We start from the raw sequence: 243,793 nt of genomic DNA on the forward strand, positions 1-243,793 counted from the left end.
TAAAAAGTTTGTCATTTCAATCTTAGTACTTTTTACACCTCAGCGGAACAACATGAAAAAAAACTCAGGGACATCATTTTCAGTGCAAAGTCAAGTAGCCATTGACATTGCTCATTGAAATGTAAAAGGATGTTTCATTGCGCCAGATGACACAAGAAACAAAAAAAAAATCTTACAAGTCGGTACGTTTTCCGTTTACTTCTTCTTCTTCATGTTACAGGAAATCATCAGTTCTCTTTCTTTTTCATATTTCCGCTTCCTTGCCAAGATGCTAGTGGAAAAAAGGTCTGTATACAGATTTTATATTCATTGATTCTCCTTTTTTGCGATTGTTTTATTGTCGCTGCCAAGTTACGATGACGCGTGTAACAGGATAAATATTTGAAAGTTCGTTCAATTCGTTAAATTTGTATTGCTGTAGTATATATTGCGTACATGCATTATTGTCACTGATTCAGAAAAAATCGAACAATACATGTAGACAGAAAAATCGCGTGTAATATTTACTTCTTGAATCTTTCATCATTTCGATTACATTTTTTATTTGTTGGCATTGCTCAGAGAGAAAAAAAATCAATACAAAATGTGTTTTTGTCGTCAAATTTGACAGTAAGTAGTATTGAACAGATATATAATAGGAACATTTTTTTGTGAAACTCTAAACTGAGCACACGAGGCAGCAATTTTTATCCAATTTTTACGCATGAAAAAGTATTTTCCATCTATTCGTTATGACAATAATTTTACATCAGGCACCTTATTGAACGACATTTTGCTAAATCGATGTTAATGCCGATATGCAGATTCTGATAATAATAATAATAATATTGAAATGCACTTGCTCACCAGACTACATAGAGTGTTGTTGTTATATTATTCTTGTACAACTGCGATATAAAAGTCACTGCATTAAATTGGATTACATTTTAATGCTACTTTACAGGCTCATACACTCGAAAATTATATGCACCACTTGCTTGTTGCTACAATAATGTATGTTCATCATCATCATCTTCACGTGAACATGTGTTTCAAAGACAACACAGACACATCAATCCGCTTATTTTTGATTTATATCCCAAAAGTAAGTGATTTGCAGTAAATATTTTCTTAAACGCACACACTCAAAATTTATTGTTTGCCAAATGCAAGATTACCATCAAAAGGTATCTAGATTGCAACACACCATTTTAAATGCAATTCATTACAATTAGTTAGCAATTACTACCACTATAATAATAGTTTATGGGCAAACCACGAACAAACAAATGATAATTTAACAACGATAGTGTACAATGCTACAACCCTAAAGCCATCGTCATAAGTAATAACTTACAAAAATAAGACATAAAATATCCATTTTGACGTTGATTTATTGTGAGTGAAGAAGCAGTCATGTTTAATTTGTGGATGAAATGGTTAAAGACGGAAGTTGCTTTAAAGACATAAAATTTTAACTTAAAAGCGTTGACAAATAGAATTTCATGACAAAAAGTCCGTTTGAAAAATAATACGCTTTTAAAAATTAATTTGTTCTTGAAATAAATTCTTTTTGAATTTGCTCCAAATGCACTAACTAAAAGTAATTTTGTTGTTCTAATCTTTATATATTTAATTTAGCCCGCTCCAAAATTTTTTCAATTTTTCTGTCTCATGCCCCACTTCAAAAGTCAAAAATCCAATTGGGTAAAATAATAAAAATTGAAATTGAAAAATTGAAAATTCATCAAAATTGACAGTGTTTTTTTTGACTGTAAAACAAAATTTAACATAAATTTTCTTCTCTAAATTTTTTTTTTAAATATTTTTAAAATTTTTAGACAATTATTTTTATGAAATTGTTTTGGTTGAATTTTTGACTTGAAATATTCTGAGATGAATTTTTAATAAATATTCATTAAAGTATTCATTAATGATCAAAAATTGTTAATACTTTGTCATTTTGTGTAAAAAAGTATTTTAAAAACTTTTTTATTATTTTGAAAAAAATCTTATGGGACAAAAACATCGAAAAAAATTTGGAACGGCCTTAAATCTAATCTTTATATTAAAATTATATTAAATAAATTGAATGTCAAATTAAAATTAATAAAAAAAAAACTTTATTTTGTTTGAAAATTATAAAAACAAAACTTTGAATTGACTTAAATATAGCGTACTTTTTAAATGATAATTTCAATTAATTTTTTTTAATTGAAAAATTGGGAAAAATAACTTTAAACAATATTAAAAACCACTAAAAATTCTAAATTTCCCTTGTTAACATTTTTGTAATTTAACTCTAGATGTGATGAAACATTTAATTTTCATAAAAAATTCAGCAAAATTGCAATCCAGGGATAATTATAGATTTGTAGTTTAATATGGGAAGAAATTTCTATAATTTTGGGAACCCTAAATGTAAAACTATTTTGTTATTTGAATCTGTCCGAAAGCATAAAATATAGTTTTAGTAAATAAAATTTTTCAGTTTTTTTTATTTATTTTATTATCTCATTTTGAAAAATTAAATCTCCTCATCATTCGTATTTATTTACTACTGCGTTGTTAAACCGTTCAATACTAGTTCAATGGGAAATACTATCTCTGTTCATTTGTTTAATATAGTTTTCCGATGTGTTTTTCTTACATCAATGACTGGAAGGAGCAATAATAGACGATATAACATTTAAAAATAAATCCCTTTCGAATATAGCTATGAATGTATGTATAAAGCTATAAACAAAAGGGAATAAACGAACACATGACCATAAAAATGAAAGAAACCATCGGAGAATAAAATCGAGAAAAAGGGAATAAGGTCAGTTATTCAAGAGGAATTACGCAAGAGAAGAGAAATAAATGCAAATAATAGGTCGATTTCTTTGAATTTCTACATTTTATTTTATTCCACATTCATTGTACGATGAACTGAATAGTTTGTTTGGTCTTAAACGATTATTATTGTTCCGTGATGGTTAAAAATGCTCTTTTCCCAGAATTTTAAATTTTCTGTGAACTAATTTTCAGCAAAAAAAACTACGTTTGACCAATGAGACAAATGGCAAAACCTTGGTTGATATAATCTTGCAAACAGGTCACGTGTTGTTTCCGTATTTAAAATTATAAACATCCTTTAACATACAAAAAAATGTTCTAACAAACACGTGTCCCAAACAAAAATCCATCAAAGAGTACGTCAGCTAAAAAAAAATAAAAAAAAGAAAAATTAATTAACTTCTTCCTTTTCTCCCTCATCATTGTCATTGTGCGGCAATAAAATGTTTGTGTTGTTTTATTTCTATCGCGATAATATGTTTCGCATTAATACTAGCCTGCTAATTTTTACAAAAGCAAGTAAGAAGTAAAATATATTTCGTCAAACACAAATATTGTCATTTAGTTTATGACAGCTGGCAAATATCAAAATAATTTTCTGCTAAGCGTGAATTTTGTGTGGGTGGGTGTGTGTGTGTGTGAAAGTTGTAATAATAAAAACGGGAAAAAGCAAGACGTGCTGACGTTGAAAGGGGAACTTCATGGTTTTTCTTACGAAATTGCTAAATTTATGTATTTATGCTTCATAAATTCATATAAGCTGCTTCAATGATTTTCTCGTCTTTTTTTGTGAAAGACAAAAAGAGTGACACACAGCAGCAACAAAAAAGCCAAGAAATATAAGCGGAACAGTTCAGAAAATAATTATTATTAGTATCTATTTGCATTTGAGCTAGCTAAACACGGTCATGGTAAATGAGATACCCCAAATACACGACGGTGTATGTAGCTTAATGAAGATGGAAAAAGATCTAAAAGTCGTTATATTAAGTGAAGCAGAAGGCGGAAAGAATAAATATTGATTCTTAAGATGATAATGACAGTGATATTATTTTCATTAGGAATTTTACTTCAGTAGCTGGAAAAATAAACGTAATCATCGTCATTTAATGGGCGTAGTTATGATTACTGTTCACGAATGCTCGCTCTGTAACGTTATTTTTTCTTGTTCTTAACCTAATTGAAAATTCAAAATATGCGAGGCTCTCGACGAACAATGTAACAATAACTCAAGTATAAAAATTTATGTTCACGTTGATACATTTCATGTTCAGTTTTGAAATTTTAAGTAATTATTTGCTTACAATTTTTCACACAAAATTCATAAGACGAAATCTTGTCGTATGAAACTTGCTAAGCTTTCAATACTTTACTCAAGATTCACATATGTTTAACTTTCTTAATGGATTCATTGATCCATTGCATTTAAGAGAAACCTTAACACCGTTGTAGACACGATTTTAGTTTGAACCAATCATTGCATCTTCAATAATTTTCAGTGTATTTCGACGAAACTTTCTAAAACTCATTGTAGGAAATTATATCATATATATTCAACAAAATCTACTTATAGAGGATACTCAATTTGATTCGACTTGCAGAACATTTACATTTCAATTAATGTTTCAATAAACATGTATAAAAGCTTAGGAAGATAGAAATTGAATGACACTTAAAAATTACATTGAAATATCATCTTCGTTTTAAATACTCTTAATGTTTATTTATTTAGTTTTTGTTTCAAAAGTATCTGATGTGTAATTAAAAGCTCTTCGTTTGTGCAGTTAAATAAAATTTTATTGAACGATTTTTAAAAAAATGAATGATATTTATTTATATTTTATTATGCATCTAATGAATTTGAGCCAAAATTATCATGTGTATTTATAATCACTGATTCAGAGTGTACTTACCTATAAAATTCTTTGTCAAAATATTGATTAAAATTGCTTGTTTATTTTATTATGTTGGTTTAATGTTTTGTTTTTTTTTTATTTAATTATAGTTTTAAGAATACTTTTCCATCCTTAATTATTGTTGAATTTTATTCATTTTTATTAAATTCTAATTAATATTTTTTATATATTTATTTTTTTTAAATTATCATTCAATTCCCAATTGAAGTGTATTTAGTTACACAGTAAATTTTATGTTATAGTTATATAATTTAAATTATCTTTCTGTCTATTCCTAATTTTACTATTATATAGATATTTTACATGATTAGTAAAACAGCAATAAAATTTTTATATTTATCGATTCCCTATCAATCAATTTGTGTCATATTTAATATTTATCTCGTACAAATGTTTTATTGTTATGTATTGAATATGTACAAAAATGGGAGTACTTTTAACATTAAAAAATATCTCATATTTATTTTACCTTTGTACAACTTTTTATATTTGATTCATTAAAAATTCTTTTTGATTTTCACTTTATTAACACCTAACTATATTCTATGCGAAGTGACCTGGGTGTGAAAATTTCAATGAAATCAAATATGATGAGATTGAATTTGATTTTTTGCTGCTTTTGCTTTTGATATTTATACGTTTGTTTTTTTTTTGTTGGAATGTAAAATAATGGAAATATTTGTAGAGAACTTGATAAATTACATGAGATAACAATAAGTTTGATGACAATGAATTTTGATAAGAATGAGGAATGTTATGGAATAAAAAATAGTATCACATTTATATTTTTTCATACACATCTATCCATGAAATATTTCTTAAAACTTAATTTGGGAGAGTTTGTGTGGGTAAAATTGATACAAATGCACGCCACATTTATACCGACAATTTAAAAATTACCATCAAGGGAGAGATATGCAAACATAAAATTGTAGGCCTATTTTGCGTTGTACACCTATTTATGAAATAAAAAGTAGTGAGCGTGAGTGAGAGATAATGAGAGGCATATGAATGACCACCTTTAACGTTTTACATATTAAAATACTAACTACTAGCTATGTATGATAATTTGTTTGTCACACAGAAATCTCTTGAATTTGAACGCGTTTCTTGGATGTGCTTGGCGTGGAAGGTCCACCCTGATTTCGAAGGATGCCTGCTTGGAAGGGCATCCCTTTTGGTGGCGGAGGTGGTTCCGGTATGCCGGGACTGAGATCGCGATCACTTTCGCTCATGATCAAGTTATTATCGGTATTTGTGGCTTGAGTTGCTTGGTGACAGTGCTCTACGAGAACATTGCGGATACTATCACTATTGTCAGAAGGTGGATGGGACGTATAGGTGGGCGGATAAACAACTAATGAGTCGTTTGTGTGTTGAATAATATTGTGTTGGTGCTGTGGCGTTGCACAATGTGCCTGGATAATCGACTGGGTCCCGCTGCTGTTCGACGTTGACGGACATCTGAATTCCTGCATTGGCAGTTCGACGGTGCACAGTTTCTCCTTCAAATGCATCTCGTATTCGCCGAAACCATTGGCACCAGCTAAACTCTGCATGCTGCTTTTGCGACTGCAGCTGCTGCCGCCTCCACCTCCGCCTATTTGGCCGGTGATCAACTTGTGCTGGTACCTCTCGATGCTAGGCGACGACGAAGAATTTATCAAATCTGTTTCAGTCAACTCTTCTTTGCGCTTTGTATAATTGGCACGTTTTTCCCGCTGATAATAAATGGCAGCGAATATGAACACGTTCAGCAGGAGAAGGAAGCAACCGACCGCTATTGTTATTGTCAATGCTGTTGCATAACTTTGCAGATGTGTGCTTGCGAGGCGCTTTAATAAACTATTATCGTTACTGTTGTTACTGCCGCCATTATTGTTATGTTGCGGCCGGGTGGCTGCAATTGTCGGCACAATTGTCGTATTTGGAGGACATTCTACTTTATTTTTTGTTGTTGTTGTTGTTCGTTTTTGGCATGAGGAAAAATAGACAAAACAAAAAATCGGAAAAGTTTAAACTTTATCATTGCATGGAAATATACATGTACAAAAATTTTTCTCTCTCTATGTATTTATATCACTGACATGGCTGTTGATGATAATCCTGGAGGGAGGAATAAAAACTCAAAGAGAAATAATAATATTGTCGTCGCCCATATAAAAGGAGAAAGTTTCCTATTTAATTTTAAAACTTGTGGCTTTACTTTATTTAATATTATAAAAATGTTTGAAAAAATGAAATTAATAAAACTAACTTTCGTCCAGATATGGTATTACGACGCAAAAAAATCAGTTGCTGACAACATTGTAAGAGAATATAAAATCAACAAAAAGTGACTGGGAGTACAAGGTAGGTGAAAAACAATGGAAAATTCGAAAACAAAAGAGTGCGGCGATAAACTTTACTTTAACTTGCATGAGAGATTTATTTATAGAGCATGGCATCATAGAATAGATTCATGAATGGGATAAGAGAGAGACAAAGTAAAGTTTAAAATGGTATGTACCTGTTGTGGCTGTGGGTATTGCGGTGATGGGTGTCACCTCTGTCATTGTCATCATGGTAGAAGATATAATCGGTGCCCGTGTCGACGTTATTTTGGGAACTGGACTTTTAACAACAGGTGGACGGGTGAATGATTGTTGGCGCACGATACCTAAATGATATAAATTAATACACTTAGTCGAGAGTTGTTAAGTTTTTTCCTTAATCTAAAAAGCAACATGTTTAAACTTCAAATTGAATTACGAAGCACACAAGATTTTATAAAATATTTATCGGTCGAGATTGCGAGCTGTGGGTGTTCGAAGCTCGAAGTATCGAACCATTTTATCAAACAGATATTCACATCACCCGATTTTAGCATTTCATCGAAAAATGAATGGCAAGAGATATTTTGATGGCCTTGTCTTATTTGGGCTTAAACAAATCGAAAAAACCTAAATTCAAAATTCTAGAATGAGCTTTTGAGATTTGAAACATTTTTTGGTGCATTTGGGTATATTCAAGAACCTCTTTGACATACCCAATCTCACTAAAAATGCATAGAAACACTGAAGTTCGTTCTAGAATTTAAAAATTAGGTTTTTTGGACTACTTTAGGCTTAACTAATATAAAACCATTAAAAAAATCTCATGTCCTTTTATTTTTCGATGAAATGCTGAAATCAGGTGTTCTGATACTTTAAACTTCCAATTAATTTTGTTCCAAAAAAATTGTTCTAAAATTGCTGAGCTAAAATGATTGAGCTTCGTTAAATCGAGCTTTTGCAATCTCTCTTTTCAAGATATGTTTATCAAATGAATATTTTGTACAAATATTTTCATAACAAACGCGATTCAATTCTCAAATGCTTTCAATGTTTGTGTACTTTTTTCATGTGCCTTGAATGGCTTCAACGAATTTTCCAATCGTATGAAAACAAATTATTTGTTGCATACATTCAAAAGAAAGACGAGGGAAGTTTTTTTCGCACACGTCTACAAATTTACATAAATAACACTGTAAAAAGACATGAGCTTTGTTAGTATGTATATGTAATGATATTAATTCCATCGAATGGATATTCTAATTTTTAGAAATCGGAAGTAAGGTATATGACCATAGTTGGTTTTGCAATCAAAATATCCTGTTATGTCAAAAGTGTTTGGACAAACACAATTGTCACATGAGACAGAAATGCGTTGACTTCTACTCGTTTCATCAATTGATCAAAATATATTCGAGTAGTCTCTTTAGATTCACATCAGGTACGATATCACATCGTCATCACGGTGGTATTTATTAAAAGGCAAGCACATTCAAAACTTGAACAGAGATTTAGAATATCCTTCCAAACGGGTACGAAAGTGACTGAAGATAAAATTTATAAATAAACATGTTTTGTGTGCTTGTACTTGGTATTTCGATAAGTTTAATGTATTATCCCTGAGGGTAAAATGGAAATCACTTTTCAATTCAATCGAACACAAAGATCCCTTTTCATGTATACAGACGATGCAATGGTGGTTGTTATGCTGGGCTGACATTTATTATCGAATCACTTTCTTGCCTTGTTACCTCGGCATGTTTGCTTTTTGTAGCAATCAGTGTTCATCAGAACAAACGGAAAGAACGGAAATTTGAGAATCAGCTATCTTGAAAGCCATTTTTAGTTAAACGTGAGTGAATGAAAAAAAGTTATTTGACATAAATTTAGCTTAATCAATTCACATCATGACTTATTTTATCTAAATGGAATATGAACTAGTTTTATTTTTATGCAAATTGAATATGTGAAGAAATTACAAAATCTTACTTACCATCGTAGTACTGAGCACTGTCTTCCAAGAAATGATGATGTCTCATATTCATTTCAGCAGTATCTCCGGGCGAGTGTAGTTGCGGTATCAAACTTAACCACATCGACAATTTATGACCACGATAATGATTACGTGCCTCTGCACGGGCTCCTGTTTCGCAATAAGAGAGAGAGATAGAAAATAGAGAAACAAAATTATTTATTAACATTATAATAATTATTATTGCCTGCTGTTCTTGCCATAATGTTTATGTGGTAATTTTCGGACGCACCAAATAGACAACTTGGGCGATTTTCTATGAGAATTTAATTAGTCATAGAAAGTCCAGCAAGTTTTTGTTTTATAGCCTGTGCCCAACTCTAGGCATGTACATTTAATAACAATTGAGTCGATATTATTTGCCTTCCAGTATTTGTTTGCTCTCATATCTATCAGAAGTGTGTGCGAGTGTGAGCGCAAACAACAAAAATGTTGCAAAATGTATAATAAATCAAGTTTAGGCTTAAATCAATAAATTTATGTGGAACCACAATACAAACGTCCATTGTTGATTACCATCATTCAAATGATTTGGATTGCATATCTGCTATTGGTTGGTTTATTTGATATAGAGACTACAATTTCTCGACAAATTTCGCTACCCGGTTATCGTGAAGAAAAATATAAAAATTTTCAATTTTTTTTAATATTTAGATATGCACAAAAATTTATATTTTCTGATAAAATTATAGGTTTGCGAGTTTATGAAAACTTCAAACTGTAAAAATTTTAAATTTTAAAAATAAATGTCCTCAAAAATGGGTATTTTTTTTTTTATTAAAAAGATGCTTTTTCACATTTTTTTAAATTTTGCATGAAAAAATTACCCTCAATTAATTTGAGGAATATTCGGTTATCGAGTGTCCGGTTTCTTAGTCTCTAATTTCATATGAAATGAGAGGCATTTAGGATTCTCACATAGATTAAGACAAATGGATGTATTTATGATAAACCAAACAAATATATGAGATATGGTATTAGAGATCAGCAGAAACATATGAAGATTAAACACTTGAAACCCTTTTATTTTGAATTCCGTTCAAAGATGATGAAATAAAATGCAACAAACTACTTACCCATTTCCAGGTAAATTTGATTGATAGAGTCATAGGTGTCCCAAAAAGGAATGTGAAGTTTGCTGATGTCATCTAACCTATCAGTTTTTGAGCGCTCCTCGTCGTCATGATCTTCTTCTTCCTCATAGTCCTCATCTTCTGGTTCCAACTCTTCGTCTGCTTCTTCTTCAATTTCATTTTCGACGTTATTATTATTGGGAGACGTGTTGGGTGCTCGTTTTCGCCGAAGTTTGTGATAAACATTGTTATTATGATTATTTATACTAGCAGAGAGAGTAATGCCATTAGCTGAAATGCTCTGCTCACTAACGAGAGGGCGATTATTTTTTTCCGTCTCTCTTCTTCGTTTGTTCTTGCTGTTTGAGGGCTGCGATGTCGATGAAGACGACATTATTTGTCTTTCTCCAATTCCTGCATTGTTATTTACAGCGACGTTACTGCTGCCACGACCGATTGCAGCCAAATGAACATTCTCATCGTAGTGATGTAGAACCGACGAGTGGAGATTCGCCAGCAGATGCTCTTGCTCTATAACGTTCGTGTGCTTATTATTGTTATTGGCATGAGATATGTCAATATTTGACGATGAAATTAATCCATTTGGGTTGCTGAAATTTTTTATACGTCAAAATAAATATATTTTCCAATGATGATGATTATTATCATGTTCGGTTGGCAAATGATAATGTGCACGAGAGAATCACAGTCGATGAGAAAGAGGAGAAAAATTGATGGAAAATTATTATTCAAACACAATTTGCGCTGTGTGTGCATGCGATACGAGGCACTTTTCTTGAAATATTCTGATATTTTATGTAAATATTTTTTTCCATTAATTTTTCTTTTTGAAAACGAATATTCTTTTTCGGGACACGGTGCCGTTAAATGAATTATGGATGTGAAGTTATCACCTCTTGATTCTCTGAACTTTTTAAATTAGCTCTATTTATGTCTAATTTCACATTCATGACTTAATTTCTTGCTTGAGCATGCATTAAATTTAAAAAAGCAGTGGAGACGCCTTATTACTTACCCAGTTTGGGCAAATTGTGAAATGTATAATATGAAAACACGACTGGTTTGTACGTCTTGTTGGGTATAATTGTAAGGAAATAAAGGTGATAGTGGAAGTCCTAGACAAAAAGGCACATCTTCACCACGAACGGATCCGCCTCTCTAATTAAGTGCAAAAAGAAACATTTTTTCTTATGTGAAAAAAAACAACAAATAATAGACAAAACGTCTTACTTGTGGAAAATCACGTTCGCCCGATTGGTGACGAAAATGTAAAAAATATGTACGTCCACCTCTCAAACTATGCATATAACCTAAGCGAACTAATGGCGCTGCCGTATGACCATCACTTAAAAATTCGAGTGTGGCATCACGTGCACTTAATGGATTACGTGGAGGCCTCTCCCAGTCAGTGTACTCATTCTAAAAAAAAAAATATATGTATGAATAATAATTTTTTTGGCAGCTGCCGTTTTTTTACGTGCATAAGCGCGCGACTTACTTTTAAAGCTGAAAATATCTCATTTAAATGATAATGATACACGTTCCTAACATATGTACGTAAAATTCTATCGCGTCGTGTTTCATTGAAACCGAATTCTAAGTCTTGTGCACTCAGATCCAAATATGATTCTAATGAGGTCAATCCAAATATAAGCTCTCTCGTGGGAAAATCCGCCAATTCGAGTCCTTGCGTGCTGCAATAATTTAGCAAAAAATAATAAATTATAATTCATTTCGATTGAAAAATATTCAAATTCATCATGCGAAATTTATGTTACCTTGCAATTGCCGACCCAGGTGGCAGTGTTAATGGATCGATTGGAGTTGTAGCGGGATTCACAATAACAGTTCCATCGACAAATGGCGCAAAGCCAGGCAAAAATCTAATATTGTGACAAATTAGATTGTGTCTCAAAATTTATGAGTCGTATTCTTTCATACCTTGGTGTATCCAATCGAACTCCTAAAAGTTCCTTCACACTTTTGCCGCGCAAGCAAGGTGCCAGATCTTCCTCTAATAACTCACCATGGCAACCTGTGTGTTCAGCAACTTTTCTTTTGACATAAAGAGGATCTCGCTGAATCGCCCACGGTGACAATGCCGACCCACTTAATAGAATGGCCCGATGAACCAAGTCTAAAAAAAATGTCATTTTAGCGGTTTTTTATGAAAATAAATATCAATATTTATAAAAAGAATTCTCAAATAATTGTACATTCAATCAAATCAATTCAATCAAAAAGTTCTTCTTTTTCTGATTGTTTTCATTCGCTCTTCGTATTTATTTCGTATAATATTAAAATAATTTATTTATATTTTTTCTTTTGATAATATTTATTGTATACCGTCTTTTCGCGTGATTTTTTTCAAATTTTTTTACGTATGTAAATTCTCACGTTGTTTCGATTCAACAAGAAAATATTTAAAATACAATACAATACAATGTTTGCTCTAGTTTCTGCTTCATCAGGATTATGTTAGTTTGCCATAGACTTAGATAAATATTGTCATTTGAATACATAACATTAAGCAAGCACGCACAAAACTAGAACAACCAAATTTTAATTTGCTTTACTTAATTGAGACATTTACAAGAATAACGACCAAACTTCGTTTCCAACTTCTCCTCTTCGTTCTGCGAAAGCCTAGTTTTGTAATTAAACATACAATTGGGTTTTCAGTTCACACGTAAAAACGTCCTGAATTTCGTCAAAGCAACAAATCATGATATGTGATGTGAAATACAAAACTGAGTGTTTGAGTTTATAACAGCATCACATAACACTTTGCAGATAAAGATCTACAATAAGTTTTGCATTGATGGGATATTTTTGTGTCTACCCACACGTTTTCATCTTCAATTAATTTTGCGCATTCAAAGTGAGAGAAAGAACAGAGAAATATATTTCTCTCTTCGATGTGTGTTTGGCAGACGTTTCATTAGTTTTTGAAATAGATTAGAAACTACATGTCGAATAAAGGTGCATTCATGTGAATATTTCTCGGTAGAAAACAGAAAATTTTGCTTAATGGCTTCTTTGAATAATTACTTCTTAATTTCAGACAAACATGAGTAAATGCTTGATTTTAGATTGTATTTCGCACTTTCAAAATAATCTTCTCTTAGTACTTATTCTCAATTTATTTACCAATTTTTCTAAAATTGAAGCAAAATCGGATTGAAAAAAATACAGTAGCGATTCTAAAATTTTTGCAAAAGGTTGTTTTAATACAAATTCTTCAAAATTGGGCTTTTGTGAAAAATATATGTTGCATTCGGAAACTTTTTTCGCATATACGTTTTTGTAGGACAACATTTTCCGCTCTTAGGGAAATTTTTATCTTCACGCGTTTCATGGATATGGTTTATTTGAAACAAATAATTTTCATATAAAAATCACCATTTTTGACCATTTTTTTAGAAAATAACTATGAAACTCGTAAAGATAAACATTTTCGTAACAACGAAAAATGTTGTCCTATGGTAGCTTATTAAAATCGTGTATGCGAAAAAATTACAAAAAGCAACTTATATTTTTCACAGGAGCCCAATTTTGAGGGATTTGTATGAATAAAAGCCTTTTGCAAAAAACTTATGATCGCTACTGTAAATCGAAGTTGACCACAAGAATAAATTTTAAAAAAAAATAATATTTCTTTATTTTCAAGTTATTTAAAAAAAATATGACCCGTAAAGGTTAATATTTTAATAAAAAATATTTTAGGGTGATTTTTTTTTCTAAAAAAAAAAATAAAGATAATTGAACAAGTTGAATGAAATCCATGAAAGTGAATTCATTTTGTGAAAAAATAAAATTAGTTTTTTTTCCACGAATTTATCTAGTTAATTTTACGACTGTCTCGAGCTTTGACACATAATTTAATGTACTATCGGAGAACATCTTAATGGAAAACCCAATTTTTTCCTTATATTTTCGGTAAATCAATATGTACTGAAATGTTAAATAAACAAACAAACATGTCAGTCTTAATTTTATTCGCATCAAAAGTGAAGGTTACAAGCAATACGTTTTAATATGTGATTAGTTTCGACATCAAGTTTGGAAAGAACTTAAATTTTCTAATCCAAAATTACCATCACTATATGATATAATAGTCATAAAAGTTAAAAGTATTTCTTGAATTTGATTAATTTTTAAAAAATTCTTTAATTTTGATGGAAACGTGTGTTTATGAATACTAATTTTGGTCAAATGGGACTTTAGTATATTTTCGTGTAATTCTCATTAAATTTTATATTTTTCAATAACGCTCCTATAAATGTGATAAATTATCATAAAAAAAACTTCTATGAAAACCTTCTTTTCGTATAAAATGTCAGATTACGTCAGCAGAGTGAGACGTTATAAGAAAAAACCTCAATTTGTATATGGACATGTTCCCCTTTGTGTGTTTTTAGCATAATCATCATTTATATATTCAGCTTCAAATCCCTTCTTTCTTTTTGACCATTAGCAACCTTTTGAAATTTATTTTATTCATTTCATTGTTGATTCATTCACTTGTTTAAAAACTATAAAAACCCGAAAGAAAATCAATAGGAAGTATTTTGGGACGGCAAAAGAAGGCCATGAAAAAGGAAACCGCAAATTTTTCTTAGAATTCTCACACTTCAACGTCAATTTTTTAAAAAAATATTTTCCTTGGGTTGATTGTCGACGAAAATTAGGCGATCTTTATGAAATATGGATGAATATAATTGATTGTGTCTGTTGATATTTTTCCTACCCCAGCGACAAAAATTAAGTCATTCTAAATACTTAGTAACGTACGACCGCATACAAAAGTTTTCGGATCGAAAATTAGAGTTTTTCATTTGAAAAGTTTAGTAATTAAAATTTACTTGTGTGTGGAAGAGAAGCAGCCGAAAAATATATTCTCAATGTTAATATACTGTTTTTAGCCGCCGAGATATTGGGACAGTTTTTGCGAAATTTACACTTATTATGTTGTTAAGACGCCAGACGCTGCTTAATGTGATACAATTTTGGGTAAAAGTAAAACAACATTTTACAGGAACCCAAAAATCTAATAGATAATCAATATGAAGTTACCTCCTGCCACGGGCGAAACAACAAGCATATTTGCTAGGGCAGCTCCTGTACCGTGTCCCATGAGTGTTACACGATTTGGATCTCCGTGAAAGGCAGGTAGGTTTTCGTGCAACCAATGAAGGCCTGCTACTAAATCCATCAAGCCGAAATTTCCTTGAGCACTTCCTTTGGCACCAGTTTTAAGGAAACCTGAAATGTAATAAAAAAAATTATATATTGAAGTCAATTAAATATTCTGCATGTAAATCATTTAAAATTCAATTCTATTGGACCCCTGTGGCCTAAAAAAATACTTTCAAATTATTTGTTTTTTTTTGTGTACTTTTTTTTATTTTTTGTATAATTACAAATACACAGGAACTAATTTAATTTTGTTTAACATGCTTTTTTTAATGTAAATTCGAAAAAATAAATAAACTTTTCCATTAACTTGGAGTAAATAAATAAATTTGGGAGCAAAATAACAATCTGTTTTGCCAATAAAAAAACAAACTAAACAAAAATCACTTCATTGAAATTAAATTTATATTTTGATGAAACTGTTAAAAAATACAAAATAAAATATTGAAACGTAATTGCCTCCCAATTATATGACTATTTTTAAAATGTGCATCAAGTGAATATTCTCGATGCACATATCATTGTTCTGGTGGGACTAAATTGTATGTTTCCATAATTACATATATATTCGCTCTAATTTGCCTACTATTAGAACCAGAGTGTGAAAATATATCATTTCAAAAAATTTTTTTTCTTAAAGTTGTCGTTCTCAAATTAAAGTTTTACTATTGAAATGATTTTAAAACTGTAAATTGTATTTGAACTAAAAATTTCAATAAGTGAGCGATTTTGTCCAAATTAAATGGAAATAAATCGATACTTAATCCTGATGGGACAAAAAAATAAAATTATTAAATTTTTCTGGAAATAATTTGCAATTAAAAGTTGAACGAAAAAGATACAAATATTTTCGAATAGTAGTTTTAATCGATTCCATCCAAAATTAACCAAGCTCACACACCATAAAATAGAGAAAATAATTCAAACGTAACAAACTCCGTCCGAAATTTATCCGCAGATTTTGTTTCGACAATATCATCGCCTAAATACGAAAAACTTTCATCCGTATAGTTTTATTTTGGTCGCTCACAAGTTGGCCTCTTATTGTTGTTATTGAAAGCTAATTTTATCATATTGCTATTGAACGGGCGCATACCGAAAAATCTCTCATGTCATTCTATCTAAAAAGCGATTTTAACAGATTTCTGCTGCACAAAATGTGCTTAGAATATGTGAAGCTTTATCGACTAGGGATAAACCGATACTTTTTAAATCGTTGCATTCGTGTGCAGATTACGCGAAAAATGTTCTGACAACATGATCTTATATTCAAAAACTAATTTCTCTAATCCAAGTAGCGATACACGAACCACGACCAATATCGGCGAAATTCATATTGTAAAGCAGTTGACAACTATTGTTTTTGCTCAAACAAAAAAAAAACAGAAAGGCGAAAACAAAAGCAGGATTTACAAGCGCCACACATCCACTTCAATTCAGAGATACTTCTAGCTCGCTCTCTTGAAAGCGTGATTTATTATTGGATTGCACACAAACTACAGGAATTTTACATTTTGAGTACGCTTACATGCGAACGTCATTCAAAGCGTGTTTTCGTACTCGCACTTGTATATTGTCCCTTACAATATTATCGAACAAAAACATGCAACGACATGTGTAAAATATGAATTTTGTAGTTGTTCCTGGGAAATTGAGTGGATAGCGAGGTTAAATTTCAAACAAAAAATTATTGTCACTAAAAGACAGAGAAAGTTAGGGTGACATTTGATGGAAACGAATTTTATTGGATTTCCTTATTTTTGTTTCTGAAACACCTCTTTTGCGTTTATTCAATTTTCAAAATGCCAGTTTTGCGACAAAAATGAATAGGGTCCATAAATAATACTGAAAATGTGTCTATTCTTGTTTGTTTGCTCTTCTTTTTTGCGTGCTTGTGGCTTAGCCAAACAATTGAGAAAATATTGAAATTTATGATGTTCGGTCCTCCGAATGGCTTAGCGGAATTTACAGAGACATAAATAACAAAATGGATGCAAACACAATATTGAATTTTGTACACCTGATCGTTGCAACTTTTTTTAAAATGTTTTTAGAATATACATTTTTGAAATACATTCATATCAAAAAATACGTGAATGCTTCGGATTTTAAAAAATGGAGACGCCTGTCCTTTTTCATTTGAATATTGTTAAAGTAATAATTCTACTTACCTAAAACGCCCAACCGAAAATTTATTGTCACAACAATGACGCCACCATGTAACGCGAGAACCGATCCGTCATATGGATTTCCTGAATTCCATTCATAAGACTCGCCATGAATGTAAACGATTGTTGCCAACGGTTGATCCATAGGTTCTGCAGAGTCGCCTGAAATGAAAATTTTATTTTTAAATTATTTTGAAAATTAAACTTCTAATTAAAATAAAAATGGAAAAAGGGAAAGAAAACAAAACAAATAATAAAACGTTTAAAACAAGTTTAACACTTGCATGATTTTCTATTTTTTTTTTGTTTAACTTTTTGGGGTGTTTTTTGTTTTTCTCAAAAGTTTTCAACAAACAAAATGTTTGAAATTTTTAATGAAGAAAATTTTGAAAGTAACATTCACAGATAAAACTTTATTTTTGCTAAAAGGCACTTAGCACACTCATCATTAATATTATTATTAGTTATATTATTTCGCTTTTTTGATGTTTCCTAATCTATTACGAGCTAAGTCTTTTTGTTTTTTGTTTGTTTAGTGATACGTAAATGATATGTCACATTGTATTAGAATTAGTTCCACTAATAAATGAGAAAATAAAATTGAATTAGAGATTGGTGTCGAACAATCCTGACAAATGACCAAATGCAAAAAAAAACTACATATTCGACAGAGATGTGATTGATGAAGACAACGAGATATTGTGGTTTGAATAAAGCTTATTCTGATCATTTCTTATATTCGAGTTTTTTCAATCAACCTTGGAATAAATAACAACAAAAAAAGGAATCTTACGTAAAACGAACATGATGACTTATATTCATTCATAAATAAGCCTAAGCAGCATTTATAGTCTTTTGTGTCATTAATGCTTGAATAGAGGTTATAATCTGAGATATTAATCACGTGGAATAATGTAATAAGAGAGACACACAAGGTATGATCAAGTTAAAGCTTCGACCATGAAAAGAATCGTCAAGTTAGCCAATATTTATTTATTTTTTTTGGATTTTCTTGATTAAATAAGTATTTCAAGCTAAATCCCATTAATAAAATAACATTTTTTTAAATTTTGATTTTAAAATAATACAAAATTGGTAATCTTTCTATTTTTTCTTCCTCAGTTTCTCAGAAATTTTTAAGAAGATACTTTGGAGATATATTTACAACAAGTAAATTTAAAGTTTTTAAACAATTTAAAAAAAAGATCACCATTTCTGTTTTAATCAGTTCAAAACGCGTACAAAATTACAGAAAAATGTTCAATTTTGACGAAATTTAACAAAAACGAGAAGATTGAAAAAAAAATCTAGACAACCAGGTAATCTGGTTTCAAACTATTAAAAATAGTTGTTAATGTATTTCTGAAAAATGAGATTGGCAGATGATTAAAAAATAGACGCTTGCGTAAATATTAACTAATGAGAAAAACTTTTACATCACAGGAACTAAATGCTAATGATGTCTATTTAGATGAATTTTTTCGTTTTTAATATGAAAAACTGCATCCAACTCAGATATATTTCAAGGTGAACAATGCTCTTTTGTATAGCTTTAAACTTTTACCAACCAAAAGTTCTCCTTTTGTTCTGCATAAAAGTTCTACCGGAACTCATTCTCAAGTATGCGTTCTAAAAGAGACCATTTTGGGCGAGTTTATCTTTGATCTCCACCATCTGGTTAATAAAATCACTTGATATTTTACTTTGAATTGCGATGAATGCGGTTATTCAAGTGTAAAAATAACAATAGACACATCAAAGTGGATTCTTTCAATTCTACTTTGAATGGAATTCATCTCGTTTGTCATTTCTTCGAAAGATTGTGGTTTCGCATTTCACTGAATCCTGTCCACATTAATTTTATGCTCGAACGGGTGCCGGTCGTACATATCGGGAGAAGAATCCTTTTTCTCGTGATTTTAATCAAGAAATGGATTAAACTCTTATGCCTTTCGGACATCTTTTGTGTATTTATTGTGTGGATGTGCGCGCATCTACATGCGGCAAACGGAAAAATTCCACAATACAATTGTGCTGACACAATCACAATTGTTTTATGTACTAACTTATGCTCTCTGTACGCTTTGCGAAACATATTTAATGAATGAAAAAGACTGAAGGATATTATTAGTACGTGTGCGTCTGTGTGTAAAACTCAATAAAAATGAGTGAGCTTAGAGGATAACATATGTTTTGTGTGTGCATACAACAAATTGAATGGGGGAAAAGTGTGTCAATCAATATTTAAGGGATTGTTTTTTTTGCCGAGATTTTTTCCTCTGCCATAGCGGAAATAACAGTGTGATGAAAAAATGTGCATGCATTATTTTTAAAGCTTTCAGCAGTTTTTCTCGCTCTCTTTCATCTGTACATTCTCTTATCTTTCTTGTTTTATCTCCGGCGTATTTTATTATCATCCTAGTACATATATGTATGTAGTATGTATTTATGTGTGTGTTTTTTGTTCATTATTTTATTATTTTTTCGTTCTCTACACCTATAACTCAACTAGGTTTATACGATGATCGTGTGGTTAGACAAAAGTCAATTTATCTTGTGTGCGATGATGTGACTTCCTTTAACTGTTTGACTTTGCACAAAGAGCTCTCACACAGACAGACTCATTTGTTTGTGCCTTCTGGTGTTTTTTTATAAGCATTACCTCAGTGCGTGTGTGAATATTGGTTTAATGTTTTTGCAAGATGAGAAAAAACCACAGCATAGTTAATCTTATTACGTTTTAGCGCGCCATAAGTTCACTAATTCGTTTTTGCCATACATGATTTTTAGAAAGACACACTCAATTTTGTTGTCTTTTTTATTCGTTTTTTGAATTCAGATGGAGCAGACGAATTCCACATGAGATGAACCTTTTTCAAAAATCTTGTCTCCGAGGTTGAAAGATCTGAATTTTCATATTTTTATGGAAAATAATGGAAACCTTTTGAAAGCTCAAATATTTCCAATATTTCGCGAAAAAAAATTTAAAAATTTTTTTGAAAATTATTTATTATTCCATGATTTGTTAGTTATTGTTGAGACGCTATGTTATTGCTAAAAAACGAAAAAAAAAGTATAATTTCGTTTTTTTTGGGGTAAATTGAAAATTTTTCAAATATTTTTAGAGTTTTACCCTAACTGTTTATTTAAATTCACAGACATAATTTGTTATCATCGTTAATCTGAAGTGGAATTCGTCAACTTCGGTTTTCGTTCATTTTTCTTAAAAAAAAAATAAATAAAAAGCCTCTAATTAAAATTGTTATTTGACTTTTGACACATACGATGCATCATGAAAACTCTAATTATGAAATTTTTAAATAAATCTAAAAGTAAAGAAAATCTGTGTGGTTTTTGAATTCTTGGAATCTTTAACACATCATCACATCAACAATCATATTTCTTATATGTAACGCCGCGCCAGTCCATTTCGATATTTCTAAACCCTTATCATTGCTATGTCTGAAATAATGATGACACAGCACCAATGACATTGTAAATTGATATCCAGATGTCAAGCATGATATCGGACAGATTGTCGTAATCATGGCCTTTTATGTTGTGTGTGATCAGCGGTTTAAGATATATATTTGTGGAAGACAGTAATTGAACATCATTCGATGGGAGAGACATCCTGTTACAAATTCTGTCTGTTTATTCAATCGAATATCATACTTTTAATTACTTCAATCAATCAGTTCTATTTTAACACAAATTCTTTGTATTCATCAATTTGTTTTTGATACCACTGAGTTAGATGTTATTTACACCGCAAAGCAATGCTGTTGATTATTTCCACACAAATCAACCTCACTCCCGCTGTGCTTGCAGTTTTGATTAATTACCACACTGCAATGCACTACGGAATTGATGTTGACTCGGGATGTTATTTTTGTCTTCCATCTTTTCACCTCTAAATTTTCCGGTTGCACGATGTATTGATTGATTTCCTATTATTATTCATTTTTATGACTCATAATATATCACTTTATCAAAGCCATCGTGCGCCGCACAACTGTCACATGAATATCAAATGAGGAAAATGATGGATTTGTTGTTTAAATTGATGTCTAAGAATAGCTACAGGTTTCATTATGGGTGCTTTATTAACGCTCTTCAATTAAATAAATCTTTTTGGCCAACTTCCTTCACCTCCTTCTTAATTTTCTCCCATTTATTTGAATTTATTTAAGCATCCAGAAGATAAAAAGCAAGTTAAGCACTCTGGTCGTTATGAAAATGCATTTACGACTATTTTCAGACCATTTTACAACTTATAATGTTCATATATGGAAAAGATCCAACTACTATGTTGCACATCGAAGCTATGCAATGATGCAACAAGACAAAAAAAAGTAAAAGATGAAAAAACAAAAAAAAAACAGCATGAATTTTACTTTATTATAAGAACAAAGTATAAATAACCACACAACATACCATCTCTCAGTTAGTGCTAAAATGAACAAAAAAAAAATGAAAACAGAAACATGACCAAAACTGACATGGACGTTGCTCTCTCCTTTTTTCATGCTATTATGATAATGGCTCATAAATTGAGTTTAGTTTATGTTTTTTTCACAGTTCATTGCACATATTGCACCATTAACTGCCGTTTGCTGTTTCGCACTGGATTATGGTGTATCGGAGTTCTTATGGGAAAAACATTTATTTTCCTCTACTTTTATATTTTTTGTTTTTGTCTATCGAGACACTTAACAACTTCTCCGTGAACATATAAAGTGACAGAACGTCATAATGCCTGGATCTTTTTTTTTGTTTTAGGTACTACAACCAAGAAAAGAAGAGTAAAAAGTAATATCAGTCTTTATAAAAATTGAGTGGGAAAAAGGAGAATCATTATTATCTGATTTTTTCTTTTTTTGCTATACATTTCTTTTTAAATAGTTGTTAAACTACAATAAAAGAGAAAACTCCCGTTGGATGACAATAATAATAATAAGTTTAAATAAAGCAACAAATAGGTGGTAAAATTTATTATTTATATTATAAGTGCTGGTTTAATTTTTGCTTTTGTTCGTTTTATGTCGGTATAGTAATTATTATGAATATTGTATAAAGTTGTGTTATAAAAAAAGCTTTTATTCATGAAGACTAAACCGTTGAAACTAATACATTCATTATATTTATTTGTCTCTATTTTATATTGACAAGGTAAGAAAAAGATTTATAGAATTATAGATGTTTAGAATGCATAAGTGACTGATATAGAGTCTTCGTCACATACGGGTCTTGAAATTCTTTTAAATAAATAAAAATGTTTTAAAGAAAAAGTTGTTAATCGATCAATTCCACAATAATATTAATATAAAAGGTAAATACAATTGAATTAAAACATAAATCTTTTTCTCACAAAAGAGGAAATAAATTAAAGTTCTTATCTAACTTTTTCAAAACAAAAATCATTCATGAACCACAGACAATTCTCCTTTCATATTTTAATACTTGATGAAACTTTAATTAACATTTTATCAGCAAAAAAAAATAAATATCAAAATAACAACTCGTTCTGTTGACTGGCTGTCTTTAATTAAAATTAATAATAATTATTATTATCATAGCTGTGTACTGAACTAATCCACTCTGCCTGGTATCACCTTATTTTATTATACAGAATAAAATCTAATTAAGCTCCAACTGCCTTAGAGCTGTTTGTCATCAATGTTACACTCGTCAGCATCATCATCATCATCGTCAACGTCGTCGTCGTCGTGAGAGCAGAGCTTTCGGTCGAAAACTGTCTTTGTTTACAGTTGTCACAATATGATGGAAATTAATTACTTCTGATGAAATTCTCTCAATTTAACATATTCTTCGCTATGACTACAACATCCAATTACAGGGAAAATATAAAATTACCCAAGTGGACATCGCTGAAGTCTCTAAGATTATTCTGATTTGTTTTCCTTATTAAAAAAATACAAGACAGAAAAAATACATTTTAATACAATAAATTGCTTTGTTTCCTTTTTACATCAAAGCAAAACTGTAGAAAAATCATTATAATGAAATCCAATGCTATTTTTACAAACTGCGCAACAGCGCTTCAAAAATAATGTCTCTTGTAGGATTATATGGTACATTTATTATCATCAAGCCATTATCATCTTTTTTTTGCATTAATCTGACGTGTAACAAAAAATAAAAGTAAATCACAAACATTTAAAAAAATATATTTAGTTGAAAAGATATCTTCATGCTCAAGTTACCGTTATTTGATTCCGACGAATTTAAATTGTTTTAAAGTGATAGAAGAATCACCTTTTTTAATTCTGCTTTTTGGAATCAAATTATTCCACTCAAAAATCAGGGTAAAATATTTACATGGTCAATTAAATATTTTTTCTTTTATTAAATAAATAAAAAAAGGATCAAAAACCAACCGAAAAGGGAAAATTTATATTTTTGGCTTCCTTTTTTTTTGCGGGGCGAGACGATTAGAGCCCAAATTGACCAAATTAAATCGTTATTAATGTTTTGATGTCTTTGTAAAAATTTGAAATACAAAGGAGAGAGTCAATGGTGAAAATGGTGTATAAATTAATAGCACAGAAACCTTTTTTTTTTGCTAGCAATAAACGCTTTTGTTAAAATTTTCCTTTGTTTATTGCTAGAACCTTTTTTTCCTCCACAGTCTCTATTTACTATTATCACACTTAATTGTAATGTTATAAAGAGAAAAGAGGGAAAAAATACTTGGCAAACGCGTCAATAACAGTAGTCGACCCCGTTAACAATATCACAGCTCCCATATCGCTCATGATATTTTATGAAGTTCTATATTTCTCTTTTATTTCCTTTTTTTTACCTCTTTTGTCTTTCTGAATCAAGTTTATAACACAGCTTCGGGTTTTATCATATAATTTTGGTCGCAAAATTAAATAAAATTTGTACAATAATGCACCTAAGTATTACAATAGGAAAGTTTGGGCCGCGCCAAAGCCTAGCGTCAAAAATCTTATACTATCGACTATGTGTATTTGAATTATTTTGGCGCCTTTGTAAATCAAACGAAACGTTTGTGTTTTGTTCTTCTTCTATGAAAATGCAAAAAACGATGCGATATACAATGAAAAACAAAAAACGGTCATAACTTGATTTGGAAAAGTACAACTTGATTAAAATGCGTCTGAAAATATTTTTGAATTTTTTAATCAAAATGGAATGTAAAGTTTAACTTCCAGTGCTTCTACCCTTTAAGTCACTGGACTTTAATGTGTAAACAAAAATCGAAGCAAACGTAATAATAATCGTTTACTTTAGGGATAACTGAGAAGTGGCTGAAATACTAGTCAAATAATTTTGTCTTTACAAAACAAAGGAACGAAGACTTCAGAAAGACTGAATGTGTATTTTATTATCAATTCCTTTACTTGATTTGCCCTTACCTTTCTTTCGATTTTTCTAATTTTATCGTTCCACAATTTTTTTTTAAAGACATTCTGGAGATAAGCCATTTTTATTCTTGATGAAATGAAAACATTAAATTCATTGAAATAAGTGAATTGATTGAGATGAAAATATAAACAAGTCATTGAAACAATAATTGTTATTTTTCAGTCAATGGCATTATGAGAAAAATGCCTCAAAATTGATCTAAAAATCGATTTGTGAATTTTTCCTCGTTTTGTATTTTTTTTCCATTTTTTTGTCATCGTTGTCGTTTGCAAAAAAATAAATATTACCAAAAATTAAAACTGAAAAAACTAAAAAAAAAGTTATTAAAAAAAGCAAACAAAAAAATTATTATTAATTTCATTAAAAAATTGAAAATATTTTAAAATTAAAAAGACAATCTTTGTAGAAACTTTAAAAACTCATAAAAATAAAGAAAAAAATTATATTATTGTATTGACCTTACTGTTTTATTATCCTGAAAATTCCGATTGTAAATATGTTTTTCTGAGATCACAATTTTAAGGAAAAAAAGTGTTGAAAAACATTGGTATAAGATACAAAAAAAAACAATTTTGTAACGAATTATTTATGACCACTTCTAGATTTCAGATAAAAATAATACGACATAACAACGTGTCAAATTCCAATCGATAAGGATAAAGTAATATGATGAAAAATTGATTTTTTTTTGTAGTATCTATATAATAATAAGGCGTGAAATTTTTATTTTGCGTATCGTTGATCTTATAACCGTTGTCAAAAAGTAAAATTTGAACTTATCAGATGACCTTCATATTTATATGCGTATTTTAACACTTTCAACCCTTTCGTTGCGCATATACACAGGCGAAACATTTAGTTCTATAAAATATATTTTCTGTTCACATTATACGATTTTGATTCGATAAACTTCGTATCTGCGTCTCGTTAAAAGGCTTACTCAAATTTCCTGTTAGACGCTTTTTTTCTTGCCTCATGAACACACAAACCGAGGAATATAATATGATATTTTCTTGTCTTGTATGTCACGGTTGAAATAATGATTTATGAGCGGATTATAAGGTTTTTAACTTTTCTCAACATGCAGCAACTGACAAAAAAAACAACGTCGACAGAGAGGACGACAACAACGACGGGGAAAATATGAAGGAAAAATAAACATCGAAAGAATGTTTATATCGCATTTCATCTAAAGCGCTCGCGAAAATACTTTTTATGTAGAAATTTGACTAAAAGTGAATGAAATGAGTTGTGAGACTGAAGATAAAATAAAAATAAAAAGGTCCGCTGTCCAAAAAAAAAAGAATAATAAAAAGTGTCTAGTTGTGGTTTTTCCTCCTCTTCGTCACATCTTTTTCTTCTGCTGTGTAATCTACAACAACTCTAACAAAATTAAGATTCGTATTTCATTTTGTGTGCCTTGTTAAATTTTTCATGAGCTTATCTCAACAGAGACTTTGTGAAAGTGCGTGGAAACCGTTGGTAAGAGAAAATTTTGTTTATTGCCTTTTATTTCTCATTTCCGTTTTTTAAATAAGTCTCGTCCTGGATGGAATGTTTTTCTAACGGCAATACCAGATAAAAAGTTTAACTTCTTTTTAGTATTTTTTGAAGTTTTTGTTTCGCTGCTTTCTAGAAGCCCTTCTCCGTTAAAGGAAACTCTTCAAGGAAATATCTAAACACACAAAAAAAAATTGGCTTGAGTACGATATATTCTTTTCTTTATTTAATAACAGCCTCATGAAAATGTTGTAATTTAATTTATCATCATTTTTTCGAGGCAAAGTCTGCTGGGTCGTGTAGAAAAAAAAAATTTTTTGCCTCACTTTTGCACATGCCACCGTGCCTTTTTGTACACACGTAAGATGTGTATTTCAATCAAAACACAATAACAAATGATAAAAAGTGCGTCTAATTTTGTATCTGTTAACGAGTTTGTGAATGTGATAAGTGCGCGTATATAAAATAATGTGTTTAGTGAACTGGTAAAGTTTTTTTTTTGTATCAGAGTCTAATAATTGGCTTCTGATGAAATGAGTTTGCTTTATTGAATTGTGTAAATATTTAAAAAAAAATGATTTTCTCTTAGCTTGTAATTTTAACATAAATTTTTCGCCATTGAACATTAAATTGAATAAATTTAAAATAAAAAATTCTTAGAAAAATTTTCAATTTATTTGTTGATTACAATATTTTCAATCTTTCACAAACATTAACAGTGTGTCTTTTAATCAGAAATTACTTTTATAAAAATTATAACATTTTTTGTGGACTAATTCCACTTTTAAAGTATTTTTAAAAAAATGTAAAAAAATTAATTTAATGAAAAGAATAAAGTGTAAAATTTTTACTCATACTGACCTTGTCTTGGAACATAAAGATTGAGATAGAGGCAATCTTCAGATTGGTTAGCTAGAAGTGGAAGCAAGCGCCTTAGTTGTGCTAGACGTTCACGTGGTACTTCTAGAAGAGCTTCAGGGCCAGAAGCAGGAACAGGTGGAAGTTGTGGACAAACGGGAGCAAAGCGGTCTGTGAGACGAGTATTTTTCCACGTAGACGGTGTCACAGGTGGCATGTATCTGAAAAAGTAATTGTTTCAAAAACATTTTTTTAGAATTTGTTCACTTAAAATAATTTAAAGATAACTTAAATTGATTTAAAAAAAAATTGTAAAAAAAAAATATTTTTTTAATTTTTTTTTTTGGTTTCTTTAATATTTAAATGTAAGAAATTTTTAAAATTTTGAAATTTTCTTAATTATTTTCATATTTTTTAAAAATTATTTTTCTTCTAATGAACTTGAATGAATTTCTTCCTCTTATTTTTACCGCATTTCGAAGAAAAAATGCGGTATTATGCTGGAGATGTCGTACGTCATGTGTGGCCGGAATGCACTCAGAATGCACTCAATTTTTATTTCAACCAATCAGTGTTGAGCTCAAGCCTTCGAGTTAAAAATATCAACCAATGAGAATTGAGATTCATCCTCCAAGATTTTTATTTCAACCAATCAGAGTTGAGCTCAAGCCCTCAAGTCTCTCCATGAGAGCTGAGCTCAAGCCTCCAAGATTTTCATTTCAACCAATCAGAGTTGAGCTCAAGCCTTCGAGTCAAAAATATCAACCAATGAGAATTGAGATTCATCCATTAAGCTTCAAATTTCAGCCAATCAGAGTTGAGCTCAAGCCCTCAAGTCTCTCCATGAGAGCTGAGCTTAAGCCTCAAAGATTTTCATTTCAACCAATCAGAGTTGAGCTCAAACCTTCGAGTTCAAAATTTCAACCAATGAGAATTGAGATTCATCCATCAAGTTTCAAATTTCAGCCAATCAGAGTTGAGCTCAAGCCCTCAAGTCTCTCCATGAGAGTTGAGCTCAAGCCTCCAAGATTTTCATTTCAACCAATCAGAGTTGAGCTCAAACCTTCGAGTTCAAAATTTCAACCAATGAGAATTGAGATTCATCCATTAAGCTTCAAATTTCAGCCAATCAGAGTTGAGCTCAAGCCCTCAAGTCTCTCCATGAGAGTTGAGCTCAAGCCTCCAAGATTTTCATTTCAACCAATCAGAGTTGAGCTCAAGCCTTCGAGTCAAAAATATCAACCAATGAGAATTGAGATTCATCCATTAAGCTTCAAATTTCAGCCAATCAGAGTTGAGCTCAAGCCCTCAAGTCTCTCCATGAGAGTTGAGCTCAAGCCTCCAAGATTTTCATTTCAACCAATCAGAGTTGAGCTCAAGCCTTCGAGTCAAAAATATCAACCAATGAGAATTGAGATTCATCCATTAAGCTTCAAATCAATCAGAGTTGAGCTCAAGCCCTCAAGTCTCTCCATGAGAGCTGAGCTCAAGCCTCCAAGATTTTCATTTCAACCAATCAGAGTTGAGCTCAAGCCTTCGAGTCAATAATATCAACCAATGAGAATTGAGATTTATCCATTAAGGTTCAAATTTCAGCCAATCAGAGTTGAGCTCAAGCCCTCAAGTCTCTCCATGAGAGCTGAGCTCAAGCCTCCAAGATTTTCATTTCAACCAATCAGAGTTGAGCTCAAGCCTTCGAGTCAAAAATATCAACCAATGAGAATTGAGATTCATCCATTAAGCTTTAAATTTCAGCCAATCAGAGTTGAGCTCAAGCCCTCAAGTCTCTCCATGAGAGCTGAGCTCAAGCCTCCAAGATTTTCATTTCAACCAATCAGAGTTGAGCTCAAGCCTTCGAGTCAAAAATATCAACCAATGAGATTTGAACCAATCAGAGTTGAGCTCAAATTGAGATTCATCCATTAAGCTTTAAATTTCAGCCAATCAGAGTTGAGCTCAAGCCCTCAAGTCTCTCCATGAGAGCTGAGCTCAAGCCTCCAAGATTTTCATTTCAACCAATCAGAGTTGAGCTCAAGCCTTCGAGTCAAAAATATCAACCAATGAGAATTGAGATTCATCCATCAAGTTTCAAATTTCAGCCAATCAGAGTTGAGCTCAAGCCCTCAAGTCTCTCCATGAGAGCTGAGCTCAAGCCTTCAAGATTTTCATTTCAACCAATCAGAGTTGAGCTCAAGCCTTCGAGTCAAAAATATCAACCAATGAGAATTGAGATTCATCCATCAAGTTTGAGAGCTGAGCTCAAATTTTCAGCCAATCAGAGTTGAGCTCAAGCCCTTGAGATTCAAGTCTCTCCATGAGAGTTGAGCTCAAGAGCTCAAGCCTCCAAGATTTTCATTTCAACCAATCAGAGTTGAGCTCAAGCCTTCGAGTCAAAAATATCAACCAATGAGAATTGAGATTCATCCATTAAGCTTCAAATTTCAGCCAATCAGAGTTGAGCTCAAGCCCTCAAGTCTCTCCATGAGAGCTGAGCTCAAGCCTCCAAGATTTTCATTTCAACCAATCAGAGTTGAGCTCAAGCCTTCGAGTCAAAAATATCAACCAATGAGAATTGAGATTCATCCATTAAGCTTCAAATTTCAGCCAATCAGAGTTGAGCTCAAGCCCTCAAGTCTCTCCATGAGAGCTGAGCTCAAGCCTCCAAGATTTTCATTTCAACCAATCAGAGTTGAGCTCAAGCCTTCGAGTCAAAAATATCAACCAATGAGAATTGAGATTCATCCATTAAGCTTCAAATTTCAGCCAATCAGAGTTGAGCTCAAGCCCTCAAGTCTCTCCATGAGAGCTGAGCTCAAGCCTCCAAGATTTTCATTTCAACCAATCAGAGTTGAGCTCAAGCCTTCGAGTCAAAAATATCAACCAATGAGAATTGAGATTCATCCATTAAGCTTTAAATTTCAGCCAATCAGAGTTGAGCTCAAGCCCTCAAGTGTCTCCATGAGAGCTGAGCTCAAGCCTCCAAGATTTTCATTTCAACCAATCAGAGTTGAGCTCAAGCCTTCGAGTCAAAAATATCAACCGAAGGCCAATCAGAGTTGAGCTCAAGCCCTCAAGTCTCTCCATGAGAGCTGAGCTCAAGCCTCCAAGATTTTCATTTCAACCAATCAGAGTTGAGCTCAAACCTTCGAGTCAAAAATATCAACCAATGAGCCAAGCTCAAGCCCTCTCTCCAGAGTTCGAGTCAAAAATATCAACCAATGAGAATGAGCTCAAGCCCTCAGAGTTGAGCTCAAGCCCTCTCCTCCATGAGAGCTGAGCTCAAGCCTCCAAGATTTTCATTTCAACCAATCAGAGTTGAGCTCAAGCCTTCGAGTCAAAAATATCAACCAATGAGAATTGAGATTCATCCATTAAGCTTCAAATTTCAGCCAATCAGAGTTGAGCTCAAGCCCTCAAGTCTCTCCATGAGAGCTGAGCTCAAGCCTCCAAGATTTTCATTTCAACCAATCAGAGTTGAGCTCAAGCCTTCGAGTCAAAAATATCAACCAATGAGAATTGAGATTCATCCATTAAGCTTCAAATTTCAGCCAATCAGAGTTGAGCTCAAGCCCTCAAGTCTCTCCATGAGAGCTGAGCTCAAGCCTCCAAGATTTTCATTTCAACCAATCAGAGTTGAGCTCAAGCCTTCGAGTCAAAAATATCAACCAATGAGAATTGAGATTCATCCATTAAGCTTCAAATTTCAGCCAATCAGAGTTGAGCTCAAGCCCTCAAGTCTCTCCATGAGAGCTGAGCTCAAGCCTCTAAGATTTTCATTTCAACCAATCAGAGTTGAGCTCAAGCCTTCGAGTCAAAAATATCAACCAATGAGAATTGAGATTCATCCATTAAGCTTCAAATTTCAGCCAATCAGAGTTGAGCTCAAGCCCTCAAGTCTCTCCATGAGAGCTGAGCTCAAGCCTCCAAGATTTTCATTTCAACCAATCAGAGTTGAGCTCAAGCCTTCGAGTCAAAAATATCAACCAATGAGAATTGAGATTCATCCATTAAGCTTCAAATTTCAGCCAATCAGAGTTGAGCTCAAGCCTTCGAGTCAAAAATATCAACCAATGAGAATTGAGATTCATCCATTAAGCTTCAAATTTCAGCCAATCAGAGTTGAGCTCAAGCCCTCAAGTCTCTCCATGAGAGCTTGAGCTCAAGCCTCCAAGATTTTCATTTCAACCAATCAGAGTTGAGCTCAAGCCTTCGAGTCAAAAATATCAACCAATGAGAATTGAGATTCATCCATTAAGCTTCAAATTTCAGCCAATCAGAGTTGAGCTCAAGCCCTCAAGTCTCTCCATGAGAGCTGAGCTCAAGCCTCCAAGATTTTCATTTCAACCAATCAGAGTTGAGCTCAAGCCTTCGAGTCAAAAATATCAACCAATGAGAATTGAGATTCATCCATTAAGCTTCAAATTTCAGCCAATCAGAGTTGAGCTCAAGCCCTCAAGTCTCTCCATGAGAGCTGAGCTCAAGCCTCCAAGATTTTCATTTCAACCAATCAGAGTTGAGCTCAAGCCTTCGAGTCAAAAATATCAACCAATGAGAATTGAGATTCATCCATTAAGCTTTAAATTTCAGCCAATCAGAGTTGAGCTCAAGCCCTCTCTCCATGAGCTGAGCTCAAGCCTCTAAGATTTTCATTTCAACCAATCAGAGTTGAGCTCAAGCCTTCGAGTCAAAAATATCAACCAATGAGAATTGAGATTCATCCATTAAGCTTCAAATTTCAGCCAATCAGAGTTGAGCTCAAGCCCTCAAGTCTCTCCATGAGAGCTGAGCTCAAGCCTCCAAGATTTTCATTTCAACCAATCAGAGTTGAGCTCAAGCCTTCGAGTCAAAAATATCAACCAATGAGAATTGAGATTCATCCATTAAGCTTCAAATTTCAGCCAATCAGAGTTGAGCTCAAGCCCTCAAGTCTCTCCATGAGAGCTGAGCTCAAGCCTCCAAGATTTTCATTTCAACCAATCAGAGTTGAGCTCAAGCCTTCGAGTCAAAAATATCAACCAATGAGAATTGAGATTCATCCATCAAGCTTCAAATTTCAGCCAATCAGAGTTGAGCTCAAGCCCTCAAGTCTCTCCATGAGAGCTGAGCTCAAGCCTCAAAGATTTTCATTTCAACCAATCAGAGTTGAGCTCAAGCCTTCGAGTCAAAAATATCAACCAATGAGAATTGAGATTCATCCATCAAGTTTCAAATTTCAGAGTTGAGCTCAAGCCCTCAAGTCTCTCCATGAGAGCTGAGCTTCAAAGATTTTCATTTCAACCAATCAGAGTTGAGCTCAAGCCTTCGAGTCAAAAATATCAACCAATGAGAATTGAGATTCATCCATTAAGCTTCAAATTTCAGCCAATCAGAGTTGAGCTCAAGCCCTCAAGTCTCTCCATGAGAGTTGAGCTCAAGCCTCCAAGATTTTCATTTCAACCAATCAGAGTTGAGCTCAAGCCTTCGAGTCAAAAATATCAACCAATGAGAATTGAGATTCATCCATTAAGCTTCAAATTTGAGCCAATCAGAGTTGAGCTCAAGCCCTCAAGTCTCTCCATGAGAGTTGAGCTCAAGCCTCCAAGATTTTCATTTCAACCAATCAGAGTTGAGCTCAAGCCTTCGAGTCAAAAATATCAACCAATGAGAATTGAGATTCATCCATTAAGCTTTAAATTTCAGCCAATCAGAGTTGAGCTCAAGCCCTTAAGTCTCTCCATGAGAGCTGAGCTCAAGCCTCTAAGATTTTCATTTCAACCAATCAGAGTTGAGCTCAAGCCTTCGAGTCAAAAATATCAACCAATGAGAATTGAGATTCATCCATTAAGCTTCAAATTTCAGCCAATCAGAGTTGAGCTCAAGCCCTCAAGTCTCGCCATGGGTGCATTCCGGGCATTCCGGGTGCATTCTGGGTGCATTCCGGGCATCCGAAATACAACTGGATTCCATCAGGAATTCACCCGAAATTTAAATAAATTGAATATAAATTTATTAGACATATATCGATCAAATATTAACATCTGAAATGCGGTCAAGTTGGACGTACGCAGTACGAATACAGCTATATCTTGTTTTTACTAATGACAGAAATCAAAATGAAATTTATAAAATTTCTTTGATTTTTCCGTAAAAATCTTTTTTTGTACAAAGATGACTGATTTACGTTAAAAGTACTGAAAATCAAAAAAGAAATCGATAAGTTAAGTTCAATCAAATACATGAACGAAGGAAAAAGTTAAACTCTCAAAGGAATTCATAAAATGATACAATATAAAAAATATTGAAATTTATTGCTTTTACTCATGGAGATATTCAACGCATTTTTGCTCTTCGCCTTTTTTTCTTTACATCTCGACATGAAAGAACCAAATATGAGATTTAATATTTAGAGTTCATCCTTATGTCAACAGAAAATACCATCGGTTAAGGTCACTTTAACATCTTCCAATCGATACCTATGACCTGAAACGATTTTCAATACACTGTCTTTCCATACACTAATTTGATTTTTTTATTTTATTATGTTTCCTGAATAACGCAAGAGTAGTTTAGATCGGAAAATACAATAGAGTTGAGAGAAAATGTGGCTGTGTGCCAAAAAAATGATTAAACCAACATTTTCGACATAATTGAAGAATTTTTCCTCCTCAACTCAATAATAAAATAATTTCCATTTTCTCTCTTTAGGTTTTTATGTCATTGATTTTCTGTTTCAGGAAAAATATTAGCTCTTTTGATAGCATCGAAATTAATTTTTTGGTACCTAACTCATTTTTCAAGTAATGATACTGTTTAAGATGACAAAGCGACACGATGTGCTCCAAAACTTGACCCATATTTTATCAGAGTGTAAACTGTTATTAAATGCTTGTGGTATTTGTTTGGTTAATGTCATACTCAATACGGTCGTTATATAAATATGTACAAAAAGGTCGATTAGCATTCTCTCTTTCTGCCATTCCTTGTTAAATTATTGTTATTGTCATTTGAGCAAAAGCAACACAATATTGTTTTCATCCAATGATTTAAAGCTTTCCCTTTGAAGTTGAACCTTTCATAGCATTATAATATTCTTTGCTATGGTTAGAAAGATGTTTATTGAAGTCATTAATCCTGGAAAGACAAATTCTATAAGTCACAAAAGAGAAATGACAATGAGATAAGAATTTGAAAACTAGTCTTGTGAATATTATAGAATTTATTGGTGTTAGAAATATTTTGAAATTTTATTTGAAGAAACATATTGCAATATGCATCCTAATTTCACATGTAGTTCATTGAATTGCATTATAAGGGAAATAGGTCTTTTTATGCGACAGAATTTTATCTGCATTAAAAAAACACGAGAAACCCACAAATTGATATTCCAATACACGCGCACTTTTTTTGCTTGACTTAGGCTAATCCAAGTTTTTGCCCCAATTTAAGAATCAAAAGAAGTCAATGAGCCAAAAATAAAGTTAAAATTTAAAAAAAAATTAAAAATTTTTTTAGTTTTAGAAAAAAAAAATTAAAAATGATTAATTTTTAACTTGAAATATTCTAATTTTAGTTTTAAATAAAAAACAAAATATTAATAAACGGCCAAAAATTATTTTTAAAATTTCAAAATTGTATAAAAAATATTTCCCAAACTCTTCTTCATTTTGAAAGTTGATTTTAAGACAAATATCTCGAAATAAATTTGGAACAGCCTTAATTATAAAAAAATACCAAAGCATTAATTCTTGCATCCTTTTTATATTTTTATATGCATCCACCACATAAACAAGTGTCGTACTCAAAATTAATGAACCATATGCAAAAATGCATTGAATGCTTTCAGAATGTGTAACGAGGACAGAACAAGGATGCTGAACAATAATTTTGCCACTAGTACTAATTTATGCTGCTGCTGTTTTTCAAGATATCTACTTATAAGCCCACTCTATGTGACTTGTACTCAACCAGAGAGATAATAATTATTAACTCCCATTACGCAACTAATTTTAATGTTGTTTCTGCAAGAAATCAGAATGCACGTTTGTATCGTTGTCCCTGTAACTTCCACTGCTTTAAGCACATTTGGATTTTGCTTAATGTATCATGAAGCCACTACAATTCCAATAGAAGCACTTGCCACCACAAACGATTTATCTGGCATTCAGCACATGATATCCGTAATACACGAAATACCTCACTATAAAGTCATTTATATTTATTTTTATGCTCACTTTAAATTAAAAATTCTTGTTGATTTAAGTTTTGCAGCAGCACTAACTTTAGATTTGAGTGTAAAAAATAGATTCTCTACGTGTTCGTTCGCATTAATCTTATTTCATTTCACTTTTGAACATCTCTATTGTAGAGCTTTCGTAATTTAACTATGATAATTATTATTGTGTGTATTTGGTGCCGCATGACTTTGTAGGTCTTTCTCGGAATTTTTCATGTACATGATGAAACTTGTGTAGCGTGCGAAATAAAATGTGAAACGAATATAATTATTATTTTAATGTTAAATAATGGAAAATAATTTTAATTTAATGTTGAAACATTTTCAGAAAAGTCAGCAACCGGATAGGAGGAGCATGTGTTGTATTTGTCGCATAATTTTTGACAAAATATATTATAATTAAAATATAAAGTTTCGTCTGGAAAAGAGACATTTGACTTAATGAAGCAGAAAGCAGTCAGGCTAGAGTTATTTTAACAGTAATTATACGTTTTTTAGACATTTTTATTTTATCATTAAAATAGTAAGCTGCCTAGCAAACGAGTTTAAAGTTTTTTGTCTTCGTATTTTTTGTTTTTGCAAGCAATTATTTTTTTTAATTTCTGTTATTTTTTGGTTTTGTCAAAAAAATTTGACATTTTGGTATGAAAAAAGTATTTCAATTTTTTTTTATTTTTAAAATTTTTTCGTTTTATTTTATTTTATTTTTTATCATTATTATTTTTTTTTTTAAAAACTATTGTTTCATTTGGAGAGGCCTTAGATAAAAAAAAAATAATCACGAAATCAAAATCAATTTGGACTAGGTATTAATTAATTTTTGAAAACAAAATAATATAAAAAATAATCTTTAAATATTCATCAAAATTCTGATGCGACAAAACTGAAAAGCCATAATTTTTTGTTTGTAGATATAAAAGAGACTTACCGCAAACTTCCGACTGGTGGCGTTGCATATGGAACTCCTAAAAACGCTTCAACTGGAGGATTTGTTCTCACAAGGATACCGCGCAGTGGTCCGTACTTTGTTTTAATTATGTTTGTGCTATATTTAACGTTTGCATGAATTGATGAGCCCGCAATCATGGGGATGCAAGTGAAAAGGAGCAAAAATGTCGTACAAAAATTCTTAGTGGACTTTGTTCGCGTTCGAGATGACGATGAATAACTAATGTCTTGCATTTTTCTACATTTTTGTTGGTCATCATTTGGCGGCACTACAAGCGACGGATGTTGTTGCTGTGTTTGCGATGATAAAGAAGATACAAAACTGTTTGTTACATTGATTATGCACGTGTATGACGATATTGATAAAAATAATAGAAATTTTATTAGTAATTCAATTCCTTGTACTGAGGCGTGGGATGGTAAGAAAATGTCTTTCATATTCCATTTTGTTCGTTCATTGCATGTTACTCGATCACAACAACTTCTTGTTCTCTTGCTATTATTTTTACTATTATTTATTATAAATTTGTTATTATTTTTATCTTTGTTAGTTCTAGGTTCGTATTCAGTAAAAATTGATTTTTCTCCTTTTCTTCTCGTATTCGTGTGTTGTTTCTTCCAAACAAAGTCAATAAAGTTTCTAGTAAAAGGCAAAATACTCAATTGTTGTTCACTTCTGTCGTTTTTCTCGTGTACTTGTTCGTGGCAACAGTATAAAAATATATTTCCAATAAAATTGATAATAAAACATCTCATCAAGTCAACTATAATAATAACGATAACACAGTGAATAGTTTGAATGACTACGAAAAAGTGATGTAGTGATGGCAAAAAATAATGATCACTTATTATTTTATCTCGCTTTAACAACAACATAAACTCTCGTCGTAGTGATTTTTTACTTTTTTTCACATAACTAATTGGTACTTGAAACCTGGAGACAACATTAAGGTGTGGTAATTCGTTAATGTAGAGCCGATAATAGTCATTGATCCACCATAGCCATTGCCACCATCGAACATCAGTTAACCACATGGCCGGCAATGCGACTTTTTCATCGAAAATCCGTGAAGTGATGTGGGTCCTGTCACTGCGACCGCAAATCGGTGTCGTGGCATATGCTACAATTTTATTATTTCTGCATATGAATCGAGAATGAAAAACGATAAAAATTTTACATTTTTTTACATCTCTTCTAGTAGCTGTAGTCACAAAAATGATGATATGGCGTTTCTTTGATGCGGAACACTTTTTGATGAGTTTTCGATTGAATTTTCTCTGAAAAGATACAAAATTTCTAAATTAGAATCTTTTTTTTAAAGAGTTTTCATCCTTTGACAAAATAAATAAAAAAAGGAGAGCCAAAAATCTTTTCATGCTTTAAGCGTCACATTCTCACTCGACAATAAAAATTCCATTTATGTTTATTTTCGTGTCTGTTTCAAATCATTTTATTTATTTTTCGCATCGTTACACATGAAATATGTCTCACACACTGCTGGCGCACACGTTTTCGTAACTTGTAAAAAAACTTCTCTGAAAATTGATGAAAAACAAGCATAAACAAACAAAAAAAAACTTAAATAAATGACAAAAATTCACTCGGATATACTTTTCACGTTATAACGCGCGCCCCGCAATCACATCAATAGTAACATGACACACTCGAGAGCACTTTGAACAATTTTATTAGGCGTTGCTTTTTAATATTTAACGAAAACGTGTTCTTAAATTTTACGTTTCATGCTCATGTGTCTGTCTAAACTGGAGCTGCGAATTAAATTATTTGACGCAATTTTTGATAAGGGTGTACCTCTTCTGATACTCACGAGAAGATAAACACACAGCTTTTGTTTGATCTCAAATTACATCGAATTAAAATATTTGTTTATTAAATAATGTAAAAACATGATGTGCTCTTTTTGTTAATTAATTTAATATAATGAGGTTGAAGCGAGACTGAAGTAAGCAAATTCAACGCATAATTATGGTGGTTTCCATGAAATTCCACAACTGGTTAAGCATTTTTTTTTGGCATGTATGAAAAACATAATTATCTTCAGGTGATGGACTCAAAATTAAAAATTATTATCTCTTATGTTGTTGTGCATTTTTTAAAAAACAAATTTATTTTTTTTTTGCATGTTGAATATATTTAAAAGTGGATATATGCACCTTTTTTCAATTTAAATCATCACCACGGAAACTGAATGAAATTTCAATAAAAATGTCAAGTATGAGCAAAAAATATTCATTAACGTTGAAACTGTCACAGATAATTAAAATTTATTTTATATTTATGTAAAGCTGTATTTCTAGGTAGGTTGCAATTAAAAAAAAAAAAAAAAAAAGAAACGTGCTCACGATTAAAATTATTATAAACACTATACTATTTTAAAATAAGCTTGCTTATAAATAATCGTAAATTTTCTCGGATATCTGCAATGAAGTACCGTGATACTTAACACTTCATAAATAATAATTTGTATATCTTTCAATATCAGAACCATCAATTTGTAAATGAAAATCCATCATGGACCGGAAAATATTTTTATTCAATCTGATAACCAATTTTACGTGTGAAAAATAACAAATGGACAGATCAATTTTTTATTTGGTGAGTGTCAGATTTTCCTTTTTCAGCAATTTTATGAAAATATATATGAAGTAAAGTGCGTGAATAATCGATAAAATAACACTTTTATTGAATATTTCATTTCATTCACAGGAGAAGAACAAGTACTATATATAAATTTTAATGACTGTTTCATTGCTTCCTGATATTTATTGTCTTGTTATTAAATATTCATGTGGCAAAACACTTGTTTCTTTTTTATGTGAGAACAAAAAGTTACAAATGTAGCACAACTCCGTAAAAGAATAGTATTATATTTTTGTCACTTTTTAAGAATTTTTCATGTAGAATTTTAAATTTAATTGAGAAAAATACTTTTTATCTTTCTCTAAAAATTTATGTTGAAAAAATTCCAAAACTTAAGAATTTTTTAAAAAATTTAACTATCGTTCTCGTTAACTATCTTCCTTGTTGAAATTGAAACATTTTTAATTGTTGTGTCAGCCTATTCGTATGTTAAAAGTAAAATTGGTAAGAAGTTCACTTATTTACCATTTTAAACACATTTTTCAGAAATTACAAGACAACACAGAGGTCATATCATATGGTCAGAATTTTGTTACTCTTTAGAGTCTCAGCTCAGGTAAGTTAGGTTCTTTTAAAAATAAAAATGAAGAAAAAACTCTTGGGCATCATTTTGGAATAATTTTCATAATTTAATCAACTCAAATAATAAGGCCAGATTAATCAATTTTCGATTTCTTGTGTGTTCGACTCTTTAAAGACATTTTCATTTCGTTGAATAAAAAATATTTGATTTTTCGTGTTGATAAGTGTTAATTAACAATTATTTTGAAAATTATCAAGTCATCCGTGAATCAACGAATTGTCAATTAATTACTAGTTACAAAATGAAGCTGACATCACATATTTTGCTGTTGATTGTATTTCTTGGTATATTTTCTACTACCTCGGGTATTAATTATTTTGATAACAGTGCCTTGGAAATTTTTAAACGTTTTTTCTACAAAATGAGTCCATCAAATATGGAGTTTTCCGAATTAAGACGTCAAAATGCCCAGTTGAAGGTCAAACGACAAACACGAATTTGCGATGAAAACACATTAATGCTGAATTTAGCAACGTTAGAAATTAAAAGTCCTGACCGCATAATTTCAATGACAAGTGCAGGAAACTTTTATGAATATTGTCAAAAAATAAAGAAAAACTTGGTTGTAACAGATGCGTTACTCAAACATTGTGTTCCATTAGAACAAGACGACAATTTATTCATTAGACTCATTAATGGCACGCGCAAGTTTCATAACTTGACATGTTCGGTTGACTCAAAATACCACAAATGTCTGGACAAGCATATGACTTGTTTGGAGCAATTACACGAAGAATTTCTCGAGTGTGAAGGTCCCGATGACTGGTATGAAGAAACTCGTGGAATTTGCGAAAAATACCAGACAATTTTGAATTGTAATTACTTCAAAGTCAGTGAACTGTGTGGATTAGAAGCAGCTCATTACATCCATCTAATCACTATTGACGTATTTGATTCTGTTTTACCGAAAGAAGTCAAATGTAACGTTAGTCGGGAACCAGAAGGAGTTACAGAAGCGTTGACAGATAATCAAAGCAATAAAATACATTTCGATTGTATTTTGTGCTTAACAATTTTTTACTTGATATACTCAAATTCATTTTAAATTAAAACTCAAATAATACCTTTTCATTTCAAAATAAAAAAAAATCCAATAAACCGGGTGAATTTTTGAGAAACAGCGTTCCCGAAAAAATCCATTAAACCAGTTGTCATGATAACACTCTTCTGCTTTTTATACGTTTTTACAATTCACCCGATAATCTGTATAATCAATCGAGTCAATCACATATAAAATAATTTGCTTTTTTATCGTCATTTTTCGTTCATTGTTCATCATATAGATTTTTCGCAGTGCACAGAACCTTAATGGAATTGATATTTTTTATGATTACCATTTTTTTTACACATAATAATTTTATTCAGGGTCTCTGAGTTCTCGTCAATTGAAAAAAAAAGAAATGGTGAAAGAAATAAATGTATATTTATGTGTCGCCGGTTGGAATCAAGATTTGAATCTAACAGTCGGTTGCTAAATTGAATTTTCACACATATTGAAGTCTCTTATTAAAAATTTAATTATCATGATGTTTTTCCCAATTTATGTACAAAACTTTTTACATTTTACAAAGATATCTAATGCTCAGATTTCTATTAAGAAAATGAGTTTGGTTAAATTAATGACTTTTACAATGTGATACAATAAACAAGCAAACATCTGATTAATTTCTATTTCTCAAGAAAGACAGATTTCCTTTTTATTTCAATTTCTTTTATGTTTTATTTATATATCACTCTTATCTTGTATGGTTTGCATTGACACAAACCCGAATAAGTGTTTCATTTTATTTTTTGGAATTTAACGAAGAATAATAATGTACAAGTGATAAATATTTCAGCACATTATCGTGTCGCACTTTATCGAATCTTGCGTATATTTATGTTGAACAATATAATGATAAAACAAAAAGAAGAAGACAAAGTGATGAAAAAAAGTTAAGTCCTTAGAAACATGATAGAAAAAGCAAGAAAAACTACAATAACAGATAATCATGATACAGAAATGACATGACACAATTCTGTACAACGAATGTGATGGATTGTTATTTTCTTTCGGGGTAGGATCGTAGAAAAAATATATGTTCCAAAAAAAGAAATACCAGGCGTTTCTACATTATTTTTGTATCAAATATATGTAAAAGTCAATTAATCATATTTAACGAATGTGAAATCAGTTCATCGTCCTTGCTTAAGAAGATTAGATAAATTCATTCAAGCCATCATATGAATTAAGAAAGCATTACAGTTTGGCAAATCAAACATATCCCGCTTTATTTATTTTATTACTCATATCCTTTTTCTCGGATGTCGTTTCACTTCATACTCTAAATGGATTTGTCGAGCAAGCGATAGAGACACACAATCATGATTATTATCTAAAATGAAATAAGTTTAATGTGGATTACAGTAATAAACTTTCGAACCAAGTACTGGATGCGTCTTGTGGGCGATAAAAGATTCAAACGAAACATCTTCACGGTCACTCTGAAAGAGATACTCTAGACTTTATTTCATTTGATTAGTCACCATAAAACATATTCCCGAGACAGAGAGTAACAAGACAAGACAAGCTCTCGTATTATTATCATTTTTATGGGAACCTCTTTATTGTCATTGAATATTCATGTGACCTATAAACTTTAGAGACATATATCTCTTAAGTCGTCGCAAGAGAATGTTTTGTCACCAGTAAGGACGCCAAGATGCGATACACAGTGTTTATAAAAAATGTATCTTCTTCCGCCGCCGCTCCCAGCACCGCACGAATAAAAGCTAATGTTATTGTTATTTATTTATATATTTATATGATGTGGTAACGATATATAACATCTCTTTACTCCTAGTTTACTCGATGTTTGTGTCAGTACATATATATTTTTTGCTCTTTCCGCGTATTATGATCTCTTTTAGAAAATATATCTACGTGTTTGTCGTCTTGAGCAGGAAGCGCGCTCAAACATAATTTTATGTCATAACCAGACATGTTTTGTTTTGCATTACCAGTACGACGAAAAAAATTGTATAAATAATGGAAGTAAAATATAGAAATATTTTACATATTTAGGTAAAGTGGATGTAAAACAGTAAGCATCCAGAAAGTCAGATCTTGTTTTATATATATTTTTTTTAGTTGGGATATTAATAGTACACAAATTAAGAGACATTGCCATATATTTATTTTGGACTCGTGACTTTTCGATCGCATTTTCACCTTTTACTTAAATGGGTCTTGATTGTATCCTTTTAATTCTAATAGTATCAAATTAGTAATAATTGAACATTTACACAGTACCATAATAGACCAATAAAATAAAAATAAAACTCGTTGGGAAATAGATGTAGTTCGGATATAAATCTTTTAGAAGTACATTTATTCTCGTATTGCGAACGAAGAACGATAAACACAAACAATTTTCTTACTTTATGTATTTCCTCAATCTATAAAGAATGTAAGTTGACTCAATATAATCTAAATTGATTTCTTTATTCAACTTTGATTCGAGCTTATAATATAGTACATGTAAAAGATCAGGTCGATTGAACATTTTTGAATGAAAACCATCCTTTTACTTTCAGCAGACTTTATAATTCTATTGAACCCAAACATCCTTTCTATATGTGTTTCTTCGACACTTAATCACTTCCTTTTCCAAGTAGCCTTTAATCGATACCCTTTCCTAACTACTTTCCGATTCAGTAAATTTCTGCCTAAAGTTTTTTCCGTACATGGCCAAATTTGGGGCAATTGTTTAAAATTGTTTTGGTCGGTATGCGTTTACATGGTTTATAAACACTTGGCAGATATATTGAAAATATTTTACATGCGGCGGTTTACAAGTTCTCACCACTTCCGTTATTATTACATTGTATTATTATGAATATTTGTTCGAATCTCATATTTGCATGTGGTGTGAGAGTAAGCTATACGCACAAAATTTATATCTATGTGTAGCTTTATAAATAATGTATGTAAATTTTTCTTTTGTTATGGAATGAAATTCTGCAGTATTTACTTCGCTCTATACGATACAACGAAACACAAACCAATTGTGGTACACATTTTTAGGGGTATGTGGGGGGTGTAAGTGATTGAGTGTAGTATTTATATAAATTGTATCCCTGGTGTTAGTTGTGTGAGATGTGCGGTTCACATGAAAAAAATTATTTTAATAAATGTGTCGAGTAGGCTTGAAAGCGAGATTTTACAGGACATTAAATGTCTGAGCCCGGAATTTGGGTAAAATGTGATTATTTGTTATGTTTTCTAATGTGAAAGTTAGACAAGCTCAACGAAAGTTTGTTGATATTTGGAATATATTTTACTGACATAATAGCTACCTATTTTTTCCTGTATTTTAACCAAACAACAACGCACAAAAGCTTTCAAAAGGATTCGCGTTTATTTTTTCTTTAAAAACCAATTTATAATGATGAAGAAAATCGCTTGGGTACAGGAAGTGAATGAATAAATAAATGAGGTAATAAATGGGAAAAAGAAGATAAGAAGAGAAAAATGGGTTAATGTAAAAACCGTTCATCATAAAGTGTGTGTCTAATGGTGAAAATTATTGAATAGACACTATGCGTTAAAAAAAATGTCATGAATCTTTTTTTTTTTTTTTGAAATTAAAATATTACGTAAACGTGGAAAAATAACAGATTGGTTAGAGTATTTTTGGAATTAAAAAAAAATAAATTCATGATTCATCATATTTTTATTTTTGCAATTTTTTACTTAACCAATTTTAGTAAGGTTCCCCAAGTGTTTCATGTGTTATTGGGACGTTAAGATAATATATTTTTAATGATAATATTAATTTAATTTTTATTGTGGATGTTGAGTAAATACAATGTAAGTGTAAACTGTTAAAAGCATTCTCATGTGCTTAATAAATAATACCCTAAGCTACATGTAAAAAGGCTTCGTTAAAAATGATACGATTCAATCATTAATTTTCGGCTAATGTCCTATCGTAAACAATCCTCATAAGACTAACCTTTCATAAATTCAAGGCCAAGCACTTTATTACTCCGTCTTTATTATTCTCACACCAAGCAAAAAAAAATGTATCAAGCACCCGTTATGATAATAAAAAGTGTGTACTTACAACATGCTGAAACACAAATTTTTCTTCGTGTCCGTGCGCGTTTCTTTCTTGAACAGAATGGCGGCAGCTTTTTGACGTTGTACAATTCCTCTTGTTGCAACTTTTGTCCTCGCTTCTCGTTCTCTTTGGTGATATTGCAAACAATACTGGTGGTGGTGGTGTCGGCCTCGACAACGCAAGCATGACTTTTACAACCACACAAATTAACGGCGACGCAATAATAGCGGCTCATGTCCTTGAGGCCGTTTTCAATGTTTTAAGATTCAGCTGACTCAATGATAATCCGCTTTCTTCCCTAGAGCCTGACACAAATAAAAGATGTCTTGGATTTCGCTACAATTTTCATTTTTTTAAAATGTCACGAGGGTTAATGCGAGTCATCATGATGTTTTACATATTTTGTTGCCTTTAATTAGTGTTTTGTCATGTAGAGGTAGTTTTGAAATCTGAAAAGAAATTCAACAAAAAAGGTTTGATTAAGCGATTGTGTCAAAATATGTCAAAATGCTGAAAAATTCATATTAATTCAGCTACCGTACAAAGAAAAATTTAGATATATTGTTGTATGGGCTTTGATTGATGATTATGATGCGCGTTTTGCATTAAACAACTCAATTTAAATATTTTAGACAAATTACCGAGGATGTTTTTAAACTTCTCACCAAAAAAAAAAGAAAACGTTTGAAGATTTAAATATTTGCTTCAATGCTTTTGACGGGAACCTAAAAGCTTTATATGAGGAAATCAGTACTCGTTCATAAAAGTAGTAGAGCTAATAGAGTAGATCTCTCTCTTTGTGAAATGAAAAAAAGTAAGAAGAAAAAGGGTGTTTTGGGTGCGGAAATCAATTTTCACAATACATGATGAGTTTTGACTTTTATAAATCTTAAACTCATTGATTAGAACTAAACAAAGTCTTCCGATTCCGAAGTGATTGAACACAAGCAGAAGCATGTATCGAACATACTTCATTTAAACAGAGTGCCGGAAAACATAATTCTCGGTTTGACACTTTGATTGATCGTGTGTGCAACTGCAGTTATTTGTAATTTGACCACTTATAATAAAAGAATGGTAGGTTAACATCTATTCTTTTTCGTATTCTCAATGATATTTGTATGTTACTTGTTTTTTCTCTTCATTTAGCTGCACAATAAGCGGCAGACAAACAGAAGTTGTTTACGTTCAAGTTTTACTCTGGCTCTGGTGTTCGAGAAAATATTTAGGTCAATCATCGAAGAGTACCGGATATATACGAAGCTTTTGTTCCATTGATAAAAATATTTACCACAGAAATAGAACGTGTGCGAACAAAAAAAAATGAAAAAAAGAAACATTCAATGGTACAAAATAATGACGATAACAAACAAGCAGAAACTTTTTTTTGCAGAACATAATGGAACAAAAAAATTGTTATTTACCTCTCAAGTACCAAATTCACAAAATTTTCAAGTATATTCAGTTTATACGGTGAATTCAATTTATTTTACAAAGTATTCGATCAGCTATTTCGTTCCCTCTCTCTCAATTATTGAGTAGTTTGTCTATTTTAAGTGAGTAATTCTACGTAGTTTTTTTTCTATTTGGTATTCTATAAAGATATTTGAGGTTAAACTCAATTCAGATCTAAACTCTCCAATTGAATTGAAGTAAAATGAAATGAATTGTGTGTCTGAGTATTCAATTGAGTACCTATTGTTACTGTGTGAGAAAATTTTTCATTTGATTGGATTTCATTTTTCACCGGAAAAAAAATGTTTTAAATTTGACCTCAGGGTTTTTCAATTTAATGTGAGCGTAATTCATTTACATTTTCGAACACCAAAAAGGCTCATGACATGAAATTTGTCAACGGCAGTGTGTGTTTACTTAGGTAAACAAGTCTGTACCCATGCGACCTTTTAACCACTTTCATATCCTAAGAGATTTGTCTTGTTACTGCTTCTAGTTGAAGCAAAATAAAAAAATATACAGAAGAAACCCTTTTTCCACTCTTCTGTTAACCTTTCACATAAATATTTAATCCCACCAATGACATTTTGCGTGTTTTTCTACAAATATTTCAAAGGCTCAAAAAATTTATTTATTTTCTTGAATTTAATTTGATTGAGATTCATTTGTGGTCTCAAATTGTTCCTGTTTAACAGAAGCAATGCATGTAAAATGAAAACAATCATAAATAGTAAAAAAAACATCAGAAAAAGCTTTAAATGCACCTGATCTAAAATTATAACATTATTATAAAAATTCACAGAAACTTGACAAGTTATTGAAAATTCGTTGGAAACATACATATTTATTATATTTAATTCTGTAAAATTTATTTCTAAAAAACTAGTAAAAGATTTAATTATTGATTCTTCGTAAGAAATATTATAATTCTGAGTCACAAAAAATCTTTGCAAAAGTTTAATATTTCTATCAAAAGCACTTCAGTAATTTTTGCAATATTCAGCAAAACAAGAAAGTCTTAACTTGTAAACTTTCTATGTTTCCTAGAAATTTCTAAAGTTCTCTCATAAGTAATATATATATTTTATCAATCGCTTATTCCCTTGTGGAACTTGTAAAAAATGTAACAGTGAAAATTGTTGCAATCGGAAAATCAAAAAAGAAGAAACAAACTAAGGTTTTTGTCTGCAAAAGTCAAGCACTTATTTCTAACAAGTACAAAAATAGCTTTTTGAAAGAATTTCCACTCATACCTTTTGTACGTCAAAATGTTACAATCGAATGAAAATAAAATACTCTAGTCTAAAATAATGTTACAAATTTGTGTCAACTTTTTGGTATAGTAAACTTAATAGCATTGTTTGTGCACTTCATGTGTAGTTTTTGGGAGAAAACTTTCCAGAAAATGTTTTAGGCGTCAAACGATATAAATCAAAAAGTGTGTGTGTGTGAAGTGTTTTTGTTAATTTTCTGTATATTCATAGAAATACTTGGCAGACAACAGGCAACAAATTTAACAATAAATCTTTAGAAATATTTTCACACACGTCGACAAATGGCTCCCTTTCTCTCTGTCTCTCTCTAGCTCGGGAAGGAGTTTGAAAACACATGAATCACACTTACTTGGTCGTCGTTCATTGTTTTTTATTCTTGTTATTTCCTAACTTTTAGTCCTCAGAAATAAATTTCCAAGGACTAAAATATCGACAATAATTTCTTTCACTTGCACTACATCCTTAAAATATTTTGTTTATACAAAAAAAATGTTTCACAGAAAATGACTTGAGAGGAAATGACATGACTTGACTCGAGAAAAACTAACAATATACTGGAGGTGAAGATCGAAAGCCATGGCTTTATGTAGGGACACGCTTCACAGTTCACACAAAAGTTCAAAGTTCATTCCGTAATTACATCCTTGTACTTGGTACAGTTTCAATTGATAAAGCCTTTTGTGTTGAATTCTCATTAAAATTTTAATATTTATACTGAGGCAAGATCTGTTTGCTAAGATGTTGAAAAGAAGGCATTTTATTTCATATATACTAGGAAGTGCGCTTATCAATATTTATGGTCAAACAAAAAAAGAAAAAAGTCTTAGTATTGTAAACAAAATGTGTTTGTAAATAGATTCGTTGCTTCTACTACTCCATGGGACCAAAGGACTTTTTTAGGATTCCTCCCGAATTTTTATATGAAATTTTTCGAAATTTTATTTTTTTAGAAGACATAATTAATTAAGGATTCTCTCAAAAATTGAAAATATGAAGAAAATCCGATGAAAATTTTGAGGGCTTTATTTTATCCAGGGTTTCATAAAAATCCTATATCGTCCCACTGGGTATGATATTTTTGTTTTTTTTTCAAAATTTATCAGCATAACGTTACATCTTGTTTTGACTTCTTTCAAACGGAATATAAATTACTTTTAAATCAACTTTTTTTCTTTGCGTCTGCAACACCAATAACATTGCATTCGTCAAACCAACAGACTTGTGTATGTACATTGATTGGATTTTAAAAATTAAAACGCTGGTAATAAGAACGCTGAAAGAGTTTGCCATCTTTAAAAAGTAAACACAATTTCTTTTCCTGACCTTTGTTTTACGGTGATGACTTTTTGCTCTGTTTTTTCATAAAAATATCTTTTACAACCATGGTTCACACTTCATAAAAACTGATGTTCATAATGGTTTCTTTTGTATGTTTTTCACTTTACTTGAACAACGGGTTGTGTGCTTAAATTTTTTCTCATTTTATTATTTTTTTTTTGTTTTTGTTACTCATTTTGTTTACTTTACGCAACAACCACCCAACATGAGGAAATAATAATCTCCCCTTTTTATTTATTATTATTATTTTCATACATTATTTTATTCTCGTTCCAATACGTTCACTTTGGTATTCATTTCTGAGTATACCAATTTATATATATTTTTTTGTTGTACATCTATTCATTGAACCATTCCAATAGACGAATATGTGTTACGTCCGACCAAAAAGAGAAACACATTCAAATATTTCATGTCATCTGCCTTGCACAACATATTTATTATTATTGTTGTTGTATATTATTATGAATCACAACATAAATATTAGAGTAAATGCTTCTATATTGCGTAGGTTTTGTTTTTATTCGATGGAAAATTGCTGTATGCGGTCATTATTACAATTTAAGTTGCGTAAAAATATCAGGACAGGCATTAAATATCTATCAATCATGTGGATTATGAGCACCTTATTCATCATTGATCATCGGAACCCTCGATATAATCCTCTTTTGACAGAAAGTTTATTGAGGACGGATTATCATTTATTTCATCAACTCATTAAATTTGTTTGAAATAAAATTCATTAAGTACTGTAAAGTTCAAATAACAACCTTGGATGGATCGTTTTTCAAATACTTTGGAAGAAAAGTTTTTATAATAAAATTGATACGGTTCCACGTCAATTGACATTATTTCGTTAAAACTTCCAAATTAAGTAATCGATTGATAAAATTTTGAAGAACAATAAAGTAATAAAACACTTGATCTACTAAATATATATTTAAGTATATAACAATTTATAAATAAAAAACAAAGTTTAAAATAATCTCATATACTTGACACATTGAAAATTTTAATGGAAGTGGAAAAACCACTTTCATTAGTAAGATTGAGCAATATCTCTCATGCACAATTTAACTCACTTTAATAAATTGAACTTTTATTTCTAGCATTTAGTCAACACATACTAAGGGTATCTTATCTTTCGCTCATTAACCCAGCATTAAGTACTTTCATCAAAAGCCATAAATGAAAAACGCAGTCTCTTGAGAATTGAAGGAGATAACTTAGAAGGAGAATAAAACCAACGACAGACAAAGTTTTATTCCTCATCTTGTAATAATATAATATACTATCCTTCTCTTTTTTTCTTTACACGTCCAACAAGCACAGCATGTTGCTTGAAACACACAATTTTTTTCGCAATGTCTTAAAGAATCAAGAGAGTTCTTCTGAAGGTTAGTTTGCGTCTTTGGTTAATTTTTTCCGTTACCAGTTGGGTTCACGATGATGAACAAAAAAGCGTCAACGTTTATTTATGATCCAATCTTTATTATTATTACAATTCACACATTTAAGGGAATTTCTCAGCGCTAGCCAGATAGTCCTCAAATAATAACATTTGAAACCGTTACGTTTAATTAAGAAGATTTTCCCCAAATGGTAGGAAAAATAAATGTTAAATGGTCTTCTTGTTCTCTTTCTTTTCGTTTTTTTTTACTTCTGACATTTTTCTTCGTTTGCTTATGGATGTTGCCTACACGAAACACAAGAATATTTTGGCAAACTTTCTTTGATTAACAAAAATAAAATGGTTTCATCATAAAAATTGATGTTGTTCTACTTTTTCACCCTCTTTCTTGGTGTTTAATCATCTCTTGTACAAGTGGGTGTCTTTTTGTGTGGATGGAAACGTACACACACACTTAAGATGTCTCATTATTTTATTTCATTTTCGTTTAATTTGTTTCACTGACATGACATGAGTTGGACGTGTTTGCCACTCTTTTCTTTAGTTTATTTTTCTGGATGAGTCCAACACATTTCTAAATTTCAGTTTTGGTCCTAAATCAAATTCATTCATGACATTTTATCCATTTCCCATATACAATACAATTTCGCACCAGAGGTGGTTGCCAATTACAGTCAGTAACGTGCGAACGCCTTGCTTGCTGAATTCATATTGTTTGCGTTGTTGCTCGTGATAGTAAACGTAGGAATAAAGCACCAGAAAAAACATCACAAGTTATGTTCATTATTATAAATGAATCATATTACACCGCACAATTGTGTGTGTGTTAGACTGAAACTCGTGGGCGTACGTGATCGGACATGAATTTGTTGTCAACTAATAAAAAGAAAATCTTTGTATCTGAAAGAGAATACACAAAAGTTTGCTCTTTTATCGAACACAATCGCCCACAGGCATGAATTTAATAAAATTTCAAAAATACATATCCGATGGCTGCGACACACCGAAAAGAAACTCAGATTTTTTTTCGGTGCACAAAAAATGCAACAATAATGCTTTTTTAACAACAGCGAAAAGAATTGAGAGAGAGAGGAAAAAGCGGATAAATAGAATCAAAAAGGTCACGTATTTCGCAGCTGCTCGTTTTACGAAACGAACGTTATGCAACTAAACTGAACTTGCATTTTGCCAGAATAAGGCCACGTGATAGATGCTTTTGCTAGCCGCTTGTACAAACGGTTTGTAACAATAATACCGCTTTTTTAGTTCTTCCTGGTTTTACGTTTTCCTCTTTTAGAATGATCCGTGATGTTCTTTCGCTGCAGATGGTCGATTTTGGTATTTTTTGTTTTTTTTTATTGCCACGGATAGAAACAGAGTTATAAACTGTGTTTGTCGAGAAACGAGAGATATTCGGATTTGCAATTCATTTATAAAGTGTACGTATATTTTTTTTATTGTGTTCTAGTCAAATGGTATGGTATGAAATAAAAAAAATCATGGGAAAATATGAAGAATACATATATCAAAATTCTTTTTTTTTGCCGCATTTCTAAGGATCTTTAGAAAAAATCGGTATTTCGTCCATCGGTCTGTACAGATTTGTTTTAGCGCATTTACATTTTCAAATTAAATAAAGGCGCTGTTGTGCTTGGTTGCGTGTCCGTCCGTCCGTCCGTAGCGAAACTTGTATTGAAAATTTTCTATGAAGTTTCTCGGAGCTTCTATGAGCTTTTTCAAACATTCTATGAAATTTGTCGTACATTTTTGAAGTTTCGTTAAAACTTTGCCCCAATGCACATTCGGAAACTTTGACCTAATGCATGTTTTGAATTTCAATAAAAAAGCATGTAGAAAGTTTGAGTGAAAAACTGTATCTAAAATGTAAATGCGCTCCAGTTCATCGGTTTGATAACTGATCACTAGTTTCATGTACAGAATAAATACATGCTCTTCAAAATTAGAAGAAAGCTTCAGTAGAACTCGTGGAAAATCGGGTAAAAAAATATATTAAATGCGGTTAAGTTATTCGTTTCAACGAATGCTTTTAATTCCCGTTTTTAATTTGCTTTGTTTTAGCCAAAGTTAGAATTCACCCTAATTTTATCTCATTATCATCCTTCTTTAAATCTTTTCTTTCTAGATATTTCTGCTTTCTTTTAGCTATTTAATAAGAATCAAGAGAAAAATATTTGCTAATTATATAAAAATTCAATTTGTTCTACTTTTACACCTAAAACAAACAAGAGGCTCTGAGTGAAATTAAATCGTAAAGAGAGCTTTAAAAATATATTATTCTCATTATACGCTACCATGTCATTAAGTAAACTTTAAAATACGCAAAAGTAGCTAATCCTGAAAGAGGAAGAGACCATTTCTTAATATTATACTGTACCTACATCCAAATGACTAAACTGGCTAATGTTAAACGTTGGTGCTCTATCTTCACGTTTTAATTTTTTATGAGAAAAGAAAAAGTTTTTCATCGTCTTGTTCGCTTACAATGTCCACCAGTCCATCTTTAATATTTAAGTTTGAAACTTAGAGCATCGAATCTTTCATCGGGCTTGTCTAAGCGAAAAAGGTGAATACACAATTTTTCTCATTTATTCTACAACAAAGAATATGAATAATTGATTTTTCATGACGCAGAAACATTTTTATGATGTTTTAGTAGTCGGCCAAATTGTGATTAAAAACACACCAACGGCAAAATATGCTTTCTTCGACTAGATTTTTGCTGAAAATTTTGAAGAAAATTAAAAAGAAAAGTTTTAATATGTTTTATGGTTTTGGTTTGAGCATTTGAGTCAAAGTTCATTTTAGGCTTAAGCTTTTAATTAAATTTTAAAGTAATAGATATGTTTTTTATGTTGAAAGAAAAAATCATCCTTAGCTCATTTAAAAGGCTCTGGACGAATTGTTTTTAAAAGTAAAAAAAAAAATAAAAGAGAAAAATATGATGTTTTAAAATAAAACATATTTTAACCAAAAAAATAAAATTGCGACAAGCTTAATAATTTAAGTTTAACAATGAAGTTTAGTAAATTTTCCGGTGTGAACGAGTTGAATGTTTCCATTGTGTAAAATTGGTGGTAACAATAGAGCATAAATGTCTATATTTCTGTTTGTAAAGTTTAAGCAATAACTCAAAAACAAAAACTTATTCTCTCAGAGAGAAGGAACCAAATGTCAAACAAAAATAACAACAAAATATATTTTACTTGCAATATATTTAATGGCACTTAAAGCAAGTTTTCCATATGTGTATGGGACACATTATGTGACAAAAGAATAAAACCAACAGACTTTGATTGTCTGAAAAGGGGGCAACCGGTTTCGTTTTAATTGCAGTTTTTGTTCAATTTACAAACCTCGTTGGGACAAACTTTACTTACACTACAACACCACTTTGAATGAACATTTTAACAAATCATATACATATTTTCGCAGCCGAACGACAATTTAACATAAAAGGATACCAACAAATTGAATCACTTTAGGGATGTGCTTTAAGCAATTAAATTTTATTTCGTGCGATACCGCTTTTCATGAAGCACATCCCGACACTCAAGAGATGAATACAAGCTATCCCGAGATAAGCTCATAAGTATTCATCCAACCGACATTTGCGCCACGTTTTTTGCGGTTTACACGTACACACGTATAAAGTATATTCTAATTTAAAAAAAAAAACATCACACTGCTCATTTTTAATCTTCCCCCAATTTACTTGAATTTGATGAATTACAGAGTTTTTCGCTTGTCAAAAACACACACACTAATTTAATTTTGATGAACAGAACACCGCCACATCCACAATTATCGCAACCAATAAATTAATAAATTAGTGGAACAAATTAGTGAAGCTTAAAGTATTTGTATTGTTCACGTTTATCATAGAAACCGTTTATTTTTTGACGGTTGATCGATATATATTTGAATAATGCTAATGTTCCGAAATTGAAAAACAATTGGCCAAGGCATTTTTTAAAAACTTTCCTCGTTAAATAAAGATAAAAAATATTTCAAAAACAAATCTAGACAAATTTCCCATGAAATATTTTTTTTCTCGTGAAAGTCAACGCCCACATTTTTTATTCAAACAAGAAGTAATATTAAATTATTTTTGTTATCGTTGCTTGCTCAACTGAAAATTAAAATGCTTAATGAAGCTATTTGCGGAATGAGTGAGAAACTTCCCTATTAATTCTTAAATTTCCCTGTTAAACATCGTTTTTTCATGTATACAACACACATGTGTGTTTTATTAATTTAAAACAAACGAAAGAGCGAAAATTTACCCTAATTAAAATTAATAACAAGCAGCGAAATGTTGAAAAACGTGAAACATGTTCGTGAAAGCGCATTTTTTGTACTTTATTTTGTCCGTTGTTCTTTTTTTAGTTTTATTAACACTGCATTGGTGTCTTCATCAAAGCTTATTTTTATATGAAACAAAAAATTCTTTCAAAAAATTATTCCTCCCTCAAAAAAAAATTAATGAGTCAGATAATTAGTAACGCTTTCCTGTTTTAATTTTTGTATTTATTTTCGTTGATATTTGCATCATTAATTAAAATTGATTTTTTTTTCCTTTAAGCTCGTCACCAGCTGTAAAGTACAGTCCTTAATCAAAATAATTATTTTTCTGTCCAAAACTGTCATTTTTAATTAACATCCAATGACAAAAACTTTATACGTTACCAATATTTGTCTTCAATGTTTTGCAACCAGTTTGCAGTGTAGTTGAAACTTTTCTTGATCTGGAAATTATTATCATAATCCATTATTCATGTTATACCAGTCACCATATTTTCTAAGCGCTCGTGCACTTATTCTTCATACCTATATTGAATATAATATGATGATAATATTTTTCATCCATTTTTCCAGTTTTTGTATGAAAACGTAAAAATAAATAATAAAATCAAACAAATCGCTGAACCACATCCGATTAATTCTGTTCTATAAAAACTTAAAAAAATTTTTTTCAAATTTCAATTTTTTTTTTCTTTTTGAAAAAATGCAGTACCTTCAGTGCTCAATATGCGCTAAAAATTTGTGAGGACCCGTGAAACATCTTAAAAACTAGAAAGTTTTAAGATATTTGTAGGAGTCTTATGAAAAACTCGGAGAAATCAAATAAATTTGAATAGAACATATTATTAAAATTACGGTTGAGCTATTTGAATGAATACTTTCTCGTTTTTTTTTTGTGTCAATTTAATTTTATTATTTCATTTGTATGTACCTAGTGCAGTGGCGGATTAACCTAGAGAACAGCCCAGCAATTGCGTTTCTTAAATTTATTGTTTTAATTTTAAAATTCATAAAGCTTAGTCTAGCGTCGAAGTTGACTAATTTGGCGGGAGCATTTCCGGCACTTAAGTCCGAATCTGCCTATGTATAATAAAAAATATATATATTTAATAAATCGAAAACGAATGACAGTAAAACACATATTAAAAAAAGGAAAAAGTAAATAAATTAATAATTTATCAAAAATGGTATTTTTATGCAAATTATATTCTCCTTAATGTTGGATGGCGTTATATTTTGGTTACGTACCAAAGCCACATTTATATGTATTTGACGAATTTAAGGGAAAATGATGAGAAAGAGAAAATGAATTTATATTTAATAAAAATATGGATGGCGCAACAGTCTTTGACATTCAATTGTGTTTCCCATTTTAAAAAGACAAATTGTTTGCCCATTAAAGGGAATTATTAATGCAGAGTGAGCCCTTTTATGTCTACTAAAATAATTTAAAGTTATTTATTGGAGTGTTTTACGATTATTACTGCTAAAGAACAAGAAGCGGCCGCTTTCTTACATAACACTCATAAATACAAGCGCCCTCCGTATTTTTTTATGAATATTATCATAAAAACATTCAGATAAGACGTTTTGACCTTTTTCTTGTGTCGTGATGACTGCAGAAATGCCACTTCTTTATCATCACTTTTGTACAAACAGCGGTGCCAGCATTAATTTTTATAGCATTTTCGCAACAACAGACACCAACCAACAAGAGAGAACTCCATTCAAATGATATCTTTATTTTTATTTCCTTTATAAGAGCTTACATAAACAAAGTATGAATGTACTGTGTTTTAAGTTTTTTTCCTAAATATTAACAAGGACAATGAAAACCCTCATTTAAAAATGAGAAACATCAAACTCATACATAACAAACGCAAAAAAGAGAAAATTTACCGTTTTAACGGGCAAACAACATGTTTAGAGAGATGCAATTGAAAGCAGTTAACATTTCATTTTAGAAATGAGGAACAAAGATCCATTTCATGAATGTTGGTCATGTAATGCAAACCGAGTTAAATAGAATTTATCTCCTACTCCATGCTAGGTATCACTAGATTATATTGTGAAAGCTCGTGCAATAATCTAAAGAATTTTAACCTTTAGTTTAAATTCAGTTTCGGTAAATATAACGACAGATTCTGCTGGAAATGAAAAACTTCTTTTTTTTTAAACTCAACCTAAATGATTTCAATCAACTTTTTAATGTCTTTCCTCTTTTCACAGAAATGTATACATACTTTTTTCGAATGTACAATTTCTCGAAACAAACGCAAAAATATTTGCATAACAGAACACACATCAAGGGAAAACAAACATCATAAAACGCTTTTCCATATTCATGATAAAAGAAAAGCATGCAGCAACATGGTGATGCAATTCATCGTGGTACTTTTTAGTTTTTGCATAGTAGCGACGAGATACAGGTTTTAAATGCATTTAAGCAAACTCAAACTCGTCATGACATGAAAAGGAACGTAAGCGTCTTCAAAATTTCAAAAAAAAAATATAGACTTAAGACTCTAAATTTATTTTCCGGGTAGGAAGAAGGAAATAACTTTGATGAGAAATTATGAAAACAAGTTCTTTTGTATTTAGTATTTGATAATTAAAAATTAAGTTCAAAACATAAAAAAACTGTAAAACTGCCAAAAAATTTCAGCGCGTAAAATTCTTATGCAAATATAATTTTCATTGTAAAAATTTTTAATAAAAAAAACTTAAAAAAGTTAAAAATTAAATTTTTTTAACTTTTTAGGCCATTAGATTTTTTGCATTAGAAATAAGTAGGACATGGAACAATATTGAAATAAATAATTAAATCGAAAGAAATTTGAAGCGTCCTAATTTTTTTTCTCACTAACTCACGTCTCTGCTTTTGACACAACTTAAAATTCCATCTTTGATATGAAATGTGTATGAAAATTAAATAAAATAAAGTGTTGGTTCTGTACTTTTAAAAAAGTTCGTTAAAAATGTTTTTTTTTATTCTCTTGGCGTTAATTTAAGTTTATGTCAGCGCACTTTTGGACACATAATAGCATTGGACATTTGGCTTTTAATGATTATTATTTTTAAAACTTGTATTTTTATCAAAAAAACTCTTTAAAACTACACGCGAATCAACTTTATTCTTAATATACAAAAAAAAAAGTGTTTATACTCTAAAAAAATACAAAAAACATCGAAAAGACATGTGTGAAAAAAGTTTTCAGCACCATACTGGTACTTCCGAGCAAAAGTCAATAAGTCAAGAGCTCCTATATCCATTATTTTCAAAAAGGCATCGACTTTATTTTATTACTACGGATCATTTTACACTTTTTTTTCTTCTGGTACCTCATGTGTTTTCTTGTTTGCCTGATGGTAATATAAGTATTTATTATCAGCCCCTAAAAAATAACAGTTTCTCATAAATTTTATGGCAATAAACGCACTACGCACGCAACAACGATCATGCCGATGATGTATGATAAAAGGTACAACGTGTGTTACTTTTCTTTTGCCTAGATTTGAAAAGAAAAGGACAAGCAGAACATCTTTAGCAAGAAAAACGTTTTATAATATAATTTTCTTTCCTTCATCATTATCATCAAAAAACCTTTAAATATTGATAAAAGACATATAACACACACATTTGTACCTAAAATTTTCAAAGATACCATTTTACGTATTATTTTATTTCAAAAATGGTGATCATTTTCGTTGTTTCGGTTCAGCTCAGGCTGACGTATTTTTGAGTTGCGTCTGAATAACAAAATACACAAAACGAGTGTAAAATAGTTCGAGCAGAAAATTGACGACGATATTATTACCATAACGTAGCATCGTCAATGATTGTATTATTATGTACATTCATCCTAAGGCGCCATCCATTTGTGTTTGTCTCCACTGTTTCGATGACGGTGACGTATACTTTGTGCCTAATTCTAGTTTTTAATATGTCTCGTCATACATGGATGCTACCTGGCATGAGCTTATTCTGTATATAAAGAGAGGGAATTAAACCATTCTGTGGAAAAACAACTTTTACCTAACTATGGATATGTTGAGCCAAATGAGAATTAGAATTTTTGGCCGACCTTTCTAATTAAATAAAATATCTGATATTTTTAAGCATTTTGTACTTTTGATACTGTCAATTAGAGTGATTTCTTCCACTTCAGAGCTTACACTTCCTTCCACGAACGTCACATTAAAATTATTATTGGTATCATCTCTGAGAAATTTGCTTGTACTGTGTTTACATCCGCCTCTTTTGTTCCTCCTTTACAGATAGAATCTTTTAGTATCTCGGTAGGAGCCAGATAAACATAAAAAAAGACAATGGGATAAAAGCCTCAGGTTTTTCAACATATTTTTTTTAATATGAGCCCCAAATTCTGTCCTATATTTTGTTTAGTCTATTGATACACGTACACATCAAATAGGTACAAAACACACATGACAAAAGAAACATTTTGACAAGACAATAAGCTGAAAAGAAAAAGAGACAGACAGACACATTCAGGAGCTTTTCAAAACATTTGTAGACATTACCTAAATCGATGGCTTGGTAAAATTGTGCGTATAGATTTTTAAATATACTACTCAAAAACATTAGGTATAATAATAAAAAAAAAGATACGGAACTACCATACTATCATAAAAAATGATCATTTTTCAGCACAGAACAATGCTTGTATGTTGAAAATGATAATGTTTTATAAATATTACGTTTCCTCTCATTTTCTTTATGATTTTCCTCAAAATTTATCTGGGTAAAAAATTTTTCCTGTAAAAGAAATCATAATCATAGATTTCCTATTGTTCTCTTTTGATAGAGCACGCATGTGTTGTAATTTTCTTCCGATTTTGTTCGCAGCCTCGATTTATCTGTCATTACTTTTTAGAAAGGGCAACACGTGCAAGGAATTAAATTAAAGTCAGCAAAAATGTAATAATTTTTCGAAGAATTCACGTTTTAAGTATAAGTTTTTACCTTTAAGTAATTTATGTTAATCAAAAGCATGTTCCAACTTATGAATTTGTTGTACCTGTTCCCTTGAATTAATAAAAAAAAGAAAAAGTAGTCGTATAAAGAACGACATACTATACCGCATTTAGATATTACTTTTTTGTACTCCTTACTTCACTTCCTTACTTACTTCACTTCTCATTTTACAATTTCGTACTCCTCGTTTTACAATTTCGTACTCCTCATTTAAATTTTCCGAATTCCTTGACTTTTCCCATTAAAATGCATATATTTTACAATTTTGTACTCCTCACTTCACATTTTCGTACTCCTCTTCATGACCTTTTCACAATTCCATACACATCACAATCCAAAGGACTGCCCACTCTTTCAGGGTCCTTAAATAACTAAGAATTAACAAAAATTTTAGATCACACTGCAATACAGACGACAAATCGAGTTCAATATCTCATTTTTTCTGCGAAATGCGGTAAAAAAGTTTAACTTTTTATTGAATCATGGACATAAATTATTGAGTTTCATAAAAAAAAATTGTACGAGTTTTGCCTTCAACCGACATCCAGATCAGTAGTGACAAAAATAAACAGATGTTCTTGTTTTATCTGGGATATCATAAGTAGGACAAACCTACATTAAATTTATAGGTAGACAGTCCGTTGTCTCAAATTCTGATTGTAAATCACTTTTTCTTGCATAATTTTTCTCGCACTTTGGTATTTTCTAAAGTTCTAAACATAGTCAGTCAAGAAGTCTGTATAGGGCAACGACTCACAATTCGTGCATATGATAATGGGTAAAGTTTTTATCACTTTTTTCTTTGTTTTTTTCTTCTTCATACCATGGCAAAGTTTTCTCTTCGTCCTCAGGCGCGAAGCGGATTATGTATGTTTTTGCAGAAAAAGAAAAAAGAGCAGCACTTATGGTCATAAAAATGATTCAAGCGACGTTTCGAGCACTCTTTTTCCTCCTCTTGTGTTGCTTTCTCTTCTAACAAGACTTCTAAACTTGAAAAGTACAGCAAGGAATAAACATCCATAAAAAGAAATGTTAAGAAAAATGATTTAAATTTAATAATTTGACTAACTTTTTTATCTGAAATCCCCTTTCTTGCTTGATGTTATGGTAGGCATAGTAGACACTCTCACCATTTAGAGATGCAAAGTGGTAGGAAATAAAGTTTTAAAATATTTTTTCGTGTATCTTGTGTTTGCTTAAACACGGGCTACAAGGGATATTTATGTATTTTCGTGTCTGCTTCGTTGAACACGAGGGTTTAACACACCTTAAGTTGTGTAAATATATATGTACATATGGAAGTTTGGCATAATATATTTAAATATGGAGCATAAATCCTTTACTTTTTGAGCTTTTGTGTGCTTTTACGACCGCAAATATTTTTTGCATGCATCTGTTTTCCTGCCAAGCCAGAGCTTAGGAAAGTGAAACAAAGTTAAATTGTAAATATAATGTTGAAGCTATTTATAAAATTTTTAGTGGAGGCGACTGGTATGTTGTTGCAATTCTCTTTACACTCAAATTCTTTGAAGGACCAAAATGGGATTCCTATCCTTATCTCAAATCAATCAATGTCCATTGTTTCTAATGTGAAGGAAAAGCACATTCTTTCAGAAAAGGGTTTCAACATGTGTATTTTGCTAATGACAAGACATACATATTAAAAATAGCCAAAGGTTGTTTTGCATTGTAAATCAAACAAAAATCCATTAAAACTTTACACATGTATTATTATTTGTTTTTTCGTTGTTGTCATTTCTTCAGCTTCTAAACTACCTAAATATTAACGTTTTTTCTCTTTATAGACAGGATTGCCAGTTTTGGGTTTCCGTATTGAAAAAATAAAGCTAAAAAGTATCTTTAACTAATTAAATTTTTGTAGCTTTTGTCAATTTTTGATTTTTTACCGCATTTCGAAGAAAAAATGCGGTAGTGTGTGTGTGTTCCGGTGTGCCCCAAAATTTTTTTTTTTGTAATTTTTAGTTATTTGAGGTCCCTGAAGGTCTGTGGGCAGTCCCTTGGACTATAAGGTTTATGAAATTGTGAAAGGGTCATGAGGAGTATGAAAATGTGAAGTGAGGAGTACAAAAAAGCGTAGGTATGTAATATCGAAATGCGTTTTTAGACGACTATTTTTTCTAATTTTTGTTTTAAAAAAGTTCGACTTTAATTTTATTTAAAAATTCTTCTAAAAAACGTTAAGAACGCTATTTTTATCAATTCGATTTTGTAGGCAATGAGGGTAGTATAGTAGACCAAAATTGATGAAAAAGTCACGATAGCCTAAGGCTCGATTGCCAATAAATCTACCACTACTGGTAGGTCATCCATAAAAAACATTTAAAATCAAAATTAAATCATCCCCTAATAAAAGAAAAATAGATAATTAAAGAGAACATGACAAGTTAAAAATATTACTAAAATATTTTCAATTCCAATACAAAAAATCATTAGTCTAAAACTTATTCAAATCTTTCACATATTATCTTGAAAAATTGAAACAGTTGCATCATATATCATCCGTGACAAAAATTTAACTCCAAAACGATTATGTAGACACTACTAGTTTTCAGTAACACTATTTTATTTCGCTGATATGCATATGTTAGAAGTTTCTGTGTGCAAGATTTATTGAAATACGAGTCTTTTACACTTACACAGAAATCCAAACATTTGTGCCGAGAAAGCAAGCAAAAGCTTCTGAAAACCAATTAAAACTTTTGTTAATTAGTGTACACGAGTGAGTAAAAGATTTTGTGTTTACGTATGGTGCTTTTCTTAGGTCTTTCCTAAACCAACTTTAAACGAAAAGAAATTTTTGATGTTTATGTATGCACCAAAAAGATTCAAACTCGACGACATAAAAATACTAGAAGAAAACGTTTGTCGCACAGAGTCATCCATTTAATTAAAAACTTGTGTTTGTTTAGCAATTGAAATTGTAAATCATTTTATTTGTGTAAGAAATTAAAATTTTTTTCTCAATTTAAGGGATGTCGTTCAGTGGAGCGAACGAAAAATGCATTGCATCCGAGGGAAAATAGGCCATTCCTATTCCAACATGTTTTCCTACAAAATGGAGACAATGAATCGAGAAAATGCTTTAGTGATGCATAAAACAACAATGATAAAATATTCAGCACTCAATATCTATTGTTTTATTCATTTATCACGACGTCGACATGCAATTGTGGGACAAATATCAGAAAGCAGATGGAATTCCATCAATTCGAATACACACACTTTTTTGATCCATTTCACATTTGATGATGGCCGAAGACATGTGAGCTACAGCAATTTCGTATCCGGATTGACTGTTGATGGTTGCGTGGAAGCGATTTATTGTTAGCACACTCACACACGCAACTAAAGGCGGATTTATAAGTGATTGAAAAAAAAGAAGAATGGAAAGGAATAAAAAGATCAACATGTGTTTAATACTCCGCTCCACTGAATCACATTAGATGTGAAATCAATTTTATTTTTCACACAAAATTGGTATTTTCAATCATTTCTAGCTGTTTTTTTTAGCAAAACGTAGATAAACATATGTTAAAGTCTTGGAAAAGGAGCGAATTTAATCATTTATTACGAACACATGTGGCGCAAGTTTCTATTCAAAATCTTTCATTAAACAGAGTTTTCTTACAAATGCGGCGGCTGAAAACGTGATTCGCTTAAATCTATTAATTTAAAGATTTTATTTGCAATGAGCTAAGCTCAAATGATTTTAATTATTTCCTATACGTAGAAATAAAAACATTTCCTCCTGTTTTTAATTTCAATAAATGAATCTCAAGGCAGGATACTTCTGGTTGAAAGAAAAACTCAAAGAATAATTTGAAACAGATGAAAAACAGTTTTCCATTTATTCTGATATTTAATTAAATATCGCTCCATATAAAAAAAAACTGAAATCATAGCAAATTACATCATTAGTAAAGACCATAAACTTCATTTCATTATCACAAATTACATTTTCTTTTTGCTCTGTTTTTCTGCACTGAACTATTTCATTTCTTTTTCTTTTTATCACAGGCATTTTGGAATAGTTTTCGTTTCTTCATTAATTTTCCATCAATGGCGATGAAATGAAACTGTGCACATGATTTCTTGTCAATAAAATACCCGAGAGTGCACGAAAACTGTTATCAGCCGACTGTTACTCACAGACAGCGAATTTAAGTAATTGAAAAATTCTTCCTTTTTTTCCCGTTTTTTTCTTGCATTCGAACAGGAAAAAAATCGCTTCAGGGTATGGATCTGTCTTTAATTGATTAAATTTTTTACTTTAAAAATTAGCTATTACCGATTGAAATCTATAATTTTTTTTTTTAACATGGATTCAATATAATTCTATTTTACAAAATAGATAAAAAAAAATGTTTCTTGTTCCAAAAAGATTTCATTTGTCAAAATAAACGATATAAAGTATTGTCAAATAAGTATCAACTTTTTCTCGGAAAGAATTTTTCAATTACATTTTATCATCACCATCACATTTGAATTATTACCATTCATTCTTGATGATTCATGACATACCACAACTCACACAAACACACACTCACAGAGACAGTGATACATAAATATAATAAAATAAAAAAATCTCTGTAGCTTGCACGTCTACCTAGTGAGTAATGAACTTTGAGCATGTTCGTCCCGACAAAGGCAGACATCAGACAGAATGTTATATTTATGTTAACTTTGATGTGTTTGCGGTTGTTGTTTTTTTTCTAACATTTCGTTCTACTTCACCAATGTAAAGAGTAACAAAGTGAAAGTCGTCTCCATTTTTTTTTTTTACAATCATGAAAAAAGTGCGACAATCCAATTTAAATTTCATCTCATTATGCCTTTAATCAACAATTTTACGTGCTTTTTATGTATTTTTTATTTAATGCCCGACATACAGCATTTGTGTATCCTCGAGCAATTTTAAGCTTCTTATATAGTTAATATATGAGTTACAACTCGAAATTTATTGCCATCTCGCAGAAACACTCCCTTTGCTAACTTAACAAGTAAAAAGAAAAGGATCCATTTTATTACTACGTATTGTGTAATAATTTTATACGTCTTAACTCATATAAGTGATCTATGGAGACAAACCGGTACAATGTAAGTTTATGAGAAAACGACGACGATACGACGACATGACTATAGTTGTAATAAAAATAAAATTAAATTGTTCAGTTTTGTCTTTTCTTTTTTTATGAGGAACGACGATACTTAAGTTTTGCCTTTAATTATGACATAACAATAGATAGCGGTAGTCGTGCTAAGAATCAAAGCGATTTAGTGAGAATATTAAGTTTTTATTATGCGCCCAAATTGATTTTCGGCAATTTTTGGAAAAAAAATTTCAGATTTTTTATTTTGACGAAAAAATTCAGGAGAAAAATGTACAATTCTCGACATTTTTTTTATAATTACATTAAAATCCCACAAAAAATGATCTGAGCCTCATTAAAATCTTGGTGCGAAAAATTCAAATAATTAAATTTAGTCGCTTTACAAATATTTAATTAAAATATGAGAACTCATAAATTATTTCATGCCATCATAAAAAAGGTCTAATATATTTTTTTTTTGTAAAATTAGTTAAAAAAAAACTCAAAAAATAGAAAACACAAAGAATCGTTATATTTAAGTTTTCAACGGTCGTATTTGAAAGAATTCTAAAATTACAAAAAAAAAAATATAACTTCGTTAGAATCATTTGTCTTTCTGTCATCATTGTTTTTTTTTTATAAATAGGTACATAAATGAGGTTCAGCAACCAAATAATAATAACAATAAAAATGGCTTACGGATTAGTGCTAATGACAAGCGCATTAAAATTGGATAAAATATATTCCGCCTTTTCAGCTTTTTGTCTTTTTAAATGTTATAATGCGAACGTAAACAATATTTAATGAAACGGTTTTAAATATAACATAAAACTGGAGATTTAAATTTGCAAAGTGTGTTGCTTTTACAATCATTTTACCACCAATTCACAAGCGATCACAGGCTCACGTTCACCGAACGAAAGAAAAAAAGGTAAAACAATAATTGGATGACATAATTTAAAAATATGACAACTATTTGCATAATTTTGTCAAAACAAATAATAATCCCACTGAGGATGACAGAACAAAGTGAACGTAAGATAAAAATTACTTTTTGTAAAGAACTCTCAAGGGACGTAAAAATTATGTCTTTATTTTTTTGACATTTTCTTTCTCATGAATTATTATCTAACCGCACACAAACAAAAAAAAATTTCCATGAAAATTGTTGGAAAAGTCGCGAGCTTCGCGTAAACTGTGAAATAGTTGCGCAACAATTTTCACAGCACGATAAAAAACAAGAGGATTAAATTGGTATAATTTGTATGAAAATCATCATCATTTAGTTTTCTTGTTCTAATTTTTCTTTTTAATGCCACTATTTGACACAAAAACTGAATTCGCTGAATATAGTTTAACTGTCATCGTTTTCAATAAAAAATTAATCTGTGAACGACATCCGATGTTTTCATGAGTTTTCAACAAAATCCCTGAAAGTTACAAACTTTCTACACATGATGAAAAAATTTTTCTCAATATTTACAATAAAATGAAACAAATGTCTTCCATTTAATCTACTTGTGGCGTTAACATTCAAAGACTTTGACTTTTTTTCACATAAATATACACGAATAAATTTCATAAGGAAAGCTTGGAAGAGGAGAAAAAAGACAGATAGACGTTACTACATCTGTTTTACATGCTTCGAATGCAGTCACGTGGAATTAAATGTAAAATACATGCCATGAATAACAAACGTCTCAACTCTTTTTTGCCCTTTTTATCATCCAGAACAGTCTCAATGAACCAAACAAATGAAACAAGACTAAATATCAAAAATAATAGCAATATGTGAGAAATATGTGAGAGGCAGAAAATACAAAAAAAAGAGGAATAAGGGGATAAAGTGAGTGAACCTGCCTAACGACTTGCAGTAGATTAGTAGGACGTTGTCATCTTGTACTCAATCGCAATCTCGCATGAATTGAATTTAGATTAACATTTTTGATATCAGAGTAGTGTACAAGCGCAGAAGAGAAAAGTTTTTGTGAATGATGAAGTTTATGCTCGAGTCAAGAATATACAAGTAGATCAAAATGTTTGTTCGAAACTTCAATATACGACTGGTAATTTTCTCTTTCATTGTTTGCACAAAATTAGTAGTAAATGTTTATTTATGAAACATTAATGATTTCTGTGTTTTTGATTACTCTACAATTTTAAATAAGTTTCTGTACTTACCTCTTTTTAATTACATTTGATTATATTGTTAATATTTTACTGAAAATTTCGTTTTCGATATTTATCTTATTTATTTACTATTTGTTCAGCACTATCATTTTTATGTTTTTTTAATTTAATTTATTTTAATTCACTATTATTGACACATTCGTTGTCAATATTTTGTAATATAACGAACAGTCGTCACTATTTAAGTACAGCTTTTTACAATAATCTTTATTATAATAATTATTGTGTAATTTATTTGATTTGATTTTATTTTATTTCATAAACTTATTCAACTAGTTACACGGTAAAAGAAAAACACGAATTAAAAATCTGCTGATTGATTCGGACAATATACTCATGTCTTGTAAGATTTTTTTGCTTCAATTTTTTTCGGTACCAATTGGTGCAATATTACATTTATTGCAAAAAAATTCTTTAATTTACTAAAATTTGATTGGGGATTTTTTAACTTGTATTTTTTTTAATTTTTCAGTTGTTGAATAAAATTACTAAAATCTAAAATAATACCTTTAGCAGATGGTTCACTATCTGTCTAAAATTTCAGAAAAACGTTCGATCAGCGGTCTAAAAAAACATTTCAATTTAAAATTTGTTATTTATCTACCCTGTTTTTTTTATTTTATGAACTGTCCTCTAGCTCTTTTCTCAAAACCAATTTCCAATATTTCAATTTATTTTCATATATAATTGAAAATTTCATTCGACAGGCTTGACACTTTTTCAGTTCTGAACGGTGCACAACGTAGAAAAATATTTAAATAAATAAAATTGCAAAAAAAAAACTAGGTAAACACTTCACATTGGCGGAATAACAATAACAATTTGTATATATACATTCGTTCGAATTGAAATTTATTATTATGAAAATATTGGAACACCATTCCCAGGGAGATAAAGAGATGAATAATATATAAGAAGTAGAGATAGAAGTACACCTGTGTACAAGATACTATTGTCAACGTCTATTTTCTTCCAATAGGTATTCAAAATAAAACATTGTCAATTCACACAATTTTGGATTTTTAAAAATAAAAAACTAAGTATGCAAATCTTTAAGAGTTAACTTCACTTTATCTTCAGTTTTTAAAAATATCATCAATGTATACTTTTCAAACTTTTAAATTTTCTGACGCAGTATCCTACTTAAGAAATATTAGAAACATCTTAGTGCAGTCATATTTAACTAAATCAAAAATTGATATGCGCATATAAAATTGTAAATGAACTGCTTAAAAACACATTCACTATTAACAGAAATAGGAACGTCTACACCCGATCAACTAGACAACAACATAAATATCACATTGATAATCCATTTGGTTTACTTTGCGATTTCCTGACGAAGTACAATGATTTGACAAAAGAGGCCGTAAACTCTCTCTCTAATGGAAAAATTTTAGAAATTGGTCAACTTAAGATGCATCGAAGAAAGTGATCGTTTTTATGTATTGTCGCCCTATATGTATTTGAATTAAATTTTAATTGAATTTAATTGACGAATTGTTTTGTGATGTACGATTATGTTAATTTATTTATTTTATAATTTTGATTGTCTCACTTTGTGCTTCACGCTGCATAACAAGAAGCAATAATAAATGACTTAAATTTTTTTTTTTTGAATCAATAATTTTTTCCCTATGTATCTCAAAAATAAAAAAAAAGCTATGTGTTTACGGTAAAAAAAAACTTTTCAACATATTTAAAAATTCTTTGTATCAATAAAATCTTTTTCATCCCATTATACTATTTATTAACTTTAATAACATTTTAGGTAAATATATTAAAAAATATTTAAACAAAAAATTAATTTTTTGTTGTTCTTGCAAATTTTTTCTCTATCAACTAACGAAACATGTGTATTTATTTTCTAATAATATGTGAGATGTTAAACCCTTGTCATTCGACTTGTATGTGTGTATGTAACATGTGTTTGCCTCTGCTTTTCATATTATTACAGTTTTTCTTTTCTTTTTTGCCTCACAAGTGTCATATTATTGTAACACGTTTCTTTTCTATCATTTCCTTTTTCGATCGACTCAACTTCATTATATTTATTTTAACACTGGCACAGATACAAGAAATTGTATCAGTGACGATTATTTTTCCCTTTTGATTTTATTTTGCCCAAGGGATGACCATACATTGGTACGTGTCTCGTAAGTTTCTTTTTATCATAAATACATTTTGTTTCTCTTTATGATTCGTTTTACATTTTTATACGAAAAAAAATCTTGCTATGACATTGAGTATAGAGTGGCGAAAAACTTTATTTAGGAACTTTTGTTTAACCTATTCTGGTAACTTGTTGTTTTGTTAAATGATTGAACTTTGTGAGCACTAACCTAATATTTTTTCTGTTTGATGAAATATTAACTTTTATTATTTCTTAAATGACCTTGAATCACTGGGCTTTAAAATAACGCTGAAAACTCACTTGCTATGATGCCACATTCTTTTTGATTCACTTGAAATTTCTTGTATGTGAATAAATTTACATATTTTTCTTTTTATTACATTATTTTTTTTTTTCTATAAATTTTGTTGTTTTATTTTATTATGGTTTTAAAGATATACACCTAGTATATTATCCTCTATTGGATTTGCAATAAAAAGGTATTTTTAATCCGACCGAACTTATTATTTATTAATTTTTTAATTATAATTCCTTGTTTTTTTTTTTTTTTGAACAACACAACGATTTATATTAATTTATTTCGCGAGTGTTTTCCTAGGATAGTACATGTACAATCGTCTCTCGCGATCAACTGAACCAGTTTCAGATGTTTAAAAAATCCGTACCATTCACCAAAATGTTGGACGACTGCAACAATTCATAAAAGAGATTTTTCCCCATTTCTTTGCAGAGAATAAAAATTTTCATTTTCCGAAACGTTCCGCAGCCAGGCAGACTTTGTGTGTCTCTGTACGAGAAACAACACATTAATTCTTGTGCAAACAAAATCGATCTCACTGTTTGTGCACGCGAATAACACTGACACACATTTTCGTCTTCGTCCTTTAACGGTAATTGGTACGTATGAGGAAGCTGTACTTTCTCTCAATTTTCTCTTGATTCTCCGAAAGGTACGTACCGTACCGCAAAATTTTCACTAAAAATCACAATCGAATGAGATGTTTCCATGGTTACGTCTCTCTCGTAGATGTCGTCTTTTCCAAGTACATAAATTCTCGTTCATTCATTCATATTTGGATGTTGTTATAATGATATGAAGGAGATAAGAAAAAGAATTGCGTGTGTGTAGGTCTGTTGTTATTCGAAGATAGAAACGGAGAAAATGAAGAAAAATAACAAAGTAGACAAATGAAAGGGACCGGTCCTTGTGGGAGCTGACTTTAAATACTTTTTGATGCTTAATCAAGTAAATTGTTCCATTGTAATTTATTCTCCAAGGTTTTTCATAAAAAAAATTACTGTCCAAGGTAATGAACATACATTGATAACAATTCGTTTCAGACAAAAAGGTTAGTTGTCCTTAATATCATATTTTTAAATAATATGCCTGCTATTTTGCTTAGAAAAAGGCAATTAAACTTTTACTGTGAGTTCTATCAAATATTAACTTTAAAAAGATTCAAATTCTAATTATGCTATCAAAATAAAAAAAGAAATCCTTTAGAAAAAATTTAACCAAACATTTATTTCTACGTTTTTTTATAATTTGGTTTTTTTCACAAAAGAGTGATAAAAAAACTTTACAGTATCACGAAATCGATGTTCGTATACCTTTTTTATACACTCAGATGAGGTAAAACTGATCGAATGTTAAAGGACAGAAAGAAACATAATCATAAATTTATAAAGGGTACTTAAGAAAAGTGTATTGGGATTAGTATATTGTTGTGTGTTGAAGGTGTTTAGTTGTTTATTGACGATGGAAATTTGCTACTTTGGATAACAACTAAATCGAATTTATAAAAGACAATTGAAAAAGTAAACAATTTCAAGTGTTTCTTAGTTTGCTTTGAAAATCTTAAAGTCCTGATTTACGTCAAGTATTTAAACATTAAACTTTGTCAAACAATCTTGAACTTCAGGAAACAAATAAATTTAAAAAAAAGAACAAAATATACAATACGAAAATCGAGCCAAAAAACAAAAAGTCTTTTAAACAAATTATTTGATTTAACGCCTCTGACCCTCATGTGTATGTTATCATCATTATAATCATTCTTTTATTTCATTATGAATTTCAGCTAAAAAAAAAAAAAACAAAGTGGAAAATTGGAATTTTTTCATCTGATTCCTTTTTTTTTGTAATAAGGCATTAAAAAATTTTATAAAGCCATTAAAAATAAACGTGATTGTGATGTTAAAATGAAAATGTGAGATTCATTTAATTTCAAGTGTATGTTTTAAACAGAGGCATGTAGGATGATATAGGTCGGATTCCATTTGATATGAAAAAAATGCCTTGAGAATAGCCGTCGAAACAATCACAAATTGTGGGTTCAATAATGTCAAGTACCTTTGTGATGTGATACATGACCCGAAAATTGATTTCATGTGCATTTTCTCTTTCCCGTGTCCTTTAACCATAGAGTCGTATTCGCAAAGATATTTGCAAGACAAATGTCACGAGAAATTAATTGTCGTTGTTCATTTTCTCCGTATTTCTTTGTCTTATCTCGTTTTTTATTACTCGTTTTTCGCTTTTAAATGATGTTTCATTGCTTAAATTAAACATAAAACGATGCAGTTTATATCCACTTCAAATGAAGCATTCGGAGATAAGTGCTACGATTTAACAATCATTTTGTTATTTTATCTTCTCTTTTCTTTTTTTCTGGAATCTTTTATACAAGACTACATAAATTTAAGAAGTCGGTTTAAAAATAGAAATAATTGTGTCACTAGAAACGTGTCTAACAATCAAAATCATAAGTCGAGAAATTGTAAATTTCATCATTGACGTAAATTGAACGCAATTTATTTGTTTTTTAGAATATAAGAGCAAAAAAAACTAGAACAATCTTTTCACCTTCTTCTAAAAATCTTGTTTACGAAATAAAAATAAATATCACAGGAATTTGAAAAAAATATAGTTAGTACTATTTTCTCATATTTTCCAAGCAAATAATCTTGGCCGACATCCACTCCAATTTGTCTCTTAATGAGAGAATATCGTCCAAAAATATATAATATTTTTTATAAACTGTCTCTAGCATTAAAATCTCCCTTATATTTTAAGTCTGAACCATATTGTCGCAGGTAATTTGGTTTTTTAAGCACAAACCTGTTGAACACAGCAAATTTACCGTAGTTTGTGTTTTAGTCGTGATCATTTTAGAATATGAACTCTATGACAACTAATTAAAAAGTTTTTCTTACAATATTTTATTTTTTTTTTTAAATTAAAATTTGTTCTATATTTTTTGTACATTTTTGTTTTTTCTATAATATTTTTTTTAAACATATAAATATTTTTATAATTAATATTTAGTTTATTTATTTTCTTACGTCATATACATATGTAATGTGTTCATTTTACAAAAACTTACTCAAAAATTATTCGCAAAATCTTGATTAAAAATTTAAAATAAAATTAAAAAAATACTACACAGGTCCTTTTTAGCTATCGAATTTTTTTTCGTATTTTTATCAAATCTTGCCACCCACTGACACTAAAAAAACTTTTTTAATCAATCATAATCCGCGACAAAAAAAAATGATTTTTCTTTTCTGTAATATTGAATACTTTTTTCTTGTCAGAAAAAAAACAGCGAACATAAATCAAACATAAAGATGTATCAAAAGCGAGACTAGATTCGAAAATAATATCGTTCAAGTAGAAAACAAATGCAAATTTTTCAATCAAATACTAATTACACCTTAACAAAAAGTGTCCTAGCTAGGTGTCCTCGTATTTTGAGTGAAGAATATAGTATCAAAAGAAAGAAATATTAATTTAACTGTCCAATTCACGCGCGACACCAAAATTAATTTATTTTACGAAAAAAAAAAGTAAAAAAGTTTAACATTCAAAATTAAAATGAATTTTTGTGTCTTCCACAAATTTCGATGTCACTTAACCTTGTAGGTACCTACAATAGTCAAAAATAATTTCATTTTAAGAATAAATGGATTTTTCTTTATATTTTTATATTTCAAATGCACAGCAGAAATTTTATTAAAATTATTTTTTATCTCGCATTTAGATCTCTTTTCATTTATTTTATTAACTTTCCGATTTAGTTTTGATTAAATTCTTTTTACATCATTAGTTCATTAGTAGACAGATCATTATACTTCGTTTTCTTTTTACTCGACTTCAATGACATTTCCTCCGTCAGGAGTTAATGTAAATACGACGACCTGTTCCTGCACCATAAAATTAAATATAATTTATTCTGATTAAAATAGAAGATTTCTTTCAATTCAATTTCCTTTATTTCCCTTCCTTAATTTACATTTGAGATATATTTTGTGTATACAGAAAAAAACTACAGTACTTAGTTTGAAAAAAAATCCGTCTCTAGAGCATATATAATACAACGTTGAAAACTTTGCTTCAACTATTTTTTTCTTCGTCTACGTTAGCATATACCTAAAATAGAAATGTGGAAAAATTGAAAAAAAAAAAATTTTTTTCTCGTGATAATGCAACACAATGAATAACTTGAAAAATTTCGTGTAAAATGTAAATTTTTCCTTGTCATAGGTCACGTACAAATTTTTTAGCTCGATTCGTAACTTTTTACTTTTTCTCTCGCTTTTTCATAAAATAATAGGGATAGACTTTAAAACACGTTTGATCAAACAAAAAAAAAATTTGTTGTATTGAAGTCCATCCGATTTTTACTTGAAAAATTATTGATCATAAAAAATACGCTCACAATATCAGCCCATGAAAGTTTTTATTATTTTTTTTTGTTTTTTTTTTTGTAGTAACTTGCTGTTACCGGCCCGCCAAGCAGAGCCACCATTGTCTGTCATAACATATGCTAAATTATGAGCAACTATGGATCATGATATGGTGAAAGTTTTTTTCGTTCAAATTTGAGCAAACACCTGCGGGAAAGAAGGTAAGCTAGACCATTTGTGTCTATGTTAAAACATAGAAAGAATGCCAATGAGATAACAAGGAAAATGTTGCATTATGTTATGCTGCTCATAACTCTTGTAACGTTGCTTTTCTAGTTAGCATAATGTTACCATTCTTCAGGTATTTTATGTCTGACTGGCTCGTGTAATTTTCGTATATTTATGCAAGAATGTGATGAAAAGGATTTTCTTTGCCTAACACATGAGTTTGGGTGTTTTGAACAAATGTTTGAATTTTTTATCTGAAAAATTAATATTTTTTTCTCTAATACATAAACCTAAATTTTTTTGAACTTTAAGAATTAAAGTAGGCATATCAAGATGGCGATGAAGCAACAGACAATATTGTTTTCAAACAATTTTTTTCTTTCTGGCTTTAAAATTTAGATTGAGTAAAAAAAATTTAAAACAAAGTGTCAAAAATTCATTTTCCACATTTTTGTCGCAAAAATAGCACGCCAAAGAGCGAGAACTAAATAATTTTAAATGAGGAAAAATAGATCTATAAAGAAAAAGATAAGATAGATACGACAAAAACAGACACGTTAGCTGTTTAAAAAAATTTAGCACACCACATTCTCAAATATCAAAATATACGCGAAGTGTATGCAGCGAGAAGATTAAAATTTATTTGAACGAAGAAGAAAAAAAACTTGAAAAGGGTTACACATCGCTGCTTTTAACACCGAATTTACCATTATCATCATCACCACTTTATGCCTCTTTCCTCTAGATGTGGCATAAGGCAACTTAATGTCAGACACCAAAAAAGAAAAGGAAACTGATGAAAACCGGGGTAACAACCACTGCGACACCAAAGCGATACGCACTGAAAGAGTTGAAAAGAAAAGGGCGGAGAAGATGAAAACACGACTAAATTAAAATGTCAAAGACTGCAACATTTTAGCAGTGATGACGACGGTAATGAAAAGATTTTTATATAAATAATTTTAAAAAAATGCTTCAGAATTCATAATAACTACTACTGCAATTTACATGTGAAGCAAACATTTTAGGTATCGATTTTTTTTTATTGTTTGAGTGTTTTATCTTATGTGAGCTTGTGATAAGATAAGATATACCTAAGCACTATCTCAAAAATGCATACAAGTTATTCAGTATCACACTAGAATGTTTGATGAACACATTGTGATGATTTTTAATTAATAAATACTTCCATTAAATATGAGAAAAATTTGCGAGAAAGTGCAAGAAATCACTCCATCCAAAAATATGGATCAACTTAGATTGGAAGTTTTTCCCAAATCTAAAGAGTTTGTGACTTAATTACTTTCGCATCGAAAAATATTTTATTATTTTTTCTTTGTAGACTTGAGGTTTTACTAAAACAAGCAATAATGGAAAATGAATTAATTTTCGGGATGATGACGGCCGATCGACTTCAACTTATCACGGATGCAATGAAACCTCGAAATCTATCGCCTGGAAAATTCCTCTTAACAGAAGGCAAGAAAGGATCGAGATTTTATATTACTATCAAAGGAGAATTCGAAATATTTAAAGGCCAAATCATGTTGAAACGTTTCGATCACGTGACAGTACTAGGAGAAACAGCGATGCTATCTAAAGTGAAGCGTTTTGTGTCAATAAAAGGTTAGTGATGTTAATTTTTTTTTGTTTTTCTATATAAAATAATTTGATACACATAAATTTCATAGCTGTCACTTCGGCAAAAGTATATTCGCTGTCAAGAAAAGTTTTCGATGAGATAATGACTTTCACAGCAGATGCCGGAAAAGTTACATTTCACCCTACAAAAAGAGACGAGCAAGTGAAAAAAGAAGCAATCGAAGCTAGACGACCTTTGAATGTGGGAAAAATGTCCGAGCTCAATCATATCCAACTAGAAGATCTGACGCCACTTGGATGTTTAGGAAAAGGCGGATACGGAAAAGTAGATTTAGTTCAATACAACAATGAAAAGCTGTTTGCTTTGAAATATTTAAAAAAGTTTGATATTGTGCAATGTCAACAGCAAAAACACGTGTTCAATGAAAAAGAAGTCATGCTTTCCTGTGATTGCCCGTTTATTGTCAAGTAAGGCTATTTAACTAAATTTCTCTTTTTCAATATAACATATTTCTCTTTTAGGCTTTATCGAACATTTCATGACTCGAGATATCTGTATTTCCTAATGGAGCCTTGCTTAGGTGGCGAAGTGTGGAAACTTCTTAAAAATTATAAATTTTTCGATGAGCCAACTACCAAATTCTTTGCCGCATGTGTTACAGAAGCTCTCGACTATTTGCACCGTCGTCACATAGTCTACAGAGATCTCAAGTCCGAGAATCTCATGCTTGACACGCGAGGCTATCTAAAACTTGTAGATTTTGGATTTGCCAAATTCCTCAAGCCAAATGAGAAAACGTACACATTTGTGGGAACACCAGAATATACATGTCCAGAAATAATTACGAACAAGGGACACAACAAGTCGGCGGATTATTGGTCTCTAGGAATATTCATATTTGAATTATTGGTGGGAAAACCGCCGTTCGGTGGCAAAAATCCAATGAGGATCTACAACAACATCTTAAGAGGCATTGTAGCAGTTGAATTCCCATTGAAAGTCCCCAAACGTGCGCAGTCACTGATCAAAGATTTGTGTCAACACAATCCCGTACTCAGACTGGGAAACCTGAAAAATGGAGTAATGGACATCAAAAATCATTCGTAAGCTTTGTTTTTCGCATGAAAGCTACATTTTGTAAATACATTTTTTTCAGCTGGTTCCACGACATTAACTGGGACAAAATACGTCATCAAACATTTCCATCTCCATTCGTTCCACACATAGTTAAAACAGAAGATTACCATTTTTTGGAACAAATCAATGAAGACCCGCCCGAAGAGACGTCCGGATGGGACGATGACTTTTGATATGATGTACTTGTCAAGAGGTTGCGACTTTTTAATTTAAAATTCAAATAAAATTTTCTTTTCTGTAAAACACTTTTAGCTCGTTTTAAATGGACTTTTCCATGAATATGGTTCTTTATCATTTACTTTTACTCATTAATTAAACATAAGTAGCTTTTATATTTATTTTAATTGTTTTAATTACTACGTCGCTGCTATTTGTTTAAGTTTTCTTTTTGATAAAATATTTTGAACTTTAATCAATAACATTTGTTTGTTTTACTTTCATAAAATTTAAAAATAGAATCATATTCGCCAAGCAAAAACAGACATCGTATAATGAAAATATACAGAAAAAGTTTCAAAGCTGATTAAAATAGTTACAAATAAATTTCTTGTTTAACTTCTGCATCATTATATCATCATTGACGTTGTAACTCCGATGTAACTCTTATCAAGTCAATGAAAATATAAAGTTGAATTTAATTTATGAGAAAGTTTATCTTAACTTACATACCTCCAATTTCTTATTAATTTATATTGGATTTAAACGTATATATAGTAACATACAAAATTTTTAAAAATAAGTACGTTTTTTTTAATTTGAAATATATCGAAAAACAGCAGTTTGCTTAATTTTATATGTAGGTACTTAGTTACTTATCGCTACCTTGATGAAGTTTCAAATTATCTACCGCAAAAACCACGAAAACACAAACTTTTTTTGTACACCAAAATAAATCACTATTTTCTGAAACACAAATAGATTAAAAAGTTTGAATAACATCTTAATCCTCTTCCTTCTGAATTTAATCTAAAAACTTTTCTGAAAATTACATACCCAAGCTAAGCAAAAATATGTCATCAAACATAATTGATTCCGTTTTAAAACAGCCAAACATGTTTGATAATAACAGATTATATGTTTGTATATCGTATTAAATTCCATGTCAAGGTGCGAGAGCTATTTGTATTTGAATCATCAATTTCCTCGAGAGAATTCAGAAGAGAGACTCACATATAAATTTGAAAATAGGAAAAAGTTGTAAATTAATGCTTCTACGAGCTAAATAAAGATGAAAACAAGTTGTGATGAAAAATTCATTATTTACCACACATTCATGCAGCTTCATACACGACTGAGCACGTCGACGAACGAAACTTTGCTTTCAAAATATTAATTACACTCAATTAATTATCAACTTTGGCTTGATATTTATAATAAAATAATATACGGGAAAAAGATAATTTGTTGTCGTGAGTTTCGAGATTTCGTCGTTGCACAGGCAATAAGTTCATGTGTGCGACGTGTAAATGACGCAAAATGATTAGTTAGCAATACAACCTCCCTTGGTTGCTTGCTAATATGCAAGGCGAAATATTTCAAAAAAAAAAAAATAATAATATATGATTTTGAAAATGATTATTTTCCTGTCAAAAACATATAAATAGAGGTGTGATGAATAAGTTAACTTTTGTTTAAACTTTTAGAATCAACCCACGCAATTATTTTCTTGATTTATTCATATTCTTAATCATTTTGAAAAAAAAATTATATTGATGCAAGATTGATTGAATCATTGATTTTTCATCTTCGCCTACCGGAACAGTATTCTTTAATCCTATATTGCTTGATATACAAATTCTTTCATTGTTAATAAAAATTCCAGACAAGCAATTTATGATAAAGCATTCAAAGAAGATTGAAAATATGTTTTCTTTTCATCGTCCTTCTAAACAAAATGTATCATGTGTTTCACATTTCACATGTAAAAAAATACAGTCAAATACATATTTTTATGCTTCACGAGTAGGATTATAAAGAAAATGAGATTAAAATTTCATCTTTGAAAAAAAAAGTTCAAAAAAGACGATGTTTTTCCGGAAAGATTTTTTTTTTTTCAAATTAAATGTGAAATTAATGCTCAAGTAATTTAATTTGTTTTTATTTTGAAACATTGCGTTTGTAAATTAAGTAATTGAATTAGAATCAAGACAGAAAATATGTATAATAAAGATAATGTGAGTTATTTAACCTTATTTTTTTTCTATAAGAATGATCTACTTTACGGTAATATATGTCAAATTATCCTTTTTAAATACTCAATTGCCTTTAAATCCAAAAGCATAACATATGTAAAAAAAAATCTCAAAAATTAAAAAAAAATATATTTATTCACCAATACATCTAATGAAATATAATATGCAGTACCTCAATATATAAATTGATTATTTCAATAAATTTATCGAAATCATATTTGTCAGCTTTATCGATTTTCAGCTCAATTTTCATTTGATATAAAATACAAAATGTTGATTGCATAGCTCGTGGTCGTTTTACTCAAAATTTCATAATAAAAAAACCTTTTGATCACTGATTGAGATGTTCTTTTTTTGCTCGAACATCCTATTTTAAATTTCGTTTGTGTTTGATGTCTTCTTCACCTTTCTACTCTTACAGCTATAAAAATGTTTCTGCGCGTATCTAAAGCCTTGCAAGAACTACAATAATGTTAGCACATTTTTAAGTTTGGAAATACATACTTTTACTTAACTACAACAACCTTCGAAGTTTGTCAAAGAAAAGTTTCTCAAATGCTTTAAAAAATCGACAACTAACTTTGAAAATCATTTTTTCTGCAAAAAATCTTTTAAATTCAGTGCAAAGTTGTGTTTGTAAGCACTTTTTTTTTATGAGATTTGCCTTTATGATGTCAGAAGGGAAGAGCATGAATGACATTAGTTACCCAGACATGTAAAAAAGAGATGCTTTAGCATTTATTGTTTTCGCATAATAATACGAAAATTCAAGCACAAAAGTCTGCCATATAGGTAGGATGAGTGTTCGTAAATTTAATTTAGAAACAGGAAATTAGATATTATTAAACTTCAGCGTGCGTACCCATAAAAAGTTACAGTGCAGACTCAAGAAGTTACCGACTGATAGAAATTTGATGATGCCTGAAAAATGTTTAAAAACGTAAAATAAAGACATTTGCATATAATCCATTCAATTTTTTTCTCGTGCGTAGACTTTACGTAATTTTATTGTGGGAGAAAGAAATTTGTATTAAAAAGGGAATTTTATGTTCTTCTCGTCGCAACATAAAAATAAATAAAAAGTGTAATGAAGAGGAAAAAGGAAAGTTCTTGGGTGCCTTTGGAGCGTGACTCTGATTTAAAGAAATTTACATAAAACGTTTTTCGAATGCTCTTTGCTTTTGTAATGCGAAAATGAAAGGTGATTTAAAAATACACAAATTGAAGATGCTATAATTAAAGAGTTGTATTAAAAAGGAAGATTTTTTTGTCAAAGTTACCTTCTGGAGCTTGTTCAAATTAACAAGACGGTTTTTTAAATTTTTCTATAATTAGTGTTCCACAAATTAAAATTATTAAAAAATTAAGTGTGAAAAAAATATCACAAATTAAATGCCACACCTCGTTTACCATCTTTTAGATTTTTAATAAAAAAAATCCCACAATATGCATATTCTGCAAAAATATTTTAAAATCACGTGTTTTATCGACGAAGAAGACAAACAAATTCGTCATAAATATTTAATAAATTAATATATCCGCGTTATTGGCCTACATAAAGTATGCTCATATGTACCTATCAATTTTTTCAAGTGTAGAAGCTGTGAAATATTTATAAACGTTTTTTTGGTACAATAATTGGAATTGAACCTGCAAATTGTTGGTAGGTATGTAAAAAAATTACCAATAAATCCGATTATCGTTGTGAATTGAGGCGGAAATTGTATGTTCATCATTGTTTGCTCGTTCGTTCGTTTGCAAAAAAAATAAATTTATTTCGTGTCGAGTAAGATATTCATGAATTTGAATAAAATGTTATTAGGGGTTTTTTTTAAATGGAGCTGCGAGTTATTTGATAAACTTTTTCTCGCATCAACCTGTCATCAAAAATTAAAAAAGTTTTGCAACAGTTATTGTCACATTTTTAATTCCACTTTGAAATGCTATGATATTTTCATATGGTGCACCGAAAAGTGCATAACCGCACACTAATCTAGACTGATGTACCCATATATAATTTGTCATGACAGTGACATAATTAATGACCTATCATGTTTCATTCAGACAAAAAGCAGAGAGAGAGTATAACGAACTAATTATTATCATTATTGCAGTTATTTTGTCATCATAACCGTGTTGTACTCGTGTTTTGTTTTGAGTTACGTGACATGTACATGTGTAATTAAAGTGTTTCCTAAATTATGTTCTCTAAATTATTCATTTAAAAAACGAGATTTCATACCACTTAAATTCGCAAATAGCATTCGTAATTTTGTCAAAAATAATGATAATTGTTAAAGCTACATACTATTTAAACGATATAAATTCCTCATTTTTTCCACTTACAGTTTATATTTAACTAATAATTAAATGCTTAAATTTAATCTACCTATACTCATTTTAAGAAGAACTTTAAAAAACATTAAACAAATAAGATCACAATAAAATAATGCAAAAAAAATAAATAATAAAGTAAAAAAAGTAAAGTAAAGTCCATTTTCATTTATTTTAAATATGTTTTTAACAAAAAAAAAAAATTAACAATTAACGATTATTAAATTTTTATTTCCCTTATCAAAATACTGATACGGCAAAAAGTCAAATAATTAAATTGAGTGGATTAAATAATTTTCGAAAAAAATCGCGTTGAATACCTACGCAAAATAGAAAATACGAGAAATCACGATAAATGTGTAAGCATCTCAATATATGGCTTGCTTAAACTTTGGTGCGATTGTTAAAAACGTAAATATGAATGAAAACAGCGGAAGAAGAAAGTAAAAAAAAAATATATAATATGACGTGTGTCTATTTCGACCAGACAGTTGGTCAAGTTTGTTTATTGAGAATGTGATCATATTATTTAACCAAATCAAATAAAACGAGATATTTGTAATTGAATTAAAATTTTGTCTTGGAATGTTTGAAGAAAGTAATTAGATTTTAAGCACCTTGTAAAACTTTTCTCATGCATAAAAATTCACTGTCAACATCTTTACAAAAAAAAAAAGAAAGAAATTGCTACGAAACAGTAAAAATACTTTATTTGAAGCCAGAGTAACTCAGAGTAACATGTGATGTTAATAATGTAAAAATTTATTAACAATATAACAAAATTAAATTTATTGACTTTTCTTATTATTTCTAATAATTTCACAATGAAATGGCAACTCTATGGTAAGTACTCGTCTTTCCAGAAACGTATCTCCTAAAACAATAACAATAAATAATAATCTACTTAACTAAAATAAATACAAAGCGCACACAATCATAAATATATATAAATAATTTACTTATTTTAGCGTAAATAAATACCAAAATATAGCTAGCGTTATTAACATTACAATAGAAATTGCCAGTCGTAACATCAAAACAGCAAAAGAAAAATAAATAAAAAAGAAGAAAATTAGGAAATAAATATTTGAATGTGTGATTAACGGGTTCCTCGCATGTGTGTGTGCCTCTGTGGGAATATTTTGAGTGAGTTCTTGATCCCTTCACCTTCCTGAGCATATTCCGAGCAATATTTAACTCTCCCTAGAACAACATTTTCGATATCATATTTTCGACAAATCTCATCATCAATGTCCATGTATAAGTTTGAGCACATGCTACATATCCCGTAGATTTTGGATTCGTTCGTCCTGACAAGCCCATCTTACTGAGTATCAGTGACTCGAAGTCATCGACCCAATTTGTGTATGTTGCTTGTAAATCAACACTGATCGGTCTTGTGTCGATTAAGTTTTGTGCATCAAGTGTGCCTTTGTAGTCATCTACAGGTTGGTCCTCCGGCAAATGAAAGTCTTGGTAGGTCAAATGTTGTTGTTGATGTTGGTTTATTTGTTGTTGAGGCGTATATGGAACAGTGTACTGACTTGGAACATATTGATTAACGTTAGAGAAACTAGGCGAAATCATTGCTTGATTTAAATGTGCGGGATTTACTCCGCCATTTACGGCGGGATTTGTATTCGGTTTAGGATAGAAGTATTGACGCCTGTTTTGAGGAGGAAGAGGGGCCTTAACAATTCGCTGATTAGGATGTGTTTGTCTGCGATATCGTTTCACTCTCTTGTACGGCGATAGCTCACTAATTTCAGAATTAGCGAAAATATTCAAATCAGCCTTATCGTAATTTTCATCTAGTTGTCGTTGTTCCTTGTTCTCCCTCGCTGTTGTAAGCACACGTCCTTGACGTCGTCTTCGATCTAGTAACCCACCGAAACTCGGTCTAAGACGCGGAGGAATGAATTTAATTGGAGGAGGTCGCGTTGGCACTTGCGTGTCTATTTGATGTTCGACAGCTGCTTGAGCTGCATGCACCACCAACTCATTAACGTCGGGATAACGTTCGTAGTAGGCAAAGTCTATCGGTGGTTGTGGTGGTTCCTCCTTTCCACTTTCAAATGACACCATCGAGAAAAATTCACGTATTTTATTGAAAATGGTCTGAATAATACTTAACATTGTATTACGTGCCATTTCTGTCGGATTCACGTGGTAACGTTGCTCAATCATACATGAACCGAAAGACATCTCAGGCTCCCACCATTGCATTGTCGAGTATGCTTTGATAAATTTTCGCATTACTGGATTCATGTAGACTTTCATTGGTTTCACAAATGTCCGTGCAAGTGATGAGCTGGAAATAATAAGAGTAGAAAATATAAGTACGTTTTAAAAAATGTTTTAATGTTCGGATTAACATCAATGGACCAATGTGTCCCCTCAAGTCTTAAAATTATAAGTGGAATTTGAAATGACAGATATACACAAAGTACTGACTCTGCACTTTTCACAGATATTAAAAAGTTATTTGACATAAAAAAGTCGTAAAAAACCATAACCAATGAGAAAGCGACCAAATACTTACTCACAAATTATTACATTCAAATTTAATTAAGCGAAAAAATCAGAAAAAGGTTCATTTTAAACAAATTCTTTGCAGAAGGAGATTTTTATTGCATAAATAAATATTATTTTAAAAATTCATGTTGCTTATTGCATTCGCCTTAGTTTTTTTCCAAATATTTACACAACACATCTTCTACTTTTGTTTAATTAACTCTCTAGTTACTATCATCATCGTATGTTGATTTTTAAAAAACAGAGATGGATAAAGTGTATTTTTCTAAATTAAAATTTAAATAATGGTTTATAACATAAAAAAGTTTTTTTTTTTAAATTTAAATACAAAAATTTTAAACATTTAATGCAACTTAATAAATTTAAAATCTATTTTTTTTTTAAATTTTTTTTTTTTTGGATTCCCAAAAACGAGTTCTCGCAATTTTTCCACCATCCTATAAGTCAAAATTCCAGTAAATTTTGTTTAATTTATAACACCCCGGTCGACTTCGGTACAATCAATAATATTTTGATGCAGTTTTATATTCCTTATTTTGCGTCGTAAACTGTAAAACTTGCGCAGAGTAAAGTCCATGTAATAAATAACATTTCTTTTTTTTTATTATGATTATCTTATTATTAACTCTTTATCCCAATTCTCTTTTTATAGACAGCTATATACGTTTCCAATATGATACATCATCAGACCGTCTTTATCAACAACAATAAAAGTATCACTTTTTTCATTACGTATTTACTTTTCTCATCGCACGTATAAAATATGTTGGCGGAATTTCAATTGTCTGTAGTGGTGAGTGAATATAAGATAAATATCATCATCATCATAATCATCAACATAAACTTGAGACAAATACACTCATTGTTTTATTTATTTAAATAAATAACCGAGAAGACTTATCAATAAATCATCAAAAAAAATAAAAAATAACAAAAAGCAAAAAAAAAAGAGTATTTAAGCAATTTGTTTTGTTCGTGCCTCTATACGGAAATGGAAAGTAAAGTGAAATAATTATCACGAAACTGTTTCAATTAAAAAAATAATTATTATAAATGTTCTTTTGAATTTACCCAAAAATAAGTGACTAATTAAATCATGAATGGACCTCAAATAATTAGTAATTAATATGAAATATTGATAATATTATCGCAGTCTTTGAAGAAAATATAACCTTGACATTTTCCGTTTAATACAGCTAATTAATTTGCCTTTCTTTATATATTTTCGATGGTTTTGTCCGATCTCTATTATTTCACATGGACTTTTGATGTATACTGTGAAATAAATTTCGCACAAAAATACAAAAATTCAGCAAAGCGAAAAATAATTAACAAAATAAAATGAAAGATCTCAACACTTTTAAATTAAAAAATTGAAGTATAAGAAAATTGACTATTGAATTGAATTATATTCACATTTATTATTTTAAAAAATACACCAAAAGAAGCAAGAAAAATAAAAAAGTTTTCTAATTTAACATTTCGATATCAATTTCATATTTGTCATTTACATAAACTCTGAACAATATTTACCAACATTTTTTATATTTTTTCTATCATCTATGTGACAAACCCTTTCAATTTTCATGCATATTTGAAGCAAACACATCATCAAATATTACTTACATTAGATCAATATCATCAAATTTCCGTGCCAAAGTACTTTGATTTGTCAATTCACGAGAATATTTTCCCAATGTTGCAACATTATTTACATTATCAACAGCTTTGACGTGTATCGATGTGTCTTCACTCGGATGCGATGGTTGTATGATAGCTGCATTGATGCTGCTTGCCGTTTGGAGAGAGAGTAGCAAAACTATGCAAATTATCTTCTTCTTGACAAATGTCAGAGAAGCAGAAGAGATAAATAACGTCCGTATCGATGGTGAAATCATTTAGACAAAGATTTTTATATATATCTTTTGTTATTTCTTTTTAACATACACTTTTTTGGTTGCTTCTTTCTTTTTTTTTTCGTTAAACATTCACTGCCATTTATCAAAGTTTTTTTTTTATTTTAATATCACTTTTGAAGAATGGATGAAAATTTTTTCGTTTTACTTCATTTCACATTTGTGTTAATTCACTTTTTCCTTTATTTTACCACCAATCAATTTCCGAAATCCATTTAAAATGTCAAAAATTTCTGGCTGTCAATTATGTGTGGAGTTTACATCTGGAATGGATAAAAAAATACAATCAAATTTGTCACGAAAGGCTGATATAAATTCAATTTTAAATGGTGCAACTGAGCTAAGTAAGTGCGACAAAAAATGTATCAACTATTTTTCTCCTTTCATTCGATTATACATAAAGTTTGTGATCAAAAATTTATCATCTTGACACTTGTTTTCAAGAAGTAACATTCTTGGTAAATAGTTTTAAGAACCACAACACGAAGAATTTTATTTGAATTTCAAGTTAAGTTTAACATAAGGATCTTCCTAAATTTTGATACATACAAGTGTTTCTCATATGATAACCGCTGGTCAATGGACCAATTCTCATATGATTATAAAAAAATTTCTTCAATAATTGGTAGGTACCGCGTGAAAGTAAAAACGTCATTCGATCAGCGTGATTCAGTAATATACCTGTTTATCAAATTCCGTTGAATTGTCCATGCTTATATTCTTGTAAAAAAAACTTTTATTTTGAGGTTTGATCCACTGATGCTACCGATTAACGGCCGACCACTTGAACGAAACAACGATGACTGGGCCTGTAAAAAATTTTGTTAAACATTTTTGGTGGTAGCGGAAATTTTTAAATGTGAATGTAGGTATGAATGAAACGAAAATAAATAATTAAAGTCGAAAAGAAATGCGTTAAAAACGTATTCTTGTATCACAATACAAGCGAGCGTTGTGACGACGGTGATTTCATCAAAAGTACAAGTGTATGTGTGTGAACGTATCATAATAAGAATTGGTTTAAAATAAAAGAAACGTTAATAAATACAAGAAAAAATATGTATCACAGGTGATAATATGGACAAGCATACATAGCGCATAAGTGTCATGCCGGTGAAATGAAAGGTGTGTGTGATATTAGGTCAGGTGGTATGAAGCATAAAAAGTTAGATAAAGTTTTAAAATTACTTTTAAAAAACGGTCCTATCTATTGAATTTTTTTAAAGAAAGTGAAGACGCTCATTATTACTCCCATATGAACATATTTATCACCGATCACTCACACTTTTACATGTAAATTAAAATAAATAACTCACACACTCCCAACAACACGATTTAATTTACTATGTAACTGATACGAAATCTTCGATATTCTTACATGATTGTTTTTATCTTTTTCCTATCAAACCATCGTTGTAAATTTCGTTTAATATAGGTCAAAGAAAGAAAAAATTGGTGAATTTTGTTTTAACGAAAATGACTGGTCAATTAAGTACCTACATGTGTAATTGTGTTTGCATGATTGATATAAAAAATGAAGATATAAAAATCAAAACAAATTTCTTTAAAGAAAGTAAAACTAAAATTACGCTTTTTTATAGTAGATACCTAAGGTAATTGAAAAAAAATTGAAGCGTAAGTTTATTATTTGTTTTTTTTGCGAGCTCAATTAGGCCAATCTAATTTTTTTTTTTGAACCAATATCGTTCTTTTTTAATTAAAGGCTAAAATAAATTGGAAAATAAAAGGTCAAATCACCAAATTATAATTACTTTCTGACAATGAAAAATAAATTTGGCAAGTAGAACATGACGACAACGGCAGACAAAATCAGGTGTTGACAATAGATAATTTGCATTACTACCAATTAATTTCTAAAACGGATTTTCTACTTTTATTTTAGTCTACCTGATATATTTTTCTTAATTTTTTCGTAATTGCTCAAAAGTAGCAAAACACTTGAATGGCGTTTCTATATTAGCTGTTCGTTCCATCGACTGAGAAGTAAACATATCGCACCAAAGAAAAGCAAAATAAAACAAATTATACAAATAAATGAGCATTAGATGAACCGAAACAAAAACACAAAAATGTATTTAACGATACACAATCAAAAGCAACATGAAGACAATCAACAGCAGAAGACAAAAAAAAACACAAAAGTTGAGAGCAATAAGACGATAATTATTTTGATAAATGTTAGTTTATGTGTCAATATTTGAACGTCCATTAATTAAGTATTATCAACAAATCAAAAAAAAAGTTTTATCTCAAAGTGAACATTTTGATCTCTTTCGCATTTAATCTTTAGCTTCTCTGTATTGTTATTATCATCATCAGCCCCATTATCAATCGACATCTCTATAAGCTTATATCGGATCAATAACTTTATAATAATATATCGCAACATTTTGCGACAACGAGAAAAAAAAGTTGAAGCATGTCACACAACACAACATATCTATCTATATTATATTATCGAAGCTTAAACAAGATTAAAACTTTGTCTCTTTCGGCGAAAAATATCGTCTTTTTTTAAAAGGTTATCAACACTATGTTTCTGCAAAGACACGCAAACACATAGTTTTGTTCCTTTGCTAGATACAGCAAACTTATTTCCTGTCCCAAAAATTATTTTATTGTATTTTGGATGTCATTTGATGTTTGTTAGAGAGTAAAAGTCGAGATTTTTTTTTTTATATAAATATACCTACGCATCAAAAAACTTTGTTCATGGACGTATTTGTGTGTGGTTAACGAATTGTTTTGCGTGATGAGGGATGAACCTTTGACTCGTTGATTTGAGGAAAATTGACATTTTTTGATCGGACTTAATGGAGACATGTCTTTCAACATAATTTACGATCATCAACTAGAGATGCTACAATTTAACACAAATTTCGTCAAAAAATAAAAATGTTATAATTTTGACAAGACTTGAAGAAAAACATTTCGAACGCTCTTTAAACCAAGGATATTTTTTGTTGAAATTACATACATATGTCAGAAAGGTACTCAATCATAAATTAATGGATGAATAGTTAAATGGATGAATAAATCATGATAGGACATATAATTTTTACTGTCAGCATCAAAATGGGACATGGATCCTGTTGTAGGTTTGTACTTTTATTATATTTTTAGACGATTGTACACACACACACGCACTAATAATAATAATTTACAGATATATGACAGTGATAACACATTTTCTGATATATGGTGTTTTCAAATCTTTTTACATGGATGGTCCAAAAAGGTCATGTTACTGTCGCAAAGAGATAAAATACACACGCAAACAGAGAAAGAAGAGGTTAAAAAGGTAAAATTATATTGTGGAAAAGTTTGACCGCACTTTCTTCCTTCTTGTTATTGTTGTTATTTTATATTTTAAGAAGATTCTTTTGAAGCGATAACATGTGAAAGGAAGCACGATGAAATACAGAATATTTCTCATCCGATTTTCATTAATGGAAGACAAACGCAGGTATAACATATTTTTTTTTGCCCGATGACGAAACAATATCTTTTTCAAAAGTTTTTCTGTTTCCCCTTTTCCTGTCGTGCAATTTTTCTGAGTGATGAAATATAAAACAAGAAACTTTTAATTAAAAAGCTTCTTGATTATTAATGCTTGTTCGTTTTTGTTTGGTTTTCTTTATTTTTCAACAAATATTTTGAGGAACATACTTATATACAAAGAGCATCGAGAATTCTATATTTTAGAAATAAAAAGATGATGATGATGATGACGAAACGAAAATAAACTTTTTTTGTGCTCATAATAATAATAATAAAAACAAAAAACTTTATTTTCTTCATTTTCAAAGACTTTGCACTTTCATAAAAAAAAATTTTTTTTTATTTAGTGTAAAATTTCATGTCAAAAGCTTAATTTCACCAAATTTTTGCATCATAAAATCTCATTTATTCAATTACACCGTTCAATTTTAATAATATGTGAACTAGGTTATTTGAAATATGTCAAAAATTAATTTAAATATTTTTTTTTATTCAAAACGAAGAAATTTTTTTTAATTTGATTTGCATAATTTTACGAAAAAATTTTCAAAATTTAGGAAGATTCGTCGGAATCAAATCAAAACAAGATCTGATTTTTTGAACAAATCAAAAAAGATTTTTCCAATCATTTTTTAAATTTTGATGGATTGATGCCTTATATACAAAGAGCATCGAGAATTCTATATTTTAGAAATAAAAAGATGATGATGATGATGACGAAACGAAAACAAACTTTTTTTGTGCTCATAATAATAATAATAAAAACAAAAAACTTTATTTTCTTCATTTTCAAAGACTTTGCACTTTCATAAAAAAAAGTTTTTTTTTATTTAGTGTAGTGTAGCTACTACATGTCATACAGCTTAATTTCACCAGCACTTTTTTGCATCATAAAATCTCATTTATTCAATTACACCGTTCAATTTTAATAATATGTGCTAGGTTATTTAAATATGTACAAAAATTAATTAAAATATTTTTTTTTATTTTCTTTTTCGAAGAATATTTGATTTTTAATTTGATTTGCAAATAAATCAAAAAATTTTCAAAATTGAAGGAAGATTTGGAAATCAAATCAAGATCTGATTTTTTTTATTTTTTGATGCATCAGATCAAATCAAAAAAGATTTTTCCAATCATTTTTTAAATTTTGATTTAAGTATTGAATACCAGTTTTAAAAAAAATTCAAATAATTACTCCGGAGTAAAATGAAAATATTTTGGGATATTGTTTTGGTCAAATTTCCAATATTTCACCTACTTATTATTACCACCCATGAGCATTACCTTTTCCATGAATTTTCCGAGTTTTCCGAATTCTCGAAACAATTTTTGGAAAATCAAAATTAAAAAAAAAACATCGATAGAATAGTTTTGATCTCCAAAATCCATTAGTAAAAAGGTAAATTGACCTCGCAGGAGCCTTAAATAGCCTCCGAAAGCCTTTTTAGCAAATTTGGGAGATCTAGCAAATTATCAACAACTTGAAATTTAGATGAAAATTAACGTGACCAAAATTATTATTTTTTCTTAAACTTATATTTTTTATTTCAATTTTGACTTAAAAATTAATCAAATGTGAACATACAATGTTTAACGTTTAAAAATGTAAAAAAAAAATTGGTAAAAAAATAATTTTAATAATTGAATTTAATGGTCTAAATTTAAATGTCTAAAAATTAGTTCCAATTCATGCCCCACTTCCGCTTTGGTGGCTCCAAACAGGATGTTGACAACGTGCTTGTAACGTCATCTGCCGGTTTATCACTTTCATTCGTCTCAAATCATTGGGCTACTGTTGTCCGACGAGCAAAAAACTGGGTTGTAATCGCCAGAACACAGTAGCTCAATGGTTTGAGTCGCATGAAAGTGATAAATTAACGAGCCCGCTGTTTAAACTATCGATAGATGGCGCAACTCGTTTTACTTGTTTTGAAATACGAAAGAAAACCGTTATCATATACATATACAGCAAAATTCAAATCAAAATTAATCATTAACTGTATCATTTCATTAAAGATAAACATGAAATAAATTTAATTTTAGATTTATTAGTATTATTTATTATTATTATTTATTTATATGATCCATAAATCATATCTCTCCATAAACTCCACTTTGGGCCTATTGTTCTGCATTTTTTTTTTCAGTCCCACTCATGGGCAACCAGGAATTAACGACCCCTTTCATATCAGCTACTTATCCCTCTCTAAAATAATAGTATTTTTGAAAAGTTTTTTTCCTTTGTACCTAATTGATTTAAATTGAAAATATTCACGTTAATAAACTTTTTGCATTAGATCTCTTATGCATTTCGAATAAAGTACATCTAATTTTATCATAAGTTAATCAAAAGTATTTCACGCCCCAACAGTTAATCTTCATTGTAATCCTGTATTCGTGTTGTCACAACTAAAGAGGACCGCGTGAAACATGTACCATTTTGTTAACATCAATCATTTGACACGGTCAAGCACACGCGACATGACTACAGATACCTATAGTTATGAATGAACTCAAATAAAAATATAAAACGAGTCCTTTTACAACGTCACGCACATTTTTTTTATCCTCCCCTTCATTCATTCATAGCTCGTATAAATAATAAACAAATAAAGTTAGTATCTTTCGTGCCGTTATACAAACGAAAAAAAAAATGCATCAACGACATGCCTTTTGAACGTTAAATTCTTCCATACGTTCTGCTCTAATCTTCCTTTATTTGTTTTTATTTTGTAAAGTCAGTCACACCACACCTTAGTTTGCAATTATGTTCCTGCAGGAGCATTCTCGGCGTGTGTCTGGACAAACGTGGTCATTACTGAAACGAAAATAGCCGAATATTATCATAAAATTTTACTAAGATCAACATAATTATTCTTTTTAATTTAAAACTAAAATACATCCATGAAAATTAATTTATTTAAATTTATGAACTAATAAGATAATAATTTTTTGAAGCCTGCGATGTATTCTTAAAAATATTTCATAAAAAAATGTTCCTGTCTATAAACTTTTCACATCACACCAATACATTGAAAACATATTAAATTTCGTCCAAAAAACACGCTCCATTCGGTCTGACTTAGCTTTCATATGCCAAATTTGTATTTCATACAATTTAAAAAGTTCGAGTATAATTATTTATAAAGAATTATTCGAATAAACTTGAAGAAAATTTAAGGTAAATCTATCAAAAAGCGCGCATCTCTAAGTTCAAATGAATTCGGCGAGTTATATTTTTATAATACACTACGACAATTCGCCGGTATAAGCTGTGGGTGTAAGGGTGTAGTAGACTATCCTGCTGATTTGCTATATATGCGAGTAGATACAAACAGGCAACGCAACAATTTGGTATTTTCATTGCAAATAACAGAAGACGAATCATTCGGCATTTGAACGCCATGAAGTGAAGTCAAAAAATAAATTGCTCGTTCAAATCGAGAAAAAAATAAGAAAAAAGTTAAATTATGTGTTGAAAGAGTTAAAGCTCCAAACCTTAAATGGTTTAATAAATAAAAAAAAAAAATTAAAAAAAATTGTTAAAAGAAAAAAATCATATAAAAAATTAATATAATAAAAGAAAACATCATGTTTGGAAAAATAAATATAATAATTCTAACTCTACTTTGGATTAGTAATTCCTATACATCAGGTAACTAAAATTATATGCAAAAAAAAATAATAAAAAATATCAATTAATGTATCCATTCCTACAATCATCAGAGCAATTAATTTACTAATTCTGTGAATTTTCGCCATAATTAACTATGCTATTACTTTTATATGAAATTCTCTATCACTCTGCAAAATAAGTCGTCGACAGATATTGAGCAATAGAGCCATAAAAATAATAATAAAATGGGTGCGACAGCTGTGAGAGATTAGATTGAACGCACAAAATGTGCAAAGAAATCTCAATAACTGTCAATCTCTGTGTATAGTGCTGCAAGTGATAAAAAGGTGATAACAATAAAAGTGACCGATTTTATGTTTCGTGTGATTACTGTATATAACTGATCAATAATACAATCAAGACTTTTTCTTAATTAATTGGGAGAATTGCGCGGTATAGAACAAATAGAAAGAAATGTGTTGGTGTTTTGAAAAAACTTTTTTCATTTTAAAAAAAAATTATGGAAAGTTATTTGCTATTGCTTATTTCTTTATTTTTATTAATCGTTTCTCTTTTACTTGTTTTTTTTTATCATAAATCGAAAATCGAAAAATTCAAACAAATTTAAAATAAAATCCTTTTGAGTAAGATTTATGATAGGAATTTTGTATAAATTTATATAAAACATTGGAAAATTTCAACAAAAGTTTCGTTTATTATAAGATGATTCATCTAGATAAATTGATATTCAATTCATTTATAGGGGATCGTCCTCACATTGTTTTTATTTATAAAAAAATATAACATTTTATTTACCATTATTTGACAAGAGTAAGATTCCTAAAAATGAATAAAATAAACAAATTTCCCTTTCGGTGAGATGTTTTTCTTATTCATATTTTGAGGATTTACGGGGATGAGAATAAAAATATTTTTTCATGAGTCATGCGACTCCCCTTGAAAGCATTTTACGTGATTAAGTCATTTGTATGATGATGCTGCTACTCTTCTATCTTTTTTCTCGTCTAATAAATTTGAACAAAAACTATTGCAAATTCAGTTTTCTCTATACATTCATGCGCAATTTTTGTTTATTTCACAATAAATTACAGCATTTGAGTTGAAATTGCCACAAATTACCCTCTTCGTCCGTTATCTACATTTTTGATGTTTTTTGTGAATTTTCGTCTGAAATCGTTATTATAAAACCTTCTCATATCAAAAAAGAATGAAACGTTGTTTTTCTCTTAAAAAATGTCAAAAATCTCAACAAAAGATTCATTTGTGCGTTAGCATGACGACCAACGATGGCAAATAACAGACATCCAAGGTCTAACATATGAATGTCACATAAGTGAAAAAAATTAAGAAATATTCTATTCAACGCTCAAGGACTAGAGCTACAATTTTCCAATAAAAAAGAGGAAACATAAAAATGAAGTAAAAATAATAACGATAAAAATAATACTTGTATAATAATGTGTCTCAGTTGCAGCAAATTCAACATTTATTGTAATATAATAACAAACTACTGTACTTTTTTTTTTGCTTTTTATCTGCTTTATTATCAATTCTCAGTAGTTTTCAAACAATAGAAGTCACATGAGATACTAACAGAGATATCTGAATCTGATTCTTACACGGATTCAATTTGAAAGAAAAATCCCCCTCAACTTTTTCTTTACTATAGACAATGGTAGTGCAAAAAGATTTTCCGTGTGTGTATCTAATATACTTACATATAAATGATTTGATTTTCACAATACGAAATTTGTTATTTTTCTTTAATTTCCTGCCTCCATATTCCTCTTTTTGTTCTCAAATCATTTTGTTTTGGTACTATAAGAAATCAGATAAAACATAAACACAATCACAAAATATATCAAAGAATGGATGGTTCAATATCCTTAGGCACTACAAAATAAATATTTTTTAAAAAGCTTATGAAAATCTTTTAATTTGGAAAAACGTCATTTAATTAGATTTTTCCCTTAAAAACATTCTTTGCCTTAAAATTGAATATTTAATTTGTCTTCTCAGTTAAACACTCAGTCTGATCCTAATTATCATTTTTTTCAAAATCTACATTCAATTTTGGAACCTATCATTTTCTGCCAAGGAAACAACTCAAGGAAAAAAGCAAAAAAAAAATGAGGATACTAAATACCTACTTCCAACTTATTGACAATGATATAAAAATAGTTTATCTTATTTATCTTAGTCCTTGAAAGACCGAAGAGTAAACAGCAAATAAATTGTAAAAGATAAGAGAAAGTTGACGAGTCTGTTTGTCAATTTTGTGTCAATTCTGTTTGTTTCGTAACACAAATCGATACATACTACGATTTAATTAAAAAATCGTTCCTTTGTTTAATGAGTTGAATTTTAAGAATGATATCTTTTAGAAAATCGAATGAAATTGACCTTGTTTTTATCTAAAATTATCGCATAATAACTCATGGAAGTGAGTGATTGTGAGAAATAAAGAATGAGGTTGCGAGAAATATTGTATCAAATAAGGCGATTAAATTTTATTTTTTGACTTTTTGTTAACCCCCTCGAAATAAAATGGAAAATTTTAGCAGTTTTTATGATATTTTTTAAAATATAAATTTGATTTAGAAAACTTTCATTATGTCGTTGAAATAAAACAATCCTACGTTTTCTTTAATTTTGACAAAATTTAGACAAAAATAAATTTAAAGCAAATATTACTGAATATTTACGGTTAGAACCTTAAAATAATAGCGTGAAAAAATTAAGTAAAATTTTTCTCCTTCTTTAACAAATGTCTGATACGACAAAAAATAAAATAATTAAATTTAGTCGCCTAAATGACAAACAGGATTATAAACTACAACAGCAACAACATCATTATTAAACAATGGGATAAGTCAGGACAGAAATTTGCATTAATTTCACATTAATGTTTATACAATTTGTGTGTATGTATTTATTTATAACATTATCGAGCCAGTGAGATTCAATATTATCGCCAACAAAATTATTAAATTTTTATCATTTACAGGAACTCAAGTGTATACTCCACTAAGCCAAATTGGAATATCCATCCCAAATGCTCCCGACACTCTTGCCATCCTGCGAGGAATTCCGTTAACGAAATTGCATGTGGAACAATATATTGATACAAATCACATTCACTACTTTTACTACGAAATCGAGCCAGGTAACACTGGCGCCTTGCGTATCGATAAGAAGACAGGTGAACTCTGGATCGGTCCTAATTTTACTGCAGTCGAGGACACCACAACTATACTAATCAACGTTAAATCTGACCTGAAAGTTGTCCTTGCAAGAATTAGTGTAACCTTGACACCCATTGAACCTGCAAATGTGGAGGAGTTTTGTGACAAATACACCTCAAAATTATGTTTTTTCGATTCTGTTTTGTACAATATCCCGGAAAATAATCGTTTGATGGAAGAAGTGGGCGTACTTGGACCGACAGCATATAAAAAGATATGTCCACAGGCCACAATTGAATATGCTATGATGAATGGTGAGTTGATGAATTATTCGTTTTACTTTTTAAATTATTTATATGTTTGTGTGTACAACCAAAGGTACTGATTATTTCACCGTCATTAATGACACTCTGATAACAAAGAACGCATTGGATCACGAAAATTTCAATCCTGGACCAGAGATAACGATTAAAGTTCAATGCAACGTTCAATCCCATGCAAAATCAACAATTCACACTCATTTTCATACATTTGCCGTTAATATTTTGGATTTGAATGATAATGGGCCAGTTGAACAAGTACCAGATAAAATTTTCGAAGCAAAAGTGGAATTCTCACAATTTAGAAAGGTAAATATTTTTTTTGTCTTTTACTGAAACTGACCTAAAAAATGAAATGGGATTTGAATTGACTGACAAAAGCTCACCTTTGCCAATAAATTTTGTGGTTTCCACCCGCACACCACAATATCCTAGAGGGACTTGAAGTTCAAATATTACGCACCTTATTTTTGTAGACCAATATGTTAATGAAACCCGATCCACGCATCCGTCAGAATATATATTTTTTTGGACGTATGTTTATTAGTCCTTCGTTAATTTTACTCACATTACTCGGAACACAGTTTTTGTCAATTTTTATGTCATGTTGCAAAAAATTGTCATTGTGGGAATTCAATGAATTTGCATTGCTAGAAAAATATAGAGCACTAGTAGATAAATTTGATAAAGACATGCCATATTTTTTTTAATAGAATATTATCTTGATTAGCTTATTTAATTAATTCATGTTAAAATAGGTTATGCAAGTACAAACAGCTTAACCTTTTATTTTACTTAACTAAATTTTCTAATCTACAAAATAAATTGATTTCCATTTACCTTTACGTAATTATAATTTAATGAAACCATTAAACAGGTAATTTGCACCATTTCTTCGTCCTACATTCTGACGTACATTTTAATAAATATCACACTCTTCTTGCCTATCCAACCTATTTCCATTAAGTCACGTCTATCTTCATTTTACTCGCGTAGCATCAACATCATCGACATTAAAATCGATGTGAAATTTTACTCCTTTTTTAGCTTTCTAGCAATAAAATTATAAAAATAAATGGATAACGATACATCCAATGGACGGATAATGATACTGACGATAATAATAATGAAAGTAAAAAATGTATAAACTAGTCCTGCAAAAGTGACATCATTTGTCGTGTTTCTGTGTGCACGGGCAAATATTTGCATTTAAAGTTTTTTGTATCCATGATGGGCTTCTCGTACAATTTTTCATGAACAGAAAATTTACTTTACAATCCATTTAGAAATTTTATTAACGAATTTTATTGCTGTGAATTATTATTGTGTGTCTCGTTAGTTTTTAAAAAACGAGAGAGCATGATGAGAAAAAAGACAAATTTTTGCTTTGTAGACTTTTCATTATTATGCTAATTTTAGTGGCTATCATTTTAATAGAAGGGAGACAAGAAACTGGTTTAGGAAAAATTTGTTGAGTCTGTTAAATGGAAGTAAGTTCGAATAACAAATAAACATCTTTCGTATTTAAATACATTCCATCTCACATATACTTACTCTACATTCAAACAAGTAAAAAGAAATCTTACAATTCTGCAACATTTTTCTAATTCACATAATTGATTTTTAAAATAATGCAAATCCATGGTACAAATGTGGGGTTATCGCCCCCACACAAAGAAATATATAAATTTTCAGATCATTTTGTATCACTTTATAAAAAGTGCGTGTTATGCTGTCGTTTACAGCTTAAACAAAATTTATTTAAAGTGACAATATGAACACTGCTTTTTCCAGTAAAAAATATCAACGCATATTAAAATCATGATAAGAAAACCACGTTAAAGCATTTTAATAATAATTTTGCGCCCGGAAAATGTTTTCAACATACTCTATCATAATATGATTAAATCATCTTAAGAGTGTTTGTATGCAAATATTAAAACTTGTGAAGGAATTTCAAAATATTTTCTTAACAGCAAAGTGGCAACGAACAAAATTTCAGGAAATGCTGGTTCATTCTTTTTACTGCTTGATATGTGACATGTCTCTTTTAAGATGATGCTAGAAAATTTTTATCATGGCCGCATTCTTTTTCTTACAATACCAAGGCATTCGTGGTTTATGACCCATTTTTATTGCATTATGTGAGAATGCAGCGGAAAAAAAACTAACAAAAGATGTGGTAATTTTTTCACACTTCATACGGAATCGCAATGGCACTTTGGCGTCAAGAAGATTAGTGAATTTAGTTTTTTGACGTCTTAGTTTTTTTTGTTGAATTTAATTTAATTTAATATTCAGGTCGCTTTAAATAAAGTCCGATGCCTCAATCTCCCAAAAAGTAAAAGAGTAAAAAAAAATATCTAAATGTTTTTTAAATTTATTGTACCTCTCCGGAAAAATGGTTGGACAAAAGCTTTAAAATAAATTTATGAACAGCGTTAATATACGTATTAAAAAAAAACAATTGAAACATTACAAATTAACTTCTAAATTAATTTCTATCTGGAAGTCACGTACTTAAGTCAAATATTTGACGTAATCCAATGTTTAGTTTAGATATGTGATTAATAAATTTATTTTATGTTGATAAATAAATAAATTAAGTGTTGAAAAAGTGCGAAATGTGCCTTGGACAATTACCAAGGGATTATAAAAATGCAAGGCATTATATACCTTCTAAAAACTACAATTTGCGGACAAAGCACGTGATGTTGAAACAAATATTCATTGCAAGAAATAGGACACGACAATGCCCTGCAGTTGGACCGAGATACACACGTTCAGCCACGACAACGCGTGGGCTATTTCGTTGAATCAAACGTATAATAAAAAGGACATTGAATGTACATTTATGTCTCGTCTCCATAGATAAACAAGGGACATAAATCGATCTTTTAAAGGTGTGGAATATTTTTTTTTTCAGAAAATTAATTAGGGAAAATTTAATTAAATGCTTTTTGTTTGTTCACTTGCGTGTATTTGGCTCCCCCTTTCACTTTAATGTACGCCTTTTAGACTGCGTTTTTAGTTTTGACACATTTTTTTCTAAAAGACATGCCAATTTGTACGAAATTTGTGTCTATGAATGTCTTAGTAAACATCCTGTCGTAATTTCGATTGATTTTGTCTCGAATATTCTAAAGCAAATTTACTTTCTGTGTTCATGATATTATGTTACACATCAATCCAAATATTGATGTGAACGTTAACCCAAAATTAGGTGACAAATTGGCTGATAGGCAAATATAATCCAATTATTTTCATATCAAAGCATACCAAAGAGCAAAGAGAAATTACTTATGAAATATTTTTATAAATTATAGACGGAAGACAAATTTTAACAAGAATTCGTTTCTAAAAAAAAACTACAGATAATATCGTTTTTAGGATAAAAATAAAAAAGAATAGCATTTATACTTTATAGTTGACCGGTCCTCTGGAAATATATTTGGTTTTCTTAATATTTAATATGATACTTTATGCAAATAAATTTAGGCGAATAATGTCTTCAAATGTAAGCTCAAAATTGAAAAAAAAAATCAAAATAGGAATAGTTTTTTTTTTTGTCAAAACTTTTGTGACAGAAATTAGGTTAAATTGAAATAAATTAGCTTTTATTAAAAATTAATTATTTCTGTTACAGAATTTTTGCTATTAAATATTTTAAGAATTGTCAATTTGGTATCAGTATTAATTTTATGCTGAGGACTAAAGTATAACATTATATATGTTTGCCAAATTAAATAAAATTCAAAAATTGTTTGTATTTCAATAAAAATTCAATTTGTATAAATATTAATATTATCAATTCCGTGCAATAATTCTGTATGGTTTTTAATATCATAACAACACATACATATTTGATATCCATCCATTTACGGTGATATATTCTTCGTCAAATAAAAACCAAAAATTAAGCTGAAATTCATTGGAATGCACCATATAGATTTTTATTTGATTTAATTCAAGTGATACGACGAAAGCAAATAAATTAAGGAAGGATACGTTGGTATGTGAGAAAAGGAAGGGGGATCCAAAATGCACAAAAAATCTACATTTATGTGGTTTTAGTAAAGCAAAAAAAAGTAACGGATATCATGGTTAGGGGGAGAACGCTTTTATACATAAGTGTGTGTGTCCAGACTATTAACTGCTGTTCAACATGAAAATTGAATTATTTTTGCAATATTTTGGAAGTGATTTGATTGAATTTGCAACAAAAGACTAATATTTTTATGTAGTCCTTAGTTTTTGATGTTTTGAAAGAAAATACAAAAAAATATGATTCATTTATCTTTTTCCTTTCTTTCAGGATGACGAACTCAAACATGATAGCATCATCTTTCTAGATGCCGATAGTTTGCCCGTTAATTACAACATGAGATTTTATATGGAAAACGATACTTTACACGCATTAAGACCTCTTTGTACTCCATATGAGCACGACTCGGATAGCAATGGTCCTAAACAAACCGTTTACAATTGCAGTAAGTCACTTTTTTTTTTACTATATATTACAAATATTCTAAAAGCTTTTTTAATTTACAGAGATTGTATTTGACAAATTCGGATTAATACCCAGTTTTCCGTATTGCGTAGCTTTGAAGGCATTCGATACGAAAATCATCAGCTCTGTATCTCCATTGGTAATATAAATTTCAGCATCTTCAAGAATATTTTTTTTTATCTGTAATAAAAATCATTATAGGCACGTTCAAAAATTTGTCTTGTCTCGTCAAATAAAACAAAATCAAGATTGGATAATGAATTGCCGCGAGCCGAGCCGTTAAAAGCTCTTCGAATGACTGAGACCGATGGCAGTAGCAGTATTGAGATCGATGAAATTTATCCGTCGCGTCCCAAAAAAAATAAAGTTAAACGTGGCGCCGAAAGAATTTCCTATCCCAAAAATGTTACTTTGTACAAAAGTGCAACTAATTTTTCTCGAGTCGTGCAACCAATTAATTTGACGGACTTTGCTAAAAGTGACTTTAAACTGAACTTTGGATTCAAACTCACGAGCAATGGAATCGAGGGGCTAAATATCACTAAAAATGGTGGAATCGTATACGTTTGGTCACCGGAAAAAATTAGGAATACTCTGAAAGGCATCTATCAAATAACGATCTCATGGCAAAATTATTCAACAAATGTTGATTTGCATTTGCAAGAAGGCAATCGTTCGAAAAAAGATCAATTGGAGCTCATGAGTTGCGCTGAAATGTATGACGAACATTTATGTGTGACGCAAGTATCTTACGGGACCCCTAACGGACATTGTCAATGGCGAGCTCCGATAAACAGCTCAAAGTTATCTAGAGTTTATGGAACTTGTAGTACAGACTTGGAACATTGTCCAAATAATTATTGTGATCCCTTGGAAGCGCTTGGTGAGCGGTTGAATCACGATATTTGCCCGCAAGATTGTTCAAAAATAGCGTATCACGGTGGATTCATTAATAAAGACACGGGTCAGGGCATTACAAGCGGATCTGGTATTTGCACGTGCCAGGTAGGGAAATGTTCGTGCATGCCTTTGTCAGCTTGGGAAAAATCTGCTGCGACGACTTCGGAGCCTTTTGCCGCGGGAACAAAACAACGAATTGTAGAAGAAAAGAAAAGAGAAGCACATTATGGAGATCACGTGTGGATGATTGTTGCTTCTGCAGTTTTCTTCGTAATATTCCTTTTAATATATGCCATGTTTGCCGTTCGTAACAAAAGTTATAAACGAAAACTAAAAGAACAGGAATTGATGCACATTGAGAAACTCAAGAATGAGCCTCGTATAATAAACATTGAGATTCCACTTTCCAGCACGGAAGATGGCAAAATCAAATATAACTTTGATGCCAAGTGGGAGGTCAAACGGGAAAACATCATTCTGGAAGATACAATCGGCGAAGGTGAATTTGGAAAAGTTTTTCGTGGACAAGCACTTCATCTACCCTTCACAAGCACTGTCAATACGACGGTTGCCGTCAAAATGCTTAAAACAGGAGCCAATAATTTCGAACTTCTCGCACTCATGTCCGAATATGAAATGCTTCAGGATTTATCGCATCCCAACGTCATCAAGCTTCTTGGGGCATGTACAACTGCCGAGACTCCCCTCTTGATTATTGAATATTGTCACTTTGGATCATTGAAAAATTTCCTTCGAATGTCACGAAAAGCTGGAACGCAAAACGAATACATCAATCAAGTTGAGCCAATCACCGAAAAGGACGTTCTGTCGTTTGCCTGGCAAATCAGTAAGGGAATGTCCTATCTGGCTGACATGAAGTTGGTGCATCGTGACTTGGCAGCGAGAAATGTTCTCGTGACTGAAGGAAAAATTTGTAAAATTTCCGATTTTGGCTTGACAAGAGATATTTATGAGGATGATGCGTATTTGAAAAAGAGCAAAGATAGAGTTCCAGTAAAGTGGATGGCTCCTGAATCGTTGTCAGACCAAGTTTATACAATAAAATCTGACGTGTGGGCTTATGCAGTACTCTGTTGGGAAATCATAACTTTAGGAGCATGTCCATATGCAGCGGTTCCATTACAAAACTTGTATAGTTTACTGATTTCTGGTTATCGCATGCCCCGGCCCAATAATTGTTCGGAAGAAATGTAAGAAAAAAATTATTATTCTAAAATATCTTTTTTTTTTGTAAATTCGAAAATTTGATTGCTTTATTCTAAAACCGTTTTTCTTTAGGATTTATTTTTTTTTATTTTGATTCTTAAATGAGACATTGAACAAAACTATAAAAATCTTATCTGTATTAAATATTTTATTTTTATATTTTAGATATTCGATCATCCAGTCTTGTTGGGTAATTGAACCCCAAAAGCGTCCCACTTTCGACAGTCTCATGAAAAAATGGGAAGAGCTCTTGACCCGTGGTGCTAAATACTTGGAAATGTCGATTCCTGAGAGTCCGTTAAAAACTGTTGATGACGATGACGGAAAAATTACGGAAACCAGTGAGGTGCCAAGCGAAGATTCCAGCACGGAGACCGACGTGATGTTGCGAAATCCAGAGCCGTCTGCACCAATTGAAGATCCCAGTTTGTGCGAACCTCTATGGACTCCTCCATTGTTCGATTCCCCCGAAATCAAAGGCATCGATAATCGCAGATATTTCGGCGATAATGTAACAATCAAGAGCTGGCAGGCTGGATATGACTTCCCAAAGCCATTCGGTGAACCCAAAACCAAAGAAACAGGTTGTAAACGGTACGAAAATGAACCACCCAAGAAACTTTCATGGTCCAGATTGTCACATCCTGATTTGAAGTCTGAACTCAACAAGGCAAACTGCTATGATGTGCCAATAAATTCGAACAAACGTGTGCAGTCTTATCTGGAAATGGATAAACTGGACCAACACGTACAAAATAACTTGAAAAATGAGGAAAAAGCACAAAAGTTGAGTAAAAATTTGGATGGAATTTCATTTACATTTGTTTCAAATTGATATTTGAAAGAAGATGAAAGCTAAATTTTGTTATTATTTGTCATTACATACATTGAAAGTGTAATATTTTATTATAAGAATTGATATGCCTTAGAAAAAAACTTTGATAGTATAGTTTTAAGTTTTGTTCGAATTCCGAACTATTTTGCTTTAAATGTTCCCGTAAAAGCATGAAAGACTACACAAGAATACTGCCTGGACGCGAATTTTGTGCAAATTTTGTTAGTTTGTAAGTGATTGAAAAGACTAGAATACTAAGAATGATTTTGCTAGTCAACTCTAGATATATAAGTGCTTCTCCTACTATTATATTGATAAGGCTTTTGATATTAAATAACCAAAGAATTATTATTATTGTACCCCTACTAAATAATCACTTTCTTAATGTTTACACGTATTTATTAAAAACAACAACAAAAATAAATGTTGGTTATCATTATTCAACAAAATAAAAGAAAAATCATCATCAGTTTTATTTCTCAGTTGTCCGGAACAAGCAAATTCAAATTCGCTGAGCCGCTTATATTGCCGATGAATGTTTCTTCGTCACCTCTAATCGACAATTGCTCTCCCACTTTTACCGTTTTTTCTGGCATCATTGACGTCCTGTCCCATCTGGAGGACGAACATATTTTACACGCTAATTTGGGAATTCTATGTAAACTGATAGTTCGATAACCACAATCATGGCACTTGAAGAAGCGTTTTTCTGCCTCTCTAATTTTTAATGGGTGGCGTTCTTCCTTGCACCGATCTGCAGCTGATAATGCTACGTATTTGCAGGTCAAACAAATAACAGCCTTGCATGCAACTTTTGTTGTATTCAACATTTTTTCTTCCATTGCTTCTTTTTTCTCGAGATTGGTAAAATATTTATCTTGTCTCTCCAGTTCTTTTACTTCGAGGATATCGTTGTGACTTGAAGTAGCGTTCATAATTCGCAAGAGACGTTCTCGTTTAGCATTTTCTTCATTAGCCTAAAAAAAATTAAAGTATTTTTATCGAAATGGATTTAATTTGAAAGCCTGTAAAATCACAGATAACTTGTTCTCGTTCAATTTTGCGACTTCATCCTGATTTTTTCTATTAAACTTCAAAATGTTCAGAAAAAATCATTCAAATTTCCGAATTTCTTACCTTATCAATTTTCTGTTTCTTAACATCCTGTTCTAAACCAGTCAAATTTTGGTCGAGTTCTTCTAAAGCCCGCTTCTTGCCTGCTTCAGTGCCTCTGTGCTTGATGAAATTCGGATTAGCTTTTTCTATTGGTTTATTTTTGAGTAAATTAATTGCATGTTGTTTGGCAATCATTGCCTGTTTCGATGACATTGAGAGGTCAACCGTGAAATTTCCACTGGAAAGCTTTGGGGCAGCCAATTGTCGCTTTTGTGAAGAAAACAACAATTCTTGCGTCTTTTGGTTCTTCCAAGAATCGGGAGCAGGTGGTGGAGGAGTTTGAGTCGCTGTTTTACTTGCCAAAGTGTTTATTTTGGGAGAATTATGAGATTGCGGCGATGATAACGAAGTTGAAGATAAATTTAGCTCAGAAGGTCCACCCAACAAAGCAAGTCGTTCCAAATCTCTTTTCCTTTGTTTGACATCAATTTCGTGTCTTTCGGCACCCAATCGACTCTTTGGTTTACTCGTGGCATCTGGAACTGACGTCGGTGCCCTTGGAGTTGGTCCGTTTGGACTTTGATAATATTCCGACAAGGTCATTAGTCTATGTTGATCTTTCGCGACTTGTTTTGCATTTTTCTTAGCTGGAATCGCTGAAAAGGACTGTCCCCCGTAAAAAACCTCATTCTTCCCTAAAATTTTGTTTCGAAGTTCGTTCAAACCACGACCAGCTGTCGACGATTGAATATCACTGCGTTTCGAGGCTTTGCTATACTCTTGTTTGACGTGAAAAACGCAATATTCGCAATCCGTTAAATTTACTATTGACTGACATTGTTCGCCGTTCTTCGTTTTACTGCGACATTTGCCTAGATCTCTGCTCTGTCCCAGAAGCATAATTTTTTGAGCATTGTCTACGGAGAGAACTGCCTCTTCTTTATTCTCGTCCTTTCGTTCCAAAACCCCGGGATTCAGAATCCCAATGACCATTCCTTCTGGTGTTTTCCATAATTCGTTGTGTGCTGCCTTGAACAAGAACACCGTGACAATTTTCATGCCCGGTCGTAGGTCAGACAGTTTCCAAATACTAAATTTAGCTCCTTTTTTCGATTCTTTCACGGCTTTTGAAATTATCGCTCCGGCAACTACCCAATCTTTACTCAAATCTCCACCTTGCTCCGTGTGATAACGAATGCGAGCGAAACTGACGGGAGTTCGATTTTGCATTCGTTCGACTAACATTGCACTCGAAATGAGAGGCTGTTTAATTCGCATCCCAAATACCGGATCCGTATAAATTGTCGTTTTTTCGAAGAATTTGGTGATTGGAGCTGGTTTGGTGTCCGTCGATGTCGTAGCCTTTTGTTTGAAAGAGTTTGAAGGACCGATTACACCGACACGAGACGTAGTCCCCGTTTTCAACGCTGTCGTTACTTCATGTGAGATTCTTCGATCTTTTTGTTCTTCTTCCTTCTTCTTGAGACTTGCACTGATGTCACGTCCATATTCGTTGTATTTTTGTTCCAGAAAGTTTCGGACGTCCTCATCATCACTGGAATCTCGGTCTGGGTCGTGCACCAAAGATTTAGTTTCTTTTGCTTCCTCCGATAGCAGGTCCAATAAAACTTTTTCTCGCTCAATGTCCGACGAATTGGCCTTCGTTGCTACAGTCGAGCTTGAGGTAGCCTCTTCATCCAGGAATATTTGTTCTAATTCGTCGAGTTCAGGGTCATGTTCTTCGTTCAAGGCTTTTGTATCGTTGTTTTCCATTTTCTTTTAAGTTAAAAAAAGGCAAAAGCTCAAATTGTTTTTTTAGAGAGTGATGAAAATACCCAAATACTTCCCGCTCATCGGGTCTCGTTCATCAATCTAACTAAATTGCCGCCGCGCTAATCCAAGTGCTTGTTGACATTTATGACATCAACCAATCACGAAGAAGAATAAAACAACTTGACCGATGATTGGCTAAAAAATGTGATTGGCTGAGTACTAAGGGGCTGACCAATAGATGAGCACCTGTCATCCATTTGACAGCCAAAAACGCAAGTCAAAAATAGCATAGTCACTAAATAGCTCTAAAAACTTTAATTTTGCGTAAGAAATTGTTGAAAAATTTAATGAAATCCCGTCGGGAAGTGTTAAGGACCTGCTAATTTTGTTCCAAGGTATGATAGAACGGGGAATTGTCAAGTATTTCTAGCGTACGGACCGTAATTTAAGCAGCGATTTTTTCTTCATTACTCAGTCACAGACATACGGCACGGCAAAACTATGTGTCAATTTTCATTTTTTCGCCTTTTTGCAACAAATATACAAACATTTTCGCGAAAATCCCCCTTCGGATCACACAATTATTGAGAAAGTCAATAAGGTACAATCAAATTGTTCGACAGGTCAGCCGGAAATCTGTCAGAATTCGACTACAACTAATGTTTTCAGTTTCATTGTTTTGTCCCGTAATATCTAGTAATTGAATTAACATCCGGAAAATATTCAGGCTTGACCTAGAGAGGCTTAATTGGTTGTTCTTATCGTTCAAATTAATCTAAATAATTTAAGTATTTTGAATAAATCTCAAAGAACGTCTGGCCAATTTTCGGGATTTCGTAGTAGCACATGTTAGAAACATTGCTACATCAGCAGAAAACTATCAACCGCGTTTTATTTTCATTTTAAGTGCAATGTAACAAGCGTGTTATTGCAGTTGTGTTTTGATAACCCTTGACTTTTGCTTTTGTTTTTTCATAATTTTATTTTCATTTTCGTTCCAGTATCGCAAAGCCAAAGTTGTCACCATCAGCAGCAGAAAAAAATAGATTAACATGAGTTCCGCTACAGTTTTTGGACAAAAGGCAGGTGTAACAACGCCGGCTGAAAATGGAGCTCACCCTGATCGTCTGCTAATTTTGGACGCCGGTGCTCAGTACGGAAAGGTAAGACTTTCTGATTGCGTTTGTGTTCTGTAAACATCCAAAATGTTTAAACCCTTCAGGTAATCGATCGAAAAGTGCGTGAATTGCAAGTGGAGTCTGAAATTTTACCGTTAAATACTTCAGCGGAAACTATAAGAAATGGAAATTACCGGGCAATCATTATATCAGGTGGACCGGGCTCTGTTTATGCTGACAACGCACCGGAATATGATCCCAACATTTTTGCCTTGAATCTGCCAATTTTAGGTGAGCAGAAAATAGATTTCTTTTTATTTGTAGGATGCTTTACCAAAGTGATTGACACAATTCAATTTGCTTTAAGAAGACATCCTAAATCAAAATTACAGCAATTACCGCAAAATCTGATCGATAAATTTGATTTTTTATGATTAGATTGAGATGTTTTGCTAACAAGGCCAATATACCTAATGATAAAAAAAAAGTTTTCGATTTCTCCCCTTTTAGTTTTTTTTAGAGATTTTTAAAAGGAATTTCTAATGACGAATATAAAACTAACGTTTTTGACCCGTGCAAATTCAATATTTCGACCATTTTCCAATTATTGATGAGAAATTGTCAATTACGTAAGGAAAAATATTAATACATCCTAATTGAGTTTTACAAAAAACAAAACTTTTAAAGTCTAAAGAAAATAACCCAAAAGGTTGAAAAGGTTTATGAGATCGAAAGCATTTTTTTATTTTTGTATCGGCCTCATATTGTTTTTATTTATTCAAATGATAAATAAATATTTTTTTATATGTTTTAGGCATTTGTTACGGCATGCAGATGATTAATAAAGAACTAGGCGGAACTGTCCATAAAAAAGAAGTACGAGAAGACGGACAACATACGATTGAAGTAGAAGCTGCCTGTCCGTTATTTGAGTGAGTGGTGTAAACATTGACATTAAATTTTCGTCTAAGGGAGGAAAAGAAGGCAAAATTTTCAAAGTTTAGAATTGTGTCGATACAATCCTCCTAGAAAAAAATCTATTCGGAACAACTTACTTCTGATTCTTTGAGTTTAAAGTTGTGAGCTACGCCTTATATGACATTCCACTTCATATAATTTTTTACTCAAAAATATTTTTACATGTGAGTTCTGGAATAAATTAAACTTATTTTTGTTTTTCAGTCGACTAGAACGACAACAAGTAGTGTTGTTGACGCATGGTGACAGTATCGACAAACTTGGAACAAAGTTGCAAGTTGGTGCAGTTTCCTCAAACGACATAATAGCGGCCATCTATAATGATTCTCTACGTATCTATGGGGTTCAATTTCACCCGGAGGTCGATTTAACGATCAATGGAAAACAGATGTTGTCCAACTTTTTGTTCAACATTTGCAACCTGACGCCGAGCTACACGATGCAAAGTCGCAAAGAGATGTGCGTGAAACACATCAAAGACATTGTTGGTAGCAACAAGGTACTAGTGTTAGTGAGCGGTGGCGTAGATTCGGCCGTGTGTGCTGCCCTTGTTCGTCATGCACTCGAACCAGATCAAATCATTGCCGTACACATTGACAATGGATTTATGAGACACGAGGAAAGTGCTAATGTCGAAAAGTCCCTACGAAATATTGGCATCAATTTAATCGTTAAGAAGGCGTACTTTCAATTCATAAAAGGGCAAACGGAATTGAAACTTCCGGGTTCCACATACATGCATGTTTCGCCGCCGCTTATGTGTTGTACGAATCCTGAAGTAAAACGAAAAATTATTGGAGATGTCTTCATGAAAGTGTCCGATGAAGTGTGCCGTGAACTGAATCTAGACCCGAACGATGTGTTTTTGGCACAAGGAACACTGCGGCCGGATCTCATTGAATCTGCATCGAGTTTAGTTAGCACAAATGCGGAAACCATTAAGACACATCATAACGACACGGAACTTGTTAGGTGAGTTTCAATTGATTGAAGTGAGGATAATATGTACAATTGGAGATCGAAAAAATTTTCTACAATTTCATCACATTAAATTGAATTTTGAACTGATTTATTTTAAATCTCCCAATAGAAAACTCCGTGATGCTGGTCGAGTTGTCGAACCACTAAAAGACTTCCATAAGGACGAAGTTCGTGTTATAGGACGTGATCTAGGACTGCCAGCTGAATTGGTTGAAAGACATCCGTTTCCGGGTCCTGGACTCGCTATTAGAGTTTTATGTGCCGAAGAAGCGTTCCTAGAAAAGGATTTCTCAGAGACACAGGTAAAACAGTTTTTTCTTTCTACGCAAGCATGAAAAATACTGAAATTTACTATTTTTCAGGTAATCGCTCGTGTGATAGTCGACTACTCCAATAAAGTAAACAAGAAGCATGCATTATTAAATCGTGTTGTAAACACGACAACCGAGGAAGAACAGCAGGAACTCATCAGAATTTCACAAAGTCAAAAATTAGCAGCGACCGTCTTGCCAATTAGGACTGTTGGAGTTCAAGGTGAGAATTTATAATTATTTCATTCATTCCACAGATTAATAATATTTAATTTTTTTAAGGTGATAAACGCTCATATAGTTACGTTGTCGGATTATCTAGTAATGACTCTCCAGATTGGAATGATATGATGTTCTTGGCGAAACTTATTCCACGCATTTTACAAAATGTCAATAGAGTCTGTTATATCTTTGGTGAAGAAGTAAAACATCAAGTGACAGATGTGACACACACATATCTGTCAAAGCATGTGTTGTCCCAAGTGAGACACGCAGATCATATTGTTAATGAGGTAAGCTACAATCACTTTCTTTCTTTTCCTGCTTACTAAAATCTTTCCATTCACAGATACTTCAAAGCTCGAATCTTATGCGAAAAATAGCACAGATGCCAGTAGTTTTAATCCCAATACATTTTGATCGGGATCCGATCAATAGAACACCTTCATGTCAAAGATCGATTGTTTTGAGACCGTTTATCACGAATGACTTTATGACTGGTGTTCCTGCCATACCTGGTTCTGAACAAATGCCTCTGGACGTTAGTATTTTATTTCTCTTTTGACATCACAGAAATTAATATTCAATTCGTACCTTTTTAGGCTCTCATTAAAATTCATCAAAATATTAGCAATCATGTTGTTGGCATCTCACGAGTGCTGTACGATTTGACACCAAAACCACCTGGTACCACAGAATGGGAATGAACCGAAGTCGAAATTTTTTATTACAGCTACAACTATTATTTATTCAACATTTAATAGCTATTACAAACAAATCTAAACATGATTAGAGTACTATATAAAATCATTTACAACATAAAAGAAAAAAGTTTTGAAAAAAAACTATATCGATGACAAACCGTAACATCAACAGCAAAGCCCTGAAATTATTTTATACTTTTATGCCACTATGATTAAACGGTTAATACTTTTTGTTTTTATTTAGAAAAAAAAAACACCAAAAAATTAAAATCAAAAAAATTATCAACGTTTTTATTATTTACATATTTTTTTTATGGAAAATCCTCTTCAAATAAAACAAACTCGTGCTTTATTCAAACAAAATGCAGCCCATTATTTAAAAGAGAACAAATTGTTATAAGACAAATATCTTCAACGATTCAAGATGCGACAAATGTGAAACAACACAAAATGTATTCTTAAAGAAAATAAAAACAAAAGAAAAATATTTGTATATTGAGATGAAAAATAAAATGTTCAGATCATTAAAAAATTGAAAAATTAAAAAAAAAATTGTTTAAATAGATTTAATACTCAGACTTCTTTTGCACACCACATTACATAATCCTCCAGACCAAAATCCAAGAATGGAATGCAGAAATCAAACAAACATTTTTTTACTGTTGATTTTGATCATTTTTGTTGTATTTGAACAATTTATTATCAAAAGAACATCTGTATATCTATTGGAGATTTAAATATTCATTAGGAGTAAAAAAAAATATTCACATTCCCAATTTTTTTTTTCTAAAATAGTTTTTTTTTATGTTTAAATACTGGTTCTTAATCGAATATATCCTATTAATTACTTATTTTTTTATTATATCGCCAGTGTGCTTTACTTATGAGCCTAAACTTAAAATTATCTTAATATTATTATACAAAATGTTTATATTTATTTCGGGTGCTTTAATTTCGTTTTCAATCTGTAACTAAAGTATTCTATCTTGCTGTTTTAACATTATTTTCCTATCCAAAACCCATAAAATATCAACTTAAGTGCTCTTACGAACTAAATGTAAGGTTAAATGCATTTATAAAAGTAGATCACAATTTAGGGGAAAATTTCGTCCAAAGTAGCTGCCTTAAGGATATCATTTGCTACTTCAGTGAATGTTTCGGCTAAACTCTTCTCCAATCCAGGTGTCACTTCGCTCAAGAACAAGTCAATGTTGTCATTGATAAATTGATTTCCAATTTGTCCCAATGTGGCGTCACCATTAAACAAGTTGTCCAAATGGATTTTCGACGAACTCACTTGAATTTTGAACTGGAATCTTTCGAATTTCATATAAGTTTTTCCATCTTTTTGGTAACGGACACCACGCAGACGAACACGTGCACGTGTATTGTCTAACGATCCAGTGACATCCCCCTTTCCCGCAATGTCCAAAAGTAACAACTTTATCTTGAGCGAATATTTGCCTTTGTATTCCAGTTTTGGCAAAAAGATGACAAAATCAAACACTAATGAATCCAAATCAACTCTGCAAATATAAAAGTACATATTAAAACAATGATAATGAATTATTCGTTCTAAAAAGAAGTTAGCAATTTTTTTCTGAGATGATGATGCCTCTTCAAGCATGTCAAGATGGAACTCTTGCATAATTCATTTGAGGATTTGCGTCACATTCTAACGCGTCACTTGAACTTACTTGATTTTTTCAATTTCAAAGTTACTGGGACCACGCACGAGTAAGTTGGTGAATACTGCTTTGAATTCCGTGCCGCGACTCATTTGAATTGTATCCAAAGACAAGGGCTCCAATTGAGGGACACTAAAGTCCTTGGCGATCTTTCCCGTGGCAAGGCGAGGTTTCAATTCATTTACACGGTTTTTAATGCAATTTGCGATATCAGGGTCATTGCGGTGACAAGGTACTATATTTTCAGCTGAAAAATTTAAAGAAGGTTAGACAATTGACAAGAATATTAATTATAATAAAAATATGGAATTAAACCATTTTTAGCAAATGCTCTTGACAAATGCCTGATTAGTATGAAAGTCAGGCAAAAGTGGTTATCAGTAGCAAAATCTAACATGTACTATGACTGAGTAACATTTGAATTCACTTTAAAAAATCATTCATGAAATAACGGATAAATGATGGAAAAAGTCCCGAATAAGCCAAAACAAAAGACAGTTAAATATTAGATATATCAAAGCAAAACATTATTTCTGACCTTCAATTACAAACGAAACAAAACAAAAATATGTTAATAAAGTATGTATTACATACAAACAAAAAATTGGCGCCGGTAATGATTTTTTTGAATAATTAGCAAACAACTCAAACAAGCTGTTTAATCAATTAAAAGAAAAAGTCTTCCTGTTTTAGATCTAAGAATAAACGAAATTGATACTTCCTATCGAATAGTTTTTGCGTATGAATTTTCACTTCCACTTTTTTTTAACTATCATATATTTTTTTATATATAAATTACTTACGAAGAGGCGCAAAAGCTCCAGTAAACAGGAGCATGAGAACAAAAAGTAACAAATTTAACTTGATCATTTTTCTAATAAACTCTCTTTGATTGATCACTTTTTTTGTATTTTATTTTGTAAATTTATTTTTTTTCTTGAATGTCTTTTAATATTTTTTTTTTATATTTTTTCACAACACTTTTATTTTTGACTATACCAAACAAACACAACTCTGTGACTAAGTTGTTTTGTCCAAGACCGTGCTTTTATATTGTGCTGCCGGTACGAGTCTCTAAAAAAGAGAGAAGAGTATAACAATATTGGTATATATTAGTTTTTGTTGTATTTATACTTTGCTGTATGTAGTTTTTTTTTCTTTTCGAGCAAAAAAAGTATACTTCTTTTTCAATTATAAAAAAAATGTATAAGTAGGAAAATCTAAAATGGAGACGTCTGCTTCACTTTATGTTGAATCTGATTCTGAAATCAGACTTTGTACTTTGAATGACTGCGAACAAAATTCCTAAAATTATTTTCTTTTTGTTAATTTTGATGATTAAATTCAAACTAACATATTTTCCTAGATAGATATATTTTTTAATATTGAAAACATTTTATTTCAATGAAAAAAAAACACAAAAAACGACACAGTTTAAAAATAAAAACATATATCTATTTTTTTGTTTTGTTTTCGACAGGCATCAGTTGTTATACAAAAAAAAATCAAACTCATTGTTTAGAAGCAAGTAAACACCATACTTCTTCTTAAACATATGTATGACTTTGCTAAAATTTTAACGACCTGCAATGGATATAAAGAAAAAATGGAAAACTACACAAAATAAGTTCTAAAAATAACTTACAAAAAAAATTGAAAACAAAATTATAACAACGTAAATAAGCTTGGAATGTTGGTTAAGAATGAACGAGATATTTTGACGTAAACCCATAATTGAATGAAAACTTAAGTTTAGAGAATTACTTGTGGATTTTTTGCTCGGGAATATAAACAAACACTTAAAACGTAAGTGTACAAAAACAAGAGACTGTTCAAACAACGAACCCAGTTTGAAGCAAAATCTCGGACACAAAAAACTCAATGGTTCTCAGAAGTGAATAGACAATGCGGCAACATCCAGAATACATGATTTTGCAAAGTTTTTTCAAGTAATTTTTTTTAATTCAAATATTTGGATGAATCATCGTCTAAAAATTAATTTTTACCCCCAAAACCACCTCATTTACATTACCAGTCGTTTGGTTCGTGCCAAACATAAATCAAATATGTACACAAAAAATAACAATAACTTTAACCGGTAGCATATTTCTCTCATCATACAGCGTGATATGAAATGAACGGAACATGATATTTGGTTATCAATATTTATGTTGTATCTTTGTTTAAAGATAACCCAAACAAAAAAATACCTCATAGAATATATTAATTTGATGAATCATCCAACAACTTCTCAAGAGACATCACAAACAAGTCTATCAAATTCACAAATTGAATCAAAATCAAGATCTTCTGGATATTTTTAAATAATTTTAAACAAAAAAACTACTTGTAATTAATTCACGTTTGACACTCAATCGTGTCCACATGCAAATTTTGGTCGTATTTAAAAAGCGATAAATGAAAACGATGGAATATATTAAGCAGACATGATGATCATCATGGGAATCAATCATCCGTAGTAGTGTCAAAATAAATTTATTTGATTTTAATATGTTTGTATCAATAATTTTTTTTTCAATTGAACTAGAGTAAAGCAACGTCGTTAATCAAAATTTTCACAACGTGTTTCACAAAGTTCTTCAGAGAAGGTTTTAAAGATATTTTTGTAAGGCGATTTATTTGCTTCAATTTTCGTCATTCCTCCGCTTAGAAAATTTATATTACATATACCGCAATTTAAATTTAGATGAAAACAGTTAAACGTCAAGTGACTAAATTTTTTTTTTTTTCAAAAATTTTTGTTTTACGAAAATCAAGTTCGACATTATTTCAACTTTCAATTTTATATTGAAAATTGTAAAATAATATTATATTCAAAATGGTCCAAAATTAATAAAAAAAAACAACAAACAAAAAATTAAATAATATTTATTTTTTCACTTTGAATAGGTATACCTAACTATATCGTGCAAAAAAGTTAGTTCGTTCATATACAAATTAATTTTTTTCACATGCATTAAGTAACGACTCGAGTTTTTAAAAAAAGGTTAATTCGAGAGATGAACACTCAAAATGTAGGTCTCTGTAAGTCTTGTATTGGATTTTAACGAAAAAATAAAATCTTTTATATTTGTTTTTTTTTTTTTTTTTTGTAAAATAATTAATAGTCATAAATAATCAAATTGAATTAGATTATACAGAGCTCTTAAACGTAGGGAAGGAACGATAGTCAATTATACAGTAGTGTAGAAGAAGCAAATTCAATGGAATTTCTAAAAATATTTCCTACATAAATTTAATCAAAATGAACAAACATTTTTCTAATAAAAAAAAAGGAAAAAGTAAGACCATATGAACTTTTGGACTAATTTAAGCAAAAATTCTAAAATTTTGTCTATTCTTTTATTGCTCCATGTTGGTTAAAAGTCTAAACTTTTAAATAACATAAGAAAGATTCAGTAAAATTCATAACCGTTGCATCTTCTATTGCATTTGCATATTGATATCCATTTAGAAATCGTATCAGTCTAGGTAGTTCTAGTTTACAAACTTTGTTTTTAGATATTATAAAAATTTTCTTTTGTTTTCATAATTTACTTTTATTTTATTCTGTGAATTTCATTTTTGTTTTGTTTTGCATAACACTCCAGTTTAGTGTGGATAACTTTCTTTTTTTAAATTAAACGAAACATATTGATGAAGACTAGATTAGATATCCCCAAAACGCGAAACTAAATATTTTTTAATACTTTTAATTAACTTTGAAATAGGCATACAATTTCCATTCGAAAATTTACTGCACTGGAAACATTTCCTCAAAAGTCACATCCCTAAATAACGTAGTGAGTGTCTTTGAAAACGTTGCAGTCAGGTCTCTCTCTAATTCTGGTTCTAAATGCTGAATAATCAACTGAGTTCTCGTATTGATAAATTGATTTCCGAAATCTCCCAAAACAGGATCTCCGCCAAATAGGTTATCCAATTGAAGTTTTCCATCTTGAATTTTCATCCGCATTTGGAATCTCTGGAATCTTACAAATGTTTTGTTGTTCTCTTTCACCGGATGGAATTTAGCACGAATTTTTATACCGATTCCAACTAAAACAAAAAAATGTTTGGTTGCTCTAACAAAAATTAATTATTCTTACAGAATTCCCCTTGAATAGGACCTTTTCCATTTATTTCTACGGGCCCAGCTTTGACTTCGAGTACATAACTACCTGTGAATTTCCACACTGGCGCCATTAAAATAGCTTCGAATGAGAGATCTTCAATTTTTGGCCTAAAAGTTTGATAAGAAATATAAATGAATACATAATTTCATAAATTTCCTTCTACATACTTGATTTTCGTTACTTTAAAGTCGCTCGCTCCCGTCACAAGTAGATCAGAAATTGTTGTATTTACATCATGACTAACCATACCAAGTCTTTTAATATACAAAGGTTCCATTTTTGGCACTACAAATCCCTCGCCGAAATCTCCTTTTGCCAAATAGGGCTTTGTGTTTTCAATTGCTTGTATAATACATTGTCCCCAATTTTGGGACTTTACGGGACATCTTGGCTGAATCGACGATGCTGCAAAACGAGAATGATGAAAAAAAAATAGATCTCCGGGAAATAATAAATTTCATGCATCGGTAACGTCAAGCTAGTATCGATTCAAGGTTCATCACTGCTCACTCTATCATCAATTATATTTTATTTGTATTCTTTTGTCACTTTCGATTTATAGAGTGCAGAACCGTTACATGAGTTAAAATATCGAATGACCCTGCACTTTTTCGATACCGGAATCCATGCAATTTTAAAGCAACTCCGAAAAATTGCGTAAAAAAACATAACTTACGTAATTTGCATTCAGAAAAAGAGATTATTGATGCAATCACAAGAATCCACGAAATTTGGCGGTAGTGAAGCAACCTCGTTTTCATTTTTAAATGTTTATTTATTTTGTTAGACCTCGCCAAAAATTACTTTCTCCTCCTGTATTTTTATTTTTAAACCAAACTGTTATAATGTTCTATATTTTTTTTTTATTTTATGGAGAAACAATTTTTGGTGTCTATTCAACTTTAAAATGTAATCAAAACTGAATTGCTTGTACGAGCTGACTTAATCGTTAACTGGTTTTAGTTGATTTTAAATACATTTATGTACGTGCGAAGAATGGTGTATAGATGAGAATACACCAAATGCCACCGTTACTTGCAGCAACTTTTATTTTTATAGGATGGTATTCAAAAAATTGCTCATATTGGAAACTTCGTTGAACCGCTTGATCCAATCTACCTTGCCCATCTGAAATGAAGTTGTGTATATGTGAATAAATATTACGTACATTAATAAATACATTCAAATTTACAAAAGAGCGTTCTATGGAATGCTGCAACAGCTGAATACATATAATACGTACTTAATTAAGCGTATCTAGTTTGTTTACATTTAAGTCTCTTGAAAACAGTGGTTGAATTTTTTCTTGCGTTATTTGCAAAAAATATATTAAATGACAAAAACTCATATTTGCTTAAATAAAAAGTGATAAAAAATAAAAATTTATCAGAAATAGCATTTTGGTCAGATACCAGGTAGCCAAAGGTCGATGTCTTGCATATTGATTACATTGAAGATTCGTACACGGAAGAAATAAAGCAGCGGTGAATACTAAATATTGGAGCATTACTCATGGTAACTCAGTTTTTATCCAAATGAATACTTAAGTCAGGTAAAGTTGACAATGGAAACGAAAAAAATGAAAGAGCATGTTGCGCATGCGCAATAAAAGTTTACTGAAAAAATACTGAATATGAATTTTTCTGTGAAGATTATCGACTCAAGCAATTTAATTTTATAATTTTTACTTCATTATAAAGAATTGCTTGTATTTCAATCAAACAACACTCTACTTTTATTTGTTCATTGTTAATGAAGACATACAATGAATCAGACAAACAAATGCCTTCTTAAGTGTTTGAGTTGTCTAAGAAACTTTGAGCAAAAAAAAAATCCTTAAGAAAAAGCGACTACAATGAGATGAAACAGGATTTAAAAGCGTAAGTAGTTAACATATTTAATTTGTTTACAAAACATAGATATTACAAATAATCGTTGATAAATATCATCAGACAAAGAAGTTGTCTCAAGCCGTATACAGATCATTCACTGTCGTGTCCTTTAACAATGCATTGATTGTTTCTTCGAGGATTTCAATGAACTTCTTTTCCATACTGGGTTCAATTTTGCGCAAAATAAATGATGGATCTGAATTGATGAAATTGTTCGCAATTTCTGTAAATAATTGACTGTTTCCACCTCCAATACCACTTTCACCGTTCGTGTTCGATAAACTGCTTATCTTGAACCGGCCATTGTCAATTTTCATCTTATATTGCACCTTTTTAAGCTGAACACGATTACCGGCAAGGGTGAATTTCACACGGAATTTGCTATTGACCCCACCTAAAAAACAAATAAAACAAAATAAATTTTGCTATAAACAAAAAAAAATGTGAAATGACTCACTTAACACCCCACTTAAATCACCCTTTCCTTTGACATCAACATTCAAAGCTGAGAATTTTTGGCTCAAACTATATTGTGATGTGTACGTCAATTGAGGCGTTTGTAGGTTAATGTCGAACTGCAGCTTTCCAAAGTCAGCTCTAGTGATCGAGAGAGAAATTACGACTACTTAAAAGACAAAAAAACAACTGGATTGCTTACTTTATTGCACCAACTTTATACGTCGTTGCACCCTTGACATACAAATTTGTCATATTTATATTTAATTCGGGTCCAGTTATCTGCATCAAATCAATGAACATGGGTTCCATCGGAGGCGTAACGTATCCTTGTCCAAAATCACCTTTAGCTAAACTAGTTCTGATGCGTTCCAGTACACCTTGAATGCAATTACTGGGATCCGAAGAACTTGAACAAGGTGGTATGATGCTGGCTGGTGAATCATAATAAATTTATTTCAAAAACTCACGTTTCAGCAAATAACTTACGCAAAGCACTTATTCCTATTGTATTTAGATTTCCAATCACTAGTACCGAAATAATGAGTTTCATGATGGTAGTGTTTTTTTTTTGTTCTAAACTACACTGATTTGACTTTTACTTAGCGAAAAAGAGATTTTTTTTCTAAAAAATGACACAAATCAAGTGAAACAATGTCAATAAAATTTTTGAACCGGTTTGATGTCGTCCCTCTGTGGTACATTTATGTAAATTTTTTAGCTATAACCAGATTTTTCTAGAGGTTTTGTTCCTTTTTAGTGCTAAAATGCCTGTGATGATTTAGGTATGCAGTTACTACTTTACAAGTCAATTTGAACAAGCCGTTCGCGTAGCAAGCGAACGAATATTTTTAATAATAATAATAAAATCCATACACAGAAGCAGATTAAAAGTGACTAAATTTTATCAAATAAACATCACACTCTTTTATAGATGGTTTTATGTACATTATCACAACATTGTGTACCTTGCCAGTACCTACTTACCCTTAAGCCGTTGGTACATACAGTCTGACGTAGGATAGTGATCTAGTAGCGAGGGACACTTGTTACTCTCAGCAAAAATGAGGCGAAAAGGTTATTTTTTTGATCAGGATTTTTATGAAAGTTTAAACTAAAAATAGAAAAATTTATTTTTTTCATCTGCAATAGGAGATTTCTCATTAAATCAATTTTAATTCGTTATCACGATTTTAATTTAAATGAAAATTGTAATTTTTTATGATGTAAAAAATTTGAATTTGACAAGTTTAATCGCTTTAAATTTGAGCTACTTCATTTGCCGCTGCCTAGTACTTTAAATATTTTGTCTCACCTGTTTCTTCTCTTTACAAGTTTTTGCTTCTCGTTTTACAAAATCTCTGCATGTACAATACCTGTAGATACTCTCGTGACAATTCATAAAAACAAAACGAGTTGAATTAAAAAAAAAGTTTTATGGCGAAAAAAAATAGTTGAACTTGAATTCATTATTACCGCATCTGTATTAATTAATTTTGTAACACTACATTTTGATACGTAGATTGTAGATACATTTGTGGAGCAATACATATACATATTATAAACAACAAGAGAAACCTTCATTACAACAAAATATTTTTCATAATAAGCATAATTTCATTGGTTCATGTAGAAATTGCATCTTTGATCACAAAAACAATTCGTCATAAGTGACAGACTTGAAAAGCTTACTAAGAATATGCTCGTGTACTTCTCTAATTTGCTTTTCGAGGGCCGGTGTTACAATTTTAAGTAACGTAGGTGATTCATTGTTGATTAAATCGTTTCCAACCTTGAAAGGAGAAAAAATGATTGTGAACCTCATATATGCAACACAGATAAATGAGAATGACGCACCTGACTCAATACCTTGTCTCCATTAAATAAATTATTAAAGTTGAATCTTCCTTTATCAATTTTTACACGATTCTGCACTTTTTGCAGTTTAACGATATTTCCTTGCTTTGCCATTTGAACACGAAGGTGGATATTGAGACCCACTATACGAAGAAATATATATATATAATTATAGTTATTAATTTAACAAAAGGAAACGAAGCAAAAAGAAATGAAGGAACTACTTTAAGAAGGCAATCGAAAAAAAGAAGTTGCATATTTTTATCAAGGGGATTGAACTTACTTAAATCGCCTTTCATATCACCTTCACCTTGAATGTCGATAAGCCCAAGCTTCAAACGAATGTTGTAGAGCGCAGTGAAGGAATACAGTGGTGTGTATGTCTTAATGTTAAATGACAGTTTTGCAGGATCAATCCTTCGAAAAGATTAAAAAATTTTAACAGTCATTTGAATTAAGATGAAATAAAAAAAAATATATATTTACTTGACCGATTTCACCTGATAGCTCGAGGGGCCACTTACGACTAGATTTCTAAGTGTCACATTTAACTCGGGGGTATTTATTACTAATTTGTTGAGTAAAAGTGGTTCCAAAGACGGCACTTTTACACCATTGCCAAAATCACCACTTGCCACATTCGGACGAATTCTGTTGATGATCTGTTCAGCGCACTTTTCTAAGTTTCCATCAAGATGACATTTTGAAATTACAGAAGCTGCGAAGATTTTTGATTAAAATTAAGATATATATAATTATGTCAATATGAAGGCGCCATTAAGATGTTTTAATAACAAATTTTTGTTTGTCTAAATTAAGTGAAGGACGATTCTTACGTAAATCAGCGACAGAAAAGTGACACATTAACAAAACCGTGACGCCAATGATAATGCTCTCAGTTGTTTTTCTTGCAAACAAACTACGAAAATACATTTTATCGTTTTGATTTTATACTTCTTCAAATTTGCTTTTTAAGTTTTTTTTTTCGGTTTATCTTTTTCTTAAAATTTATGTGTTTACTACTTAATTTAGCGATTTTTCAGTAAGAATCAAAAAGCAAAACGTAAATACAAAAAAGAGCAAAGATAAACATAGTCTGCGTCACAAGAACAATGAATATGCGTGATGTGAAGAAGTAAAATCACCCGTTCCGTGTATTTAGATTGATTTAGAAAGACTAAATTAAATGTAGTTTTAACGGTTGCTTTTATAAAATTGTCAGCGCTTCTGTACGCATGAAGAGAGGAGAGACCCGTTTCTTTAATCAAGGACTTTCTGGTATGTTTCATTCTTTTCTGTCTTTTGGGCCTAGGTGTTAATTAATATTTAAATGAGAACATTACTCATATCATCAACTATTTCCATAAACTTTTTATGTACCTTCTACACACAACATGAAAATAAATTCTTTATGATATGCTCTTCACGTTTGAGTTGATGGGATGTGAATATCAATCAAAATAATAATTTTATATCTGGTTGATGACTATAAGAACGAACTCAAATCAACGTAAAATACCGAAATGGTTTATTTTTTCATCAATTTTGAATCTGATTTAGGAAAAAAATAATTTCAAGAATGTCAATGTTATCTAAGGGTATTCCAAAAACCTTTTTCGTTTCGCGTTGCTTTTTTGAAATGGCTTGAGGATGAATTTTTTGAAAATTTTTACATATTTTGTCATTAAGTTTTTGATTAAGATTTTACTTTACAAAAATATTTTTATTTTTTAATAAATAATATTCAAGTTTATTTTTTTAATTCGTATTTTGAAATAAATTAAAGAAGCTTAAATTTTTATATTTTAATAAAAACAACTAAACTTAATTTATATATTCCTAATTTTTGATAAAAATGACAAGGGATGAAACACGAAACAAGTTAAGTTTTTGAAATGCCAAAGTAGTCATTCCATATCAATAGAATGCGATGCTTCAATAAGCAAGAAACCTTAAAATTGGATTAGCTTGTTGTTTTAAAAATAGGTATAATTTATTTTTATTTATCTATAGAAAAATTTTTTATCAGAATTATTTTCTACCGAAACAGCACAACTTTAAATAAAATTTCAAAAAACCAATCAACTTCCGGTAGTTTTTATTCTTTTCCTGCTTTGTAAATATCTTCAAAGTCATCAATATATGTCTCTTATCAACTCTTATCTTTCTTACCTTTTTTATATCCAATTACCTTTTTGTAAATTCCACAAACTAAACACAACGAGCGAATTCTTTATTAGTGTAGTCTGCATTAAAACCAAATTCACACATGAAAAATATGCAAAATTTTAACCTGAATTTCGTGAATCATAAATATTGATGATATAGGTACTGTTTTGTCTCAACGAGGAAGGAAACAATAAAAAATGTAAGGTGGATGTCATTGAATTGTGTGAATAAACTCTATAATAGTTATTACGTTGTTCAGGTATGGGGTTGGATGATGATGAGCGGATAACGGAAATAAATTTTCACTTCATAAAACAATATTTTTATGTATATATTTTTTTTTATTTTGTTCTTTCGAAATACCTTATAAAATAATTGTTTTGTTTTGTTTTCAGTGGAACAGAGACATGAACAATATATATAATATATAATAAATTTATGTGTACAACTTAAATTAAAAAAGTCAATAATGCGAAAATGATAGTGTTTTAATTTTAACAATCAAACTGACGTCGTTCTTAGCTCAAAAAAAATTAATTTCTACTGAGGGGGAAACATTTCATCGTAAGTGACGTCTTTCATAATGTTATTAGCGAGATCTGAGAAAATCGATACCAAATTCTCCTCAACAGTTGGCGTTAATTCGTCCAAGATGAGCCGAACGTTGGCGTTCACGACAGCATTTCCAATTTCACCCAATGTCTTATCACCGTTGAACAAGTTATCTAGCTGGAATTTGGCATCATCGACACGCAGACGAACTTGCAATTTGCGGAATCTTACATAATTGACCCCATTTATGTTTTCCAAGTAACCGCGTAGACGAACACGAGCACGAGACCGGTCTGCAAAGTAAAGTATAGAAAAAAGTTTTGTTTAGTTGTGTGTGTTGTATGTTATGAGCTCATATAATACACAGATATACCACCACCCGATACTCAAAGTTTTGAACAAAATTTTCAATTTTTTTTTCTCGCATGTGGCAAAAACGTGTAAGACACCATTCTCATGCAAGAAAACAATTATAACTCTATGAGTAAATATAAACAACAACACCGTCTCTCATATGTAGATTAAAATATAGGTCAAACAAGTGCATTTTTTCTATAGATTTGTTTTCAAAATACAGCAGTAATTGTGGTGAAGCGTGAATGTGTGGCATGTACACAAAGTCAGCTGTTTCACACATTTCATTTCATCACCATTAAGTTATACTAACATACCAGAGAAATATCTTGTACCGTGCATTTGTATTGTAAATCAAAGACAACACAATATAATGACTGTAATGGTTGGTTTTACTGTAAACGCGGTATTGAGACACAAGTTTTACATTTTTTTAACAAGGGACTAGACCGGCAAAAATTACAGCAAATTTGAACAAGATTCATGGAATGTCGTGGCAAACATTAAGTATTTGATAATTTATATACTATTTACATATTTGGAGAGGAAACGGGGTTAGTAAACTGTAAATCCTCGAATTCTCATGAAGATTTTGAACGTGCCAAAATTTTATTTATTCTTGAAGAAAAAAATGTTTACTTACAAAATGCTCCGCGAACATCTCCTTTGCCGCTCAAGTCAAATATTGATACTTTCACTTTTAGATTGTATTTTCCTTTAAAATCTAGTTTAGGTAAGTAAATTATGAAATCGAATGTTACGTCCTCAATATTGGCTCTGTTGCATTTCAGTAATGTTCGAGTAACATGGTGAAATAAAAAAAAAATAAAAAAAATATTATTAGATTTAAATAGCTTAAATAAAGAATGTTAATAAAGGTGTTTTTAAAAACACTTTCATTAATAATAATAATTACAATGACATGCATTTATCACGGTGTTAATTAGATTCGAGTCATATGAAGAGTCTTTTATTGTTACATCTAACGTTTTTGTTCTTTAGTGGGGGGAAAATGACTCAATCGCTTTGTTACATGCATTACTAACTCGATTAAGTTGCACATGTGAAGGACACTTACTTTAATTTTTCTACAACGAACTGGCTAGCTCCCTTAACTGTGACATCATCAAATAAACAATTTACATCCGGTCCTCTGTAAAATCTGAGTCCCGTCAAAAACAATGGTTCAATTTTGGGAATTTTTAATCCTTCGCCCAAATCGCCGCGGGCCAAGTTGGGTCTCAATTTTTCTACGGCATCTAAAATACACTTTGCTGGATCTTGCACTTTTCGTGAACAACGTGGAATTGTCTTGGCTATAAAAATAAAAATGAAATCACACATTATTAAATCATTAAAATAAAGAAAAATGACATTGAAGTCATGCGTGAAACGGACGAAACAGGATGGAAGTGATAAAAATATGTGAACTAGTACGGTTCAGTACGATCCGTATGTGTTGTCTGTAACAAACATAAAATTGTATGTTTGAGATAAATAAAAGTTAAGACATGGTCAAAAAATCCGGTTAATGCGAAAATAACTACGGAAATGTCGTTGTACGACACCAAGAGCAACAACGAAGCGTCTCTATCTTTACTCTTTATCAAACTCGCACAATAAAGTTGATTTTTTTTGTCGTTTTTACGTAATCACCAATTATTTTTTGTTTGTTTATTTATTTATTTTTTTTTTGAGATTGTTGTTTCTTTTTTTAATTTTCGTACTTCTTATTTATCTTCGTGCATTGGAAAACGAGCAAGTAGCGTATTCAAGGTAAACAATTTTGAAGGCCAAGTTCAATCATTCATTAATATTTTGCTTGGTTTTGGTTCAATTACTGTTTGTTCATTCACTTTGGTGTACTTTTCATCGAGATAATTATGATCGTGCGTAATTTGCTGTAGCTAATATTTGATTAGATGAAAATACAAGACATCAACACGCACTTTCACTATCTTTCAATGCAAAAAGTGCGAACGCCTTGTATTTTGTAGAATAATTTAATACATACATATTATAACTTTTTATAATAATAAGACGAAACTTAGATTTTTTTTTTCATTCAAATTTTCAAAATTTTTAATTTTCAGTAATTTAATTATTATTGAAACAGAATTTGTCTCCAAAAATTTTAAAATTACATAAGTGACGCGCAAAAACGATTGAATTTTAATAAAGTGACTCATATAACATTTTATGATAATAATATAGGTTACAATAGTAACCCAAACAACATGCAGATGCTCAATCTCATTAATACTAACAAAACTGGAAAGATCTAAAATTTATACAAAAATACTTGGAAATATTTATAGTGGTTTTAACTTTTAACGGTCAGTTGGTTTTTAAACAAAAAATTATGTGTGACCCTTAAAAGTTAACTAAAACCACGGTGAATCATTTTCGCATGAGGTCAATTTATTTTACTTGACTTTAAATTTAAGATAACTTCCAAGTGTAGTCACCGTAAAATTTAATTATTTGCACGAAAACTTGCATCTATTTTACAGTTTTTATAATGCAAAAAGCATTTTTTTACTTTTTATAAGACAACACCGAGAAAGACAAACCCATGCGAATATTTTGAATTTTTTATTAAATGAATGATTGAACTGGTAATATATTATAGTGTTGTGTTCAAAGTTGTTGTTATTATAAGTTGTGAAAATATAAAAAAATGGTATATTAACACACAAAACTTACGTAAATATCCATCACAGTAATTTAGCACACATGATAGTGTCACTACCACTAAAAAATTAAATTGTCTATAATACATTTTCCAGTTTCCTTCTGTTTTCTTCTCGTATAGGAGTATTCTTTGTATCGTTTTAACAGAAGAAACCAAATTCACTGTCTCTAATTTCCACCAATTCTAAGTTTTAATTTTTTCCTCGGTTTAAAAAAAATATTTTATCTGCTCAAACACTTTAAAATTTAAAAAATAATTTAATTCAAAAAAAAAAATTTGGACTAAATATTTTTGTCTCTTCCACCTTTCCGAGACTACAGCCACCGACCAATTGATTAGTTTTTAAAGAAAAAGAAGTAGTTTTGTGTCTGTCTTTGGATATTTTATGCACACACATCCATATATACATTACTATACTGAATGTTGCTGTTCGTGTAGCTTTTTTTATAAAAAAAAAGTAACGAAAAATTGCTTGTGTGTTATAATATCTTCATACCCATGTATGACGTGCATATGACGCTTATGTTTACTTATCCGTTACTGCTTTTAATTTATTTATTATTATAAATAATATGTTTCTCGTACAAATTTATCTCCCTTGTTTGAACGTATTTGTGAGGCGGAGTGCAACTCAAACGCGCAATTTTGAGTGCAATCGCTATGAATTTCTATTGCTTGTTCGAAATGAACGTTAAGTGTAAGATGATCTGAAAACGTCCTTACTCAATAGAAATTAAATTGCTTTACGAAAATTTGAATAAAAATTGTGAATGTCTGTTTTTTTTTTTTTATTGTTTGTTTTTTCAAAGTCATCGAAAGATATTCTTGATTTACTTTTTAGATAGGTATTTTTTTTTTTTTTTTTTGCAAAAAAAAAACAAATTAGCATATTAGCAAGATTTTCTCGATTCGCTCTTGACGATATCATTTGACATTTTTTTTGAAACAAAAAAATATATATATATATAAAAAAAAATAGAGTTCATTCAAACTTTGTTGGCATTCAAAAATATTTTAATTTTTTAATTTATATTTTAATTCTATCACAAAGTACTTAAACTATTTTTACAATTCTGGTGGGAACATATCCTCGACGGTTGCATCTCGAAGGACATTGTTAATAATATCTGTAAACTTTTCTGACAAACTATTCTCTAATCCGGGCACAAGATCCGCCAAAAATATTTGAGAGTTTTCATTAATGACGCGATTTCCAAGTTGTCCCAACACTTCGTCACCATTGAATAAATTTTCGAGATAAAATTTAGCTTCTGGAATATTGATACGAACTTGAATCCGACGGAATCGAACATAATTTTTGCCATCCTTAGGTTCGACGTAGCCACGAACACGTACACGAGCGCGAGAGTTTTCTACAAAAAAAGGTTTAGTTGTAAATTTAGAATAATTTGTATAAACCACAAAACTCACTGAAATATCCTTTTGTGTTTCCTTTTCCTTTGATGTCAACGATCGCCAAACGAACATTCAGTGAATATTTTGACGTGAATTCCAGCTTTGGCAGAGTTAGGATAAAATCAAAGGTTAATTTTTCAAGGTCAGCCACTCTGTGAAATGGTTTAAAATAAAACTAAATAAATAAAACTGACTCAGATGTTGTTATAAATGCGTCCAGAACTTTTTTATCTTTGTTTTAAAAAATGGATGTAATTTGAATAAATTTTGCATAAAATCGTGCTACTTAAACGATTATCGGTCGTCTATCAGTCGTCGTTGTACTAATAAATTATGCAAATCACTTTGAAACACTAAACTAGCACTTTCGTGAAACTTACTTGATATCCTCTAAAATCCATTTTCCTGGACCATTAACACTGATATCGGTGAAGTTGGCTTTAAAGTCTTTTCCCCGGTCCATGTAAATTCCGTCCAGCAGCAGTGGCTCAAGTTTTGGCACTTTGAAATCATCACCCCAATTTCCTGTAGCTAAATTGGTGCGTAGCTTTTCAACGGATGCTCGAATACAATCACGTGGATTGGGGTCTTTTCGTGAACATCGTTCAATTACACTTGCTGGAAAAAAGATTTTTCAAGAATTGTTGAATTAAATTTAACACATCAAAAATTTATCACACTTACGTAGCTTAGCATAAGAAAATCCTAAATTAACTAAAACTAATAGTATCAGAAAATTATTTAACTTAAAATACATTGTTCTCTATTTTCACAAATTGAATTTAAAGTTCGTTTTCATTCAAAAAAATTGTATAAGGATATTTTTGAAATCACTTTGAAGGAGAGAAAAACTTTTTTAAATGTTTATTTTAACAATGCTGAGAACAAACTAAAATTACAATTAGATCTTGACACTATTTATATTAAACCGGTGTAGTAATATCTATGATTTTTACAGTACACACGAACATCGCAATTGATATTACCTACTACACTACCTGAAAGCAAATTAATTGTATGCATTTCGAGTCGATAGTCAATATCTACAGCTGTAATGCGTCGATAGAATCTTGTGTGCCGATAATGCATTTTAATAATATTTATTATTAAAAATAATGTTTTTTTCTCAATCGGGGTGACTTTGCGTTAAACTTTTTATAGCAGTGTAGTGAGAATGACCCACCCAATTCAATAATATTTTGACAAGAATTTTTTTTAAGTAGACACGTTTTTACTTGTCATGTTTTTTTTTGCGATTACATTGAATCCAGAGAGCAAAGAAATCGAAAGTTCAGTACTCTTCCTTACTCTATATAAAAATCGCACTCTTGTCGACTGTATCATTAGACATGCTAATTTCTCACAAGAATATGTACATTCATTTGCGTTTTTTTTTTCATTATAAATTACTAGATGCTTTAAACTTAATATTCACTTGTATATTATTTAGATGCAGACAAAGACAAGAGTTTGTTCACCGACGACAAAGGAGCCAAGAAATCGGTAGTCACCCTGTAATTGCATTATACCAAAAGCAATTTCCAAAATAAATGTTTAGTCAACAGGTGTAAAATAACTTGTAACAAATGATAAACATTCTTGCGGAAATATAACTTGTTGAACACCAAAATAGTGTATTGACACTTGCTAGAAAGAACAATAAACTGGTTTTGACTTTACAAATATTGCACATGGAAAATGTATGTATGTTACTACATTTTATTGGAAGATTTAAGTGAGACAAGAAAAATATTGTTCAATTTACGGACAAAACGTGACTGCAATTTATATCAGTTGACATCTTTCACGCATACATATGCAACATAATTCAAGTTATGCGCTTTACCGAAGAATATCAACAAACAAAAAAACCGGAAACTGTTGAAATTAAAAGCGAATTTTCGCATTGACATTTTATTTATTAGCTGTTTGTCAGTGTTGCTTTTCTGATCGAGGTGTGAGATAAAACATAAATTGGTTGCGTCAATTCTGAATTTAAAAAAGTTTAAAAAATAGACGGAAAATTATTCAAATTGATTTTTTAAAAATATCCAAAAACATTAAAAAATAACAAAATAAATGAACTTCTTCTCTAATCATGAAAATCCTGATGGGACGAAAAAAAATAAATTTATTCGCCTTAGCTAATTAAAAGTAGAAAACAAAAAAAAAACTAAACGCTCAAAAATTATCTTATTTGGTTTCATTATGTCAATGTAGATCATTGACCCATGCACGATTTAATTCTATTTCTACTCCAAATGCAGTTACAATTCACATCAACAAAAATATATAACTACTATTTGCATACATTACAAAAAAATTAACAACATCAAGTTTGCCGCATGCTTCTAATTAGCGTTTTAAATATATAATTATAACAGGTTAAGTAGTTCGATAAAGTTAATTCATAATCATGACACTGATAATCTCTTTTTTTATGAACGTGACTTGATGAAAGCTAATCAAGATGTCTTCTCGGACTTACTGAACCATTCAATGAAGATGTCATAAATATTTTTTTTATTAAAAACTGCACGTGATTAAGACAAAAAGTAACTTTAATGCAAGTTTTTTTTTATGTGTTCATAGATAAGATGAGTAATTATGGTATCACTATCTATCAACTTAATTGGAAAATTTTAAATCGCGTAGTAATTCTTAATCGTAACTTCTACGACGAACGACATGTTTTGAAAACTTTAAAATCGCATGCATTGCATACGCGTGTGAGACGTTCTGATTTAGCCAAAAAATGTAGTTCAAGGTAAGTTCAAGATTATTATCTCGACTCTATAACGTCTGCTACAGCTTTCAGTTAAATGTTTTTTTATAAATTCTATGCAGCTGAAATTGATTTGAAAATAAATAAATCATGAATGTATTGTATATGACGTAGCTTAATAAATGTCATAGTGGATTGAAGTGATTTTGTGTTGCAATGACTTTGGCCAAGACCTTTAAATCGATTGCTAATGGTTTTTCAAATACTGAAGTAGTTGCAAATAAAAATTTCCAAAGCTAAATTTAAAAAAAAAACACATGTGCATCATTGGAGAAACGTTTGATGAATCCTAATTTTCAGTAAATTTGGTTTCTTTGGTTCGATATTGATTTAGAACATGTTAAAAGTTTTATAAAAAAGTCGATAAAAACTATAAATTATATATATATATTTTTATATTATTGATAAAGAAAAATTTTTTTAATGAGATAACAATATTCATATTCATATAAAAAGTTTCAGTAGTATTATTTTAATATGTTAAAAATATTAAATTAATTATTAATTACAACTATGTGAAATATTTAAAATAAGGCTCAAAATTGAACCTTTTGAATTGAAAAAAAAAATGATGAAACTTCTTCTTACATTTTATTTTTATCAAAGAAAAATATATTTTAAGTTTGTTCCAGAGTCAAGAAACTTAACACAGCTTTGCAATCAATATGTTTAAATATTTGAATCATTTCTGTTAAAAAATAATCCGGCAACATACATATGTTCACAAAGTTCGTAGCAAAAATGATGAGACGAATAGAAATTATAAATCAACCCAATGAGAAAAATACAAATTTTTACGACGTTTCGACTTGGGCTTTTATCTTTTTTAATGTTTTTAATAAATTTGTTCAATATTTTAAGAAACTAGACATTTTAATGAATAAAAGTTAATTTATTTGATTGTTCATACTTTCAAAATGATCACACTTTAGTGTAAATCAATGTGTAACTTTGAGGATTCCATCTAACAGAATTTATAAATGAGTAATCGATGACACACCTCCGAGAGTGGTACTCTTGCATTTCCATTAAAATCACAGACTTTTGCAAGTTCATTTGTCCTTTTATTAAATTCAATTTTAAGTTTTTTTTGAAAAATTAAGAGCTGAAGGATAATTTTACACTCGTGTACTTAGCAACGTCATTCATTTAATTAAAAGAAAATTAATGTGAATGAAAAACTTTATCAAATTCAAAACAAGAAAATGTGATAAAGTTGATCTCCCGCTGTAGACTTTTCTATATCATTTGAAAAAACGTAAACAAATTTGTTCGAAGTCGACATTACAGAGTGTAGACTCAAACAGTGTAGACGTCATTTTATTATCACAAAAAAATAATAGTAAAGTGTATCTTAACAAGACAGCCACTGAAAAAACTTGAAAATTTACGTATTAAGTCAAATAATGACGCATCAATTTACAAAAAAGAATAAAAACTTTTCTGATAAACTAGAAAATTCTAAATTTTCATGAAATTAGTTAAAATGGAAGACATTTCGTAATAAAAACAAATTGAATAACAGAACAAAGTGTTGTGTTGTGTTGTCAATTCAAGGATAAATAAATAAAAAACAGGTAGAAAATATTTTAAAAAACAAGCTGGCTTAGTAAAAGTTTAAAAACAAATAGAAATATGTGTGCTAATTTGTTGGAGAAAATATTTTAGTCGTTCGATATTTTTTTGCATCACCAAAACATTTTTGTTCAATTGTTAGATACTCCCACTAACCAAGATATTGATTTTTATTTGCATCGAAGGCTAAAAAATTCATGTAAGTAATAGTTGAAATCGATTAAAATATACTCACGAGACATTTATGCTGCGTGTAAAATGTAAATATTTAAATACTGAAAATAAAAATGTGAACATGAGTATCTTGACCCAATTTTTCTTTCGTCTGCCGTATGAATCAAATTTGTTTGTAAATAGAGTAAATACGTGCGTGGCGTCAATATGGCAAAATAGAAATAGAATTTTAAGGTCTAATATTTCACTTGGCCGTGACATCCAGTTACATCTTGCAATATTTTAATTTATTCGTTATCGTAGCTTCAACTACTTACACGCTTCAAAGATGTAAATCGCACGTGATTGTCCATACCCTAGAATGCGTCAGCTGTTTACTTGTAAGAGTCGATAAGAAATCACGTTCTCAACAAATTGTTTATTTACTTTTGGAATATTCCCGATTTCTTGAAACTAAATGCAATTTTAACACATGCTTAACGCTGAATAATAACAAACTTTGAAATTGGCAAAATAATAACGAAAATCCATGATAACCCGAATGTTCCAAAGGTTATTAACCCTTTTACTTCAATTGCATTTGACAACATCAGCAAAATGTAATTGATAATAACAAGTCATGTTTTTTGTAAACATGCCACGTATTGAACGCGTCATTTATTCAAAAATCTCTCGTCATTGTATCATCACATTTCTTTTTTGCTCGTCTAAATTTAAAAAAAAAATGAGCGCTGATAAATTTTATAACGCTATACCGGTATTTTCCGATTTTTTTTTTTTTGTTGTTTCAAGGTGGACTTTGGATTTTTTTCGGCACTTAGCTGTTTGGTGTGTGTCATATGTTTACTCAATTTTTATTTAAAAAAAATTTAGGAAGTGTTTACAATAACATCTTAAAAGTTCACACAGAAGTATAAAAAAAAGTTACGAGACGAAATGACGACAGCAGGACGGAATTTTAAATCGGTGGTAGAAAAAAATGAGGTTTTAAAAAACATATTTTTTTTATTTTTAAAAAAGTTAAATTTTATTTTTTTATTTTATCTGTGAAATCACGATTCAAATGTATAAAAAATGGTTAATTTTGATTTTTTTTTAATTTTAAAATTTAATATTTAATATTTAATGAAATAAATTCCAATATCGACTCTTATCAAAAATATAATCGAAATAAGAAGATTAAATGTAATCTAAAGTCAAAATAAAACTTTGAACAGGTTTTTGGTTAAGAATGTGATCTACTACAAGTTTTACATCTTGAATACCTACACTTGTTTTGTTCTTTCAGTATTCATATGATTAGCGTATCTTGTTGAATCCAAATAAATAGACCGTAATTCAGTCACGTTTGTTTTTGTTTTTAGTATTTATTTATTATAATATTATCATTGTTCTAATACCACCACATGAAAAATAAACGAAAACAATCTTTATTTCATTGCAGTATTACTACGACAATCATCAGATTCGGTTCTTAGTTCAATTCAAGTGATATTAATAAGAAATAAATTACAATGCAACGTTGGTGGTATGCAGACGGAAAGGAAACTCCTTCAACGCCTTCAAAATCGCCAACAAAATTGAAAAAAAGCCCTTCGGGCGAGGGAAGAAAATGGAAATTCCAAGTTTTGGTTACTAAATCATTGCACAGAGAAGAAAAATTGGCAGTTTCAGGAGACTGTGATACTCTTGGAAATTGGGAATTGAATGACGTTGTTTTTCTAAATGCGCCATCAGGTGAGTTTACATAAAATTGTTTTTATTTATTTGAAAATGTAAAATTCAGAACTATTTTTATTTATTTATTTTATTTTTTGTTGTATGACATGCACACAAAATAATTTTTGGCAATGTCAAGGGAAAAAATGCATGCGATTCGTCATGCAATAGAAAATTCAGCTATTATTACCCGTTGACCTTCAACTTTTTTGGTCGATGTTGGCTTTCCGCTTGAAGCGTTTTTAGGCATAAGAACTTGTCTATTGAAAATATAATATTGCAATATTTTCTTTCATTAAAATTCAGTTTCTTCAATAAAATCATTCTCTCGTATTTGTGCTTCGCATTTTATCTTATCAGTAAATTGCTCAAATAATCAGAAATTATCAAATCAAAAGTGCAGATATAAAACAATACTCACAATACCTTTACGCATTATGAAGGAAGAAAAAGATTTTTCAAATAACGACTCAGTAACAAAGATCTATCAGTCAATGAAAATATTTTTTTACATTGTAACATCTTGTTATTTGTTTATAGCGCAAAGCTCACAACTTTGTATGAATATTTGCAGTGAATTATTCTATATATCGATGCCGGTTCGTACGTGCATTGTGTGAAACAGCTGTGTCGAGTTGAATGAACTTTCGCTATTTTCATGGACGACCTTCAAGTAGTCTAGGAAAACTTATGTTAACAATGGGAAAGTTCAAGGACCTCACTTTCATTAAGATTTTCATTTTTGAAGAATTCCACCAGAATCTCTTTACGGGAAACAAATAGTAAATAAACAAAAAATTCTCGTAACTGAGTGTTATTTATACACACATGTGAATGATAAAATTCGTTAAATAAAAATAAACCGTCGTTGGACTTTGATCAATCTCGTGTGATGTTAAGTATTCATAATTGTTTTATTTCACTCAGTGAATATCAAAACAAGTTGCACCAAGATGCGTTTGTTATGACACTGTTTGTTAGAAATGAGTGTAACGTTATAAATATTTTTGTTTTTTCACTCTTGAACACGGAAACGAATTTGCGAGATTGTTTCTTAGTGACGAAATTATCATATGTGACCTATTTATAACTTATAATATTTCATTATTGTTCTTTTTTACTTAAGACTTTAACATGAATTTTTAAAAATATGGATAATCTTAAATAAAAAATTTTAATTCATTTTGTAGATAATCAAAACATTTGGAGGGTAGATGTTGATTTGCCGAGCAACAAAGAAATTAGGTATCGTTACTTAATTTGTTCGGTAGACCCTCAAACGGAGGAAATTCATGTCAGACAATGGGAAACCCATATTGAACCTCGCGTTGTTCCAGTAGCACAAACAAATATGGATGACGCCAAAGTGGATGTTTACGGCGATATTGATGGCGAAATTAAATTAGATCGTGGATGGTTGACATCCGAGACAGTAGTTCAGTTCAAATTTTTCAATAATCCATTCATGCTAAAAGAGAGAATCAAAAATAAGTTACTTTACATCAAGGTAAATTTTTACTTTTGAAGAAAAAAAAATAAAACTAGATAACTTGGTTCTATTTTTAGATAACTCCGCTCAATTTACTCACTACTGAAAACTCCTCCATTCAATTTGACGACTCGATTTCAAATGATACACGTGACAATACAACTGAACAACCGGCCTACGCTTTCACCGAGGTTTCTACATTATCGAGTGCTAATTGTTTGTTTGAGCCACAAGAACAATTCGGAAGGCCTTACTACCCCAATGATTACCTTTTATTCAATGTGACTGTATCACAACCGGAAAATGTTGCCTATATTGTCGATTTGTACACGCATAGCTCAAAGGCGTCTGTTGATGAGCCACCCTACCATTTAGGATACCACTACATCATGCCAAACGTTCTGAAAAAATCTGATGGTCGATTGGAGCTTCCTATTACGTGTGCAACTAAACATCGTCCACTTGGATTAATGCGTGTAGATTTCTTGAAAGTATGTATTAAATGTGGAATTAATCTAAAATTAAGCTAAATTTAACATCTTATTACAGATCACGCCTTTGGAACCGGGACGTTGTTCGTTGAAACAGTCATTCGCACGTTATTGGAAAAACACCTGGACTGGTTTAGATGTGGGACACAGGGGATCGGGCACCAGTTTCAAAGCAAACTCTGGAAACGTTATTCGAGAAAATACGATTGCTTCACTGAAAAAGGCTGCCGAGCACGGTGCTGACATGGTGGAATTCGATGTGCAGCTGAGCAAAGATTTGGTGCCGGTCATCTATCACGATTTTAATGTGTATGTTTCGTTGAAGAAAAAAGGGGACATAAACACGCAAAATGACATGCTAGAACTTCCGATGAGAGAATTGACGCTGAACCAGCTGAAGGAATTGAAGGTATTTCATTTGACGGAAGGTCAGACACGGGAACAAAAGTTTTTCGATGAACACATTGAAGATCACCAACCATTCCCTCAACTTAGTGAAGCTCTTGATCGCATTGACAGCAGTGTTGGTTTCAATGTGGAGATTAAATGGTCACAGGAACGCATCGATGGCACACACGAAAGCTCCATAATTGTCGATCGCAATCTCTATCTTGACTGCATTTTGGACGTCGTTCTCGCAAAAGCAGGCGACCGTCGAATTGTCTTCTCCTGTTTCGATGCAGACATTTGTACGATGTTGCGGCACAAACAAAACATTTATCCGGTTATGTTCCTAACTCAAGGTATCACCTCTAAATATATCAAATACATGGATCCACGATGCAGTACAATTGAATATGCCGTGCGAAATGCTTGTTGCATGGAATTATTAGGCATTGTTGCACACACAGAAGATTTATTGAGAGACGCAACTCAGGTAATAACTATTTTTTCATTGGAAAACTTTTTTTATACTAATGAAACTGTTTCTCATATATGTAGATCAATCTGGCAAAAGAGCAGGGTTTGGTTATATTTTGCTGGGGCGACGATAACAACTGCAAAGAAACCATCAAATATCTCAAAGACATGGGAATCCATGGTGTTATTTATGACAAAATGGATGTACTTTCAACCAAAGGTGCCAGGGTAAGCTCATTCGTTATTACCTATTTTTTTCAATTATTGATTGATTTTTGATTTGCATTTGCCTGATTTTGTCTTATGCACTTCAATTAATTCCTCAAATTGTGGTTTTTGTTTGAGTTTTTCAGCTTCCCCTTAGTTTTTAGCTTTTACTTTACCAATTGCATAAATTTATCACTACTTTGTTAAATTGATATTTAAAAATTCTTAACATTTATTTATTATACCTATTTCATGTAAGTAACCATGAAATTGTTATTTTGCATCTACTTAGAGCTCACAGGAGAACATTTTTGATACATCAATCATTCATCAAGCTTGCTTGATTGTTATTTTTTTTTAATTCTTTTTTCGATAAGTTTTATGATTTTTCCTAACAAATTTCAAATGATTAATTTAAATTATTCATAATTAGCTTATTTAAAGAAAACTTTTATATATCCTGTCTAGGCTCCTGCAATTGAACAAAATGGTTGTTCCAGCCAATTTCCTTCTAACTAATAAAAAAAAATTTTAGAAAGTTCAATCAAAGATAAAAATTTAATCTATTTAAATTTGTTATTTGCTAAGCTGTGATAAATTTATGGAGATAATTTTCAAACTTCTTACTCAAGCAAAAACAACATGTTTTTGAGACAATCTGTTTCGACAAAAATATTAATTTCCGTCCGATTTCTCAAACAAATCACAAAAAATAGGAAAACGTTTTCTTAGTTGGAGCTGGAGCTGCTCAATCGAAAATTTTACAACAAATTGATTTGGAACACAGTCTCGGTGGCCCGCCATCAACAACCGAGCAAGTAAATGAAAATCAAAATGGTGTAACTCAAGCAATGGATACTTCAAGTTTGCAAAAAGAAGAAAAAGTCCTGAACTACGATGCTAACGAGCAAACGTTTGTCTTGACCACGATTCAAAATGCCTCTGAAACATCAAAATTAGAAAATGGTATCTGAATGCCTTCGTCGATTGATATTGATTCTTATGTGTTAAAGCTTTGTCTTCCGCGAGTTTTGTTATCAACGAAATATTTTGTGTAAGTAAGAAAGGATTTTAAAATAAGCTTTTGAGGGATTTTCTGTCTGTTTTGAACTCGCTATTTTAAAAATAAATTTAAATTTTGATGAAAGTTGATAAGTAGTTTAATGAAACAAAAATAAATAAAATTTTAAACCAAAAATCTTGCCACAAAAATTTTGCATAAAAATATAAATAAATACTAACTTTCAAACTTTTCTTAATAACACGTTAAATGGCTCTAATTCTTGTTACATTATATAGCTTTGACACTTTAATAGTCTAAAACCACACGTATTAATTATCTAAAAATGTACGAAAAAGAGAAAGACAAATAAATAAAAAAAAATGACTGAAGTAAAGAATGTTATTATTACTATTAAAAAAGATAAAAATAAAATATACTTTAATTTGTTTTAAAAAATCTAAATAACGTATTTTATTTAACAATATTTCGTCTTATTCTATATCATTTTATAGTTTCTCTGGACTTGCTTGCCTACTTGCTTGTCTTTGTTTTTTGAGTGATCGTTTCATGGCTTTGTTCTCCATGTCTTCACAATGTTCCATAAACATTGCTTTCAAAGCCGGATACAATTTGTGTAATTTTGGTAGATCGTCCAAAGTTACTTCCATGTTGTCGAATGCCAACCCTACGTTTTCCTTCAAAGTATCAAACTCGAGTCTCGGCAACTTTGCATAACGTTGACTAAAATGCGTCAGAATGGTGTATTTCGCATTCATAAATGATCCTTGGTTTATCGCTTGTGAAACTGTAGAATGCATTTTGTATTTGGCTTCTTCTTCTAGGTCATCTTCCATCGTGGCTTCGTGTATGAGAATTGTCGAGTCCTTGCCCAACGTGACAAGATTGTTGCATGGCATGGTGTCACCACTGTATGTGATTTTTGTTGGGGCATCCGATGAACAAGTTTCGATAGCAACACCAAAAGAGTGTGGACAATGTTTCACAAAGCAAGTTTGTATTCCGCTTATTCCACTAGATTCAAGATCCACAAAAGGACTCTTTAACTAAAAATAAATCTTTTGATAAGGAAACCAAAATTATTTCATTGAAAATGCGGGTCTTACCATACTACTGTTCGGCACTAAAGTATAAGTTTTTCTGATTCTTTCAATTCTTTTGTCGTAAAATGCCAACCAAAACGAAATTTGTTGAGGAGCAAATAAAAATAGAGGATTCAAGTCTTCCTTCATAACTGCTTGTCTTTCATGAAGCAATCCAATTAATCCTAAATGATGGTCCGCATGTAGATGTGAAACATAAATTGCCTTTAAACGTTTCAGCATCTCGCGCCCTTCTGTTAAACCGTAAAATCTATAAATTTGTGCCGCAGTGCCTTCACCACAATCCAATAAAATGCACGTTTCTGAGTTGATATGAACTAAAATGCTGCTCACGTTCCGCGTTTTGTTGGGAATACATGAACCGGTACCTAGGAAAACTAATTTGGGATATTTCGTTTCACGACTTTGGTCGACTTTTGTGTGTATTTCCGATTTCACATTTGCTATTGTATCTAGGCATCCTGGGGTTACTTCTAGTTCCTTGATATAATCCTTTGAGGAAATTGTTGCTTCACATTCCGTGTCGAGACCTCTCAAAGGTCTCAAGTGAAATGAGGTCAACGTTGAAACATTAAAGAATTTATCCATGGAGACACTATCTACAGACTTTTGAATTGGAGAGTCGAGCCGCATTTTCTTTTTTAATGTCTCACTTTCATCCAACTCTTGCGTATTTTCAAACTTAACAGCTTCGTGCAACACGGGGAAAATATTCGGGTCTAGTTGATTAAGTTGAAATTGGATTCTGTGTGCAGCGACGTATCCATTAAAGGATTTTGATCCGTTGGCAACGAGATGCACGGTACTGTCGGGGAATTTCGAAATAAATTCCACGTAGGCAGGACTAGTAATTATTTCATTTGGTCCAAAATGAACAACAACAGAGGGTATTGCATCAGAATCGTCAAGGAGTCGGGACTGATTTTCAATTAATGACTCCATATAATCTTCACTAGGAATATCGAGAACTAAAATGAAATATGATGTTTAATTTTGAAAAAATTACATAACTTGAGAGTATACTCACATATGAATTTAGGTCCAGGATCGTCCGGACCTCGTACATCTTTAGACATGACGATCGTTCCATCTTCTAATTTTACATCGAAACCATTTTTTAATTGTCCAAGTAAAGGTCCCGGTGGTACACGTTTTTCTACGCATTTCTCTAAATCTAATGTTCCCGGTTTTGGCTTCAGTTTACAGACGTAAGCAGTTACACAATATTCAGTTCGCTGCACAAGTCGTTGCACAGCATTCGACACATCTAACTTCGGTTTGAGTTTGGTCTTATTTTCATATCCATAATAATCCACTTGGTCTTCGGCGACTATTTCTTCTTCTGCGCTCTCTACTTGGCCTTCGTCTTGTGAAGCTTTCTTTTGAAGTGGTACATGTTTCACCGTCATAACAATATCCTCATAATCTTCTACAATATTTGTAGCGGCTTCTATCGTATTTACTTTCAGGTCTCGTAGAACGACAAATCTCTTGGTAGCTCTGAATACTTCGTCTAAACCTGGAGGACCATGAAGCACCAGTTCAGGAACTCCGGTATCTTGTAAGGTGAGACATAAGCCCGGAAGTCCACCAATTGTACTCCAAGACGTACGTGTCATAAAAACATGGTCTAAACGGGCAAGCTTAGTGCGGTGCTCATGAGCAAGTCGTTGTGTTCCCTCGCCACAATTGAACAAATAACGACTTTGATCAGTAAAGACATATACTGAAGCAGGACCTACAAAGAGAAAAGTGAAGAACACAATTGAAAAAGAAAGGAATCAAAACTTACCACTGGAGGAAGGACACAGAAATTGCAAATCGACAGTACCAGGGGGATATTTCGTTGCCTTTTCCTTTATTTTGTTGCGCTGCTTTTGCAACTTGGCAATATTTGAGACGTCTCGTGGCATACTTTTCAGTAAGTTAATCAAATTATTATTGTAAAATCTTTGTGCTCCTACCACAACACTACTACTTTTTAGGAAACCACTTCGAAAATTCATTGGCGTTGCATAAAATTGATTGTACTCTTACTGTAGCTGTATCTTGTTGTTTTCATTATTTAATTCATTACCTACTTTTCTTTTAATTTTTCATTTAAAAACTCATTTTGCAGAACCCTTAAAATGAACTCGGAAATGAACTCGGGAATGAACAAGTCCAGCGCACATTTAGAAATTTGTGCCGCCTGTGTCTCGGGGCTGTCACAAATTTGCAATTGTGAAATGGGCTGTGTGCATTTTTTTCTGAACGCTGATTGGCAGAACCAAAAAAAAATGAACCAATGGTAATCTAGTTGTCGTTTCGATGCCAGCCAATCAGAACGTTGAACGATAGTCACTTAGGTTAATTGATTAAATTCAGTCGAAAAATTTAAAACTCTCAATCAAATGCACTAAATAGAGTCAAAATCACACAAATTACGTTAAATAAATAATGAAAATACTCCTGCTGCTCTTGGCCACATGTGCCATTACTCGCACCATCTACTGTATCGAGGAAGACGACAATGATTTTGCGGATTTTGAGGAATTTGATGATGAAGAGCCCGTCGAGACAGCTAATGGTGGTGGTATGTGTCCTAAATTAAAAGTTTATTTCACGTGACAACATTTTCCGTTTTTAGGTCAACAACAGCCACAAGTGAACAAACACAAAACGGCACCCATTCAGGAAGATGATGAGGACGGCGTTGTCGAGAGCGAAGACAATGAGCTTTTCGAAGGTTTCGACGATGAGGAATTCGAAGGTTTCGTCTCTGAACTCGATGCCGATGACAGTGACATTCCGCAAGGACGCACGGGAGGCGTGGAGCCTGTAAAGAAGGGTGCCGAGCCAAAGATTACAGTTGCCAAAGTTCCCATTCACTTTCGTGACAATTGGGACAGTTACTGGATCGAAATGCTGATGCTCGTCGGCTTGTTTGCTTATTTTTCGAACTACGTGGTCGGTCGCAGTCGCAACTCCAAAATTGCGAATAATTGGTTGAACACACATCGCAGCTTGTTGGAGGAGAATTTTGTGTTGGTTGGCGATGATGGGCGCAAGGAGGGAGAGCCTTTCTCGGGCTTCGTCAAAGAGAGTGAAAGTCTTTACACGCTGTGGTGCAGTGGTCGGACATGTTGCGAAGGCATGTTAGTTGAGCTCAAAATGATCAAACGACAGGACTTGGTGTCCCTAATTGCCGGTCTTATGAGACCCGTGCAAGACCAAGTGCAAATAAAAGTGGAAATTTCTAAAGACGCCATGGACACGTTCGTCTTTTGTGTTGCTAGCAAGAAAACCGCTACGAAGAGCTTCAAAGAAATGAACGACTTAAGCAAATTTTGTACTCTAGTCAATAAACCTGAAGATAAGTATAATGTACCTCAAGGATTTAGCGTGTTGTCGGAAATTCCCGAAGCGACAGCTGCCGTGCTAGATTCCAAACTCCTCGCAGCCCTCAACAAATTCGGACATCTCATTGACTTTATTCATATCAGTGATCAATTTAGTGGCGTTATTCAACAGGAAGATCCCGGTCAATTGAAACAAGTGGAAACTGAACGTGTCTTAATCGCTTGCTTCAATATCCCACCGAAAACGGACATGGAAACGCTAAAACCGATGTTGATTCTTGTCTTTTATATCATGGAGCGCTTGAAGCGTTTCCGTTTGTCGCGCGAAGGCAAAAACAAGGCAGAAAAGAATCGGGCGCGTGTTGAGGAACAATTTTTGAAGACCACTCATTTGGCACGTGCTGAAGCCGCTGCCTTGCGTCGCGAAGAGAAACGTAAAGCTGAAAAGGAGAAAATAATGGCCGAAGAAGATCCAGAAAAGCAAAAAAAGTGGGAGAAAAAAGAAGCAAAACGCGAAAAACGCAAGAATCAACCAAAAATGAAGCAATTGTCCATCAAGGCTTTGTAAAGTGACGTACAATCACTCAGTTTACTTTTCATCGGTTTGTTTCGCATTTAGATGTTTTATTTGAAAAATTTTGTTTTTACTTGTATTGCCGCAATAAATTCAGAAAAATCATTATTTAAACTTGAATCTTTTCCTTTTCGTTGCATTTTTCCCCATAATAATTTACGGCAATGTGATGACGTGGAGGTCAGACATGTGCATAATAATCAATTCACATAATCACGACGATGACGATAATTATTTATATGAAGGTAACAGACTACAAATGATTATAAATAGGTAGGTAACGTTATTTTTATACTATGAATAAAAGAAGACATTCTATTCTTCCTCGCTACGTATAATACATGTTCGGATCGACACATTTGTGTGTATGTACAACAAAATACATGTGTTTAATGAGCTCCCCTTTCAAATTATGTAGGCCTGTGACCTAAGTCAGATTTACTCTCTCATTTCTTTCTATTTTTTATTTTATTTCTTTTTTATTGCATTTATTTTTTTATTTATAATAAGGTTTTCCCATCTGCTCCTTTGATTTTGCAAAGCAAAAACTAAAAAAAAGTGATAAATATAAATGTAAAACTTATTTAATGTTTTATTTAACCATTTATTTATTTATATTATAGGCAAGCAGCAGAGCTGGGCACTCTTTACCTTGTCGTTTTCTTGTGTTTGTAGGTATGGCATGGCGTTACTCATTGCTGTCGTCTGATAAGTAAAACATTTTTTTTTATTCTCACACGAAAAATAATTTAATAAGCTAATTAAAGGATATAAACGTGCTTTTCGTTTTTAAAAAATAAAAATATTTTGGAACTATAAGTATACTATATTTATTTTTTAATTGAAATTATTACAAGGTAATCAAGCCAAAAAAAAATTTTTTTTGCGATTTCATGAATCAATCTTAAATTTACTGCGAACACAGCAAGTATTAGTGGATAGCGCCGTATTTATGTGCGCATGGCAGCAAAGCGATGGAAAAAAAATCGTGATTAGATATCCCCCCAATATAATGTTTTGGATTTGTCGGTACTACAGAAGCGATTATGCTGCTGCTACGTCTTTTCGCCTGTGACTCAACGATTATGTTCATTTTAATCAAATCTCTGATACGCTAATCCACACATGAATCTATCTAATTTTCTAATCATTTTCTAACACCACACATCGTGTGGAGCTACGGAGCCTGGAGACAATGAACTCTCAGCTGATTCCCTACGTTCATACATGGCGGACACGACCTTCAGAAATATGCCTTCCTGTTCAAGCCATTAGCTAGAAATAAAATATTTGAGAAAAAAGATGGCAAAGTAGTGCGATTATTATTACCTATTTGTATATGTGTGTATAAGTATTATTAGGTTGTTTCAAAAGTTTTTTCTGTTTTGCGTAACATCTTCGAGACATAGGAAATCTTTCGACTTTCTTGACATTTTTAATAGAAAAATTCTAAAAAATTTACTGAGTTTTACAAAAAAACATCTTTAATTTTAGCTGTTTAAAAATGTGGTAGCAAATCTTTTTTATGAATTTTGTTTTTTTACTAAATTTTGTAAAAACAATTTTAGAAAACCAAACATTTTATACAAATTATTACTATACATGGGGGGAAACGAAACGATATAAGTTTTTTGGAACACCCTTATCGTGTGTGTGTTTGTAATTGCCCTTCTTTAATACACAACCAATCCAAGAATTTTGTCCTCCTGGTTTCTTCGTGAACATATTAGAACTACTTGCTCACCATTTTTTTGTAGTTATGTGTTCCATGTGGTACTACAATGTTTTTAGTGTTTTCGGTACATCTCGGAAATTTGTTTCAAACAAATGTTAAAAATGAAACATAAAATGACAAAAGAAATAATCATCCCTACCGCAGCCAATAATAAGTTTTGGGTACGAGGTCTGAAAGAAAAATATAAAAAAAATGTCAAATATCATAAGTTAACTCTCTAATAAACATACATACTTCATTCGAATTTGCTTGCTTATTCAAGATACATTTTTGTGATTCGTAAAAGATACTACAATAGGTATTTTTTATTTGCTTTTTATACGGCTACTGCTGAAGTAACGGTCTAAACTTGCGCATGATTGGAATGACTTTGAGGTTTCAAATTGAACTTGTACCAAGACAACATGCCAAGAGGATATTTTCAGATCAAATTTTGTTTTCCCTTAGTTAAAAAAAACACCTGTCAATATTAGCAGTATTTAGCAATAACTTAGTCATCGGAATCATCTCAATATTTCCCTAAGGATATGCTTAATAAGGAAAACACAAAATATTAAGGATTATTTTAAAAGAAACTCAACAACAGTTTATATTACTTGTTGTATTTTCAAACAAATCACTCTAGTAAATTTTTTTATCGTATGACTAAGAATTAGTAACTTTTTTTTTATTTAACCAGAATATTAAATATTAAGTCATAATTTAAAGGATTCATAAATTGGGTAAATTTTTATTAAATGTGAATGAAAAAAATTGTGAAAATTTGTTTTGCATGAAAAATTCTGAATACCTCAGTAAATGCGTTGAAGCTTACTGATTATTTCTATAAGAATTCTGTTGTAATCTCGTTTTTTGTTTTGTTTTGATTATATGCAACAAAACATTTAAAAATATTGATGAAACAACGTTACAGTCTGACTAGGGTAACAGCGGTATCCAGAGTACTTCTCTCACGATATGTGTACGATCAATAATTTTTTGTTCATACCCACTAGCAAGACCGGCAACCATATATGAGCTCTGTCTGTGCGAACATTTTCCAGCTTCACTGCAAATCCAAAGAAATGAAAGAGTGCAACAAAACAAGAAGAATATATTTTTACATGTGGATAAGGAACTTATTCAGACTTAACATATGTACAAACGACAAGAAACTCATGTTCATAAAAAATAAACCAACAAACCGTGAGAAAATTTGATGATTCGCGTAGCTGCCTTATCAGGACCTCATATATTTTTGTTTTTTCAAATTTAATCTCATTCCAATTTTAATGCTAATACACCCAACATTAGGATCTACTATTATACATAAAACCTTGGGACTTGTGTTATCTCATGTAAATTCATTCATATAATAAATCAATTAGAAAATACCTACACTTTTATCATGTTACAATTTATTAAATTCTTATATTTTACACCCAAGTATCAAAATATTAATAAATATATTTTTTTTTAAATTTAATTAGGTCCAATTGAATTTTTATCTAAATCTTTAAAGATATTTTAATGCTTAAAAAACAGGAACAGAAGAAAAATAAATAAACCATTAAATACAACTAAATCATATTTTATGTATCACAATTATAACCGGACAAGATATCTGTTTTTTATGATAGTAAAGTTAATTTTTATTTACCTGACTCTCTCCGTGAGAAAAAAGGAGTACGTACCATACATATACCATCATAGGTACTGACAACATCTATCCCAATAAATATTCCAGTATTTTTCATGGGAACAAACCGTGAGAACTATTTAGAATTCAATCTCTTATTTTTAACAGGACAACATGAAATGCCTCGTTGCAAAATACATATCTTGCTCCTTTTTAACTGAAAATCATTATATCATGTCGTATTCACAGTGAAAATTTTGTGAGTGTTTTCTGCTTTTTGTCTCTGTACACTGCACATCAACTCTACACAGCAGCTGGAGGACAAATGAGAATATTCATTTGTACAAAAGAAATATTGCTCATCCAGTTCCCCGTCATTCGTAACTGAGATGTGGACGGGAAAGGGTTGCTTATTTTGAATTGCACAGAAAAAAGCACAGAAACGCTATTTAACGACAAGACACAGACAAAAAATTAACCGACACTTCGTCAGATATTCGCATTAAAGCGAATGGTTACGATTTTCAACGTGTTTGTGCGATCAGAAAGAGCAATGTTTCCCGAATACCAACCAAACAGAATATTAAGATTACTATTGTGAACGCGCGAATATTTTATTGTATATTCGTTCAAAAACATTCATTTACCACAAACATGTGACGATAGGAATAGGAGTTGATAATTGTCAAAAACAAAATGAAATAGGCGAAAAACGTTCTAAGAGGGAACGAATAAATATAGCAAATTTTCATACTTTTCTGCAACGTATCACATTAGCAAACAAGTGCTTCTTTTGAGTATAAAATTTAGTTTTTTAAGGTCATAAATAAATACCAAAGTATATAAGAACCTCATTAAAAGAGAAAAACTTGGATAATGGAAACTTATTATTATGATTATTATTTTATATGAGGTAGACATTTAATATGAAAATAGATTCAAAATTCTCAATACGTTTGTAATTAAATTGATAAGAGAAAATATGAATAAACCAACGGAAAAATGTTAAACAAATATCCGCTAGTGTGTGGAATATAAAAAGATTTATATTATTAATATTGGTTTCTATTAGGAGAACATACATAGATAACAAATACACATTAATAAATGCATGGTGACCAGACAGTGAAAAAATAATTCTAGTGTGGGTGAACGACCTTCGTCTTGTTGCCTTGATGTCAATACTATAAATGTAGAGCATTTGAGTGATAAAACGACCATGACCCACATCTTAGAGGTTTGCTTAGGTCGCTTGTTCCAAATACCTAAATAAAAAAAATGTACAGAGAAACCAATACGTCTACTTAGAGAACATTTGAAAAAAGTTGCAACATTGTCCTCACTATCCTCTGAAGTAACAAGCATCCATAACGCTAAACTGTATTGTCCAAATTGTTGATTAATATTTTTGTTTGTGTACAATTCTTTTTGCAACAACAACTTAAATTTACACACGTCTCGTGTCTTTAACCTTTATTTCTTTTTTGGCTTTGTGTTTCGCATGAATTTGTATTGGTGGTCATGCGAATGGAAACTTACCTACATATGACACAAAATATTTTGGTATGACGTCGGCTCATATGTACTTCCATAGAGCGTTATCAATTATATTTGTGATTCTTTGAGTATACTTGCTAATTTTCCTCAATCAGACGACATTTTTTTGGTATTTTGGGAAATAGAATTCGTATTTTTAAACCGCTCTACTATTAGTAGTACAAATTGTTTAATTAATTTTATTTAGGTTTTAATGAATTATTGAATTATATTGCTGAAATAAAGGAATTGACTAAAAAAGGCTTTTTAGTAAATGTTGGCATTGACGAAAACTTTTTGATTGAATAAGTTTTTTATTAAAGAAAGTAAATCATTGAGCTAAGTAGAAGAAATGTTATCTAATTTTTCTAAGCAGAAAACTTTTGATCTAGTTAATCTTTAAAAAAAATACTTAAATTCACTTAAAAATCAATTTGGGAATTTAAAGAAAATTAATCAAATTTGAAATATATTTTGACTATTTTGTTTTCTTGTTTTAGACAAAATTATTGGATTTCAATTGAAGTTTAAACATATTCATCTAAAAACGATCAAAAATTTTGAATAAAATCAACAGCATGGATGACGCCAACGGTTGAATTAGCATGGAACGGGAGAAAAATCGTGAAGTTGAACCGACCAATTTTGATTCGACGAGTCTTGTGGTGTGACAATTTACAATACCTTATTTTATCGCAAAAACACACAAATATTTGTAAAATTTCCGGCATAAATATCGAGACACAGTGTTCACGTCCAAATGAACTCATTTATAAAAGAGAATTAATTTGTCAAAATTGCGCAAGAGTATAAAATTGTAAATTGAGTCTGGGAGGTAAGTCCCGGTGAAGTGATAATTTTTACCGTGTTCCATGTTTAATCCACATTTTGTCGGAATCATTTAGCAAACATGTATTGAGAAAATGTTAATTAAGTTTATATTTGGCATCAAAATAGGGAAAAATTGTGTAACACCGAACACACATGAGAAATTTCATGCCTTGCTACGATTATCTCCTGTTTGTCAGCATGAAATGTTCTCTCGTAGATGTTTGTTGTCTGATATAATACACATTTATTAGATAGTACTTACATATTTCGTCTTCACACATGATTGCCATTTGATGTCATTCAATATTTCTTTGTTTTCTTTTGTTTCAGTTCGAGGTTTATCATCATTCAACATGTCATCTGGTAGTACGGGCTCTTACATTCCTCGGTGGACATTGGCCGCATTGATTGGCACGCCGATAGCACTTGGTCTCAGCTATTTATACTTTCGCAAACAAGCAAGTGCCACTGGAAGTGAGGAACGAAAGAAGCTCGAGGACATCGACAAGTCAGTATCGATCGATGATCAGAGCGAAGTGGCACCCGCGTCAGCAGCTTTACCCGAACTGAGTCCTCTAGAGCGTGCTCAAAAGTTCAAAGCGGAAGGCAACAAACATTTCGGCAAAGGTGAATACGATAAAGCCATTTTGTTGTACGACAAAGCAATAGAAGAGTGTCCGAAAACGGATAAAATAGACTTGGCAACGTTTTATCAGAACCGAGCAGCAGCGTACGAACAATTGGGCTCTTTTGCAAAGGTAATCGAAGACTGCACGCACGCCTTAGAACTTAATCAAAAGTACGTGAAAGCACTGCAACGAAGAGCTCGTGCCTACGAAAAGAGTGAAGATTACGAGAAAAGCTTGGAAGATATCACTGCCGTTTGTATATTGCAGAGTTTCAGTGTACAATCGTCTCTTGTACACGCAGATCGTGTACTTAAGGCACTTGGTCTACGGCATGCCAAAGAGATCCTTGTCAATCGGAAGCCCGTCAAGCCATCCAAACATTTCGTGAAGAACTATTTCGCTTCGTTCCTGCACGATCCAATCGTGCATATGTCCGTAAGCTCGGGTGACGGTCCTCCGCGTGGCTTCGTTAGAGCAAAGTTGGCCTTTGACCGACAAGAATACGACGAAATTATTCCCGCATGCACGGAGGAAATCGAATCGGCGAACGACGATACGGGTTATCGGAATGCCGCAACGTTGTTGAGAGCAACATTCAACGTCATTACTGGCCGTTTTGATGCAGCCAACAAAGATTTGGGATACCTGTTGTCACAAGAAGACTTGGATAAACGTATGAAGGTGAACGCTCTGATCAAATTGGCGTCATTGGAAATGCAAACAGATAAGGGAATGGACTGTTTCCAAAACTTTACAAAAGCCGAGCAAGTTGACCCCACGAACTCGGACCTTTATCATCACCGTGGACAGGTATACACGTTACTTGATCAGTTGGATAATGCCTTGGCGGACTTTACAAAAGCCGTCGAGTTGTCGCCCGATCACGGAATCACGTACGTTCACAAATGCTATGCGGAATATCGGATTGCCGTACAAACGCAAAATCGCTTCAAACTCAACGAAGTCATGGAGGAGTTTAGCAAGGCGATAGACAAATTCCCCGATTGCGTTGAATGTTTCAGTTTGATGGCTCAAATATTATCGGATCAAGGACAATTCGGACCTGCAGATTCCTTTTTCGAACGTGCCTGTAAAATTGACAAAGAAAATGCGACAATTCTGGTCCATCGTGGTCTACTGCAACTCCAGTGGAATGGTAATATAGAAGAAGCTCTGCGGTATATTAACGATGCCATCAAATTAGACGACAAGTGTGAGTTTGCCTACGAGACACTCGGCACCATAGAAGTTCAACGTGGAAATTTAGAAAATGCAGTGAAACTATTCAACCAGGCACTAGAATTGGCCAAATCAGAAATGGAGCTTATTCACCTGTGTTCGCTTAAGGATGCAGCAATCGCTCAAATGAACGTGGCTAAGAAATTCGGAATAGACATTCAAAGTATAGCGGCGCAGGCGAGATCAAATTCAGATGCTTTTATGCCAGCTCAATAGGAAATGAACTATTTAGAGACGCAATAGTCATTTTTGTATAATTTTTCTTACCTTGCAGGATACCTCAGTACGCGCCTAACATTTTTGATTTATATTTTATAGAGACCTTTAAAAAATATCAAATAAATTTACACTTTTTGTTGAATCAATTTACTTTAACGTGTTCATTTTTTATTGTTTTTACTCGCAATTAAATCGCTACACCAAAAAATACCAAAGCTTAGACATCATATCCGACAAAGTGGCGTTTACCGATGCATTCGCCAATGTAGAACCAGAAAATGACTTCCATTGTGACTACAGTGTTAACAGTGGCCTCCTTGACAGTCACATTTTTCCAAGCTCCATTCTTGGCTCCGCTAAGCAATCGGCCGATTCCTTCACGAATGGCTGGGATGTCAGCGGGAGAAGGTGGAGTCAACTCAACCTTGGCGTATTTAAGGAAAGTGTTGAATTTTGGTGTTCCTTGGCGGATCAAAGCTGCAAAAAAATAATGAGTAAAATTAATGACAACCATCCAATCAGATTATGTAACAAAATTTTTTAGCGAAAATATGGGAGAAGCAAGAAAAATATCCAGATAATTTGTAGTCTAATGAAAAAAAGAGACACCGAAGTACTCACTCGAAACAAGTCCTTGACTCTTGGTGACTAAACTTGCCATTTTTAGATAGTTTTCTTCTCGAGCCGAATTCACAAATACAAATCCCGAGAGAATGGCGATGACAGTGTCAGTTCTTTGCACGTTTGTCGACCCATTGAACAATCATTCGTCTGCCCATGCTCACTGGGGCCGGCAGGAATCATTTTTTTTGCATGCTGGGGCACATCAGCTGATTGTCAAACTTTTCAAGTGTGCCATGGGATTGATTCTATCATTTCGTATAACACGTGAAAAATAAACGTATAAATAAACCGACTAAAAATAATAAAATCATGGCTCGTAAACGAAATAAGAATCAGCTAGCGAAGAAAAACAAGCAAAAAAGGAATGATCGTCTCGTGAGTGCTGGCTTTGATCCTCGTGGCAATCAGCCGTATCAAGAAATCGTTCGTGAAAATGAAAATTTCATGAATTACTACCAACACCAAAAGATTTGCAAGACACCGGAAGAATGGGACGAGTTTCTAAAGGCACTTCGCACAGACCTGCCTTCAACGTTTCGCGTGACGGGATCCAAAAAAGAGGCCAATTTGCTGAATGATGTCATCAAAAAGGAATTTCTCGCGGAATATGTCTCCGTTGTGGCCGAGTTGCATCAAAAAGACAAATCTGAGGTTCCTCCTCCACGAAGTTTCCCTTGGTATCCAGGTGGTCTGGCATGGGAGCTAAATTTCACGAGACAAGATATTCGTCGATCGGAACCGTTACTTCGTTTACACAATTTCTTAGTTACGGAGACAAACTCCGGCAATATTAGTCGACAGGAGGCTGTGTCAATGATTCCGCCACTCGTGCTAGATGTCCATTCACATCACAAAATATTGGATATGTGTGCGGCGCCAGGTAAAATCTTTAAACCTTGTAAAAAAATAAAAAAAATTATAAAAATGTTTTTTCAGGATCCAAAACTGCTCAAATTATCGAAGCGCTACACAATGATCAGGATAAGGGACCTCCAACTGGATTTGTTGTTGCAAATGATGTCGACAATAAACGTTGCTATATGTTGGTTCATCAAGCCAAACGACTAAACTCGCCTTGTTGCATGATCGTTAATGCCGATGCTTCGGTGTTTCCGCGCATGAAAATTCAAAATTCCGAAGGAAAGCTTGAATATTTAAAGTTTGACCGAATTTTAGCAGATGTTCCGTGTTCGGGAGATGGCACAATGCGCAAAAATCCCGACATCTGGACACGATGGAGCATCGGACAAGGAAACAGTTTACATGGTTTGCAATATCGCATTCTCAAGCGAGGCTTAGAGTTACTAGACATTGGTGGACGAATCGTATACTCGACCTGCTCATTGAATCCCGTGGAAAATGAGGCCGTTATATCGCATATGTTGCAAGAGTGTGACGACGCTGTTGAATTACTGGATGTTAGCAAGGAAGTGGAAGGACTAAATTATAACCCCGGTATGCAATATTGGGAAGTTTGTGATAACACTGAAAAGAAGTTCTATAATAAGCCAGAAGATATGCCAGAACGGTTAGCTTCGATAATTCGACCATGCATGTTTCCGCCTCAAGATCCAGAGGTGCTTAAAAAACTAAATCTCGAACGTTGTATTCGCGTGTTGCCACAACACAATAACACAGGTGCCTTTTTCGTTGCTGTTTTAACGAAAAAGAAGGCTCTGCCGTGGCGAAGGAACGAAGATCAAGATCCCCCAGAATGGACTGCCGCAGAAAAAGCTGCTGAAGATGGAGCTCCACCACCTCCGAAAAAACGTAAGCAACATCAAATGGGCTTCAAGGAAGACCCTTTCTACTTTTTCACGAAAGACGAGCCCATGTTCCTGGAGATCAAGAAGGAATACGACATTTCCGAGGACTTTCAACCGGAAAACTTACTCCGCCGAAGTCTCGTTGGAAAGACAAAATATATTTACTACGTAACCGAAGCAACGCGAAATGTAATATCTTCCAACGAGAAATCCATTAAAATTATTAATGCTGGTATTAAGGCTTTTACGAGATGTTACAACAAACAAAGTGACAGATGTTCTTTCCGTCTTGCACAAGAGGGATTACCGTCTTTGACCAGTTTCATAGGGCCAAAGCGACGTATTATAGTGGAAAAAGACGACTTGATTCATCTGTTAAAGAACATTGATCCAACCAATCCGCCAGAGATCACGGATGTTGGCAAGAAAATGAGAGATCAACTGAATTTAATTGGTAAGGAGCTCATATATTTTCATCGTTGGTAAAAAAAAGTCAGACTTATTCTCTTACAGAACCAGGCAGTTGCATTGTAACGTATGAAACAGACGAAATTTGCTTGAATGTTGCTGCATGGAAAGGAGTTAGAACGGTCAGAGCTTACACGGAAGTCAACGATGCTGTCCATTGTCTACGTTTACTTGGAGCAGATGTTTCTCAATATGGTAAATTAATTGATAAGTTTTTCGTTAAATCCTAAAAAAAAACATATTTTTTTCGGTTACAGAACAAAACAAATTTAAAAAGGTTGAAACTGCCGACGAAGTAGCAGAAGAAACAAATGAAACAACGTCAGACGCTCAGCTAATGGAAGAAGTAGCTGAAGAATCTTAAATTGCCTTTTATGTAGGACATAATGAATAAATTTATTTTTTAAAAAAGTGAAAATTATTTTCATGACAATAAAAAGTAAAATACCAGTCGTCTTACCAAAGCGGGTTCTACTTTTCAACCAATTCGCCTCCATACTAATTCAATTTTTGTTGTTGAGCGCCATCCATTGATAACGTAGGAATATTTGTGGGGGAGAGGGTTCAGAAAATTTATGGTGAATTCCGACGAAGGGGGAAAGGATAATTCTGCATTCTTCAAAACAGGTTATTAAAAAAAACATTGAATAAACTTTCAAATCTTTTTGAAAAATTCCTTTGAAGCTCCATTAAACTGATGTTTTAGAAATAATTCAAAAATTTTCCTCTTTACTTAGTCCAACGCCATTAATGGATAGCGCCTCATGAGACGAATAAAAGTGATAAGATGTTCCTGAGTAAAATTCGGGTAAACAAATAGAAAGCGAAAAATGGAAGAGATTCAGGAAGAATCAGTGCCAACAGGACCTACTTCGAGCTCAAAAATCAAATGTTTGATATGTGCATCTCGCGAAGTCGTTAAAACTGATAAGACAACGGTCAAGGAACAGCTTGTACTATTTGAACAATTGATCGAACAAAAGGTATTCACTTCTCGATTTTGATTTCTATTTATATTTCATTATCTTATTTTCTTTGCAGACTGATGACAAAATACAAATTGAGAAAATTGGTTTCTGCAAAACTTGTTCTGACAGTTTGGACTCGTATAAAAAGCTAAAGAACACCTGTATGAAAGCCTGGAAAGCTCTTCGGGAAAAGTCAAATCTTGTTCCTGTTATTGTGACACCAGAACTAAAACTTTTCCGGATTGACGATGCTGGACCTGGACTTAGAATCACAAAGCAGACACATAATATCACTAAAATTCAAACAGTTCAAAGAGTACAACCGAAAATAATTAAACAACAACAGGATCCTTTGTCGAAAGTGAATAGTAGTACAATGAAAGCTTCCGTAAAATATTCGCCTTATAGTGCAAAAAACAAATCACCCATTGTGTCCCCATCGCAATCCTTAATTCAGAAAAACTATTGCTACATTTGCAATCGCGTACAATCGAATCTGCAAAAACATTTGGTAATGGCTCATGCACTAATTGGAAAAAACTCTCAAATAACGTGCAATGATTGTGGTCTGGTTTGCTCTAATGCAAAATCTTTTCTGCAGCATTTTCAACATCATCATCAGCCTTCTCAAGAAACGACTGTCTCACAACGTTCTATATTACCTTCAAATATAATTAAGTTAGAAAAAATTATTAGCTCGATTCCTCCGAAAACACAAAATATCACAAAAGTTAAAGAACAACATGGAACTTGATAAATCTAATATTCGAAATAAAATCATTCTCTTCGATAATTTTAAATACGTAAAGATAAATAAACACTATTGTACTTAGTAAATTCGAAAAAATATTTTCATAAATGAAGGCCCGAATGAGGTATTCCAAATTCAAGACAAAATGTTATTCAGAACACAGACGGTAATGTATAAAATTCTCAAATTTTCTTTATTTTTCAACTGCGTTTTTTTTTGTTAGAGTTTATCGTATTTTATTTTTGTTCGTGACTTCAAAATATTTTTTATTTATTTTGCATGTTCATTTGAACAGACATTGAAAATATTTTTGTGACTTGCAACAGCCTATGATCATCTGTTTTTGCAATGTTTACAAAAGCGTTTCAGTCTTTAAGTCGTATTCCAATTAAGAGGTGCATTTACATCAAAATGTCTGAACGTAATCAATTTATTCTTCCAAATACTCAACCGATAGCCGAGCTGGACTGTACTACAGCTTTCGAGAATTTAAGCAACCAAGAAAAGCTTTACGCTCATTACTTTTCCAAGGTAAGAAAACACCGGCATTTTACTTTATTTGAATAAAATTATTATTTTTAATTCAGGCTTCCTGGTACGGTTCATTGATCACTTTAATGCAAACCAGTCCAGAATCACCTTTAATTTTTTCACTGCTACATCAAATACTTCTTAAGGATAGTCCAGAAGACTTGAAGGCAAAATCAGAAAAAGCTGGCTTATCAGAAAGCGAGTTCAATGTAATGCTAATCAAATATTTGAATTTATGTATCTAAATTTATCTTACGAATACAATTTTTAGGCATTTTTGGTGTATTGTTGTGGATTTCTAGCAAATAGTGGAAATTACAAAGGGTTTGGCGACTCCAAAATTCTTCCAGGACTTTCAGAGATAAAGTTTGAAGCGCTTGTGAAGTCGACACAAGCTTATCAGGATAATCCAAAATCTATCGGAAAATTGTTAAATTCAACATTATCGCTGATTTTCTCATTAAGTGATCGAGAAAAAACATTAGGTCTGAATCCAGAGGGAGTTACAACTTACTTTTCATCGAACTGTACAAAAGAAGACGCACATATCGTTGACGAGTTTTTGAAAGCGAAAAAACTAGAATTGTGGAACGCACGCACATTTAAAACTGTTAAAGACGGTTCCAATGTTTATGAAATTCGTTTTGCTTCCTTTTTAACGGATAATACGGATGACGCTGTTACTCGTTCAGAGGAAGAATTCAAGGGCAACATTTTCAAACTAACACGCGGCGATTACTCACCACTTATGAAACTCGTTATCAACAATCTGGAAAAAGCAAAAGAATTTGCAGCAAATGAAAATCAGAAACAGAGGATTGTTAATTACAATAAAAGCTTCATGTCAGGAAATATTGGAGATCATAAAAATGGATCGCGTTACTGGATCAAAGATAAAGGACCAATAATCGAAGGAGATATTGGTTTCGCGATGACTTATCGAGATCCAGCAGGAAGTCGTGGAGAGTTTTGGGGTTTTGTAGCGGTCGTCAACAAAGAAATGTCGAAAATTTTCGCAGATCTTGTTGTACAAGCCGAAACCTTGATAAAAGATCTTCCATGGGGAAAGGACTTTGAAAAAGATGCATATCTCCGACCTGATTTCACTTCTTTGGATGTTTTGACTTTCGGTAGCTCTGGTGTACCAGCTGGAATCAGCATCCCGCCATACGATGAAATTAGACAAAATGAAGGTTTTAAAAATGTTTATTTGGGAAATGTTCTATCAGCTCGAAATCCCTTAGAGGTGTTCTCATTCGTCTCTGATGATGACCAGGAGTTACTGAAAAAATATAAAGGACCTGCGTTTGAGCTCCAAGTAGGATTACACGAGTTATTAGGACATGGAAGTGGCAAACTATTTCGCCGAAATGACGATGGAACCTTCAATTTCGACAAAGAACGTGTGATAAATCCTCTTACGCAGGAGAAAATCAAATCTTGGTACGAACCAGGTGAGACGTATGACTTAAAGTTTAAGACTCTAGCAAGTACTTATGAGGAAGCCAGGTCCGAAGCAGTAGGTCTTTACTTGTCATTAAATAAAGATGTTGCAAAAATCTTCGGACACAGTGATGAAAAATTGATTGAGGACCTAATTTACGTAAATTGGTTATCGCTAGTTCAGAAAGGTGTTGGTGTTGCTTTAGAATTTTACAATCCTATTCAAAAGACCTGGTTACAAGCACATGCACAATGTCGTTATGTCATCATGAAGGTATTGTTGGAAGCAGGTGAAGGTCTACTTACAGTTGAAGAAATAGAACAAGGAAAGAATCTCCGATTGACTCTTAATCGTGAAAAAATCTTCACTGTTGGAAAAAGGGCGATGAAAGAGTTTCTCACAAAATTGCAAGTCTATAAGGCAACTGGCGACAACGAGGCAGCAGCGAAATTTTATAATCATTATGCCGAAGTTAATGAAGATGGGCCACATCCTTGGGCCAAATGGCGTAAAATTGTTCTTGAACACAAACAACCTCGTATAATTTTCGTCCAACCAAACACGGAAGTAAAAGGTAATGAAAATTTCAATTTTTCTTTTATAAAATATTAGGACGCTACATTACTGTTTTAACTTTTTGTTTAACTTTTTTAAAAATTAAAAATTTTATGAAATATTACCAATTTTTGATCTTTCTTATGATTTTTGATTAAAATTTTAAGTAGTCTAAAATAAAAAAAAAATAATACCGTAATCTACATAATGCTAAGAGAAAAAAACCGTTAAAATTCAAATGAAACGAAAAAATGTAGATAAATTAAGAGAAGGCTAATTTTGAAGTTAAGAGAAAACAATTTCTCTTAAATTTTTAACATTTTTAAATATTTTTTTAAACAAATTTTAGTTGTATTTTTTAATGTTTTTGACACAAAAATGATAATTTTAAAATAAAAATACATAAAAGTACAAAATTAGTTGAAATTTCAAATATTTTAGTTAAAAATTTTCAAAAATTAGAATTTGAAAAAAAAAATGTTAAAAGAACGAATTTTGACTTCCATTTTCGTTAAGAGAACAGATTTTTAAATTCTCTTAGCATTAACAGTTACTTTTTTGATCTGATATCAAATCAAAAACTTTTTTTGTGACAAAAAAATCGAAATAAATTTGGAATTAATTTGACTTAATTTAATTTTTAGCAGACAAGGAAGTAAAATTGGTTACGTATGAGTCTACCTTGAATGGGTTCCTTCAATCTTGGAGAGATCGGTTTCCTGACACCTCGGTCGACGACATTTTGGAGAAACTTTATGAAGCTGATAAAGAGCATTTTCAAGATCTCAATCAGAACTAATAATGATGCGTTAAGTTGTAAATAACTCCGTAAAAAGTGAATTTTCATTTAATAAACGTTATTTTGAAACAACTTTGACACAGTTTTTGTCATACAATTATAGTAATTGTTTTAAAACAAACAGTAGTGAGAGTGAAATTTCTTTCTTTTCAAGGTAAGTCAACTTCTTTTTATTACTCATCGTTCCGCTTTTATTTGACGAATGTTTATCTCTCTGTGTAAACTAGTTCATATATGTTTATGAGACGAGTGCAGAGGCATTCTAGTTTTGCATATTAGTTGTCAGATTTGAAAACAAAAGTGTTAATCGTATAACGCATTACATATTTCGAGACAGTGCCGTAACAACTGTTTCATCAGCTACCGTTACAAGAATGTTTGTATCGTCGCCACTGCTCGTGTTACAACCGACAGAGAGTGATAATTGAATAAATGGTTTGGGAACTATAATAAAGGTGCTTTATTATTGCTACTCTTTTCGACGAGAACAATGAGACAAAAGAAATGGTATAAAATGCGGTGAAAATTAGAGGAAGTAGTTTAGTAAGAAATTGCACTTCGTTGCGCTCACACTTCTCGGCGATTTTATTGCATCTATATTGTTTCAGAGAAAATAATTGTTTAACCTACAAATCCACATCAAAATGAGATCAATGTCAATTCTTGTGTTTTTACTCAATCTCTTCGTGAGTTCATGGCAGGTAAGTTTTAAAATATTAATAGATATGGCATCAAATGCAATAGTCATCATTTCATTCATATGACAGTTTCCAATTGAGGAATCCGATAATCTCGTAAATGCTGTACAACAACCAACCAGTACATGGATCGGAAGTCCCGAATTAGAACTCATAATTGACAGTGACCGATATGTATTGACAGTGATTGCGAATAAAATACACGAGTCTAGACTACCCGACGAGCTACGTCCTGCTGCTATCGAAGTTTTCAACAATGCCCAAGATGTTTTGAGGAAATGTGAATTTGCGTTCGCAGACTCTCATCGACAAATTTGGAAATTCAAAACGTGTATTGCGGATCTGCTCAAAGAATCAATTATGCTCCTTGAGACAATCAAAGAACAAAAAGTCGTGACAACAACTGGACAAACAACCATGATAGACATTAGTCAATTTAAGTTGAAATAGATCTTAGGTCATTGTGATTCCATCGACTAGTACTTAGGGAAGTTAATTTATGTATTTATTTTTAAAGAGGCGAGAAAAAAGTGAATAAATGATATGAGTAAAAAAACTAAATGTTTGACAATATTATTCCATTATTTTATTTTTCATATTAATTATATATACATTTCTCTGTTTTTTATGTCAGTAAATATAATTAGGTCATAAACTCTTACTCTACCGAAAAACGTTATTTGAGTATCTACAGAAAACATTTCTTTTAAATATATTTATTTTAATATAAATCATTATTCATCGCTTAACTAACATGTGAGTATATTATATATAAAATATCTATTCTATCAGTTATTTTTACTTTGTATATTTCTTTATACTAACAATTATCATCGAGTTTATTATCATTTCAATTTATAGTATTATTTAGTATTCGCAATTATGTTTTTTTTATAGATTTGATAGTTAATTAGATATACTATTGATTATGAGATAATGTAATCCAGAGAAACATTTTATTTTATATTTTAATATATTTAGTCTTCATCACATTAATATTGGACTACACTATTGAAACATAATATTGTAGGTCATGGAGGTACTTTTATCAAATTAAAAATTATTGACCAGAAATAAAAAATATTTACAGAAAGAACGGACACTCCGTAGTTAATAGGAAGTATTTCGTATAATTTTGGTGCTCAAATACCTTCTAAATTTCTAAACTAAAAATAATTTTAGAAAAACATACAGTGAAAAATATTTTTTAGTACCTTTTATAAAAATTTTAAATGCCTCTTTAATCGTTTATTTTTTATAAATTTCGTATTTTTTTTTTCATATATTTGACTTGTCAAATTCGAAGACTGTTAAAATTATTTCGAGTCATCTTCTGACAAATACTACGAGTTAACATTTTTTTTCACAAATTAAAATAGGTATATTTATTATTTATAAACATTTTTTTTCTTCTTACATCTAGATTTTATACTCTAATTGTTACACAAATCTTGTGATTTGTGAATAAAAATCTTGTAAGAAAATCTGTAATTGACAGAACGTTGGTCGTTCTTGCGGCAGTAAAGCCCAGCAGTAAGCCATAATAGCAAATCTATAAAAAAAAAACAAATTTATTAGTTATGTGATGTGAATTTTGTAAAATTAAAAACTTACAATTCATCTGGGCAGTTAACTGGTTGCGCTAACCGAAATCCGTCTCTTAAATAATGCTCCATTTCGAAAGGGTCAATCTGAAATGAAAAAGGAGGAAAAATTGTTCAATGACATACTAAACATGGGGAATGTCAAATCAAATTTGTGGGAGTTATTTGTCAGAAGGGGTGTTTAAAGGTGAAAAGTGACATTAATGGAAGCTGAAAGTGATCGTTATTAAATTTAAATGTCTCTCCAGGTGGAATGAAGTTTATGGAAAATCTTGCATAAAAAATCAAGTGCGACGTCAGTGATTAATCGAACATGAAAAATTCATTAAATAATTTTCAAAGTTGCTGTCATCCTGAATTTTTCTGTTTTTCTTTTGTATGTAAACGAATGGAATGGTAGAAAAGTGAGAAGAGAAACAGCTCGTAACAACTAATACAATTAAGTTTGCTTTTAATATCGTTACAATGGAAATATAATTTTCTTGGCTTTGTGTCTGAGAGAATATGTTTACCCCGTAATCCCAGTATAATGCTGTAACTTGCATGTTTGGAGATTAAAAAAGAGAAAGAAGAGACAAAATTTTCGGTTGTAAGGGGGATTCGAATATTAAAGTCGAACAAATGTAGATTAAGCAAAATAAATTTACCTCGGCATATGGCTGTCTAGCAAGAGTACACAGTTCCCACATAAGAACGCCAAAAGCCCATGTATCTGAAGCCTCGCTAAATCGTTTTATCTCCAAAGACTCCAAGGCCAACCATTTAATGGGGCGGTTCTCGCTGTCGCCTAAGCAATAATAATCTCCTGGGAATAAATCACGTGACAGTGAATTATCAGCTAATTTCACGAGTAATTGGTCGTCAATACTGAAAAGCGGAAAAAGGGAAAAGGAAAATTTAAATTAGTTTTCGTGATTAATTGGCCGCTAGATGTTTGTTTTTATTATAATACTTACACACAATTACGTGCAGCAATGTCTTTGTGGATAACTCCATGGCTGTGTAAATGGCTGAGTGCCTCGGCAATTTGTGTCGACATTAGGACGATTTGGATTGTGGTGAGAGATCGAGCCATGGGTTCTTGAAGAAACAGTTTCAAGTTGCGCGTGTTATTTGGTGCTGGATACAATAAAAATGGTGCGGTGTGATCCTCGATGGAGACACCCAAAACCGATAGAATACCGGCATGCGAAGCACCATACAAACTCATCCCCTCTTGCAGAAGTAGCGATACCTGATTTTGGGAGGCGTGTTGCCCTACTGTTTTCACAAGTACATCCTGGTTTTCGTTGTAAGTCCCTTTATAGACTCTTCCGAAGGTCCCTTCTTGTAGTAGACTTGACAGTCTTACGCGACACCTTTGTACTGTGAGTTCTGCGATGCGGCGATGTAGCTCTTCCGGCTCTGAGGGGGGCTTGCTCCGCGGTAGTGTCGTGACCGTTGGAGCAATCGAAATGGATGGGGCAACGGAAGGTGGATGAGCCGGAAGCCGCTGAAAACTTGAAGTGCGAATGGGATGGTGGGTGGGGCGCTTTACCGGGCCCCGAGCACAGTATGCGATAATGATCAAAATGCTAACCAAAATGATGGCCATGATGCCTCCAATGGCCAGGGTAATTAATCCGCTGGGAGGCGAGGCGAGCGTTTCTTGTTGCAGTGGGTCATTAAGCAACAAATTCTCATTTTCTCCTTGTAAGCAAATCTTCTTTCTCCTAAAGACGAGCTCTGTCACATTATTCGTGACCCGATTCAAAGTTATTTCAATTGTGATGGATAATTCTACTTCTGCTGCTCGAATACCTGAGCACCTGAGAGCAATGGCAAAAGTCTCAACTTCAGTAGGAACTTCGCCAGTGCGAGAAATGTTCATTGCCGGTCGCGGCAAAACTTCGGGATCCGACGACATAATGTGGATCCTGTAGGGCAGAGGTTTGCCAGCCAAACTTTGCCACGTAAAAGATACATCTTTCACATTTGCTGGTACGGGTACTTGGAACTGAAGAGCATATTCATTCACGTGACCATCTCGAACGTAATACAACTCGGCAGATAAACCTGTAAAGAGACAAAATGACATTAGTAAAGTTTTTAAAAAGACGGGTGATTTTATGTTTGCTTAGAATCATTGCCATAAACCATTCAACCATCTGTCATGGACAGCCAGATCAAAATCATATCCAATAACAATAGCGCACACCAATTTCAAGGTGTTTTGAATGCTTTATTATCACTACTATTTTATAAAAGGCATGTTGAAATTTTGTCGTTCCCTCACAAAAGAACGGATCTCTTATTCAAAAACACTCGTGTGAAAGGATAAAACGTGAATGGTTCGTCAAGGATTATGAAATGTTTGATATGAATTGAGCTTCAATTTGATTAGATTGTCAGTGAGCTACAAAGAACGACTTGTCATTGAGAATAAAATGTCAAAAAGGTTCAAATTTTATTTTCTCTGTGACTGCGAAAGTTTATTATGGAAAAGATACAATAATGAAGATATGCAAAGCTCTCTAAAATATTTCAATTTTTAAATAATTTAAAGGATTATGGACAATTGGACTCTTGAGACTGCAATGAGAGCTGACCAAAATCCTACCCTAGCAAAAAACAAATCAAGGTAATTAAGCTTCAATTAACATAAATAACAAACAAATTACATTTACGAGAGTGACTTAATGAAATTTATATTGCAAACTAATTAATTTCCTATTTTTATGAAATTACCCAATTTGTGATTTGTTTCTCCAATTCTAACAGAAATGTATCAAATAAAGGGGGGATAATCGATTTGATTCTCATACTAGACATATAACCAAGACAAAATGTGTTCCTTTATAGAGCATAGATGTTTGCAAAGCAATAAAATATCCATTGAGGAGCAATGACGCGTGAAATTGCCGACAAAAAATCCTAAAAGATGAACATTTGTCACTTTCTCGTCAAATATCTTTAACTTGGAATCCTTTCTAATTCCTATTTTTACATTTCACTAAAAATAAATTTGAACAATTTCATCCAGCTGAATATTAAATTACATAAGGTCACGAAATCAAAGGATATGTGAAAAAAAAGAAGAAACGTCTAAAATGTCTGTGTGGTCTCTAGAATCAATAGCACAGAGTTGGTGTCGCATCAAACGTAACATAAACAAATTAAAAGTTACGTAACAACAGTTTAGTTCCATTTAATTCAATTATGTATCTCACATAGTTAAATGTCATGCACGCAAGACACATCACGTATGAAACGAGAAAAAATAATAAATGTACAAATAAATGACTCCCTGTTAAATATCGTCAAAGAAGGAAGGAAAGAGGGAGTTTTATTTACCTAAAAAAAAAATGTTTGTTTTCGCTTATGCAGGCAGCGAGCACAAACTTTTTCTTACATACCTAGATATATTAATAATAATGGAGAGAGGAACTTAGGAATGGAATGATGATGATGATATATTATTGAAAAGCAAACGAGGAAAGGTTATTTGTTATAATTTGTATTCACTTCCAAACCGGAAATACACGAATAAATGAGACTAAGCACGAGCCTTTTTTGATCTACTTTTCGTTATTTTTAAATAAACTGTAAGACAAACAAGAAATTCGATACGACGACATAAAACACACAGAAGAATGTCCTATTTTTAATGATAAATGATAATCGAGAGTGACTATTGCGATGAGAATCGATCCATATGGCAGAGTCCTGTTCAATATAAGGCTTTAAGTGAAAAAAAAGATGATGATGACAAATAACATTCAATTATGTATGTGGAGTAAACATGGTCTAATGTACTCATATCCATCCTTCTTCGTTTCTTTGATGGATTTCTTGACCTATATTATCGTTAGTCGTCAATTTCTCAACATTTTAGTTTTTTCATTCAAATAAAAAATAAATGTCTGTCATTTGATTTATTGTTTTACGACATGAAAATGTCCTCAGAAAGTGAAAGACATAAAACTTGAATAATGGTAATAAATAAAAGTTGAATAAGTTACTTCAAAAAACCAAATTTAGACAGACTATATTGATCTAATTTAAAAAAGTTTACTGCATTAATTATAAAAGCATGAAAAATCTCGTGAAAGAAATTTCATACAAAAAAAAATAATATTAAGAAAAAGTACACTTTTATTAGTTTGCAAAGTTCAGTACGAGTAATTTTTCTTCTCCATTTCACTCCAATCCTGTTTCAATCCACTTTTCTACTACACCGATGAATTTATTGTCTCTAAAAGACCGTCATGTAAGTAAGAGCTCTTATGTGTTGTATGTTTGATGTAATAAAATAATGTTTAACTTTTATATTTATGTCGTGCAAGAAAATAAATATAAACTGTCACCACTTTACTTTACTGAAGCACTCGCAGACGTACACGAAGAGTAAATAAATTTATAAGCAGGCTTCTTGCTATTTTTTTTATCATCATTTCATGTAGGAAGGAAAACACAAAAGATGAGAAAACTAATGAAATTGCACAGAGCGAGTTGTGGAACACGCAAAGACACATATTCAACCTCAGATATCAAATGAACGCCACTCTACCAGACACCATTTATTAAACGATGTCCATTTTATTGTCTTAACAAACATTAATTACATAAAACAACAAACACAACGTCCGTTGTTTCATTATAAAAAAAGAAGAGAGAAACCCAAGTCCAGTCCAACCGTCAATAAATGTCACGGTAGCGTCGTCATTCATTAAATATTATTATTACAAAAAGGAAGCGCCTCTCTTATGTTGGTTTTTTCTCGCAAATAGCACTCGCACACAGGTGTTTGTTTTCGCTTATCATACAGACGACTACAATTGTGTCAACAAGTGGTTTCCATGTTATTTCAAATAGTTTGTTTTGCAATCAATATCCTTCGCTTTGCCATTTCACGTGCGTATGTTGGAGGAAAGGGGCAACATGCGGTAATCAATCAACTTCCTTTGTACAATCATGCTCAAAAAGGTGATTGAACTATCGGTAGTGCACATTATCATTGTAGTAAAATTAGATAGACGTCAAAAAACAAGCTAAAATTTTCAACTACTAGAAACTGAGTTCATTTTTTTTTTATTTTTCTGCAAAAAAAAGTCTAACAGCTGCAAATTTTTGGTGTGATTTTTTTTTCCTACGAAATGCTGTCAATACCATCAAAAAATAATCTGTAGACATACAATGAAATTGTATTCAAACAAAGTCTTTTGTGCCTTTTATCGTTTCAATAAAACTCAAAGAGTACTTTTTTGTGTAAACTGAGACCAGAATTTCCTTTTTTTCCTTCTGTCTCACTTATTCACAATTATTTAAATAAAAAATACATGTTATATGATACATTTCTTCCATCATCATCATTCATCCAAGAAAACGATCAAATAATAAAATTTACAAAGAAATAGAATAATAGGAATAAAGAAAAAAAAAGACGATTTAATTTTTGTTTACTTTCAAATTAAATTGTGATGCAATTTGAGCTTTTATTTTGCTTGAAATTAAAAAAGATATCAGTACGAGAAAGAAACGGAGCTAAGCTTCATTGTAATAAAATAAGATTAAGACAAGAAAGGTATAAGATGCAGGAACCGACAAACAGATTTACTTAAACGGGAGCAACACATTTTTCTTTGTTTGTGGTGTGAAAAGGTGTCGCACTGCAATTATTTCTGTTTTTGTTGTTAAATTGCTGACAAAAGGATATTTTTGTTCCTTTATGAAGAAATGAAAAAAAAAAGATGATGAATGAATAAAAATGATGATGTTTGAATTAAATCAGGGCAGGATTAAACGTTTTTTTTTTCGTGTTTTCTGTTTGAATCAAATGACGTAAAAAATCATCTGAGAATGTGCGAAATGAGGGTTTGTCTGAAACTAGATGCAATTTGTGGTTTCTTTTGTGTGTTAACTTCTTCCCGCATAACAAATTAAAGGTGTTGCAAATGTGACAGCGAATCATTTTTAAATGAGATCATTAGATACTTGCTTGTCTTCTCATTTTTTGCTAGATAAACTTCAGTCATAAAACAAACGAAGCCATTTCAATTGAAATAAATTCGAACCAGCTAAAATGAATTTAAAACGAAATTCAAAACTTCAACTTGTATAAAGGGTTTCTCCTGAAATATAATATATGATTGTTTAAAACTTTTCAAATTTGCACTCTTTTTGGTATATGTACGTTTGTGTTAGGATTTAAATTGTATGTTCAACGATTGAAAATTTTATTCCGGTATCAGCAATGGTGAAAAGAATTGTTTTGCCCTTTACAGTTTTTGAACATGAAAAATAAAAAATTCTCAATAGACATGCAAAGCCTTGGCTTTTTGAAAGCTCGGTGACTTAAAAAAAAAAAAAAACATTTTTAGTAAATATTTATAATTATTTTTGAGCTGGACGATTCGAGTTCAAGCTTGCAATGACTACTCCCACCAATGTTTCATGCAATTCATTTTTCAACTCAAAACTATTAAGACACTTCAAATATACTACATATCATTATTCCATTTAATATGGTTGTAGACTTCCTTTTTCATTCTTAACACACATGAAAATCATGAACAAGGCAACTAAAATAAGCTTGAATAGTAGTAAAAGAATACAACTTAATATCATAACATTTTTGGGGAGCACTCCTTAGACGTGTATTTATGCCAAAAGCCATAAACGTGTGAGTTGATTCCGAAAATGGTGTTATGAATTAAAGTCTCAAACACATTGTTGGTAAGCTAGACAAAAAGTTGTGGGCTTAAAGAAAAACAAAAGGAAAAAGTTTTTGTGCACTTTAAATAAGGAGCAGCACATACAAGTTTCTTCTGTTTGCCTTAATAGAGCAAAACTATTAACATAACATAAAAAGGATATTACTTTTGTTCCTTTTATGCTATATGCAAACTTGTAAGGATGAAACTTTATTAAAATCAGCTGAATTCCAACAGGCACCAAACTCGTCTGCCGTCTCTTATTTGTGAAAATTTTGTATTGTTTATGCATTAAATATGTATATTTTGGCGTAAATTACGATATGAGCGTGCTATTTTTACGCAATTTTTTCCACATTATTCGTTTTTATCATATTTATACCTATTGTCTTTTCGCTCATCTGAAAGAATGAACGTCCGATCAATTTATTTTTCACACCTCCGTTGTGCTGTTGCAGCATCTTGAGTGTATTTTTTGCAGCTAATGCACCATCTCTAGAATAATAACACCGTGACGAAGACATTCAATTCGATTCATTCACTGACTACCTGTCGTCTTGTATTGTGTAGTACTGCTGTTCAAAAAGGGGAAACGGAAATTGAATTGGGAATTCTCTTTCTGCTTTATTTTCTGTTTGAGTGCTGCAAATCGAGAAAAGTGCAAAATTGTGCTAGTTTCTATAAAGAAGAAAAAAAAATCTATTTTGTTCTTAATTATTGTTGTGCCACAGCATGAGATCCTGCAAATGATTTCTATACATTATTATTACTTTTAGAGTTTTTATTTTTTGCAAAGAAAAAATTGCTCAAAAGCAAATTGAAATGTCTTCAAAATGTACCAAAAACAGAAATCTGCCGCTCTACAAATAACAAAATGACAGAGCCCCCTACTGAAATTTCATTAGAAAACTGAAGAAATTCAAACAAATGATTATTATTAATTTTCCAATAAAGAAGTTAAGTTTGTTTTGAATTTGTGTACAACATCAACCAAATATCTTACAGGCATTCAATTTCCTTCACCTTTCAACTTGATTTCTGGTCCCTTATAATCTTGTCTGATTTGATGTTCACAAGGAAACGACAAAGTTTAGATGAAGACAATCGAGCAAACATTTTAAGAATCTATGAAGAGGAAGCAATAAACAGGATGTTTGAATTATGACGTGATCGTCTCAAAACTGCTCAAAAAATTTTATTATTTTAAATTAGCTGTCTTATCGTTTTGATTTCGATTTAAAAGTGGAAGACATTTGGTTCACCCAAATTTGTCTCTTCTTGAACTTAGAAACGCGTTCGATGCTTGACAAAAACAAAATTTATTGCCTTTCAAATTTAAATAATGAGTGAAACAACATGATTTTTATACACATTTTCAAAAAAATATTTTTTAAAAAATCCATAGAGACTCGTAACACTGTCGCATCGCATAGTAAGTGAAAGAAATAAGAATAATGATGATGATATGTTCTCTGAAGTGTGTGTCGTTTTTTCTATTCTAACAAGTACCATCAATCTAATTTAAATGTCTTCATCATACGTTGGAGTCATTTTTGTCATTAAATGCACACCAAAAGACCGAAAATATTAACCTGGTAACTTTTTCCTATTCAAAACTCAAGTGTGTTTTATTTAAATTCAACGATTTTGAATGAATTATTAAGATTTTCAAGAAGACTGGATGAAGTGGTACTCAGACTTATTATAAAATTATCAAATAATGACAGAATTTATTACGGTGTTTTTTCGTGTATTTCAAAACCGTGATCATTTGAAATGTGTTTGTGGCATAATAATTATTAGGGATGAATATGGCCATAAATTATGTTTTTTTTTTGTGCTATATCGTTCTTATGTTTTATAAGGTTGTGACGGAAATAACTTTGTGTAATGCCGAGGTGTCAAGAAGGTGCCAAAGAAGTATTTTATTATTTTTTATTCCTAGAACATAAAAAATTTGAAATATCGCTTTAAAATTATCTATTTTTAAGCATAATTTAGGTAATTCCCTTAACGATAGGAAATGTTGATTATACTCCTAAATTTTCCTCATAGAGCATAATCTCTTTTTAAGCACACTCGAGATTCGCTACAATTTTTACAATGTTGTATACATATAACCCAAAATGAGAAAATAATATCGATTCTAATGAAAAATTTTATTATTATTTCCCTAAACTGTCTGTAAACGAGTATGCTCAAATGTCGGCAAGGTACGTGAGGTATTTTATATTGTGAACCTAATTAATTTATTGGAATGCGAAGCATTTTTCTTTCAACAACTGAGCAAACCAAGGCAAAGACGCGACGAAAGATTCAATTTTATTCCTAAAACAACACGTTTTAAAGGGGATTTACGGTCGATGTTCTTATGTCTTAAATATTGAAGAAAAACTTACGAGAGGGAAAAAATTAATGAACAAGGAATTTCTTTCGTATAAAAAAAGTAAAATAGATCACGTACTTTCGAGTATTCGGTAACAATTTATCCGACATAAATTACTTTCTACATAGATCTGTCTTTAAAAGAGGCAATGTATTTGGGTGGCCCAATTTTGTAAGTGTCGTTAGGTAATTAATATAAGGGTTCGATTTTTTCAATATTTTATTTATTTTTATCAAAATAAAATAAAATAAAAATGTTAAATCTTTTTGGGATTACTTTTTTTGTTTTTGTTATCGAAAAATGATATGGCCAAAAATAGCCCATAAATTTAAAAATAAACTCATTGCACGAAATTAAGCGTAAAATAATTGCCAAAAGTTTAATTTTTGTGTGTGTCAGATTTGAAGTTGTGATTTAATTATGTTGGGCTAAAAAATAAAATATGGATTTCATTGGATTAAGAGAACATGTATATATTGACAACAGTTGTATTTGTGCCGAAATTGTTTACCTACATAAAAGGACCACAAAAGAACTTTTCAATAAAGTGTTTGACATAATCTCTTTTCATCGCCTGTAATTGGGATTATCTGTTTGATTGAATTTTATTGGCAATATTTCTGAAAATCAACATCTGTTGTGCCTTCATGATTTTACTTGAATTAATATTTATTAAAAACTTTACTTCTACGTATTTAAATATATTCTATATTTCTAATATATATTTCGTTAAGACAAATTATCTAATTTTTCTCACATTTTTACAAAATTTCCTTGTTAGGGTGTTTTTTAAGTTTTTTTTTCAGCTAGAACTAAGTTAGAGCATTTGTCGCTCTAATAGGGAAAGGATATTTTTTTATCAGGGAAAGCTTCAACTATTTTTGTAACGGGAATTGTGTTCCCCTTTAGTTTGTAAGGTATTCTGCTTAAGAGCGTTAGATAGTTCTAAGTTATTGCAGGGAATCGAAAAGTGCTTTACAGCTCAGATTAGTTTGGTTCTTTCATAAATAAAAGTGAATTCTTGGGCAACAATTTGGAATAATTTCCTTAATTTTGACTTCCCTCTAAACTTCTTAAACCAGAAATTCAAAAAACTTTTAATCAATTTTGCAAAAAAAAAATATTTTCTTAAATTTATATCATACATAGTGATTTATGAAGCTTCATGGGAGGTTCTTTAAGAATCTGCCCAGAAAGTTTAGCTCCCATATGTAAATAAATACTTCCCCCACCTCCCATTGCGTACGTTAAAACATGTCACGCTATATTTATTTATGACCATTGCATATCACTGTTTGTTTGTGAGTAAATGTGTGAATTATCGCTATAACGTAATATAAATTGCACATTGCCTTTACAAAAAATATTTTTCGTTATTTATGAATAAATTCCCGGTGTTTGACCGACGGGTATACAACTCGTAAAACTGCAAGAAATAAATATTTAAATAAATTTGAGAAAATAATCTTTAAATCTGTTGATTCACACCATGGGTGTCTTGTCTCATGTTTTATATCACTTGCAAATCGTTTAAGTAATATTTTTATTTGAGAGAAAATATTACAAAAAATAATATAATGAGCTGATGCATTCATGTATTGAAACCATCGAAGCATGGAATTGGGAAAATATCAATTTTTTCTTCGCATGACTATATAAAAGTTTGAATTTCAATCGAGAGTCTAAAATGCATAAATCAATAATTTTTCTTCGTTCAAAAGTTTGTTTTATTTTGTACGGTATCGATATTGAAAGAAAGCAAATTCAAAAGTAAAGAGTAAATAAAAAATTCGCTCATTTTTAAATTTTCATGGCAAAAACAGCAGAATCAAATTTCAATTTGTTATTTTTATTAACCTTGATTGTTAATTAAACTGACTGTTTGATATTCAAAAAATGATTAAAAATTGTCCTCGTGACCTTAACAAAAATGGACAATCCACAAAAGTGGATATCCTTTTCGTATATTTTTCTTAATTTTTCTATTCTAAACGAAATGAATTTTAAATAATTTAAAAATATTATTTAGAGACGCATTTTAGAATTTCATGCGTTAACAAAAAAACACTCGTTTCGGTTGTCGTCACGCTGTCTTCGCTTAAAATTCGAGTCATATCTTTAACAGAAGCCTATCTTTTGATATTTCTGTAGAAACACTTTTCTATTAATTTTAACAGTTTACGATTAAATTATCTAATACAACACAAAATAGAGAATTTACTTGTCGAACCGATAAGATATACTCCGGTTAAAGAATAAATAAATATTTCGTTCTTCCGTTTTCAAACTATTTTTTTCTACTCTACAGATAAGACATGTTTTATTTGTGTTGACTGTTGTTATGTTGACGTTCCGGCCATCATTTGAATAAAAAAGTGTTTGTCAAGAGATACATAGTAATAAATTTGGAGTGATAAACATTCGATTGATGAAGTAATAAAAAAGGCCTTAAAATACTCTTTTTTAACGACAAAAATATCAAAACGAAAAAAAAAACTATGACAACGAAGATGCTACGAAGTATTATTTATTATAGATATCTTGTATAAAGAAACTCTGCCTATTTATTCGAAGTTTGAACTTGAAAGACATCTTGTCGTATTGCAGTAAAATTTATAATGAGCACCGTTAGTAATTATTTTTATTTCTGATTGAAAAATATTTCAAAAGTTGCAGAAAAGTTTTAAATTAACGATGAAATAGGAGAAGGAAAAAATACTTTTATATAACCTTTTTGTTGCTGCGAAAATTGGTGACAAGATGACAGCAATTCAATAAAACTCGAAAAATAATTACATTGTTTGTCCCTGAAAATTACTCCCCTTTTTCAAAAAAGAAAAAATCGTTACGTTGCAGGTAGAGACATTTTCACAGACGAAAAAGTATCAGGAAAACTTTTAATTTGCTCAAGAACTCTTCATCCACTTCTTCATTATTATTTTTTCATTTAATCCAATCAAGTTGTCTACAAAATTCATTTGTTGTTATTCGTTTTCTTTTTATGTGATTACGATTTTGTTCTCTACCTCCAAGAAATTCTTCAATTTTAATAGCAGGTTACCATGGTTTACAGAATAGTGAAGTCAAAAAGAAAAAGAGGTGAAATTTTCTTGTGGACATACCGCAGTGTGATATTTTTTTATTTCATTTTTTCTCAAATATTAAAACAGCAAGTGAAATTTCGATTTTTTAAGGATAAATTATTCCTTCGTATTAAAAGTGAAATACAAAAAAAACTTTACTTGAAGACAGTTTAATCTCTTTTCTTCTTCAAATCCATTATTTCTTGTATCTTGTCTCGTTTCGTGGCTTATGAATGATGACAAACGAATAAAAAAGAATAAATGCAAATCCAGCTGTAACAAGTTCTTTTCTTTTTTCCTATAAAATACTTGACATTTGTGCTATTCAAGAATAGTTGTTAAATAATTTGCATTTTGTCGCAATTCCATGTACTACAGAAAACATGAAAAGAAAAATACTGTTACAAAAGGATCAACTTCCGAATGAAATCAGCATTAAAATGTCAAATAAAGATGTTTCTTTCATAAGAAGTTTCTTGAATTCAAAGAAAAATTTACATGAAAGTACATGAGAGGATAATAATTGTGACAGCTGTGAATGACTTACATATCCTATATCCTCATATTTTATAAAAATCAAACATTGCTTGTCTTTTAATTTCGGTTCTGTATGTGAACAATTAAATTTTCACAAAAAAACCACAGCTTAATTTACATTAAACGAATATTTTTATGACATTTTCATTAGGCGAAAAACTAAAATTAAAATTTCATTTTTAATTTGAAAATAACCATAAAATAGTAGTAATTATACACAAACTTTGAACTGTAGGCAAACAATGAATTTGCAATAACAACAGAACACAATTCAATTTAATAGCAAATTGAAATTTAATGCAATGAAGTGTGCAATATTGTTTCGATTACATACATAGTTTGGTTTTGATACTTTTTGTAAATGTTGAATTACGTTCTCTGAGGTATTTTGAGTGGAAAATTGCAGCATTTTTGTACTATTTAGTAAAATTAAAAGTCCTTTGAATAAAATTCTTGGTTAAAGACAAGTTGTTTTTCCAGAATTTTTGATCTTTTCATTATTGATCAAGTCTTTCAACCGAAATTATCGACAATCATCATCAAAACCACAATAATAGTTGATTAGAAATTCTTGAAAATGGAAATTCTTGCATAAATAATCAAGTTGCTATCGTTTTCTCAGTAAAATATCTATTAATTGACCAAAGTAAAATTTTTGTTATTACTTAGTTGGTGCAACCAAATTAAAATTCAGGGAACTTGCTTGGAATCGAATAAATAATTGATCAAGTACTGTAGTCTAACTGAATTAGCGTTAGCAGGATGACAATAAGTTGTACTCTTATAGAATCAAAATTAAAACACATAATTAAAAAATATATTACTCATATTAATGTTACCATGTTACATGAAAAAATAACACAAAACCTCATAAAAAACTTGCTTAATAATGATGCCTTTTGTATGCATCATTCATATAATATTAAACAACAGTTGTTAAAATTAAATCATTTTACACAAGAATTTGTAGAACAAGAATTAAATTAAAACAGAAGTGACATAAAAAAGTCGTTCATGTACTAACTTGATTAATATTACAGTCTCATTCCCTTCTCTTCTGTTTTTTTTTTATAAATTCTGATTTCTTAGCATATTATAAATGCATTTTATGCTCGATTTTGCTTGTTGATGTTTATTTATAAGGAAGGTAAATGATGAAAAAATACAAAAATGAGACATTGTAAATGTAGTGATATAAAAATTACAAAAGGAAATCACAAACGACAATGATGATGAGTTGTGTTTTCCATCATTGAAATAAATTCATCATAAAATATGTATGGTCGTACAAGTGGAATTTAATTATAATTGTAAATTTTTATTTAAGTGAGTATGAAGCTTGTTGTTTGATTTTTATGTACATTTCCAGTACTTTACATCTAATTAAATGAAAACGGTTTATTTTATCATACATTTCTGGAATGGTCAAGAGGAATGGCGATTTATTTGGAGCGACTGCATAACTAGATTCTCCCTGAGTGAGAATTTAAAAATAATTCCAGTGATTTGTTTTTTCATTCAAACACGACTTTCAGATATATTTAAAAGCATTTTTAAAATTTAGTTAAAAGTATTAGAATATATTATTATTCTATAATATAAATTATTTAAGCCAGATAAATTATTTGTTTAATTAATTTTTTGTGTCATAGATCTAGACATTAAATTTGAATCAAACGTTAATATTATCCCCATATGAACATCAAAATCTGCATAAAAATATTGTTTTATGCCAAAAGGTCTTCGCTTGGCATCAGTTCGACTTTCGAAAAGCGTCGAACTAATAAATATTTTTATTTTATTATTTTTTTTCAAACGTCCTTTTCAATATAAATTTACCATTTTATTAAATGGGAGCTGACGGGCACATTTTTTATATTTCGTCCTCATCAATATCGAGAACAAAAAAAAATAATAATAATATTGGAAATATGGTCAACCTTTTTATATTGAGGGTTGAACCACCGACATTTTAAAATAACAGTTAAAATATAACACATTCAATGCCAAAAGAGATAAGCCATCCCGACATCAAATGGACAACGACACATGCTACACGATAAATGACATCCTTTTTTTCAACAAAATTTCTGAGGATGCATAAAAAACGAAAATGTATGCAATTAAATGTGTCGCAATAACCGAGCCGTTATTACATCGGCTGTCGCATGGAAGCGCACCACAAAAAATATCTCAAAGGACCGAAAAACGATTGATGCGATCCGAAGCTCACAGTTAATGCGACTTGTGTGTTGTCCTTTTATATTTTTTTTTTCAATATGTACACTTGTGCATTTGATCCCTTTCATCACTTTTCTCTGGAATGAAACGCTGTGTACAAAATGTAATTCTAATGTGTCATGTTGTGAAAAATTCCTTGTCGTCGTCATCATCGTCGGTGGTTGCTAGATATGATGTTGCTATATTTTTCCACGACTGAATAGAAAAAAGTTATGCGAATGTGACACATAAAATCCATTTAAGCATGAATCGGATGACGATGACAGCAATAAATGGTTGTTAGGATCTGATTTGAATATTATTGAAAGTGTGTCTTCAATAGAGGAGCACATGAAAACAGGACAATCTTCATTATTGTCTCTTGTTCTCATAAAGTGTCAGCGTTCCATATTTTTAAAAAGGTGTTATTTTACATTTTATTGTATTTTTCATGTAATTTTTATTTTTATTTTTTTGTATCTTTCTTTATTCACATAATTTCTGGAACCACCGTAACTAACCTTTATTATGAGAAAGATGCTGGCTGCTAAGAATCTCACATATGTAGGTGGGATCGTTTTTATTCTTTACTATTATTATTATGACAACAAAATATAATAATAATAACAACAAGAATGGAATAAAAAGAAGAATAGACAAAAACGAATATATGGTCAAGATATCATCGACTCATTTTTTCTATTGTGTATATTTTCAAAGAGATCGGATAGTGTAACACCAGTAATAAGAATGAATTTTAAAATAACTAAAATATTATTGATAAGGAGACTCTTTTTCGTGTCGACAACTGAGAAAAGTTACTTATTAAAAATACCAACTTGATAATAATAAAGGTTTCAAAATTTAATTTTGGAAATAGTTTCATATCATAATAAAAAAAAATATCTCTCATATTACCACAAACAGAAGTCGACACAAACTTAAAGAACCAAAACAATCACAATGGTATTTCGATCAATAAGTTATTTGCCATTGAGCGGAAATGATTAGACATTTGTATGTTTGCCGGTTTGTATGCCATTTCAACCAAGTTGTGATCCCACAAGTAAAACTTTTGAAGACAGGAAGAGTTTTCATGGATGAACAATTTGATTTTATTATATTTTTTTGACAAACTTTATTTTTATTTTTATTGAGTGCTGATGTGATTGGAGTAGAGTCACAGCATCACCTCCTTTTTACCATATTTGTGTATGTTTATGTAGAAAACCAAAAAAAGTTTTTCACATATTTTCATGTAAGACTCCGGTAAATAAATATAAAAATTTGTCGTTCGTTGGTTCTTGACATGTTGGAGTTCAAGTCAAATATTTTTACAAGACGAAAAAATAACACAAAAAAATAAATTGAAGAAGTCTGACTACTGTTCGTTTTTTCACTAGAAACACGTAAAAATATGTTTAAAATAAATATTGTTTTCTCAATTTCTTGTTGTTTCTTTAAGTCAGTTGCTAGTCCATTGCCCCAAAAAGTTGATGGATGGACGATCGAGTTATTTACTTTTGTTGAGTGCACGAAAAATAAACATCAGATGTGTGGTATTTTGACGTCTATTTCGCTCTCGCTCGAAGAAAAATAACAATAATTTCATGAATCATCAATAAACATTCAAATTTTTTCTACTTAGACTTTTTAACCATGTGAGGAATATTTATTTTAATTTTCATTGTTATTTTTACGAGTTTCTTGTAAGGTAAATGATATACGAAAAATATTTACGGAACAATAATAAGGTGGAGGCTCAAAGCATGACTTTGAAATTATTAAGAGGTCGTAGCAACATTTTTTTTTCTTATTACTGTTTTCAATTACATTTTAAGAGAATCACTACATATACTCATAATTTATTCCCGTTTTTATTTTTTTGCTTATTTTCTGGGAAGGTGTCAAGAATACGTTGAACTTTGTGTTTGCTCTTTAAATGAATCTAACATATTTTTATTGAATGTTCTCGTAAGGAGCGTCTCGTCGCCATCCAACTGTGTTTTGCATCGTTTAAAAGTGTGAATAAAACGATCAAATTACGTATTTTGTAATTGTTTATTATATTTGATGTCTTATATTGGAACGCATTTGTAAAATGTTAAAAGCGACAACAAAGACATAAATTTACATCTCCAAGAGTTGTCTTGTTGCTTTATTATCTACGATCAAATGTCTCTTCTTTAATTTAATTCATTCAAACAAACTATAAAAAAATCTTTTTTTTTTCGCAACAAAAAAAAACTATAAGAGGTGATACAAAAAGGAGGAGTATTTGATATCGATCGTAAAAATATTTAATTTATGCGACGTCGTCGTTTTTGTTGCGATTTTTTTGCTTTAATTTAATGTTTAAAAAAAGTCGAAACGAAGATGAATAAAAATATTATGACACAAAACAAGCATAAAATTTATAGATTTTCAGACATTTTTTTTCTTTTATTTATTTTTATGACGATGATAATTTAAATAAATTTATGCGTGTTGAACTACTTGCTGTTTTTTTAGCAGAAAAATTGAATAGTTGATTAAACTTACGTTTATGGCAATTCATTTATGTAGGTCGTGTAGAAATGATCAAACTCACCTGTAATTAAAAAAAAATAAATCAATTATTAATAAAGATAATTTAGGATATATTTTCCTCACTTATTTCAGAAATGCACGGATTTAAATATTAACCACGATAACATTTATATCAGTCACTTTCAAACAAATTGCCACTTTGGTTTCTCGATGCTTTCTGAATTTTCTCTCAATAAAATAATAACAATGTACAATTTCAATTTAGTTTCCATTTTATATTCTCTTTTGAGTCCCGATGTAGTTCTATTATTATATTGTGGGTTTGTGTGTAATGTATTTGTATGTTTTTCCATGTTTTATTGAACTGTTTACCATTCTGAATTGAATCAAGCTCTGATTTTCAATTGAAAATTTTACTATATTGCTTCACTTTTGTACAATCTCCGATATTGAGTTCTAGTCTTTTGTGCATATTCAATTGGTTTAGTAAACAACATTGTGGAGTGTGCTAACCTACATGAAATGTGTAGGGAAAACCGACAAATAAACTGTTTTAGGTCGGGTGTTGTTTGCTCAAATTTATAATAGAAATAGAACAATTGAATAACGAACACAGATTTCCAACACTCGGAAAGGATTCTTACTGAAATTTTCAATCAATATCTTCATTTTTGACGTTTGTCACTCCTATCCCTTATTATTATTTTTTTTTTCATGACAATAATCTGAATCAAGTTTGATCTGGAAGTATGTAAATAATAACCTTTGAAACACTTTTGTGTATAAGAGGGACACACATAACAAGTAAATTGCTGAAAAACAAACAGCGCTCAGACAGAAATCGATTATAAATATATTCGTTTTGTGCGATATTGATTCAAAATAACAAGAACCCTTTTAACGTGAATTTTGTATGTTTAAAATGATAACTAGAAACACCCCTTTAACTAGAAAATAAAAACGATAATAACAATGAAACGTGTCAATTGTCACTACGATGGAAGCTTTGTTTGCTTCTAGACAACGCGTAGTGATTTGTTTGATATGGTAGGACGAATACAAAACACACATTTGCCTTTTATTTCTTACTTATTCAAAAATTAAAATAAATAAATTTTCCACGTTGAATATGCAATTTTTTCCAGTTTTCGAAATCTATAATATTGAAGTAGCTCGTTATCGCCACAAAATGTATATTTTCGTTCAAAGATTGTACAAACTGTAATTTGAGTCGGTTCGAAAACGCCTTATTATAGCAGTGTCTATGTACATTTTGGGTTCTGCTTGTTGTTTTTGAACTATTGACACCTCTTTTTTATTGAAGAACAGAAGCCCCTCATTAAAACACTGTTATTATTTGCATTTTCACACTTTTCTATAGCAGCCAAAGATTAAGCTTTGTAGTTTGTACGGTAAAAGATACTTCTATGGAGGCCATATTGAGAAAGTTTCGTGTCATCCTACTTAATTACAGCAGAATTTTAAATTTTAAAGCGAATAAGTACATTCATTCAAAAACAAACAAAAAGGCATATAATTATGATCTCATTTTGCCATTATTTATATTTGGATCACGACGCGACGCACGTTCAGCACGCCTGATAATTTAATATTTTTCTTTTCAAAAATGTTTTTGTGTATTTTATGATAAAAAACAGCTATTTTTTAGCTGAAACTTAATATGAAATTTAACATTCTTCCGACATTTTGTCACTCTTTTATGTAGCAAGTAGCGACGTCATAAAATAGGATCAAATTAAAGTTATGTTTTAACGCGAAAAAAATATATTTTCTGCTGAAAAATAATAATTTTTAGTCTCTCTTTGTCGTACGTCTAACAGTTTAATAGTGTAATTATCAACAAAAGAGAGTGATTATGACTCGTTCCTGGCATTTTTGCATAGTATCACGTTTCTGCACACAAACGTTTTGTATATATGTAAGAGCACCAAAAACGCCACCAGCACTCTCACTCTATTTATATGTAGATTAAAAAATTATAAAGTGACTAGAAAAAAGGAAAATATGCTTTCTTCTTTTAAGTTCTTTTTTTCATCCTGAGACGATAATCGTTTACGTCTCTTGATGAAAAAAAAAACTTTTAAAACTTCTTCTCTGACGTTTGTTGTTGTGTAAGTCTCTGAGTAATTGGCAAGTTAAACTTTATTAAAAATTTAACACGACTTTTAATTATAATTTCGTTTGATCTTTTTTCCTTAGACTTGTTTATTTGAAAATTGTTGATTGAAGGGAACTATGGTAAAGTGAACATTACTTCTGCCACACCCTAGAAAGTTGTCTTTCAAGGAAATTAAATTCACTGAAGACATTCCTTAAATACTCATTTAGGCAGATTCGTATCCAAAACAATATTCATTTTAGCTTTTTTTATTGCTTCCATAATTGTGCAGTTTCGGTGAGTAATTTACATTCATCACAGTCATATGACTACTCAAAAAAAAAACAAACAAGATACAAAAAATGTTAATAATATCAAAAATTGAAGAAACAAACAGGTTAACAAGAATAAATTATTATTACATTTCAAACAACAATAACACAAAGCTATAAGAAAATTATTGACAGCGCATCCATTTGCGAGAAATACTTTAAAAAGGCACGTCCAAAAACGATTATTGTTTCGATTATATGTAAATTATTATTGATGTACCTGTGTTTGTATATGCTTGAATTGTAAATGATTGTTCAATCAAATCTGAGAAATTATAATTCTTCATAAATTGTTGTTTATAGCATTTGATATTAAATTCATTTGGTAAAAAAGTGGTATGGCGATCAGGTTTTTTATACACCTCATGAGGAGAGTAAGGTGAGGAATATTTGATTTTTTAAATAACTGATTGAATTTTAATGACCATCAAATTGGATATTCATTTGGACTAAAAGAATATACATAGTCTATGAATTTATTTGATTTGCGTCTTTGATCATTCACAGGACTGTCAACAAAACAAATCCTTTGATGATTCAGCTGCCATTGCAGTCGAGGTATATTTCGAAAATGCTTTTCAATTATTAATTTTTTCCAGTTCAATGGAGCAAATATTCCAATTTGAGCGGATGCTGTTGATATGAAGTTGATTTTTCGTAGTTTGGTTTTTTTCAATCTATATCTTTTATTTCTGTTTGATTTTGTTCTTCATAGATGTCTGACACAGAAAAAGGATTTTTCAGAAAACATTTTTGGCTCAACTCACTAAAATCAACCTTTTCTGATCACAGCTTCTGATAAACTTCTTATGAAATATTCAAAAGCCTGAATTCTGAGCATCATTAAATCATTTTGCATTTTCGGTATCTTACATTTTGCTCCTTCATCTTCTTTATTTTTTGTCCGAAAATTAATTAATTAAAACTGATTCTTTCGAAATAAAAGAAGAAAATAACCCGAATCTGATTTCGATCACAATTCTGTCTGCTTTTTTCTTCGTCGTTCGTGATTTGTAAAATTCGAAAGCGTAATTTATTCAAATTAATTTTTACAATTCTGTTTGTTTTTCTGGCTGTTCATACGTTCGAACACTTTGTTTATCGTGTTCGTACTTGAGAACGATTCTCGTTTTTTTTTGAGAATAAAACAAATACTAGGCAATAAAAAATTATGTTGATTGAAACTGTTAATTTGTACGTTAAATTATCATTATGTTTCATTATATTTTTTGTTTGTTTTACATTTTTAACCTTTTCAAGATGGAAAAGATGAGAGGATGGAGATGATGGTCATTGAAATATTGTTGATATTTTTATCAGACACTTTTTAATTTTAGAGTGGCCAAAAGTTGATTTTACACCGACATAAAAAAAACTCGAAACGTAAGACAGCCTACATGGCACGATACTCGCGTTGATTTATTCTTAATTATTACTGAAATAATGTACAAACACACGACTTACATGCACTCTTGATTATTGTTGTTATTATTATTTGTAGTTATGTGTAAAATGAACATTATTTATTTAATTTTTGTGCCTTGTTTATCTTGTTAATATTTTTTTGTCTCGTGTACGTAACAGCATACAACCAATTCGTGTTTTGTTGATTCTTCCATTCGTTCTTCTTCATTTTTATTTATTTATTCACATTTATCGTCATATATGCATTTTCCTATGTGCTGTACATTATGCATACATAACATATTCCAACATCATCACGCTAACAAGAATCTCATTTAGCATTTTTTGTTACTTTTGCTCAAGGCTAGTAACAACTTGGGCTCGTATCAGCTCCAAATGAGAACGTATATGGTATCGATAATTCATATTACATACATATACCTAGTGTATTGAATGCATATGCAGGAGTGCACTGCAGAAGTTTGTTTGAGGCATGTGTGCACATAAATTATTTTTTGGTGTATCCGAGTCCCATCAGAATTATATTTAGTGCACAAGTTGCATCCAGAGATGTCCAATTATTGTTGTTATCTCACTTTTTCCACAATATTTTCCAATAATACTTGACCACCCCTGACATGCAAGTAACGCACGATTTTATTTATTACCGAGAACCGTCTCCTTTCTTGCAAATAAGATACAAAAGAGGAACATAAATTTAGCCACGAAAGACGAGTAGGTGGTTACTCGATATATTTTATCAACAGTAAAAAACAAGCAGAAGTCACGATATTTGATGTTTCTGTGCATGATTTTACATGAAAATTGTCGCCAGGTTTGTCGTGCTTGTTGCATCTTGAATTCACGATCTTCCTTGAGAGAAAAAAAAACTAGAAGCGGATTTGCATCCTACTCAAATTGAATGCCAGACGCTCTTTTATTCAACAGGCGAATTCAATTAGAGACAACTTTTTTACTATTCCCTTCTATAAAAGGTGACAACTTTTGTCATTCTTTTGGAAATGACATCTTTATTGCTTATTATTGACAAGTAATGTTTGTCAGAAACAACAAATAAATCGAAATGGGTTCCTTAACTGAACTTGCATTAATGACAATTTTTCGTACGTGTTTCCTTTGGTTAATGCTACTTCTATTCATTATTTATTAAGGAAATGTCTTTCTAGCATGAGTAGAAAAAAAATTTAAATTCAATGTTGAATTGGAGTTTGTGTGAATGAAAAAAGTGCAACTGGGGAGCCTCAGGCAGTTTTCACTCCCTTCTCATTTCAATGGTTATTTTAAATAAGTTTCAGCATTATTTTTAAGCTTTCTTAAAAAAAAAATACCTAAATAGTATGAAGAAAAATTTACATTAAAAACTACTTTCCGTCTTTTACTTAGGCACTAATAAAAAATAATTATTAAAATAATAATAAGTAACTGAGACAGTTCCTTATGTAACCTTATGTAATGAATAGAGATAATGCCCATTATTTTTTGCATATTTACCGTTCCTTTTGTGTTAGCAACGTACGTTGAATGAGAAATAATTTAATTACTGCAATTTAATGTTGATACATGTTCCTACAGTGTCTTGTTCATAAATTTCGAAAATCCATCTAAGTTGTCTTTGGTTCTGGTTCACACAGGTGAAGGACCTTTCATACTCAACTTAACCTTACTAGAATATATTTGCATTATATTGACAATTGTCCTGTTTTCACAAAAACATACGACACATGAATTCATGTTATATGCATAAAATAATTATAATATTCATTTATTTATGTAATTCATTGTTATATTAAAAGGAATGTTGTGATGGGATCTGCAAAGCTTTGTAGTTATTATTATGAACATTCTGCTAGGAAAAACGATGCTAACAAATGTAACAATAGCGGAACAGGTGGAAATGAGTGCCTTCATTTAGCCAGATAGGATAATATTTATGATAAATGTGTAATTTTATGCTCTCCCTGCTTGTTAGGTAAGTATGATTCTATCTTTGCAAGCAAGTAAGGGATCCTTGTTGCCTTAGATTCGCTACATGTAACAATGTTTTTGCTGATGGAATCATATTGCAATACTATGCGTTTTTTGGTTGACTTTATGGTTTTCAAAAATGTCTCTTCAAGGATTTTTGTTCATATCAATTTTTAAGATCAATGAAAAAGACCACCAACCATTATTATTAAAAATGCGTTTTGCCTACGTTCGACCCCATACTGTTCTACGTTCATTTGTTTTTATTTATTTAACTTGATATTTTGTATTTTAATATTTATTCATCATTGTCTGTTGTCTGATCAGCAAGACCGTTTTCTTTAAACATAAATATTCGAAATCTTCCTCATTATTTTTCTTACAAAAAAAGGACTGTCTGCCCCCATAAAACGTTTGTATATTTATTGTATCAAGTTCCACGCGTTTTTTGTTACTATTATTATTTAAAAAAATTATATATTTAAAAGCACATGTCTCCGAAACCAGCATGGATGCAAGTGTTATATTGACATAAAGTTTTTATAGTTTGTCTAGAAGCGCGCGAGGCAACAATGAGTCAACGCCACAACAATCGATACAATTCTTCTTTGTTCGATACCATAAACTCAGGCTAGCAAATGATTGATGAACATTTAATCGAATCCTATGATATTATTATAGAAAACCCGAGAAAATGAAAATACAAACAGAATCGCAAGAATAGTTTTTAATCACTTTTTTGTTTTACTGTTTTTTTTTCTCTAGTTTATTTGAACACTCGAGAAAAACTATCCAGACGGTTAATTTTATAAAATATACAAGACTAAATACGAATAAACAAAAGTATTATAATTAATGAGCAAAGTAATTAATTATCGTGTTCAAACATGCGAGTAAGCGACTGACGATAAAAAAAATACATTCCAGTTCTTGTGCCAACTCAAATTTTCAGTCTAATATATTTAATCCACTTACTTGTCTTGATGTACGTTTTAAACACATAAATGAATGAATGGGTGAGCAGCATAGGTACATGTGTTGTGTTTACATTTAGGATTAAATATGTCTCTCTATTTCGTTAATGTTTTAATTATGTGCGTCACTCGTAATATTTTTATCAGCTCATGTCCTGTCAGATTAGCAACGGATTAATGGGTCTAATGAATCAAAAGTTTAAAAATAAAAGTTTCGAATATTCATCTTTGATACAAATTTCATTTTTAAGTTGACAAATATGACAAACTGTCCATTTTTGTTCGAATTCAAAAATCTGTAGGCTCAATAACTTAGGATCATGTCAAAAATTTATCTTTTAAAAAATATATAAAAAATCACAGCAATCATTAAAAAAGTGACACGAAACAAATCACTTAATCAGATTGCTAGTCTGAGACAAGGTTTAAACCAAACTAAGAACCTGTTTTTTGATTTTTGATAACAATAAAAAATATAAATGTATATAGTCAAATTATTAACTGCTGCCTAAATTTTGTTTCTTATCTTATGAAACAATCGATTATATTTTGTTTATTTTTTTTTAATAAATTGAAAAAAATTGTCATAAAGTTATTTTATGTGTTTTCATTTTATATTTTGTTAAAAGACGTTAGAAACTTGATTTTTATTTGGTACGGGCAAACAAATTTGATAGATTTGATAGTTAACAAACTTAAATATTTAAAAGAAATTTAATTAAAAAAAAAACAACAAAAACCGACCAAACTTGATTTGAAAAGGTTTCATTTTTTAACGAAAGCAATTACTGAAAGGAAACTCTTACGACCCACATATTCTAATGAACATTTGTTTGAAATCCGATATGAGTTTGTCTCAACAAACGAAAATAAATTTAAATAAAAATCTAATCAAACGAAATCTTTATAATAATTTTAATTTTCTTTTGGTCTCTTGCACGTTTTTCAATCTTTATATTTTCTAACATTAGTTTTGTCTTAGGTTCATTATCTTTCTGAACAATCATCAACCTAAACATTTATAACACTAAAAATTGAATAAATACAATAGCGAGACCAACATTATGACACACGAAAACATAAAAAGAACGAAGAAAAGAATCAATGAAATATTTTGTCTATTTAATTTTATTATTATTTTTATTAGACAAGCTTTAAAGAAAGAATCGAAATGAGGGCCATCCCCAGAGCAAAACCAAAAACAGTTTATTGATATTCCATTCAGTAACGTTGTCTTTTGTAAGCAAGAAAATGAAAATAAAAAGAAAGACAAATAAAATAGTTATTTTAAAGCAGAGACTTGTCAAGATTTATTGTATGACAAATTATTTTATGTTTTTGGGTGCGTAAATTACTGAAATTTAAACGAGACCTCATCTGAACTTGGAATTTAGTTGATATAAAAAATATATTTATTAAATTTCTCCAAATGAACTTTGGAATTTTCAATTTTTAATCATATTTGGCGTGAGTAGATTGATATAAAGTGGCAAGATTTTTTAAAAAAATATATATCCACAATTGGTTTTTATAAATAAAACCTCGTAAAAATATCTGCGCAGGTATTTTTATTTTGTTCAGAAAGAAACAAAGAAATGCTATAAATTGGATAAAATATCGTAGTCTCAATTTTAAGTACTGTACATCCACTTTGTTTTATCATAACATCAACTTAACGGCAGTGGCTAATGTTTTATACGAGATTCTTATTGTACGTAAGAGAAGTTATTGTTCATTACTTCCATGTTTCGAAGATATGGTGTCTTATTGATTGTGTGTACGATTATTGTTATATAGCGTGTAAGTCACAATAATAATCAATATAATAAGGTGTAAAATATCTTTTGAGTGTATATAAAATAATAATAATAATGTTTATGACCATCATCCGAGTTAAGATTTTTTTTAATAAAAATTGTATAAAAGAGAGGAAAAGAAGTGATAATTTGAGAAGTGAATGCGAGAAACGAACGTGTCCTCCTATACATGTTTTTATATTATTGTTTAACTCTTTTCAAGATAAATGTCTGAAACACGCAGCGGATTTGTCGGATAACGAATGTCAAGTCTCGGCTACTTGAATTTTTGCATGTCTTTTCTATTGTATAGATAATGTAGGCGTCTTTATTGCATGTTGCTTCTTATAGATTTACCAACTGTTGTCACGTCACATGCGCAAACCAAACAGACACACCAGAAATGTTGCTTACCTGAAATGAAAAAAAAAAACAAAATTAGTTGACTTCAAAAGAAAGAAATTTCATGGGAACATTAGATTATTTATTAACTTCCCTAGAGTTCAATAATTGCCCTCTTTTTATGAATTTATTTTGTAAAATATTCCATTTTCCCATCATCCGCCGAAGATTCAACCACAGCGTCGCAGACACGTTTTTCACGTCATATGAATAAACAATGCGCTTAATTTACTGTCTAATTTCCTCATCAGTTATCTTCTGAGAGATATATATATATATGAAAAATAAATAATAAAAATATTCCCCTTTCACTTTGAAAAACTTCCGACGCGAGATAAGTATTATCAATCTCACCCTCGTTTAGTCACTATTAAATGGATATGTTTTAATGAGACGCATCCGACGCATTGTTGCAGATCCTTTCTCAAACACAAATTTTGTGTAAACACAAAAATCACATCAAATCTAATAATAATAATCGTTTTGTGTATTTAGTTTTCGGATGAATTATGAGTGTAGTGATGCGTTTGCTGGTTAAATAATGATGCGTAAAAAATATTATGAGGATTTTAGTAAACAATCCCCTGTTTATTGTGTGAGAAACGAATGGCGTCGAAAAGTAATATGAATGAAAGTGAATATAAAACCCATCTTCATTAATTAATTAAATTTTGCAATGAATGTTTCTTTATGACTAATCGTCTAACATAGGAAAATTTAATTAATACAAAAAACCATACTCAGTAAAATGTGGTTACTAATCCTATATAAATGCATCAAATCTGCCATGAAATGATATTTGTCACATTAAATAGTGGTTACTACAGTGTTTTATATTATGAAATGGTGATAAAACAAATCACTGTATGGCGTAAAATAAAATAGCAGATAAAATCCCAACTTTGGATATTATAACAGCTTTGATGAGAAATATGATAGGATACTTGATTTTATCCAAAAGTAGGAATGACAACTCTGACATGTGCTCAGATCAATTTAAAAATACTCGTGGTAAGTGTAACAGTTTTTGTCACTGAAACGCCATATTTTTCGAATTTAATACTTTTGATTCACTTCAGCACCGTAAGTGAATATTTAAAGGCATTTTCAATATTAAGCAACATTTTTTTTCAAAATTTTTGTACGTTAATATATCCCCCGAATGAATATTAAATATCACATTTAATAAAACTAAAACCAGAAAAAGGCATTGAAATCCTTTTTGTGGGATCATTCAATTCATATGAATCATGAAAGCGGGCTTATTTATTGATTACATAATATCATCATTTAACAGAGATCGTAATGACGAACGACATCATATAAAAATGTTTAAATAATTAATAAATTGTGATATAGTCGATTAAATTTTGGAATCGGATTGCAAACGAGTACACGTTTATGATGGTGATGCAAATACAGGTAATCCGATTAAAGGTAAAATGACCAAAGTTATCAAAATTAAAAATTTATGCATTATTATAAAAACAAACAGATTAATTTTTATATGTAATGGTTATTGATAAACTTCTGAAATGTTTAAATTAAAAGAATTTTATTTTATTTTTAAAATGTTCTTTTTTATGTTTTAAATAATTAAATACGAAATGTCTAATGTCAAGAGGGGTGTTTGATATTTATTTCTAATTAATGTTTATGTGAGCATACATAAGAAAATGACAAAACTAATTACGATTCAAATATTTTTGAATTATAATTTAAGTTACCTACATTTTTTATTAAACAATAAACAGATAAATTTTACCACACTTACATTAGACGTGTTAATTTTTTTTTTAAATTATGGAATACGTTTAGGCACCATTTTCCTATTTTCTACACGAAATAGTTTAATAATATTAATATTTTTAATTTTACTAAAAAGCGAAAGGTTTAAATTGGGAAATATAGTGACAAAAATCTTAATAATTTATACATATTTATTTATATATTCTAATAATTAACGAATTAACGAATCCGAAGAAAATATTTTCTATCCTATCTGATAATCATTAAACTACTGAGAAATGATTAAATCAACGATATGACATTTTTTCGGAATGTATAATTAATATTAAGTTTTGTGATTATTTAAAGAAAAAATACATTATTAAAGAGTTTATACAACGTAATAATTAATTATTATATGTTGTATCGTACTCAAATGTGTGTTCGTTTTCTTTACCGTTCAAACCAAGTCAAATCAATAAATCAAATCAATTTAAAAAATAATTTTCATATTTTTGTTTTGTTTGTAATCTGGTTGAAATATCTTGCATGATGGAAGAAGAACTCTCTACATGTGTCTTGTGTTTTAAAAATTTGTTTTCTTGTCTCTCATTCTATGAGTTCGCCAGAAAAAGACACGGGATATCTTATTTCATTCTTGTTGTTCGAGAGAGAAGAGGTGTCTTGAGACATGTTGTTTTAACCTTTATGTATACATTTTTATACACCACATCACACATACAAGAAACAAAATTTACTTGACGGATCAACAAGGATCGCAGCAGGAAGCCTCGTTGTTTTTTCTTACTAAAATGATTCTCACTAGATTTGATTTTGAGTAAAATAAAAAATAAAAACACTTTGAAGTTTTGTTGCTCGCATGGTGTGTGTGCAATATTTTGTACGAAGATTGATATGACAGGACCATGGAAACGAAAAATATAAATAAAACGTCGCCGATATTGAAAGTCGATTTAAAACGATTAAGAATATGCAAAAATGAAATAAAAATAAAGTCTACCTGTCGCTCATTATTTATTTTAGCTTGACACATTTTATGAGTTGGCCATATAAATATTAAATGTCAATCATTCAAACAGAAATGAAGCAATAACTTAATAAAATTTTCAAGCACACAGCAAATTGAAACAAAAATATTTCAACAAAACATACAAATATTAAAATATCATATTTTGTAAAGTTTTATTTCGCGTTTCTCTTGATTCATACACGCTGGCTCTTTAAAAAAAAATCAAATGTATAGTATTATAAAGTTCAATAAATTATTGACGCGAAATTTTGTATCCGATTTAATATAAGCGCACAAAAAAAAATAGGGAGAGTCTGTAACCGAAGACTTTTTCGTATTTATGTGGACTTTTATGGACCATTTTATGTGATTTTATGTCGCCAACTTTAATATCTCTAATAATAATAAAAATATTTCTTATTTTGTCTACAATATAAATATATGGTGGGTTGTTCAGACTGCCGATGAATTAGTCACTTCACTTGTAAATTACGATTTGTAAAAATATTTCTAATCAAGATATTTTTTATTTGTTAATCAATGAGTCAGAAATTATTCAAAATATTATGTACAAAAGGAAACATGTTGATGAACAAATTTCTAAGTACGGCAAAATTATTTGTAATGTGAAATATTATTTTTTTTACAATGTTTTTCTCAAAGTTTTTGTAATGGATTCAAAAGTGAGAAACATTCTTGAAGTAAAAATTATAAAATTAAATTGTAATCCCATAAATATGCCATTGAGAATGCGAATGTTAAATAAACTTTTATAGTCTTTTAATGTTTGTACATTATGAGGCAAAGCAGTTTTCCAAGTAATTGTTTATTTTGAAAGAACCTTAATGTTATGATTAATAAACACTGTTTGTTTATAAAATGTCAGAAAGTTTAGATTTCAAATGTTTTAATTAACTTGTTACGCTGAATAAAATTTGTTCTATTTTTCAAACAAAACTTTTATGTGAACTTCAACAGTATGACCGATGTTTCTTAAGATTTTTATTCAAAAATTAAAGATATTTTGAGATTATTTTAAAATAAAATTCAGGAGTGTCAATTATATCGCGATTGCAGTATGTAACCAATATTAGTTTGAAACATGAGACAAATAATCTTTATTTCTCATCTGAATGTCATGGCTTATTTCCATTGATATTTAACAATAAAAACTGTCAGACAATGGCTTTTTAAATTGGTTAGCTTGTTTCTTACACTCACAACAAGAGCAATAAATTAATAATTTATTTGTCATATACAAAAAAATTTATTGATGTGTAAGATGATACTTATTCGATATATATGTATTCATTTATCTTGAGGTTGAATCTATTTTGTAAGAATTAAATTAATATTCGAATAAAATTAACATTTTTAATAAACATGAATGACCGCTGTGCTGAAAAAGAATGTCCTCAGGGGCCACACCACACATCGATCAAACAAGTTCTTAGTTGTCATTAGGTATGCCCATGTACATATGAAACTGATTAATTTATCAATCATGTTGTTGCGATATTTTTACTGCATTATTTTATTTAATGAAAGCAATTGAAGGAGAGACGATAATTGCAGAGTGATGTAAAAATGTACCTCCCCGTCATAAATTATCGACAATTATTTTAATTTAGGCCTTACATGATATTTCACAAAGATTTTACATGGATAAAATGGACGATCATAAGTTATTGAAAGTTTGAGGTTATTTTAATGATTTATTTATGAAAATGTATAAAAAATGTAACGTTTAATGGCAGAACTGAAATTGTTTCCACAGACTCCAAAAATACAAGTACTTTAATATTTTGAGTAAACTTTAAAGCCACCCAAGATAATTATATCCCATGAGTTAATATTTAAATGTACAACATAATTACTCTTTACTTTATAACACTAATATGAATCAAAAGTTTAACATTTTCACAACAATAACTTTAGAACTTCTTTATTCTAAAAGATAGGTACACCCTTCTCTAAGCGATGCTTTTTCAGGTGTTGGTATCGTTGAGAAAAGATAAGGACATACATGTATGATACAAAACATAAAAAGTTAAGTAATAATCAAGGAAAGAGGGGGAAGACGTTTATCAAGTCACTCATATCCATTTAAGAGAATGATCTTTTTATGTTTATTAATTTTAATTACTTCATAAATTTATCACGTACCTAGATGACATGAAATGCAAGTTTTATCCAAAATATTAAGAGACACGATAGAAACTTGTTATATACATTCAGTGAAAACAGAGAGAATTGACTGATTATTATCAGCTTGGTTTCTAAATTAAACCAAAAACGAAACATAATAAAACTTGAAATGATACGACGAGTTTTGTATTTTTAATTATTTTTATTAACCATATCCACTTAATTGAAGGAACGCGCACATGTCGCAAGATATCTGATCTTATAACAAAATAACTGATAATAATCAAAAATTATTTGGATCGCTACTGTCCAAGTCTATCGATAATTACCATCGAAGCGTCCTCCATGCTAAACAACATATGCTTTCCTCTTTTAGGTGTCATAAATTGTCCAAGTTAACATGTCACGGTATTGTTTTGACCTCAGTTTCGAAACATATTTTTCATTTTTAACTGGATGAAGTCAAACAAAGAAGGACCACATTAATTTAATTAGTTGTAAAATATTATTTGGAATCGTTTCACATGAGAGAGCATTATTTCGTGCATGACCTTGTTAGCATTTCAAGAAAATTCATTTGAATGATCAATTATCAAAATGTTCGTTTTTTTAGTGGATAACAGAAACAACAGTATGCACTTTGAAGAATTAAAAAACCATATAGATACGTTAACATTATAGAAGTTGGTGTGTTTTGAAACGAGGAAAAAGCAACGTAACATGCGGTTTTTATGACAAAATCGATTTGAAATCAAATTACAAAGACATTCCAAACATATTTCACTTTAATAATGTGCGAGTGTGTCAGCGGCACACTCCCCTTTAATTCAATTATTATTACTGGTAGTCAGAATTTCTATTATTTTCTGCCTTCACTAAGATGGAAATTCGTGACAAATTCTTGAAAAAAAAATGCTTAAAAAATTGGGAATTCAATTATATTCACCCTTTGCAAACATACTCACGGGATTCTCCTCTTTTTCCAGAGTAGTCAAATATAATCGAAAAAAGTAAAATAAATATTTGACAGGCAGACATATTCAACAATGACACGATGTAAGGTAGAAGCACCCTTAAAATGAATGAAAAGTGTGAAAATAATAATAATAAGACGTTTCAGGTTCCGATACAAATCCTTTTTAATACTATTTTGATCCAGTCCTTTCCTTGCCTTTGTTGACAAGACGCAAAAGATGTTCCCCTACTATTATCACCATTTTCCGTTTAAAATTTTCGGATACACGCAAATATTAGGAATCAGATGCAATTGACATGTCTTCACATTCTGCTAACCTTAACAAGAAAATTTTTGCTTTGCTTATCAGTTTATGTGATACCTTATTATTATTATATATTTCCTAGCAGTGCCACATCACTTTGGCAACGTGTGTAGCAAAATAACGAAGAAGAGAAAGACATTGTAACAGGCCATATAATAAACTTGGAATCAACCAACCACATTTACTTGTCGGCGATATATGTCTTGTCAAGCAATTTTGTGCCTGGTGTGATATTGCGTGTGAAATATTGTCTTGTTGTGAGTGTATGCTGCTAAGGTACGTAGTATGGTAATGTGATGCGGATAAGCCACACTTTGTGATAATATAATGATTCCATAATGCATGGCTATGCAAAAATCTGTCGCGACAGAGCGGAGTCTTGCTTCGTTGGCGCTTGACGTGAGGGTGTATGATACCGTACTCAGACTTGTTTGAGACCTTTTAATTTGAGTTCTTTCTATTTTGTGTTTCATAGACATTCTCTGGCTAGGCATATCGAATCAAAATATTTCAAAATGAAAAAATATTTTTCTCTCAATATATTTATAAATAAAACATAAATGTAAGGAACAATATGGTTTTAATTGCAAAAGCGAAATACTGAAGTTTCCAATACCAATGTGCAGTTAATAAGGTGACCATTAAATGATTCTTGGAATAGAGTGCTGGATAAAATTTCAAAAATTTATGTATTTCTGGTCAATGTGAGTACAAGAAAAATATTTTTCAAGTTTACCAGTCTCGCACATAAGTTTATAAACTTTAGTAATATCCATAACGAATATAAAGCGTGTCGAAAATTCAATTACAGTCATAAAAGAGTCAATATATTTGATATTTTACGATGTTTATAAATATAAATAATAATAAAATAAGTATTAATATAACGATCGAATGGGTCTCTTTTTCTCTGTTGCTCGAATAATACAAATTATATTTTATTTTACTATAAAAATAAAAAGTCACCGTGATATGTGGTGACAATAAAGAAGGAAAGAGAAAAGTGTCAGCAAATTGTGTGGTTTTTACATTATATTAATTTTAAATTTTTAAATGATGACAAAAAAGTGTTACTTGTCACACATCATTGTTCGGACCAGTACCCGTACCAAATGGAGTACATGTCATGACATCATGTTAACAAATAAAATATATATAAACAACTCTTGTGTATATTATTGTGGCTTGAAGGCAAAACACCAGAATATCTGATATTTACCTGACATTTTTCATTAATTCCGTTTAATTTAACACAAAACCATTTTTTTTGCTCATTCCATTGCTGCTTATTTTATAATTTAATAACGTACTTTTGATATTTAATACTTTTTCAGATCATTTTATTACCTGATTATTTATTGCAATATTCATTTTTATATTCTTTAAGTGTAAAATGATCGAGTAGAGAGAGAATTTCTTGATCTCGTAAATATTAACAAATAAATACATTTTAATGTTTTATCGTCAATATATTACCTTTGAAAAATTTTAAGCTATCATGTTTATCAAAATAATGCATCTTTTTTATAGTCTACAATTTTAGATATGAAAAATTATTGCAAGTTTCACAAAGTTTGTATGAGACTCTATTCCCAGTGTAGTTTTACTATTATTATCTATTTTCGTTATTCTATTAAAAACAGCAACTTGGAATGTTATTTCTTGTTTAACAGCATTACATGTGTCACTCGAATATTTTTATAAGTCGACAGTTTTACGTGTCTTTTGCGTACCTATATACTTTTATGCAAGACATTTACAACTCATGGAGATATATCTTGGACACTAACGAGGAATCCATACAAAAGAGTTAAGTATTTTGCTACACCACAAACACCTTTTTATCGCACAATATTAAATTACATTCTAGTGTCGTTGTTTTTGTCCATTCTTCATCCATCCGAGTTGATCGCAAAAATGAGGTGAAGCAGAAAAGGTAAAAATCGCTTTGTTGGAAAATAATTTCTTCCAACGTTTTTTGCTCCTGCCTAGTTACATTTTAGAATTTTGTCCGCATATTTTATTTTTCCATGGTGATGGTGAAAAAAAGACATAAATCAATTCTTTGAAAAAATTATTACGTTATGCGAGATTTTAATAAAATATCAAATGACATGTTGTTGGCATAAATAGGAGAGAAATCGTATTTGAATCTGGGTAAAATTAAATTGACTTTTTTTTAGTTGTTTTTGAATGTTGCATGTTGCAGATATGTACAAAATATTTCCTTTTTGAATACCAAAACAATTTGTACCTCAAATATTTTTAATGAGCATTTTCCGAGCCGAGCTTCTCATTCACACAGGCAAAAACGATTTTCCAGGATGGGAGTTTGGTGCATCGTCATCGTTACAACCCTTCTGAATTATCAGTGTAAAACGCATAAAATTCCAGAAATATTTGCCATTCAACGTTTTGCGTCGTTCGTGTTACCAGGTAAGAAGCACCTAAAGTGTGGTATGGATGCAAACAAACACATTCATTGGTGTGATGATGACGATGATAACGATGTCGACACTGTGTGGAGAAAGATCTGACACATTCAAAAATTATTTGTTTTAAACTTTCCCGGCAAGGCAACCGCAACCTCTCTCCCTCGGTTATGCAGAGAAAATATGCGGTTGTTGCCATAGTGTTTGACTTTTTTATATTTTAGAAAAAAATATTCAAATAAAAACTACTGTAAAGCATTGTTATTATTTTGTATGTCTTTGTAATACTAAGCAATAAATAATAAATCTTTACAAGAGAAATTTTCGGTTGCTGTCAGAGACACAAAATGTGTGTGCGTGTGTGTGAATCCAAATGAAAACTCGATTGTTTAAGTTGCTGTTATTATTATTATTACGTCATTTATGGGTCTCTGTAGCATCAAATGGAGAAAAATGTTCCCTAAGCATTTGCATTTATGCCATGCCAAATTTATCCCACTTTTGAAAATATTAAATTCCTTCTTTTTATGTGTATTTCATGTTTTAAACCACATTTTCCTTTCCAGTGTTTTGAGTTTTTTGTTCAATTGTATATGTACGCGTGCACGTGATAGCATTTTCCCCAAAATGACATAATTGTTGCTAGTACCAACCGAAAATGTATAACTTTTACCCAAATTAAACCATATAAACTCAAATTTCGTATAAGCAACACAAAATAATGGTTTAAAAAGTTTTTTTTTATTATTTCATTTTTGAGAAGGAAAATTCTACCAGAAAATTCAGCATTTGACTTTTAATATATATTTTTTCAATTTCTATGAATCGTTTTTGTTGCTGTGGAAACTAGTAAGGCACGATAATATTTTTATGAAAAAATATTTTTATATGAAAAAACGTTCAATCATGAGAGAATATGTAAACATACTACATTGTAAAAGCTCGTTCTGCTTATTAATCAATCAATCATAATCACCTTTACACGCATCATTCTTCTAGTTATTCAACAATAAACAAAACAACAACTGAAAAAGGCTACAGCAGCAATAACATTCATCTCGTTAAACACAACCGAAAACAGTTTGAAGTTTTGTGCGTGAAGAAACGGATTGTGATGAACCGGTTGATTGAATTGAAAGACTGAAAAGGAGATCTTCAAAATGATGAACACAGAATTTACTTCAAAACAACCTCACTGGTTTTCGATATTTTGACAGATACACACGCCATTAAATATATCTTCTATTTTTATGAACTCTTAAAAAACAAGGTAATTCTTCATTTCATCATATAGGCTGGTTTCGCTGGGAGGAAGGTTAATTCAATTGGAAAGGTATTGAAAATAAATGGATTTGTTTACTTTTTTCTTATTACATTACTGAATAACATGCTCGTGCATGCATATATGATATGTACATTGTTCATTGACGCAAACACAAAATGTATTCTTTCTTTTTTTTTACCTACCTTCAAATCTAAAGAAATGTAGGAACGAGATTTATTAAATAAAAAATCATTTCATTTAATTTTCGACTCGTTAAAAAATATTTTCTGGTAAATTTGGTTCATCTTTCTCTGTTCGCTTCGTAATAATAATAATAATAAATCGCAGGTACCTGCCTTAAGCTGAATCAAACCACATTTAACGAGTTCTTTCTTTGATATATTTCATATAGAGAACGGAGAGACGAAATTCACTCAAGTCATACATTGACAATTGTTGCAAGTCATTTGCCATGATTGACTTCGATATTTATAATGTTCGATTATTATTTATTAGGTAGTTACTTTTATCGTCTTATTTATTATAAGCAAGCAAGTAATGTTTACTTTTGTACTCGATTTTATTTTCTTTATAGGATTGATATTTTTATTGAAAACGCTCGAGGCTTTATGCAAGAGTGAGGAACAAGTTTATAAGGAGAAGATATCAACTTGAAGTATTTCATATTATATGAAAAAAAAATCATTCTCAACAAATGTCAGAAAGCTAGCCTTTGGTAATGTGAATATTTTTATTTGCTTTGCGAAATCTCTTCAAGAGTTTGTTCAACAATGTGTCATTCTATTTAATTTAATCCTCAGAAACGTGCTCTCGAACATAAATAGTTTTCGCACACATCACTACCACTAAATTTAGGACATAAACTTGATAAATTTGACAAGACTATTTCATTAAAGCTCTAAAAATATCAAAATACTTATCCCAAATAATCGCAAAATGTCGCCAGTGAATAAATACTAACATTTTTGTGAAATTTTAGACGTACATGTCCCTTTAAATTTTTGTTGGTCTATTCTCGCCACCCCTCATTGTTCGTCAAAACTATTATTATCATATCATCATGTGCTTCCATGTTAATATAAAATGGACTAGCGTCTCCAAAATATAAACAAGAGTGTATAATAAGCAAATAAATTACAACTTTCTCATTTTAATTCAGTTGTATTAAAATGATGCCCTTCCTAGAACATTCGACCATAAGACGATTCTTATGACTTTTGGCAAACAAAGAGGAAAATAGTCTAAGAGGGTTGTTATTGTATAGTAATTTTTTCAGTGTTTGGATGATTTTATATTAATCTTTCGGCTTGAGTGGAGATTTGCTTTCATTATTTTGAGTCACCCTCATTGTACTATTTTGTTATCGTAGAATTAAAAATAGAAATGACTCACTGATAATGACTCCTGAATTTTCCTAAAATATTCCTTCAATTCTACTTACAAAATAGTATATCCAAGTTTAAATTTATGATTTTCTCATAGAGACTCACCTAAAAAGAGAAAAAAAGAAAAATAATTAGTAAACTCTTTGCACAATATCTATTTGCGATAATTAAGTAATTTGCTAATTTTTTTATTATTATTAAAAGTCTTCCTTCTCTTACAAACCACTAAAAACTTTTTTAAAACAGACCACTATTACAATTAAACGTGCATCTGCTGCAGCTTTTTTTTTAAAAACTTTTATGCAAAAAAATGAAAAAAAAATATCCATTTTTTGCAGTCCTGACCAACTTTGTAATATTAGTTAAGCTATATCATTTTAAATTTAGCTGCAGTGTTTCCTATTTTTTCAGAATCGTTGTTGCTTTATAGCAAAAAAAAAACAGGTAAAAACATGTTGCAACTATGCTATTCGATAAAAAAATAAAAACTACAGTAATTTGCATAAAATATGGCGACACACATTGTCGCGTTAGTTCGTTAAATGGTCAAGAGCAGAAAAGGATGATACTTTTTATGTTTAAAATAAAAGATATCGAGGGAACACTCTCAGCATCACCATTTACCAAAACCTCGATTTCCTGCTTCTCGTTTCCATTTATCTCCCGATCATCACGCCACACCACCTTTCCTCGCTTGCAAGCAAATACCACGTTTGCATGACTGTCGAACATTTTTTACCACTCGTGATATTCACTTTACTCGCGTTTTTTGTGTCATCATCGCTGCGTACCATCTCTCTTGCTGTGTACAAGGCGACACACAAGCAGACACAAAAAATATTCACGGAACATGTTGCTGAACAACAAAACAACATGTGAAATGTGATTAAAATTATTACCTCTGATATTAAAATCTGATAGTGATATTTACTCGGGGATATAATGTGCTGAGTTTGTAGCGAGCACTGTTAGAGGCACTGTTTCGCTTTGCATGTATGTGTCAAAAAATATAAAAAAAATAAACAGAAAAGAGACAAAAATTGTTGTATTTTTCGTCTGCGATGCTAGGCTGTCGTTCCTTGAAAATGTCTTTTGTGTACTTTTCGTCTTTTCGATGAAGCAGCTCGTTTCTCAATGTAGGTACACAGAGACAAGTTAATCGTAATCGTATTTATGTTTGTTTTGTCCTCCATCGTTATAGTGTGTGTATAAACAGATATATTTATTTTTCATGACATTGTCATTAAAATAGTTTGTCGATCGTATTCACCAAAAGAGACATTTTTGACTTCAACGCCAATTTGAACATCATCATTGTTCATTGACAGAGATGCCAAATTGGAAAACTGCTCTTGACTTTTGAATGAAAGACTTGTTCTGTGGGTTGCACCTCTTTGCTGACACAACTAACATGTCGAAAAATATGTGTTTTGGAAAGATAACATAAACAACACATTTTAGGCGACAGGATCGGTGGCTGACTCAACTTCATGTAGCATTTTCCGCATACAAACACACACGTTCGTACGTTCATTGTATCCACAATTGTTTGAATAAAACCGTTACGGAGAATTGAAATAGGATTATGCAAAAAGCAGCTTTTTGTTTGTTGATGTTAATGAGATTCTTTTCATGCAGGATATTCTGTGCCTGCTTTTGTTCAAAATAAATGCGATATTTGAATGAAATATTGCGAGCGTTTGCAGGACAAATAAACAAGTTGCCAATAACACAAGTGAGGAATTAACACGATGTTATAGATGTGTCAAAGTTCAACAGAGTAACAAGAATAATTTGCGGATAAATTGATTTTGTTATTTTGTCTACTTTTTATTAAAATAAATAAAATTTGCACAAATTCATATAATTTTATGCAATATCCGTGAAGTTTAATAGATTTTTTGGTAAACAGTGAATCGATCAATTGAGTAAAATTAATCTTCTTCGATTATAAGCAAAAAAAAATATAAAATACGTAATTATTTATGTTCAGTACAAATTTTTGAAATGAAAAATAAAGTCGCTGTTGCTGCTTAATAATGCAAGATTGAAGGAACTAAAACAATATGCCTTATACATGTTATTGATACAATATTTTTCTTGCTTCTAAAAGTATATACTTTATGTTAAAAAAATACAGAAGAATCCATTGGGATATTGAGAAACCAAGCAAAAAAGCGATGAAACATATAATTATCAGTTATCATCATGTTTTGTGTACATCTTATAAATGCATACACATTTTTTCACAACAATCAACGATTTTCGCTATATAGTTGTTCTCTGTTGCATTTTTATGTGGCTTTGGCAGAGATGAACGATTCACAACATAATGAAAAAATTATTTGTTTACTTTTTGCATAATTGTTCTGAATATATTCAACTTGCTTACTTTACGTAGCAATTTTCTGGCAATCTTTTCAATCACTCATTGTTAGTCAAAAAACGTTGTTGGATAATACATTTACATGATGTGCAGATGGATTGCGTGTATATGTTCTCGGTCTTGGTTTCTTTTCTCGATAATACTAGTAATAAAAAGGTTGTTTTCATGATCATCGAAACAAACAAGCGGACATGGTTCGGGAGGAGTAACGAGCGATCAACAATAATTATACACTTATTGTTTACTTTTGTGGATGATGATCAAGTCGATGATAATTTTTACATCAACATGCCGAGAAAATTTCAACACAATCTAATTTTGGATTGAAAGTAAATAAATATTTCATTGCGCACTGATGACAAAGGCATTTCCGTAGTTGTCATCGGCTGACATTTATCACTTATATCGCAATATAAATTGTGAAGAGATTATATTAAAAATAGTTAAAATGTTTTCTACTTAATTTTATTTTCTCACTAAAACCTGTAGTTTTGATTTAGGTGTAGAAATGTGCCACTTGTGTTAATAAATAATACAGGTTTTACCTAATAGATCATTATTATTTCTTTTGTTTTTCTTACGGATGATCGTCGCGTCTCTTTTTCAACCAAAATTTCTCATATACTGAAACACGTATAAAAAAATAATAATTTATGCGGGGGCAAATCAACATTAAAATTATTACTATTTTAATATTTAACACACAAATTAAATGCTTAATCATTATAATTTGTGTATTTTTTGAATTTTTAATATTTTTAGACAGTAATTTACTGTCAGTAAAGCAGTTTCAGGGAATTTTTGTTGTCGCCATTTCTGCCTTGTTAAATAAATGCAATTTTATTTGTTTTTGAAATTAACTTCGAGGCATATTTTATCTTTTTTTTTTAAAGTCATTTATTTACATTCTTTTTCTTCTCTCTCATCATATTTTAAATACGTTTTACAACTCGTTATATCTGATACTGTATATTCCAATCAATTTTCTCGTAGAAATCAATCACGAAGATGCATGCCCTACCTTCTTGAAAACATTGAACTTGTTTATATTACTAAAAAATTGTGTCGTGCATCGCCTATCAGTGGATGGACTCTTTCCATAAATAAATAAATAAACGTGTGCGTGTGTACAAAATCAATCAAAAAGGAAATGGCCACACATACAAGAGGCGGATACCAATCATCATCACATTATAAATAAGAAAAAAACCTTCTCAACTCCAACTCTTCTGGTTGTATGAAAATTATTATCATGTTCTTGTCTTGTTAGGTTATTATATGATGATTATTAAATTTGTTACGGTATAATTTTATTCAGCAGCGTGCATCTCATAACAACAATGTTAACAACCGAGAGCAGTATTAATAAGTGTATCGAAATGGGATGGTTTTAGTCCCTCTTAAAGTATTTTCACGGTAGTTATTGAATTTGGCTGTAAATATAACAGGCTTGAGTGTTGATTGACTTTTCACTGCTACACTCTGAGCATATACATTGTAAAAGACAATTGCTTTTTTTTGAACAGATGCACAAGTTTATTATCAATACCTTCTTCAAAAAAAAAAAAAAAAATGAAATTCAGTAATTGAATGAGCGAATTGACTTTTCACCCCAATTTAAATGCACATTCTAGTTTTTAATAGTCCAGTAAAGTTCCCCTTTGTGTTAAATAACGTTGAGGAAAGTGATCAATGATCCAGAGACCTTTGTATTTGCTGTGGAACGGTGGTTTTAAATATAAAATATTGTCATCAAGGGAATCCCTTTTTGCCAAATTATTTATTTAATAAAAGACAACAACCCACTATAATGAGATTTTCTTCCTCTTTTTAAAGTCAAAACACTACTCTCATCAGGGGGTACACTTGAAATCAGTCGCACTTTAGATGAATAACTCAATTATGGTTGAACCGTAAATTTACTGCGAATATTATTAAACAAAAAACAGCTAAAGGTGTTCTTTAACTGATTTTACGTGAAATAAGAACCAAATGTCAACAAAAAAAAATTTTTTTAAAAACACATTATTGTAATCCCATTCAAGATTGTGATTATCTTACCAAAAAATCACTGATCAAGAAAAAAAGTAACTAAACATTGTGGTTGGTCCCTCAAAAGATTTATCTTTCTTCAATGAAAAAAGACCACATCTATTTTTTACAGACAATAAACTCAATTTTTTTATTCTCCAGATAAAAAAAAAGAGAAATGCTAAAAATTTTTAACAAAAGAAATGTAAACAGCAGTACCATTTCTTGCACATTCCTTGCACCATCGTGAATATGAGACGCAGAATTGTACGTGTTCGTGTGTGAAAGAGATAATAATGAACGCTTAATAAGGATCAGGATATAAATTTTTATTGCATTTTCTACACTGTTTGCTCCTGCAGAGATAATGCCATTATATAATATGATTATTATTATTTGAGAGAATAAATGAAAAATAAAATGTACACCGTATGTACACAAAAACTAACAAACAAATGATAAAAATAATAAAATTTATACCGAGATAAAAATTGTAGAATTTTTGCAGCAATGTGGTAATATTATGGGACGAGAATAGGAACGTTATTTATCTGGTCGTTCAAACAAAAAAAGGTAGAAAGTCAGAAAAAATTTCATTGAGGTTGCATGCTTTTGTGTGATCCCATAAAATTAAATAAATTGCCTAGTTTAAATAGTCTATAAAATAAAAAAAATATATTTGTGCTGGTGCTTCGAATAAATTTGCAAATTCATAAAAGACATCTCGTGATTTATTGGGTCGAAAATGATATTTAGGTCATACTATTTTAAAAAGGAAGGGTCACATGCTAAAAATGACTCAAATCTTTGGTTATGTTATTTTTTTTGATAAAAATTGTCTATGATACAGGTAAAAATATTTTTAGAATTTCTAAAATTACTATTATTTTCTTTCGTCTTTCACGATAGGTGATTTCTTATCTACGATACAAACCTAAATATTGACATAGGTCTGGACAGGATATAATACCGAAAATCTTATGTTATTCTTAGTAGGCTCAAATATTTTTTGTACATCATACAAATTTTAGAGACTTCAATATAATATTCAAGACACGTACTTTCCTCTGTTTATTTACTTTCCTCCTTTTACCTTATTTTTTGATAAATTTTCGACAATTTTTATGAGGTTCAAAAAAGATGATGACCAAATATTTCTTTCAATTATCGTCGTTCAATCATTTGTTGAGTCCTTTCTGTTTCACTGGCGCGCAAAAAAAACGTGTCTTTTTTTAAACAACCAAAGACACAGACATTTCATCTTGATCTGATAATACATTTCCTTGATATGTGTCTGTCCTATCATGGATATACAAATAAACAACAAATGTTTAAAAAAAATCCGAAAAAGAGGCAAAATACACATATATGACAAAATGCCTGCCGAGTGATTTATTATCGTTTTGCAGACTATGCCACTCTATTATAAAATGTGTCTGTTGTCTTTCTATTTTTCTTCGTGAGTTTATAATATTTGTTTTCCTTTAAAAAAAACCAAAAGAAAAAGAATAAATGTTTAAAATAATGTGATCATGATAAAATTTGTTCGTTCCTTCAAAATAGAAAAAACGATAAATAAATAAACAGCGAAGGATATTATATAAGTAAATATATGTTATTAAATGTGTGAAAAAAAAACAAAAATTGAAACATAGGCCAAGTTTGTGTATTTTTTTTTACATGGGGGGTTCTACTACTTTTAAAAAAATATTTTATGAATGAATTTGTTGCAAGGGACCCATTAAGAATTCTAGCAAAGTGACGATTGAAATATGGGCAAAAAGAGGCAAATAAATGAATGCGATGAAAGAAATGTCCGTTTTATACAGAAGATTTTATAAAATGCCTCAAACATCGTTTCACAAATGTAACAGTCTAAAGGAACTTTTTACAGTTTAATTTTTAAAACTTCTTGTTTTCGTTGAATAAAAAAAAGTTAAAAACTTCATGTAGATGGATCTTCAATTTAAATATAATGACGATGATGATATTCCATTTTATTTTATTTTAGTTTCACTTATATAAACATTAAAAGAGTCAAGTCAGTCAGTCAAGTTTTTTGTTGTACTGAAATAACGATTATAATAAAAATAAAATGCAAGAAACTGCGTGCTGTTTGGAGTTGAACAAAAGATTCGAGTATGAGTTTATTTGATCAAGTAAAGAAAGGAAAGCGAAAAACAAATAGCATACAGAATATTTTAATGCCGAATGTTGAATTTTTTATTGTTCTTTTTTAATATATTATAAAATAAAAAAAAACTAAAGGAAGGTAGTTTACTGCTTTTTATGCAACTTTTGTTTGTTCGTTAGTTTTTTGCCCTCTAATAGTTTTGGTTAAACTGAGTTTTGATAAACATACGCAACGAAAAAATATTTTTATCGTCAGATTATTTGTGATAAAAGTAAAACAAAATTAATTTTTTAAAATAATTTTTACAACTATGAAACAGAGAATTTTCGAAAAAAGGCATTAAATGCCAAAAATGCAGCATTAAAAAACATTCCATTTATTGATTGAGCTGCAAGTATTTTTTGTTGTTCACTGCAGATATTTTTTAGCAAAAAAATATATCATTAATCTGATGGACTTGAGCCCAAATTGTATTATTTTGCATGTTTTTAAATAAACGTATAAATCAGAAGATGATAATAATGATGTTTATTTGATTATATTTTATACAATTTTACTTGTATTTCCTCAGTTAAAATTGAATAAATTTGAATAATAATTTTTGAATAAATAAATATATCAATGAATACGAAAATAACAAAAAAAACTAGGACAAAAACTTATCAGTGAAAGAGTAATACAGGAAATGTATCCAAATTAAATTACAAAACGAAATGAGCAAAACTTGAGAACAATATCAACAAAAACTCAAACGATAAAAGGATGATATAAACTAATTTTGTAATTTGTTTTGTATTCTTGTTTTTGCGTAGAAGATTTTATGATTTGGTCGTAATTGATTTATGAAAACCTTAAGACAATTACAATATTGAAATAGATTTTATGGTCAGCAAGAAAAAGGTAAGCAGCTTAGACGAGCTTATCCATGCAACGGACCAGAAAATTACATCATTAAGGTTTCTTTCAAACTAATAGAACAACAGTAAGTGAAAGAAAGATATAAAACTGATGTTCACATTGACTTTCAGATATTTCAAAAATATTTCACGATTTAACTGAAATTTGTGTCAATAATATTGATTTTTTGATCATCACTTGCATAAACCACTCGAGCAATAAAAGGAAATATCAACGTGCATAAAGCTTCCTGATTAATCTATTGTACACACACAGCACATATTCGCAAACAATATATTGTCTCTCCATTTCCTCTATTTTAACAATTCTACATTTATCCCCGAAATTGGGTATCTCTCGTTTGCCTATTTATTATTATTTGTTATTTGAATTTATTTGGTTGAAGCTCTATGTGTTCAATTCGCACATTATGTACACAGTACAAATCCGTACTAACATTCAATTATTTGAATTTAAATTGGAAAACCATCATGAATGAAAACATCCATGCGTCTTCCATGTATTTATTGGTTTGTGAAAAGTTGTAGCACGCATAAAATGGTGTCAGAATAACAAAATATTGATACTGCAGAATAGCCAAACAGCGTTTTTGGTTGGATATATGCGGGGTTATCAATTATTTACTGTAACTATATTTTTTCTTTTTTTACGCTTATTCTAAAGACTGGTGTTTTTAATCTATCTTTACGGGTTCAAAAACTATTTTTTTTTAAAACAAAATGTCAAGTAATCTTTGTTACTTTTTTCAACTCAAATTATTCAAAATTTAACGATATGTGCCTTATCACCAACAAAACACTGTTGCATTTATCCAAATATTAAAATACGCACATATTTTAATTTTCACTGGTTTTAATATTAAAATAAAAAAAAAAAAACAATAAAAAAAGTAAATGATTGAAGCATGTATGGAAGTATGTATTGAAGCATAATTCTTCAGCATGTGATTTTTTTTTTTTTTGGAAAATGTTTAATTACAAAAAAAAACAAAACATAAGGATACGGTATGAAACGAAAATATCTGTAAAATCGCAGGAATAATAGAGACAGTAATTAACTCCCAAGAGAATATTTTTTCTGTTTCGCTATGTTCGGTGTGAAGGTTTACACTTTTAAAGTGCGAAAAATATCAGAAGCACTGATTTATGCACCTTTATGTGTGTTATCTGTATGTAATAAATGAAAAAGACACTTTTAAACGGAAACTGCAAAAATAGAAAAAATACAGTACAAGAATATCTAGATTGTAGAAGAAACAAGTTGAGCAAGTGCATGCCATGCTTTATTCCATTAAATATTTTTTTTAATATTTATTTTTTTACATTTAAAATTTGTACGTCTCTTCTTGTGACTTTCATGTATATGAAAGATTGTGTATTTTTATGTTTCTTTCATGCAGTATTATAAAAAAGTTGTCTTACATTCTCGATGTTGCATTCAATGTCATTATAATCTCTTTTGACAGGACAACACGACATTTTTAGCGCATAATATTTTATTATCTCTTGTTTCTTGTAATATTTTTTTTCTTAATGCAGGGAAGATGATAAATTACCAACGTGCGATGTCAGCATCATCGTCGAGTAGTGCAAATTAAAACAGATTGATTTCATGTTCAGTTTAGTGCCTTGCAAGAGCAAAAGGGATGTTGATGCATTAATTGCTAGGCGGATGATGGTGTCAACATTAATGTCTTGTTATCGAATCTTTCTATCAAGATGGCATGCTTTCGAGTGCATTTCACCAAACGGTAGGAAAAAAGTTATTAATAAAAAACACATAATTTATAAAAGTATCTGACAAAATCGTAATGAAACCATCAATTCAAAAGCATTTTATTTTTTATTACTTTTACACATCAAACGATGAAACGATCTTAATTACTTCATTTGATAATCATTATTACTGCAACAACAAACCATCAAAAATTATTATAAAAACATCACGTGGCAACATTTCTTGCGTTCTTACGACGAACCTTTAAGAAAGAAAGAAAAAATCAATTTTTCGTTTAGTCTCTCTTAACCGCAATCTTTATCAAGAGTTTTGCTTTCAACATTTACTCTATCGAATTTTCACACATAACATTTGTTTTTATTTTTTATCTGCGTTAAGCGTTGATAATGGCCGATAGTGAAGAAGATGCGTGGCACGAACGTAAATATTTCATAAACATTAACAAGGCATAACATTTCGACAGCTTGTTAACTGTGTTATATGTCTTCTCTGCACACCAATTCAAAGTTCCTTATTTAAATATACAAGCTGAGTTATCTTTTGACAAATTTAAAATCAATGAAAGCTACTCGTAATAATATTTGGTTGATAATTTTCTCATATATTTCTTAGAGTTGTTCATAAAAAACCACAAACGCAAAATAATAACAATAAAAAATCAATTTAGTCAAATGCTAAAAAACATACATCATCAAATATTTTTCATTTGTATATCTTGTCTTATAGTTTTTGTATGCCTACAAAAAACCGAAAACGAATTCTTTTTCAATAATATTCCATCTCTTGCACAAAAATCTGCCGAATGAGAAAAAAATGAAGAACCATTATTATGATTTATAGTGCTCTGAATGAGCTTTAATATTTTTTTATGCGTCTCGTTTATATAAACATCATGGGCAATAACACACATATGAAAGCCACATAAGCGCTCTTATTCAAATTTTAATCATCTTCTCATTATGAATGATTTGTCGGTGTTTTTTTTCAACTTAACAAGAAGTTTGGTAAATGTCTGTAACGTTTGAAATTAAAAAATAACTAGATAAACCAATTTTGCTTAACGATAATCTTCTTCTTTGTGTTGAAAAAAAGGGTGATTAAATATTTTGTATTAAAATAACGTTGATTGAAGAGATTTCAGATTTTTTTTTGTAAAGTATCAAATTAAAATACAATTTAATAAAAAAAAATCAACTAAAGCAAAAAAATTAATACATGACAAATAAAGTTGTAAGAAACAGAACAGAGGAAATCAAAGGTGAATTACAAGACAAACAGTGTGCACTTGTCACTGTTGTAAAATATTGACAGAACAAATAACGAAAAGTGCAAGATAAATAAATTGGATTTACGTTTTTTTTGTTTCTCGTTTTTTTTAAAGACAGCGTGAGCCTCGTGAAAAATTAATAAATATTTCCAACTTCAATAATGTGACAGCGACGCAATAATTACATTCCTTTAATATTTCTGTCAATTTGATATGGTGCACTGAATTGTTTCAGTTTTTAAAAATCTTTTTAAACAATTATTACTTGTAAAAATATTTCATGTTTACTCATTCAATTAACTTCTATTTTGAGAAAAGAAAAAAAATAAAAGTCGACACTGACGATGATGTGGAAAATTTCCGTCAATATTTTTCTCTTCTTAGAGCAAGTATATTAAATTACTCTTGTCATGCTTTTCTATGCGGCACACTCTAAATTTATATATATGTACTTGTTTATTTTACATTAGACGTAAATGATTCGTATGATGCTACAATAATAATAATTTCTTCAGTTCGTAATTTGACTCTTTTTTCACATTTCAATTGAATTGTCAGTGAATGCAATTTGCTTGCTTTACTACTGATTTTGCAGCATTCTCTAATGGAATAGGATGATTTGCATTTAGCATATTTTTACTATTTTTCGAATGTCTTTCTTTCAAACTTACAACGAATGACAAACATCATATGCTTGTCCAGTAAACTAAAGTCAAATGGGGAATTCGAGTAAATGCATTACTTGAATGTTGTTATATTATTGAACAAGACAATTTTTCTATACATTGTATATGCGACGTGGATGATTAATGATCTTTTTATAGACATACAACGATTTTCAGACACGAGTCGTAATACTGGATGCGATCTCCGTGGTACAGTTACTGGTATTGATTGTCTGATTGTCATGACGTGCAAATTAATGTATTTTGATATATGAGATGAGGGAAAATGGCTGCTGTTTGATTTACAACAAACGTAAACATTTTTAGATTCTGGATAACAAAAAATGAAAAAATGAAATGAATAAGCTTTTCCAGTTTTATTAGGTTATCGCTAAAAAACATTTACCTTTTCCTTCTAATTATTTTCTCATTACATTATTTTACTTTTAACATAAAATCTAACAGGTGTCCCTTATTATATACATTCCCCACTTTCATTAAAATACAAAGTGGTACTTGCAGTCAATATAATTACCATCGTACAATTTTTTTCAATATTAAAGGCCTCCCTTGATGAAAAATATTTTACAGGAAAAAATATTCCTGAATGAACAATAATGATCCACCATGTGGGGGGACAATGCTAATTGGTACAATTTGTGATTAAACATGAAAATGTTCTCTTTGAACCATTTACATAATATTTGAGAGAGGAAGAAAACAAATTGGTACTCTCTACTTTTTCTCTATTGCGAGACACTAAATTTTCTATTGAAACTTCCTGTTTTTGCCTTTTTTTTGTATAGAATCATTGAAATCCGTGCTCGAGGTTGATGGGGCGCTTTATAATATGGGGGAGAATTTTACATGCCAAAAAGGCATTTCAGTAAATGATTTTCCATTACAATTGTGCAACAACTAAGTCTTTTTTTTCCTAGAAGAAACTTAACACTTGTAAGGAAAAACGTTCCCCATAAAATAGTCTTTCTTAGAATGTCTCGGGGCGGTTACTTGTGATGATGATGATGAGAAATATAATTCAGAGCAATTGAATTCATTACTTTCTTTTTGCCTTTTTTCATTATCATTTCTGGGAAAGCATCCCATTAAATACAGTAACAGAAAATGATAAGAGCATTCAATTTCTTCAATCACTATCTTTATTTTACATGAGTGACGTAGAAAATTTTTTTGACTAGAACTGCGAGAACAATACATGGGCGTTTTCGGTGATAATCAAACTGCCTTTTTCTTTAAAAAAAATTTTTTCTTCTTATTTACAAGATGTTCGAAAACTTTATCTTGATTGCTTTGTTTGTTTTAACACAAACCTATTAAATCTAAAAAAACGCTAATCATCATTCATTATTTCGTTAGCATTTTTCTGTCTTTTTATCTGTACATCAACATTCACAAGAACTCGGAACAAAACAATCTAAAATTGCATCATTTTGGTTTTATTCTAAATTGTTTTTGACTTTGCTCACAACATGAGTTGCAATTTTCATACGTATTGAAATCTCGTAAAAAGGGACCTTCACTGGTTGGCGTCTCTGTCTGGCAATTTGTGTGTGGCCTTTATCTGTTTGTTTATGTGTTTTTCTCATTTCGTTTGTTAAACATGTGCAATCGATTGTCTGAATATTTTACAGTGTTCATTTTATGTTTGTTTATCTTACATTATTTTAGTCTGTTTTTTTTTTGATAAACATGATTTTTTAAAGAGAAATGCGATAAAAAGGAAATAGCGTGAAACTTTTGTATCTCTTTTGGAAATTCTAAGACACTTTCTGATATTTTAACAGGATTGTCCTTACTTAATCATGAACTTTATTATTTAAACATTTTGTGTTTGTTTTATTGTTACGAATTCTTTGTCTGTCAACATTAATTCTAAATAAATAATTTCTTAATATTAAATAACAGTAAATAGATGACCTATTTTTCCGACTTCAAACACTTAAAGCGCAAAAAAAAACAATTATAATTTATATGTATATATATTTTTTATAAATAAAGGCACGTATTTTCAAAGAATGAAAAAATAAACAAAATATCTTCTAGGCATTTAATATTTTGTTTCAGAAAAAAAAACAAAAAATAAAATCAATTATTATATATATAATAAGGAAAAATAAGTAGGTGTTTACCATTTTTTCAAATTAAATCTTCCTCTTTTACCTCGAGTAACATCGTAATTTAAATGATGTCTTCACGATAATTTGATACCTATACAGAAAAATATTGATTCTATATGATCATATTTTTCCAAAAGATTACTAAAGATTTATTTGGATTTTATTGACATTTCTGCTTCTAATTTTCGTCAACGTTTTCTTTTTTTCGACTTTACGATGAAACGATGATACAAAAACGAAAAGGAAGCAGTATAGACTTTAATCCCTAATTACAGACACATATGAGAATTCCTTTTCCTCGTTACAGACAAAATACAAAACTGAACTAAATACCGATTTAGACAGATTTTTTTTTTCTATCATTTATTGTTATTGGTTACATTGTAGCAAAATTTCTTTTTGGCGAGATCCATTTAAGAAGATAAGCCCATATGAGAATATGCTTCATAAATTTAAATCAAATTGAAATGAAACGAAGAGTTTTTGATCTGCTGATCCAATGTAGTGTTTTGATAATAGTCCGATTCGCTTACCTAAAATAAAAAAAAAGAAAAAACAGTTAAAAATGTGTCAAAAACATTTATAGCTTCTTAAAAATCAATTAAAAATCTGTCCATCATGCGTGTCATTATCAGAACGCTTTATCAAACAAACAAAAAATGACACATTCATAAACTATTCCAATTAAAACTTGATCATAGCAAAGGACAGGACATGAAATACATATATGTATAATAAACTGAAACACAAACAGCTCATATAATTATTATGTTGTTATGTTTACTACAACACAACTCTAGTCCAATGGAAGAGTACGCATAGTGTGTGTAGTTAAATTACATCATCAGTCACACCAGAACCGACGTACAACGAACAAAAGGATATAAAATATAATCCTTAATTGTATATCTGATGTCAGGCACATGACTTTGCCTCCGTCTAAGCGATTATCACACTTTTGTTACACTTTGTAAGGTACACTTACACTGAAATGATCCAGTTTTTGTCATCCCTGGGTTCATAGAAATATAAGACAAAATTCGTATTATTATTATTATTATTAATAATAATAATGGATGAATTATGATGTTGATGACTATGCTCTGTAACATTAATATTAATCCCACATAATTGAGTTAAAATATATGATATAATATTTGGAATTATTAAGATTTTCTCTATTTGGAAGCAAATTTAAAAACTTGTCAACAAGCCGCATGCGATTTACTTTTGACCTGTAGTTGAAATAGGTTTTTTACACGGAAAAAATATTAAAAAGATAGTCCTATCTTAAAGATTGATTTACATCGTAAAAAAATGCAGTAGTCTCGTACTCACGCTACATTAATGGAATTATAAAAAAAAGTAAATAACAAAAAAAATAAATAAAAGGAAACAAGCACAAAAAATGCAGCAGCGTTAAGTTGAAAGATAGTTCTCGATGTTTTACCGTATTTTACTGCGCCATTTGAACAATCAATTCACATTTAAAAAAATAAATTTATTACATTTTTCTACATTCAATTTGATACACAAGCGATTTTGAATTATTTTGCACGACTTCACGACTCTTGTTAATGTTTTCATTTTGTTTAACTTTCGTGTACAAACAAGTCAACAATTTGTCAAATTATGGGCTTTCTTTATTGTATTATGGTATTTATTTTCATTCTTAAAGGAACATGAAATAAATTTAGAACCAGTTGTTTATTTGGATAAAGATATAGTTGATGAAAAATTATTGTTTTTGTACATTGCTTTCAACACCAAACTGGCTCTTAATGCTAGGTAATTATTATCATTAATCTCTCAGCAATTCTTACTTATTCGACGTTAAAATAACGTAAAAATATATTTAGATACCAGAGGAAAAATTACATGATTAATCACATGTTTATAAACTAATAGAAAATCAACATAAACATAGGAAAATATTCAAAAAGTTTTTAATGGAATCGTTTTTGTAAGCACTTTTGGGTATCCGGGTCTGGGATATAAGTACTTAACTTGACCAATTTAGTAAAAAAAAGCTGAATTGCAATGAATATAATTCATCATTATGCCCTTATTCACATCCATTATTACCCAAGAAATGATGATGCTAAATTGGTGCGAAGGCGTTGTAATTGCAATGAACTATAGTTTGCTTAATTCCATTTTTTCTTTACTTTGAGACAGACCTATTTATTATGACATATTCTGCTAAAATGACCGGAAATTTTATTAATTTGCTAGCTGACAAGATTTATCTCTAATCTTAGTAGGTATATTTCTCTCAATTGTCAAATGAAGAAAAACTAACGTTGCAGTCGTAAAATAAAATAAATTTAATTTTCATCATAACTCGTCATCATCATCATCATGCTGGCTCTTCTATATAGGACACAAAAGAAAAGAGACCTGGCGTTGATAGATGTGCCCATACTTCAATTAAATAGAAATTATTTTATTGTCATGATAGTCGTTAAAATGTGCTTTGTCTTTACGTACTTATACAATTGGACAAAAAAAGTATACACTGATGCGTTTCATTCAAGTGTGAATTTATGTCAATTGTTTCAATTTATTTTTAATTGATGCATCAACGACGCACAAAGTGGTCGTTCATCTATGAAATATGTGTTAATAATTATCGTTCGGTAAACGAGTCAGCCAGCGGGAGGACCGTCGTTATCAGTGTCGTATATTAATTTTATTGTTGGAGTGTGATGTGCTGGTTATGACAGACACTTTATCAGCATGTTTAATTATTTTACGAGCTCTTATACGAAGGATGATGATAATAATTATTATTTAAATAATGATTTTCTGTCAACTTGAGGGTTTTCGGAGAAAATATCTCCATTCAGCAGAGTAACTGATTACGGATATACTTAACGATCCAATCATTAGAGCGACATGTCTCAACTGAAATAGGAGTGGAGGAGACAACGAAGCTATTCTTACAAAATAAAATAAAAAGGACCATGCCCATCGTTTATTGTGTTAGGAAAAGACAATAAAATAGGCAAAATTAGGTTAATTCTGCTTATCTATTCATTTTTAATGAAAAAATACGTGCTTGCTGTGAGCTAATAAATAAACAAACGACAGAAAAAAAATCAAATAAATCAGTTTTTCCTTGCGCACAGTCTAGCTTTTGTCGTTGTTCTACATTTCAGTTTGACCGATAGACGAGACAATTAAGTTAATGTGAGATATTTATCTGTGACTGGCACGCTCACATTTACGCACACCCGGATTTAAAGAGCTTTTGGAAAATAAAACGAAATCAAAACTCGAACTTATCCAATTTAGTGTCTCATTAGAAAGATAATCAGGAAAAATCGTACATATTTCCAAGAGGGATTTGTTAACAAGATTAAAACGTCAAATTTCTCCAAAATTTGGTATCACTAGAAATTATTCTAGGCGTTTCTGCTAAAATATTTCGGTTACCCTTATACGCAGAAATGACACGTGTTATGTATTCTACATGTAAAATTTAATGACAGCGCTGGTCGTGGTTGAACGCCGTTAACACAGTTGGATACAATTTTTGTCACCAACCATCCTTGTTTTGTTTATTTATGTACGTTATGCGACTTGCTGTGTAAATGACGCCAAACAAAAAAGAGTCATTCCATTGGGCTTTCGTTCTAAAAAAGAAAAGGGTTCTCAAAAGAGACCATATAATTTGTTGTGGTAAAATTTGAAGCTGTCATTGAAATTAACGAAAGTTGTTTAAATTCTAATATTTGTTAAAACTACCCCATAAATTATATGAGTATTTAAAAAAAATTGTTGAATAAATAAATTTACGGTGAAAAGTGATATATTCAAACACATTATAAAGCCATATCTGCACGATTTTTTGTGTAAAATCTATTTTTATAACTATAAAATATGATTAGAGGCTAAATTTTTTTTTGTAAATAGTGTATACTATTTAATTTATGGACAATTTCATAGCATAAAGAATAATTAAAGATATTTGTTCTATTTTCTGAAAATAAATTTCGCATAACGCTCATTTTGCTTTGAAAATTATAAATCCAAAAAATTAAACAATATTGAGCCATTTTCTGCTTCTTTATATTCGAATCTCATAAACAAAAAAAAGACATTGTTTAAAAAAAATGTTGATAATCAATCACCACAAATATCATCATTTCTCATCTATTCTATTTTACCTTATTAATGTGTCACTTGACATTTTGTTCGTGGATGTCAATCGATGAGCTTGCTATAGGGAAGTTTTTAGAAAAGCTATGAGGCTAAAATCTTATTTTTGTTGATTTAAAAAAAGAAATGATGTAGGGAAATTGTTTGTTTAGTATTGAAATAAATTATAATCAAGAGTGTTTACGACGATATTTAAGTACAAGCCGTACAAACATCTTCTTTGAATTAGAATTTTTGAAAAATATTCTTGATGTTGAATGTTTGATATTCTCTTCACATTCATGAAAAGTTCTTGTCATAGATAAACCAACAATTAAACAAAAAAGGGTGTTGCTGTAATCCACATGACACTTAAAAAACTGTTAGAAACAGGGGGAAGAAATAACTCTTATTCATCTTTGGAGTACAAAAAACAATAAACTCTAGATAGATCTTCCAGTTTTTTTGTGGTTCATAACTTTATTCTTCTGTATATGACACACACTCAAAATATTTAAAGATGTCACAACACATAATACTAAACCCATCTATAATTTATGATGTATTGTTTATTAAGGGTTTCCTGCATCGATGAAAGACGAAACCTTTTAATTTAATTTCGGTGTATTTTTCCTTTTTTCGCTCTGAAATATGTAATGAATAGCAAATCCCTCTTTTTATAAAATTTACATGAGAATGAAGATGGATTAAGATATTTTTATTTACACTTCTATTGAAAAAAAAAGTATAAAATAGGGCAAAATGAGACATAAATTTTAAATTTTCATTACAAAAAGAGATCTGACAAATTTATCACTTATCATCGATTATCCAAGACCACTTTTCAGAATTTTACGGTAAAGGATGCTCTATTTGTAACACTGCCAGGAAAAACAAGGATTGGTTTATTACTCTTACCTAAAAAGAAAAAGAAAGAAAAATAAAATTAGTATCTTAAGTATTAGAAGAAATAGAAGTGAAAATTTCATCAAATTTTAATTGGGAAGATTGAAAAAAAAACTGTGTCAATGGATACGATGGCACAAATATTTTTTCTAAAATACGGCAGCAAAATACAAAAACATGGTGTAAAACCATAAAAAGAAATGAGAGCTATCATTTTCATTCCAAATACACATATTTTCTCAATGAATGAACGAGGTGACAAAAATCTTTTCAATCTTCATGCATTTAGAGGGAAAAGCTTTTATAAAAATTGGAAAGCGCTGAGTATAGTTTGTTAAAAAGTAACAGGTAAATCCCCTGCCAGAAAACCTTTTCCAGAATCATTTGTAGCAATTTCATATTTTTTCCAAGAGGGATCTCCATTAAACTCTCAACAAACTTTGAACACAAAAAATAAGACTATTTGCATTACATTTTAAATATTGCACGGAAACGAGGTACTAAACAAAGAAAAGATGTAAAATAAAGAAAAAAAATAACAACAATAATAACAGAAGGAAAATACACCTTTTTCTATGATTGAAACATAGACTCTGAAGTATACTTCGGCTATGCAAAATAACTTTTTTCACCAAATAAATACAAAAAAAGTTTATTTTCTCACACTGCTTCCTTGGGGAAGAATCTAGGTCTTTTCTCTTTATTATTATCATCGACCATTTAGTATTCATTATTATTTACCTTTTTTCGTTCATTTTGCTTCTTTTTAAATAAATATAAGTGGTTGAAAGAAATTTTCTGTAGGTGGAAAACTTTTCCTTCTTTAAATTTTGTATGAAGAGAACAGATGTGCATTTCATCTGCATAATAAATGAATGGAAAAAGGTGTTGAGTGGCGTATGATTCCTTTATTTTGAGAAGCAATTTCTTTTAAAGGGTATACAATTTGAATGGTTCATAGCTTTTCAATTGAGTCACGACTCAAGAAAATTGTGCCAATCGTATTTCCTGATGGCGATAATGGGGAACGAGGTGAAATATTTTTAACAAAAAAAAATGATTGAATTATTAGGAACATCTGACGAACCGATAAGAAAAAAGGAAGCAATATTATTTTTTGAACTAGAAAATGAAATCTATTGAACTTTGATACGGTCTTTCAGTGTGCGAATGGAAAAAGAAGAAAAAAATCAAACAAAAAAAAATAAATTAGATTGGGTAGCAACGTTGACATAAAATATGAAGTGACGATAAAATCATTTTCCAACGCACCAGAGGAACGGAAGCAAAAAGTCATGCAAATTGCCATATTGTATCATTCTTTTTCATCTCACAAAAAGGAATTCCGTTTTTTATACTAATTCAATTTATTTTAATGTCCATCATTTCACTTCCTTTGTGTTTTAGAAAAGCAAAAACAGCTTTTTTTCTACTTTGACAAGGAGCTTAAAAATTTGAAAGACCTAAACTTGATTTGAAAACAGTAATAATGCCAAATGCTCATGACTTTTATTATTATGATGAAATTTTTTTACCTTAAAATTACTGAGCAACAGTTTTACATGAAAAATACTAATAAATATACACCAGATATTTCTTATAATGTAAATAGAAATCGATGATGTTAAACGTCTGAATTGTTCTCTTGATATTTTTTAAATTTAGTTTTGTATTTTCCTGACCTTTATTTTTTTATTGCTGGAGTTACTGTTTTTTTCTGTTAAAGTCCTACAATTTTGTTCTGATTTAAATATTTGAATGTCTTCAATGTAATCAATATAAATGTTATAAACGTTAAATCTCGATAATACTGGAGTGCATCAATATAAAAAACAAAGATTGAAACGGTCGTATTCAATATTTCGTTCTGTAGTTGTTGTCATTATTTTATTATAATTTACTTTTTGTAACTTCTTTGTTTTTTTTCCTCTTTGTTCCTATCAAATAAGTATTACTCACAGCATCATGGTACAAAAACTGGCTTTTTTTAAACGAGCATATTGTGTGCAAATATTCAAGCAAAAAATAATAATTTGCATGTATGTATGCTGTTTGGTTTATACATTGTATGTAAAACAAGTTGACATGCACAGTTATATATGATTTGACGACTCGAAAGTTTACTTGAAAGAAACAACAAAAATACGCCTCTGTCATAACACACATCATTTATCTGAACATTCTATATCAAAATTTTAATTAGACAGTAATTTATGAGAGCGAATGTTTCATTGCGCTGCAACAAAAATAAAACAACAACACCAACGCGCTCATAATAATCATGTTGTTAAATTTTAATAGTAACACAATATTTATTTTTAACATGTTTGAATCAGAGCGTTGTTGCAGAGTATTTTTTTAGGCAAAAAGAAAAACTAAGAAAATTAATGTTTTTTTTTTATTGATGTTCTTACCACCACATAATTAATAAATTTTTAAGGTTAATGTATACAATTTTTCATTATACATAAAATCAAGAATTATGTTTAGTCCTTAAAACTTAACATAAGTGAACTTGAAGCATCCTTAAAAATTGCCGTTTGAAACAAAATACATATTCCCTTATGTGTATCACAGAATGAAAAATTCTGTCTCTTATCTTCAATTTTTATGTAGACACGCGTGATCTTATCATTACACTACATCTACGTCTTTGATGTTCATGAAAATTCAAGTTTCTCATTAGATTCATTCATGAAGCAAGTTTCGTTTGCGAAAAAAACTCTCATTACACAAAATAAATTACACAAATTATGTATGACAGACTCTTCAAAACAGAATGATATGTGAGAGTGCATTCAAATGTCATCATTTTATGCCAACATAAAAGCGGAAAACTCAAAGGTTTTTTGGTCTTGAAAGATAATGAGAAAATTTCATACCGTGAAAAGCCATCAAACGGAATCATTTTATTCTTCAAAAAGGGCTTGATGATGAAAAAAGTTGTATTTTTGATTGTTTATTTAACACAAAAAGAAAAAAAAAATTGTAATGGAAATGGAGGTAGCAATATGAGGGGAGTTTGTATTTCATTAGAGTTCTTGGGTATCTATATTAAAACTGAAAAAAATGAAATGTTAATCCCTTCTTATTATTATTTCTTTCGCAGAAAAACGCTTGAATTGCTTTTTTAAGATTTTTAATTTCCTTTAAGCTATAAATTTTAATGTCTTTCTTTTTCCCCTTGAATTAGCATTCAAATAGTTTATTGATCTAATCACGTGCTAAAAAGGAAGTACGCACACATGCAAGCCCAATTTGAATGGTGAATCACTTTTTTCTTGACAAGAAAAAAATAAAGAAAAAAAGGGGTGATTCCCAAATAATATTTAATTGAGTGAACTGAGTTGTTTTATGGTGTGAGAGAGTTTTAATATTATTAGTACTTTGACCCGCGATTGACTGATAAGGTTTTCTGATCTGCTTTTCTGAATTATCGCTTCTGTTCTGGTATGAAACAGTCGATGAACAGTAATTATCACACATGACAAACTTTAAAATATCTATGGGAATTTAAAATAAGAAATATAAAAAGAAATACAATCACATCTCATAAATATATCACTCAAACGAGACAATTTTGTAAAAAAATCTCTTTATTACGTTATTAAAAAACTTTTTTATATTCAAATCGGAAAAGTTAAGCATTTATGTTCCTCATACGCATCTTTAATAAATTTTTTCACGTATCAACATCGTTTCAGAGTATGTAACGTATGTGATTTATGGAAATCATAAATGTGATTAAAATGCGATCTTCGTACGTGGCGTTATGTAAGTTTTTTTTTAATATAAAGCATTTTCTAATAAAAAATGAAGATAAAACTTTTTTGGGATTATATCATAGACAAGGATGTTTTTGGTTAGGAAACTTTTTTTTAGAGTTTTATTAATGATGGGAGTTTAAACATTTTTTTCGAAACAGTAAAAAAATGATCAAACTTGATTTCAATAAATATATTAATTTAAAAAAAAAAAACAGAAAAGATAACACTTTATCTTGTTACTTTTTTTATCGCACGTCTATGTTTATAAATTAATTATAAAACATCAATTGGTAGCGAGTGTTGATTTATCATTACCTCACTTTATGAGAAACAAAACTGATAAGAAGTTAAAGTTAAATAATACAAAGTATAAGAATTGGAGATTATTTTCAAATCAACAAACGTTTGGGCGATTTTTGATCGATTTTATCTAAGCGCGTGTGCTCTTTTAACATCATCGCCTTAATAAAGTGTTCTTTTGAGATAAGCCGGCATTTTGACGGAACTGTGTACTGTGTTGTCTATCTAAAATATTTATTACAGTTATAACTGTCGAGGCCATAAATCATTCCACTATTTGTTAGTTCCTTAAACAAATTGTAGCAAAAATAATTAATACACATCCAATTATTTGTATAATTGTATTTTGAGTGGTTCTCTTTCGACGATGTGGTTACTTCAATATGAATGTATTTTAAGTAAATACGTTTTTTCGTGTGATGAATCTATAATAGTACATATTTCAGTCATTATTATGCGCTTCAGTATCTACACATGCCATAACGTGTCTTTGACAGTCAGAACAATATACATTTTAATTGAAAAAAAAATAACATAACATAACACAAAATGTTTATCATTATAAATTTCATCACACACGAGCATCGCGATCCGTACTCCGTTATTATCGTTTATATCTGTCACACAAGCGCAGAATAATAGACAATGAGCTAGTCTATAATTGCCAAGAACAAGGTGTGAAATTATTATGATTCATGTCACGAAGCATTATTTTTTTCTATGAAAAACTGTTGAAACTCAGTTGCTTGAACAAACTCACCAAAAAAGTGTGGATAAAAACCTCAATTTAACCCGCTGAATAATTTATCAGACACATTAACGATATAAAATTTTCATTTGATTTGATATCAAATGTATGTTTTTGCTTCCATCCCACCAGAGACTGCCTCTCGCTCCGATTTGTTTTCAAACAAATATTTTTCCTGATCGTGATGCAGGCACATAAACACTATTATTAATATTTCATCGCGTATAAATCGTAGGCAATAAATGTGTCAACAGAGGAAGAACGACGAAATGTATTGCGGACCAAAAAATAATAAAGACTGTTATTATAAGGGCGATAAATAAAAGTAATAAAAAATGAATTTAATTTTAACTCTTTGACTCGAAATTTTTAAACGTTTATATTGTTTTTTTTAATAAAGTTCGATGTTCCTTTGAAGAATTAAAAATTTAAATTTTTACTAATAGATTTAATTTAATTTTTCTTATTTGTTTTTGAGATGTTTAAAGAAAACTGCTAGATAGTAGTTTATTAGATATTAAGTAGGTAACAAATAGTAGACAAATTTTTAATAATTTCGGGTCGCTTTAAATTTGTTACACACATATTTATTTTTACTGGTATAATTACAGTAACAACAAAAATACACGTACACGTACTTTTGTACACAAAATGAAAACAAACAAAATAGCCCATAGGTTATATCGACAACAATCGATGTGAGGTAAAGCGAAACCATGAAATCTTGTTAATTTGTTGAATAGTCTCTCTTTTCTTCATTCTTTTTCCTTAGTCTTAGTCTTTGCATTCGGTTTTATTTGCATCTTTTGCTCAAGACTTACGAAGAACTAGCATAAAAAGTTTCTGTTAAAACAAAAGGCTGGATAAACGCATGTGCGCACGATTTTAAATTTAAATAAAACGTGTTTCGTGCTCAATGTGTTCCTATTTATTTTCTTTGTACTAAAAAAAATACCTATATAAAAAAAACGCTCAAGCAGCAAGAAAACAGGATAAAAGTTTCTCGCACATCAATTTGATATGTACTAATTGAAAAGGGCGGATTATATAATTGCTTTAGCGAAAGCAAGAAAAAATAAAAAGTAGAATGAACGCCAGCTCAAAGCAAAAACCACGATATGAACACTATGCAGAAACAAAGAACAAACTTGCTTGGTCGTATTTACATAAAATCAAACAAGAAAGCATGTATGCGTTGCAAATTATAACGGAAAATGTAAGAATGATCAATTGATTTAGATATGTTTGTCAAGTATTAATTTTGAGATTCTTGACAATATATATATAAAAATAAATATATTTTTTTTTCCTAGAAAACCTTATCATTAAAAAGATGCCCCTTCAAGATTTTTATGAAAGGAGATATCAAAGGAAAACATCTTAATTAAAATTAACGCAAAGTCATTATCAACATTCCGTATCATCTTTGTCAAGTAAAAAAATATAAAAGAAATTATATTTCGCTCAACACCCTAAAGGAAGCGTCAAACAAGGTCATTAATTTAATTATCATTCTTTTAAAATTCCGTCAAGCTTGTGTCTGTAGATAAGACACGCTACGAAAATTGTTCTTTTATAATTATTTTACATGTTATGTCCACTCTTCTTACATAATAATATCTAATATTTTCTAACGTGATGACATTTATCATACATTCACTATGTCTCTTTCCTGTTCCCGTTTTCGTGGTCGTTATACTCTCATTACCAATGCTCTTACACGTAATTAGCTGTACTAGAATTTTTTTTTAAATATATTTTTGCAAGAAAGTGAATTATAGCTTTTTAGGGTGTGGATAGAATTAAATTGATTTCAGGTACTACACCTAAAAAATTATGAGAAGTAAAATATAATGCACGTTGTCAGCTGTTTTTACTCTTGTCAGAAAGATACCTGAACAAATATTTAAAATTCTTATGTACGTGTGCCTCATGAATGTCTATAATTATCACAATGCTAATTTTCTTCATATTGCAAGAATACATTACATTTTTGCTCAACAATTGAAGTATGTGTAACGTAAGAGGCATTTCCAGGAATTCATCTTTTTCAATTTAGAGAAAAATAAAAAGTAAAGAGACTGTATGCTGATCAAAATGCATGAATTAATATGGTTCACTTAATAGAAAAATATTTTGTCGCAAAAGAAAAATTATTTCAAATCAAAATGCGCTTTCATATTTCTTGTTTACTTTTCGATAGGCTCTGCAAATAACGTACTCTTTCTCATGCATTCTCAATATTAATAATAATAATATTCTTCGCAATTCATTTTTTTTTTCATATATGTATTATCATCGTCGTCATCACCTCCACTATTATTACCACCTCGTTCTTCTCTCGCTCTCTTCATGCTTTTTTTTTTTGAACAAATTTTACAGAATACATACACAGACAAGAGTGTAAAAATATAATTTACGATCTAACATACAACCCGTACATCATAAATCTGCACCTGGTTTACTGGTTGCTCGATTGTAAGTGTGAGTGAGTGAGGTTTTATGCATGGAAAAATTATTATTGTGATTATTAAACAAAAACAGCGACGACGAGAAAAAACAACAAAAACTTACAATGCTCCCGCTATGTAATGTCATGAATGGTGTTGAAGCATAATTTTTTTTTGCAGTAGAATTTCACGCAATTTTAGTCTCCTCTTTTCCCTCTATTTTAGAATGATCTTAAAAAACACCAGGAGAGTGTTATAAAGGCATGCTGAGAAGCTGAAAATTTCAGGTGAAGGCTCAGAAGACAGATGCAGCCAAGTCACGCTACCTTTTCGTCGTCTAGTGACAAAATCATTTTCTTAATAGAAAACTAACTGAGGCTTTAGGGTACGCACGCAATTATGTATTGAGTTTTTTAGCTGTATGCAGCAAAGGGACTTTAACTTGCAAATTTATGATAAAACATTGCAATTCAACCATAAAAAAATTCAATAAGAAATACGAACGAAACACGCATGAGAGATGATAATCATGAGATTCTTGGTTATTTTTCTTCTCTTGTATACATTTTAATAAATTTTTATTCTTCTTTTCTTGTAACATATTCATGATATTGGAATGGTGATGATATTAACGAGATGATAATTTTTCAAATCTCGTTATTTTATTCTCGTACGACTCTTGAAGAACAATTGCATCACTGAGTTGCATGATGATGTATAATTTGAATTTTGTTGCCATTTTCTGCAGTTTTTGTATTCTATATATCAACAACTTTGCTAGTATTTTGCCTTTATTCTCCCGGAGTTGCTTGAAAAGGTTCCTTAAATAATAATAATTTATCTGGTTGAAAAATAGTTCAATCCAAATCCAATAAAACAAGTTATTTGCTGCAATTTTCTGGCAAGCTTAAAAACAACAAGAACAACAATCGAAGTAATTAAAACTTAAATAATTAGAATTTGAAAAGTACTTTATTCACATGAACTTCTACTTCATCTTGTGGTTGTCTTCGTACTTCTTTGCGCAAATGACTGATTCAATATTTAATGAAGTGTTCGTTATGATGCACTCTGTTGTCGAAGGCAATACACAAGATTTCAATTAACACACATTCCTACTTGTCAACAGCCTCCAATGCCGAAAGAAGAAAAAGTTTTATGAGGGTTATTGCAAAACGTTATTAATGTTGAATGGAAAGCTTTTCTCTGTGTTCGTATCTGTGGTTTATGAATTTTATTTTATGTAGATCTTAACTGTTTTTGAGAAAATATTATCCTACCAAGGGAGTACGCTTTGTTGAGTTAGATGAACCACTTTGTTTGCTCTACTAAAAACAAAAACAAACAAAACCCACACTTCAGATCAAATTATATTTTAAACAAAAAAAAAACAGGCAACTAGCAAAATGGAATAAACCGATTCATCAATTTTAATTGAATTAGTTTGTAATTATTATGCTTTATTTTTGCCATGATTCCAAACATGAACCTATCTGTTTAACTGTATAATACTTCATAGAATCATATGGCGCTTGTACATACAGAACATTATATCAACATTAAATATTTGATGAAGTGAAAATTATGTATTCAATCTCCTCAGTTGTTCACTTGTAATTTGTCTCTGCATTTTATACGAGAATAATTGCGAATGTTTATTTATTTATTTTCATTCTACACTCTTTTACATCTAATCTATCTTCTTCAAATTTTGGATAATATTTAAAAAGCGAAACTTTGGTAAAAGTATCTAAAAGTCTAACGTTAGGTGGCTCTCAATCATGAAACCTACAATTTAATTTTTTTTTTTTGATGTGTTACATCTGAAAAATATTTTCACACAATTTAATTAAAACCGACAAACAACACAGATGTTAGAAGTTTAGTTGAAGTTTAGTCAACGACTAACATAGATACAAATTATCCCCATAAAGTAAGGGTTAGCCGAGAATGAATAAAATAGGACACAAATTTTAAATATTTTACTTGCATTCGTACACATTTCCCTTGTTTAGCTATTAATGTGAGTGTGTCTGCGGTCTCTTGATCCATTTAAGGCTATGAATATTCCATGAAGACGCATTTTTGCGTATGGACAAACCAACAAGATAAACTTTGTTGTGTTTAAAAGACAAGTTGCTTAAAATAATTATGATAAATGATGATGAACATGATAATTTTCTGTTTTCTTGAGAGACTACAAAATTTTATATGATTTATGTTTTTTTTTAGTATTCTGTATGCTTTTAGGTATTATAAAATCAATTAATGGCTTAGTCAACTAATTGAATAAATAAAAATATTGATATTTACAAATACTACACATGAATTTCGTTTTATTAGTGGCGTGTCAAGTCAAGCTCATAAACGAAACGAAAATGATGAATAAAATATCAATAGAACACAAACATAAATAACACAAAAATATACATCGTAATAATCATCATAATAAAATAATATTGTCGAGACATCAATTTTTGTATCGGAAAGGCAACCACATTGACTGAATTTACTAAAATGTTCGGTTTTGACAGGACATTAAAGTAATTGAAATGTGGTTTAATGTAACGCACCACAATGGTTTTTCATTACGTTAAGGGCAACCAAGTTAAAAAGGTTAATTTTTATCTGTAAAAACGAAATTTCTTGATAAGCATTGGTGCGACTATATTTTGTTTTTAAACTCCAGACATTCGGTTTTAATGCTTAATTTTTAAAACTTTTAAACACCATATTGAAAATATCAACAGTTAACGTTAGTATGCACGTCATCACTCTAATTATTAGAAGTTGATGTTTCTCACACTTTTGCTCTTGAACTAGATCAAATTACAACAGTAAAAGCGACGCAATGCATTGGTCTAAGAATGATTTATTTTATTCGTACAACAATTTGTTTAATTTCTGTTGCATTTAGATTTTTTTTGAAGAGAAGTTATAAAACTATTTTAAAACGTAAAAACAACAAAATATAATGGGACAAGAGGGACATCAGAAATTTTACGATTTTTTATTGTCAAAAACTCTGAAATTATATTTTGTTTTTCTATTCTTAATTTTTGCCCTTTTTATGAAGAGTGAAAAAATTTTATGATTAGTTTTTTTGTTATCCTTATTTCTTTTGAAAAGAATAAGAATGAAGATTATATTACAGTAAGTAATAAAAGTAGGTACAGAAAAAGTTGCGTCACTACAAATAACTGTTATTGACTTCAATTTTATTGCTTTTGTTCGAGTGGATTTCGTGTCATAGTGTGATTTCCTTTAAAAGAGCAAAATCTTCTTTAGAAGTAGAGGTTCTTTAATTCTATAGGATAAAACAAAAAAGGGGAGAATTACTGTTAATCCATAAAGATCTTGAAAAAGACGTAAAATTTCTGTCACTATCAGTCAAAATCAAAAAAATTGATATTCTTATCGTTTTTAGAAATCAATATTTTCAAAACTAATATTTTAGTTTAAGAACAAAAATGTATAATATAATGGTTATAATTTTCATGATCTATCAAAATATTAAAAAAAAGGAAATTGTCGAGACACTAGAAATATTGTCAATTCAGTTTTGTTACAAAAAAGAGACATACTGAACATATTGCATGGATTATGTAGATTGATTTTGGTCCCTTTTCCGTAGAAACAGTCATCAAGGACACAAAACATGTGAAAGATGACTTTAGATTACTTTTTACTGTTAAATAATTTTTTAGGAATAATTTCAGGTAGAAAAAGTCTCATTTTTTTATGTCATGCTATTTCATACACAAGCAGAAAGACGTCAATTGTCTAGAAAAATGAACTACACTGTCGTGTTTGATATAATTTTTGTAAATCTAGGAGGTTTAGTATTGACACAAATTGATTTATAAGTTATAATACAACTTTTGATTGATTTCAAAATAAATGGTTCAGAATTTCTCCTATGAATCTTTGAAAATCAATTTAGTCAAATCAACAAGAGACTTTGCTTAAATTTAAAATATAACTCTTATTGTGTGTCTAATTTTATTTTCATAACAAAACTTCACCTTTTTGACTCTCTTTCGACACACAAATTTACCATACTTGCATTTTTTGTACATTCATTCTCTTTGCACGATTTCTGCTATTGTTGTTCAAGATCCAGCAGCAATCGAAGAAAATAAGCATAAAAAGTGTGTATGTTTGTATATGAAAATAAATCTCATGCTCATTTTGGTAACAAGTCTTTCTCTGTATTAGTGGTAAATGGTTAACAAGGTCCAGCATAAAAAAGAGCTGAACACTTTAAGAACAATGTAGGAAGCAGAAATACAAGAAGATGTTCTTTCATTGTGTTTGTAGATGTTTCTCTTTTTTATAATTTTAATAAACATTGACTAAGAATTTATCGAACTTTTTTTAAAAAATTTGCAATTTATTTTATTTAGAATTTGTTTTTCTATTTTTCAGAATTAAAATTTATCCATTTATAAAATTTTTATTAAGTACAATCACATTTTTGAGCAAAATATATTTGAAAAGTTTATTTTTTAGGTTATCTTCACTCCTTTCTTTCAAAAACACTTTTAATTTGAAAAGTTTTGAAACTTACCTAATAGTCGCATAACTTCCAGCTGGTTAAGGTATAAATTAAGATGGCCATCAACTCCATAGCACGTAATTAGACAGAGTAATCCAATAAAAGTAACTAATGTTGTCATTTTTTACGTGACAGCAATTAATTCGTCGTTTATTTTGATTTATTTATTGGTTTTGGTGAATTTTTTTTTTCGACCGTTTAATTACTTTTGCACACACTTTGTTTATTTTCAACACTTTTATGGGCAATTTATTTGTATTTATTTATTTTCAGCCACTACCAACATTATATTTGCATATTTTTCGGTTCCATAAATCAACTTTTTTATTTATTATTTTTCCATTTAAATATTTTGTATTTATTTATTTTTCGTCCAATCAATCACTCGTTTTTTCCTTTTCATTGATTGATATTTTTATGATTAAATTTTTAATAAAAATTTACTCTTTGTTGGCAGTTAACACTTAAAATTAAATGGCAGTGTTTATGTTTTTTTCTTATTGTTAAAATTTATAAACATATTTATTTTTACTTAATTTTTTCCTCTCGTTGCTATTAATTTGTGAAAATCAACATTGATTAATAGAAAATTCATATAAGCCAATAATCCAGCAAAACCCGGTCCGCTCACTACGAAATCCTTACACAAACTGTCATGCTCTTCGATGGTTTGTTATTATGAATGTGATGATTTCCCGGTGTTTTATTTTTCGTTGTGTTTGTGCGCATAACAGAGAGTCTCTCTTTTTACTCAAACATTTTATTTAATGAAATTGAATAGGTACATTGGATACGTTCCGAGAACCAGTTTTGTTGGCATATGTTCGTTCAATGGAGTTCTTGTTTACATTTTTTTGTTAGTGTGTGCGTGCGAGAAATGTGAATGAAAGAGGATAGAGAGAGAAGAGATATTTTTTGTGGAATTACGACAGCAAACTTCCTCTACAATGGATTGCTGAATAAAAATAATATCAGATACCGAATCATTTATAGGTATTGTTTAACCTAGAATCTATTTTTAAATATAAAAAATAAAGATTTAAGGTACTAAGGCGAATAAATTTAATTAAATATTCGATTATTTACATGCTATTTTTTTAAAGTTTCGTTAAACTCATGTTTTAACGTTTTACATGCCATAAATTGATATTTTTTTACATTAAATTAATTTTCGTTGATGTTATTTATAAACTTTTTAAATCAAAATTGAAGAAAACAAAGCACTGGGCCATAATAATTTAGACCACGTGACTTAAAAAATATTTTCATATACATAAATTTAATAGAAGACATCTAATTTTAAAAAATATGTCAATTTTTGTAATAGTTTAATGTAAAATAGAGTTTTTTAAGATCTTCTAAAATTAAAGAATATAGAATAAATTATTCAAGAAGAAAATTTAAATAATTTTAATAAAATCTCCCGTTTGTCTGTAAGACTCATAATTTTACTCCTTTTTGTTTTTGCATTATCACTTTGAAAATTCAACAACATTTGTCAAACATGACATAAACATAAACAATTACCTCCTAAGTTGATCTTACCTTTCCACTAAATAGCACTTATGTCGGCCGCTTGTTATGAGAAATAGTGAGAAACGCTAGAAAGTGAGTAAATAAACAAAGACAGTGGTATTCGGGGACTGTAATTTATGGTTTATTTTGTCTCAATTTCCCCCAAAGTATGTGCACCGAAGGATTCTGGATATCATCATTGTTGTCATAAAATTGCATTGCTCACACTCATGGTCGGAACATAGAAAGAGAGACGTACAAAAACATTAATTATAGTTGTATTTGGGAAGGTAATTAATTTAAATCGTTAAATGTTAAATTGAAACAAGGGAATTTTATTATCATTCATTCATTTTAATATATGTACAAAGTACGACAATAATTATTATAAAATGCAATGCAACCAGTCGACAAATATCTGTGTGTGTGTGTGTCCAGAATAATGTAATTATTCGCAAGTAATTAATAGTGTTTAATGTCTATTTTAAGGGATAACCACCGCTGCCACGTCCACTTGATTTACGCCCAAAGTTCGCAGAAGTACTTTTCTCTTCGCACCGTTCTCCGTGAAAATCATCTGGACAACTGCAAGACAAGAGAATAATTTTAAAGTCTATCGCAAAGCTGAAACACGTTCCCTTATTCAGGCAATAATGTCGTTCAAATTCTCCGGTGCAGTTTGATGGTGGAGCCTCCACTGGCATAATTCCTTTGTCGCGTGTTTGGACATAAAGAGACTTTTGCAAGTTCAAGTCCGGCGTATATGGTTTCCTTATGAATTCCGGTGAAAATATCGGATTGTAATACAAACTGAATCGAATTAGTCGTTTGATTCTGGCTACACTGCTGACATGGTTCAAATGATTGTGGTCCAAAAAGATGCTTTTGACAGGACAATAGGGTGGAATATTGACTCTTGTTATACGATTGTGTCTTACATCTAAGTGAAGATTCATGTTACTTGGAAAAAATTTACCGTGTTTGCCCTGTATTCCAAGTGTTGTGATTTGGTTGTGAACTGCAATTAGCTGCATCGGTTGCACAACATTCAGAACCAGATTTAGGCCCCAGAGAGAGTTATGACTCAAATTCAAGTGATTCAAATATCGCAATTCTTTGAACGTGTCCGGATGAATCGAATCTATTTTGTTATAAGACAAATCTATGTTTTGTAGACGACGAGCTCCGTGAAAAAGTCCATTGACGAGTTGCCGCAGTGAATTACGGGATAGATTCAGTTCTTTTAGTTGGAAGGCACGTACAAACGGGGTCGATTGGTGTGTAACGAACGTTGAGATGGTGCAATTTATTGCGGTAAATCTCTCTAGCTGACGATACGTTTCAAACACAATCGATGGAAAATATCGGGGATTAGAATTTAGGCAAATTACATTTTTTATCCCACTAGGAATTATCAGAGGCTTCCGAAGACTGTAAATATCATTGATGTTAGTCAACGTACATGTGTCACTTCTAATGCCTCGTTGAGATTCATTACATGTTAAGTATGTCGATCGAACAGGAAAACACAGGCAGTGCAAAATTAGGAATAGTGTAAGATGCAATCTAAAATACAAAAAAAATATTTAGAAAAATATAGATAAAACGTGTTGGTAAACGTGAGCGACATGTGAGAAACCACATTTTTGGCAATTATATACTCGAGGCTTGTTCTTTCAAAAAGACTAAAATTATCAAAAACCGATAGTTGGGCGATTTTTTTAAAATTTGTTTGTTGTTTCGAGTAATTCATTTTCTAATAAGTCAAAAAATTGATTTTCCACGTCTCGCTCAAATTTGTCAATATGTAAGTCAGTTGAGTCACCTTTTAATTCTACTAAACATTTTACAATTTAACTCTTGTTTTCTTTTTTACGACACCAGTTTTGCCTCAAGATTCTAAATACACGTTGTAACTTTATTCAACTAAATATTAAGGTCAAATTTAAGCATTTAAAATTATCTTCTTCATCATCTTCTATTTCATTTGCACTAATCGACATAGTCTGTTTGAGCTAAGATAAAATATAATTGTTTATATTATTTCCAAAGTTCAAATATTTGTGTTTTCTAGTTATTTATCACAAAACAACAACAATAACAATTGACGCCAATTTATTTAAATTTAACTGCAAATGGTGAATAACGACCTCGGTCGAGAATAAAATTTCACGAAAATTTTTGTCAGGTCAGTTCGGTTCAAAGATAAGAGCACAACTGAATTCATTTCGTATTATCACTGTTATTCCAACATAATTCATATTATCCACTCACTTTTGATTTTTATCATACACGGTCTTTAAATCCATACAAACTTATTACCTCATTAAATAAATCAAGTGTCATGTACGAAGAGATGTTCTAAAGAGAGTTGGTTTCAGTGCGTGCAAAATTAGGGCATTTTTAGTCTCTCGTAGCTGTGTTGGCCTGACAAGGCGGAAATACTTAATTTAATTCAGATTTACCACCTCTCTAAGTGAGTGTGAGTTACTAGATGAACAAGCAGTGCAGTAGTTGAAAAAAATAACACATAAGACGAAATTGTTATACAAGTATTTATTTTTACAAATAAGCTCTTTTAAGCGCATAAATCGTCAAAAATGTTCTTTCAAGTCGATCTATTTGCTGCTCCAAAGCATAGTCCCTTTGCAACTTGCTCGGACTGTTACAGCGGATTCCGTTTACATTATCCTTCTCCTTTTCCTGTTCATCATTTTTGGGATATTGGACCTCAATGTGTCGTTCTTTCAGTGAGAGAATAGTTTTGACCAACAAATCGCAATCAAAGTCATTTTGGAGAAACGAAATTTGTTTCAGTTGAGGCAGCAACATTACAAGATCAAAAGTTGCAAGTGTTTGTAATTCATTATCATCTAAAAGCAGTTCCTCAAGCTCTGATAACATTCCCAATTTATGAAAATTTAATTCCAATCCTGGATTACCGGATAAGTCAAGTTTTCTTAGTTTCGATTCGGATGAAAACAAGCCATATTTCAACTTTAAATTTGTGTATGCTAAATCCAGGCTCTCCAATTGAGACATTGATGTAAAATCTTCATTTTTTATAATGGTACTAGACGAGTTTCTTAAACTTAGCGTTGTTAATGACCTCATATTTGTTACATTTGATAAATCTAATTTGCCAAAATTATTTTCCAATAACATTGAAACGATTGGTCCATCCTTTAACAAATCAACTTCAGTCAACTCGTTATTACTAGCATCCACAACACTCGAACTAAAAGGCATAATGTAGGATTCAGTGTTACTTGTTACACGAAGAACGTTAGCGCTGCAATTTGAAACATTCAATACCAAGGGAAAACTGAATCGCAGTTCCAGTTCGATGAATTTTAAAGGATTACTAGATAATATCAGAGTTGTTAATTTATTGAGCATAAAAAATGCATGCTTGTCCACATTCTCAATGCGATTGTGACTCAAATCAACAACAGCCAATTCCTTTGCACCAACAAATACATTTGGACCCACCTCATATATTAAATTGTGTGAAAGATCTAATTCCACTAAAACGGAAGCATTTTCGAAAGTGTCATGTGCTAAAGTGCGTATTTTGTTGTCACTCATGTTCAAATATTCCAAATAATTATAAAACTCAAACAATACCGGAGGTAAGTCAAACAAATCGGAGTTGATAAATATGATTTCTTTAAAGTGTTCGGTGTTCAAAACCGATGAATGATAATAACCAGAGTTGGTTTCAAAGAATTTCCGATTAACTCGAGCCACGGAGTCTTCTGTTGTTTGAATTTCTTGCAACATACAAACGCCGTCCATATATTGATGTTTCATGTCACACGTTAAATCAACTGTGTTATCATCTATAATCAAAAGACTGCATCTATCTTGTCCATCGTCGCAAGTGTATTCAATTTCAGTTAGGTCAGCATTATCTCTTAAATCAATTGTCATGCCAAAGGGTTCATTCAATGTGAGATTAAGTTTTGTCAACTTATTTGTTGCTAAGTTCAAGTAATCAAGATTATCCAATGTAAAAAATGCATCGGTAGCTACTTTTTTAATCTTATTTTGAGCTAAATCAAGTACTTGTAACGTAGTTAAACCCTCGAACATGCCTTTTTCAATATTTTCAAGCTTATTCCCGGACAAATAAAGTTTTTTCAATAGCGTTACATGATTAAATGTTCCGGCTAATATTACTCTCAAACCACAATTTTCCATCCGAAGAGTCATAATATTATTTCCTTGGAGAAGTTCTCTCGGAAGTCTTATTATTAACGAGTTTTCAACAGAAACTTCTTCATATTTTCCACTTAGATACGTCATAAATTCGTCAGTTTCGTTGTTTGATTTTATATTTGATATAGTACAAAACTTTGGATCACTTGGAATTCTGTTATTTATGTCGCACTTAAGGTCAATACAGGCAACTAGTGTTACGAAAACAGAAAAATGTATCAAAATCTTCATGATTTGCTAGTGAAAATTTAAAGAAGATGCGATTCAAATGAAAGTTAAACCCCAACTAAAATAAACATTGTTTTTGCATGTAATACATTTATATTGATTTCAGGTCCGAAAGTTATTATAATATGATAGAGCAATTAAAAATAGGTAATCAATCACTTTTTAATTTTTGACGTACAGTGTTATTATCAGCAAACTATTTTTGAAATTTAATCAATACAAAAGAATTAAGTAATTAATGTTTCAAGTGTCGCATACCTTTTTTACAATAAATTCAATAAAATAACACTCGATCTAACTGTAACACTATTAGATTTAATGAAAAAACTCTTCTTTGTGTTCATTTTAATTTTTATCAGTTTTTTTCTGATCGTAATCAATAAAATTAATTTAATTAGAAGTTAATATAAAGTACTATTCAAAGTATGATTGATAAAAGGCTTAGTATTTGTTGAACTTTCGAAGAAATTTGTTACATAAATTCTTATAAAATGAAATTCTTTGTATTGATTTCATATTTTTTTATTATTTTATCAACACTTCAAATTAATTGCAGTATCCAACCATTTAAACGAAATAATCAAGTCTCAAATTATTTAATCCAGATTACCAAAAAATATGGATTCAAGTTTTACAAAACTATTACCGTTCTTGATTTAGCTGAAAATCCATTGAGTAAAGAGTTTGATGCAATCAAGTCAGAACTTTTAAACGAAGCTTTTCGTGACAATGCAGTGTTTTATGGAAAAGCGATTAAAACGATAAGTTTTTATTTGATATTCATCCACGATTGTCTTTCTTCACGGTATATGTATGATGTAACTTTATTTTGTTCTAAAATGTAAAAAATAATTATTCTAGGCATTTAAAGGAAGCATTAAAGAACAACAAAAAAGTTATTCGAAGTAAATTTTTGGTAATACTTTCCGATATAAGCTGTTTAGATGAATTATTCTCTTTATTTTGGGAGCTTCGGATTGTGAACATCATTATAAATTATATTCACCAAATAAATTACGTTGTCACTTATAGCTATTTTCCATTCCAGTATAACAATTGTAACAATTTTAAAGCAGTTCTACTCCATAACTCCAGCTTTGCGATAAACATCCCAGAAAAACTGGATCTGTTTCCTAATAAAATAAAGAATATGCACATGTGTTCCGTAAGGGTCGCGCTTTTTGAAAATCCTCCATCTATAATGCTGCATCCAATGGCTAATGGTCATTATGATGTTACCGGAAAAGACGCGTTTTTGTTGAAATTTCTTGCAGATCGCATGAATTTCACTCTAGAAATTGTCGTGCCGGAAACCGAATGGGTAAGTGGAGATGGTAAAAATATGACAGGAGGATGGCAAATGTTGGCCGAAGAGCAAGTTCATTTAGTTATTGGATCTTTTGTTCCAACGCCAGCACTTTTGAGCAGCTTTACACGTTCACAAAGTTTTGCCGAACAGCAACTCATTTGGATTGTACCAATAAAGGAGATATTCGGGCCATTTGAAAGACTTTTGAATCCGTTAAATGGAAAACCAGGTATACTGTTGAGCAGTTTTTTGGTCATTTTAGCCCTTTTTCTCACGATTCTTAACAACTTTATGAATTGCAAGTTAGTTAAAAGTTTTGTTATCGGACAAAATATCACATCCCCAATTTTGAATTATTATGGAGCCCTTTTGGGGATTGCAGTTAAAGAAAATCCAAAACGAAATTTTGCAAGATATATTTTTGTCTCATGGATGTTGTTTGCATTTTTCCTTCGAATGCTGTACGAGGGCTTTGTCATTTCTTCAATGACTTCTCAGAGACCCGATAAAGTCCACAACACTTTGAAAGAGCTTTTAGCTGCCGGATATACGATCGTAACCTATGATATCAACAAACAGTTTTTAAATGTTGTAAAGGACCAAAGAAGAATTGTTACTTTAGATAATGACAATCAGTACGATTTCCTGAAATATTTCAATGATTCCAGTAAATTATATGTATTTTTAGGTTATTATGATAAACTTAAATATTTCAACAAAGCCATCCATATGAGCTTACCATTTTATGTTTCTAAACAGCGATTTCTAGCATTTCCTAAAAGCATCTACATGCAGAAGATTTCTGTTTTGGCATCAGAAATCGATTCTAACATAATAAAGATACGAAATAACGGGCTTTTTATCAAATGGAAGCGGTCTGTGACTGATGATTATTTTGCCAAATACCATTTCTCCCCAAAACACGATCCGTTGAACTTGAAACATCTACTTGGAGGATTTTACCTATTAATTGGAGGATTGATATTATCAAGCTTAGTATTCATTGGTGAACATACCTCCAAATTTTATTTTCATCGAAAACACGAAAAAAGATGCAATACCCAGAAATCAATCACTCTCAATTAAATTCAAATCAATTAGTCAACTCATCCAAAATACAGCATTTGAGTTTTGAGTGTGAATAAATGTACTTAGATATTCATAACAATTCACCAGTGTTATATGTATTTACTTCCCTTTTAATTTGAAAGTGCGAGGGACAATTACCCTTCAAAATTTCCACTAACACTCGAACGTTTCTTTTTTTTACTACGATGAAATGTGAAATATTGTGTCGTATTAATTGACGTAGTGATGCGAAAAATATGTGAGTCAATGATTGAGCACTGTCACAGATTGTTGTTGCAAATACAGGAAACATTTGATTGCGCATTGAACATCATTTTTTCTCGAAAGAATAATCTTGTATGATTGAGCTGTTGCGCATTTGTAACTTTTAAAGAAGCACTTATTCATCAATACAGAGCACTGACTAACACAACAGTATCTTATTTAAAAATCATAAAATATTTAAATAAAAATGTAGAAATAAACATCTTTTTGTCACTTGAAATAAACGTCTCATTTTTATTCGTGCGTAGAAAATTGGTAAATAAATAAACATTCAAATAAGGGGTGATTTTTTTTTATGTCTCACACAAAAGTTGACAATGATGAAATCAGAAGTGTTTTGACACGCGCGTAAAATTGACGTGATTCATACTCAAAGAAATAATAATTATTTTTTGTTATTTAGTCTTTTTAAATACTTTTGATGTTTTCCGATTTTTTCATTAGAATACAAATTTTTTTCCTAAGACAATAGTCTTTGTCTTCAAAAGGACTTCCCTACATAAATATGAGAATTAAAGTAACAAAAGACTTGCATGCACCTTCCCTTTCTAATAGTATAGTGCGTGATTTGAATCAATAACGAGTTTTTAGTTTTTTCGCTCCTTATCATATATTTTTATACTGATGTACTTTTAGAATAAGACTTCTTACTAAATATATTTTTTATGACATATCAAATGGTTATTCACACATGAACATTTTTTAAAAGGTACATCTAATTAAAAATTTCTAAGCACAAATACTCATTTTCTCTTTTTTTTTATAAAAGTTGATAAGACAAGAAAGGTCATTGCATGAACTTTATGGTAGGAAATGGTCATAAATTTTCACGTTTTTCTGATAAGAAAAAAATTCATCTAATGGCAGACATATTTTGATATATTTTTTACTGACCCTAGAGGGGAAAATGAGTAAAAACACAAGTTCCCCCTTCAAAAAGTAAAAAAAAATAATAATAAAGACTCAATCAATAAAATATTGTTTGTACCCGTGTCCGCTAACGTTGACGTCGTCTTCAAAGAATGTATTTTTTATCATTTCAATAGTATCTTGAGTGTACACTTTTTGGTCGGTATAGTAAATTATTGTCGCACAAGTGCTATGAAAAGTGTAACACATGCGGTGCTAAACTGTAAAAATCTAACTAAAGGATCACTTAAGGGAAGGGCGTCAAAGTGGACATTCGACTCTTTTAAATGAAAAAAGGACACGCACGAAATTTTTTGTAGACACATAGTTGAACTGACAGTCGGTATCAATTTACACCGGTTGTTTCTCTAGGTAAAACAAAAATGTTATGCTTCCGAACATTACATGCATCGATATTCAGCGAGGGTTGATAAAAAGGACAATGAACCGTTTATTATACTGATTGCAATTGATTGCTTTTTGTGTTACTTCGGAATTCTGATTCAAATTTTTCTCTGAAATTGTTTTAAACCCCACAAACATAAGTGGATTATTTTTTTGATGACTAATTACTCTAGGATAGATACATGCTGTAAAGAAACATGCCACAAATCCTCCCAAAATATAATTTTATCACCTCTCTGCAAATGTCAGTCATGCATAAAAACTCTTGAACATAGATAAATAGATAGAATAACAATTAAAGGATTATTAAAAGATTTGTGTCGTTTCATTTGTTTTTATAAAATGAGTAAATTTACGTGAATCGAAACATCTGTCCCAGAGGCTAAAATGCTCCCCCTCGATTATACTTAAATCCCTCTTCGAAAACAACAAATTCACATCGAAACTCAGAAAATCATGAAAGTGATGAAAAATGAAGTAACATTTTTGGGGTTAATCATCAAATTCTAGGAACCCCTCATTGAATTTCTTTTCTAGATTTGCCGATAGAGACAGTCGGTTAATTGCTAATCAAGCTTCTCTTTTTTTAGAGCAACCCCTTGAATATTCCAATGGATCGAACCAACATAACATTGCCTTATCATTGACACTTGAGGCGAAACGATGACTTTCATTTTTCATCTTTGGCTAGACTAGACGCGAATTCATGCCAATAAAAATATTTTAATTTGGCGTTCGTTCAATTCAGAATTTTAATGGAAGTTAGATATGCGTCTTGTTGCGACAAACCGAATAATAGTGGACTTGTAACAAATAAATACATAAATAGGTTCAATAGGAATGCAAAGTGTTGATACACATTATTAAGTGGAAACTGTCGGAATAACATCCTTTTTTATACAACAAAAAGTAGAGATATATTTTTCACATCTCATTAAATTGTGAAATGTTTTATCTTACCATACATAACACATCACAAGGCCATTCACATTATCCCAGTCCAACGGCCACCGGCATGCATTTCGAATCCAAATCCAAAATAAACATCCAACAAATAAATTTTTGTCGAATTTGATACAGTTCGCACCCTCCTCTCCATATTTCATCCACTTATGTTTTTACGTATGACAAATAATCCAACAAATGTCCTCCTACAACACTCAAATATGTTTTTCAAGTGCATTTTTATTTGTTCTTTTGTATTTATTTTGTGCTTCTTTACTTACGTACTCGTGGAAAAGAGAAAGTCTATGATTTTATTATTTATTCTGTGTGTAGGATATCAAAGAGAACGGTTGCCAAACCGGATTCTGTTGCACTTAAGGAAAGCACGCGACAAGGACTGAATGTATCTCGGTGTTCAAATAATCGTTAGATAATGGGCTGTAAATCATTTTTGCAAACAATGATTTTTCTTCGTGAAAAACTCCACATGTCGAAGATTTTCCATTATAATTTTGAAAAAGTATTAAAATTTATTTGAAAAAAAGTAATATGTGGAAAACTTATTGAAGTATACATAAAAAAAAGTGTTTTCAAGTAAATTTTGAGAAAAATACTTTCATTGAATCTAAAAAGACAAAATTACTTGAATTTAAAACCTTCTATAATTTTTTTACCGCATTTCTTTTTTTTTTTTTTTTTGAAAAGAATGCGGTATTGTGCTCGTTATGAGACGGACGACATCCGTCCGTCCGTCTGTGTGGTGTGCCACTTTAATTTTGTTTAGCAAGTTTGACAAATTCTTTTCAAATGACAGATTTGACAGCATATTCGTTGGAAATTTAAATTAGTGTTCTTCCGTTGGAAAATGTTGTTGATGAAAATTAGTGGGAAAACTTCGGGAAAATTCGAAAAATTCATGGAAAATCGAAAACTTTAAAATTTTAAACTGTTCAGGGGAGTAACATGAAAAGTGAAAATAATAAAAATTTTCGGAAAAAATCATGGAATTGAACTCATTGAAATGCGGTCAAGTCATTTGTTTTATCAACGAATGCAATTCATTCTCGTTTCAATAATTTTTAATTTCCCCATTATAATTCTACTTTGAATAAGGTATATTTTTATTTATGTTGTTTGTTTCGCTTTATGTGTTTTTCATCAACATCCTAATTCACATTCTGCAACGTTATGACATGCTTTGTCATTTTTATCAATTTTTCTTATTTCCTTGTTCCTCGTCAAATTTTCGGTAGCTGATAAAATTGGTTTCCATGACATTTCGAGTTTTTTATATGTTTAGAACAGAGAGTTTTTTGTCCCCTAATTTTGCCACCCCCCTTTTTCTTAAATTATTGTGTAAATATCGACAAAATAAATGCTTTTTGATGTGTTTTGTGCACAATTTTCCGTATGTATTATGGTTTGTTTGTTGTTTGTTGTGCTTTACGTTTATTTCATTATATCTGTGTTAAATTCTTGTGAAATAGAAGCTGATAAAAAAAGACAGGAAATATTCTAAGTGCATTTTACTAGAAAATTGATTTTTAATTTAAAACTTCCCTTCAAATTTCTTTGTTCGCAATTTTGTGTCGAAAAAACAGAACAAACGTCATATCGCTGGTTCAAAAAATAGTAAATTCAAATAAATATGAAAAACGTGAAAATGATACAACCCAGTTTAGATTCATTTACTCAGGGGAAACATTAAAACTCAATTCTACACTATATTCCGCTTCTTTAAGGGGATGCAATAGAAAATTTGTATGAAAATCTTGTGCTCATTGTTACATTATGATGAATTTTCTGGCAAAGTGTCCTTTTTGTTTGAAAAAGCCATTTTGTTAGAAATTAGAAAGAAAAAAAAATAAACAAAAAAGGTTCACCATCTCTTTATAGACGTATTTCTATTTCTAAGGAGCTGAACCTCGATCTGCATAAACAACAGAAAAAAATTGTATCTAGACGATGTTAGTCCAACCATCAGACAAAATAAGAAAAAAACAAGATAATCCCTATAAACCAATGAATAAATTCATTCATTATTCCTGTTGGATGAAGTTACTTAAACAACATTAACTTTTATTATTGCAATTGGTTTTCACTTTTATTTTACTGTATAATCTAACGATTTCAATGTGAACAAATTCAAACAAAACTAAAATAATAGTTACAATTTACAGTTGGGAAAAACAATAAGCAAGTATGAAATTTTCTTAAACCAGAGGACTCTTGAAAGCAAAATGATTGTTTTCCGTTCTGACCACAGAGGCGAATAATTTAGTCAATAAGAGGCCTACAGTTTTAATAGAATACACAAAAATAATCCATTGTACCATCATGTGTGTGTGTGTGTGTGTGTGGGATAGAAAAAATAAAAACAAAACAAAATAAAGTTAGTTGAAACCCCCATTTGAATATATCGCGGTATACGCATTAAGGGATCACTGGGATCACCATTGAACAAATTAGAATTTATTTTTTTTCGTACTGTCTCTTCGGTAAAAAGAAGAAAATATAACTCAATGAAAGAAAACGTTGATAAAAGCTATACAATCCCTACTTTTTATTACTCCCTACGTGTGTAATTATCATAGAGATAACCCAGACAATCTTTTAACTTTTGTGCTTTGAGAATAATAGTCACTTTTCATCATGAAAAAAATACTTTTTTTTAGTTAGGATAAATACCTCACCTCATTTTAAGTTATATAGTTATAAAAAAAATGATTGTCTTATTTATTTAACATTTGAATATGGTTTTGAGTTGTGGTTCTTTATATTTAAAAAAAAATAGGTATAATAGAAATAAGAAAAAATGAAAAATAATAAGCTTGCCTCAAAGAAAAATTATAAAGGGAAGAAAATTAATTTTTAATAAAGATTAATTATGTTAAATTTTCGTACTGTTGATGAACACAAATATGTGTGTATAATTTTTAATTAAAAAGGGCAGTATAAAGCTCATAGTAGAAATAAATATATTATTTTTTTTCTAAGTGACAATGTAAGTACTTGTATAAAAGAGGGTAGTAATGAGAATTTAGTGAAAAAAATTTGTATTCAATTAAATGGATTTAACACCTTCAACATACAAGAAGATGGATTTCATTTAACACTTAAACTGCTTCTGATGAAAATAATTATCAATGTATATATTTTTTAAAAATCTACCCTTATCTAGGGTAATATGTTCTTTCGATTAATGATGACTTAATACAAAAAGCATGTTCATTAAACAGACAAGAGTTGATGAACAAATCATTGCATTGTCAACAGAGCTCATCAACCTGAATAAAATGTCTTTATTGTTTTGTTACTATACTTTGCACTTTTAAACAAACGTATCTAACAATACTATAATGATTCCCACATGAACTTGATGTCCCTAACAGATGTTTAATTCCCTGTTCTTCACAAT

General features: G+C 30.6%; 23 protein-coding genes across 27 annotated transcripts; 10 read left to right on the forward strand and 13 right to left on the reverse strand.

Moving 5' to 3' along the window:
• Nucleotides 1-5,571: 5,571 nt before the first annotated feature.
• LOC134829289 (uncharacterized) lies at nucleotides 5,572-48,063 on the reverse strand. Of its 2 annotated transcripts, none has more exons than XM_063842315.1 (15): nucleotides 47,898-48,063; nucleotides 44,823-45,268; nucleotides 36,450-37,747; nucleotides 27,313-27,530; nucleotides 17,539-17,697; nucleotides 15,248-15,436; nucleotides 12,113-12,308; nucleotides 11,950-12,054; nucleotides 11,670-11,865; nucleotides 11,402-11,590; nucleotides 11,187-11,329; nucleotides 10,154-10,761; nucleotides 9,039-9,188; nucleotides 7,243-7,392; nucleotides 5,572-6,672 (listed from the first exon to the last, which is right to left on the reverse strand). In XM_063842315.1, the coding sequence occupies exons 2-15, from the start codon at nucleotides 45,003-45,005 to the stop codon at nucleotides 5,810-5,812; spliced, it is 4,647 nt and encodes a 1,548-aa protein (XP_063698385.1). In that variant the 5' UTR covers nucleotides 45,006-45,268; nucleotides 47,898-48,063; the 3' UTR covers nucleotides 5,572-5,809. The 2 variants fall into 2 exon arrangements, with proteins under 2 accessions (XP_063698385.1, XP_063698384.1); XM_063842314.1 differs by having other exon boundaries at nucleotides 5,572-6,675.
• LOC134832350 (uncharacterized) lies at nucleotides 40,076-40,759 on the forward strand. The gene has a single exon (XM_063846342.1). It carries the CDS (start codon nucleotides 40,076-40,078, stop codon nucleotides 40,757-40,759), a length of 684 nt encoding a protein of 227 aa, XP_063702412.1.
• Nucleotides 48,064-75,113: 27,050 nt separating the features above from the next.
• On the forward strand, nucleotides 75,114-76,953 carry LOC134830769 (cGMP-dependent protein kinase 1-like). The gene is made up of 5 exons (XM_063844346.1): nucleotides 75,114-75,254; nucleotides 75,311-75,594; nucleotides 75,660-76,038; nucleotides 76,093-76,674; nucleotides 76,728-76,953. Exons 1-5 carry the CDS (start codon nucleotides 75,166-75,168, stop codon nucleotides 76,879-76,881), a joined length of 1,488 nt encoding a protein of 495 aa, XP_063700416.1. The 5' UTR covers nucleotides 75,114-75,165; the 3' UTR covers nucleotides 76,882-76,953.
• Nucleotides 76,954-92,632: 15,679 nt separating this feature from the next.
• Nucleotides 92,633-104,234, forward strand: LOC134830049 (uncharacterized). The gene is made up of 7 exons (XM_063843404.1): nucleotides 92,633-92,865; nucleotides 95,855-96,346; nucleotides 96,411-96,661; nucleotides 100,668-100,842; nucleotides 100,904-101,001; nucleotides 101,064-102,973; nucleotides 103,155-104,234. Exons 1-7 carry the CDS (start codon nucleotides 92,802-92,804, stop codon nucleotides 103,822-103,824), a joined length of 3,660 nt encoding a protein of 1,219 aa, XP_063699474.1. The 5' UTR covers nucleotides 92,633-92,801; the 3' UTR covers nucleotides 103,825-104,234.
• LOC134830050 (protein MCM10 homolog) lies at nucleotides 104,208-106,728 on the reverse strand. The gene is made up of 2 exons (XM_063843405.1): nucleotides 104,962-106,728; nucleotides 104,208-104,801 (listed from the first exon to the last, which is right to left on the reverse strand). The coding sequence occupies exons 1-2, from the start codon at nucleotides 106,711-106,713 to the stop codon at nucleotides 104,304-104,306; spliced, it is 2,250 nt and encodes a 749-aa protein (XP_063699475.1). The 5' UTR covers nucleotides 106,714-106,728; the 3' UTR covers nucleotides 104,208-104,303.
• Nucleotides 106,729-106,971: 243 nt separating this feature from the next.
• LOC134829524 (GMP synthase [glutamine-hydrolyzing]) lies at nucleotides 106,972-111,094 on the forward strand. The gene is made up of 10 exons (XM_063842618.1): nucleotides 106,972-107,108; nucleotides 107,715-107,876; nucleotides 107,936-108,122; nucleotides 108,646-108,763; nucleotides 109,014-109,781; nucleotides 109,900-110,092; nucleotides 110,153-110,324; nucleotides 110,384-110,613; nucleotides 110,670-110,861; nucleotides 110,923-111,094. The coding sequence occupies exons 2-10, from the start codon at nucleotides 107,766-107,768 to the stop codon at nucleotides 111,025-111,027; spliced, it is 2,076 nt and encodes a 691-aa protein (XP_063698688.1). The 5' UTR covers nucleotides 106,972-107,108; nucleotides 107,715-107,765; the 3' UTR covers nucleotides 111,028-111,094.
• Nucleotides 111,095-111,778: 684 nt separating this feature from the next.
• LOC134831705 (protein takeout-like) lies at nucleotides 111,779-113,650 on the reverse strand. The gene is made up of 3 exons (XM_063845506.1): nucleotides 113,516-113,650; nucleotides 112,722-112,959; nucleotides 111,779-112,550 (listed from the first exon to the last, which is right to left on the reverse strand). The coding sequence occupies exons 1-3, from the start codon at nucleotides 113,580-113,582 to the stop codon at nucleotides 112,118-112,120; spliced, it is 738 nt and encodes a 245-aa protein (XP_063701576.1). The 5' UTR covers nucleotides 113,583-113,650; the 3' UTR covers nucleotides 111,779-112,117.
• Nucleotides 113,651-116,290: 2,640 nt separating this feature from the next.
• Nucleotides 116,291-117,742, reverse strand: LOC134831894 (uncharacterized). The gene is made up of 4 exons (XM_063845727.1): nucleotides 117,525-117,742; nucleotides 117,016-117,253; nucleotides 116,822-116,955; nucleotides 116,291-116,771 (listed from the first exon to the last, which is right to left on the reverse strand). The coding sequence occupies exons 1-4, from the start codon at nucleotides 117,607-117,609 to the stop codon at nucleotides 116,467-116,469; spliced, it is 762 nt and encodes a 253-aa protein (XP_063701797.1). The 5' UTR covers nucleotides 117,610-117,742; the 3' UTR covers nucleotides 116,291-116,466.
• An 882-nt stretch (nucleotides 117,743-118,624) lies between these two features.
• Nucleotides 118,625-120,062, reverse strand: LOC134829939 (uncharacterized). Its single transcript, XM_063843240.1, has 4 exons — nucleotides 119,686-120,062; nucleotides 119,399-119,630; nucleotides 119,198-119,337; nucleotides 118,625-119,134 (listed from the first exon to the last, which is right to left on the reverse strand). The coding sequence occupies exons 1-4, from the start codon at nucleotides 119,747-119,749 to the stop codon at nucleotides 118,815-118,817; spliced, it is 756 nt and encodes a 251-aa protein (XP_063699310.1). The 5' UTR covers nucleotides 119,750-120,062; the 3' UTR covers nucleotides 118,625-118,814.
• Nucleotides 120,063-120,844: 782 nt separating this feature from the next.
• LOC134828731 (protein takeout-like) lies at nucleotides 120,845-121,986 on the reverse strand. Its single transcript, XM_063841716.1, has 5 exons — nucleotides 121,890-121,986; nucleotides 121,540-121,771; nucleotides 121,337-121,470; nucleotides 121,054-121,196; nucleotides 120,845-120,988 (listed from the first exon to the last, which is right to left on the reverse strand). Exons 1-5 carry the CDS (start codon nucleotides 121,984-121,986, stop codon nucleotides 120,845-120,847), a joined length of 750 nt encoding a protein of 249 aa, XP_063697786.1.
• A 1,636-nt stretch (nucleotides 121,987-123,622) lies between these two features.
• LOC134831988 (protein takeout-like) lies at nucleotides 123,623-126,927 on the reverse strand. Its single transcript, XM_063845843.1, has 4 exons — nucleotides 126,835-126,927; nucleotides 125,207-125,444; nucleotides 124,772-124,905; nucleotides 123,623-124,067 (listed from the first exon to the last, which is right to left on the reverse strand). The coding sequence occupies exons 1-4, from the start codon at nucleotides 126,908-126,910 to the stop codon at nucleotides 123,763-123,765; spliced, it is 753 nt and encodes a 250-aa protein (XP_063701913.1). The 5' UTR covers nucleotides 126,911-126,927; the 3' UTR covers nucleotides 123,623-123,762.
• An 819-nt stretch (nucleotides 126,928-127,746) lies between these two features.
• Nucleotides 127,747-132,869, reverse strand: LOC134829938 (protein takeout-like). Of its 2 annotated transcripts, none has more exons than XM_063843239.1 (4): nucleotides 132,835-132,869; nucleotides 128,620-128,857; nucleotides 128,255-128,391; nucleotides 127,747-128,196 (listed from the first exon to the last, which is right to left on the reverse strand). In XM_063843239.1, the coding sequence occupies exons 1-4, from the start codon at nucleotides 132,839-132,841 to the stop codon at nucleotides 127,889-127,891; spliced, it is 690 nt and encodes a 229-aa protein (XP_063699309.1). In that variant the 5' UTR covers nucleotides 132,842-132,869; the 3' UTR covers nucleotides 127,747-127,888. The 2 variants fall into 2 exon arrangements, with proteins under 2 accessions (XP_063699309.1, XP_063699308.1); XM_063843238.1 differs by lacking the exon at nucleotides 132,835-132,869 and adding an exon at nucleotides 128,924-129,064.
• LOC134829937 (glycerophosphocholine phosphodiesterase GPCPD1) lies at nucleotides 132,308-138,689 on the forward strand. 2 transcript variants are annotated; one of them, XM_063843236.1, is made up of 7 exons: nucleotides 132,308-132,798; nucleotides 134,218-134,510; nucleotides 135,683-135,999; nucleotides 136,059-136,472; nucleotides 136,531-137,349; nucleotides 137,415-137,561; nucleotides 138,257-138,689. In XM_063843236.1, exons 2-7 carry the CDS (start codon nucleotides 134,288-134,290, stop codon nucleotides 138,512-138,514), a joined length of 2,178 nt encoding a protein of 725 aa, XP_063699306.1. In that variant the 5' UTR covers nucleotides 132,308-132,798; nucleotides 134,218-134,287; the 3' UTR covers nucleotides 138,515-138,689. The 2 variants fall into 2 exon arrangements, with proteins under 2 accessions (XP_063699306.1, XP_063699307.1); XM_063843237.1 differs by lacking the exon at nucleotides 138,257-138,689 and adding an exon at nucleotides 138,009-138,101.
• Nucleotides 138,690-138,991: 302 nt separating this feature from the next.
• On the reverse strand, nucleotides 138,992-141,750 carry LOC134829407 (ribonuclease Z, mitochondrial). The gene is made up of 4 exons (XM_063842459.1): nucleotides 141,457-141,750; nucleotides 140,692-141,402; nucleotides 139,668-140,632; nucleotides 138,992-139,607 (listed from the first exon to the last, which is right to left on the reverse strand). The coding sequence occupies exons 1-4, from the start codon at nucleotides 141,668-141,670 to the stop codon at nucleotides 139,050-139,052; spliced, it is 2,448 nt and encodes an 815-aa protein (XP_063698529.1). The 5' UTR covers nucleotides 141,671-141,750; the 3' UTR covers nucleotides 138,992-139,049.
• Nucleotides 141,751-142,004: 254 nt separating this feature from the next.
• LOC134831081 (PAT complex subunit CCDC47) lies at nucleotides 142,005-143,699 on the forward strand. Its single transcript, XM_063844723.1, has 2 exons — nucleotides 142,005-142,239; nucleotides 142,294-143,699. Exons 1-2 carry the CDS (start codon nucleotides 142,104-142,106, stop codon nucleotides 143,571-143,573), a joined length of 1,416 nt encoding a protein of 471 aa, XP_063700793.1. The 5' UTR covers nucleotides 142,005-142,103; the 3' UTR covers nucleotides 143,574-143,699.
• A 5,416-nt stretch (nucleotides 143,700-149,115) lies between these two features.
• LOC134832922 (mitochondrial import receptor subunit TOM70) lies at nucleotides 149,116-151,536 on the forward strand. Its single transcript, XM_063847147.1, has 2 exons — nucleotides 149,116-149,303; nucleotides 149,630-151,536. The coding sequence occupies exon 2, from the start codon at nucleotides 149,653-149,655 to the stop codon at nucleotides 151,381-151,383; it is 1,731 nt and encodes a 576-aa protein (XP_063703217.1). The 5' UTR covers nucleotides 149,116-149,303; nucleotides 149,630-149,652; the 3' UTR covers nucleotides 151,384-151,536.
• On the reverse strand, nucleotides 151,529-152,149 carry LOC134832923 (ATP synthase subunit g, mitochondrial). Its single transcript, XM_063847148.1, has 2 exons — nucleotides 152,008-152,149; nucleotides 151,529-151,863 (listed from the first exon to the last, which is right to left on the reverse strand). Exons 1-2 carry the CDS (start codon nucleotides 152,045-152,047, stop codon nucleotides 151,604-151,606), a joined length of 300 nt encoding a protein of 99 aa, XP_063703218.1. The 5' UTR covers nucleotides 152,048-152,149; the 3' UTR covers nucleotides 151,529-151,603.
• A 102-nt stretch (nucleotides 152,150-152,251) lies between these two features.
• LOC134831509 (tRNA (cytosine(34)-C(5))-methyltransferase) lies at nucleotides 152,252-154,741 on the forward strand. The gene is made up of 4 exons (XM_063845251.1): nucleotides 152,252-152,890; nucleotides 152,947-154,230; nucleotides 154,290-154,439; nucleotides 154,502-154,741. The coding sequence occupies exons 1-4, from the start codon at nucleotides 152,320-152,322 to the stop codon at nucleotides 154,606-154,608; spliced, it is 2,112 nt and encodes a 703-aa protein (XP_063701321.1). The 5' UTR covers nucleotides 152,252-152,319; the 3' UTR covers nucleotides 154,609-154,741.
• A 1,585-nt stretch (nucleotides 154,742-156,326) lies between these two features.
• Nucleotides 156,327-159,378, forward strand: LOC134829818 (dipeptidyl peptidase 3-like). 2 transcript variants are annotated; one of them, XM_063843091.1, is made up of 4 exons: nucleotides 156,327-156,494; nucleotides 156,551-156,703; nucleotides 156,766-158,512; nucleotides 159,138-159,378. In XM_063843091.1, the coding sequence occupies exons 1-4, from the start codon at nucleotides 156,375-156,377 to the stop codon at nucleotides 159,290-159,292; spliced, it is 2,175 nt and encodes a 724-aa protein (XP_063699161.1). In that variant the 5' UTR covers nucleotides 156,327-156,374; the 3' UTR covers nucleotides 159,293-159,378. The 2 variants fall into 2 exon arrangements, with proteins under 2 accessions (XP_063699161.1, XP_063699162.1); XM_063843092.1 differs by having other exon boundaries at nucleotides 159,141-159,378.
• A 1,743-nt stretch (nucleotides 159,379-161,121) lies between these two features.
• Nucleotides 161,122-230,118, reverse strand: LOC134830592 (tyrosine-protein kinase Dnt-like). The gene is made up of 5 exons (XM_063844128.1): nucleotides 229,503-230,118; nucleotides 162,551-163,649; nucleotides 162,242-162,461; nucleotides 161,605-161,681; nucleotides 161,122-161,542 (listed from the first exon to the last, which is right to left on the reverse strand). The coding sequence occupies exons 1-5, from the start codon at nucleotides 229,609-229,611 to the stop codon at nucleotides 161,431-161,433; spliced, it is 1,617 nt and encodes a 538-aa protein (XP_063700198.1). The 5' UTR covers nucleotides 229,612-230,118; the 3' UTR covers nucleotides 161,122-161,430.
• Nucleotides 230,119-231,340: 1,222 nt separating this feature from the next.
• Nucleotides 231,341-233,102, reverse strand: LOC134831808 (uncharacterized). Its single transcript, XM_063845628.1, has 2 exons — nucleotides 232,831-233,102; nucleotides 231,341-232,571 (listed from the first exon to the last, which is right to left on the reverse strand). The coding sequence occupies exons 1-2, from the start codon at nucleotides 232,848-232,850 to the stop codon at nucleotides 231,485-231,487; spliced, it is 1,107 nt and encodes a 368-aa protein (XP_063701698.1). The 5' UTR covers nucleotides 232,851-233,102; the 3' UTR covers nucleotides 231,341-231,484.
• Nucleotides 233,103-233,567: 465 nt separating this feature from the next.
• LOC134828732 (insulin-like growth factor-binding protein complex acid labile subunit) lies at nucleotides 233,568-235,220 on the reverse strand. The gene has a single exon (XM_063841717.1). The coding sequence runs from the start codon at nucleotides 235,218-235,220 to the stop codon at nucleotides 233,568-233,570; it is 1,653 nt and encodes a 550-aa protein (XP_063697787.1).
• A 219-nt stretch (nucleotides 235,221-235,439) lies between these two features.
• LOC134828733 (uncharacterized) lies at nucleotides 235,440-237,461 on the forward strand. Its single transcript, XM_063841718.1, has 3 exons — nucleotides 235,440-235,466; nucleotides 236,503-237,398; nucleotides 237,452-237,461. Exons 1-3 carry the CDS (start codon nucleotides 235,440-235,442, stop codon nucleotides 237,459-237,461), a joined length of 933 nt encoding a protein of 310 aa, XP_063697788.1.
• The last annotated feature ends 6,332 nt before the right edge of the window (nucleotides 237,462-243,793 follow it).

The sequence above is a fragment of the Culicoides brevitarsis genome, chromosome 2, assembly GCF_036172545.1.
Source record: "Culicoides brevitarsis isolate CSIRO-B50_1 chromosome 2, AGI_CSIRO_Cbre_v1, whole genome shotgun sequence".
NCBI lineage: Eukaryota > Metazoa > Arthropoda > Insecta > Diptera > Ceratopogonidae > Culicoides > Culicoides brevitarsis.

Excerpts from the sequence above, each read along its gene's own strand:
- LOC134832350 (XM_063846342.1), top strand. The coding sequence starts at position 40,076 with ATGAGTCCATCAAATATGGAGTTTTCCGAATTAAGACGTCAAAATGCC.
- LOC134829289 (XM_063842314.1), bottom strand. The coding sequence starts at position 45,005 with ATGCTTGCGTTGTCGAGGCCGACACCACCACCACCAGTATTGTTTGCA. Across the intron at positions 17,698-27,312 it reads TCTTTATGTTCCAAGACAAG|GCGACTCTGCAGAACCTATG; the intron begins GTCAGTATGAGT and ends TTTTCATTTCAG. Across the intron at positions 10,762-11,186 it reads TCACAATTTGCCCAAACTGG|CAACCCAAATGGATTAATTT; the intron begins GTAAGTAATAAG and ends AAAAAATTTCAG.
- LOC134830769 (XM_063844346.1), top strand. The coding sequence starts at position 75,166 with ATGAGAAAAATTTGCGAGAAAGTGCAAGAAATCACTCCATCCAAAAAT. Across the intron at positions 75,595-75,659 it reads GCGTTTTGTGTCAATAAAAG|CTGTCACTTCGGCAAAAGTA; the intron begins GTTAGTGATGTT and ends TAAATTTCATAG. Across the intron at positions 76,039-76,092 it reads GATTGCCCGTTTATTGTCAA|GCTTTATCGAACATTTCATG; the intron begins GTAAGGCTATTT and ends TTTCTCTTTTAG.
- LOC134830049 (XM_063843404.1), top strand. The coding sequence starts at position 92,802 with ATGTTTGGAAAAATAAATATAATAATTCTAACTCTACTTTGGATTAGT. Across the intron at positions 92,866-95,854 it reads TAGTAATTCCTATACATCAG|GAACTCAAGTGTATACTCCA; the intron begins GTAACTAAAATT and ends TATCATTTACAG. Across the intron at positions 96,347-96,410 it reads TGAATATGCTATGATGAATG|GTACTGATTATTTCACCGTC; the intron begins GTGAGTTGATGA and ends GTACAACCAAAG.
- LOC134830050 (XM_063843405.1), bottom strand. The coding sequence starts at position 106,713 with ATGGAAAACAACGATACAAAAGCCTTGAACGAAGAACATGACCCTGAA. Across the intron at positions 104,802-104,961 it reads AGAAACAGAAAATTGATAAG|GCTAATGAAGAAAATGCTAA; the intron begins GTAAGAAATTCG and ends AATTTTTTTTAG.
- LOC134829524 (XM_063842618.1), top strand. The coding sequence starts at position 107,766 with ATGAGTTCCGCTACAGTTTTTGGACAAAAGGCAGGTGTAACAACGCCG. Across the intron at positions 110,093-110,152 it reads AGGATTTCTCAGAGACACAG|GTAATCGCTCGTGTGATAGT; the intron begins GTAAAACAGTTT and ends ACTATTTTTCAG. Across the intron at positions 110,325-110,383 it reads TAGGACTGTTGGAGTTCAAG|GTGATAAACGCTCATATAGT; the intron begins GTGAGAATTTAT and ends AATTTTTTTAAG.
- LOC134831705 (XM_063845506.1), bottom strand. The coding sequence starts at position 113,582 with ATGATCAAGTTAAATTTGTTACTTTTTGTTCTCATGCTCCTGTTTACT. Across the intron at positions 112,960-113,515 it reads TGGAGCTTTTGCGCCTCTTC|CTGAAAATATAGTACCTTGT; the intron begins GTAAGTAATTTA and ends TAAATTTTTCAG. Across the intron at positions 112,551-112,721 it reads TTTGAAATTGAAAAAATCAA|AGTTGATTTGGATTCATTAG; the intron begins GTAAGTTCAAGT and ends TTATATTTGCAG.
- LOC134831894 (XM_063845727.1), bottom strand. The coding sequence starts at position 117,609 with ATGAAAACGAGGTTGCTTCACTACCGCCAAATTTCGTGGATTCTTGTG. Across the intron at positions 117,254-117,524 it reads TTTTTCTGAATGCAAATTAC|CATCGTCGATTCAGCCAAGA; the intron begins GTAAGTTATGTT and ends CTCGTTTTGCAG. Across the intron at positions 116,772-116,821 it reads TCCTATTCAAGGGGAATTCT|TTGGAATCGGTATAAAAATT; the intron begins GTAAGAATAATT and ends TTTTTGTTTTAG.
- LOC134829939 (XM_063843240.1), bottom strand. The coding sequence starts at position 119,749 with ATGAAACTCATTATTTCGGTACTAGTGATTGGAAATCTAAATACAATA. Across the intron at positions 119,631-119,685 it reads AATAGGAATAAGTGCTTTGC|CCAGCATCATACCACCTTGT; the intron begins GTAAGTTATTTG and ends ATGATTCACCAG. Across the intron at positions 119,135-119,197 it reads TGATTTAAGTGGGGTGTTAA|GTGGGGTCAATAGCAAATTC; the intron begins GTGAGTCATTTC and ends TTTGTTTTTTAG.
- LOC134828731 (XM_063841716.1), bottom strand. The coding sequence starts at position 121,986 with ATGTATTTTCGTAGTTTGTTTGCAAGAAAAACAACTGAGAGCATTATC. Across the intron at positions 121,772-121,889 it reads CTTTTCTGTCGCTGATTTAC|CTTCTGTAATTTCAAAATGT; the intron begins GTAAGAATCGTC and ends AAATCTTCGCAG. Across the intron at positions 121,471-121,539 it reads TATCAGGTGAAATCGGTCAA|GATTGATCCTGCAAAACTGT; the intron begins GTAAATATATAT and ends ATCTTTTCGAAG.
- LOC134831988 (XM_063845843.1), bottom strand. The coding sequence starts at position 126,910 with ATGTATTATAGACAATTTAATTTTTTAGTGGTAGTGACACTATCATGT. Across the intron at positions 124,906-125,206 it reads TTCGTTGTAGAAAAATTAAA|AGCCAATATTGAGGACGTAA; the intron begins GTAAGTGTCCTT and ends GAAATGCAACAG. Across the intron at positions 124,068-124,771 it reads AGATGTTCGCGGAGCATTTT|ACCGGTCTCGTGCTCGTGTT; the intron begins GTAAGTAAACAT and ends TTTACTTTGCAG.
- LOC134829938 (XM_063843238.1), bottom strand. The coding sequence starts at position 128,996 with ATGTATTTTAAGTTAAATAATTTTCTGATACTATTAGTTTTAGTTAAT. Across the intron at positions 128,858-128,923 it reads ATTTTCTTATGCTAAGCTAC|CAAGTGTAATTGAACGATGT; the intron begins GTAAGTGTGATA and ends TCTTTTTTCCAG. Across the intron at positions 128,197-128,254 it reads AAACACAAAAGGATATTTCA|AAAACTCTCGCGCTCGTGTA; the intron begins GTGAGTTTTGTG and ends CTTTTTTTGTAG.
- LOC134829937 (XM_063843236.1), top strand. The coding sequence starts at position 134,288 with ATGCAACGTTGGTGGTATGCAGACGGAAAGGAAACTCCTTCAACGCCT. Across the intron at positions 136,000-136,058 it reads ATAAGTTACTTTACATCAAG|ATAACTCCGCTCAATTTACT; the intron begins GTAAATTTTTAC and ends TTCTATTTTTAG. Across the intron at positions 137,562-138,256 it reads TTTCAACCAAAGGTGCCAGG|GAAAACGTTTTCTTAGTTGG; the intron begins GTAAGCTCATTC and ends CACAAAAAATAG.
- LOC134829407 (XM_063842459.1), bottom strand. The coding sequence starts at position 141,670 with ATGAATTTTCGAAGTGGTTTCCTAAAAAGTAGTAGTGTTGTGGTAGGA. Across the intron at positions 141,403-141,456 it reads TCTGTGTCCTTCCTCCAGTG|GTCCTGCTTCAGTATATGTC; the intron begins GTAAGTTTTGAT and ends TTCTCTTTGTAG. Across the intron at positions 139,608-139,667 it reads TAGTGCCGAACAGTAGTATG|TTAAAGAGTCCTTTTGTGGA; the intron begins GTAAGACCCGCA and ends ATTTATTTTTAG.
- LOC134831081 (XM_063844723.1), top strand. The coding sequence starts at position 142,104 with ATGAAAATACTCCTGCTGCTCTTGGCCACATGTGCCATTACTCGCACC. Across the intron at positions 142,240-142,293 it reads CGAGACAGCTAATGGTGGTG|GTCAACAACAGCCACAAGTG; the intron begins GTATGTGTCCTA and ends TTCCGTTTTTAG.
- LOC134832922 (XM_063847147.1), top strand. The coding sequence starts at position 149,653 with ATGTCATCTGGTAGTACGGGCTCTTACATTCCTCGGTGGACATTGGCC.
- LOC134832923 (XM_063847148.1), bottom strand. The coding sequence starts at position 152,047 with ATGGCAAGTTTAGTCACCAAGAGTCAAGGACTTGTTTCGA. Across the intron at positions 151,864-152,007 it reads GAGTCAAGGACTTGTTTCGA|CTTTGATCCGCCAAGGAACA; the intron begins GTGAGTACTTCG and ends ATTTTTTTGCAG.
- LOC134831509 (XM_063845251.1), top strand. The coding sequence starts at position 152,320 with ATGGCTCGTAAACGAAATAAGAATCAGCTAGCGAAGAAAAACAAGCAA. Across the intron at positions 152,891-152,946 it reads GGATATGTGTGCGGCGCCAG|GATCCAAAACTGCTCAAATT; the intron begins GTAAAATCTTTA and ends ATGTTTTTTCAG. Across the intron at positions 154,440-154,501 it reads AGCAGATGTTTCTCAATATG|AACAAAACAAATTTAAAAAG; the intron begins GTAAATTAATTG and ends TTTCGGTTACAG.
- LOC134829818 (XM_063843091.1), top strand. The coding sequence starts at position 156,375 with ATGTCTGAACGTAATCAATTTATTCTTCCAAATACTCAACCGATAGCC. Across the intron at positions 156,495-156,550 it reads ACGCTCATTACTTTTCCAAG|GCTTCCTGGTACGGTTCATT; the intron begins GTAAGAAAACAC and ends TTTTTAATTCAG. Across the intron at positions 156,704-156,765 it reads TATCAGAAAGCGAGTTCAAT|GCATTTTTGGTGTATTGTTG; the intron begins GTAATGCTAATC and ends TACAATTTTTAG.
- LOC134830592 (XM_063844128.1), bottom strand. The coding sequence starts at position 229,611 with ATGACAACATTAGTTACTTTTATTGGATTACTCTGTCTAATTACGTGC. Across the intron at positions 161,682-162,241 it reads CTAGACAGCCATATGCCGAG|ATTGACCCTTTCGAAATGGA; the intron begins GTAAATTTATTT and ends TTTTCATTTCAG. Across the intron at positions 161,543-161,604 it reads GTTAACTGCCCAGATGAATT|ATTTGCTATTATGGCTTACT; the intron begins GTAAGTTTTTAA and ends TTTTTTTTATAG.
- LOC134831808 (XM_063845628.1), bottom strand. The coding sequence starts at position 232,850 with ATGTTTAGTAGAATTAAAAG. Across the intron at positions 232,572-232,830 it reads ATGTTTAGTAGAATTAAAAG|ATTGCATCTTACACTATTCC; the intron begins GTGACTCAACTG and ends TTTGTATTTTAG.
- LOC134828732 (XM_063841717.1), bottom strand. The coding sequence starts at position 235,220 with ATGACTCTTCGGATGGAAAATTGTGGTTTGAGAGTAATATTAGCCGGA.
- LOC134828733 (XM_063841718.1), top strand. The coding sequence starts at position 235,440 with ATGTATCAAAATCTTCATGATTTGCTA. Across the intron at positions 235,467-236,502 it reads AAAATCTTCATGATTTGCTA|TATAACAATTGTAACAATTT; the intron begins GTGAAAATTTAA and ends TTTCCATTCCAG.